Source organism: Leucopleurus acutus (genome assembly GCF_964270905.1).
Source record: "Leucopleurus acutus genome assembly, chromosome: 17".
NCBI classification, from domain to species: domain Eukaryota; kingdom Metazoa; phylum Chordata; class Mammalia; order Artiodactyla; family Delphinidae; genus Leucopleurus; species Leucopleurus acutus.
In genome coordinates, this window is record NC_139159.1 from 76,877,910 (window position 1) to 77,121,702 (window position 243,793).

At 47.9% G+C, this 243,793-nt stretch overlaps 1 protein-coding gene across 2 annotated transcripts; it reads right to left on the bottom strand.

Annotated features, from left to right (window-relative positions):
* Positions 1-49,861: 49,861 nt before the first annotated feature.
* ZFAT (zinc finger and AT-hook domain containing) lies at positions 49,862-242,093 on the bottom strand. 2 transcript variants are annotated; one of them, XM_082858914.1, is made up of 16 exons: positions 241,938-242,093; positions 210,186-210,362; positions 189,253-189,504; positions 166,013-166,201; positions 164,128-164,278; positions 157,527-158,968; positions 156,487-156,719; positions 147,208-147,295; positions 145,077-145,226; positions 143,201-143,374; positions 126,844-126,932; positions 96,499-96,637; positions 88,465-88,550; positions 81,525-81,651; positions 78,604-78,734; positions 49,862-50,169 (listed from the first exon to the last, which is right to left on the bottom strand). In XM_082858914.1, the coding sequence occupies exons 1-16, from the start codon at positions 241,954-241,956 to the stop codon at positions 49,930-49,932; spliced, it is 3,687 nt and encodes a 1,228-aa protein (XP_082715040.1). In that variant the 5' UTR covers positions 241,957-242,093; the 3' UTR covers positions 49,862-49,929. The 2 variants fall into 2 exon arrangements, with proteins under 2 accessions (XP_082715040.1, XP_082715039.1); XM_082858913.1 differs by lacking the exon at positions 241,938-242,093 and having other exon boundaries at positions 88,432-88,550.
* Between the last annotated feature and the right edge of the window lie 1,700 nt (positions 242,094-243,793).

Genomic DNA, 243,793 nt, shown 5'->3' on the forward strand with positions numbered 1-243,793 from the left:
CTCATGAAGGTTGTGTGGCAGTCTTTTCACTTTGGCTGTATGTCGTTTGTGTCCTCCTAAGGAAGGGAACTCAGGAGGGTCTTCTCTACTCTTTCCCTGGAGGGGAGGTGTATGCAGCTGTATTCTCCTCCTGCCCCACAGTGACAGATGAAGAGAATTCCTTTCTTTGCCAATGAGGGGAACTGGGGTAGGAAAGAGCGGCCCAGTCCCTCAATATTTCAAATGCACAGAAGGGATCATATACACACTCAACCCTGACAAAGTTTTAACTGTCTGCATACTTGAAGATTCTCATGATGGGATCAATCCAAGAGAATCAGAGGTGGAAAACCAGCCAACATGGCCTGAATCTAGCCACCATATCCCAATGCACCACGAAATGGATGGTTCCAGTCCCAGAGAGGCTTTCCTGCCCAAACTTTGGAATCATCCCCTACCTTGAACACTTCCACGCTCATGGCACTCTTGTCTTCTCTCCAACTCCCTCAGCACGGATACTCTCCCATTTAACCCATTCCTCCTGATGGACAGAGTGTACCGTCCATCCCTCAGAAATTCTTAAATCCACATTGTGGCATGTAAATTGCATGGCCTTTGGCATATGTGGTAGGTAAAAGTATTCATTCATTCATTCCACAAATATTCACTGAATGTGCCTTTCCTCCTTTGCTAAATCTCTGCCTCTGGCTGGAGTGGACAAGTCCTAGAAGTGGGAGAGGAGGAATACTATGGGGTGGAGGTTCTCCCACTCTGGATTTCAGTGATCTTTCTCTCCAGGTATGGTGGACAGTGGGTATGTTTTGAACATCCAGAACTTAGTGATCCTTTTTTTCTGCTAACAGCACCGTGACTGCCCTTTGGAAGGCCACCCTCCTCTAACTATACACGCTTGTGGTAGCACAGACTCACCCCCTGGCTCCAGAAATGGAACATGTGAGCCAGCCAAGCCAATCAGAGCACTGCCCCCACTTTGCTGCAGTGATTGATGGACACCTAACAAGTCAGTGTTGAGATACAATGAAACCTCTGAGAAACAAAGCATGCGCCACTGGATTTGGAGTTATAAGAATATGACACTTGAGGCCCTGAACCAAGATGGCGGAGTAGAAGGATGTGCTCTCACTCCCTCTTGCGAGAACACCAGAATCAAAACTAGCTGCTGGACAATCATCGACAGGAAGACACTGGAACTCACCAAAAAATGAGTGCTCACTGAATCTGTAGCTGAAGGAGTGAGTGCACTCAGGCTCAGGATCTAGAATAGAGTGAAAGGGGAATTCCCTGGCCGTCCAGTGATTAGGACTCCGAGCTTTCACTGCCGAGGGTCTGGGTTCGATCCCTTGTAGGGGAACTAAGAACTAAGATCCCACAAGCCATGCGGCATGGCCAAAAGAAAAAAAAAGAATTCAGTGAAAGTATGACACAGAAATATTCCCAGGAGGGTGTGTAGGGTGCTGTCACAGAGGAACATGATGAGATCTCTAGGAGCAGAAAGGAGATACCCCCCCAATGCTGTGAGTCAAAAACCTAGTGTCCTTAAATTGCAACTATTATTTTTTTTAATGATAAAGTATTAGGAATAACTTTTAGAATACTTCTTCCAAAGCCATCTCAGAGATCAATCATTACTCTCCGGTTCTTCACAAGTAAACAACCTGATTCTCAAAGCTCATATATACCCTCTCGACAGAAAGGTGAACTGGAGTGGTTGGTCACCAAAGATGAAAAGTCAATTTCACATCACAGCAAGAAAATCATTTTCCCAGAAGTTACACAGGTCAGCAAACAACAATATTCAGGCCTCTGGGCACTGGCCTTGGCCAGGGAAATAAATCTTGAATTTAAGGAAACTGCCCAAGGAGATTGGGGTGAAGTCACCTTTCTAGAAATTGACATGACCAGTAACAAAATGCAGAAGCTAAGTTCTCCAGCTTTGCAAGGTTAACAGAAATGTCTGCATAGATCGAAAACTGCAGGCCACTGGATGCTGTAACTTCTCCAAAATGAATAAAAATCCTGTCAATTATAAACGAGTGAGCTTGACTTCCGTCACAAAAACTGTCAGTTGAAAATGAGAACCTTCTTTACAAGCCCAGCATGAAATATGACTTGACAAATCAGTCACGTCCTGAGCTTGCCAGTGGCAATGAACTCGCAGCCCTGGGGTTTACCATGCATACGCTTCAAGACAGAAAAGTGAAAATCCAGTGGAAGAGAGCTGCAATGAAACATATTTGATGATTCTGCCTTCTCTGCATATCTCTTCTAATGAAAGAACCCTTCCTTTCACTCTGCCCTTCTCAGGCCACATGATTCACTCGGGGTTGACCTACTCAGGTTCCTTGGGTGGGTGGCATGTAGCCTACTAGCCAGAGCAGTCAGTAAACTCCATCCCTCACAACAGGGATTATTTCAGTTTTGCTCACATGACTCAGATCCTGGTGGTTCACAAACCAGCCCTCAGTGCATGGAGGGCAAAGAGGCTGAAGATAGAGGCCAACACTCCAGACCAGGAGGCAGCATGTTTAATAGGAAGGGGACTTACTCAGGACCAGACTTGTCCTGGGCTACAAAATGAGTAGATGTCCACCCCAAGCCCCTGGATTCTTAAAAATTTACAGAGAGGCCTTTATAGGGTTCAGTCACAGGCACCATCCACATGGTCTCAACCACACATGTTCTCTCAAGGCTGCATCCTTGAAGACAGTTCCCCCTGTGGGAACGGTGGGCAGAGTGTACATTCCAAGGACAGGGGAGGGTCGAGGAGCCTCCAATTGCCCAGGTTCAGTCCTTGGCTCAACCTGTGGTCACATCCTCTCCATGACCTCCTTCAACAAAATCCACCCAGGGAAGTCAATCCTGTGACTTCTGCTGCAACTACTGAGAATGGGTCTCTCTCTTATCTCTAGGACTGAGAACCTGCTAGAATGTAACCTGGAGTTTCTTGAAGCCAGTACAAGGATAGAAGCTGTATAAGAATAAGGATATCAGGGCTTCCCTGGTGGCACAGTGGTTGAGAGTCCACCTGCCGATGCAGAGGACAGGGGTTCGTGCCCCGGTCCGGGAAGATCCCACATGCCGCGGAGCGGCTGGGCCCGTGAGCCATGGCCGCTGAGCCTGCGCGTCCGGAGCCTGTGCTCCGCAACGGGAGAGGCCACAACAGTGAGAGGCCCGCGTACCGCAAAAAAAAAAAAAAAAAAAAAAAAGAATAAGGATATCAGAGGGAGGCAGAGCTGAGTGATGGAGCCAGAGCATGTGAGTGCACACTCATCGCTCCCTGGTCCTGCCCTGACTCAAGTTAGATCCACCCCTGACTTTTGCCATATGCCAGTAAATTCTCCTTTTTTCCCTAAGCTGCTTTGATTAACGTCCTGCCTCATGTAAATGCCGCACTCTCTGTGTCCTGAACAGCGCCTCTCCCCAAGCTGGAGACATTTAGGTTCATCCTCAACCAGCCCCGGAACAAGCCTGTTCAAGCAGAGGACTAGGGAACAGTAATTCAAAAGCTTTGACGGCTTTGCTTTACATGTTGCTGGTCCCCCTCTGGGCCCCAGGGTCGATAACTCCAATTCTGCCTTGTTCATATAAACGAGCTCCCACCTGGTCTCCCGTTGTAGGGTCTGGGTCGTGTCTCACTCTGTGTGCTTTTGAAAGTTTGCCTTCAGGAAACTTGCACACAGGCATAACTCCATCATCTTTGATTCCAAATTGCCTAGAATAGTGTCTGGGATGTAACAAAGGTCCATGAGATTTTTGATAATTCTAACAGTGACCTCACTGATTATTTGTAGCAGACGATGTTGGTGTCCTGCCCAGATCGTGTGACCCAGAGGGTGAGCTCATCCCCAGCTGTGGGTGTTGGCTGCTAATGGCTCAGATCTGCGCCTTCCTCTGAAGGACTGCCCTTGGCTTACCTATGACAGCGTATCTCCCCGGAGCTGCCTAGAGGTTATACTTCCCCCACCGCAGGGAGGAGCTTCTAGACAACGGCTAATCTGCTCTCAGCCACCTTTTCTTCGGGCAAGACAACTACTGTGTCCAGTTCACACTCTTGCACTCCCTGTGGGATCAGCCTGACGCCAGGCTTTCTCTGAAGCCTTCCCCCTCACCCCGCCCAAGTTTTATTGAGATGTAACTGACATGTAACATTGTATAAGTTTAAGGTATACAACTTGTTGATCTGATACACTTATATACTGCAAAATGCTTACCACCGTGGGGTTAGCCAATACCCTCTATCATGTCACATAATTACCATTTCATTTTTGTGGTGAGATTATTTCAGATCTACTCTTTTAACAACTTTCAAGTACATAATACCGTATTATTAGCTATAAATCACCATGCTGTACATTAGATTCCCAGAACTTATTCATCTTACAGCTGGAAGTTGGTACTCTGACCAACACCTCCCCCTTCCTTCAACCCCCAGACCCTGGCAACCACCATTCTAGTCTCTGTTTCTATAAGTTCATGAAACCTAGTTTTGTCTCACTTCTTTTCTTGACCCATCCTGCTTGCCTCACTCCATCGCAGGTCCCTCTTTTGAACAATCCCTCAATAAACTGCTTTCATGAGAACTTCTCAGACATGACTTCCAGGGATCTGGGCCCAAAACATTGATCGAGCAGTACTTGTCAACGTTGGGATCATACAGACCAAGGAAAGGCCACACTGCACTACACAGAAAAGTTGTCATTTCATGGAGACACTGAAGCATGAACAGGATTTCACAGGTGGAGGTGAGGAAAAGGTGAGACATTGCACAGGGAACTCCATGAGGAAGGGCCCAGAGGCAGATCTGTGTAGTAGGAGCATTGGATAGACAAGAAAGGAGGGGAAGCCAAGAGGAAAATACTTAATTTTCATCTCCTCTGTTTTACTTGCAATACGTCCCCCTCCACGATGCCATGACTGGTCATAAATCACAAGCTCAAATGGAGTCATACTTTCTTTCCCATGGTGCTCATGCTGGAACCCAGACGATTCAGCTGGAGGAACATGTGAATCAGTGCTGGGCTGAGTGTATGGAATGGAGAAGGATGACAAAGTTTTACACTCGATAGAGAAGAAGGAAAATAATTCCCCCAATGTATTTGTATTCACTGGAATACTCCCCAGGAGAAGGGATTTCAGAGGTTAATTCCAAGAAGGGGAAATGAGGAGTAAAAGCCTTGTAATAGGATTAGGAAAGTAGGGGATGCAGTAAATAGCAGATAATTTAAAAGGGAAGAGGCCTGAACATGTTTGGATAGTTGTCACGAGCAATCATTTATTACTCAAGACAACTTTGTTGGGTTTGTATTATCTAGAGGCTGAGAGAAGCAGCACGCCCACGGTCAACACAGTAGTCAGGGTGGCCTAAGGCTTCACCAATCAACCCCTAAAGTGTATTTCCCCTTTGTTAAGTAGTCCATAATGAACATTCCTGGGAAGAAAATGTTTTTTATTCATCTATATAAGTAAGTAAGGGTAGATCCTGAAGCCTACGTGGAACAATTCGGGGAAAAGAGAAACTACAGAGAATAGGGCTTTCTCCAGTGCTTGTGGTAGAAATGGAGTCCAACACCCACAAAATTATAAATTTACAAATATCTAAAAGGAGAACCCACCGTACAGACCCCACACTTTGCCTCCTGAGAGCTGAAACCTCCAGGTGGTCTTAATAAATACAAGTAGATGCTCTATAGACACAAATTATCCAGTGATCAAAACTCAATAAACGTGAGGTCAGGGAGGCGACATGTAGTTGCAAGAAAAAGGATACACGAGAGAAGCCCCAAGTAATTTTTTTATTATACCTGGTACCTTCTCACTGCCCATGGCAGTAAAGTGGATGTTCAGCAAATACTCATTTCATTAAACTGAAGTTATCTTGCTCTACACCTTAAACCTTGTTAAGCTTAGGCTTCTTATCTGTAAAATGCCACCAGTAATAACCACTGTGCCTTGCTTCATAGGCTTATGTTAAATGAGATAATTCACATGAACTGTTTCTGTAAACTCCCAGGTACCATGCAAACATATTCACCTTCTCTGAAAGCAGCAACTCCAAAATACTAGCATGTGAATTATTTTTTATTGGTCAGAAATGAAAGGAAGGTCAAAATAGTGACTTAACTATACTGCCAAAAACACAAGAGATGGGGAAAAAAACTGTGTGCCATGAGAACAGCATTAACCTGTGGCAATCGCTTTTTATTGCCTGCTTTCCATGCTCTGTTCCAAGCTTGGCATAGTCAGCTTTCTGAGGAAGCAGATGGAGGTTGGTGGATATGTGACCTGCCCACAACAGTTACACAGCTTTACGGTGCTTTAAATCATCCCAAAGATAAAAATCAAAAACAAAGTTTTGGAGCTTGTCAAAACTAGTCTAATTAAAGCAGCAAATGTGCTAGTTGACAACTGTGTCTCTGCAATGAGATAATGCAGACACTGCTGGCTGCAAGGCATGCTGGGACCTTCCTGACACGGCTGGTGGGAGGAAGGATAAGGAAGGTACGCAGGAGCACAGCGGACTGAGGCTTGGTTGGCCCTGACTGTAAGGCTCAAGAAAGCCTAAGCTTAGGGGGGCGGGGAGTGGGAGGCCATGGCAGTTCACTTGGGTAGGAGACCCTAGCCTGCAGTTGCGTTGGTAACAGTGGTTACAATTTTGGATCTCAGGAGCTGTCCGAGGTCCTGAGAATACAGGCTTGACTCGAAGCCCCGGTAGCTCAGAAACTAACAGGCTAGTAGAGAAGAGAAAAACATAATCAAAGCAAGTTGGCACAATTATAGCAGCATATGCCATTTATTCATCCTCTACCCTGTGCCAGACAGTGTGTTAGGCATTGCTTCATTGTTTGACACCATCAAACAGAAACAGTCTTAAACACGACGTCCTACACTGACCCCTGCCCACATTTAAATGAGCATGTATAAGAAAATTTCCAGATGCCAGGCATATTGCTAAGAATTTTCTATAAATTACCTCATGAGCCACATAAGTACAAGGGTGGTTCCCAGAAGCCACGTTTTACCACCTGGCCTGACTTTCCTGACAACAGATTCTTGTACTGAATACTTTACTCTATGTGGGCTGATGATAATGTTTTTCCTGGGAAAAGCGTTTTTCTTAGTCTGCTATTTTTGCTTCATTCTGTCTCTTGTACAGAGGAGATTAAAACTAGGGATTCTTTTTTGTGGTCTTGAGGACTGAGAAACAGGTAAATCAAACTGCAGTGAGAATTATACAATAAATCTGCAGAAAGAAGCAAAGATGAAGGATGTGAAAGCTTCCTGATTTCTTACAGTTCTACAAACCATGGGCTCATATCAGCGGCCTAGTTATATCTGCCCCCCCCCTTTGGAATCCATTACATATCCCTGAAACTTAAAGACAAATATTCCTATTTGGTTAAACTAGTTTAAGTAAGTCTCTTTTCTTGCAGTAAGAGTCCTAACTAATGCATCTCCCAAAGACACCTAGATTGTAAACAGGGATTCAGCACAGTCTCTCAGACAGAAGAAAGACTGGGCTCTGAACCTACCACACATTTTAACTCCTTACACCACCTTTCCTGACTCTCTCTCTGTACACCCTCACCTTATGCTCCAGCCAAATCAAAGGACTGGTAATTATTTAAACTCTCCCTACAGCCTATCATCTACCTGTTATTGTAAATGTTGATCCCCGTGCTTAAAGTTCCCTTCCCTTCTTGGTCTGGTACACTTGTATCTATCATGCAAGACTCAGCTCAAAAGCATTTCCAAGGCTCAAATATGGGTTTTATGTCTCCCACTGAGGTTACCATACTAGTACACCTGGCTTTTCCAGTACCCCAGCCTACTGCCAGGTTGCATATCCCCCTTCTGTGCACACAGCCTTCTGACTGTTAACTTGTCAGTCTCCCTCACCACAGCAGGCAGCAGGGACCAAGTCTTTCATCTCTGTATCTCCACCATCTGGCAGAATACTTAGCACTTAGCAAGAACACAAGTAAAGTTTTCTTTGTTTGAGTAAACATTAAAACTAAAATTTTTAGGGCTTTCCTGGTGGCGCAGCTGTTGAGAGTCCGCCTGCCGATGCAGGGGACACGGGTTCGTGCCCCGGTCCGGGAAGAGCCCACATGCCGCGGAGCGGCTGGGCCCGTGAGCCATGGCCGCTGAGCCTGCGCGTCCGGAGCCTGTGCTCCGCAACGGGAGAGGCCACAGCAGTAAGAGGCCCGCGTACCGCAAAAAAAAACCAAACTAACATTTTTGGCTTTATACATTTCTTCCAGTACTGTGAAAGATGGTTGAAACCTGGTGACGTGGCGGGAAAAAAACCTGACTGGAAATCAAGATACAACAAACTGGGTTTATTTGGATAAATCTCCTATCACCGTGGGATAACTGAACTGAGAAAAATTTCAGAGATTAGCTAGAAACACGGTCTTTGCTGCTGGGCAAACTTCCCCCTACCTTTTGCCTGCATCTTCCTTTGCCCCTATATAGCTCGGTCTCTATACAGCAGCCAGAGTGATCTTTCTGGAAAATGTAAATCAGATGATAACATTATTTAGCTTAAAACCCTTCCATAGCTTTCCATTGCCTCCAGAATAAAATCCAAATACTTTATAACAATCTAACCCAAGTGCATCTCTCTCACTTCATCTTGTGCCATTTCCCCTCACTCTTGTTTCAGAAACATTTACTTTCCTTCCATTGTAACTTACCAAGCTGGTACCTGCCTTAGGGCCATTGCATTGCTTTTTTTTCCCCCCCAACCCACATTTTCAAATGACTAAATCTCATCCCAAATAACATCTTTTCAAAAAGTCTATCCTGTCTCTTTAGTCTAAAGTAGTCTGACCCTTTCCCCATCACTTCCTGTATCATTCCCCTCTTCTGGTAGTTTCACATCTATCATCACTTTAAGTTTTTTGTTTTTTTCTTGCGGTACGCGGGCCTCTCACTGCTGTGGCCTCTCCCGTTGCGGAGCACAGGCTCCGGACGCGCAGGCCCAGCGGCCATAGCTCACGGGCCCAGCCGCTCCGCGGCATGTGGGATCTTCCCGGACCGGGGCATGAACCCGTGTCCCCTGCATCGGCAGGCGGACTCCCAACCACTGCACCACCAGGCAAGCCCTACCTTAAGTATTTTGAGGATTTGTTGGTTTGCACCTATATTTACTCTCTCCTTTCTAGAATGTAAACTCTTTGATGGCAGAGACCATATCTGTCTTGTTCATTGCTGTACACCAGGACCCAGGAAAGTGTCTGACAAATATAGTAGACTCTCAATAAATATGCATGGAATCGTTGAATACATATGCGTTCAAGTGTGGACTGTTCTTTACTATTTGGATGACTGTGGGGAAAAATCACTCATGTTCTCTGAGTCTCAGTTTTCTTATCTACAAAAATTAAGAACCCTAGTAAAAAATTCCATCTAACTTCAAAATGTAATGTTTCCATGATGGTGGGCCTTTGGGGGACATGAGAATGAAGGGACTTGCCCTTGGCTAACTTTTTTTTTTTTTTTTTTTTTTTTTTTGCGGTACGCGGGCCTCTCACTGCTGTGGCCTCTCCCGTTGCGGAGCACAGGCTCCGGACGCGCAGGCTCAGCGGCCATGGCTCGCGGGCCCAGCCGCTCCGCGGCATGTGGGATCTTCCCGGACCGGGGCACGAGCCCCTGTCCCCTGCATCGGCAGGCAGACTCTCAACCACTGTGCCACCAGGGAAGCCCCCTTGGATAACTTTTTAATGGCAGCCCCATAATGCAGACACACTGAAGTTGCACATGTCTGATGTCAAGGTTGATCAGCACAAGCCCAGTTGAGTATATTTACCCTGAGTAGGAATGAAACTCAATCGTTGACTTTATAATCATCTCTGGAGCTTTTCTATCCTGTCCATTTTACGGCCTGGAAAGCGCATCATAAAATGAATGTATCTGTGTACCTTCCCTTGAATTTGTCTCTGCACCAACCTGTGCAGAGAGGGAGTGTCTGGGTTTATCTAACATTAATGACAGCCTTGCTCTCGGTCCCACGGCCCTGGCTCAGCAGGGAGGGTATAAGTTCAAGCCCACGTGGACTACTGTTTATCCTCGGCCCTCCTTCCCAAGCCGTCAATTAGACTCTTCCAGAAAGAAATGGCTGCCAGAATCATGACCCTCCCAGCATTTACCAGTATTTTAAAAGATTAAGGGACTGTGGCCAAGACTGCTTCTCCCCTTACTATATGTATCTCTTCGTGCAATTACCTAACCTCTTTAAATCTAGTTTAGCTAATTCCACATTACAAGTTCTTTTTTTCCGTAACATTTTGAAATTATTTCTCCACTGTCTTCTTGACCCCATTGTTACTGTTGAGATAGTTAATGCCAAGGTGATTTGTATTCCTTAGGGTTTGGTCTGTCTTCTCTCTCTGTAGAAACTTTTCGAGAAAGAGGAAAGCCTGGCGCTTAAGAACCCAGACTCCACAACAAGAGACTGCTGGCTTCAAGAGTCATCTCACCCATGGCATGAGATCTTGGGCAAGTTACTTAAAACCCTCAGAAAATATTTACCTCCCCAGACTTGAATTTGAATTATACTGGCTTGCATATAAAAGCAAGTCACTGGCCTTATGAATGAAGCCCGACAACTGCCCCACATCTATGCTTTCATGTTGCTTTTCATGCCCCCTTAGACCTGGTAATGAGCAGAAAACCATAATGGATTTCTTAGTGCAAGGAGTCTGCAAAGGAAATCAACGGTCAAAGGAATGGAGGTATGTGAGGACTGGGGCAGATCTTGTAAGGACCCTGTTCGTAATCGTGTGCGGGGGTGATAATGCCTAGTAGCATCATGTCGGAATAGAGAATGCCTCCAATCCCAGAGGGCACCAGAACTGCCTGGACCGTGGAGCAAAGCTGGTCTTTGGAGCTAACTGATAACACACTGATCTAGCTGAAACCCCACATGCACGGATGGACTCCCTTTAACTCTTCCAGGCGTAGACTTTGCAGCGATACTGAATTGGGTTCAGATTCCGCTTTCTGTCACCCTATTCATTTTATGGCCAAGTAATATAACGGCTCTATGCCTCTGTTTCTTCATTATAGAGTAGGGCCTGCTGTGAGCACAGATCAAGCACCTACCCTAAGCCAGCTGCTGCTTGGGAAGAGTCAGCCATGCCTCTGACCTCCAGGATTTCACAGTGGCACAGACAGACGAGCAGACGTACAATTACAATAAGGTGACAGGGCTGTGGTAGAGGCAGACGCAAGCGAGGGAGCATGGACAGCTGCTTCGTAAACCTGAACTGCAATCTCTTTTTCTATTGGTCTCTCAGCATGAAATCAATCGCTAACTCAAGCTTTCAATAATCACAGCACAAAAAAAAAAGAAAAAAAAATTATCACAGCACAGTGCTATTATAGCAGCTGCTTTAGGGATACATGATCAACCCAGAATCTCACCCACGTCTTTCCTTTTGTGCTTAACACAAACGGCTCTGGCAGGCAGTCAAAGGATTGGTTCTCCATCCCTCTGCATCCCGAAGACGTCCTTCCGACCTCAACTTCTGTCACGAACTGCACCACCAAAGTAAGCCAGAGCCCGAGGCATGCTGGAGCCTGAGTCCATGGAGAGTTGGGGGGGGGGGGGGCAGGGAGTTGGCAGGAATGGGGCAGAGGAAATGGTGCCAGTGATTGGGATGGTCCCAGCGAAGAATGGTCATCGACAAGGGCCATAGAGAGTGTTAAAGGGATCTGGGTGAATGGGAAGTCGGTATGGCCCAGGATCACGCTATGTCCAGGGACTTGGAAACCTGACCAGAAAAAGGACAAGAGTAATGTTTCCTTCATCTCTGTCTCTCCCAGCACGGCAAGTGCAGGGCCCCAGTACCTATCTGTCAAATGAATTAATGAATAAATAAACCAGTAGACAAACAAAAATGGATTCCTCCAAGCCTGGAGGTAAACTTTCAAAGGCAAGATTACATGTCCCTTGGTCTTGTTGAGAGAGTGTATATGCTAACGAGCTCTGAGTCTTTATCAGTTTGAACTTTCCCCAGAGAAGCAGAAACTGGGAGAAGCCAAAAGGCAGTATTTACAGAAGAAGCCCAGGTTCTGCTCAGTCTGACACATTTGTTGCAAACTCAGAAGCAGCTGAGGATTTTGCTGCCCTAACCTCAGATGGCAGGCTGGGACCGGCAGGAACAGGCCTCCTGGCATTAGCATTTTAATACAAGTGGAATCAAGCAGGATCCCATCCTCCGTGCCTGCCAACCGCGAATGAGCTAACAGAACAGGTCATCGTAGTACGTCCTGGATATGAAGGCACATCCAGGGGGCGGGGCTGATAACACAGACCTGGTCACAGGATCCCACACACTGAGGTCCAGGCAGTCCCTCTAGAATGCTCCGTGCAAACACACACACTTTGCATTGAGACAACTACAGTGTACTAGGAAGAGGCTGAATTTATTTGGCTAAACTAGTGGCTGTGATATAAGGTAAGCCAGGGGCCCAGAGTTGGAGGAAAACAGGTTGGAATCCCATTGGCTTCTAAATGACGGACAACGGCAAGTTTTCGAGCCCCTCTGAGCCTTGGTTTCCTTATTTGTAAAACAGGAATAATAAGATTTACAGCAACATGGATGGACCTAGAGAATATTATACTTAGAGAAGTAAGTCAGACAAAGACAAATACCATATGCTATCACTTACATGTGGAATCTAAAAAATAATACAAATGACTCTAAAACAGAAACAGAGTCACAGATATAGAAAACAAACTTATGGTCACCCAAGGGGAGGGGGAGGGGCAAATTAAGAGGATGGGATTAACAGATATTGTACACGGCTATACACAAAATAAACAACAAGGACTTACTGTGTAGTACAGGGAATTACATTCAACATCTTATAATAACCTATAGTGGAATATAATCGGGAAAAGAAGTAACTGAATCACTATTCTGTACACCTGAAACTAACACAATATTGTATATCAACTATACTTCAATTTAAAAAAAGACCAGAAAAAAAAAAGAATATCCACCTCGTAGGGTGGTGGAAATGTGAGAATTAAATAGGACGATACACGTAGAGCAGCAGCCCCAGCTACTCTCCCACCAGCTAACCGCCGATTCACGAGAGAGCCCGCAGCAAGGAATAAAACCCAGATACAGCGTGGCTCTAGGAGAGGTGTGGTACCACTTGGGCACCTGGAAGGCTCCAGAACACCCTGCCCACGGCAGACGCTTGAGTATGTTCACAGCGACTGTGGCAGCAGAAACCAACCAGCTGGTATGTGCTGCGACCAGAACAGCGTAATACGGAAGAACTGTTTCTGAGAACTTGTGAGACACCACTGGGGCCTCTCGGAAATAACCAAAGTGCTTCTTTATGTGGGAGTGATGAGACAGCCAAATGGGACAGCTTATCCTTGCGGTGAATCCAGCAAAGCAAAGCCGGGAGTAGACCACGTGCCAGGAACACACGGTCACGCCAAGCCAGGGCCACCGCCAGGCCAACCAGAGTGGAAGCGATGGGTGATGCTGCCCAACCACAGCTTGTTGGGGGATCCAGGGACATGAGGGATTCCTCTGTGAAGTGGAGACATGATTTCTCCACATCGAATCCCCACTTAATGCTCTGCGGGCGGTTTATTGAATTTTGTCTTAAGGAATACAAAGCACGTCAGTGTGTCTGGGACACACCATGCGATCAGTGAGTGTTCCTTGAGTTGACTTACAACAGAATGTATAATTTTATTGCCTCAGGGATGTCATTCAAAAGGTTTTGGAAACCACTTCCGTGTAATTAGTGAAAACGATCAGGTAGCTACGAAAACAATGGCACATTACGGCGGAAGAGGTGGTTGCTCCTGGAATGCACATTTCAAAACAATTTCCCAACTATTTCCTGATTGGATCACCTTATTCTAACTGATCAAATTAGGTGAAACAGGAATTATTAGGTATATTACACTGGTGAGGATGCCTCCACAACTGGAACTCACGGACCCTCGGATTTCCACAGTTCATGGATTTGGCAGGTTTGAGACAAGCTTGCCCAACCCTCGAGGGACGGGAAGCCTCCTGTCCGACAGCCGATTCCACAGGCAAAGTGCCGGACAAACTGTAGGACGTCAAGCCACATCAGTCCCCTGCCCACCCACTAGTGGACAATGTGTTCAAAGTGACTTTCTGAGTTAGCAAAAATACCGTCCCACCAAGACTGGTCTCTAATGCAGAGTGTGCTGCCCTCCACAGCCAAGGAGATCCCAGGAAAATAGAGAATTGAGACATGGACCTGGACAGAAAGGAACCAATCAGACCTGAAATCATATTGATTTCTTGACCCTAATTCAGCTCCTCGAATGCATGGCTCAATGACCTGTAACACTGACAAACGAGATTCATCTTCTTGTTAATTGGGGTGTTTGTATAAGGTGTCTCCCTCCCCTGTGTGGTCCCCACAGCATTCAGAGAGGAGGGGGATCTCCAGGAGAGCAGGGGCTCTGTGATGAAGCTCTGAGGATTCTTGAGAGCGTTTGGTGCAGACACATCTGAGTTCAAATTCCAACTTTCCTATTTACTCTTTGGTCACTTTAACAAATCACTGGGCTCCACCTATGAAATGAGGCCACAACAGTAATTGTCCATGTAATTGTATACATCTATTAGGGTTCTCTAAGAGCTATGTACAATTATATGTGCAATTGCTAGATACAATAACGTGTGTTTGTGAGTCAGAGCTCATTCGACGCCTTCCCTGCCATGTCCTTGCTGTGTGGCTTTTGACAATGCACTTGACCTTCCTGGCTTTCATTCTCCTCAGCTGTAAAAATGGGGATAATAACCGTATCTCCGGCATGGTTGATGTGAGGATTAAATGAGATTCTATATAAAGCAATTAGCGCAGCGCCTACCACATAGTAGGCACCCAAACAGTGTCAGCTAGTCACAATAGTAATTGTATTATTTTTGTTATTGTTATCACCAGCCTGTGGAGGAGAGGACCTATAAATAGTTGTGATAAAGCACATTTGCCCTAATCGTGAGGGAATCCCAGGGCAGAGTGACTAACACCGGGCGCTTGAAGAACAAGTGTCCCACAGGTTGGAGCAGCTGTGAGGGGGAGGGGAAAAAAGGAGAAAGAAAAAGATAAGGAATATGGGCACTAAAACCAGGAGAGAGGCGAGCGCCGACGAAACGCTAGCGTATTTTAATTTCACTTAAATGTCACACACACGGATACACACACACACACACAACCCTAAACTAAAGACAGTAAAACAAAGGACTCTTGAAACAAGTTGATAAATGTAAGAAGTCCAGAGCACCAACAGCTATTTTGAATGACGTGCTCAGAAAACACAGTATTCTAGATTCACGGGCTCCCGTCCTCATGAGATGAATCTGCGCTTTGGAGCCAACAGGCTGGGTCCTGTTGGCAGCTCTGCCCCCAGTAACAATGTCACAAAGTCACTCTAGACCTCAGTTACCTCATCTTGAAAGTATTGTTTAAAAAATTACAGAGAAAGCATGGAAAGCCCCGAGCAGAGTATCTGGCACACGATAGATGCCCAGCAAATGACACCGCTAATAATAATGACAGCAAATACCAACACAGGATCTGCCAGGTACCAGTTCTCAGCACTTGAAATAGTCACTCATTCACGTGTCATGATCAGCCCCTGTGAAGGAACTACTACTATTATGCCTGGTTTACAAAAGAGAAATAGAAGGAAGGTTAATAACTTGTTCAAAGTCACACAGCCAGTCAGTGGCAGAGCTGGGGCCCAAATGCAGGCAGCCTTAACTTTTACCTCCACTGCCTCTCCCAGTGTAATAATGAGGGTAGCAGAAGAATCACAGGTTCTTAGAAAGAAAAAGCCTAGGATTTTATTTGTTCAACAAACCCTTACTGAGGGCGTTATCTGGGCCAGGTGTCAGGCCAAGCACTAGGTATACAATCATGGGGGAATCAGGTAAATTTCTCCCATAAATTCATTGTCTCTTCGAATTCCTAACTGTGGGTAGAAAAAGGGAAGAAGCTACAGTGGTGTACTGGAGCCAGCTCACATGGGCTTGCAAAAGCCGATTATTAAATTTTCAGAAATTTTGCAAGGTGGTTGTTAAAGCCAGCCATTATTGAAAATTAGATTACAGAAACATAATTAATTATATTAATAACAAAGATAATAAATTATAAAACTTCACCGCTTGCTAATTATTTTGCTACAGTTTACTGTATCTATGCTTTTAAGGTAATTTGCATCTATTGCCTGTTTGGTGGAAAAACTATTAGTGATGCATCTCTTCCCAGCTCCAAGTTCAGTGGCGTCATATTGGTAGCTTGAAATCAGTTATGGTGGGAGTGTTTACAGCACAGAAGTCAGCAAACTCTACAAATCGGTGCTTGACTTATTGTTTTGTTGATAGTTTAGACTTTGAAAAGTGATGGAGAAAATGGCAATCATATGTCATGTCTGTAAATACTTTGTTGTGAGTAGCACAGAATCTGAGGAAATAGTCTAGCATTCCGAAACTACTATCCATCTGACTCAGCAAAGAAGCTGCCCACGCCGTTGAAAACTGAGTGAAATCTTGACACACAATTCCATTGTTTCACGTTCATCTTATTCATTAACGTATGCAAAACTATCAACTAACATTCGTGTTAAAACAACTCATTCATCAATTACAACGATAGGCTGCCTACAGATAAAACCAATAAAAAGTAAAGCTGTAATGACATAAAAAAAAACTATAAAAAGTTGGCAAAAATCCACAGCGTTCTGTAAGAATCTACTGGCTATATGGAATTTATAATAAAGAATATATTGTATATTTTACTATTATTTATAAATTGTGTGCCACGCATCTTTTATATAAGTAAAATTTATAAGCTTATGTGTGTGTGTATATGCATACATTCTTCCCATAGAGCCACTTGTTAAACATTTACCAGCAGACTTCTGGAAGAGGGTGTATTAGGGAACTCCCTGGCGGTCCAGTGGTTAAGACTCCACGCTTCCACTTCAGGGGGCGTGGGTTCGATCCCTGGTTGGGGAACTAAGATCCCACATGCCGTGTGGTGAGGGCCAAAAAAAAAAAAAAAAGAGGGTGAATTAGATCTAATTCACAGAGGATGTGAGACAGGCATGTATATTTAGAAAATGTGCTTCTGAAAATATTTTTAGGCCTCCCCACTTTCCCCATTGAGAGCTTAGTCTTAGCATTATAAGCCCACGTGTCACTCAGGGCTTTCCTCACCTAGAGATAGAGGTAAACTTGGCTTAAACACCCCTCTTCCTGGAGTATGTGTACCCAGGGCCCTCCCCAGCGCTTTGGTGAAGCCCTGCCCCATCTTCCTCTTGGTGGATTCAATTCACTTCTTCTCCCTGCATGCTTGTCACTTTGGCTTAGCTTTGGCCTGACCTGGGCAGAAACCCCAACTTCCAAGAAGCCCTTTCCCAAGAATAGTCCACCAAGCAAAATAACAAGAGTCAAAAAGATTGTACTAGGGAACCGACGCCCCAGGAGCAGCTCTTATGATGAATGGGATTCAATGGAAAAAGTATTCCAGTTTCCTCACCCCTTAGGTAGGCAAACTCTGAGGCATGTTTCTCACGGTCTCCCCAAGGTGCCCGGAAGAATTACCTGCCAGTTTCCCTTGGAAATAATCTGCTCAACACACCTCGATTGTCTTTCTTCCCTTTCTCGGCTCTCTTTCCTTACTCCCCTACTGCTATTTCCCGGGATCATCTCCCACCAAGCAAAGCAGAATCATTGTTTCATGGCTATAATGGATGGATTGCCAAAAAACGGTCCCAGTTCTTCGTCTCTTACTGTATCCAAGCCCTTACAATGTGACTTCACAGCTCTTCCCATCAGCCTCGCGGATGCCATTCGTCAGTGGAACGCAGTGAAGGGTCAGTGTGCCATTTCTGAACCTGGGCTTCAAGAAGCGAGGTGCACTTCCACTCTCTCTTTCTCAATCCTTCACCATCAGACATGCAGCCTGCTGGAGTATGAGACGATTGGAGCAAAACCAAAATCAGCCCCGTTGCCCAAGCTGAGGACCAGAGAGAGAGTCCAGCCAAAATTAGCAAAGCTACCTTAGCAAAGCTACCTCACCTGACTACAGATATACAAGTGAGCCCAGCCAAGCCCAGTTCAGGTCAGTAGAACCAGTCAGCCAATCTACAGGCCAGTAAACAAAAGTAAATGTTAATTGCTGTATGCTACCAAGCTCTACGCTTGGTTGTTACGTGCAATGCTGCAGCAAAAGATAGCCTGGCTATGAATCCATTTTTCTGTTTCTTTCTATGTCTAGTAATTTGGTATTGCATCCTAGACATTACTAAAGATACACTGTAGAGACTCTGGATTCCGTTACGTTCCTTTTAGATTATTGATTTTCATTTTAGCAGGCAGGCAGTTAACTTGGCTGATCTCAAACTCCAAACCTTGTCTCCCCTTCAGGAGCCAGCAGAGAAATTTCTACCCAGTTCTTTTCATTTTAGCTGGACTACCTGGATTTGCCCCAAGAATGCATAATTGAAGACAGAAATTTAGGTAGAGTTTACATATAGAATTTAGGCTGCCCTCTCTGTGTTTCTCTCCTTTACAGATTTCTCCTCTCACTTTAGAGATGTGGTGATTGTCTCAAACTCAGTCCTCTCGATCCCTCAAAGAGTAAAACTTCAAGTATCTATCTGAATTTTTTGCTATAACTTGAACTTGCTCTCAGGTGCAAAGGTATAAAATGGGAAATTCAGTCAGGGATGATTCCTTCTTCAGGTGTCAGATCCCCTCTAATTTCTACCTGTTTTTGTCACTCTCCAAGGCCTTCACATAGTGCTTTTTAAAAATATTTTGTCCAGAGTTTACAATTGTTGTTAGAAGGAGCGTTGGTCCGTTACAAATGACTCCACAGTTACTAGAAGCAAACTTTCAGCAATAGACACCTGATGAGATGATAGAACCACAGCTCTTCCCAGCCTGGCAGCTTAAATTCAGATAAGCAAAAGAATCTCTAAGTTGGAAGTCATCTAGTGTTCGCTCAATCGATGTTGCTGAATTAAACTGAACAACAAATGTTGGGATCTCAGGGACTGATTTGTACAGCTGTAACATGGCTCTAATCAACGGCTTATTGACTGTTGTTCAGACTGGTGCTGCCGGAAATGTCTGTGCGCCAGTCCTGAGAGCCCAAAGAGCAAGGGACCTGGGAGGATGGAATGCTTTTGCTCAGAACCAGGCTGGAAAATCACCTCCCTCCCAGAACACGTTGCCACAATTCTAACACCTTTAGGAAAGTCAGAGAAGCTCACAGAACTTAAGGGAAGGCTGCAAGAGGCAACAAAGGAACACTGCAGTTTGGAGCTTCTGAGAGCCAGAAGACATATTCTCGTAAGGAAAATGTCCTAGTGTATTTGGATATAAATATATGACCACATAGTTTATCATTCAAAACAGGGCACCTGTGAGAGTGGAAGGGGCTTCTAGTAATAATTATGCCAGGGCAACAGGCCTGAAATAATACCACTGCAGTCAAATTGGTATGTATAAAACCCCGAATGGCAATGGGTGTGGTATTGTGTGATGGTGTTGGGTCTCTCATGGGCACATTGGAAGATGGTGTATCCCTGATTCCCTACAAGCAATAAAATCATGGCCAGTGCGGTTGGTACCCAGTCATCTTGGGTACCAACAACATAGCTCTAGATGGTCCTGGAACTTCCGCACTGGGCACTTGGCAAAGGCAGGAGGCTGGAAGAGATACACTGGCCCGTGGAGCTGGAGCAGGTTTAAAACTAAAGATAGCCAAATACCCCATTTTCAGGGTCCAAAGGAGCCTGGAAAATGTGGGCTTGAGTCACATAGAAGCTGATTTCCCAAGTAGATTGAACATGGCAAGGAACACCCACACTGTGACAATTCTAGAAGCCATGGCATTCTAACTGGTTTCATTCATTCATCCATTCGTTCCATAAACATTTATTGATCCAGGGCACTGGGCTAGGAGCTGAAGACACAGTGCAGTCTGAAAGGCACCCCAGTTCACAGGGGCCAGGGTCTGGCCTCAGCAACTGGGGCTTTGAGGGCTAGTCAGGTGGTCAGGGCTCTGCTGAGATGCTGAGGTTCAGTCCTGGGCTGCAAGGCGAGCAGAGAGCTGGCAAACAAACAGGAACTGTGGCAAAACTCTGATTACAAAAAAGCGTGCACCTTGGGATGGTGCTGAGAGCTTACGGCTGGTGTACCTGTGAGTACGAGTATCACTTCTGCAACTTCCGTGCACCTGAAGTCGGGCTGAGGTGCACTGACTCCCAGACCCCGCCCGCCACTGGCTTGTGAGTGATAATAATCAGCAAGTCAAGTCAGCGGGACAGACACGCTGAGCCTGAGGGGGGACGCTCGGCTGGGTGGGGAAGCGGAGCCAGGGGTGAAAGACGGGGGCCAACGACCCAGTCTACACATCACACCGATACCATCCCATCCCCTCAACACCCTGTAAGGTGGACAGCCCCATCCCTAGTACAGAAAACTGAAACTCAGGGGCGTTCATCCACCTCTGGAGGTTAGAGAAAGAGCCAGAAATGAAACAAGCGCCACACCCTCAAGGGCCGACTCTCCTTCCAATCATCGACGCCTCCCGAACTAGCGGAAAGGGCTGGCGCAGGGCTGAGTCTGTGAGTACTCGGTTCCCAAGGCTGAGGAAATGAGGACAGCTCTGTGTGCCCTGGAGACACCCGTGGAGGGTGCTGGCGCGCCCCGGAGTCCGGAATAGAGAGGGGGGCAAGTAAAATGCAGGACGCTCAGGGGCTGGGCTGTATCTGTCCCCTCGTTGACAGCACCCAGACCCAGGAACAGCGTTAAATTAAATCCAGGCCTCCAGGCTGAGACCTGAAAACGTCTAGAGCTGCGTTTCCCCCCGACAGTTGCCCTCAAAGTCAAGGACAACTGCTATGAACAGAGACACTGCTTACACAGCCAGGTGCCAGTGAGGATGAATGTATCTGGGCAGGGGCTCTGACCCTGGGGAGGTTGGGGGCTGGCTGGGGGACATTTGTCAGCCGAGCTTTGTCTCATTCCAGCGCCCTGAGGAGATGCCTGGCTCTGGTGCTCAGACCTGAGTCCAAATTCTGGCCGTACCACTCAGGCTTCTCGTCTGCGGAATGATAGTGACGACTTCCACTTTCCAGGACATCCAGAAGCTGGGAGCAGAGGCTGTTAGGGTCCACCTGGATCCCTTCTGCCACAGGTGCACCCAACCCCCAGCTGCTTCAAGGACTACGGGGAAGTCTACCCCACAAGAGCCTGGGAGGTTACACACCTGCCCCAGGTGGCCAGTGACTATGATGGACATAAAAAAGCCCAGCCCTCTTGTCTCAAGAGGGGACAATTCTGTGGCACAATTTACACTCCAGAGCCCCTCTGTGGACCCGGCCCAGGCTAGACTTGCCACCTTTCCTGGGACCACATCCTTGCTCCCCTCCTTCCCCCTCCCTATCTGTCAGGGGTTCTCCAGAGAACAGACCAGTAGGACATACGAGCTGATGCTGTAATCCAGAGGTGGAATTTCTTCTTCAAGGAAACCTCAGTGTTTGCTCTTAAGACCATTAACTCATTGGGTGAGGCCCACCCACATTATTGAGGGTCATCTCCTTTGCTTCAAGTCAACTGATTATCAATATTAACCACATCTACAAAATATCTTCACACCTAGATTAGTGTTGAATTACATCACTAACTGGGTACTATATCCCAGCCAAGTTGACAGCTTAAACTAACCCATCATACACCCACCTTCTTCACTCTCTCACAAGTTTTGCCTGAAGATCACACCCTCATTAAATCACATGCATCTGAACCCTTGCCTCAGGCTCTGCTTCCAGGGAACCCAACATGAGATAAAGGTTAAACTGCCCACTGGTCTCCCAGCAACCTGACCACTGATCCCTTCTTAAGGTATTTGATGATCTGGGCAAACAAATCATCCCATGTCCTGAAAGCAGTTACGTTTTAGTGGAGGACTGTTGGAAAGAAAAGGGACTTTGGGACCCAAAGGAATGTGTTCTATGCTTAGACTCTGGGTGACTTTCTCTGCTGGGGTGAAAGCTGGGGTCCCAGGGTTCTTAGCTGGGATCTGTGGCCGTGGATTTGCTGTGTGACCAAGGATAAGCTATCCATCTTTTACAATGCCAGCGATGGGAGATGAGGCTGAAAGCTCATGCCTGGAGAGGCCAGCTGAACCCTGTGTACACTGAGGTTACAGGGGAGCAGAAGACAAAAAGCAGGCAAAAGCCTTGCCTTCCAGGCAAGACGTGCTGGGGAGAGGAGATCAGGTGAGGCAAGGGCTTGCGGGCAGGAGGAGCAGACACACTGTGAGGACAAGGCCACGTGGCCGAGAAGGAGAAAGAGGCTCACTGAGGCTCCCTGCACTCCTCACCCTGCCCTGGCCTCACACATCCCTCCCTCGTCCCCCTCTTCTTAAGGTGCCTGCACGACTCTCCCGGTCTGCCAACCAAAGGAACCAAGTGGCATCTGGGTGGCCCTTCCCCTGACTTGTTCATGTGGCCACTCCTACTCACCTTCAGATCGCAGCATAACCTCAGCCTCCTCCGGGTACCCCCGACCTCTCCATCTGACATAGACACCTACCCCAAGTTCCCATGCTCCTGGAACACTGTGATGTCTAATTTCTCATTTTCCTTCTTGGTTAGACTGTGAGCACCCCCAGGACTGGGGCTGTACCTTATCTGTCCCTGGACCCAAAGCACAGTGAGTGGCAAACAGTAGGTGCTCAATGAACCAATGAGACACAGACAGGGCCCCGTGCCAGTGCGTAGGAAAGGGGAGAGAGAGGCAGCCCCGGTCACAGTGCTCCCATCTTTTAGAAGTGGCAAGTGCGTGCCTCATTATCATTTGAAGTTGGTTGTCACAGTGCCATTGCCCAGACACACCCCCAGGGCAACACGAAGGAAAAGTGAATTCCAAGCGGGCAAGCCCAACAAGCCCTCTAGGAGCAGGGGGCACCTGAGCTGGCTGAGAACAAGGCGGGGAATGCCGCCAAGTGAACAGGAGGGGCTTTGCCGCAAGGCCGTGGAGCCACAATGGCGTCTGGGAGGTGGGAGGACCCAAGCTGGGGAGACAGTGTGGAGGCCCCAGGGGGCTTCCGGGAGCTCTTCACCAGGATCTGCCCCATCTGTGTAGCAGTCAGGCCCAGTGCGAAAGCAAAGGCCATCCATTGGCTGGCGTGAGCCGACGTCAAGGCCCAGCTTGGATTTACAGTGGCGTGCATTGATCTTGGCTCTTGCAGGATGTCAGCTCACCCGTGAATTAGATTTATCTCAAGGAGCTACACAGATAAGTGGCTTTGCACATAAATTCCTTTTCTTTCTCAGCTAAGAGTGCTAACGTGCTGAGGACGTCTGTGGGAGAGGCCATATCCCCAGGTCCGGCTCTGGGCAGGCATATGGACACAGCCAAGGACACCTGCAAGGTGCCCCAACCCTGGTCCAACCTCAGCTCAGGAAAGGGTGTGCCGTTGGCCTTGCCTACCTTGCTTCGTGCTAAAGGATTCACTCACTCATTCATTCATTCATCAAACATCAACTGAAGGTCTCTTCAGTCGATGGCCACTTCTGGGGCCAGGGGCTGTGGATGGATGCAGAGGTGGACTAGACCAAGCCCCTGCCCCCCACCCCCAGAATTCACATGGCAGCAGAGGACACAGGTGATCAATGACTGGGATGACATCAGGTGTGCTCTGCACCGTGAGGAAAGTAAACCGATTGACGTGAATGATATGACCAGGGCGGGTGGAGGCTATTCAGATGGGGTGGTCAGGGCAGGCCTCTCCGAGGGTGGCACCTGAGGCGAGCCTTGAAGGATGAGAATGAGGCAGACTTGCGAAGAGGAAGAGGAGGGAGGGCATCCCAGGCAGAGGGAATTACAGAGGCGTGGGAGAGCTTGGAATGTTCCAGAAACAGAAAGGAGGCTAGAGAGGCTGGATGTTGGTGAGCAAGTGGGAAAGAGGTGGGAGGAAGGCCTCCGGGGCTCGATCCTGCAGGCCGGTGGATGAAGTTCACATATGACTGAAAACATCACAGGAAGCTGGCGAAACGGTCTTAAGCAGGGAAGTGAGATGGTTCCATTTGGGTTTGCAGCGTGCTCTGGAGCACCACTGGACACTGGATTGGAGGGGTCAGGCACGGAGGAAGGGACGGCAGTTAGGGCTGCGCGGGCATCCAGCTGGGCAGGAAGGGAGGCGACTCGGGGGGGAGGGAGGTGACGGGAAGCAGAAGGATACAAGCTGCATTTTTGGAGAACGTGGTCAATTCCTACGCCAGGAGAGAGGCCCAGGCAGCTGGCTTCCCGGGCTACAGCTGCTGCAAACACAGCCGAGACCACCCACGTGGAGGCCACGCAGCCGTTCCTGCAGCCCACTGACACCGTCCTCGGATTCCCACATCCGGGCTGCCTCGGGGCTGAGTCTTCTGAAGCCTGAGCTACAGTAGCCGGACACGCTCTGCTCCGTGGACTGAATTTATGTTCCTACAAGCCCTGGGGAAGCTCCACAGAAAAGCAGACATTGTTCCACGTACCGAATGACCCCTTCACCTAAAATCCATTCTCATGTAGGGTTTTTTCCCTTCTATTTGGATATCCTATTATTTTTTTTATCACCCTTCTATAATTCTTGAAAAGGATTTTCCCCATCGGTTTTCCTATAATAAATCCTCATTAAAAGGTGGTACTTTGGTTTGTAACCTTGTGTTTGTTATCAGGCTGAGTATTCGGCAAAATGGCTTTAGACTTACTGGTCCCAAATGAATCTGCTGGGGGTGAACTGTCCCTATTTTAGCATCCTCCACAGGACCCCTGTTTTTCAGAGTTGAGGAGAGACTGGGAACAGAACATTGAAGGCCGCCCTCACTCCCTCTCCCCACAGAATACCCACCAAGACACATCGAAGGACCTCTATCCAGCATGGCTGACACTGCCGTTATCTCCTGGGTACCTGACTCAGTTCAGGTATCAGAGGAGGTTGCCCTCTCAAATCAGAGTTGTCTACGGTTCAAATGAGACACTTTGATTTATCCAAAGATGAACCCTGGGGGCGAGAAGGAAAGGGAGGGAGAACTGGGTTGAGTGCTATAGATAGAAGAGGACAAGGAAAGGGGTTCAGCTGGAGTCCTGGGGGTCCCAGAAAAACACGGCCTGTATAAGCCTTCCTTGAAGAGTGGGTGAGGACCCCACATGGGGCCACCCAAGCATGGTACCCGAGGATTTAATAAAGCAGTTATCAACAAAGGGGATGGGAGGGTGTGGAGAAACCACAGGGGAGAGTGCAAGGTATGGCGGTTGGTAACAGTGGGCACCTTTATTGACCTGAAGCCCAGCAGGGAGAGGAAGGGCCATTCCCAGCACTAGAGCAGAGAGCTGTGCGTCCTATAGGAGCTGGGACCTACGGTCAAGGGATACAAAAGTCCTCAGTAACCCTGCAGTGGGGTAAACACCCCGACCTCTCTCTCCTTCTTCCTCCTGACGTCTCCCTGTTGTTCCCCACTGGCCGGATCAGAGTGCAAGGGGGCCAGTAGAGGCAACACATATATGTCTTGAGTTTCCTTTCGCTGCTGTAACAAATTATAACAAACAGAATGGCTTAAAACAGCACGAATGTATTACCTTACAGTTCTGAAGGTCTGGGGTTCAAAATGGGTCTCACTGGGCTAAAGTCATGGTGCAAGCAGAGCTGCATTCCTTCAGACTCCAGGGGAGAACCTGTGCACTCCCCTTCCTACTTCCAGAGCTGCCCACCGTCCTCAGTCCATGCTGTTTCAGTCTGTTTGAGCTGCAGTAACAAACTACCAGAGACTGGGTGAAATGCATTTCTCACAGTTTTGGAGGCTGGAGGTCCAAGATAAACTGATCCAAGGTCTAAGATGGCGGTCTTCTCACCACGTGCTCACAAGGTAGAAGAGTCAAGGAAGTTCTCTGGGGTCTCTTTTATAAGAACACTAATCCCACTCATGAGGGCCATCCTCTCAAGACCTAATCAACCCCCAAAGGCCCCACCTCTAAGGGTTGGGGGCTTAGGGTTTCAAGATATGAATCTGGGGGAAACACACACCTTCAGTCCATAGCACATGCAGTATCTGTGACTGATTTATTTCACTTAGCATAATGTTTTCCAGGTCTAACCATGTTGTTGGAAACGGTAGGATTTCCTTCTTTTTTGAGGGTGAATTCTATATACGTACATTTCACATTTTCTTCATCCATTTGTCTGTCGATGGACATTTGGGATGTTTCTAAAACTTGGCTATTGTGAATAACGCTACAATGATCATGGAAGCAGAGGTATCTCTTCAAGCTCGTGATTTCTATTTTAAATATATCATCCCAATTAAATTTCAGGGCAGAACATTGTTTTTTTGTTTTTTTTCCTACTTTCAGATGAGGAAATGAGATCCAGAATTAGTAATGGTGGGTAACTTGAAGCTCTCACCACATCCCAGGCCCTAGAAGTTTGGGACACTCTTGTAGACAAGGCAGTGAGTGGCACAGCAGACAGGGCTGCATTGGCTGGGATCATTGCCCCGTTCAGAGCCTGGTGCAGAGAAGATGCCTGGGAACTACCTGGTGGGGGGATGAACGAAGGGGCTGTGAATGTCCACCTCTCGGGAGGGTATCGGAGCATCGAAGACAAGGGGGAAGGGAGGTGTTTAAAAAGACTGAGCCATCTCGTGGGAAACTTTCAGCTTCCAATCTTCCCTCCACAGGAACAGCCCTAAATGTTTGGGAACTTTCTGGGATTTTGCCTCCAAATCAGTCTGCACCCCTCTACACTTCTTTCTGTGACTGTGCTGGAAAAGACTCTCTTTCTCTTTTTTCTCGTTCCCTGACAATGCATCGAGAGAGACCCAGTTGGAAATCCAATTCCTGGCACCAAAGCAGCGGGTCCAAGTGCTGCACCCCAGGCTTTGCAAAGTCAGCCCCGAGGCAGCCAAGGACATGGGAGCTGCCAGAGGCCAGCACACCACCCAGGGAGGGGGCAAAGCCCTTCCTTCAGGCGGAGAGAAGGGCTGGAAAGAAGAAAATCAGGAAAGGTGGGGAGAGGGCCAACCGTTTACACGAGAGCACCGAGGAAGGCTAAGAACACACACAGACTGGGCTCCTGTCGTATCTGGCAAATATTAAGGCGCAATGGCGGCATCTCTGTGCCACTCCGATCTGAGCACTTTCATCATCACAGCGCAGAACAGAGCAGGAGCTGAATGGTGGCAAACGGATGCTCAGCTCTGTGTGCGTGTGTGTGTGTGTTTTAGAGTCAACCATTAATAATTCATGCCGCAGCTAAATGACGAGAGGGTCGGAGCCATCCTCAGCACCCTCCCCCAGGCACCGGCACCAGCTCCCCGCCACCGACCCCTTTGGGGGACCGCCCGTCCCTCTCTCTGCCTGGGACCAGAAGCGCCTGCCTGCTGTGTCATGCAGCGCCTGACACGCCCGGGACAAACGCTGACATCCTGCATCAGGCTTTTCCTTCCAGCCACCCAAAATCAAACAGGCAACAGTGTGGCGATTTATCCTCCCTCCCATTGTCCTCAGCCTCACCCCTGCCCCTCAGAGGATGCAGGCCAGCTGGACAGGTCCCCCGGGTCACAAGCTTAATTCCCATTGGCCCCTGCCCCGCAGCAGCAGCCTATCCGATGTGAGCCTGGACATCCAGCCCTAGGACTAGCTTTTAGTGATGCCCAGATGCTTCGAGGCGCTGGGCAGGTTTCAAAGGGGGTGGCGAATGCTGTATTATTTCGCCCCTCCTGCCCCCCTATCCAATTCTTGGCGCAGTCTGTCCTGGCACATCCCTGGACAGACGTTCCCATCCCTCACCTGAAAAGGGTTTCAGGACATCTCCTGTCCCTGCCCAACTCCATTCCTCAAAGTGGCCTGACACGTTATCATGGTGGTAGGCATGCGGTCCCCGTAGCGGGGAGGGGAGATCTGACTCAGGCCCCCAACAGCTGGTGCAGCCGCAGCCCCAAGGGGAAGCCTCTCATCTCACCCCACAGTCCCCTGAAGTCGGAGCTTAGCACAGCCATGCAGCCCACGATAAATCAAACCAAGGCCGCAAGGCAGGGGTGGGACACAGCTGTGTTACTGCAGATGCCCTGGGGATCAGCGGAGACTGTGAACATCACACAGCAGACCCACATATCTCACACAATTACTTCTTGGTGCCGTTTTTCGTTCCCCATTTACCTCCTGAGGGCTCATTTTTTATTCAATAACTATTTAGGGACTGCGTACCATATGCCAGGCACTGAACCAGGCACTGGGGGTAGAGCAGGGAGCGAAATACAGCTGCTGGAGCTTGTGCGTGTGTTTTGGGGTCAGGGGGAGATAATCACAACATATGGGTGTGGGTACAGATAGAGACGGAGATGCAGACTGCGGATACAGATGTTAGCATTGCACTGCGGGGGGAGGGAATAAATGAGTCACAAGGACCCTTCACCACCTCTGTAGATGCTATCTCTGCCCAAGCTGTTTTTCAGGAGCTTGGAGTCAACTATGTCCAGTTCAAGCTCCAGCTGGCTAAGAGGCTAAGACTGATTGGGACCACCAACCCTCCACCTGGGCACGCGTTATGTTAGTGTCGGCTCAGTGACCTTTCCACATCACAGGGTCAAGAACTCCACCGCGGAACATGTGTCCCATGAAGAAGCATGTAGCTTAGCTGCGCCTGTGCGGAATGACAATGAGCCTCACCTTTTCCTTGTCTCCAATCTCCTTTCCCCAAGCTCCCCAAGCCTCAGCCCACCTGGCTGTTTTATCCCATAAATATCCCAGCCCCTCACCTTCAGGGAAGTGGATTGTAGTTTTGTCCTCCCATCTTCTCGCTTGGCCGCCTTATGAATAAACCTTTTTTCTGCTGCGAACCTCGGCGTCTCAGCATTTGGTCTGCTGAGTGTCGGGCCATTGAACCTGGTTCGGTCACAGGAGGGGCAGCAGGAGGCTGGGAGGCCAGAGGGAGAAGGCAGCGGGAGGCGAGCTCAGAGAGGTCCTGGCCCGATGACGCACCCCGGGGACGTCCCCCCACTGACGGAGGGGGCAGCAGTGGACGGCTTGCGCAGAGGCTCCCCCTGACCTGACGGTGTCGTCACGGCCCCATGTAAAGGACACGGGCAGGAGAAGGGAAGTCGGCCGGGGGGAGCAGAACACCCAGGCCTTATGGTGCTGGGACCCGTCTGGTGGCTGTGAACGGGCCCAGGGACCAGCCTCTGGATGGTTCTACAGGTGAGAGTGCTGGGTCTGCTGACGGACTGGAAGTGGGGTGAATAGAGGCCCCTCCTCCTGGTGGAATCCACACCCTTCTCTCCACCTGGAGGAGGGCGTTGCCTGCTGCCCACAGCTCACTCCCACTGGGCCCTGAGGCACCAGATGAGCTCTGACCTGGGTGAGATCTTCCCCAAGGGCTAAGCGCAGAGGAGAAGGAAATGAACCTTCCCTGTGCCCAGGGCCTACTGTGCGTGGCAGCAAGGCCAGGCCCTCTGCTACACACCCTCAGCCAGTCCTCAAAACTGACCTGTGCTAGGGTCCCCAGTTCACAGACGGGGTGTCTTGACATCTCAGACTAGTGTGGGCCGGGAACAGCCCCGCGGGGTCTCTGCTACAGGAGCTGGCAGGCAGGGGGCAGGGAGTCACGGCTCACACCATCTGACTCCAAGCCACTTCCCTTTGCCCTTAAGAAAACTCTGGATTCCTCTCTCTTGGTCCTGGTATAGAAAGGCCCTCACGCCACCAGCTGTCAGCCTCCTTCTCTCAGCTGTTTCACTGATTCAAAGACACACCCTCTGCTGTTCCTTCCCCGATTCCTCCCTCCTCCTCCCTTAGTTTTAAGACTTTGAAAAGGAGCAATTTTATGGGAAAAGAGCTGTGCACAGAGTCATATATGCGCTGTAGACTCATTTTATAAAACAAAATATATGTCATAAATGGGTTGAACACCAAGCCACGAAAATCTAAACAGTTTAATTCTCTAGAATTTGTATTTTCTTCTTTGTTCTTTTCTATGTGTTCCAAATCACCTGCCATTTACAGGAAGCATTATTGCATGAGGTTTACAAACATGGGCCCTGGGACCGGGAAGCCTGGATTCATCCCTGGGCCCACAAACTCATCTGATTTGGGGCCAATTCTCGGCCTCACTGGGCCTCTCCTTTCTCTTCTCTAAAATGGGGATCAGGGCTTCCCTGGTGGCGCAGTGGTTAAGAATCCACCTGCCAGGGGCTTCCCTGGTGGCGCAGTGGTTGAGAGTCCGCCTGCCGATGCAGGGGACATGGGTTCGTGCCCCGGTCCGGGAGGATCCCACATGCCGCGGAGCGGCTGGGCCCGTGAGCCATGGCCACTGAGCCTGCGCGTCCGGAGCCTGTGCTCCGCAACGGGAGAGGCCACAACAGTGAGAGGCCCGCGTACCGCAAAAAAAATAAAAAAAAAGAATCCACCTGCCAAAGCGGGGGACACGGGTTCGAGCCCTGGTCCGGGAAGATCCCACATGCCGCAGAGCAACTAAGCCCGTGCGCCACAACTACTGAGCCTGCGCTCTAGAGCCCACGAGCCACAACTACTGAAGCCCACGAGCGACAACCACTGAAGCCCGTGCACCTAGAGCCCGTGCTCCACAACAAGTGAAGCCACTGCAATGAGAAGCCCGGGCACCACAGTGAAGAGTAGCCTCCGCTCGCTGCAACTAGAGAAAGCCCGCGCACAGCAAGGAAGACCCAACGCAGCCAGAAATTAATTAATTTTTAAAATAATAAATAAGTAAATAAAATGGGGATCATAATAACACCCCTTCCTCCATCCTTGGGCTGTTAACAGGACCCAGCGGGGTAGGGCCGGGGAACTGCGGATGGCACTCAGGCCGGTGGCCAGAGCTGAGGGAGTGATGGCTCTCACAATGGGCTTGCACTGCTTCTAAAATCACAGCTTGCAGAGCAGTTTTAGAGAAATATGTTTTAAATAATTCAAAAGCCAGGGTGGGCGCAGGAGAATTAAAACTTGTTCTAACCTCCAGAGCCCGTGAATCTGAGGCTTCTGTGTTAAGAACATTTCAAAGCTTCCTGGAATCTATCTTCATTTGGTGCCTAAGCACTGGGGAAAGATGATAAACAGGCCTGCGGCCCAGGACAATTAACAAACACCGGATGTGGAACCACCAGATATGGAGAGACATTCCTCAGGGAAGAAGCAGGATCCTCCCTTGCTTGTGTTGCAGGGGTGCAGCAGACATGTGGTGTGTGTGTATGTGTGTGTGTGTGTGTGTGTGTGTGTGTGTGTGGTGTGTGTGGTGTGGTGTGTGTGTATGTGTGTGGTATGTGGGTGGGGTGTGTGTGTGTGGTATGCGTGTGTATGTGTGGTGTGTGTGTGTTGTGTGTGGTGTGTGTGTGTGGTGCGTGTGTGGTGTTGGTGTGTGTTGCGTGTGGTGTGTGTGTGGTGTGTGTTGTGTGTGTGTTGTGTGTGTGGTGTATGTGTGTGTGTGGTGTGTGTGGTGTGTGTGGTGTGTGTGTGTCTGTGTGGTGTGTGTCTGTGTGGTGTGTGTGTGGTGTGTGTGGTATGTGTGTGGTGTGTGTGGTGTGTGTGTGTGTGGTGTGTGTGTTGTGTTTGTGTGTGTTGTGTGTGTGGTGTATGTGTGTGTGTGGCGTGTGTGTGTGGGGTGTGTGTGGTGTGTGTATGTGTGTGGTGTGGTGTGTGTGTGTGTGTGTGTATGTGTGGTATGTGTGTGTATGTGTGTGGTGTGGCATTGAGGACGTGGGTCTCCAGGGCTGGCAGAAGCTGACAAGGAGGCATGCACACATCTCTGGTTTCATCTCCACATCTTAGCCTGTGTGCTGCGCCGTGCATGGGCTGGGCACTGCTAGCCAGATGTAGAAGGGCCCAGAGGTCCAATCACAGCCAGGTGACCACTAATGGCCCAAGAACATCTGGAATGGCTGTCCTGGGATCACCTGGGACACCTCAGGGGACAGTGGCAGACGAGATGGCCTGCATTCTTCTGGCCTGGAAGGATCCTGCACTGGTCCGCACAGGGGCACCTTGAAGACTGTCCTTATCCGTGGGGTGGGTCCTGAACCACACTGTTCTCCTGTGTCCCCTTCACCCCTCACCTCTGGGCCTCTGCTCTGTGACTTTCCATCTCCAGAGGCTGGGCTGATGGCCCTCGCGGACTCTCTTCAGTGGGCGGAGGGGAGATGGGAAGCTGAGGGTGCTGGCCCCAGGTGGGGTGGGGAGATGGCCCTGGGCCACTGTGCTGGGTGCTGCCAGATCGTCACCCAAGGGCTGGAGTCTGAGCTGAGGAGCTGGACAAACGTCAGGGTCACAGGGAGCTCGTGAGGCCAGAGACAAGACTGGAGGGAGGCGAGGGGTGGAGGAGCTCAGGGCCAGGTCAGAGGCCATGTGGAGGCAGGACAGGGAGAAGTGGCTCAGGTGGAGGCTGGGGTCAAGGACAGGATGCTAAACGCTTCTTGCTGCCGATCCCTGGCTGCATCCCTTCCACTCCACACCTCATCTGCCGGCCTCCAACACCCTGTGCAAGGCTCTGCTCTTACACGCCAGGCTCCTGGGCACAAAAGCCTCTCTGTGTCCCCCATTTCTTGATTACAGGAAATCGGCTTCATTCCATGACCTTCCCTGAGTTCCAAAGGGCAGATTCAAACAGCTGCTAATCAGGGAAGGGAGGGGATGCAGAGACAATCGAGGAACAGTCAAAAGAAACAATAGTGCAGCCTTGGGGCAGGGTCCTGGTTCCCCCTCAAGGGATACGCACAACAACATCTTTGAGCTGTTTTGCAGATACTGAAACCCTCACCAGGTGGGAGAAGTTAACTGTGTGCTGCCCACAAGCACGCAGACCCCAGACCGCGTGGAACCGGAAGGTTGATGATGCCGACTCCCACTTACCTCCCCACCAACCAATCAGAAGAGTGTCCACGAGCTGATCACGCCCTCTTTGAGCCGTTACTATAACACTCCTCACTGCCCCCTCCAGGTTGGGCCACACGGTTTTGAGAGCATTAGCCCGCTGTGGCCCCCTTTGCCTGGCAAAGCAATAAACTGCAAACTGCCTTTACACATCCACACATTCCTACCTCACCCAAAACTCTGTCTCCAAGGTTTAATTCAGTGTCGGGGTACAGAGGCCGAATTCGGCTTCAGTATCATCTCCATTTAGCAGAACGGCCCCAAGAGGCTGTCACACTCTCCCACTAGGGAGGGAGGTCAGAACTGTCTCAGGTCAAATGCTTGTGTCCCCCTCTGCTGCTCCCACGTCAGCCAAAGTGAGCCTCTACAATTGCTCCTTTACTGCCTTCAAAGTGTTTCCACGCCACAGAAGCAAGGGACAAGCTCAGCCGAACCGAAGAGACTCCCTCAGTTGAGAAGAGGGAGCTGAGAATACAGAGAGTTCACAGGACAGAGCGCCAGAGAGAGGAGCAGGCTGCACACAGAGATGCCCAGAGACCTGCAGCGGGCCCTGCGGTCAGCAGCAGAACAGCCTCCAAAGACGGCCACGTCCTAATGCCCGGACCCTGTGAACACGTCCAGAGACCTGCACCGGGCCCTGCGGTCAGCAGCAGAACAGCCTCCAAAGACGGCCACATCCTAATGCCCGGACCCTGTGAACACGTCCAGAGACCTGCAGCGGGCCCTGCGGTCAGCAGCAGAACAGCCTCCGAAGACAGCCACGTCCTAACGCCCGGACCCTGTGAACACGTCCAGAGACCTGCAGCGGGCCCTGCGGTCAGCAGCAGAACAGCCTCCAAAGACGGCCACGTCCTAATGCCCGGACCCTGTGAACACGTCACTTTAAATGGCAAAGGGGAATGAAGGCTGCTCATCAGTGGACCTTAAAACAGGGGATGGACCTGGATGATCTGACCCCAGCTGGGGCAGAGAGATGAGATGACAAGGAGAGATCTTAAGTGTGAGAGGCCTCAACCCACCACTGCTACCTCTGAGGACAGAGCAAGGGGACCATGAGGACGGAAACGGCCCACGGGTCACAGCCAGCAAGGAAACGGGGACCTCAGAAGGAACTGAATTCTGAAGGATCTGAGTGAGCAGAAAACGGATTCTCCACTTGCTCCAGAATCCAGAGGATCCTAGAGCAGAGCCAGAGTAGCATCTCCAGAGGGAGCACAGCCTGCCGACACCTTGGTCTCAGCCCATGGAGACCTATGCTGAACTTCTAACTTTCAGAACAGGAAGACGATAAATTTGCGTTGTGTAAGCTGCTAAGCTTGTGGTAATCTGTTACGGCAGCGATAAAAAATGAATTCAACCCCCTTGAGTACTCTGATCAACTCATGCATGTGAGAAGACTACCAAAGGCTGGGCAAAAAGCATCTGAGTGGATTAAAGGGAACAGATCCCAGGGATCATGGAGGGCCCCGCCTTGTGTACTGACTGGATGGAGTCCCAACGGAGCCGTGACCAGGGGGAAGCAGAGACTTGGTTTCCGGATCTGGTTCTGCCCTAACTCATCGGTTGCCCTGGGCAAGACACACCTCCCCGGCCAATATCCATCAAGAAGGGAATGCTAAATAAACTACAAGGAGCCAGTACATGGAAGACTGCGCCACCTTTCCGGGATGAGGTAGATCCCAGTGTGCAATGCATAAAGTTCTCTAGTTCTCCACACACGTGGATGTGTAAAGGCAGTTTGCAGAGCAACGCATACAGAGTAACAGTGCTTATGTGTGCTAAAGGAGAATGATACAAATGTATGTGTGTGTGTGATATACATTTTTATGTATGGTATATGTCTATATATTACATATAGACATAAAACACATTGAAAAGGGGTCTATTTTGCACACAGCCACCCAGCAGTCCTTTTAAAACATGAGTTGGTTCATGCCCTCCTCATTCCCAATGCTCCAGCAGCTTCCCAGCTCACAGAGAACAAGACACAAAGTCTTTTCCGTGGCCCACAAGGTGCCCTATGTTCTCGCTCACTCCCCCCCCAACCCCGAGGCCTCCCAGGCCCTCCCCACGCAGCACACTTGGCCACAGTGCCTCCTGCTGCCCCTGGACCAGGTGAATCTGCAAAGCCCGCACCTGCCTTCTGCTGCCGGGCACACCTTCCCCAGGTGTCCGCCTGGCCCACACCCTCGCTTCTCGCAGGCTGCTGCTGCAATGTCTCTCATGGAAGGAGTCTTGGTCTAAAATAACACTTCTTCCCCAGCAGCTTCCCTCCCCTGCCCCGCTCCACTTGTCTAAAGAGGACTCATCATCCTCTAGTGAGTTTTAATCTCCTCTGCATATGCTCACTTACAGCTTCACTCCCTCAACTAGAATATAAGCTCTTAGAGGAATGCCAGGAACATAGTAGGTCCTCCATAAATATTAATTAAATGAATCAACAAACAGATAGCAAACCACACCGAGTGATACAGCCACTGTGGAGAACAGTATGGAGGCTCCTTAAAAAACTACAAACAGAACTACCATACGACCCAGCAATCCCACTACTGGGCATATACCCTGAGAAAACCGTAATTCAAAAAGAGTCATGTACCACAATGTTCATTGCAGCTCTATTTACAATAGCCAGGACATGGAAGCAACCTAAGTGTCCATCATCGGATGAATGGATAAAGAAGATGTGGCACATATATACAATGGAATATTACTCAGCCATAAAAGGAAACGAAATTGAGCTATTTGTAATGAGGTGGATAGACCTAGAGTCTTTCATACAGAGTAAAGTAAGTCAGAAAGAGAAAGACAAATACTGCATGCTAACACATATATATGGAATTTAAGGGAAAAAAATGTCATGAAGAACCTAGGGGTAAGACAGGAATAAAGACACAGACCTACTAGAGAATGGACTTGAGGATATGGGGAGGAGGAAGGGTAAGCTGTGACAAAGTGAGAGAGAGGCATGGACATATATACACGACCAAACGTAAGGTAGATAGCTAGTGGGAGGCAGCCGCATAGCACAGGGAGATCAGCTCGGTGCTTTGTGACCACCTGGAGGGGTGGGAAGGAGGGAGATGCAAGAGGGAACAGATATGGGAACATATGTTTATGTATAACTGATTCACTTTGTTATAAAGTAGAAACACACCATTGTAAAGCAATTATACTCCAATAAAAAAAAAACACCAAAAAAAAACCACACCGAGTAGTCGCATGTTGGGAGGAGATAAGAGTTGCTCTGGAAGAGAAACTCTAGCTTTATCTGTAACGTCTAAATTGTGTACAGTGAGAATGTTTTCTTGGATTACTTGAGAAATTAAACATTAACAAATATTTAGGAAAAGGCCATTATAGTCCATTGTGATGAGTCCTTCGCAGGAGGAGGGGTGCTTCTCTGGGAACTCACAGGGATCTAAACTGGGAACTGAAGGGACTTCCCTGGTGATCTAATGGTTAAGACTCCACGCTTCCACTGCAGGGGGCACGGGTTCCATCCCTGGTCGGGGAAGTAAGATTCCCCACGCCATGCGGCACAGCCAGAAACAATAAAAATAAAAAAATAAATTGGCCACTGAAGAATGGGCAGGAGAGAGGAGAGTAGTAAGAGGGTTCCAGGATGAGGGAACGGTGTGAGCAAAGGTGCGGGGGTCAGATGACCGAGGCACAGCTAGGCTCAAAGTCAGGTTGAATGGAAACATACAACTTGCTCTCTTTGGCGATGCTGCCTGAACCTGCAATCCGCCAGGAGCTTGTGCTACAATACAGACATTACAAATCAAGGCACAGCTTCCCCGCTTCCTTCACTGAAAAAGTCTTAACACGGAACAAACACGGAAGTTCTGTAATGGGAATGAACAGCCTGCTTGATGACCAAGTCAACTTCCATTCTGGCCTGGAGCCAGGTCTGGCCTGGATGGTAACCAGTGGTTGGTAACTGGGAACTCGTCCTCAGACCCGGCTCCGTAGTTCTCCATGCAGGTCCTCTCGAGCCTGGGCTGAGGAGGGCGAGTGCCTGGGGGGCTGGAGGTTTGGGGGTTGAGGGGAGGGAAGGGGCAGAGACTAGGGCCACACCAGCTGCTCCGTGATCCATGGGGGAGACACTAAGCCCCAGGTGCCTGCGGATGCCCACACGCTCCACACCCGCCATCTTCCTTTTCTTCTTTCTCTACCTGCCTTCCCTTGTCTGACTTCTTTCTTTCATCCACAGGTATCTGTTGATTCCTCCCCTCCCCGTGTCCACCCCCGGCCATGTTCTCACTGGCCTTGGCACCTGTCAGGCCCTCCATCTGGCTAAAGTCTGGACAACTTCAAGGATTTGGCTGCAGAATGTCCAGCACCCCGAGGAAGCCTGGCCCTCCAAGGCGGGTTGGGGCTCCCTCTGCGATGTCTCCACAGCCCTTGGAAACACCTCCATCGCTTGACATTGACATTGCCCAGTGACCTGCTTTACCAGATGGGGAGACTGGGTGGGGCTTGGATGGACTCACGTTCACCTCTGCACGCCCGCGTCTCAGGGCAGGATGAGTTCTCGGTAAATACATTTTAAAAAGAAAACAAAGTTGGATTGACTGTGCGAGAGTCCATGGGGAAAACGCTAATTAGACTATTTCATCCACATCCGGGGGAAGCTGACTTCTCACCCGCAGGAGGCAATCACGGCAGGTGAGGAGAGGAAAACACCAAGGGGCTCCATGCTGACCTGACGTGGTGCTGGCACAGATGCGGTCAAGGTGCCGTCAGGGGACCAGAGGCAGGAAAGGCTTCCAGGAGGAAAAAGGCCTTGGAGGGTGGGGAAGATTCAGGGCCACGAAGAACACACTCCTGGTTTAATGGGACCCCAAAGCCCGGGTCAAAATGCACATCCCACTCTGATGGGGGCTGGGGGTAGGGTGGATGCATTAGAGGCTGGGGGAGGAGTCAGACGACAGAGCTCAGGATTAGCAACAGAGCGCCTGTATTTGGGGAGGACGCTTCCCCAGCCTCTCCGGGAGGCGCACCCAGGCCACACTGAACCCCTAGCGCTGGCTGAGGCAGAAAGCATTCACTGCTTTTCTAAACTCGGGAAAGACCATCCACCTTAATGAAGAGTGGCCCGTCCTGGAACCGCCCATCAGCTGTTGGTGTGGCAGTAGCAGGAGGGCAGCTGGGAGTGGGGGGAGAGGAAAGGGACTCAGAGGGGGAGTGGTCCCCACCGAAGGGCTCGCTAAATGTTCCTGGGGGTCAGGCCTCGGGTGTCCGTGATCTTGGACAACAGGGAGCGCAGCAGCATCTTGATTAATCCGCAGAGAGCGCCCTGGCCTCTGCATCACCCTCTGTTCTAATTTCCCAGCGATTTCATTAAAGGATCTTTCCCTTACAAGAATGTCTCATTTTCCACCGAGCAGCGTTCAAAGAATTAGGAGTCACTAAAGCTGATCAGACTGCGGTTGTTTCCCTGTCAGAACAGAAAGGGGACAACAGGGTGACTCAGATGCCCACTGCCCCCAACCCCTTACCCCAAGCAGGAAATCGAGGCCCAGGGAGAAGGGGTATGCTCGGGGTCACACGAGGGGGCAGACTCGGATCGTGACAAACCCGTCCCCTTCCATCTCCCCTCCATCCACTCCATAAAGGGCTGTAATCTTCAACTAGTGACTCCAGTTTATGCCTCTTTAAAATGACATGATATTCATGAAAGTTAAATTAGGGTATGAGTGTAAAAGTACTTGGTTGCTGGAAATCAACATTAACACAAATGCCTTTGCAGTTCCTAAGAAGCTGGCCCTGTAGACCCAGGCACCTAGGACAGGAGTCAGTAAACAATGGTCCGTGGGCCCAATCTGACCCGCCACCTACTTTTGTAAATAAAGTTTTATTGGAACACAGACACACATCGTTTCTGTGCTATCTACTGCTGCTCTCAGGTGACAGTTGGCAGAGTTGCATAGTTGCAACAGAGACTGGATGGCCCACAAGGCCTAAAATATCTCTCTGGCTCTTTACAAGAAATGCTTGCCAAGCCCGGGCAGAAGAGGGCGGGCTACATGCCAAGCAAATCAGATGACGGCGTTTAGAACATTGCCACGGGTAATCCTGGCGCTGACCCTACAGATGGGTGAGACGTCCCCACTCACGGAGGAGCTCACCGAAGCTCAGGGAGGCAGAGGGGCCGCAGAGGCCACGGAGCCGTGAGCCGAGGACAGAGCCTTGCTCCACACTGCTACCTGATGCTAGCTCCTCCGCACCGAGTGCTGCCTTCCTACCCCGGGGTGGGCCCTCAGGGGTCCTCCAGCCCCAATCCCCCACTGCATGGTAGGGAACTGAGGCCCAGACAGCGGAAGAGCCCTCCAACGTCACTCAGAGATGGGGAAAGGGCCGAAGGCTCTCGGCTCCCAACACAGTGCTCCATCCGTCCCGTCAGGCTGAGCTGAGGTGACACAAAGGCGGGAATGCTGCAGCACCTGCTCCGAGTCCGGTGAGGCACTAGGCAGGCACCAGGCCTGATCTCCAGCCACACGGGAGTGACGAATACAAGTGTCATCATCCCATTTTTCAGATGAAGATACTGAGGCTCAGAACTAGAAAGGGAAGTATCCCAGGGCGTCCAGCTAGCAGAGCCCAGGCACGAACACGGGTTCCCCTGAGTCCCAAGTCTGTTTCTTCCAGGTGAACTGGAGCCCCGGTTCCAGGCTTCCGGGTGAACTGGAGCTGCCAGCGAAGCAGAGAAGGGCCGCCCACCTCTGTTCTCCAGGGCAGTCCTGATCCGTGGAACCCACTACCCGCCAGCACCAAGGCCGGGTCAGTGGCTCGGTCGTCCTGGAGGCTCCTAGCTCCCCCTGCTGGTGTGTGATTCCCACAGCTCCCTCTCTCTGTTGTTCTAGCCAAAAACCTGCTCTGGACTAGGGTTCAGTCCCACACTGCCCTGTACTTGCAGGTTACAAAGAGATTCCACAGGCTTTGGTGCAACCAAAATGCACACAGACCATGCAGGCGTGGAGGAGAGCTGGAAGCAAAGGGCTCTGTAGCTGGGCATGCCTGCGTTCAAATCCCTGCGGGTCACCCACAGGCTCTGATCTCCGGCAAAAGCACGTGCTCCTCTCAGTGCCCCGTGACCTCTGGGACCCACGATTCCACCTCTGTGAAATGGGCAGCCCAGGTCACCTACGGGGATCGGGAGGTGATGTATGCAGAGTGACTGAGCACTCCCCGCACGGGCAGGGGCTTGTCCTTGCAGTGGGGGAAACTGACCATGACCCCCCTGCCCCCTCCTGACAGAAGGTCCGGGTGGTGAGGTCCACAGCATCAAAGCATGAAGGCTGCCCCCAGGGGGGCAGAGCCACAGGGACAGTCTCCCCAGCAGTGGGGAGGGTATCTCAGCACCGTTAGGATGCTTGCGTCACCAATGGAGCCTAGCAGCACTTCCCACGCCCACTTGTTCCGTGCAATGAGAGGAGTCCCTTTCCCTCTCTGGGCCTCAGTTTGCTCACCTGCAAAGTGGGGCTGCTGACTATCTCCCTCAAGTTCCTTCAGCTCTGGCACCCTGTGCCTGGTTCATAGACTCTGCTGTCCTTTTTGATTACTGCCAACTGGGGAGTCACCTGTAGCTTCACCCAGCCTCTGGGGCTCCTTTAGTGGTAATCCATCCTCCAGCCACTCTGCCATTCATGCATTCAACACAGTTACGATAGAAGAAAATGATGACAATAATTGAGGAGATGGTAATAATTAACCCAGGTTGGATGCTTGTGCCGTGCCAGGAAAAGCATAGGTATCGTCTTCTCTAAGCCTCACGATGACTCGATGAGCAAGGTGCTATCGTGATCTTCATTGTAGAGATGGAAAAACTGAGGCTCAGAGAGAATGTGTGATGTACCAGCTAGTAAGCAGTGAACCCCTGGCTCCAACCTGGGAGTCTAACCTCAGACGTAACAAAGGTTCAGCTGTTCACAGTGTACCCACACTTCACAGAATGCCAGCTGATAGGTTTACAGAGACCCCTGGATGGGGCCAACTCTACTGATTGTCATGGTCAATGCATTGTGACCTACAAGGCACAGAAACCAGGTGAGCATGCCTCCCTCCAGGCCTGGCAGAAGCTGTCTTTCAAGGCTAATTTCCATCTAGGTACCCGGGCAGGATGCATGTGACCTAAGTACCCACCACAGGCAGGTGGCCACTTGTGGTTCCCTTATTAGTTTCTCCTGGTCCATCACAAGCTCCCCGAGGGCGTGGCTACTGCCTGGGGCATCTCTCCATCACCCGAGGCTACGGGTGACTCCCCAGTTTGCATCTCTCCATCACCCGTAGGTCTGCTTCTGGGACGGTCCAAAAAGAGGTGCAGAATGGAAGGACCAATGCTGAGCACCAGTGGGGGCAGCAAATACCACAGGCGACTCTGGCCTGACACGCCTTCTTCTGTCTACACCTACCTGCCCTGCCCTTCTTTGTCTGTTTTGTGATAGTTAATATACCAAACCATCACTGCCTTCTTAGCCTGCAGGAAGTGTAAGAACTGTTATCCACCACAAACCCCCAAAGCCTTAAATTGCAGCAGGAATGGTGACAGTGATAGATAAGAATTTTAAAAATCAAACCCAAACGTGTCCCTGTCATGGCTAAGGGCCAAGTTGACTTGAAAATAATTTACTTAGAAAATTTTGTGATGCATGGTAAATTAAGTCCTCCCTTCAGGATACGTTTTGTTTTTTCTTTCCTCTTCCAAAGTATTAGTCCACTTAACTGATTCCCAAAGACTTCCTGCTATGACTTACAACTATTACCACTGGGAGGAGTGGTATGCGGACCTGGATTTCATCCAAGAGCAGGATGGACAGTTCATTTTGAAATTGTAAAAGGGGCTGGTGGTGTGATGGATCTGGAATCAAACAGTCCTTTCTCTCCAACCTTGAAAGATGGAACCGAAGAATAGGGAGAAAATCATCAGTGACAACAGCTAATAAATTTTAAATACTTATTACAAGAAAAATTAATTTGCTATATTGGCCCTGTAGATACAGGTTATAAAGTAAGTCACTGTCTCCTCAAAACACGCGAAACTCAGAGCAACTAATGCAGCACAGACTTGGGGCTGCACAGCCACGGCCATGTTGGAAGGTCACGGCCTCCTTACTAGGCACTGTCTTGAGGGGCCAGAGCCGTCCTTCTCTGCCCGACACTGTGTCAAGCACCTCACAGACATTATCGTGGTGAAGCTCACTACCTCTGAGGCTAGTTGATCTTCATCTGTACCTTGGGGCAAGAACACCCACACCCCCCAGCGCTGTCCTAAGGACAGATGCAAAGGCCCCGACACAGTAAGTCGTTAACCCCTCGCAGCGATTATTTTATCATCCACATTAGGGCAATGGTGAGGTGACATAACCTAACTTCCCAAAGTGACACAAATGCCAAGAGGTGGAGTCAGGTCTTTCTTGTCTGGGCTGGGCTCCTTATTCAGAGCCCGGCCTTCACCCCCTGCGTTAACAGATGACAGCCCAGGAGGAAGGAAAGGCCATCCGGAAGCAGGGCTGGTATTAGGGCTGCCAGCACGTAACTCTGGCTGAAGGGGTGCCTAAGGAACAGAGTCAGGAAAGGATGCGACAGAACCACGCCCCCTGCCCTGCCCCGCCCGACTCCACGGGGATCCTGTAATACAGACAAGGGTCCACCTTTCTGTGTTTCCGGGGCAGGGGGCGGGTAGCCGTGCTAACATAAATGGTCTGCTGTGTCAAGACAGGTGGTTCTCTGAGAGCAATCGCTCTCCAGGGACAACCCTGCCGGGGGGACAAGGGCCAGACGATGTAATGACACAGATGGAGAGAAGCAGTCTACCGACACAGCAGAATACCATGAATGGCATCAAATGGTGAAAGTCTCTTCCTTCATCTTTCCTCCCGCCTCCTCCCCCACCTCCTTCTGTGCGGCCTTAGGTCTCGCCAGCAGGCGCCCTGCCCGCCCAGGGCCTTCTCTCCAGGCCAGATGCCCCCACTCGGGGATCTGGCTGGCTGGGGGTGGGATCTGAAGCAGGCAGCCCCCTCCCCATTTCTGGCTTCCCCTCTTACAAGCTATGGCCTGTGGGCAAGCTTCTCGACCTCCAGACACATTCCCTCTTGGTCAGATAAGGGTGATTGGGAAGCTGCCCCCCGAGGCTTGGTGTGGGAATCGGTGTCCGGCGCGTCTGCACTGGCCCTTGGGCCTCTGTGACTCGCCATTTCTCAATAGGTCGTGTTTGGTCAAGCCTGGTGTCTTGATGCCCCTTCTCTGCCTGGATCCGGGGCTCAGCTGAGGCTGCAGCGAGGCCCTCCGTGTACCCCTTGGAGCCACACCAGCGGCCCCGCTGGGTCCCTGCAGCATCCCATCCCTTGTTCGCGCCTCTGCCCGCGGACCTGGTGGTGACTTCCTTGAGCCCGGGACCACGTGTCGCTGCGAAGCTGTGCTCCCACAGCTTCACGGCCAGCGCCAGGCCACTGCAGGCAGTCCATTCGTCTTCGCTGAATCAGGGGCGAGTGGGTGCCCACGAGGCTGTGACAGGCCCAGGAGAGGCAGATGAACGAGGATGTTACCAGGTTAGTAAACAACGGCCAAACATGGGAGCCTCACCCTGCGCACAGGCGAGCAAATGACACATCCCTGTTCACGCTGCCCTCTGCCACTTGCCCGGGACTTTACCAGGAAACCACCGTGAACGACAGGAAGCAGAACAAATATGTATTGTGTTCCTACTATGTGTAACACAACGTGCCGGATGCTCAGATGTACGCAGTCAGGGTTAACCCTTAAAACGAACTAGGCAAATGGGGCGAAATCATTTACCCCATTGTGTAGATGATGAAACTGATATTCATAAAGGTTAACCAACATCACAGTGAATCATAAATGGGGAAGCAGGATTCAAACCGAAGCCCACCTTGCCTCCCAAGCACAAGGCCCCCACGACCATTTAAAGTCACTTGTGTTGATAAGTACCCAGGACTGCACATGACCCAGCAGATGCCCGGTGCACGCCCACTGAACAGCAGCCCAGCACAGTTACCATTCTTCGGGGGGGTTTATAAATTAGAAGAATAAGATCTTTTAATGATTTCAGGGTCACTGAGGAGGCAAAGAAAGCGCATGTTGGATGGGACCCTCAGAAATAACCAGCTTTCGAGGGTAGCGGCATGTAGGACTGACCCAGCCCTGACGGCACCCAGACTCTGAGCTCTGTGGTCGTTCGTGCAGACAGCCGAGAGCTCCTGCTGAGTGGCCTGGGCACCTGCCCCTCCACATCACATGATCCCACCAGTTCTGGTCCAAGGCCTTGTGCCAGGGGACCTGGGAAGGGCAGGCTCCTCCCTCCAGCCTCACCCCACGGCTTACACCGAGCACACGCAGTTAGACTTTTCCTTTTGTGCATTCATGTTGCATCTTTCCCACGAGATCATGACCACTTTGAGTGCATCGTTTGAGGGATGTTCATATTTGTGGGCCCCGTGACTAGGAGCACAAATAATAATGGATAATTACAGAGTGTGGGCCAGGTGCTCTGCTAATGGCTTCTTGGGCTCTGTTCAGTTAATGTTCTCAGTAATCTTAGGAGTTAGCAATTATCATCAGACCCCTTTCAGAGATCAGTAAACTAAAACTCAGACAGGCATAGAACACGCCATGGTCACTCAGAAAAGTGACAGAACTGGATCCGAGCCCAGACTCTCCGTCTCTGACCTGGATTCAACCATCTCAACAGAACTTACACGGATACTGGGGCAGGATTAATCTCTCTGGAATACCACTCTGACCTTTGTACCCTGGGTCTATTAAATGGCCACTGTGTCCCCATTTAATTTTATTGAGTTATGTTTATTGAATAAAATGAATATCCATAATCTCCAATATCCAACCTATTCTTCTAGGTTCTGGCTTCTGGTTGACCCTTCTGTCTTCCCCCTTAGAGGACCCACCAGCCTAACAGAAACGCTCATGGCTCACCATTCATCCTCCATGCTGTCCCACCCTCAGGGGTTAGCGCCACTGTTACTCTTCTTTGGAATCCCCTCCCTCTCCTCCAACTCCACTCCCTGCAAGTGCAAAGTCTATCTAGTTTACAAAGCCCCGATCACAGGCCACCTCCACCACGAAGCTTTCCCTAACTTATCCTGAGTGGGAAGTGTCCTTGCTTCCTCTGAGTTCCAGTGGCACTTCTTGCCTTCCTGGCTTAGGGAAAGCAGCCACTCCCCTCCTTGCATCAGAGCAGCAGCTTTTAAGCTTCCCCCAGGAGGTCCCCTCAGATCTGGCTGGGGTGAGAGGGTGGTAACAATGAAAGCCAAGTGCATGGGGCTATGGAGTCCACCCTCTTCATCCAGAACAACTACCACTTCACTTGTTTGTACATCTGCTTATACACCTGCATGAGATTTCATCTGAAGAAAGGGTTCTCGGAGGAAACAAACCTTGACCTCAGTGAGAAGTTACAACTGACACCGCACACATACAAAGGATCACAAGAAATGACTATGAACCACAAAATGACTATACACCCCAAAAATGTACAACCTAGAAGGAATGGATAAATTCCTAGAAACGTACAATCTCCTGAGACTGAATCAGGAAGAAATAAAAAATATGAACAAATTACCAGTCATAAAATTGAATCTGTAATAAAAACTCCCAACAAACAAAAGTCCAGGACCAGATAGTTTCACAGGTGAATTCTATCAAACATTTAGAGAGGAGTTAACACCTATCTTTCTCAAACTATTCCAAAAACTTCAACAGAAAGGAACATTTCTGAACTCGGTCTACGAGGCCAGCATCATCAATATCAAAACCAGACAAAGACACCACAAAAAAAGAAAATTACAGGACGATATCACTGATGAACTTAGATGCAAAAATCCTCAACCTAATATTATCAAACCAAATTCAACAATACGTTAAAAGGATCATACACCATGATCAAGTGGGATTTATTCCAGGGATGCAAAGATAGTCCAATATCTCCAAATCAATCAATGTGATACACCATATTAACAAATTGAAAAATGAAAATCATATGATCATCTCAATAGACGCAGAAAAGGCTTTTGGCAGAATTCAGTATATATTTACGATGAAGACTCTCAACAAAGTCGGTATAGAGGGAGCACACCTCAACATAATAAAAGCCACATATGAAAATCCCACAGCTAACATCATATTCAATAGTGAAAGCATTTCCTCTACAATCAGGAACAAGACAAGAACACCCACTCTTGCCACTTTTATTCAACATAGTATTATAAGTCCCCAGCAATAGCAATCAGACAAGAAAAAGAAATAAAAGGAATCCAAATTGGAAAGAAAGAAGTGAAACTGTCACTGTTTGAAGATGACATGATACTATATATAGAAAACCTTAGAGATGCCACCAAAAATCTGTTAGAACTAATAAATGAGCTGAGTAAAGTGGCAGGATACAAAATTAATATACAGAAATCTGTTGCATTTCTATACACTAACAATGAACTATCAGAAAGAGAAATTAAGAAAACAATCCCACTTATAATTACGTTAAAAAGAACAAACACCTAGGAATAAATCTAAACCAGGAGGTAAAAGACCTGTATTTGGAAAACTCTAAGACTCTGAAGACAGCACAAACAGATGGAAAGATATATCATGTTCACAGATTGGAAGAATTAATATTGTTAAAATGACCATACTACCCAAGGCAATCTACAGGTTCAATACAATCCCCACCAAAATACCAATGGCATTTTCACAGAACTAGAATAAATAATCCTAAAATTTTTATGGAAACACAGAAGACCCCAAAGAGCCAAAACACTCTTGAGAAAGAACAATAAAGCTGGAGGTATCACACTCCCTGGTTTCAAACTACACTACAAAGCCACAGTGATCAAAACAGTAAGGTACTGGCACAAAAACAGACACGTAGATCAATGACACAGAATAGAGAACCCAGAAATAAACCCAACTTACATGGATGGTCAATTAATCTACAACAAAGGAGGCAAGAATATACAATGGGGGAAAAAAATTTCTCCAATAAATAAATGAAACCTCCAGCTGAGAAAACTGGACAGCTGCATGTAGAAGAATAGAATTAGAACATTTTCTCACACCATATACAAAAGTAAACTCAAAGTGGATTAAAGACTTAAATCTAAGACCTGAAAACATAAACCCCCTAGAAGAAAACATAAGCAGTATGCTCTCTGACACCAGTCAGAGCAATATATATATATTTTTAATGTCTTCTCAGACAAGGGAAACAAATACAAAAATGAACACATGAGAATACATCAAACTAAAAAGCTTTTGCACCATAAAGGAAGTCATCAACAAAATGAAAAGGCCACCTACTGAATGGGAGAAAATATCTGCAAACAATATATCAGATAAGGGGTTAATATCCAAAATATCCAGAGAACTCATACAACTCAACATCAAAAATAAATAAACAACCCAATTAAAAAATGGGCTGAAGACCTGAATAGGAATTTTTCCAAATAAGACATACAGATGGCCAACAGACACATGAAAAGATGCTCACTGTCACTAATCATCAGGGCAATGCAAAGGAAAACTACAGCGAAATATCGCCTCACTCCTGTCAGAATGGCTGTTATCAAAAAGCAACAAATAACAAGTGTTGGTGAGGACGTGAAGAAAAGGGATCCCCTGTGCACTGCTGGTGAGAATGCAAATTGGTGCAGCCACTATGGAGAACAGTATGCCGGTTCCTCAAAAAATTAAAAATAGAACTACCATACAATCAGCAATTCCACAACTGGGTATTTTTTCAGAACAAAAACAAAAATACTAATTCAAAAAGATGTATGTACCCCTATGTTCACTGCAGCATTGTTTTCAATAGCCAATATATGAAAGCAACCTAAGTGCCCATCAACAGATGAATGGGTAAAGAATATGTGGTATATCTACACAATAGAACATTACTCAGCCATAAAGAAAGAATGGAATCTAGCCATTTGCGACACCATGGATGGACTTAGAGGGTATTATGCTAAGTGCAATAAGTTAGATAAAGACAAATACCATATGATTTCACTTGTATGTGGAATCCAAAAAACAAAACAGGTGGTTGCAGAGGGGAGAGGAGTTGGAGGGGTAAGTGAAATATGTGAGGGAGATTAAGAGGTACAAACTTCCAGTTACGAAACAAACGAGTCATAGGGATGAAATGTACGGGATGGAGAAATATAGTCAATAACTGTGTAATAACTTTGTATGATGACGGACAATAACTAGACTTACTGTGGTGATCATTTTGTAATGTATAAAAATATCCCATCACTATGTTGTGTACCTGGAACTAACGTAGTGTCGTAGGTCAATTATATGTCAAGAAACAAACAAACAAACATGACACACAGGCTTCTAAACATTAAGAGAAAAAAAATCCATCGTTTCGTTGTACCATTTATCTTTACCAAGACTGGTAGAAATCCACCACCCTTATTAGAGAAATAACTCAAAGTTCATTCTTTACTGAAAATGGGTCAGTAATGTCTTCCTTGGAAACAAAGGACAGCAAACCATTGTAGGATTAAAAATAATTCTCAAGCTTTTTCTTCATTTGTTACTGAATCAAAAGTTTTGGCTGTTTTTAGTGCCCAAAGAGCATCAAAAACGTTCTTTCAGATGAACAGTTTTGTGAACCGTCCTATGTAATATAGATGATTTCATTGTCTAGTCTAGAAATGTGAAAATCTAAAACCATGAGGCAATAGCTTGGTATTTTACAACTTAAAAGGATGGTTTATTCAAACGATTGGTTAGAATCACTATAAATTAAATAAAATTTCATTTGATAGAAAAAAGATCTTGACCTCAGTGAGCTGGACGTTGGGTGACGATGTCAGGAGACCCCGGGGCTGGACAGGGGGCAGTAGGATTCGCCTCGGTGCCTCCACAAAGCTGTCACACGGCAGAGGCGCCAAAAGGTACGGGATTTATCACGAGCACCTGGACTAAAAGGCAGTCGGACTAGAGAACATCACGGAGGCTCCTGACTGTCGGTTTACTTCTCCTCCCAAGGTGGGAAGGGGCTGCAGCAAACCCAATGCGAGGTGCCAGGACGTGGGGCGCACGACCGTTAACCTCAAACAGTGGCCCCAAAGCAAGGCTAATGCTTCAGAGGGAGAACGAGCATCACTGTCACATTTTGAGGGCCTGGGTCTCAGAGAGGGCTGTCCTGGGTGGGGTCCAAATCCCAGATTCTGACTTGGGAAGGGGAAAGGTAAACCCACCAACCTAACAGAGGAGCAGAAGTACTCAGGCAGAGAATGCTTTTATTCTATCCAACTCACCTCCATAGAGTAGGAGGTGAATAGGAGAAAGTGCATTTATTTTAAAAGCAAAAGAATTCCAAGACAGTAAGCTGAGACTACCACCTGTGATGGGAGCGGGAGGGCCGTCAAACCATCGTTACTTCACATGATAATAAGCGCCCTTGAGGCCTGAGGAGGGTAGAACTGTGTAGATAACCCCTCCCCTCTTTTCTCTCACAGGTGATTCAAACACCGTAAGGTCACTTTCTCTGACAGCTGTCTCCTGGTTACCAGGCTGCAGAGCAGTCCCAGGTAAAGATTCGGCACCCAGACAGGGGTCAAGGAGTTAGGCTGTGATTCAGGGAAGACGCCGATGAGAACTGGGGGTCTCTGTTCGACACTTGAAGCAAAGGGGCTATGCGGTACGGGCCATGTTTGGGGAGTTGAGGCACAGGTCTTTCTGGAAGCAGACGACGCGGGGGGAAGGTGCGTGTGCCTGTGCTGGGGGCAGCGCTCCTGTGTCGCTGGTGATGCCGATCCCTCGCCCACCCAAAGCCGGGCCAGGAGAGCCCCACGCGGCCACCAGGGTGGACAGCGCAGAGGAGAGCCTGGGAGAGCACTTCTCTGGGGCCTCCCCGCCCTGGCTGTCCCGGGGGCTGCACAGAGGCCGGCAGCCCTGCCCCGTGGCGCTGTCCCACACTGCGTGTCCTCTAGAGCTCCGGGGCCGGCTGCCCCACGGCCTGCTCCTCCACGGGCTGCACGGCCTCCTGCACGTAGACGATGAACTCCGAGGCCTCCCCGCCCTGCGTGTAGACGGTTACCGTCTCAATGCCCTCCACGTCGTCGGAGGACACCACCAAGTGATGCTGCTCAGCCAGCTCCACGGAGGCCTGCTGGAGGGTCTCCTGGATCATGACCGTGTGGTTGGAACTGGGCTCCTCGTCCGTGACCTGCGGGAGGGCAAGAGAAAGGTCACACGGGCCCCACTTCCAGGTCCAGCAGGACAAGAGAATCACAGCGACTGCCTATGGAGCGTCTGGCACATTCCAGGAGCTGGTCCTTCCTGCACAGAATCATCCCAGCAATGCTCTACGCTTGCTCTCACCCCCGGTTTACAGATGAGGAGAGCGGCGCTCACCGGTGCAAAGTAACGTGGTCAGGGGCCCCAGCTGGGGCTCATGGTGGAACCCAAGTTCAAACACCCAGTCCAAGCTCTTCTCGTGATGCCTCCCAGAGGCGTGGGAGTTGCCGAGGCACTCTAGGAGTTACTTCCTGCAACCGTGTAGAGGGCTGGGTGCGGGGTCTCCTGGAAAGTCATAGCTGGTCCATTTGGTGGTGGAAAAGGGACTAGTTTATCCTGGCTTATCTGTCTCTCCACACACTCTGGGAGCTCAGCTCTGTGTATGAAGAAGATCAACAGCACACCAGGCAGGAGTACACGCCCTTGCACGCCTGGTTTTGCCCAGGTGTCGTCCACCAACACTAGTGCCTCAGAGCCACGGGAGGGGTCTGCTGATGGGCACTCACTGCCCTGGGGCTCTGTCAGTGGAGGGGCCTGCTCACTCCTACGGGCGGGCCTTCCTCTGTAGCTCCAAGCAGGCAAATTCCAGACAAGGCCAAATTCCAGCTGGTGCTAAGGCCCCAGCTCCCTGACTGTGCATTCTGGTCTGTTTTACAACTGTCTTTGATTTTGAGAAGAGCAATGATACAAACAATATGGGAAAGATTTAGAAAGTGTTGAGACCCTAAGAGCTGCAGAAATGACTGAAGGATTAGAAAACCAGCCCAGGAGGACAGTGAAGGGGCCTGGACTTGCTGAGCTGGGGAACGAGAGCCCTTAGATGTAGGGAGGGATGTCACAGAGACCGGCCTTCCCCAGGGGGTCCGAAAGGCGAGGTGGAAAGAACTTTGCCCTGCACTTCGCGGGGCTTACACAGCAGCTCCCCCGCGGTTAGCTGTGAGCCTTGCCCACTCTCCCCTATGACTCTCAGGTGTCTCATCTGTAAAACAGGGACGAAAATGCCCACTTCAGAGAATGGCTAGCAGAACTGAAGAAGATTCCGTATGCAAAGTGGGTGCTTAATAACGTCACTGCACTTTTGGTGTCTTCATTCGTGTACTGAACAACGTTTTCTTAAGGTACTGCGGCATGTCAACTATTCATTCATTCAACAAAACCTTTGTCATTTTATCAGGTCCCAGTGGACTGAGCTCCGTGAGGGCTAGGACGGCACTGCCCCGGCACAGCTCTTCTCCCAGAGCCAGGTGGGCAGGGCGGATGCCTGGCACGGAGCAAGAACCCAGTATTTGTGCAACGATGCTCCACTGGGTGCAGCTGCCCTGATGGGCGCTCAGGCAGCACATGGTGGAAAACCAGTCTAGCGGGGCAGACACAGGAACCGAGCGATGCTCTGACAGAGTGCCAGGGCAGCCTCCGGACGAGGCATGGGATGGGACTCCAGGCAGAGAGGGCAGAAGGAGCAATGACTCCCAGGACCCCCAGGAGAGACTGGAAGCAGTGGGTTTGCTCAGGTGGCCTCCGTGAGCTCCCATTCATGACGCTTCTGACTCCCTTCCCAGCTGGAGCCTGGCGTGGGACGGTCTCCTCCCTGCCTGGCCCTCTGTAACAAGCCACGACCCCACGCCGTCTCTGGGAACGCCCCATGGGGCTTCCAGGGGTCTCCCTCGGCCCTGTGCCTGTGTCATTCCCTGACAGCAGGAAGGGCTGTGTCAGACGGGGTCATGTTTAATGCAGAGAAGAAAATGGACGAGGCACCTCTGGGGTGGGCTCCACACAAAGTTACTGATTGGAAGGAACCTTTAACTTGGACTGATGGAATTTACCAGAAGCTAGAGAGATACCCTGGGTGGAAAGTATTAATCCATTTAGCCTGAGCTGTTTTTCTGCAGTTAGATGGAGGCCTTTTTCTTCTTCTTTTACTGTTTGTTTCAATTTCATTTAAATGGGAAAATGTACTGTGAACCGAGACTTTAGAAGTAAATATTGATTTATTTCACTTTGAAAGAAGGTACCTGACAGAAGGGTGGGAAAGGGGGAAGGAATACTCAACAAATGCTTTTCTCTTAACTGTCAGTAAATTCTACATGAAGAAAGAAGTCAGGCGGCATGGGTGATTTATGCTGAGGTCCCAGCCTCAGGTGTGCAAAACAAGCTGATGCACTTCAGGTAAACAGATGACACGATGGTGACAGAGAAAAAGGGGAGATCAACCAATACACGAGCTTTGAGATACCCTCCTGGCACTGTCGTTCACACACAGTGATTGCCATCATCAGAAATGAAGCCTAAAATGAGGAAGACGTCCAGCCTAAGATCTCACTCTCCTCTTGGACAACTCCAGTGCCTCGATGGCTGAGTACCGACAAGGGCTGACACTACTGCCCCGGACAAAGAGATCCCTGCCGGGCCCAGGGCTTTGATGAGCAGAGGCTGCAGCTCCTGTTCCCATGGCAGCAGGGTAGACACACACCCAGGAGCCGTCCCAGGAGGTCCCAGGACGACTGAGGCGTGGCTACTGCCCACAGATGTGGAAGAAGGGCAGAAACCAACATAAGGCCACCGTGCTCGAAATAAGGGCAATTACATGCTAACTCTGTCACATCAGGGCCCGGGGCCACTTCGTGGAAGGCGCTGTCCGCAGATGGTGGGAAAAGGCATGGCAGGCCGAAGGAAGGCGGCAAAGGGCAGGCATGTGCCCACAGCCCCACCAGGGCCACCGCCGCCTCCCAGTCACCAAGCCCACTGGGCAGAGTTCCATCCTCACCTCTCCACACGGTCCTTTGCTGTCTGACGCTGCTGAGCCAACCTCAGCTTTACTCACTGAGACGCCCTCTTCGCTGCTTCCACAACCCTCCGATTCCAGGCTTCCGCATCACGCTTCTCGTGCCCTCCCTCAAAGCCCGGAGGACTCCTACATCCCCATCCTGCGTCTCCTACGGGCCCCTTGTCTGCACTGAGGCTTTGCTCCTAGCTGAGCAAGGGACCCCAGACCTCGAGTGTGTCTGCACAGGGGAGGCTCCCAGGGGCTGTGTGTCTGTCCAAAGTGCATGAGTCATAGGAGAGGCGGTGCTGGGGAGCGGGGGCGGGCGAGGCCTGAAATGAAGTTCACAACCACATCCCGAAGAACCTCGCTCACCCGCTGAGAGACTGAGACTTGCTTTTACAAAGGAAGACGCTGGCGGCTTCCCAGGAAGCGTCCTGCATCACCCAATCCGCGGCAGCCCCTGAACCGCAACTCGCCTAACATGGGAAGAGAAGACTTAGCATCATCTGTCTCTCCCTCTAAATAGCTACATTTATTTGCCCACGTTACCTTTTCTACGTATTAAGTCTACTTAACATAATCCTTTCTCCATTTTTTTTTCCAATTTTCAGCTCTAGGGATTTGTCCACCGGAATCACCAGTTAAATTCACTCACTGCTAATTATAAGAGTAAAATAAACTTTCCAAACACGGTCCGTTGGGCTTAATTCAGCAGACAGAGTGACAAAGATAAATGTCCAGTTCACAGAAGTCCTGCAAAGAGTGGCCCTCCAGATGGCACAGCTGTAACAGGCGGGGCGTCCAAAGCCTAACTCACCACAAGTTTACGTTCTCACGAGCTTGCGTGAGCAGCTCCGCCAGCCCCGGAGAGGCCCCGCTTCACGTACGGCTGGAGAAACAGGAGCCAGGGGTGGTGGAGGGCTGTGTTACAGAGGGAGGCACAGAGGCTCCCTGCAGAGCAAGCCCCTCCTCCCACTTCCCGCACTCTACCTGTTACATGATTCTCACTCTGTTTGTTGTTTGGCTTTGTGTTTCTGCAAACCATGGCATTCCTTCCCTGTCCCCGTGAAACCCAGTGGACACTCTCCCGGCCTCATCTCAATCATTTGCACACAGCATCTTGTGGCTTGCGCATCTCTGAATGAAACCTCTAATGTCTGGTGACTCATCTAAGGTCAAACAGCTGGAAAGTAGCAAAATCTGGACGTTAGTCTGGGTGACCTCAGGTCCGGGGACCTTCCTCAGCTGCTGTAGCGTGGCAGCGACTAAAGGGATTACATGCCATAGATCAACAGGGTTGAATTATTACTCTTTACCTACCCCTATCAGTTTATGGCTGGCTGTATAGCTCTCGACCATTTTCTTTGTTCAAAACGATCACTCTAGCAGTTTAATCTACTAGCACAGGCTTACAATTGTTCTCCACGGTAGAAATAATCTGGCTTCACAGTGTCATCATCCCCTGAGATGGGTACTCCATTTTCCCCAAGTGCTGTATCTAACACATCTTCCAGCTAAATTATCGGCAGCATAGAGAGCTTAACGGAAAACCTTAACCTATAGGACTGTGCAAATTATTCACTAAGTCAGCCTCTGAGTTCTGCAGCTCTGCCCACCTCAAGTGTTCCAGAATCTAGATCAGACCTCTAAGAGACCAGGGCACTCTGCTGGGCTCTGTACTCATGGGAGAGCAGCTTCCCACCGAGACCCCATCTCCTCCACGGAGATGACGGCAGCTAAGGGATAGCTGGGACGTGGGTGGGGGTGCTTGTGCCCCAGTCTGCACATCTCTGCTCCGCTGCACCGGCTCCCAGATACACAGACAGGGCCCTGTCATCTAAGACGTGGACGCTCAGCACCTCCCTCCTGCCCTACAGGCTCTGCAATAAGTGAGAAAAGGCTTATGTGTGAATGAGTGAAGAGGGCAGCACACAACCCTATGTGCCACACTGTGTGTCCCCTCACTGAGCACAGCCCCTTGGGCATCCGTGCCCGGCCAGACCCCGCCTGCCCGGAGCTGCCGCCCCATGCCCAGTGCCCTCCCGGCCTCCTGGGTCCTCCCCCAGCGTGGCTGCCCTGCTCGGAGTCCCTCCCTCACTCCCTTTGGGCTCCCGCTCCGTTGTCACCGCGTCCAACAGGCCGTCCCAGAGCCACCCCCCTAGCAGCAGCAGCAGCCTCGGGCACACTCCAGCCTCTCCTGCCCTCCTTCCTTCACTGCACTGTCGCCCCTGGGAATCACATCACCTGTTCATCTACCTGCTCATCATCGTGAGCTTCATGAAAGCAGGGACCTGGGCCGTGTTTTGGCCACTTTATTCCAGCACCTGTGATGTGGCCTGGCACGAGGAAGGGCCTAGCCAGTACCTCCTGAACAGACGGCATCGGGCTCCTCACCCGCACCAGAGGGGGGTCGGCACTCCTCGTGGGCGTCTATGTGCTGTACAACCATGGGCCCCTCTTCTCTTTTTTCTGTCACCTAAATTTTTAAAATAATACAGTCCTTTAATAATTGGGAAAAATGAGGTAAAAAGCAAGAGAGGAAAAAAGAAAAAGAAGGAAGACGCAGAATTGCTTCTTCCAAAAGCCACAAGGTGTTTTGGCCAAGAAAACATTTTCCCTCAGAAGCACAGGATGGTTCTCAGCGCCGTGCTGGGCACAGAGCGGGCACTTTGAAAAGCTGTGGAGAAACTGAACTCTCCAGAGCGGCGCATCAGGGGGAGGTGTGAAGAGGGTAGGCACTCAGCCTGCACCACGAGAGAAGACGAGGCAAGATGTCCCAAGTCAGCATTTCCTCCTGTACCAGCAGGAATGAAAGTTACTACGCAGAGTGAACGCAGCAAACCCTGCAGAAGGTGGGTGCAGACACTGGAGCGAGGCCGGTTTTCTAAGGAAGATAAGGTCTGATTTTGAAGAGAGCTGGCAGCATAAAGTACTGCTGGCCGGAGTCCTCACGTGTAATCAGGCCCTACGGAGCATCACCTGATGATAATGTCCAGCAGGCAGGCGGGCAAAAGTTACCAGGCCCAGAGCGAGTGACACACCAGAAGAGGGACAGAAGACAAGCTTTAAAGTCGGAAGCAGATCTGAAGGGCCAGTGCTTGCAATGGTCTGCTGGCCAGGAAAGGTGCTACCGTGGCTGCAGCAGGGATGTGCAGTTACATTAGCACCTGTGCTGCAAGACAGACAGACCGTGGCCTCTGTATGGACAACTCTGAGTGGTCAGCCATTTACTGAATAAGCCACCTGACAAGCCTCTGGCTCTCATCTGCCATATGCTGAGTCCCCATGTACTTCAGATGCCCTCTCCGCCTCCTGTTCTAAGGAGAATTTAATGTGTCAGACACTCTGCTGGAAGCTGGAAACAGAACCATGGGCCCCCCATGCCCCCATCCTGACAGGGCTTGCAGATTAGTGGAGGGGGCAGACAGGACACTTCTCCTGGACCCCCAGGGTGGGCAGGGGGCAGACTGGGCAGTGGTCAGGGGTGGTTTCCTGAAGGAGATGCCCCGGTCTTGAACACGGTAGCATTTCCAATAATCAGAAGAATGTGAACATTTCCTAAGGTCCCTTCCACTGCGGAAATTCTCAGCCTCTATGATACGGTAAGAATTAGAGAGCTGCAGACAAAAATCCAAATACTACAACCACACAAGAATGAAAAAGAACACCTGGTGGTGTCTGCATGGCCCACCGAGCTGAGGTGGCCCTGCAGCCATTTCGCAGGAGCAACAGGGGTCTGAAGGTCTGTACAAGGCCTCTGCATGCGGCACCCTATGAGCAAGTGACACTAGACCATGCACAAAGGAAAAGAGAAAAAAAGAGCATTGCAAAGAAGACGGTGGAGTAGAAGGATGTGCGCTCATTCCCTCTTGTGAGAGCACCGGAATCACAGCTAACTGCTGAACAGTCATCGACAGGAAGACACTGGAACTCACCAAAAAAGATACCCCACATCCAAAGACAAAGGAGAAGCTGCAGTGAGACGGTAGGAGGGGCGCAATCACAATAAAGTCAAATCCCATAAGTGCTGGGTGGGCAGCTCACAAACTGGAGAACACTTACACCACAGAAGTCCACCCACTGGAGTGAAGGTTCTGAGCCCCACGTCAGGCTTCCCGACCTGGAGGTCCAGCAATGGGAGGAGGAATTCCCAGACAATCAGACTGTGAAGGCCATTGGGATTTGATGGCAGGACTTCGACAGAACTGGGGGAAACAGAGACTCCACTCTTGGAGGGCACACACAAAGTAGTGTGTGCATCAGGACCCAGGGGAAGGAGCAGTGACCCCAGGGGAGACTGAACCAGATTTACCTGCTAGTGGTGGAGGGTCTCCTGCAGAGGCGGGGGGTGGCTGTGTCTCACCGTGAGGACAAGGACACTGGCAGCAGAAGTTCTGGGAAGTACCCCTTGGCTTGAGCCCACCCGGAGTCCACCATTAGCCCCAGCAAAGAGCCGGGTAGGCTCCAGTGCTGGGTTGCCTCAGGCCAAACAACCAACAGGGAGGGAACCCAGCGCCACCCATCAGCAGACAAGTGGATTAAAGTTTTACTGAGCTCTGCCCACCAGAGCAACAGCCAGCTCTACCCACCACCAGTCTCTCCCATCAGGAAACTTGCACAAGCCTCTTAGATAGCCTCATCCACCAGAGGGCAGACAGCAGAAGCAAGAAGAACTACAATCCTGAAGCCTGTGGAACAAAAACCACATTCACAGAAAGATAGACAAGATGAAAAGGCAGAGGGCTGTGTACCAGATGAAGGAACAAGATAAAACCTCAGCAAAACAATCAAATGAAGTGGAGATGGGCAACCTTCTAGAAAAAGGATTCAGAATAATGATAGTGAAGATGATCCAGGACCTTGGAAAAAGAATGGAGGCAAAGATCGAGAAGATGCAAGAAATGTTTAACAAAGACCTAGAAGAATTAAAGAACAAACAAAGAGGGCTTCCCCGGTGGCGCAGTGGTTGAGAGTCCACCTGCCGATGCAGGGGACACGGGTTCGTGCCCCGGCCCGGGAAGATCCCACATGCCGCGGAGCGGCTGGGCCCGTGAGCCATGGCCGCTGAGGCTGCGTGTCTGGAGCCTGTGCTCCGCAACGGGAGAGGCCACAACAGTAAGAGGCCAGCGTACCGAAAAAAAAAAAGAGAGAGGTGAACAATACAATAACTGAAATGAAAAATACACTAGAAGGAATCAATAGCAGAACAACTGAGGCAGAAGAACGGATAAGTGACCTGGAAGACAGAATGGTGGGATTCACTGCTGCGGAACAGAATAAAGAAAAAGGAATGAAAAGAAATGCAGACAGCTTAAGAGACCTCTGGGACAACATTAAATGCACCAACATTCGCATTATAGGGGTCCCAGAAGGAGAAGAGAGAGAGAAAGGAGCAGAGAAAATATTTGAAGAGATTATAGTGGAACACATGGGAAAGGAAATAGCCACCCAATTCCAGGAAGCGCAGAGAGTCCCAGGCAGGATAAACCCAAGGAGAAACACACCGAGACACACAGTAATCAAACTGACAAAAATTAAAGACAAAGAAAAATTATTGAAAGCAGCAAGGGAAAAATGACAAATAACATACAAGGGAACTCCCATAAGGTTAACAGCTGATTTCTCAGCAGAAACTTTACAAGCCAGAAGGGAGAGGCATGATATATTTAAAGTGATGAAAGGGAAGAACCTAAAACCAAGATTACTCTACGCAGCAAGGATCTCATTCAGATTCAACAGAGAAATCAAAAGCTTTACAGACAAGCAAAAGCTAAGAGAATTCAGCACCACCAAACCTGCTCTACAAATCCTAAAGGAACTTCTCTAAGTGAGAAACACAAGGGAAGAAAAGGACCTACAAAAACAAACCCAAAACAATTAAGAAACTGGTAATAGGAACATACATATCTATAATTACCTTAAATATGAATGGATTAAATGTTCCATCCAAAAGACACAGGCTCACTGAATGGATACAAAAACAAGAACCATATATATGCTGTCTACAAGAGACCCACTTCAGACCTAGGGACACATACAGACTGAAAGTGAGGGGATGGAAAAAGATATTCCATGCAAATGTAAATCAAAAGAAAGCTGGAGTAGCAATTCTCATATCAGACAAAATAGACTTTAAAATAAAGAATGTTACAAGAGATAAGGAAGGACACTACATAATGATCAAGGGATCAATCCAAGAAGAAGATATAACAATTATAAATATACATGCACCAACACAGGAACACGTCAATACATAAGGCAAATGCTAACACCTATAAAAGAGGGAATCGACAGTAACACAAAAATAGTGGGGGACTTGAACATCCCACTTACACCAATGGACAGATCATCCAGACAGAAAATTAGTAACGAAACACAAGCTTCAAATGACACATTAGACCAGACAGACTTAACTGATGTTTATAGGACATTCCATCTGAAAACAGCAGATTACACTTTCTTCTCAAGTGCATATGGAACATTCTCCAGGACAGATCACATCCTGGGTCACAAATCAAGCCTTGGTAAATTTAAGAAAACTGAAATCATATCAAGCATCTTTTCTGACCACTATACCATAAGATTAGAAATCAATTACAGGGAAAAAAATGTAAAAAACACAAACCCGTGGAGGCTAAACAATCCATTACTCAATAACCAAGAGATCAGGGAAGAAATCAAAGAGGAAACCAAAAAATACCGAGAGACAAATGACAATGAAAACACGACAATCCAAAACCTATGGGATGCAGCAAAAGCAGTTCTAAGAGGGAAGTTTATAGCAATACCAGCCTACCTCAAGAAACAAGAAAAGTCTCAAATAAACAATCTAACTTTACACCTAAAGGAACTAGAGAAAGAAGAACAAATAAAACCCAAAGTTAGTAGAAGGAAAGAAATCATAAAGATCAGAGCAGAAATAAATGAAATAGAAACAAAGAAAACAATAGCAAACATCAATAAAACTAAAAGCTGGTTTTCTGAGAAGATAAACAAAATTGATAAATCTTTAGCGAGACTCATCAAGAAAAAGAGGGAGAGGATTCAAATCAATAAAATTAGAAATGAAAAAAGGAAAAGTTACAACAGACACCACAGAAATACAAAGCATCCAAAGAGACTACTACAAGCAACTCTATGCCAATAAAATGGACAACCTGAAAGAAATGGACAAATTCTTAGAAAGTTATAACCTTCCAAGACTGAACCAGGAAGAAATAGAAAATATGAACAGACCAATCACAAGTAACGAAATTGAAACTGTGATAAAAAATCTTCCAACAAATGAAAGTCCAGGACCAGATGGCTTCACCGGTAAATTCTTTTTTTTTTTTGAATAGGAAGAACTTTATTTAATGTGTCACATTTTATTTGGTTCTCATAGCACAGAGAATATTTTTTAAATGAATATATTTGGAAACTTTTTAGTTCTTGAGTTTTTAGATACAGTACTGTCATATTTTGGGGCTGCTGTTAACAAAAAGCTCATTAAGGTAGTTAAAATATTACATAACCCAAGAAGGTAAAATCAGTGCCTCAGGGTCCCCCTCCAAAATAGTACAAATAATAATTTTTCTGAAAAATAATGACATGCCGGACGTCTAAAGTTTCTTAAACCTATGAGTCACTGATGTGTGGAGTTTTGATCTACTATCTCTCGATTCAAGGCCACCTAAACACATCACAGTATCTTGTTAACAGAAGTCACGATACAGTATGTCTTAAAGGTTTTACTTCACACCTACAGAAAACCACTGAGAGCATTGCCTTTACCTTTCCTAGTGGAATTTCAGTAGCAATATTTATCCTCTTAAAACAGTTTTCAGAGTAAAAGTTTTACTATAGAATGCAAATCAAGCACTGAATTCCAAAACTCAGAATCACTGTAAATGCAGCCTTTGAGTTCAGTTCAATTAAACCATTCATTTATCAAAGCCCCAACTACGCAGTAACTTGTTGGTAATTGCTCCCATGTATTTTTTTTTTAAAAAAAAAAATCTTTATTGGAGTATAATTGTTTTACAATGGTGTGTTAGTGTCTGCTGTATAATAAAGTGAATCAGCTATACATATACATATAGCCCCATATCTCCTCCCTCTTGCGTTTCCCTCCCACCCTCCCTATCCCACCCCTCTAGGTGGTCACAAAGCACTGAGCTGATCTCCCTGTGCTATGTGGCTGCTTCCCACTAGGTATCTATTTTACATTTGGTAGTGTATATATGTCCATGCCACTCCCTCACTTCATCCCAGCTTACCCTTCCCCCTCCCCATGTCCTCAGGTCCACTGTCTTAGTCTGTGTCTTTATTCCTTCACAGGTGAATTCTATCAAACACTCAGAGAAGAGTTAACACCCAACCTTCTCAAACTGTTCCAAAAAACTGCAGAGGAAGGAACACTCCCAAACACATTCTATGAGGCCACCATCACCCTGATAAAAAACCAGACAAAGAGACTACAAAAAAAGAAAATTACAGACCAATATCACTGATGAATATAGATACAAAAATCTCCAACAAAATACTAGCAAACAGAATCCACCAACACATTAAAAGGATCATACACTTGGTGAAGACTTCTCTGGGGAAATACTTTCTTTAAACGATTATTTCAGTACTTATTTTTACATGTTGAGTCTCTTCAGTGGAAGTTTCTTTTAATTCAATTTATAAATTCCTTTATAAAAAATACTACCATAATAGGAAAATTTAATGAGGGTAAAATAAAAGTTAACAGTTCTTGCCTCACAGATATAAGAGAAAAAAAAAAAAGGATCATACACCATGATCAACTGGGGTTTATCTCAGGGATGCAAGGATTCTTCAGTATATGCAAATCAATCAATGTGATACACAATATTAACTAATTGAAGAATAAAAACCATATGATCATCTCAATAGATGCAGAAAAAGCTTTTGATAAAATTCAACACCCATTTATGATAAAAACTCTCCCAAAAGTGGGCATAGAGGGAACCTACCTCAACATAATAAAGGCCGTATATGACAAACCCACAGCAAACATCATTCTCAATGGTGAAAAACTGAAAGCATTTCCTCTGAGATCAGGAATAAGACAAGGATGTCCACTCTCGCCACTATTATTCAACACAGTTTTGGAAGTCCTAGCCATGGCAATCAGAGAAGAAAAAGAAATAAAAGGAATACAAATTGGAAAAGAAGTAAAACTGTCACTGTTTGCAGATGACATGATACTATACATAGAAAATCCTAAAGATGTCACCAGGAAACTACTAGAGCTAATCAATGAATTTGGTAAAGTTGTAGGATACAAAATTAATGCACATAAATCTCTGGCATTCCTATACAATAACAACAAAAGATCAGAAAGAGAAATTAAGGAAACAATCCCATTCACCACTGCAAGAAAAAAAAAAAAATACCTAGGAATAAACCTACCTAAAGAGGTAAAAGAACTGTATGCAGGAAACGATAAGACACTGATGAAAGAAATCAAAGATGACGCAAACAGATGGAGAGATATACCATGCTCCTGGACTGGAAGATTCAACATTGTGAAAATGACTATACTACCCAAAGCAATCTACAGATTCAATGCAATCCCTATCAAATTACCAATGGCATTTTTTACAGAACTAGAACAAAAAATCTTAAAATTTGTATGAAGACACAAAAGACCCTGACTACCCAAAGCAATCTTGAGGGAAAAAAACAGAGCTGGAGGAATCAGACTCCCTGACTTCAGACTATACTACAAAGCTACAGTAGTCAAGACAGTATGGTACTGGCACAAAAACAGAAATATAGATCAATGGAACAGGATAGAAAGCCCAGAGATAAACCCATGCACCTATGGTCAACTAATCTATGACAAAGGAGACAAGGATATACAATGGAGAAAAGACAGTCTCTTCAATAAGTAGTGCTGGGAAAACTGGACAGCTACATGTAAAAGAATGAAATTAGAATACTCCCTAACACCATACACAAAAATAAACTCAAAATGGATTAAAGACCTAAATGTAAGACCGGACACTATAACACTCTTAGAGGAAAACATAGGAAGAACGCTCCTTGACATAAATCACAGCAAGATCTTTTTGGACCCACCTCCTAGAGTAATGGAAATAAAAACAAAAATAAACAAATGGGACCTAATGAAACTTAAAAGCTTTTGCACAGCAAAGGAATCTATAACAAGATGAAAAGACAACCCTCAGAATGGGAGAAAATATTTGCAAACTAATCAACGGACAAAGGATTAATCTCCAAAAATACATAAACAGCTCATGCAGCTCAATATTAAAAAAACAAACAACCCAATCCAAAAATGGGCAGAAGACCTAAACAGACATCTCTCCAAAGAAGACATACAGATGGCCAAGAGGCACATGAAAAGATGCTCAGCATCACTAATTATGAGAGAAACGGAAATGAAAACTACAATGAGGTATCACCTCACACCAGTTAGAATGGGCATCATCAGAACATCTACAAACAACAAATGCTGGAGAGAGTGTGGAGAAAAGGGAACCCTCTTGCACTGCTGGTGGGAATGTAAACTGATACAGCCACTATGGAGAACAGTATGGAGGTTCCTTAAAAAACTAAAAATAGAATTACCATATGATCCAGCAATCCCACTACGGGGCATCTATCCAGAGAAAACCATAATTCAAAAAGACACATGCACCCCAATGTTCATTGCAGCACTATTTACAATAGCCAGGTCATGGAAGCAACCTAAATGCCCATCGACAGACGAATGGATAAAGAAGATGTGGTACATATATACAATGGAATATTACTCAGCCATAAAAAGGAACAGAATTGGGTCATTTGTAGAGACGTGGATGGACCTAGAGACTGTCATACAGAGTGAAGTAAGTCAGAAAGGGAAAAACAAATATCTGTATTAACGCATATATGTGAAATCTAGAAAAATGGTATAGATGAACTGGTTTGCAGGGCAGAAATTGAGACACAGATGTAGACAACAAACGCAGGGACACCTATGGGGGAAAACAGCAGGGGGTGGGGTGGGTGATGAACTGGGAGGCTGGGAATGACATGTATACACTGATGTGTATAAAATGGATGACTAGTAAGAACCTGCTGTATAAAAAAATTAAATTAAATTAAATTAAAAAAAAAAAGAACACTGCAGTCAGTCCTTTCATGTGAAATATTCCGCTATTTGTGTTGAAGCTCTGGAGGCTTACTTTTTACAGCAGTTATGGTTTCACTCACTGCTCTAATTACAACCAAACCAGAGGTTCCTCTAGCATTCTCAAAAGGGGACTGCAGACCCATTTCACAAGGTTAATAAGCAAGCACATTTACTGTCACAACCTTAGGTCAGGTGTGGCATTGCATATGTTGGAAACAAAGGGAAATGGTAAATACTATCCTGAATTTATAAACGAATGTGGTTTATAAAAAAGCATCATAAATTCCCAACTCTAAAACTGTACACATATATATGGTACCCAAAAAAGGGGTAAATATTATGTGTGAGAAACTTGTGGAAATACCAAAATATATTCATAGGCAGGAAGAAACCATCCCATACATCAATGAAGATTTAAAGCGTTTTTTAAAAAAAGAAAGAATGCACAGGAAGTGAGGAGGGCTGTGATGCATGCCCACGTCAGGCAAGGCATCTTTCATGAGGAGACGTCATAATGCCTCCCCTCCACCCTAATTCTCTCTTGATTGTAAGGAGAGAGCAGACATTTTCTTTTCTGTAGACCCCATAAACAGTCCAAAGCCCGGGTTGTAAAGACAGCTCACTAAAAACAGTCCCTGCCAGTCCCCACGTGTATGTCCTGGCTCTCAGAGACGCTGCAGGGTCCAGCTGGCCAACACTCGGCCACCCCATGCTGAGGCCCCAGAGTACCCGGGAGCCCCCTGCACAGGGCGGCCTTGTCCATGGGGTCCTGGCCTGCAGGGGACAGACAGGACTCACTCTCTTTGCTGTGACAGAGGGGCCTGGAAATGGGAAGAGAGGTGCCTCCTACTGGCCCCAAGCCCATCATAGGATGAGGATGGAAAGGCTTGCCCATTGGCCAAACCAACTCGGTAGGCAGCTGAGTTTAGCAGCAAAAAGAGGGTGTGCACAGCTAGGACACCCTGTGTTTCTCAGGAGTCCAAGCACAGGTGAGTGTGATCTCGATAACCACGTGACCAAGGAAAGAACAATCCCTCCTTCTCTTTTAAGTGGTGGCACAATGGGAAGGGCAGCGTGGTCTGTCTCAGCACATGTGAGTATAAGAGATGGTGGGGCGCCCGGGGCCTGGCGCAAGGTGAGTGGTAAGCAGTGTGTGGTGCTCACTGCTAGCGGTGTCATCCCCTCCAGGGGCGGTGTCCCCACCAGCCCCACCTCCCCACTGCCCCTCAGGGTGCACGATTAGTAAACCCACTCCCAGACGATGTCCACACAGCACGTGGTTTATAGTAGGCACTCCACACATGCCTGACTTGAATTCTTCTGATGTCTGCCCCAGGAGATCTTTTCAAACCGAGCTCAAACAGAGCATATTCACAGCGACAGGGAAGGAGGCAGGAGGTAGCTTCTGACCGCCTCTGAATATCTTCTGATATTTAGACAGGTCTATCGTGCACAACGCTGCACACTGGTGACCTTTCAGCACACTACATTGAATTCCACTTAGTACCACGCACTGCCTGGGCTCTGCACCCCTGTCAAGCACCTGGCCCAGGGGGCCATGCTTCTCCAAAAGCCTCACCTCTGCCCAGTAGCCCGTGGGCCCAGATGGGCCACTCCCGGGGTCAGGCAGGGCTTCACTGAACTCCCCTGCACGGCAGTTTGCGACCATCTCTCTCTGCACGCGCTCAGGACAAAAGGCCTCCACGCTCTTGATGCTCACCAGACCCCGCCCCCCCCAACCTGACCGGCAGGTGCTCCATGGAGACATGGGGTGGTGGACCCCCTCCCTCTGCCACCCCCTCTGTGATGGGGAAGGTACGGGCTTCTCTCCTCAGCTGGTGCGGACTCTTCTCCCCCCCCCCGATTTAACAAACTGTTTCCTCTAGCAGTTCTCTCCCTGTCCTTTGACACAGGTGATGGGCAGCCTCCACAAGACCCCATGGGCAAGGACATGGAGCTGGCAGGACGCACCCTGTTCCTCCCTGGACCTCCAAGCCGCTGCCCTCACCCAAGGGAGAAAGGCAGGCTAAATTCCCAGTGATGAAGCACATCCACGTTCTGTTTAAAGAATGTTTATCATAACAAAACATACACCACTTCAATCGCCCCTCAAACCCACCCAGGTAAGTTCATCAGTGGCAAAGTAGGTCTAAGAACAGAACAAGGGGCTGCGATGGTCTTACTCTGAGGCCAACACAGTGTTGACACCCGCCCTGCGTGCTGATGTGAGCAGCCTAAGACCCCGCCCTGAGGCTCTGCCTGGATGCCGCTTCCTGCTCATCAAAGCCACTCGCCCATTTCCCTCCTACTTGTACTTCTCTCTCCGAGTAGGGAGACCTGCCCCCTCGACCCTCTCTGGCCCTTCTCCCGTTGCCTGCTCTCAAGTCTGGTGCCCCTTCTGGCTCAGAGCTCCTCACCCAACTGCCCATTACTGTGGCCAAGCGGTTGCATGATGCCACTCAGCTCCAGCTCTTCCAAATCAGCCTCCTCGAGGGCCTTCTCCAGGGAATGACCCAGAATGTCACGACAACTGCACGTGGTAAGGGGTCAAACTGCCTCCAGCCACAAACACGGCAGTTTACATAATGCAACCACCTGCCTGGACCAAGCAACAGACTCTCCTATGAAGCAGGCCGTGTTTCATCCACCCTGGGACTCCTGCTGCTGAGCACAGGGCCTGGACGGCTGCATCAGTACCTGCCTGCTGAGCAGAAGCTTCCAGAAGCAAAACAGTTATGGCTGAATTCTATGAGCAACTCGATGAACTCAGACAGGGGTTAAGGAGCTATGTCACTCCTATGACAGGAGCTAAGATTAGACCTAACCAGCGCCAGGCTCCCTGCCAACTGCTTCATTCGCAAAATTATGCATAACCCGTACATTAGCCCCATGGGGTAGGTTCTATTATTTTCCCATTTTACAGATGAGAAAACAGAAGTTCAAAGAGGAGAAGTGCTTTGTCCCTAGTCATACACTATGAAGTGACAGATGCGGGGTCACACCCAGGCCGTCTGGCCCCGAGCTGTGTCCTCCTCCATGCACTGTGACCTGGCCCGGGGCGACCCCCGAAATGGGCTTCTCGGGAGACCCCCGTGCGCTGTTCATCCAGGGAGGGCCCCTGTCTCAGAGGCCTGGGGCTCCCCAGGCGGGGCACCCACAGCAGCTGGAAATCACCAGGCTGCTCAGCTGGGTCCCGACGAGGGCACCCCCAGCCCACTCAGCTCGGCTTCCCGAGTCTGATGCCCCAGCGGTGCTTCTGAACGCTCGTGAGGCCTTTATAATGTGCCAGGCCCTGAGCTAAGTGCTACAGACCTCCTCCAACTTGCTGGGGAGAAAAGGCGGGTGGGCAAACCAGCTAACTAAGATACAGCTGGTGGCAGAGTCTCTGAGAACTGACTCCTGCCCACCACCCCCCATTCTCCCCACGACCTAGACAGACGGGAGGCGAGCTTCGGCTCCCTGACCAGGGCAGCCCCTCTGTAAACATCCTCTTCCTACTTCCCGACTGGGGAGGCAGGGCCACAACTGGACCAGGTGGTCCGGCCTAGAGTCTCAGATCCAGGCCACTGTCCATGACAGGCCCACAGTGGGGATCCCTCTCTGAGTCTCTGCTTTTCCGTGGAAGGGGCAGAGCAGTCTTCTTGTGCTGGATGGCCACGCCTCCACCCACTTCTCTGGTTACTCAGGGGGGTGGACCTGGGGCTCCTGGAGAAGCAGGAAGCCCCGAGGCCTCCGGGCTGCAGGTGCACCAGAGCGGCTAGGGCGGGTGCCGCAGGCACGTAGCTGTTAACAACGGGGCGCTTCTCTGCCCACGCGGTCCGTGACCATGTTCGCTTTCTATCACTACCTATAAAACTACCATAAAGGCAGTGGCTCAAAACACAAATCCTCCAGCTTCTAATCGCACTGATGCCTGCCCCCAGGTGAGTCAGTGCCCTGCCTTCAAGGGCTCAGGGCACTGGATCAGGCCCCCCTGGCCCATCCCCCGGCTCAACTCCACTGTGCCATCTCACAACACAGGGCGGTTCTGGAGGACGGGCCCGACAGGACCTGAGAGGGCCGAGCCCTGGACCAGGAGTCAGCCCCGCTGAGGGGAGGAAGGAGCGCCCGGGCCACGGGGCGCGGCTGGCGCGGAGGCCTGGAGGTGGGCACAGAGCAGCCTGGTGGGCCGGTGCAGCCAGAGCGAGGGGATGCCGTGGGAGGCCGGCTGATGCGGGGCTGGGAGGCCAGGGCGAGGTCCTGTCCCAGCTTACCGGAGACTTTCAAGTTACTGAAGCATTTTCAGGGAGGGATGCCGGGATCTGATTTACATTTTGAAAAGATCGCTCTGTCTGAAAACTGCATCTTAGAGCAGCAGGAGAGATGGTAGGAGCCAGGTGAAGAGCGAGGCCTGTGACCAGGGAGGAAGGCTGACAGCTCAGAGCAGAGCCCCTCCGGGGGACAGGGACGACGGTGCGATGCAGAGTTTGATTCAGCAAGTCTGAGGGGGAGCCGGACGCTCTGCATTTCTAACCAGCCCCCTGTGCTGATGCTGCCCGCCCAGGGACTGCATTTTCCGTAGTCAGGGCTTGCTGGAGGTGGCAGCCTGGGGCCAGAGGGGTGATTTAAGGTGCACGGTGAAGGGAGTGCCCAGAGCAGGGAGAAAACTTGCTGATGGATCGATGTGGGGCTGAGAGAGGCCGAGGAGGGAAGACAGACCCCCGGCAGCTGGAGTGGAGTAGGTGTATTTACTAGATGGGGAAACTGGATGGAGGGGGGGCGGGGAAGAGGTGTGGAGTCCACACCGCAGGACATTAAGAGTCCTGCTTAGGGGAACGCCTCTGGCTAGCATGGAGGCTACTGCCCCAGGGGAGAGAAGCGCAAGAGCCAGCCTGCGGCAGCACTGCCCTGGGCCGAACCCAAGGAAGGCTGGACCAGAGCCCTTCGGATGGTGACTACAGTTCTGGCTTCTCTGACCAGGGCCATCACAGTCCTGCCTTTGCCCCCAACCTCAAGCAGACTGAGCGATGTCAGCCAGCAAGGGGAAGCTGCAGAGAGGGGAGGAAGCAAATAAAACCCACCTGCCCTGGCCAAGGACGTGGACCAGGAAATGGGCTCCCGAGCAAACAGTAACAAGCACAGCAGTATTAAAACTCAAGTAAAGTGGGATTCTGCAAATGGCACCAACCGAGCTGCAGCTTCTTGGGGCGTAATGGGAAAACTGGGTCATAGAAAAAGGGAAAGAGAAGCAAAGTTCAATAACTGAGATCTTCAGGTCAGCCAAAGATGTTCTATATGAAAAAGACTGTCAGAATGGGATAGGGAAAAAGCCTTTATTCTCTGTTTTTTCAGACAATTTCCCATATGGCCACAGATATATCATGGAATGTACTTTCACTTTTAAAATTTCACAAAGAAATGGAATTTTCAGTCACTGCCATGGAGTAAAGGGGTTCAGCAAGTCATAAAAGAGCTATGAAAGGAAGTAGTTTTGAGTATCAGCCATCAGAAATCATATCAGGAACAGAAATCTCTGAAGGAAGTTTTATTTAAGACAGAAAAAGAAAAGATTCAAATGGCTAAGGGAGAATTAAAGAAGGCTCACGAAGGACAAGAGCTGGCGTTAAGTGACAGGGGAGAGGAACCCATCGCCAAGACCCTGCGGGAACTGTCCTGACCTGTATGCTGAAGGTCACCACTCAGTCACTGCAGGACAAACGCTCTATAAGGAATGTGAAGTATGCAAATATCTGAAGAGGCTACCTGTGTGTGTAATTAGAAGTTTGATATAATTAAGGCTGGCAGGGCCCCAGGATTGCACCGCAAAGTTCTTTAGGCAGGAGTCAAACCTCACTAATCAAAATACGCAGTTGAAAACGGGTTCTCACAGGAAGGGGTAGGATAAGAGGGAAAAACAGAGAAAGGAGTCAGTGAGACTTCCATATTTATATAGCAATCAAAAGGACTGGGAATTAAAAGATAAAAGATGTCTATCTGGATTGCAGGCATCTCTACCACTAACAGAGAATCCAGAATTAGATCATCTGAGGGTCAGGAAGCACGGGGGACGCCTATACCCTCAGCCCTGCAATATGCATCGGATTTGATCACCTACAAAAGACATGTGGCTCCCCTGCATGGGCCTTCGAAAGGCACGAATCCATCATGACTGTAATTACACCACGGAGCCAGTGAGGGTGAAGTGGGCGTGCCATTCCCATCACATGCTGAGGACGGATAGAAAACACTAGCAGTTATGTCCAGAGGACAGAAGCTGCAGTTACTATCAGTTCTTTTAACATTATATATGTATCCTTAATCTTCTGGGAAAGAATCCTTAGATGAACCACAACGACGGCAGAGCCACCATCATGGGAAAGTGGAATAAATAAACGAGACAACTGAAGATGCTGGGGTTTCGTTACGAGGAAAAGAATAAAAATCAGCGATTATAATGTCACAATTATGTGTCACTGCCACACTCACAGGCAAGTGATCTGAGGACAAATGAGGTTCTGAGCGAGAGAGGTGAGCAGAGGGAAAAGAATGGGTGGCTCTCCTGTAACCTCCATGCCTCCGGTAGAGTCAGCGAGAGGTCTGTTTAACAGTAGGAGTCCAACAGAGCCTCTGCAGGAACAAGAAAAAGACATCCCGTTAACTCACCGATTACTGGAGCTTAAAAGGATGACAGAACAGGGAGGCTTCACGCGATCCTGTCTGTGGGCAGGACAAGCGGGGAGATCTCAACTCAGTCCCACTTTATAGCAATGCGGGCGGCCAATATCTCCTATGATCTTCAAAGGACTACAAGAGTATCCCGCTTGGACGTGATTCTTGTCAGGTCTTTTGCTGTGTAGTTAAATGATCAAATTCATGGAATGGAGTGATTGTTTTTAAATAGTAATGAAAATAGATTTTGCACCCTCCCACGAATCACATTCCAGATCCCCCTCCTCATTCTTTTGCCACAAATCTTATGAGATGTTCAACATCCACCCCCAGAGGGCAGGAGGCCCATCCCGGGCTCCCCTTCTGGGTGCATCACAGGAGCGAGGCTCCCCCCAGGCCAGAGGCTGCACGTGAGAGGTCCCCTCTGCAGAGCGGCTTCTCCCAACCAGATGCCCCTGTACAGACAGTGTGAAAGAGTTTCCAGGGACCACATTACTCAGGGCCTTCAATGAAAAACAGGACAGGCTGGACCTGAGTTTCCTTGCAAACAGGCAACTGAGGTACGTGGTCAGCCACAGGAGTGGATTGCATTTCCTCGCAAAAATAATGAACCGCAAATAACAAACAGCAATTCCAGTGCTGGCTGCCAACCGACATACGTCTTCCAGTGAGACCTGCTACCGAAAGTGCCTCTCAGACTGGCACTGTGTGCTCAGCCTGTCAGGGAGGCTGGCAAGTTCCTCTCCTCCAGGCTGGCGTGTCCTGACCTCACCCTCCAGTGCCAGCCAACACAGGGACCTGCCCGAAGGTGACAAAGGGTGCGGGGAAGCAGCCAGGAGAGGTGGGTTGCTTTTGACAAAGCTAGAACTTCTGCTTTGGGGTTTGTTTTTTGTTTATTTTTTTAACCAGAAGTTAAAGCAAGTGGGAAGAAAGGCTGGGATGTTGAACAAGTCGATGGCAGCGTAATTCTGGGCCTGCCAGGCTGAGGGTCTGCGCTGGGGGAGTGGGCGGGGTGCCTGAAGCTCTGGGCGGCCTTAAATGCTCCTTCCTGGTGTTCCACGCCACTGGCGCACTGGCTGGCAGCTTGGAAGCACCCGGCACCTCAGGGGAAAACAAAAGCAGGAGAGTGGCAATCCCAGGAGACGCCGCAGAGAAGCAGGACCGGGAACAGAGACACAGGCCTGCCGACGGAGAGTCGCACTAATCACAGTCGCTACTGAACACCTTACTCCACGGGAGGAGGACCACTAAGAATGATCTGGTTGCTCTTGAACTGGGGATGAAAGTGGAGCGTTGGTGCTCAGTGGAGGCGCCCTGGGGGTGGCCTCTCCTCAGCCGTGCCTCTTTCAAGGACCTGCAAGGTGGTGCTCATTCCTGAACCATGAACGGAAATGTCAACTGCAATTAGAAATAAGGATATACCAAGGTGTACGTGCTCCCCAGAAACTACCGCATCGCCCCGAAATCTGTGACTCAAAATCGTCTCTATGACAACTGAGTATCTCAGTAAACAACAACCTGGATTACCAATAACCCTCCGTTGACAAAGAGTACATACTCTGACATGTACTACATGAACATGTGTGATGGCTAATTTTAATGGGCCAAGGGGTGCCCACGTTATTTGGTCAAACATTACTCTGGGTGTTTCTGGATGAGATTAACATTTAAATGAACAGACTGAGTAAAGGAGACTGTCCTTCCTGATGTGGGTGGGCCTTATCCGATCAGTCGAAGGCCAGAACAGAGCAAAAGGGCTGACTCTCCCTTGAGTAAGAGGGAATTCCTCCTGCCCGACTGCTTTTGAGCTGGGCGTTGGTTTTTTTCTTTTTTTCCTGCTGTGCAATTCGAAGGGAAACATCAGCTCTTCCTGCATCTCAAGCCTGCTGGCTTTCAGACTGCGATTCACACCATCAGTTCTCCTAGTTCTCGGGCTTCAGACTCAAAGTAGAACCTGCACCATCAGCTCTTGGGTCTCTAACTTGCTGACTGCAGATCTCGGGACTTGTTGGCTGTCAACCTCCAGAATCAGTGAACCAGTTCCTTATTTTCTACACACACACGCACACACACACACACGCACACCACTGGTTCTGTTTCTCTGCACGACACTAACACAGTGTGTTTTCTCACGGGGTCTCAGCAGCGTAGGAAGCGTAACTGAGCCACAGAGAAGCAGGCTTGGCACGGCGTGAGCTCCTGAACAGCCTCCTCTGGACTAAACCTACAACAGGCGGGCCCTTCTACGCAGGGGACACCCTAGCCTGTTCACACATGGCACACGGACTGAAAGGCTATCGTGTTTTTTAAAAGCAACGCGGATGAATGAATGACCCGAACCACTTCACTTGCTTCACTTGCTCAGGGATCTTCTCCCAGATAGGCCGCTCCGCACCCCCAGGGGGTGACACCCCACAGTGCACCCAGCTCCGCCATCTACTGTATAGAGGTACCCTCAGCAATAATAAATAGCACTCAAGTTTAACTCAAAAAGACCCTGGATCATCATAACGGTAATCTGTTGAATCAGCCTGACCTTCTTAAAAGGAAGATGCTGTATGATTATAAGGTCTCCTTATTATTCACAGACAAACACCCTGAGTGCAGCTGCTGGCCTGCTGGGTCCAGACCCCAGACACCATGGCCAGCGTCAGCCGCGGTCTCGGAGAGCTACAAGCTGTTCTGCTGAACGCCAACTGGCAGGACTGCTCCGTGCAGACTCACTGATTGGAAGAACCTGGAGACTGTGATTTGTTAAAAATGCCAACAAGGCTTTCAGGAGGGTCGCACAGGTCAGGAAGCCCATAGGGGAAGGACGTCGGGCTTGGAGAAGCAACAGGAAGACATGGGCTACTTGGACTCACCCCTTCTCCACTGGCCTTTGAGCCGGAGGGAGAGAGACCAGGCTGAGGCGCTTCCTGGACCAGGACTCCTCCCAGCCCTTTGCGCCCCCCCCCCCCAGGTGAGGACAGGGCGTGTCATTTAACCTAAGTGGTGACTCATCGCCCCCTCCCCCGCTTCCAGCGGCATCGATGACCAGCTCCTGCTCCCACCTCTGCTGGAGCCCTGCCCCACCCAACTCCCAGCTACCTTGCAAGACTCTATTCCGGCGCGAATCAGCACATCCACGGAGGCCGCCCGGCCCAGCACCTGCTGCCACCCCAGACCCAGAGTCAGGCTGGGCCACACCCCAGCACCCCGGAGTGCTCTTGGCCAACCTCCCGGAAGCATCCATTACTCTCAGTTGGAACTTCCTGCTTAAGGTCTACATTCTCCAGACCTCTGGACCAGTTCTGCTCATTTTTTTCCATCTCACCTCTACCATACTATCTTACTTACTTAGTTATTATATGTCTGGGGCTTAGCTAGCTCCCTAAATTAGCATGTAAGCTCCTCAACCGTACCATTCATCTGCTCTGTTCACTGCAATATCCCAAGCACCGAGAGCAGCAACCTGGCGGGTGGAAGCAGCTCGGGGGCTGTGTGCTGGATAAAAAAAATAAAGCATTTCCCTCACTAGACTATTTGCCTTTTGAGATCGGGGACCGTCTTAACCCTGTAACCCAGAGTGGCAGGCAGAATAATGCCCCCACCCCAAAGAGTGCATGTCCTAACCTCCGGAACCTGAGAACGGTTCCCTTACGTGGACATTAGCCCATGTGATTGAGTCGATGACCTGGAGATGGGAGAAGATCCTGGATTATCCAGGTGGGTCCAAGGTAGGCACAAGCGTCCTTAAAGGAGGGAGGAGGTTGGTCAGACTTGGAGAGGGCTATGTGACGACAGAGGCAGAGAGAGGTCAGAGCGATGGATGTGGGACAATCCGGGCCTGCCTTTGCTGGCTTTGGAGATGGAAGAAGGGAACCGCAGTGAAGGAATACTGGGTGGCCCCTGGGCCGGAAAAGGCAAGACAGGGGTTCTTCCCAGAAGGAAGGCAGCTGTCAACGCCTTGATGTCAGCCCAGTGAAGCCCATTTCAGACTTCTGACCTCCAGAACTGGAAGATCATCAACTTGTGTTGTTTTAAGCCATTGAGTTTGTGGTGATTTGTTGCAGCCGGGATAGGAAACGGACACCCCCAGGGACTGAACACACTGCAGCTGGGCAGTGAATGTCTGCTAAACGGAGGTCGGGAATTTCCAGTAAAATGTCACTTTCAGTCTCTAAAATAAATTTCAACCCACAAGGACAGCAAAGAGTGATTTAAGCCATGAGCCAACGGTGATGGTGGTTGTTGTTTTCACTGGTCTTTCTTTTCCTTTTGATAACTAATTTTGACTTAGAGATGCTTGTGATAATATTTCCCCTCTGCTGGTACGTCTTACATTCAAATTCAACCTACTTAGGCAGCTTTATTAATCAAATATAAGTCTCCTCCTCATAAAACCCTAAAGCAAAATTTTTTTAAAGAAAAACAAAAAAAGAAACCAATTTATTTAATGAAAACTGGTCTTAACAAACAAGTAAGTAGCTGCATTCAAAGTTGTCATGTGGCTTCTCAGGCCAGGCTGGTGAGGCCCATGCAAGGTTTCTTCTTTCTGAACATTTCCAAATGCTCCATCCCCAAGAATCTATTCTTAATGCTGACACTTGGGGAAAGAGAGAAGTGATGGGAAATCACTGAGGACTCATTTCTGTGTCCAACTGAAAATTTAAATGGTCTGAATTATGGGCCAAATCCTTCCCATGTCTCATTAACAACTAAGAAGAAAACAACCTAAGAAACACCCTCAGCTCTTAGCTTTCCAATCCCCTCAGCCTACCTACCAGGCCTGTTAGTATTTTCATCCCAGAAAATGAGAATCCCTAAAGACTGGAGATTAATAAATAACTTTCAGTTACCACTGATAAACTTTGATATGTGAGATTCTTTTCAATTTACATTAATATATCATGAAAAAATTATAAACAGAGCATATAACTAATTTTTTATATGGGAAAGAAATCTTAAAAGTTTTAAACATCCAGAATGGATTCACATACAGCCCAGAATTTATTTTTGGCTTTTTGGAAGAGATATAGATAGATAGATAGATAGATAGATAGATAGATAGATAGATATAAAATAGGAAACTTTTAAAAGATCTCAAAATATGCTATCCAATAGTAATTTAAAATCATTTTTTCTACAATATATAGTACAAACTTTATGACAATGTGTTCTTGCTATTTCTTCTACAGGATATAATTGGAGAATCAAAACATAAAGCCCACAGCATACTCCATCCTACTTAATAAACATTTACTGAGCTACTATGATGTGTGAGACCTTGAGCTGGAGAAGGACGAAGTCCCCAACATCAAGGGCTCCCCACAGGGTGAAGGGACAACATTACTGCTTCCCAACAGGTGCACCAGGGTCCACATTTGAGTGGCTTAAGGACACTCAATAAACAGATATAATTTCTCTACTGAAAAATCCTAAACCACAGTTTAATGAAAAGAAAAAAATTTGAAATGGATTCATTTCTCTAATAAAAACAGCTACATTTAAACTGAAATAAGACAACTGAATCCAGAGGGCATCTCTTCACCTAGGAGAGCCTGACACAATGCAATCCCTTTGCCATCGGAGTGGGCGTCTGACGTCTCCCGCCCGTCGGTCCATTCATCCAATCTCCCATCCATCATTTATCAACAGCCTCGGTGCGCCAGGTGCCAACCAGGTGGACAGGAGAATGACTAGGACACACGTCCTCGGGAACATTTCCAAATGCAGTTACTCAAGACTGTGTTAAACAGTGACACTCCTCTCAGCCCTGTGTTTCCCAATAAACCACGAGACTGAAGCGTGCCACTGCAAGCACTTTACACCTGCTTACACTGGCTGCGCCAGAGGCTCACCTGCCTTATCCCTTGTCATGCTGTCACTCTAGCGTCTCAGAGCACATCTAAGCTGTACCCTTCACCCGCAACCTCATGTATCACCGCATCGCCTGCGACGTGCAATAAATCACGTCTCTAAGTAACAAAAAATCAATCCACTTCCTAGAAGGAAGATACAAGTCACAATCAGTGGCGCCTCCCTGCAACTCTCTAAAGGATTTGGCGTGTACGAAACATCCAAAGTTCTCCTATACCCTTCTTGAAGTGCCGGGTCTAGCTCAGGACTCCACACGCCGTGATGTAAACGAGGAGTTTCAGAAGAGATTTACAAGACAATCTGAAGATTGCAGTCTAATAAATACAAAGAAATCTGCAAGAGTGTCTGGCCTAGAAGTGTATGAGTCTGTTCCCAAACAGTGCAGAACACCAGGGCCCTGCAGCCTGAAACATCAAACTCCTACTGTCCTGACTTCTGTCCAGGGTCTCGTTGACAGAAAGCATACTAATGGAGGAGGGTTTCCAGACCACGCGGTCCAAACGTTCATCTAGAGGCGCCAAGTCTTGTCTGTGGATCCAGAAATCCAGAGGTGAACCAGCATATGTACTAATTCCCCCGCGAACTGCTCAGCCTGAATTTCATGCTTTGTGCTGTGGCCCGGGCACACCTGGGGGGACGGTCATGGAGACAGCCCTGGGAAGTCCACCGAGTCATCAAAGGCAGGTCGCGGGGGACATGTCACTCAGGGATGCGAGAGCCGAATTAGATTATTAGTTACTTGCCAAGAAAAACTTACCTCTTCCGCTGTTAAGTGCTTCACGCTTCCTTCTTGTTTTTTGTTTTCAGATTCGGAACCAAGTGTACAGCAGAACTTGGATCATTCTAGTAACGCCCACCTCTCCCAGGTCTGTGAGCAGATGTCGGACAGCTGCCCCAGCAGCCCTTCATAAAACAGCCCCCAACACCCCGGCTCCTCGGCCCACGCCCCTCCCCCTTTCTCGTTTTACTTTTTTCCACTGCTCCCGTTCACCATTTGACGGCCTTTCTGTCTTACTTAGCTTTTTCCCAGGAGAGCAACCACTTTGATGGCAAACATCGGTTCTCTCCTGGAACCCCAGCAATGAGAACACTGTGGGCACTTAACTACACGCTTCCTGAGTGAATCACTGAAAGATGGATAACCGTGTAAAACTCTGTGCTCTGCAATTCAACCTTCTCCATGAACGTGAACTTTGATTCTAAACCACACACCCGGGGTCTGCCCTGGTTCTGATGTGCTTTCTGTTGTTTTTGCTTTTTTAAGTATTTGTGTTAAGCCAGTTCAAATCTTGTGTACAGTGAAGCAGGAGAGAGTAGAGAGAGAGGTACAGACAGATACAAAGGATGATCTGATCATCACACACGCCGCATCCTAACAGATGGCAAAGTCTCCCCTGAGGTTAGAAGGAGAGGAAATGAACCAAACAGTGTGACAATTAACTAGAGTAACCTTTACTCAAACACTGGCCATCTTCTTCCTATCAGTTCAGTTCAGTCATCCTGCGCTGATTCCGTCTGGTGATGTTTAACACTTAAGAGGCCAGTCCCTCCTGGCCTCCCTGGCTGTCCCCCCAGTGGCCCTGCTCCACAGACTCCGGCCTTAGGGACCGAGGCTGCTTTTGACCATAGATGCGTCCAAATGCATCCATATCACGCTCGTTTCACTCTGGGATGCCTTTCATTGAAAGGAAATGAATCAAGTTTCCAGAACTTTTTGAAATATACTACACCTTTCCCCTACAACACAGCCTCACATATGGTGCTACCGCAGATACAATCCCATGATAATAAGAAGAAACCGCATGAGACTAGACCGATTTCATTCCAAATTCCACCTTAGACAGGTTAAAGCCCTGAAAACCTAAGGGGGCAGGGGAAGAGAGAGGGTGTGTGTCAGCGCAAGGAGACAGTATTTAACAGGGAGGGCAAGGTCCTACCTGCTTCACGACAGTCACCGTCCCGGGCGCCATGGCAACCACCGAGGCAACGGCAGTGGCGTCGTGGGTCTCGGTGCCCAGCTCGATGATCTGCTGGAGGATGTTTACAGCCGTGGGGTCAAGTCGGTCACCTTGCCAGGAAGAAGCAAACAGGAGACCAGTAAGGCCGTGGGTGGTGAAGGTCACTGAACGCAAAAGCAGCCCTTAGCAGAGGCCATTCTTGCGCGGCGCCTTCTCCAGGGGTGCACGGGTTCTCAGTAAGTGCTCATTTTGACCACAGAAATAATGTGCATGGTACTTCACAGCCGACAATGCAGTCTCTATAAGAACATCTCAAAACTCCAAACAACCTGCGAGGAGACGACATTGTGACACTATTATCCCCACTTTATAGATCAGTCACCTCACTGCAAAAAAATGGAAGAGGATTGTCTTAGGCCCTTGGGTCAGTTATGTCACAAAGCCAGGGCTCAAGTCCAAATGTTCTGAATCCAAACTTGTTGATACAGGACTGCCTCTCAAAACAGAAACTCCTGAGAAGCACCAGCTATGACGTCAAACCACAGAGCTGGTTCTCCTTGAGCACAGGCATGGGAGGTGGTCAGTAAGCGTGTGCCAGATACATTACACAGGATACGGCAGAGCACCAAAGGGTGCTCAGTCATCAAACCAGTGGGCTTTAGAATTCTAAATTAATGTAAGCTGAGGATTCTCTTTGAATCATCTCAAAAGACTGTAATCATATCATCAGGGCAGCTCCTGAGTGTACCCTCTCACTCAGCTCTCACCATCTGCTTGGCCATCTGTGACTCTCTGGAACACAGCACTCTGACCCTGATCATTACTTCACTAAGAGGGAAATTACTACCTGATTGATATCCAGGCTAGCATAATATCATGAAGTCTCCACCAACGTCTACATACTCCTGGACGACTTTCTGCAGGCCACGCTCCAATGCGAATCAGTAAGTGATGACGGAAGGGAATTCAACATGTTCTACACAGAGGGTAGGACGTGGCATACGACTGAGGCAATGACATTAGCACCTGTTCACCATGCACCAGCCTAGCATCCCCTACACACACCTATTCACACCTACACACACACTCTCCTTCAGCAGGGGGGCGGGTTTCAACTCTGCCTTGCAGCCAGCCACTCTAAACATCTAAACACTAAACAAAATACTGACCTTAAAAAATGTACTGAAATAAGATTTTAATTCCTCATCCATTTACTCCCTCAATGACCATTTATCAAGCCTGAACTGTCAGCCAGGAACACGGTTCCCAGTGGGATACAGCAGGGGTCCCCAACCACCGGGATCTAATGCCTGATGATCTGAGGTGGAGCTGATGTAACAGTAATCGAAATAAAGTGCAAAATAAATGTAATGCGCTTGAATCATCCCGAAAGCATCCCCTCCCTCCATCCGTGGAAAAACTGTCTTCCACAGAAATGGTCCCTGGTGCCAGAAAGGCTGGGCACAGCTGGGATACAAAGATCTAACGCTGCCTCCCCCCACCCCTTCCGGGCTCACAGGTGACTGAGACAGACCGTAAGCAAATCATACAGCCCCTGGTCAGTTCCATATCAGGGGGGCGACTAGGGAGCTCTGTGGGAAAGTCAGGCGGGCTCCCGGGAGATGACACACCATCTGAATACTGAAGACGAAGACGTGTTCGCCAGAAAAAGTGCTGTGAGGGGAGGGGAACAGACCAGGCCCCAGAGGGCACAGGAGCGTGTGGGTGAGAAACACAGCTCACGCCGAGAACGGCAGAGTCTGGCCCAGGAGGGCACGGCTCCAAGGTGGCCAGAGATGCAGCGCAGGGAGGCCAGGGCCTAGAGCAGGTGGCCCGAATGCCGAGCTGCAGAGTCTGCCGTGTTTCCTAAGAGCCAGGAGGAGATGCCGAGGGCTGAAGGAGTGAGTGAGTGAGCGCTGGTGGGGATGAAGATGGACAGGCTGTCCTGGCAGGGCTTGAACAATCGCTGAAGTCACTGGACATGAGGAAGGAAACACGCACTGAGACATGGCGTCAGCTCTGGGAACCGCACCAAGAGCCGGTACCTTGACGCCCCATCTGCAGAGCCTGCTTCTCTCACCGGCTGCAGAGCTGTCTCCCGAATCCCCCGGTGAGCACAGCACCGGCAATGAATCTTCCCCAAAGTGACCGGCCCCAAGGGGTTTTCTGCGTACCCTTCTTACAACCTGGGGTTTAGGGATGTAAGAGCTGGATGAAATGGCAATTTCCTGTCTCCCATCACCAGCTGACTTCACTTAATGCTTCCTCTAATCCCACTTGCTTGACCTCTGTCCCCCAAATACCCAGAGGGCTGTGGTACGTTATATTAACTCGTACTCCTTTCCTGTTTGGAAAAGAGCATCAAGAAAATGTTTCCTAAGCACAATGCCCCAGTTGCCACTAGGCTGGCACAGTGGTCTGTTTTTTCAAATTGATCGAACATTTGAAACTGATGACATTTGACATAAAAATCCTGACTTGGGGCTTTTCAGAAGAACTGGGAAGTGGGCAGTCCCAACAAGAAGTCAGGGGACCTCGACTCCAAGACCAGCTCCAACACCCAACAAGTGGACGATCCTCAGCCAGCCGTTACAAGGAGGCAACCTTCCGCATCTGTGAAGTGAGGACAGTGGGACCTGCTTCTCCCTGCTCTGAGAGGTGATCCTACGTGTGAACATCCGGTAACCCTGTTAGGCGGCACCACGTTGGCTGGGGCCCTGTTCTAGAACACTGCAGGAGAGCTCCACCTCCAAGTCTGACAATGGGACCGCTCCGGTGGTCAGAATGCAGTGGAAGGAGACCAACTGGCAGACATAATTCATCCGTAAAGTCATTCATTCAGCGTGTCTATCAAAGACCAGTTCTGAGGTGTCAGAGGGAGGCGGGGGGCACGCTCTCACCACTGTCTGAGGTGTATCTCAGGTCCTGGAGGGCAGCCACCGCTGCCTGTGTGCCCTGGACGTCCTCTTCGGCTTCGGTGATATGCAGGTACTGGGTGGAGGGCTCCTCCGGAGTTTCTGTTGCTGGCTAAATAAAAACACAGCATCAGCCATGTGACCTTCTAGAAGATAACCTATTACCCAGAAGTCCCAGGATAATGGATTAAGACAGAACAAATGCACATAAGCAACGCTTTTGCAACAGCTCATTAAGCAGGCACCCCTGAGAAATCAGTGCTCCAGTAAAAACCTACTTCCCAAAGACAAAACTTCTCTTTGCAAGTGTCAAGACTTTTTAAAACCAGCGTCGGTGGAAAGCTTCCTGCAACACGTTCTTGCCATAGGAAACAGAGTATGCTGTTCATAACCAGAGATGACGCACGCTCAGAGGTTCTCATGTGTGCTCTTCTGCTGTCTCCTCTGCTCTTCCCATGGCCACCAACACTGCCCTTATCTCCCCTGTGTCCGGGCCTCCTGCCGTGAGGAAGGCCGAGAGGAAGGCACAGCAGTGGTGACGGTGGAAGGGAGGAGAGGACGGGTAATCACATAACACTCGGCAAGCTTCGAGCACGGGTCCTGGCACAGAGCGAGATCTCAGCAAATCTTAGCTACTCATGCTGCTCTGATTATAGGAAGGATATGAGAAATACAACTGACCAGAGAAAATACAGCTGTGCAAAATCAGGACTCACGAGAGTACGAGAAGCTAAAGAGACATTCACAGGTATCTTATACCTAAGGAGAGAAGAGGTGGGATGGAGTTTTCACAAGAACTAGATATTGATAATCACCTCCTTCTGGAACTGCAAGGCAGGAAACATGGATGTCACCAATAAAGAAGAACAAAAGGGGATTTTACATACAATTTATAGGAGCCAAAGCGATCACCCTCTAGAAGCACTTATCAGTTACTCGCACAGGTTCAGAATAGAAGGTGATTATTCTTTTACAGCCAAGTGGTCAAGTTCATTTAGCCTGACACATTTAGTAGACACCCAATAAATGTCTAATGAATGCATAAATGAACAAACAGAAGCATACTGCCTTTTAAGTACCATTAAGCAACATAGTGGCCAACACTGACTGGATCCGAGGAATGGCTTAGCCTGTGATGAACAGGATGGGCATGGACTGGCTTCCCCTCTTTGGGGTGCTCTTTGTAATAACCATCTGTGGGAAGGACGGTGCTTTACAGGGCATTCCTGGGAGGCTGGCGACAGCCCCGCTGCTGTTAACAGGCAGCTTGTCGTCACACGGCGACCACCCCCTGCCCAGCTTCTTAGCTGCTCTACTGTCTCACTTCTGGAGTCCAGTGCGTGGCTTGGTGTCAGCTATTTTTATTGAGTCACAGTTCTGCTGAAGGTGTCAGGATCTGTAAGGAGCAAGACCTCCAGAGGAGAGCGCCATGACTGCACTAACGAAAGCACCAGCTGGCCAGGAGAGATGGTGCTCTACATCAGGAACTGGCATTCCCATGTCTATGTGTAACAGAGAGCAAATCCTTGCAAGTATGAACTTGGAACACCAGAGGGCTGGCTGACTGTTGCCCACAGATGAGGATGTGGCGTTGATGCTGGTGACACCACCACCTCCAATAACCATGCCATTTACTGTAGGCCTACTGGGGACTAGACAGTAACCCCGGCGCTTTATAGACAGTGCTTTAACATACTCCTTAAATTTTCTTATAGAAAATGTCAAACATACACAAGACAGAGAGGTGAACTTCCGTGTACACATCACCCAATCTCAACAATCATCAGCTCATGGCCAGGCCTGTTTTGCCTATCTCCCCATGCACTCCACACAACTGTCCTTTGATTTTGAAGCAAATGTGGATGTCATATCAATTTATCTATATATATTTTAGAATGTATCTGCAAAAGGTAAAACTCTTTCAAACCATAACTACAACACCACCGTCACACTCAAAACACTTAATAGGGCTTCCCTGGTGGCGCAGTGGTTGAGAGTCCGCCTGCCGATGCAGGGGACACGGGTTCATGCCCCGGTCCGGGAAGATCCCACATGCCGCGGAGCGGCTGGGCCCGTGAGCCATGGCCGCTGAGCCTGCGCGTCTGGAGCCTGTGCTCCACAGCGGGAGAGGCCACAGCAGTGAGAGGCCCACATACCACAAAAAGAAAAAACAAACAAAAAAAACCACACTTAACAGTAGTTCCTTAGTATCTTCACATATCTAAATGGTGTTCTAATTTCCCCAATTACCTCATTTTTTCACAACTTGTTCTACAAATCATATTTAAGTAAGTTATTGAAATCCATATATTAGAACTGACTGATAAAAGTCTCATAAGACTTGTATTTATAGGCTCTCCCTCCACTCTTTCTCCCCTGCTTATAGTTTTGTTGGGAAAAGTGGTCATTTGCCTTCAGAGTTTCCAACAGTCTGGCTTTTGCTGACTGCACCAACATGGAATCATTGAATATGTTCCCTTGTCCACTGTATTTCCTGTAAACTGGGAGTCAGACGCAGAAGCTTAATTAGGTATCAGTTCCCTTTCTGGCAAGAAGGCTCCACGGGTAACACAGTGTCCTTCCATCAGGAGACACTATGTCTGAGTGTCTCTGTTTTTGCCATGTTGGCATGACATCAGTGGAGGGTTGCAAAATGGCAATACTGTAAATCCTCATTTGTTAGCTGGAGTACTTCTATAAAAAAAGTCTCTCTACAAACATTCGGTTACCCTGAGATATAGTTTATTTAGATGAGGTAGAAAAACTGTTTGATTCTGAGCCTTTATTTACCAAAACAGAGTTTTATTTATCAAAATAGAGTCGACTCCCTAATACCCTACAAAGGTGACTAAGGATTTTTCTCCCAGTATCATTATGAACTCATGGATTTAAACACACTTGATGTGCTTCACTCCAGTCTGTAAACACTAACAACAGCCTTGGAGTAACAATATCAACCCTACCACTGACGGTGGAATGACTGAAAACAGTACTTTGTTTGCAGTTCTTTTTGCCCTTAGGTTATAGCCCACTAGGGAGAACAATCAAATTTCTATCTTAAAGTCTCTTGAAATAGTCCTTCTCTATGTAGTTCTGCCATCGTTTTGATATATAGTTCAGATACTTTATTTCATTCTATTCTCAATTTTTAGGGTTAGGGTTTGCTTTTTAAAGTGTAATTTTGTTTTTATTATTACATAAGAAATGTATTTCTTATATTTATATCAGAGTTCCAGAGTCAAATCTGCACAGTCGGTCTCTGCTAAGACAAGTTTAGCTTCTCTCCTACCCTCTCCATCTTATCCCCCTGCCTTTTCTACCTGTGCTTTCCTCCCTTTTTATAACTTTTATTTTGAAATAATTTTAGATTTACAAAAGAGTTCCAAAAAAAATACAGAGACTTCCCACATACCCTTCATCCCACTTCCCCTAATACTGACATCTGCTGTAACCATGGTGCAATGATCGAACTAAGATATCAACATTGGTACAATACCAGACTCCACTGGCTTTTCCACTGGCATCCTTTTTCTGAGGACCCCACAGTGCATTGAACAGCCACAACTCCAAAGTCTCCTCCAACCTCCGACAGTTCTTCAGACACTCCTGAAGAGAACTGGTCAGGCATCTGGCCATCCACATCATCACATCAGTTGGATACGTCGGATGGTCTCCCATGATCAGGTGGAGGCTGAGGATGTTTTGAAGAGCACCACGAGGTGACTGCCCTTCTGATCACATCATATCAGGGGGTACATGAAGTCACTACGTCTTACTACTGAGGATGCTGACCTCGATCACGTGGTTAAGGTGGTGTCTGCCAGGCGTCTCCACTGTAAAGTTACTACTTTTCCCTCTATAATTAATAATTATTTAGGGGGAGATACTTTGAGGCTACATAAATACTGTATTTCTCCTTAAACTTCTGTCTACTATTTCTAGCACTCATCAATGGATCTTGCCTGCTGCAATTACTACTGTGGTGTTCCAATGGTGATTTTCTATTTCCCTCATTCTTTCTACATTTATTAATCAGCATTCTTCTGCGGGGAAGAACTGTTCCTTCTCCACCATTTATTCAATCATTTATTTATGTCAGTATGAATGCAGAGATATTTATTCTGTTCTTTCAGTTTTAGTCCAATACCATCGTGAGTTACTTTGTTACTCAAATTGTTCCAGCTCTGGCCCGTTAGGAACTCTTTGGGTTGTCTCGTGTGTCCTTTCGGCATGCCTCCATCTTATTTTTGTGGAGCACGTTGTTACTTTCTAGTACTGCAAAATGCTCCAGGGTCAACTTACATAATTTCTGCCTCAGCCCTCAAATCTACCACTTTTCAAAGGGACCCTGGTACCTTTTGTTGGATTATCCTGAGAATCCAAGATCTGGATTCTAGGTGTGCTCATTGCCAGCGGCATGTCACTGCTTCTAGGCCCTCTAAGCACAAAAAGCTAAGAAATACATGTATGTATACTAACCACGTATACACGTATATCTGGAATTATTTCTACATCAATCTATTGGTGTACGCACACACACACACACACACACACACACAAAATCTATCTACATGTTATATATAACAGTGCTGCAATAAACAGCCTTGTGCAATCACCTTTCCTCTTTTTTTTTTTTTTTCAGTATGCGGGCCTCTCACTGTTGTGGCCTCTCCCGTTGCGGAGCACAGGCTCTGGACGCGCAGGCTCAGCAGCCATGGCTCACGGGCCTAGCTGTTCTGTGGCATGTGGGATCTTCCCGGACCGGGGCATGAACCCGTGTCCCCTGCATCGGCAGGCGGACTCTCAACCACTGCGCCACCAGGGAAGCCCCACCTTTCCTCATTTTTGTCAGTATAACTTTGGGATAATTTTCTAATGGTGGGATCGTCTAGTTAATGGAAAAAGAAACACATATGTAATTTTAGTAGATACTGCTAAATTCCCCTTCATAAAGGTCACATCGTTTTGCATTCCCACCAGCAATGCATGAGAGTGCATATTTCCCTTCAGCCTCTCCAGCAGAGATGATGTCAAAACTTTGGGATTCTTGCCAGTCTACTAGGTAAGAAATTCTATCTCTGTCAAGTTTTACTTACATTTATTATGTGGGAGGTTGATCGTGCTTTCAGATATTCAAGGTCATTTGCATTTCTTTTTCTATGAACCTTTCTTATCTTTCGCCCATTGGGCTGTCGATCTTTTTCATCAGTATTTCTAGAAGCCTTTTATAATGTAAAGATATTCACCCTTTTTTCTATGATGTGACTGAAAATATTTTTTTGGCATTTGCCCCTCTACTTCTTGAGTTCTTTTACATAGTAGTTTTAAAATTTTTTTACGTGGTCAATTTTTTTTCAGTCTCTTCCCTAACTGAATCTGGATTTTGAGTTACAGTTAGGAAAGTTCTCCACACTCCCAATTTATAAATGAATTCACTTATGTTTTCTTCTCGTATTTGTAAAATATCTCTTTTTTTAAATCTCTGTTCCTTTGCTCTAGGTTCTCTCTATAGATAACTCATTGACTGTTGTATATTGATGTTTTAATCTGCTGCTTATTGTGTGTAGTAGATTTTCACTTATTCTTTCAGATTTTCAGAAACATAATCCTGTGTCTACAGAGATACTTTATTTCTTCTCTTCCGATTCTTATGTCTCTATTTACTCTGCCTTAGTCCAACACACCAGCTGAGGCCTCCCACGTGATACTAAAAACCAGAGCCCCTGGGGCACCCTCATCCTGTTCCCAACTCTAACAAGAAACCCCCTAGTCTAGGATGATAGCTTTTGGGCTGAAACACATACATTTTGCTTTTCATCTTAAAGATGTATTCATCAAATTCTACTTTATTGACTGTTTTTAATCAATGGATGCTGAATTTTGTCAAATTTTCATAGATGCCTTTTCTGCATCTATGAAGATGATCATTTCACTTTTCTCCCTAGTCCTCCCATTATGATGGGCTACATGGACACATTAACACGTTCCCTCCTCCTGGACAACCCTTCCCCTGAATTCTGGAACACTCCTCACATTGTCATGATGTATTATTGTTTTTCATGGGGTGTTGGATTTGTTTCAAAGCCCTTATTCTTAACTGGAGTAAGCCCACTGGATACTCTAATGCCCTAGAAAGTTCTCAGGAAGTGGTTCTCAATTGGGGGTGACTTTCACTCCTGGGGCACACTGGCAATGTCTGTGATAGTCTGGTTTTCACAGCTGGGTATGTGAATGGATCCTAGTGGGTAGAGGTCAGTGATACTATGAAACATTCTAAAATGCACAGCACAGCCCTCTACCACAAAGAATTATCTGGGTCATAACTTTAGCAGGACTCAGTTTGAGAAACTCTGCCTAAGGTAAACTGCAATCTGGTGTGACCCCTGGTACTTGAAAAGAGAAACAACTATTGGCTTTTAAAATACAGTTACTGGCTTTTATATAATTCAGTCAGGAAACTGGTTCCAACACCTGAGGGGAAAACAAAGGTGACGGGTAGAAGCACATGCCTCCGGTGGAAGGAGAGGAGGGCCTAGAAGCAGCAAATGGGCCCTGCCCTGCCCTCTGGGTGGGGACTGCCAGGATATGCCCTGTGTGCATTCTGCTTTCAGATGCCACTTCTGAAACTCTGAATTCGCGATAACAGAAGTGAAAATATCGACGAGTCCAACACAGACGTTCAGAAACCAGCCTAAACACAGCCCAGAGTAAGAAGTCACATGCGTGGCCTGGCTCTCACCCAGTGGTACCCCTCAGATATGAGACAGCGTTTGAAAAGATTTCCAAGTTTCCCAACCAGAAAACCCACTGCTCTGAGGAACTGCACTGGGCTTGCCTGGTTTGTCATCTGCGTTTAGGAAAGGCACAATCGATACCATGCTTTTAAAAGTACCTCCCACTTGGGATCTCCTTCGTTCTCCACCAACTTCAGGCCATGCTTGTTCTTCAAGTGCCTGTTGAACTCCCATTTGGTGCCATAGACGAAGCTGCACACAGGACACTTCAAACAACCTGAAAGCACAGACACAGGTAAAAAGAAGCATTCACAACACATGAATTCTGCCTTGCATTCAAACGCTCCAAATCTAAGGGATGTACTTTTTTGTCTCCAGTACTCACTTTCAATCCAAGCTTACCTTAATATTAAACAGAATAGCAACAGTATATGTGTTTTTCAGGGCAAAGGTTTAAAACTTAATGCATTTCTTTTCGCTTATTAAATGAGAATTTGCAGTGAGCCTAATACACACGTAATATTTTAGGTGCCAGAGAGAATTAAGATGAGTAACATAATTCCCTTGGCCAAGTGGCTGAACAGCTTAAATGATTTTTCCATGTTTTTATTCGAAAATAACAAATCATTTGGAAAGCAAAAAATAACTGAAGGACAATGGGTGCTTTTCTCAATCTCCTTCATCCTAAAACACTAAGACCCAGGGCCAGATTCTCAGTCTCCTTCACATCAGAAGGGGAGACAGTGATATAAATTCCCATGTGAATATCCCGCTAAAGGACAAATGAAAAAGCTGGTCACATCCTGAAATGTCACTATTTATTTAATTGATTAAATCTTACACATGGTCCAGGAAGTATCTGGATGCTTTCGTTAAGAGAATATAGAACTGTAGGATAAAAAAAGAAGAACCAAAAAAACCGACACACAAAGTCACACAAAGACTATCTTTCTAAAATTATATCAGAAGCAGCAACTAAATTAGGAGCTGGACAAAAATCACTTATTTATTTGTCTGTTTATATGAAGTAGAGTTGATTTACAATGTGTCAGTTTCAGGTGTACAGCAAAGTGATTTAACAGGCTGTGCTTCCAGAAGCAAACTCTAGCCCCTCAGGAGGCTAACTGTAGTCCCGGCATCAGGCCTCCAAATCTACCAGACATTTAGCAGGCCAGAGCCAGGCTAAGTGCTGGCACCCTCAGCTGGCCGGGGCAGTGAGATGGGACCACCAGGCACCTACTGGTCTCCCCGCAGCCACTGTTTGTCTGCTCTACACCCAGCACACAAATAAAAACTCAAACAAAATTACATCTCACATAGGTGTAAGACCCTCTACTGCCTTCCCATCACACCCAGAATAAAACCCCAGCTCCTTGCTGTGGCCTGTGACCCCAGTGGCCTGGTCCCTGCCTCCCTCTCCAGGCTTGTCCCCTCCCCTTCCTCGCCTTTCTCTGTCTTTTGCATTCCCCAAGCTCCTTCTCTTCTCAGGACACCTGCTGTTGTTGTCAGTCTGTCTGCTGACCCGGTCCCCTGTCTCTGCTGGACCTGCTGTGCTTCCCTGTGCCCTCCCAGCATCAGTATTTATTTCTTGCTCACTGGGGCACTAAGGAGGGAGGGGGAGGAATTCTGTCCTCATGACAAGGTGTCAACAAATTATATAAGAACTAGACAAATCTCATGGTACACATCACCTAATTTAAGCATCTCCTAGATGCAGCTGGGATGTGCTAGCTCTCCTGAATCAATTCCATGTCAGTGACTCTCAGAGAGCACCGTTCTGTAACCGGAGTTTCCTGTCTATCACCTGAGGAGGTGGGCGATTCCCCAGAAAGTCATGAGAAGGAACGGAAGCCAACCCAGGTGTCCGACAGCACAGCCCCTTAAACTTTCGGCCTCCCACGCCGGGAGGGCACAGGAGAGCACAGCAGGTCCAACAGAGACAGGGACCAGAGTCAGCGCAAAGACCAGCAACAGACACCAATTCTGAACTTCCAGAACATTCTACAGAGAAGGCAGCTCAAACAGATGCTTGTTTTCTGAAACTCAAATACACTGCACTCTTTTTTTAGGCAAAATCAAGTGGGCTTGCTCTTTCTTGCCCAGAGGATAATTAAACTTACTTTTTAACCTTCTTTGTTATTGCTTATTAATCATCTAAAATGAAATATTTTCCTACAATCATCTTTTAAAACCCTCCAAGGTATGAGAACCACTACCTCTTCTTTTGGTTAAGCTGACATTGCTTCTATAAAGACTTAATACGAGGCAATGAACACAAGCAAACTACCTAAGGTTAAATTTAGGCTTTAAAATGAAATTGAAGGTTCCTTCTGGGCTATTCTTTAACAGAAACTAATTTAGGGAGAAAAACATCCTTATATTATGTTTAAATTAAAATTCATACGAGAATGCCTCCACATTAATTAAAACGTCCGTCCACCTTTGCCATGGTGGCTTTAATTAAAGAACAACAAAGGGAAATATGTAATCTAGACCCAAGGTGTAACTATGCCAGTTAACTGACATTAAAGCTGAGAAATATTAATTTCCATTTCAATTCATTAAATGCTTAGGTCACACTCAGCAAAGGTCACGGGGAGGCCTGGTGAATTTGCTTGCAGCATTGATATCAAGTGTGCACCCTAAAACCCTAAACATCCCCCCACTGGCCAAGTCGCAAGTTCCTCCTGAGGAAAGACAAACCAGGCCAGAGGACAGAATTTCAGGAGCAATTTTAAAATTCCATCATGGAACCCTTTGTTCTTTTTGGGATGCAGTATATTCTGGAGGAATTTTGAGCATTAAACTATTTGCACTCCTTTGCAGTGGCTGGCATTATGGAAAATTCCGTCTCACTTTCAGTAATGTAACTGCCAGAATGGCAGGGGACACCGCGTTGGACAGTCAGAAGACCTGAGTTTGGCACCTGCTCACGTGACTCAGAAGCACTTCCTTAAATTCTCTGGGTCTTGGTTTTCTCTCCTACCAAGGTAAAAATGCTAAAGCCTGTATCCTTATAAAAGGCAGCGAGGTCAGCAGAACAATGGGCCCCCCAAAGATATTCACATCCTAATCCCTGGAACATGTGACTATGCGACCTCCCATGGCAAAAGAGATCTCAAAGGTAGGATTCACGTAGGGATCTTGAGATGGGGGATTATTCTGGACTATCTGGATGGGCCTAATGTAATCACAAGGGTCCTTCTAAGAGGGGAGTGGGAGAGCAGATCCCAGTGACGTAACCTGAGAAAGACTGCTGGCTTTGGAGGACGGGGCACGAGCCAAGGAATGTGGGCAGTGTCTAGAAGCTGGAAAAGGCAAGAAAACAGATCCTCCCCGAGAGACTCCAGAAGGAATACAGACTTGTTAGCAAACTTGACTTCAGCCTGTGAGACCCATCTTGGACTCCTGACCTTCAGAATGGTAAGATCATAAATCCGTGTTGCTTTAAACTACCGCCAAGTTTGTGGTCATTTATTACAGCAGCAATAAGAAACTAATACAGGCACTCAAGGGTAACTGGACCAAAAGCAGCTTAATTATCAAAGGAAAGTGGATACAGAGTAATTTGATTTTATTAACAAGTGAAATACAAAATTGGACTTGGGAAATACTGCAGAGGAAAAACCAAGTGCATTTGACTATAAGCCAGGCTGACGTTCCAAATCCCAGTGAGGAACTGGTAAACGGAGCTTAAGCAAGGTCTCCCCCATCCCTCCTGGTCCCCTCACACACTCCTCAAAATCTTGGCATCTGAGATCCAGCACACCCGTGGTGAAAGCCAGACTCTGAATCAGGACCCCGGTCTGGCTTGACCACCGGCTCACTTTGTGGCCGGGGCCGGTCCTTTTCCCTCCCTACGCTTCCTCATTTTAAAATGGAAATGATGACGCCAACCCCACAGGGCTTCGTGAGAGAGAAGAGAACATATAAAATAACAACCAACAACACGGTGTAGCATCACAGCACTGGAAGCACCTGCCAATAATGTATGGGATCTAGGCCCTAATAAAAACAATTTTAAAATAAAAATGTCCAAAAGTCAAATAAAGGACTTTGGGTTAACTGATAGTTTCTGGATTTTCTTCTATACTGTTTTCCCTGAATCTGGTGTGAATGTACATCTAAGGTACGGATGTACACGTATTTACACTTTTCTAATACAATTGTTCAAAATAACACAAAGATCTTAGCAGATGCCACAAAACTAAGCCTTCTCCTGGTCTGCTTCCTCACATCTTTTCTTATCTTAATTACCTACCCTTCCTCAATGATCCCCTAAAACGGGGAGCCTGAGTTAAGGCACACCACCCAGGAGAAACAGATGATTTTCCTCCCATGAGCAGCATGGGGCCTGTTAAAAGGAACGTGTACTTTCTGTTAGAGGATAAGAACACGGAGGCACTGCCCAGCCTTTGTCTCCAACCCAGGCAGGAAGGGCAAAAATGCTACCACAGCCCAGTGCCTTGCACAGTGTGGGACACATGAGGGGCTCAAGGTGCACCATGAAGAAGGACTTTGGGAATAAACATGATAGGGAATTGGAACCATTTATCAGGCACTCGTTACATGTCAGGCATGGTCTGGAATCTTCAAGAATAAGATCTCATCTTTGCAACCTGATGCTCAGAGACGGTAAGTAACTGGTCCAGGGGCCACAGTGATCACAGACCCGCCTCCAGGGTCTGTGCTCCTAATCCTCCGCTCGTGCCAACTGCCTGGGGCGACTTGAAGGAGGGCCTTGAGGTCACCGGAAAAGGACCAGCCCGCTAAGCCCCATCGTTAGCCCACCGTGAGCTCCAGGAATGAGCTGAGAGTTTGTGACACTTAGCATCAAAGCATCGGACGCCTTTCACAACCTGTGATTTAGTGAACCAGCTCCTGAGCTAGCTTCATCAGGGGCATTTTAAAAGGAGGAAAGGGGGCAGACCCACTGAAGCGATACAATGTGAAAAATGTGTATTTTGTGGGAAAACGCCTCGAATCCATATTAATGAACAAGTGATGGGCTGAGAAGAATAAACAAGAGATTGTCTGATCTGCTTTCAAAATATGAGAAGTACATAAAACATAAGCAGGGAATAAAACACTTAAGTAGCACTGAGTACAAGTCTAACTGCCAAAAAGCACTGGAGCCCGAGGGGACTGCTGCCTCCTGATGGGGCCCAGCTGGCATGCGGCTGGAAGCGGCACCTGTGCCCCCAGGACCAGAGGTGTGCTGGGGCCGCTGGAACCATCTCTTCCCAGCTCAGCGACCTCACACTGGAAGCTTAAAATTGGCCCTGGCGGAAATATGCACGGCACAGAAATTGGCAAATGCTACGAATCAGGTTCCCTTCCCCCGCCCCGGGAGAGCCAGCTGGTAAACACTCACAGAACACGAGTGGATGCCCTAGCAGCCCCCATTCCAGAGCTCGTTGAAAATGACCCAAACTCTGTGGAAAACACCATGTGCCTTCCATCAGAAACCTCAGCCTATTCGGCCTTCTTCCCGCCTCTCCTGCAGTGCTGTGCACGGACACCCTCCCCAAACCCCTGAGCATGGGGGGAGGAGAATCTTTCCCAGCAATTGATGGCTCTGCCTGTGTCACAGTGCGACACCGTTTAAACACAGCTGATGGACAAGGAGTCCCTGCATTGGTTTCAGGAGACTAGCATCGTTTTGATAAAACTGCATTTGTGGGTTTTTTATTATACCATCATTTTAACACATATTCCTCTGTCTCAAAACAAGAAATTATAAAGTCCCACAAAGATATCTTTTGAGGAGTGATGTGAAGACGAAAATAAAACCAAGTGGGGATAGGGAGAATTACATGGAATTAATCAAAAGGAAATGAAAAATTCCAGTGGTACCAAACACCTCATCATTTCCAAAGACAGTCATTTTATCCAGCTCCACTTTCTCCCTGTCTCCTTCACTTTCCACAGCGAGAGCTGTGTGCTCTTGAGATCTCTGAGCTGCACTCACAGTCAACCGGCTCTCTGCTTTCAGAGACAGTTTTCCCGCCAACACACAATGGCACGATGTCTCCTATGAGCCAAGAGACATTTAGTTGTTTCCTTCCACAATATGTCTCTTAAAGGGGGGCATAGGAAAACTAAATAAACACACACACACACACACACACACACACACACACACACGCCAAAAATAGCCCTGCAAAGATTAGAAATAAAACCCAGACCCTGTCAGGGAATGCCAATTGATTACAGAGAGTCTTGGAAAGTTAAGTGAAAACTTAGGGCATGAAGCAACTTGACCTCAGCACATTTTCTGCAAGGCAACGATGAAAGTTTGGAAGCATGGAGCTATGACAGTGTCATCAGTCAGATCCCCACGCCTCTCCCAACTGCCACAGTAAACATCTATTTCCTGCCAATCCAACCCAAGAGTGTGAAGGATGCTAAAACGAATCGCTAGCCCGCTACTCCAATTATTTACTGTGACTCTAAGGCAATCTATCCTCTCCTCTGTGATTCCTAGACAGAGGAGTCATCAAAAATGATGCACCAGGGCTTCCCTGGTGGCGCAGTGGTTGAGGGTCCGCCTGCCGATGCAGGGCACACGGGTTCATGCCCCGGTCCAGGAAGATCCCACATGCCGCGGAGCGGCTGGGCCCGTGAGCCATGGCCGCTGAGCCTGCACGTCCGGAGCCTGTGCTCCGCAACGGGAGAGGCCACAACAGTGAGAGGCCCGCGTACCGCAAAAAAAAAAAAAAATGATGCACCAGCTCTAGAAGGACTGGCATATTTTCAGAAAAACAAAACAAAACATAAAAACAAAAGAAAGGAATGAAAATGTATTGAGTGCCAGACACTCAAGTGTTCTCGTTTCACTCTCCCCGTGATCACAAGGGATGGCTGCTGTGAACTCCACCTGAGGTGCAGGGCCTCAGGTAGAGAGGAGGGTGACTTGCCCAAATGGCACCGCACCTTCCTGCCCTCCAGCTCCGTGAAACTGCCATTCAAGCCAATGCCAGGCCCACGGTCCCGTTACCCCAGATGGATGGCTTAAAATTATCCCGAGTTTTTTCTGCCGCTCATCCATTTCTGTACATCAGCCCTGTCACCGAAAGTGCTGAAGGATACCGTCAATTCATTTCTTTTACATTAAGATGCCTTTCATGGCGATTACAGCAAGTGGAGCTTCACGCTGCATCGGAAAACTAGGAGCGGCCCCGGCTGCAGCCGAGTTTACAATCCCACAGCTCTGTTTACGGGGGCAGGTTTCTAAAATGGTCTTCAGCTTCAAAGAGTCACAGGATTTAGGAAAGAGTAGCAACTGACGCATGGCACGCTGCAATCATTTTTCAGCTGAATTACCGAAGCGCAGATATAAATACAACAGCATTTCTCTGTGTGGCAACAGCAAGTGAGCTAAACCCTCTCAAGTGGGAATGCGATTATTTATTAAAAAAAGAAGCAAAACCCCGCCAAACTTTTCAATGATATTAGAGGCTTTCATCCATTCTCTTTAGTTTAAATGTTCTAAATAGTTTTTCCTTTTCAAGATGCATAAGTAATCTGAGCACTCAATAAACATCTTTGGATAATCTAAAGAATCCCACCTATAAATGCGATCAGTACAGCATTATTTACAACTGCAATAAAAGAAAAATCTGGAAACCCTATAACAAGAGGAGCATAGTTAAATAATACTTGATGCTGTATCGCGAAAAGCCCTCAGAGGGTAAAGTAGGAAGACAGTGCACCAAAGGAAAACAAAATGTGCATGTTAATCATTGTTAAGTAAGCCATGAACTTTCATTTGTGCGAAATGTGTGCATGGACCAAGGACAGAAGGCAATACAGTCAGCCCTTCGCATCCCCCGGGTTCCACATCCAATGTGGGGCTGCAGATACAAATGCTGACTGTTCTCTGCCATTTTACACAAGGGATCGAGCGTCCACGGACTGCAGTATCCGTGAGGGTGCCGGAGCTGATCCCCCGCAGATACTGAGGGACGACTGTACTGACAAATGAACGTTATGGGAAGGGTGCTAAAATCTGTGGGTTAATTATCGCTTTGTCCATTTAAGAGTTCCATTAAGGTCACTGTAATCCAATCCTGGCATAAGTAACATGATATAAACAGCAAGGAGGAGGCGGAGGACAGCAGTTACGCTGAGGACCGTTCAGGGATCGGGGCGGCGCTGCAGGAGCACGCAGCGCCACCCCGTGGGGCTCGGCCGGGCAGGACAGGAGCGGCCTGCTCGCCTACCTTGCTGGATGAGTGCGTCGGCCGCCAGCTCCCCGGTGCCCACGTTGGTGTACTCCTCGTTGGGGTGTTTCCTGTTGTAGTGCCGCTTCAGGGAGCCCGAGATGTTGCATGAGTAGTGGCAATGGGCGCAGCGGAAAGGCTGCAGCGACAAGGAGGAGGGTTAGGGCCAGGCCAGCCCTGTGTGATCGAGCTCCAGCTCCCCCACCACCCTCCCACCCACCCCCCCGCAGTCCTCCTCCACGACTCTCCCACCTGGGAGCATCCGCTTCCTGGAAGGCCTGGGAGGGGCAAGCCACCTGCTGGGAAATGCTCCAGGAAAAGACGCCAACCTGGGGCGGCTGAGTCCTGCCTCTGCAGGGACCATCCAAGTCACCTGGCAGGGGTCCCCAGGGTAAGAGGGGTCTCTGCTAAATGAGGCTGCTCTGATTTCTTTTCTTTGCTGTCCACCCCAGATTTATAGTTCTTGTTTAAGAAGAAAATAACAAAAAGCAACCCAGGAATCTATCACTTTTCTTTTCTTTTTTTTTTAAAGTGAATGCCATTCAAGCATCTCCCCTTACCATTACTTCCCTGATGCACCTGCTTCTTTAACTAAATGGACTCCTCCACAGCATTTACCTGCAAGCACCACGTATATACATCACTGTCCCCCCTTAGGGAAATCTGCCTGATAAAATCTATTTCCAACACCCCCACCTGGGCAAGACAAAGCTCTTTTAAGATCAGGGCACCAACGGGTCGTTCATGCAGTCTTATCCGCCAACTTGCAACTGCTTCGGGGGATGCAGAGAGTGGTGAGGGGAAGAGGCACCTGCTCAGGTCTATTGGGAGGCCCACTGAGACCCATCCACTGGCCAGGCGATGGATGGACAACCGGATCCTTGTCCTTCCCAGGCCCTTACTCCTGGTCAGGACAAAATCAAGTGTCCCTCTGATCCATGTGCTACACAGCTATACAGCACAGGGCTATGGAAATCCCAGTTTTGCATTCAGGGCCTGTCTGGTGACACAAGCAGCTTCCTGGCCCAGCGGGAATGGAAGAGCACAGAGCGGCCCACAGGACAGCAGGGGACTCAGATGCGGCACGTTCAACTGACCCCCAGCACGGCCTGGCCGTGGAACTTCAGACAAGTAGTGAAACTCCTCTAAGCTTTGAGCCTCTTATCAATTCAAAGGGGATGATACCACTACCTGGTAAGGCTGCTGTGAGAGTTAAATGATCCAACATAAACTGGTACCTAAGATGCCACAGAAAGCATCTACCGTTTTTACAATTTTACATTTACTGTTTTAGCAATTTTACACGACCCTTACTATGTCTGTGGGAGCTGATGCACCACTGTGTCTGGTGAGACCTCAAATCCACCTCCCCTTCTCAACTGTCCAAGTCATCAATTACCTCCACTGCCACCTGGAAGAGCTAAAGCAGAACCGTGCATCTCTGAAGCGGGATGCACCGACTACGGGAAAAGTCCTCTCTTTGACACTCCAATCGGCCCCGCTTTCCATGGTTCTTCAAGCCTACAGATGTGCTGAAGTCTCCCCATTGAGAGAAAGAAAGAGATGGAGGAAGGGAAGAAAATGACAAGAAAAGCCATCTACCTGGGCCCTGTTTAAATCGCTCTACTCCCTGCTTGCAGGCCACCTCCCAGCCCACGCTCTCGAAGCGCGGTCCTGCCTGCCGCCTCCATACCATCCCCTTCCTCTCTCAGGCCCCCCAGATCTCCCAGGCAAACCGCTCCTGTGGGTACAGCCTGGGCTCCCTCTGCAGACCTCGCCCCCCTCCTTCCCCACCTCCTTCCACTGGCTGCCACCTCCCACCGTGACGCGTTATATGGTGACAGCACTGTATCACCAGGTTCTCTTTCTCACTCTGAACTTTCTCGGGTTATTTTACTAGATCTGCTTCCCAGGCCTGAGGTGAAATGCTGACTTTCTCTAAGGTTCTGCCCTGGGGTCTGTTTTGTTCTTCCACTGTGGTCCCAATGGTCGCTTTTACATGCTGATATATCCATATATATCCAGTTGTGATGGCTCCCAAACCACAGATAGGAATTTTCAACTCTCTTCCAGGTATCTCTACAGGGATGCTCTGGAAGCACCTCAAAATAAACACACACAATTTCAGACTCACGATCTTTCTGCAGAATCAGCTATTCATGCAAAGACAGAAACCTGGTCGTCACCCTAGACTTTTCCTTCTCTCCTACCACCCAACCAACTACCGAGTCTGCCCAGGCTTCCTCAGACACGTGTCCAGAGCCCTCCCCTCGACCCTCTCATCTATCACTCCAGCACAGAGAAAGTGCTGACCTGGCCTGTAAGGGAAATGCTGTGACTCCCAGGAGAGCAGTTCTCAGACAGCAAGACGGGGGGGGGGGGGGGGGGGGGGGGGTTCTCTGGTGAGCCAACCTGCTCCGAACCCTTCCCCAGGGACCCCACCCTCTGTCAAGGCCACACCGTGGTCACCGGATGCTTTGTGCTACACTGCACGTGCCACTTTCCGTCCTTCATGGAGAAGAAACCCGTGGTTTGGCCTATGACGGCTTATTAAACAAAAGGACCTGGAACAAAGGCAAAAATTAGCCAGGCTTCTCACCTATCTACTGAGCAGAGAATAAGAGACCTAAAATGCCAATGTTTGATTATCTGCAAAGTTAAAATAAAAGCTAAAACCGTCTTAAGTGCTTTCAGCTCCATAAAAGCAAGTTCTATGAAATTATTTTGCAAATATTAGCATTTGCATAGAAATCAAAAAGAACCACCAAAAACGCTCCCCTGCGGGTGCTGGGTAGTCAGTGAGCACAGAGGCAGGAAGAGGCAATTACAATGAGAAATGGTCCTACAAACCTAACTTCAGGCTTGAGAGCCAATTCCATTCTTCTTCTAGCAAAGCGGATAAACTGCCTCATGAGAGTTTCGACTCCTTTAATTCCCCACGCCTGCTCCTTGGTAGAACTGCTAATGAAAAGAAGAATGGCCAAAACGTCAGCAGACAGGCCAAAAAATATAGAGGTGAGCCCAAATGAGAAATCAGTTTCTGACCTACTGATCTCTATGAAAATCTTCAATTCTTAAAGTTAAAAGGGACACTTTCAAAGACTGACATTGACCAAGCCTCCCTCCGTGACAAAACAGCCTTCTGCAGCCTCTGACAGTCTGTGATCTCAGCCTTTGTTAGAGGCAGGGAGGTCAGACCCCTGGCCCCTTGCACTGCTGAATGGCTCCAGGGGTTTAGGAGGATAAACCTTCCCGTTCTCTTCTACTCGCTTGAAGCCGCCATCACCTTTCACACGAAATCAATCCCCACCTAGCTTCTTCTTAGGACCCTCTCTCTTTAAATGGTGCAGCTGAGCCGCATCTGGGCCTTTCACGCCGAACAAGTTTGAACTTGTGGGGCATTGCCACGTTCCAGCAGGGAGTTCTGCTGGGGCCGTCGCTGTAGCGCAGGAGACATAGGCAAAGAAAAGCGTGGATGACGCCCCTGCACCCACCCAATGCCAGGCATAGAGTCTGACTGCATTATTAACAGTGCACATCTTGGGATTTCGCTTATGGAGCATGTATTTACTGACCTCCTGCTATGAGTCAGACATTGTTCTCTCACCCTGGGGACATAGTAAACGAATGAGAGATTCGTGATCCCCTGAATACACAAGAGTGTGGGGACTTAACATATCAACTGCAAAGATTAAATGTCATCTAGGCAAACTAGATCACAGACCTTGTTTCCTAAGTTTTCTAATTACTTGCAGATAGCATAGGACGCTACATCTCAAAGGGAAGTTATTTATCGAGAGCTCTCAGGCCAGAATCCAGCCAAGAGTTATAAGGAAAATATATGCAGGCTGTAGTCCTGTAGTGCATGTGAGACAAAACATCCAAAAAGAAAGTGGATCGAAAACAAGGCAGAAACCGCTGTCATGCCTGCAACGCAGAGTTGCACTAGATTTGTTAAGTAACGTGGCCTAACATAGTAACTGTTTTAGCTCACCTTCACTGATAGCTATCATATGCCAGAGAGTTCTAAGTTCTGCATGGATTAGTTCCTGGAAATCTCACAACCTCCTCATGTGGTAGGTACAATTGTTATCTCCATTTTACAGATAAGAAACTGACATGTAAAAGGGTTAAGGAATCTGCCCAAAGTTTCACAGTCTCCCAGCCTGACCACTTGGTCTGCACTGGATTTGGGGCCCAAGACCAGCCAGCAATGAAGAGATGATGTGACTCCCCGTCTGTCATTTCCTGAACATCTATCTTCCCTAGGAGGGGCATGGTTTGGTTTGCTGGGATTTTCTAGATATAAGGCAGCCCACATCTCACCATCAACTTCTACACATGAGGACCGCCACGGTGAGCTGGGAGGAATGCTGGCCGTTCCTAGGGGGCAGGGACGAGGCAGGGATGGGTGAAGCCAAGAAGAGGGCAGACACAGCCAGGTCACAGTGGGACGTGTGCTGAATCAGGAAATGAGGTTTTTAGGAGATGGGGATTCCAGTGGGTATCGAGCAGGGGGTGACATGCCAACTTCACAGTGTTCACTCTGGAAATTAACAGAGGGTGGAAAGGAACAAGACTGAAGGCAGGGAATCAACAGTCCAGTTGCTACAGGGGTGTAGACAAAAGATCTAGAGGCCTAAAATGAGAGAGTGGAACAAAAAAAAATGGGAAAGGAAGAGGGAGTTTAAGAGAGATGGAGGAGGAAAGATCAGCCGACCTGAAGATGGAGATGCAGTGTGAGAAGACAGAGACAGAGAGCCTCAGGATGACTCCCAAGTTTCCAGCACGGATGACACAGGAGGAAGGTATCCGGGCAGCCGTGGAGGAAGTTCTACAGATACGGAGAGAAAGAGGGAGGACGCAGAGCCCTGGACATCCAGGAGGGCAGGTCCAGAAAGCATGTGAAGATATAAGGTGTTCGGAGTCTAAAGCTCAGAGGACGGTTCTGGGCTAGAGGAACAGATGTGAGCACGGGCAGCCAGCAAGTGCCCTAGGACAGAACACACCCATTGTCAGTGAGTGTGTGAAGTGATAAGACAAGTGGCCTTAGAACAGCACCCGGGAACACAGGAACAGCAAGAGAGGAGCTCGTGAGGAAGGACAAGAAAGAACGGCAGCAGGCAAAAGAATCAGGGGTGTCTGGAGACGAATGTCCTTCATGGAGGGAGGGGGTGACAGAGTCAAGTGCACTAAGAAATCCGATAAGGCCTAAAAAGTGACCACTGGGACTGGCCATCGGGGAGGTGGGCTTGTGGCCTGACTGAAAAGAGCTGGTTTCAGGAACATGCTAAGAACAAAGGCCATGTCATGGGGAGAAGGCAGGGGCAGAAGCTGGATTTGAGGTCAGGTGTCAGGGACATTTCAACAATGCAAACGATATGCCTTTTTCAAAAGGCGCATCAAAGGATCCTCCTCAAAACGTACACTGACAACCAACCATTTGAGTTGAAAGAAAAAGTACAATTGAACTTGTGGAGGCTGGAACTCTAAGTTCTCAGACTTACGTCAAGAAAGCAAGTAAAATACACTTTGTCCCAATTTGAGGATTTGCTGTTCTGGTTCTTCACACAGAAAGAAAGAAAACAGCAGAGGACAGGAAGTCCTATCTCACCTGTGAAATCGGGCTCTGACAAACCTGATGAGAAGACATCGAACTACACGAGACAGGCTAATGCAATCTCCCATGGGCGTCAAGAGACGGACTCAGAGGAATGTTTAAAACAGATGAGAAGCTGGTGAGGAGGTGATGTCCAAGGTCGTGACATCGGTAACCAATCACGGAGCACAGGATGGCTTTCTGGTAGAAGGAGAGGGCGCCCTGCTGGCTTCCGTCCACAGCAAGCAAGAAGGCTCTCACCTGGCAGGACCCTGCGGGCCACTGTGTGGAACCACATGCAGCATCACGGTCCTATAACTACATCCACGGGCTCAGAGACCAGAATGTGAGCCTCTCCCTCTGTGATGGGCCTGATGCTCTCTGAAGAGGATGGGGAAGCATAATGGCAAGGGAGAAGGTTCCAGACGACCTGTGGGTAAAACTTACGGCCACGAGTCATGATTTCATAGCCTAAGTTTAACAACATGGTCAATGGAGAGACAGAGATAAAGAAGGAGATAAACCACAAGTCTAACTGGTATTCAGGTGAATTTGGATCCAAAATGCTAGAAAAGATTATATAATCATTACAACCTAAATTAAGTGGGCTGGTTGGTACGAGACAATTTAGACGCTGCTTGGTAGAAGCCAGGCTATTAGAACATGGCAGCTCTGCACCAGAGGGAGACCTTGGTGTTGACGTGTGTACAGAGCCCCAGATGGCCTCACCTGCCACGCCTCTCTCACAAGGTGAGCCAGGCTCCGGGCCAGGTACCGCCCAGGGGCTCCTCCATGTCTCTCCTCTGCTTCTCCTCACGCTGTCAGGCTGCTCCTTTTTCTCAGCAACACCCCCACCTGCCCTCCTCTACCTGGCTAAAACCTCCAGGACAACTTTTGGGGCCCAGGTGAGCTGCCCCTGTCCCTCGGCGGGCCCCCAGACTGCTGTATGAGGCATCCATCCCTGCCCTCTGACGTGGCGCCCCCTTCTACTTGAGTTCCTTGCATCAGGCTCCATCTCTCTTTTTCTCAGTAACCTCGAGAGAGAACCGATTGATTCTAATACTGCACGAGCCAAGACAAGAAGGGGATGTGGCTGTCTCAGCGAAACATGTCATGACAGTGCAGATCAGTCCATCATCCGAAGGAGCGGGCTGGTCCAGTTAGATTCAGCACTGATCCATTCATTCGAAGCAAAGCCTCCAGTCCTGGATCCCCAAAGCATGAATCACCGGATTATACCAGCGAATATACCCACCCTCCCCCAACTTAAAACAATGCGCCTCTTTTGCTTTGAAAGGAAACAACACTATTGTGCTTCACAGATTTCAGCCCAACTGGATGAGTTCAACTTTTTCTTTATCCCCAAGTCACTAAACATGTCTATGCTTTGTCTGGAAACATTCACCAGACAAGCTACCATTCATCCTGCAAAAGTCTTAGCTCACAGGCTACTCTCTGCACCTTCGCCTCTGAAACCTTCCCTAACTCCTGGGAAGATGTGACTTTTCCTTCCCACGTGCCCCTCAGCACCTAGGAAAACCCGGCGGCATGAATCCTGCTGCGGCGTAACTGTTCTCTGGAGGTCCAGCACCCCCCTCCCCGACCCGCTCCAGGCTACAGCACCCGGAGAGCAGAGTCTGTCCCAGCGAGGCTCACCTGTGCTCCCTCGGCAGCCAGGCCAGCCCCGCACAGGTGGGCTCCCTACTACACCCATGTGGCTAAAGGAGAAAGGACAAACCACCTTCCTCTTTCTGTTACTGACTCCTGGAAGCCTCCCAACAACAATTAAAACTAAAACTCTGGATAGGACGTTTCTTCAAACGACATTAAATTTAACAACTGTAAAAGACATTACATAGGGTGTGGGGAAAGAAAAGCCACAGCACGAGAGACTGCATTCTCAACATGTAACCAAAAAAATGACCCACACCCCCGATATATAAAGAATTCCTGAAAACAAATAAGAAAGCAAAACCACTCAATAGAAAAAAATGAGAAAATATTTGAACAATATTTTTTTTAAAAAAAGGAACGAGAAATAAATACAAATGGCCAAAAAACATATGAAAAGGGGCTCAATTCCGTTAACCACCCTGAGAATGAAAATAAAGCCACACAGAGAGGCCCATGCAGGCCCAGCCGGTTGGCCACCCTGAACATTCACCCTGGGACATGGAGCAACAGAGGCTCCAGGCCATGCACCTCTACTGCTGGTGTAACCTGGTGCAACCACTGTGGAAAATGGTTGGGTATCGCCTCGTAAAGCTGAAGAGGTGCTCACGGCCTGCAAGTCCTCTGCAGTTGTGTTCACCCCGGAGAATCTCGTAGACGAGCACACCAGGACATGCACACAGACAGTGCACAGCAGCAGAGCTTGTAACGGCAACACAGCAGAAACAGCCCCACTGTCCACCTACGACTAAATGGACGAGCTGAGCACATGAACACTCCCACAAGGGTTGCACAACATGTGCTGTGTCCCACTGGGGAGTACGATGCCACAGAGGATGGATGAAGGATGGAAACATGCAGTCTCACCAACATAACGCTCAGTAAAGAAGCCAAGTTGAGAAAAAAGAATATAATAAATTCCATATATGAATCCATATATATAGATATATGCTCATATATAGATATACAGATAATATAAAGTTCAAAAACATGCAATGCTAAGTTAGTTTGTGTAGGGATGTATAAATGGATGGTAGACCTACAAAGGAAACCAAAAAGTAATTCTCAGTGAAGTCAGGATAAAGGTCACCTCTGGATAGAGGAAGGGGGTGGGCTCAGGAAGACCCCATGAAAGGGCTCTGAGGACTGGCAGTGGTCCATTTCTCGGCAGTGGGACACGAGTGTTCACGTCATAATCATTCATCACACCACATACTCATGCATATGCAATATTCTGGAGGTACATTCTATTTCATAACAAGAGAAGTAAAAAAAGAAATGGTTGATTAAATAGGTAAATATGTGACCAAAAAAAAAAACCTCTCCTCACAAGGTTTTTGAGGATTACAGGTAACTTAGATCAAATGCCTTGAATGACATAGCACCCAATGAGTGGCAGCCATTAGTAATGTTAATAACAACAATGGCAAAGGCACTTATACCCTGACATGTAAAGCTATCTTTGCCCTTATTTTCTTTCATCGGTGTGACAAAAATCACGTTGATACTAGAACTGGGTTCTAGCATATCCGCCCTTCATAACCCAAAATGTCCAAGAAGAAGACTGCAGTCGGCGTGTCTCTCTAAAGAGAGACCTGGTCACAGGCCTGGAGGAAATATTAACTATAACACTGGCATCGCCAAACTTAAATCAAGTTACACGGTGGAGAGAGACGGTCCTGGATTATGCAAGCACTTCCCTGGGGCCTGGGCTGTAGAACACCGATAAGATTTACAGCCGCGCTTCTGCAGCTGAGAAAACCCGACAGGAAGATGGAATTTTTTTTCATAAATGTCTGAGGTGGCCATCAATTCCCTCAAATGCAAGCTAGCACCAAGTCACCCTGAGAAGCGTGCAGCTGGGCTGGGGGCAGGGCAGGACCCGGGATTCTCGAGCACTGTTAATTCAGGGCTCCCCTCCCTCAGAGACTTAATTCAGTTATGTCTGAGACTTACGAGGCAGTTTCATCTCATCAGAGCCTGGAAAGGACAGGATGAAGTGTGACAGCTTTTTCTAACTGTCTTACCTGGATTTTATTTCTGGAAAGAAACAATCAGAACAGATGTTTCCCCACCGTTGGCCATAGAGAGCTCTGTGGTCCAGAATATTTCGCACAAACTTTGAGTGGCAGGGGTTTTGGGGGGGCAAAGAGACCTGGGCTCAGGCGGGGATCTAGAGCTTCACAGCTGTGCAACTCCAGGCATGTTTCCTCATTTTAGCACAAGGAGTAGTGGTAACGTAAATAGAGCAGCCTGCGTGGAGACGCTATCAGATTATTATCATTGATGGTTTAGACACAGAAACTCAGGGCAAACTGCCTTATTAAAAAGAAAAAGAAAGAAAGAAAGAGAGAAAGGGAAGGGGAGGGGAGGGGCATTCCTTCTGGCCTGTGTACTTGCATGTGGGATTTGAGGATGTCCATGTTTACATGTGGAGCACAGGGGGAAGGCCAGATCAAGGAGGGGAGCCAGAGTGCACTGGTGACAATGACCGTGAACCCTGAGTCCCTACCGCAGGCCTCACGACCACCTTGAGAAGAAACCTCAATTCCCACTTCCCAGGTGAGGATGCAGAGGCCCTGGGAGGATAAGCGGCTTGCTGAAGGTCATACAGTCACCGGGAAAGCTGGGTGTGAGCCAAAGTCTGTCTGGGCCCCAAAGCCCACGTGCCACTCCCCTTGGCCGCTGGTGTACTGACTGCAAGGCCCCCCGCCAACAAGCCCCGCTTCAGCAACAATCTCCCCCATGGAAGGATCAGACGGATGATTTCTGCAGTTCTCTCTATTATGGTATATTTTCAGCTTTGCAAATGACTTTGTGTTTCCAATTAACAGGATCAACAAGATAGTACCGTTTTCATAGTAGTATTTCCAGCACATAAAGTTCTGGTACACAAACTACTCACTTTTCTTCCCCTTGTCTCCCTATTCCCCCCTTGGGGACCTGGCTCTGCACAGCCCCCCATCTGGACAGCCCACGGGGTTGCCTGCTACCCACCACTACCTCTAAAACTGCTAGTTAGACAGTTAACAGCACTGCCATACTGAAGTCCATCATGTCTACATTTCCACAGATTTTTAAGGAACACACCAGAAGAAGATTACCCACATCCCCTTTGACAGGAATCTCCTCTGAGCTGTATGTCGAACATAACACAATAATGAAGCGAGGCTCACGACGCCTGACATAAGAAAACAATACGCTTCCAGATATTAAATCTGCTCTTTGCTAAGAGAACAGCTCCTGGTGGGCTGCACTGGGCATCCACCCCATGCAGTGCCTGACTCCCAGCAGGAGGTCAACAGCACTGGGTGAATCTACAGAACCCCATGACCTTGGGACCACGCTTGATTACTGTGCCTTTTCTCACTCTAACCTCACTGCCCCTCGCTACTGAGGGACGAAGTGCCGAGAGCGCAAGGCCACACAGTGAACTGAGAGCAGAGTGAAGGGCAAGTAGGGCCCAGTGACGAAGAGCCGCTGAACCCCGTGCCCTTGTGGCTACAAGCCTTCCAAGGAGCCCAGAGGCCCACCTCCACCTAGATGACTTCCAGGATCAGCCTAAGTCACTAAAGTTCTATAGAATCTGTTCACTTACTCATTTGTTCACGCGACAGGTGTTTATTAAGTGTTGCCTCCCTGCTGAGACTAGAACAAAAGCTAAAAGTGCTCCCACAGGATGCACATTCCAGCATCATAAACAAGGAACTACACAATCTGCCAGATGTCATCAGACAGTGCGGAAAAAATAAAGCATTTGAACCAAGACCAGAAAGAGGAGGGAGACTCGCGTGGCTTTCTGGGAGAAGGGCAACAAGAAGAGGGGAGGGCAGGGGTGAGGCCAAGCGAGGACGCGCGGCGTGCAGCGGGCTGGGCAGCCACCTGTGGTCTGCAGGGTGTGGGCTCTAACTCGGGGGGTGATCAGAGGCCGCTGCACAGCAGACAGATGTGGGGTTCGATATGCTATTTTTTCCTACTCTTTGACTCTCCGATAACCAGCATTTCCCAAGTTGTTTCACGAAACCTAAGTGCTGGGAGGGAACACTGGGGGGAAGAAAAGGGAGGAAGGGGTTCTGTGGTGAGGTAAGTTTGTAAATCACCGCACACTGCGCCCCTCCACACAATGCCTGTAACATCCCACAGAACCAGTGGTCTAAGGAACACACTCTGGAAAATCCCACCTTATGCCAATCTCCATCCCCCAGGTAGACCATGTCCCCCTGAGCCACATGCCTTACACTTCTGCTGAGTCGCCCACTGTAGCCAACAGAGAGCAGTGGGTACCAGAGACTTGCAGAACAAACCATGCAAAACAAAAACCCCGATTGATTGGCCACTGGCTTCAAAATCTCCCTACTCAGTGGTAAAGGCGCCCATGAGAAACTTCTTTTCCACTCAGAGAAATGTCATTGCATTGGATTTGTGAACTGCCAAGTCCCATTACCCGCACAGGGTCATCCAGCAAAGCTAGTGGCCCTTTGAGAATGTTCTGGATGATGACATGGGCTGGGAGACTGACATGTTTCGCAGATTTACAGAGTGCATCCCCACAGCTGCTCCGAGAGCCCTTTCAGCAGAGCCACATGCAGGCCCCTCACCCTGTGGCAAGAGAAAAACACACTGGGCCAGGTCAACCGCCAAGAGACTGGATCTGTACCTCTGGGCTGGGAAGTGAGCCACTCAAAAAGAAAAACATGCATATTCATAGGAAAAAGGACGGAGATTGTAAATTATAAGACACACGGTGATGCCGATACAGGAAATTCCTAAAGAGCATCTGCGTCTGGAATCCTGGCTCCCTCACCTCCTCCTCTAGCCTGGGCTCAGAGGTAGATGTGAACGACGCACACGCAGAACCAAGTGGGGGGACGGGTAAACTAAGCCCCAACCCGACGTACACATACATACACATACACACATACATACAAAGAGCCAAAAGATGCACAGTCACAGGGGACCGACAAGGAGAAAAGGGACACAGGGGCAGAAGCAAAGAGACACACACCAGAAAGGAAAGGACCTGCATCCCAAGGAGGGCCGGGGGCAAGTGGACGTCCACGGACTCACGTTCCTTGGGCTCAGCCCTTAAACAGGTTTGTGCCAAAGCTTTCAAAGCAATGCTGTCCGTGTGAATGAGAGGAGCACCCCATCTCCTTGTCCCACTGGTGACCCTGTGGTCTACAACCCAAGCCTTCAGTCAAAGCTGCCCTGCACCATCTATGCAGAAGAGAAGAGTTTTGCAATTTGTTTTTGTTTGTTTGTTTGTTTTTTGTTTTTGGCCCTGTCTCTTCAGGATTATAAGCCTGAGAGCACAAGGTTGGAACTTCATTCCTGGGTTGGCGACAACAGGGACAAATCCAAGCTTGGGGCCAAGGATCCAGAGAGAAAAAAGCCAGGTCTTCATGTATTTCACCAAGCACAAAGTCACCTCTGTTGTAAACTAAGGCCCGAGACAAATTAAACAATTTAAAAGAATAAATGTTTTAAAACCATGGAGTACCACAAGTTCCAAAATGCCTTATGTTGAGGCAATTATCTCATCACAATAAATAACAGTAAATCAATCCATACTAATTGTTTCTCGTGCAAGAGCTTAGATGACTCTTCAAATGTTCTCCAATTATTGATTTTTTTTGTAATCACTTATGCTGTCAAAATACAATATTTCCAGAGAATATACTATACACTATTAGACAGACAGGATTTTAATTTAACATAAGACAATCCAATTTCCTTTTTTTTATCCCCCAAAGTGCTTAAAAAATCTAAAACACAAGGAAGCTGAAGATGGTGTAACAGGTTTTTAGCAGAGACATTCCAGTTCAAAACAACTTAATAAATGGCCCCTCTGACCACCCACCCCCCGCCATGGCCCTTCTTCCTCCTCATAGGCATATACATGCTGAAAGGAAAAAAGGGAAACATGTAATCTCAGATTCTCCACTTTCATGGAAATTAAGAGCTGAAAAGCAAAATAAACACCACCAACAGCAACCCTACAATGGACTTCTCACTCTCTTTGCCCCATGGTTCAGTAATTTCCACTCATCTTGGGAAACGCTATAGCTGCTAAGTTTACACTCACTCAGCATTCTGCTTAAAGATTTTGCTTGAGTCTTGATAGCTAAACATCTAACTGCAGGCTTATATAATCAAAGCAGTGAGGGGAAAAAAGGGACGAGGGAGCCAGAACGTCCCTCTGCTGGGCTTGAGAGTAGGAAAGTGGAGGGTAACGCATGGAGGGTAGGTTTGTCTACAAAGAGACAAGGCTCAAAATCCCAGCTCCTCCACTTACAAATTGTGTTACTCTCGAGTATGTTACTTAACTGGACTCTGGGCCTGTTTCCTCATCTGTAAAATGGGAAGATCAATACCTACATCATAGTAGTTTTGAAGGCAAAATAAGGTAACATACATGAAACACCTGTTGAAATGCCCAGCAGATGGCTATTATAAAAGGGATTGGTCCACCTGTCTTTTTTACTCTGACACAAGATACTTAAACATTCCAACACTGTGGCGGAAGTTTCTGATGGAAAGATGGAACCATCTCCTGGGTAACAGAAGAAGTTATAGTAGAAATAAAGCCAAAATGCTTGCTATAAGCAATGCCGGGTGACTCAGCGTTCTGGGGGATACTGAGGATCTCAGACTGAGGATTAACTTGAACTGTTTATAAATGTGTGGTTCTAAACATTCTGCTTCTTTGAGATCATTTCTGTACTTTCACTTCCTTGTTTATTAAGTTTAGAGTGGAAACTAGGAGTAAATTAGTTCACTTCCTGGCTGAACTCATCCAAACACCACCTCTGTTCAATTTAGTATCTAAGTGCCTTACACAGCCTATGAGCTCAGCTGCCTGGCATCTTCTATATATATAACTTGATTCTGCTTCACATGGACACATTATGAACGCCTTTGGGACCCATTTCATTGTCAGAAATACAACAAGGGATTACACTAATTCCCTTTGATTTGTGGATATCAGTCGATCAGAAATTTTTGGTTGCTACAGGTTTCAAAAGCAATAGATTTTGCATGAAAAGATAATACTATATTAACTCAATTAAAACATAGCTTTTAAAACATGATAGGTGGCTTCCGGGAAAATGGCGGAAGAGTAAGACGCGGAGATCACCTTCCTCCCCACAGATACACCAGAAATACATCTACACGTGGAACAACTCCTACAGAACACCTACTGAACGCTGGCAGAAGACCTCAGACCTCCCAAAAGGCAAGAAACTCCCCACGTACCTGCATAGGGCAAAAGAAAAAAGAATAAACAGAGACAAAAAAATAGGGACGGGACCTGCACCAGTGGGAGGCAGCTGTGAAGGAAGAAAAGTTTCCACACACTAGGAAGCCCCTTCCCGGGCAGAGACTGCGGGTGGCGGAGGGGGAAAGCTTCGGAGCCGCGGAGAAGAGCACAGCAACAGGGGTGCAGAGGGCAAAGCAGAGAGATTCCCGCACAGAGGCTCAGGGCCGACCGGCACTCACCAGCCCGAGAGGCTTGTCTGCTCACCGCCGGGGCGGGCGGGGCTGGGAGCTGAGGCTCGGGCTTTGGTCGGAGCAAAGGGAGAGGCCTGGGGTTGGCGACGTGAACACAGCCTGCAGGGGCTAGTGCGCCACGGCTGGCCGGGAGGGAGTCCGGGGAAAAGTCTGCAGCTGCCGGAGAGGCAAGAGACTTTTTCTTGCCTCTTTGTTTCCTGGTGCACGAGGAGAGGGGATTCAGAGCGCTGCTTAAAGGAGCTCCAGAGACGGGCGCGAGCCGCGGCTAAAAGCGCGGACCCCAGAGACAGACATGAGACGCTAAGGCCGCTGCTGCCACCACCAAGAAGGCTGTGTGCGAGCACAGGTCACTATCCACACCCCACTTCCGGGGAGCCTGTGCAGCCCAACACTGCCAGGGTCCCGGGATACAGGGTCAACTTCCCCGGGAGAACGCACGGCGCGCCTCAGGCTGGTGCAACGTCACGCCGGCCTCTGCTGCCGCAGGCCCGCCCCTCACTCCGTGCCCCTCCCCCCCCCCCCCCCCCCCCCGGCCTGAGTGCGCCAGAGCCCCTGAATCAGCGGCTCCTTTAACCCTGCCCTGTCTGAGCGAAGAACAGACGCCCTCCGGTGACCGACACGCAGAGGCGGGGCCAAATCCGAGGCTGAGCCCCGGGAGCTGTGAGAACAAAGAAGAGAAAGGGAAATCTCTCCCAGCAGCCTCAGGAGCAGCGGATTAAAGCTCCACAATCAACTTGATGTACCTGCATCTGTGGAATACCTGAATAGACCACGAATCATCCAAAATACAGGAGGTAGACTTTTAAGAGCAAGATTTATGATTTTTTTCCCCTTTTCCTCCTTTTGTGAGTGTGTATGTGTAGCTTCTGTGTGAGATTATGTCTGTAGAGCTTTGCTTCCACCATTTGTTGTAGGGTTCTATCCTTCTGTTATTTTTTTTTCTTAATAATTATTTTTTATTTTATTTTACTTTATCATCTTTCTTTCTTTCTTTTTTTCCTTCCTTCCCTTCTTCCTTCCTCCCTCCATCTCTCCCTCGCTCCTTTCTACTCCTACTAATTCATTCTTTCTACTAATCCCTTTTATTCTGAGCCGTGTGGATGAAAGGCTCTTGGTGCTGCAGTCAGCAGTCAGTGCTGTGCCTCTGAGGTGGGAGAGACAACTTCAGGACACTAGTCCACAAGAGACCTCCCAGCTCCACATAATATCAAACGGCGAAAATCTCCCAGAGAGCTCCATCTCAACACCAGCACCCAGCTTCACTCAACGACCAGCAAGCTACAGTGCTGGACATCCTATGCCAAACAACTAGCAAAACAGGAACACAACCCCACCCATTAGCAGAGAGGCTGCCTAAAATCATAATAAGTCCACAGACACCCCAAAACACACCACCAGATGTGCATCTGCCCACCAGAAACACAAGATCCAGCCTCATCCACCAGAACACAGGCACTAGTCCCCTCCACCAGGAAGCCTACACAACCCACTGGGGACAGACACCAAATAAAACGGGAACTACGAACCTGCAGCATGCAAAAAGGAGACCACAAATACAGTAAGATAAGCAAAATGAGAAGACAGAAAAACACACAGCAGATGAAGGAGCAAGATAAAAACCCACCAGACCTAACAAATGAAGAGGAAATAGGCAGTCTACCTGAAAAAGAATTCAGAATAATGATAGTAAAGATGATCCAAAATCTTGGAAATAGAATAGACAAAATGCAAGAAACATTTAACAAGGACCTAGAAGAACTAAAGATGAAACAAACGATGATGAACAACACAAGAAATGAAATTAAAAATACTCTAGATGGGATCAATAGCAGAATAACTGAGGCAGAAGAACAGATAAGTGACGTGGAAGATAAAATAGTGGAAATAACTACTGCAGAGCAGAACAAAGAAAAAAGAATGAAAAGAACTGAGGACAGTCTCAGAGACCTCTGGGACAACATCAAATGCACCAACATTCGAATTATAGGGGTTCCAGAAAAAGAGAATAAGAAAGGGACTGAGAAAATATTTGAAGAGATTATAGTTGAAAACTTCCCTAATATGGGAAAGGAAATAGTTAATCAAGTCCAGGAAGCACAGGGAGTCCATTACAGGATAAATCCAAGGAGAAATATGCCAAGACACATATTAATCAAACTGTCAAAAATTAAATACAAAGAAAACATATTAAAAGCAGCAAGGGAAAAGCAACAAATAACACACAAGGGAATCCCCATAAGGTTAACAGCTGATCTTTCAGCAGAAACTCTGCAAGCCAGAAGGGACTGGCAGGACATATTGAAAGTGATGAAGGAGAAAAACCTGCAACCAAGATTACTCTACCCAGCCAGGATCTCATTCAGATTTGATGGAGAAATTAAAACCTTTACAGACAAGCAAAAGCTGAGAGAGTTCAGCACCACCAAACCAGCTTTACAACAACTGCTAAAGGAACTTCTCTAAGCAATAAACACAAGAGAAGGAAAAGACCTACAATAACGAACCCAAAACAATTAACAAAATGGGAATAGGAACATACATATCGATAATTACCTTAAATGTAAATGGACTAAATGCTCCCACCAAAAGACACAGATTGGCTGAATGGATACAAAAACAAGACCCATATATTTGCTGTCTACAAGAGACTCACTTCAGACCTAGAGACACATACAGACTGAAAGTAAGGGGATGGAAAAAGATATTTCATGCAAATGGAAACCAAAAGAAAGCTGGAGTAGCAATTCTCATATCAGACAAAATAGACTTTAAAACAAAGACTATTAGAAGATACAAAGAAGGACACTACATAATGATCAAGGGATCGATCCTAGAAGAAGATATAACAATTGTAAATATTTATGCAGCCAACATAGAAGCACCTCAATACATAAGGCAAATACTAACAGCCATAAAAGGGGAAATCGACAGTAACACATTCATAGTAGGGGACTTTAACACCCCACTTTGACCAATGGACAGATCATCCAAAATGAAAATAAATAAGGAAACACAAGCTTTAAATGATACGTTAAACAAGATGGACTTAATTGATATTTATAGGACATTCCATCCAAAAACAACAGAATACACATTTTTCTCAAGTGCTCATGGAACATTCTCCAGGATACATCATATCTTGGGTCACAAGTCAAGCCTTGGTAAATTTAAGAAAATTGAAATTGTTTCAAGTATCTTTTCTGACCACAAAGCTATGTGACTAGATATCAATTACAGGAAAAGATCTGTAAAAAATACAAACACATGGAGGCTAAACAATACACTACTTAATAACGAAGTGATCACTGAAGAAATCAAAGAGGAAATAAAAAAAAAACCTAGAAAAAATGATAATGGAGACACGATGACCCAAAATCTATGGGATGCAGCAAAAGCAGTTCTCAGAGGGAAGTTTATAGCAATACAATCCTACCTCAAGAAACAGGAAACATCTCGAATAAACAACCTAACCTTGCACCTAAAGCAATTACAGAAAGAAGAACAAAACCCAAAGTCAACAGAAAGAAAGAAATCATAAAAATCAGATCAGAAATAAATGAAAAAGAAATGAAGGAAACGATAGCAAAGATCAATAAAACTAAAAGCTGGTTCTTTGAGAAGATAAAATTCATAAACCATTAGCCAGACTCATCAAGAAAAAAAAGGGAGAAGACTCAAATCAATAGAATTAGAAATGAAAAAGGAGAAGTAAAAACTGACACTGCAGAAATACAGTGTCATGAGTGATTACTACAAGCAACTCTATGCCAATAAAATGGACAACCTGGAAGAAATGGACAAATTCTTAGAAATGCACAACCTGCCAAGACTGAATCAGGAAGAAATAGAAAATATGAACAGACCAATCACAAGCACTGAAATTGAAACTGTGATTAAAAATCTTCCAACAAACAAAAGCCCAGGACCAGATGGCTTCACAGGCGAATTCTATCAAACATTTAGAGAAGAGCTAACACCTATTCTTCTCAAACTCTTCCAAAATATAGCAGAGGGAGGAACACTCGCAAACTCATTCTATGAGGCCACCATCACCTTGATACCAAAACCAGACAAGGATGTCACAAAGAAAGAAAACTACAGGCCAATGTCCTTGATGAACATAGACGCAAAAATCCTCAACAAAATACTAGCAAACAGAATACAACAGCACATTAATAGGATCATACACCATGATCAAGTGGGGTTTATTCTAGGAATGCAAGGATTCTTCAATATATGCAAAACAATCAGTGTGATAAACCATATTAACAAATTGAAGGGGAAAAACGATATGATCATCTCAATAGATGCAGAGAAAGTTTTCGACAAAATTCAACACCCATTTATGATAAAAACCCTGCAGAAAGTAGGCATAGAGGGAACTTTCCTCAACATAATAAAGGCCATATATGACAAGCCCACAGCCAACATCATCCTCAATGGTGAAAAACTGAAAGCATTTCCACTAAGATCAGGAACAAGACAAGGTTGCCCACTCTCACCACTATTATTCAACATAGTTTTGGAAGTTTTAGCCACAGCAATCAGAGAAGAAAAGGAAATAAAAGGAATCCAAATCGGAAAAGAAGAAGTAAAGCTGTCACTGTTTGCAGATGACATGATCCTATACATAGAGAACCCTAAAGATGCTACCAGAAAACTACTAGAGCTAATCAATGAATTTGGTAAAGTGGCAGGATACAAAATTAATGCACAGAAATCTCTGGCATTCCTATATACTAATGATGAAAAATCTGAAAGTGAAATCAAGAAAACACTCCCATTTACCATTGCAACAAAAAGAATAAAATATCTAGGAATAAACCTACCTAAGGAGACAAAAGTCCTGTATGCAGAAAATTATAAGACACTGATGAAAGAAACTGAAGATGATACAAATAGATGGAGAGATATACCATGTTCTTGGATTGTAAAATGACTCTACTACCCAAAGCAATCTACAGATTCAATGCAATCCCTATCAAACTACCACTGGTAATTTTCACAGAAATAGAACAAAAAACTTCACAATTTGTATGGAAACACAAAAGACCCCGAATAGCCAAAGCAATCTTGAGAATGACAAACGGAGCTGGAGGAATCAGGCTCCCTGACTTCAGACTATACTACAAAGCTACAGTAATCAAGACAGTATGGTACTGGCACAAAAACAGAAAGACAGATCAATGGAACAGGACAGAAAGCCCAGAGATAAACCCACGCACATATGGTCACCTTATCTTTGATAAAGGAGGCAGGAATGTACAGTGGAGAAAGGACAGCCTCTTCAATAAGTGGTGCTGGGGAAACTGGACAGGTACATGTAAAAGTATGAGATTAGATCACTCCCTAACACCATACACAAAAATAAGTTCAAAATGGATTCAAGACCTAAATGTAAGGCCCGAAACTATCAAACTCTTAGAGGAAGACATAGGGAGAACACGCTATGACATAAATCACAGCAAGATCCTTTCTGACCCACCTCCTAGAGAAATGGAAATAAAAACAAAAATAAACAAATGGGACCTAATGAAACTTCAAAGCTTTTGCACAGCAGAGGAAACCATAAACAAGACCAAAAGACAACCCTCAGGATGGGAGAAAATATTTGCAAATGAAGCAACTGACAAAGGATTAATCTCCAAAATTTATAAGCAGCTCATGCAGCTCAATAACAAAAAACCAAACAACCCAATCCAAAAATGGGCAGAAGACCTAAATAGACATTTCTCCAAAGCAGATATACAGACTGCCAACAAACACATGAAAGAATGCTCAACTTCATTAATCATTAGAGAAATGCAAATCAAAACTCAATGAGATATCACCTCACACCAGTCAGAATGGCCATCATCAAAAAATCTAGAAACAATAAATGCTGGAGAGGGTGTGGAGAAAAGGGAACCCTCTTGCACTGTTGGTGGGAATGTAAGTTGATACAGCCACTGTGGAGAACAGTATGGAAGTTCCCTAAAAAAACAACAAATAGCACTACAGTATGACCCAGCAATCCCACTACTGGGCATATACCCTGAGAAAACCATAATTCAAAAAGAGTCATGTACCAAAATGTTCATTGCAGCTCTATTTACAATAGCCTGGAGATGGAAACAACCTAAGTGTCCATCATCGGATGAATGGATAAAGAAGATGTGGCACATATATACAATGGAATATTACTCAACCATAAAAGGAAACGAAATTGAGCTATTTGTAGTGAGGTGGATAGACCTAGAGTCTGTCATACAGAGTGAAGTAAGTCAGAAAGAGAAAGACAAATACCGTATGCTAACACATATATATGGAATTTAAGAAAAAAAACATGTCATGAAGAACCTAGGGGTAAGACAGGAATAAAGACACAGACCTACTAGAGAATGGACTTGAGGATATGGGGAGGGGGAAGGGTAAGCTGTGACAAAGCGAGAGAGTGGCATGGACATATATACACTACCAAATGTAAGGTAGATAGCTAGTGGGAAGCAGCCGCATAGCACAGAGAGATCAGCTTGGTGCTTTGTGACTGCCTGGAGGGGTGGGATAGGGAGGGTGGGAGGGAGGGAGACGTAAGAGGGAAGAGATATGGGAACATATGTATATGTATAACTGATTCACTTTGTTATAAAGCAGAAACTAACACACCATTGTAAAGCAATTATACTCCAATAAAAAAAAAAAAAAACATGATAGTGTTGTAATAATTAGTTAGCTGGTCTTCTGGGTTCCTACAGAGCTTAGTACCTAACTTTCTTGCAGCAGTTAACATACTTGCTGTTGCTTTTTATGCATAGGTGGCTCTCCCAGATCCATGAGCCAGGCAGACAGAGGCCTGGCTTCATCCCAACATCCTCTGCCCTGGCACACAGTGGGTGCACAGAAAACACAGCAAGGACTCAAGGGCTGGAGCAGGTCGGGGAAGAGAAAGTCCACCACCGTCCTCATCAAAGGTACGAAGCCTTCACCAAGTACATTGTAGGCTCTCCTGAGGTCAGGCTGGGCAGAGAGGGGAGAAAGCTCTGCAAGGAGCAGAAAGCCAGAGAGAAACAGGACTGCCTCAACAACCACATACCAACCAAGGGCCAAGTTCGCAATTACAGCTTTGAAAGGACAGCAGTCAGGCCTGCTATTCTCTGTACAGTCCCCACTCTAATGGCCTGATACAAAGAGGCATTTACTTTCCCATGGACAACAGCCTCTACTGTTCTTTCACACGTAGTATCTAGCATCCAGGTAAACATTATGATATATGCAAAGAAGAACACGTGACCCAATTCAAGAAAAAAAGTCAATAGAAACTGATGCACAGATCACTCAGATATTGAAATTATTAGACAGAAACATTTAAATAATGATGATAAATAAGTTAAAGGCTCTAATGGAAAACATGTGTGAACAACTGATAATTTTTGGCAGAGAAAAAAATTATAAAAAATAACTAAATGTCAATGCTATAAATCAAAAAAACTCAGAAATGAATAATTCATTTGAGTATCTAAATAGCAGAACTGACATATGAGAGAAAGGATAAGTAAACTTGAAGATCAATACAAATCATATAAACTGAAACACAAAGAGAAAGAATTAGAGACAGAAAAAGAGACAGATCATCTGAATGCTGTGAGATATCAAAAAGTTTAATATATGAGGTATTATAGTCCTAGAGGAAAAAACGGAAGCAAATGAAACATAAGTAATACGTACAGACATAATGGCTGAGAATGGTCCAAACCTCCTGAAAGATATCAACCCACAGATCCAAAATCTCAGCAAGGTAAACACTAGGAAACCACACCTAAACATAATGATGTTAATATGATGAAAAAACAAAGAAAAAGAAAAATCTAAACCAAAGGGGAAAAAGAACCATTACATATAGGGGGAAATGGTAAGGGTTAGAAATAATGAAAGACAAAACATAATGGGACAACATCTTTAGTGTGGTGTCCTCCTAGAAATCTATAGTCATCAAAATGTTCTTCAAAAATGAAGACAAAGAATTTCCAAATAGACAATAGCTGAGATAATTCAACTCCAGCAAAACAGATATATATAACAAATGCCAATAGAAGTTCTCCAAACTAAAGGAAAATTTATCAGATGGAAGCTAGGCCTGCAGGAAAAAAATAAAGAACACCAGAAAGACTAAATATGTAAGTAAACATAAAAGACATTTTTAAGATTATATTTTCTTACATATATTTTAAATACTGACTAAACCAAAAAATAACACTATATTGAGGAGTTTAGAACACAAAGATAAGTGATATGCATGACAACAAGAACCCAAAGGGTAGGAGGGGTGTAACGTGAACTATAATGATTCATGGTTCTTCCATTGTTCATAAAACAGTATATTTGCAGCTAGCTAGAATGTGTTAAAATACAGATGCATAGTGTGATGTCCACAGCAATAACTAAAAAGAAAAACAACAACAACAAACAAAGAAAGTATAGTTAAAAAGCAAACAGAAAAAAAAAAAAAAAGTAAACAGGGACTTCCCTGGTGGCACAGTGGTAAAGAATCCACCTGCCAATGCAAGGGACATGGGCTCTGGTCTGAGCTCTCGTCCGGGAAGATCCCACATGCCATGGAGCAACTAAGCCCATGCGCCACAACTACTGAGCCCGTGTGCCACAACTACTGAAGCCCGCACACCTAGAGCCCATGCTCTGCAACAAGAGAAGGTAAGAGCATCCACTGCAATGAGAAGCACATGCACCACAACGAAGAGTAGCCCCCACTTGCTGCAACTAGAGAAAGCCCATGTGCAGCAACGAAGACCCAATGCAGCCAAAAATAAATAAATAAAATAAATAAATTTATTTAAAAATAAAAAAGCAAACAAATCCTAATTGAGGGCTATACGATAAAATACCTCATCAGTACTCCTCGAAACTGCCAAGGTCATCAAAAACAGAGAAAGTCTGAGAAACTGTCAGATCCAAAAGCAGCCTAAAAAGACATCATGACTAAATGTAATATGGTACCCTAATGGGATCCTAGAACAGGAAAAGGACATTAGGTAAAATCTAAGGAAATCTTAATAAAATATGGACTTTAGTTAATGATGTATTAATATTGGTTCATTAGTTGTAGCAAAGGTACTATTGTAAATGTTAGATGCTAACAACAGGAGAAACTGGGTATGTGGAACACGGAAACTCTCCATATTACCATAACAATTTTTCTGTAATTCTACAACTGTTCTAAAATTTAAATTTTACCTGAAAAAGAAAAGCTCTACTCTCAGGGGAAAAAGTCAAATGGAATACTAAAAACTACCTGATTCACCCAAAAGAAGCCAGAAGAGGAGGAGACAGGATCAAAGAACTGACATGACAGAGAAAATAAACACCAAGACCATACTTTTCAAGTGAGACATGTCAAAAATTACATTAAATGTAAATGGTCTAAGCACTCCAATTAAAGAGCAGTGATTGTCAGACTGGTTGTGTGCGGGCACGTGGACACACACACACACACACACACACACACACACACACATACAGGCAACAACAAGATCCAGCTATATGCTATTTACAAGAACACAGTTTATATAAAAACTCAGATAGGACCTTTCCTTCACACAGTTCAAAACCCAGTGCAGTGGCTGGCAGATTATGATTTGTGGAGCCTCTGCCTCAGAACCACATGGAAATGTGGTATAGTCAAGGATGCTGGTCTGGCCTCCAGGTTTACGGAAAGAGAAGAATTAATCTGATGGGAAGGGTGGCAGGAGGCCAGAGCTGCTCCCATTAAAAAGAAAGCCCCCCAGCTCTTGTTATCAAGAGAGCAAGCCTGAGGCCCTCACAGCACCTCCTCGCTGGAGCTGGCCTGCACAGGGCTGATGGTCCAGGTCTGTCCAAAGCAATGGGGGCACATTCCTTCTAATCTGCTCCCTCAAATCAACCTCTCCTTCTTAATGTAGCCCTTGAAATAATGGTATCATTGTTCCCAATTTTCAAATAAGGAGACAGTGGCCCAAAAAGGTGAAGGATCAAAATCCCCAAAGATCAGCTAGTTAGTAAGTAGTGGCATTAAGATTTTGATCCTTATCTGCCTAACTCCAAAGCCATAAGCAACAACAAAAGTAAAACAACACCAACATCTAAAAATATATATAAGGAAAACACAACACCTGGGAAATATTTAGAATGAGTGATGTACAAACATAAATTGAAAGCATGGTTAGACTGGTTTGTAATCCTTGCTTTGGTTCTTTTAGGAATTGGAGTCATTTTTAAGAGACAGGGGAGGGAAAAGAGAGCCAACATTTTTTGATCATCTACCATGTACCAGATCCACTTCTCTTAAAAGTGATATTGCCTTTAATATCTTCAATACCAGGAGACAGATATTGCCATCAACATTTTACAAACAATAAAATTGTATAAAGAAGTTAAATAACACAGCCTGTAAGTGGCACAGTCTGTCTAGTTCTAAACCTGAGTCTGTCTTGTTCTAAAAGCCTGTGTTTTTCTACAAGATCTCATTGCTCTCAGAAATTTTCAAGTGCCAAACATAATCTCAATGAACTTCCAAATGGCACAGCTACCGTGGTACAAAAGGCATGGTCACTTTGGAAGAGAGTTTGGGGGTTTCTTACAAAACTAAACATACTCTTACCATACAATCTCGCCATCTCACTCCTTGGCATTTACCCAAAGGAGCTGAGAACGTATGACCACACAGAAACCTGCAAATGGATGTTTACAGCAGCCTTATTCATAATTGCCAAAACTTAGAAGCAACTAAGATGTCCTTTAGTAGATAAATGCATAAACTGTGGTCCATCCAGACAATGGAATATTATTCAGTGTTAAAAAGAAACGAGCTATCAAGCCATGAAAAGACATGGAGGAACCTTAAATGCAATTACTAAGTGAAAGAAGCCAATCTAAAAGGGCTACATACTGTACAATTCCTACTGTATGACATTCTGGGAAAGGCAAAACTATGGAGACAGCAGAAAGATCAGAAGTTGCCAGGAGGCAGAGGGAAGAGAGGGATTAACAGGCAGAGCAAAGAGGATCTTGGGGGCAGTATAACTATTCTGTATGATACTGTAATTGTGGATATATGTCATTATACATTTGTCCAAACCCGTAGAATGTACAACACCAAGAGTGAACCAAAATATTAACTACGGGCTTCAGGTGATTATGATATATCAATATAGGTTGATCAGTTGTAACAAATGTACCACACTGGTGGGGATGTTGAAAATGGGGGAGGCTGTATGTGGAGGGGCAGTGGAGCCAGGTGGTATATAGGAAGTCTCTATATTTTCCTCCCAATTTTGCTATGAACCTAAAACCAGTTTGGGGGGTTTTTTTTTGTTGGTTTTTTTTTCGGCTGTGCCGCATGGCTTGTGGGATCTTAGCTCCCCAACCAGTGATTGAACCCGGACCTCTGACAGTGAAAGCGCCAAGTCCTAACCACTGGACCACCATGGAATTCCCCTAAAACTACTTTTAAAAATAGTTTCTAAATTTAAAAAAATAGATAAGACTGGTAAAATCCAAATAAGGTCTACAGTTTAGTTAATAGTAGTGTCACAAAGTCCATTTCCTACTTTTGACAATATACTATAGCTAAAGATGTTATCACCAAGGGAAGGTGGGTGCTAGGTACACAGGAACTCCGAGACTTTTAGTGAGTCTAAAATTATTTCAAAATGTTTTTAAATTAAACAAAGCCACTTTTTATTATTGATGTACAAGGAGACTGGCACAGAATCCACCAGCCCTATGACTGAGAACATTCCTATCAGCAGAGTTATGGGTTCATATGAGCCTAATGGAGAAAACTGCACAAGTGAGTCTGCCTGGTGATCACATTGCTTACAGAACGGCATGCGGCTTGTTTATGTGCAAGAAGCAGAGGGCTGAACAGCTGGGCCAAGGGAACAAGACTGCTCCTGTTTAGAGACTCCTGGCTCAGCACTGGCTCCTCTCATCCGAGCATCTTCTCTGGCACATCTTTAAGGTCGATTGTGTCAACCCCACCCTAGGGAATGCATGTTATTTAAGAAGCACATATAACACCTCCACTGTTTGTGAACCCTCAGTGGTTTGGTGGGCTTTGCCCAGTGTTTCATAGTCTTTGGATTTTAGGGTGACATGGAAATGCTTTTGGTATGATGTCCACTGTAGGGTTCTTTATAACAGCAAAATCTGGAAACGACCAAACTGCCCAATTATGAGGGGAATGTTAAACTATGATACTCATCCTTATGCAGCCATTAAAAGTAGTTAATAAATGTATTTTCATAAAATGAAGAAATGCCTATGAAATGAGGATAAAGAAAAAAGGTAATATTTATAATGCCTAAAGTATGTAGGTGCCCCCATCTGGCCTTTCACTGTGAGGTTATTCTAACTCAGAAGTGAAGTATTCTCAGCAAACCATCTGGCCACTCATCTAAGCCACATTCTCCAGTAGAGCTTCATCACTGATAAAGCTGACATTTTAATCTCCATCAAAAAAAAAAATGCTCATTTACAGTGTGACCTCAACCATGTCTAAAAATATATCCAAAAATTCCCCCAAGGAAAAGAACCAAAAAGCATTTCCAAATCTTATTTAGTGAATACATTTTAATTTTATTCTTAAAATAAACACATGAATGACACCATGTAATTTTAAAAGGCAATACAGGAGTTTGCCTTTATTACAGTGTTTCCTGACACAAATTATATATTGAAAATTACACATCCAGATCTGGAAAGGCAAACTGGTTTCCTCTAGCAAGCCAACTGCAATGGATTAGCAGTATTTGCCCAAGATGTTGAAGTCTCATCTCGGATCAGTAAAATAGTGACGCTTGATTTCTTCATAATGTTTGCTGTGGGTAGGAAAAGGGAATGCAGGAGATGCATACTGCATATTTTCTGATATGGATGAAAATTTCTACCACACAGATAGATGTGAAAGGAAGAAAAAAGAGTGAGGGAATGCAGTGGGCAGAAAAATGCCCTCCCCAAAGACGACCATGTCCTAATCCCTGGAACCTTATGTGGCAAAAAGGAATTAAGACTACAGCTAGAATTAAGGTTATTGATCCTCTGACTTTAAGATAAGGACATTGTCCTGGGTTATCCAAGTGGGTGTGCTGTAATCACAGGGTCCGTTCAAACTGGAAGAGGAAAGCAGAAGAGGAGAGTCAGAGGAGGAGAGAGATGAGGGATGCTCACCTGGCTTTGAAGACAAGACGAAGGGGCCACGAGCCGAAGAGTGCGGACGGCCTGTAGGAGCCAGAGAAGAGCAAGGAAATGGATTTTCTCTTAGAGCCTCTCCAGAAAGAACACGTCACCTGCGTGTTAGCTCAGTGCGACCTGTGCTGGAATTCTGAACCACAGAACTATAAGACAATAAACTTGTGCTGTTTAAGTTACAAAGCTGGAGTAATTTATCACAACAGTAATGGAAAACTACTACAGGGGTGGACAGAGAGGAAAGGGAAAGGGCAGTTACAGTTAGGATGAGGGTGGCTGGCAGGAACCAATTTCATTTTGCCTCATCAGCCCCAGTTAACCGAGAAGCACGACTTACACGCATGTGTACAAGAAGAGCATCCCGATCTGGAGGAAGGGAGAAGCCCAGGGCTGAATTAGTGGTTCTCATTCAGGCTGAATCTCATCCGCAGCTGGGGCACCGCTCAGCAGGGGGACCCCTACATCCACGGAGAGGCCGTGGGAAACCGGCCATGACCCAGGGCCCAGCTTAGTCGGGCTCCCGAGGCCCCAGAGTACAACCAAGTGATGGCAGGAAAAAGCTGAGAACCACACGTGAGAGGGACACCTTCAATCAAATCACCCCCTAATGCACTCCTGCACACAAACCAAAGATTCCACAAATCTGAGGAACAAGTCAATGAGGACTTCAGGGCAGAGAGACTGTCTGCTGTGTCTGGTTAGGAAGGGAAGACGCTCCACACGGAAACTGAGGAATGAATGAGAAGTCTAGCTCCGATTCTGAAACAGCGAGGACAGAAATCAACCTCCCTGGGTCTACATTTCTCATCTATAAAGTGAGAGTTGCCCTAACTCTGCATCCTCTAGTCCTACAATTGCACTAGTCTAAGAAAACCCAGAGTCCCCCAGAGAAACACATCTATGAGAGGTGGGATGCGACATTAAGCTCTTAATTTTAATTATGTGCAAAGTATGCAAACATGGAACATCCCAGTTGAGACACTTTGCACTCCTGCTGGGTGACGCGTGGGTCTCACCTGAGAAACTCGTGTTCGGTGCAGACCCGAAAGCAGCTACAGAAGCGACAGGCACAGCAGCCTCAGGTTCCCCAACTGCCCCCTTTCTGCCGTCAGTGAGGGACTGAGAAGATCTGGTAAGAGACGCTCAGACCTAGGGCTCGGAGGCAAAGCCCCAGTTCTCACTCCCTCACCTCCTGGATAGTCAAAGCACATGAGCCCTCATCCCCCCCGAGCCACCTGGTTTCTCAACTACAAGAGGAGAGATCATGAGGCTTCAAGTCACTTCATCCCAAGGCTGTTCTGAGCACCAGATGAGCTTGTCATCAGGGAGGGTCCTCGTACCTCAGAAGGGGTGACAGACGGCATAGGCTGGCCACTATTATAACGGCGACTGAAGCCCGTGGATATGGGCATCGAGGAAAGATTCGTGGGGGTCACTTAACTTATGTGAGATGCAGGTTGTTCAGCTGTCCAATCCGGGCAATGATATCTACTGTGTGGAGATCAGAGTTGAGGGGGGTGAAGCTCCTGGCACAGTGCAGGGACACAGTAGATGCTCAATAAATATAAATGCACCTCTGAGTGTGGTGGCCCAGGGTCCTTCCACGTTCTGCCTACCGCCCTCTGGGACTTAGCAGTGGACATGATTTCAACAAACATCTCAGAGCATCGTGTTCCCACCTTCACATGCACGGGCCAGCAGCAAGAGCATCGATTTTAAGGGTCCAGTTGCTGAGGGCTGAGCAGAATTTATTATCAAACAAATTCACTGGACCAGAGTTCTTGCTGTCAATAACTGCACCATAAGCAGTGGCCAAGGGGACATTACCATCTACATGAAAGAGACATCAACTGGAGATACTAAAAGAATAGGGAAAGCCACGGTCTCCCGAGCCCCTGTTACACGCTAGCACTGTGGCGGGCACATGAGCGCCATTTCCAGCTCTTACAAGCACCTGCCAACCGGGCATCATCACACCTGCCGTATCAGGGGTTCACCTGAGACAATCCAGGATCTGACAGCACACACTTGTCCTTAAAGCACGTACTCTTTGCTCTAAATCACTCCATTTTTTTACGGTGAGAGGGTGCCTTTCTCTAGTCTGCGTCCTCTTACACTCTGTTCCTGGACTTGGTCCCCAAAGTACAGAGAAGCGCTACACTTGCAGAAGGAGAGGGCATGCAGTCAGCCGAGCCACGCCCCAGACTCCACGTGCGCTGGCTGAGCAGGCCCAGAAGGGAAGGGGACGCTCCAAAACAATGAAAGGAGGTTCCCTCCATCTTTATTTTGAAGAGCGGTGCGCTTCCGACTTGAATACCCGCTCCAGCGCCTAGCCCACTTACCTTGAAGGAGGCGTGCTGCTCCATGTGCCGCAGCAGCTGTGGCTTCTGGGCTGCTGTGTAGTCACACACCGTGCACTTGAACTGCTTCCCTGAAAAGAAGGGAGAAGAAGGTGAGCACCGTCAGGCTCGCAGCTCCTGCGTGTGAGTGGAGCGTGCATGAAGGCACGAAGAGGCCCCGTGCCGTCGGGGGTGTCCAGAACGTCAGGGGGAACCGGCAAGGAAGTGCACAGCCGCAAGGCAGTATGCTCCGTCTAGCCCAGGGGAGGCTGGGGGGCCGGATGCCAGGGGCCTCAGTGTCTCCCTAGGAGTGTGGACGCCATCCCGAGAGCCAACAGCACCTGCAGGATGCCCTTCAGCAAGAGAAGAGATCTGTGTTTTGGAACTCGTAGGAGTGTAAAAGGCAGATTTCAGGAGATGCTAGAGAGAAAACGACAGAGAAGTGTGAAACGTGGGTCTTTGAGAGGATTAATGTTTCAGCAATTTATAAACATTCAGTAATGTGATAAACAAGCCCACATGTTTTGTTTGTTTGTTTGTTTTTGTGATACGCGGACCTCTCACCGCTGTGGCCTCTCCCGTTGCGGAGCACAGGCTCCGGATGCGCAGGCCCAGCGGCCATGGCTCACGGGCCCAGCGGCTCCGCGACATGTGGGATCCTCCCGGACCGGGGCACGAACCCGTGTCCCCGGCATCGGCAGGCGGACTCTCGACCACTGTGCCACCAGGGAAGCCCAAGCCCACATGTTAAATCAATGGATATATGGGGCAGGCTACATTTTTTACCCCTGAGGAGCAAAAATAAAACCTCAACTTGCAATAATACAAACGTGCAGCCAAATAAAAATATGGCTACTTCTCACAGCAGCGATGCTCACCACGCAACTTCTAATGGCTCTAAGCCTCCGGAGGCAGCAATGACCACAGTCACTGCACGTGGTGCCACAGAAACACTGGCTCCCTCTGGGAACCTCTCACACCTTTCCTTCCCAGACGAGCTGGGTGAAAAAGCTGTCCACCTCTGCAGCCTCCATGCTCCTTTTCTATCCACTCCTGAGCCCACCCCAAAACTGGCAGGTGACACCAGCTCGCCCCATAACCTGTCTCGCCAAGGTAACCAGGGACCTCCATGACGCCAAGCCAATGGCAGACTTCAGTCCTTATTTGACAGGACTCTACCGCACGTGGCTCTGCTAACACCGCGTTTGGGAAACCCTCTGCTCCTCTGACGCCACACCACTATTGCCTCTCCATGCCTCTCTATTCGTTCTGTGTATCCCGGAAACGCTCTCTCCCATCTACAGCTTTTTCACACTGAGGTCCCAGACTGCTCCAGCCCACACACCCGCTCTTCTTCTTCTACAGGCATCCTTGCATGTAAACCTTTGAGGTCAAAATCTACACCTTCTACGCATACTTTTACACCTTCTACCCTTCCCTAAACTTGAGATTTGAGTTTTCAACTGTCTGCTGGACTACTGCTTAGCTGTCCCAAATGTCCTAATTTGGACTCTTTGCCTCACCCATCACATGGGTTCCACCTCCAGCATTCCTAGTTTATCACCCACCTGATCGCCTAAGTCAGAGTCCCAGTAGCCTTCCTCAACATCTCCATGACCCCAACTTCACTCACCTTATTTTTTAAGCACCTGATTTCAACTCCCAGTATTTTTCTATTTCTCTCTGTTTCTAAAACCTCCACACTGGTTAAGGCCCTCCTCATTTCTTTCCTGGACAACGGCAAAAGCCACTGCTCAAATGAATTGGTTTCCCTTCTTTCATGCAACCCTCCCATCCATCTATCACCCACCCGCTGCCCCCTCCTCCATCCATCATCCATCCATCCTGATGCCCCATCCTCCATCCTTGATCTAACACACAAACTTGTCCACAGCCCTTGCTGCACAGCCCACCAATGACTCCAAATACAGATCAAAGTCGAAGTTCCAAAGCATGGCATGGAAGGCACCCCAAATCAAAGTAACTCTCCCCCCGATCCCTCTCTCTGACTTCCTGTTTTGCCTTTGCAGTCCAAGAGCCCTGAGCCTCTGCTAACATCTTCCATGCCTGAGATGCACTGTCTCTTAGCATGTGGGCATTCTTCACTTTAACTCAAAACTCCAGTTGAACATCATCTCTGGTACAAGCAGGCTAAGAGCCGGCCCCCTGAAGCTCCCACACACACTCTCACACACTCTGTCCATGCCCTGGCCCTGCAGCATGGTCATGACCTGCCATTGGCCTCCCATCGGCAGGAACCATGTCTTAAGTCATCTTGGCACTCCTAGTGCCTGAGCGCCTGGCACACACTGAACATATTCTGTGCATTCTACTAAACTGAGCTGGGCAAGAAGCAAAAAGGAAACTTTGTACATCTTACTTGACCAATGCTCTCAAGAGCAGCAGCAAAAAAGAAACAATAATATAAACATGTTAATACTGCAATTGTACCTATCATTCCAGGCGAAGGACCCCCAAACTCTAGATTCTACTAATTCTGCAAGTCCAAAGTATGAGGAACACTTTTTCATGTGTAAGGCAGAAAAGTCATAATTAGAGCACAGTTAACACCTTCCCTTGAACACAGTACCATCTTTTTCAAACAGAAGGGCTATGCATGGCTACACATCTCGTGTATAAACTCGGACACCCATACTTCTCCACTGGGGTGTGACTCGCCTAAATACATCATGACTGTGCCAGGCAGCCTGAGCAGAATGGTGTCTAGGTTCCCCCACTGGCACCACGCGGGGAGGAAAGCTGATATCCAGGTTGATAAATATTTTCACTCACTACCAATACACTTGGATCAAAGAGTAGGAGATTAAGCTAAGAATGATTAGTGCCTGAAATGAATAAATGGCATCACCTCGTTTGAGGTCCACAGTCAACCTTTTATGAATATACTCCCGGGGCTCGCCAGAGACAAGAAAAGAAGGCAGCTCTTAAAAGCCATCCCTTATGAGGAGTCAGAGCGCAGGCAATAAATATTACAAATGTTTTCAGCGACCAATGACGCCCCCCCACCGAACAGGCTGGGAGAGCGCTTGACATAATCTTTTGCTGCCTAATTAAAATAATGCAATAGAGATGCATGACTAATCATAAAAATGTAATGATTTGAGACTATCAGATTGTTTTCTATCAAGATACTCCTGAGAATCACACGGAGAATTGTCTAGAAAACGCAGTGTTTACCCGAGGTTAGAGTGACCTCAAAGGGCTGGTAGGTGCACAGCAAATGGCTGTATTGGATGTGAGTCATAGAGCAGCCCAGGAAAAGAAGGGAATGATGACAAAGAAAAAATGAGGTGGACGTTTTAAAAAACTCAATTCATTTTGCACACAATGTGCCCGGCTAGCTCTACGTAGCGAGCTGCTGGCCGTCAGCAGCTGTGCCAGGACATGGCGTGTCTGATCTCCTCGCGCTACCCAGAACCTGGGGAGGCAAGGCAGGGCACCCCTCTTATGGATGAGGGACTAGGAACACGAAGCTGAGCAACTTGCCAGGTTGTGAAGCAGTCGGTGGCAGAGCCTGGATTCGGATCCCAAAGCTCTGACTCGGCTCCGTAAGAATCCTCTTGGCTAAGAAGGACATGGCATGATTTCCCCAAAGGGAACAAAGAATTTCCAACAGCAAAAGGGGCACATATGAACCACACGCATAGAGCCTGGTTCCGCAGGGTGGCGGCCCCGGGAAGCACCAGTGTGGCAGCGGAGGGGCGCTCTCCTGCAGCCCCGGCCAGCTCACCTGTGAGGCCCGGGGTTCATTCCTCCCTGCTGCTCAGTGTGTCCCCACTAGAAAAATGGGGAGGCAACCTCTGCCTGCCGCCAGGATGGGCTCAGACTCTGGGCGGCAAGCACCCGAAAAGTGGTCCCCTGAGAGAAGAGGCTGAGGGTGTGTGCAGGTGACCCAGCAGCGGACCCTGCGCTGCTACGGCCACTGGGGCAGCACCCCTCAAATCCTAGTGTTTTGACCTCCCTGACACTCTCGGGGACAATCCAAGGATAGGTCCAGTTAAGCCAGCCTGAGATAATATTCCTTAAAATAGAAAGAATACAGAGAAAGGAAAATGATAACGTGTAAGTAACATAATATCGAAGAGTTCACAGAAGGCTTTCCGCACCCTGCCCCCAGCAACTGCTCTGGCCTTGTCTCCACCCACAGCAAGCCGTGACCACCTGGCAATGGCTGATGGGACCCTCCCCGTTACCTCCTGTGCTCAGCCGTGACCCTCGCCCCCCTCTCTCCACCCCAGGGACATAGCACACTCACGCCACCTCCGGGCCTTTGCACTTGCTGCTCTGGGGCCTGGGGTGCCCTTCCTTCCATGCTCTGCTGGCTGGTTTCTCTTCCATGACCATCCCCATCTTCCTTTACTGATTCATTTGTGACATCCCTCATCTTGTAACATTTTCATATTGAAACTGAACCGTTTCACATTCATATTTTCATATCTCCGTTTTCTCAATGTTTAAGATATTTCTTCGTATCTCAACTGTAATATACCCCCTATTTTATTGATTTGTCTTGTCTCTCGTTCAGCTTCATGACAGTGGGGTGTTTCGTTTCTGCTTTGGTTGTTGTTCGTACTACCCGCTGCTGTATCCGAAGTGCCTAATTCCAAGTGGCTCACCAATTCATCGCCGGTTGGTCCACCTGGCGCCCTCGGTGGGCTGCAGGTACTTTGGGGACAGGGACAGTAGACTTCTCATTCCACATCCTTGTGCCCGGCAGCGAGAGCATGCCAGCTACGAGGCTAGCAGCAAGTCACAGGGCCGTCCCAGCAGGATGTCTGCTCAGCCATGTGCCCTCTCCCTCCCCACAGCGACCACCATCACACAGGGCACCACCAGAGCCTTGTATATGGCCCTGCCCACCATCCCTGCCCTCCCAGCCACAGGTGATGGGACCGCTGTGGACCAGTGACCCAAGCTGAGCCAGGAATCTGAACTGTCGGGATCTGAAGCATGTAACTCAGAAGCTATTGGTCATTATATTTTCAATCTGTGGATGAAATAAGAACACAAACCAGTCTGCAAAGGGAGACGGAGACAGAACGTCAGAACAAGGAGGCAGAGATGAGCAAAGGTGAGTGACGAAGACATCCACTCAGCAAGCACTCCCTGAGGGGCCACTGTGTGCGGGGACCAGGCTGGACCCCTGAGCACAGCAGCGGGCAGACAGCAGAGCCCTTGCCCTCATGGAGCTCACAGCCTATAAGGACAAGAAGCAAATAAATCACTACAAATCACAATGGGCTATGGGGGAAATGGACGGGGCCGTGGAGGGTGAGGAGGCCGGGACAGGGTGTGGCCACGGGGCTGAGGCAGCAGGGAAGGCCTCTGTGGTCAAGTGAAGGTGGGAGATCGACGGGGTCCAGCCACAGTCAGAGGAGGTGAGGACAGTCCTGTGAAGAAGCAACGGAAAACGCAAGGATCACTGTCTCTGTAGGATATAATAAACGTCCCTTTTCTGTTTCAGTGACCTCAAATGAGTTTCTGACAATGGCAAGCAAGAGTCCCAGCAAATACAGCTGTTGAATGAATCAGTGGGTACATGAATATAAAACGCCAAGACCCCTCAAGGCAAAGACATAAAAAAGGACATGAACAAACAATGCACTCAAGAGAGGATTAAATCCGACTTAATTAATCAAAAGAAGTCCAATGACAGCAAACACTTGCACACAGCGCTATGAACCCGTCAATGTTACAAATTCCTCATGCACGTTACTCATGTAATCCAGCTAATCCTCTAATTCACCTGATCGATTTCATGATTATCAAATCCCTAAAAAGTATAATAAAATGGTAAGGTCTGATATCCATTAAACTAAGAAACTGAACTTGTTTAATATCATGCAAAAATGAAAGAGTTCAGTGAGAACACTGTCATGTTTCTGGTACAATTTTTTTGAAAAGTAAGCTGGCCGTGCAATGCGTGATTCAAACCACCAAAACGAAAGAGCCATCCTGCTCCTGGAAATATGTCCTAAGGAATTAATTCTTGCATTAATTACTTAATGCAAGAAAGCATTCCCTGCAACATAAGCTGTAATAACGGGAGGAAAAAAGAAAACAATACATTGCCCCAAAATAAGAGAATGGTTACATAACTCATGGATCACCACCTTAATGGAACATTATACACCTCTTAAATGTATTATTCATGGACTCTACAGCAACAAAAACTAATAGTAATTTTAAAGCTAAAAGAATGATATTTATTCTTTAATCACAACTATGTAATCATTCCATCTGAACAGGAATAAAGGTTGAAAAAAATTTTTAAAGAATAATTCATTTGTTGTGTGATAGAATTGTGGGCATACTTGTATAGGAAGGGGTTAGATTTTTGTGACTGTGGTTTTAATGTTTTCTGTGTAACAGAAAAGCATTTCTGGTAAATTAGCACCCATCTTTGAAAGGCTGGGATGCTGGATCCCATTTGCTATTGCCCACAGTCCGGAAGACGGGTCTTTCAATGTGGAACAATAAAGTGATATCAGTGGTTCCCAAATTTGAAGCTCAAGAGAGTTCACTGTCTTTAAAACACCGGCCAGCCTTGACTAGCTGTACACTGACTGAGGCATCTCTGCCCCTCCTCTTTGCACAGAAAAGACAGCGGGCTAATTTTGTGAATCATCTCAGGGTGGTCATTTCTTGTCTTCTGAGTCAGGATTGAACCTTTCTAAACAGTCAGAAGTCATTCTGAGCCAATCCTCGTCAGTAAGGAGAACAAAAGAAAGCAGAGCCACACCACCCTCTGGAGAAACACTCTTTTGAGGGAAGCACTCCAAGCTTACTGCAAAAACACTGGCACAATGAGAAAAGCTAATTGAAGGTACAAAGTCTTCCCCGTTACAAACTACAGAATTTAGAATCTCAGTTACTTATGAAATTTTTATTTGATCCAGAGGCCCAGAGGTTAAACGTCAAAATCACAACAACCCAGATGAACCTTACAAATTTAACGTGCGAAGGAAAAAGCCAGACACAGAAGAGCACGTTTATATGAATCAGTTTATACGAAGTTCAAAAACAGGACAGATCACCTTCCGGTGTTAGAAGTCCGGGTAGTAGCTACCTTGAGGAGTAGTGCAGGGGAACAGCTGGCGGATGGGTGAGGAGGGCTCCTGAGGGGCTGGCAATGTTCGTGTCTCATCCTAGGATGTGGTTACACGCTGTGCTTCCTTTGTGATAATCCACTGAGTGGAACACTTACCAATTATGCATTTTTGGTATGTGTGTGATACTTTAACTTTAAAAACGTGAAAACAACAACAGTACAAGAATGAAACAGTCAGGCTACCTTCCCCAGAAGGGGCTCAGGAACTGGCACCAAATTAGTTAAGGAAAGAAAAGATGTGACGGGTAATTCAAGGATAACGTTTGAGGACTGCATGGCAGTGTGTGAATGACCCTGGCTGCTGCTGCAGGTGGTAAGAAAAAAGACACAATCGGCAATCTCTGCACCTGTGCTTTCCCGTCAGGCATCTTTCCGAGTGCTGGGCTTGCTGGAGATTTCCACTGTGGATATTGTTGCCCGTTCTGGAAACACAATGTTTCACCAGCAGCTCCTATTTTCTTCAAAATGTGTGATGGTGCAACTCCCGTTCAAAGATGGGAGATCGGGGGCGGGGGGGGGGTATAAATGTCACCTCCACTACTTCTGTTCATCCCTCAATAGGTGAGGTACCATCTTTGCAGAATCTCCGTTTTCAAGTTTCCTCTGGGAGGATTCTGTTTCTCTAACTTGAGCTCTTCAGCCAGTGCTTCATGGCCAACTGGCTGACGGAACAAAGCTGATCTCTGACCTGTGGACACTGGCTGCGCCTGGCAGTGGGATGCTGGCTAAATCAGGTACCACCAGAAAAAGCCCAGGGTCTGGAGGCAGGCAATCCTGAGCTCAGCCCTTGACTCAGGTCTTAGGCAGAAATCTACTCAGCTTGTCCTGCCAGGTAGAGGGGACAGGATTTGGAGGTGGGATGGGGGAGAAAAAGAACAGAAGTCCCTGTTATACTGCCTTGGGTTAGACATCGAGAGGTGCCCCCAACCCTGGGAGGGTTAGGACTGCCCTTCCTACTAAATTTCCTTCTGCTCTGGAAGGAAAGGTGACTGTGCAAGAGCACAGGGCTGGGGAGGGGGCAGTGGAGCCCCTGCCCGGCTGAGGCCCCTGTGCTCAAGCAGGAGATCCTTCTGAGTAGAGGAGATGCGCTCCGCTCCTAAAACTACACATCCTCACCTGCTGGCAGCCGCGTGGGTTGCTCACTCCAGGATATACAAAGCCCCCAGCCTCGTGACCAGCACTTAGAAAATGCACAGCACTTTGGCGAGGATGTGGTGAAAAGGGAACACATACACTGTTGTCGGGAATCTAAACTGGTCCAACCACAATGGAAAATAATACAGGGTTTCTCAGAAAATTAGAAACTGACCTACCGTATGATCCAGTAATTCCACTACTAGTATATACCCAAAGGAAATGAAAATGGGATTTCAATGAGATATATGCATTCCCACATTTACTGAAGCATTATTCACAATAGGCAAGATACGGAAACAACTTAAATGCCCATCAACAGATGAATGGATAAAAAACATGTGGTGTGTGCGCGTGCGCACACACACACACACACACACACACACACACACACTGGAATATTATTTGGCCGTGAGAGAGGACAATATCCTCCATTTCCAACAATATGGATGGACCTTGAGCACATGATGCTAAGTGAGATAAGTCAGACAGAGAAAAACAAGTAGTGTATGATATCACTTATACGTGGAATCTAAAAAATCAAAAGCAAAGAGTAAAATACTGGTTAATGGGGATGAGGGAGAGAAGGAGGGAGGGATAAAAACTGATGTTATTTAAGGGTACAAACTTGCAACACGTAGTACATACGCCATGTGAGGTACAAACTTGCAACAAGTAGTACATATGCCAAAGTGAGCAGAGCACCCTGCAGGAAGCATAACAGGCATCTGGCAGCAGGTGTTTTGCAAAGCACACATACATCTTCGCAGTTCTGGCATCTGCAGTCATTTGTGTGACGGCAACTTAGAACAGAAGTAGCTGCAGCGGTAAACAGGCAGTTTAAGAAGTCTCTGTACTTTAATGGCTGAACTTGAAGCAGCTTAGGGACGGATGATTCTCTGTAATTAGTACATCAGTTTTGATACAAGGAGGAATGGATCAGCATTAGACAGAGAAAGAAACAGAAGGCAGAGCTCGATAAAAGACCAGGAAAGAGCAAGGCACCAGAAAGGATTAAATTAGAGTCTCTGTGCCAGGTATGTGCAGCCGGGACCCCTCTACCCAGGTGAGGTTGTAGGTAACCAAGCCTTATTCAACAGTTAATCTGTGTATTAGTCTAAGCTAACTGTTCAGTAAGCTGCACACTTCATTTTCTAGTATGAGCTCAGTTATTCTTTTTTTTTAATTGGAGTATTTTTGCTTTACAATGTTGTGTTAGTTTCTGCTGTGCAACGAAGTGAATCAGCTCTATGTATATATATATATCCCCTCCCTCTTGGACCTCCCTCCCACCCCTCCCCCATCCCACCCACCTGTGGGATGGGATGCACCTCTGTGGTGCTCCCACTCACAGAGCACCAAGCTGAGCTCCCTGTGCTATACAGCAGGTTCCCACTAGCTATCTGTTTTACACATGGTGGTGTATTTATGTCAATCCTAATCTCCCAATTCGTCCCACCCTCCTCTTCCCCCACTGTGTCCACATGTCTGTTTTCTACATCTGCCTCTTTATTCCTGCCCTGCAAATAGGTTCATCTGTACCATTTTTCTAGATTCCACATATATGCGTTAATACATTCTTATGGTTTATAAAAACCTCAGAAGAAGAGCTTCAGGTGGCCCCAGACAGGGTGCACACAGAAACTGGGACTCCTGGGTCCTAAAGTCAGCCCTCCCCTCTCCTGCCCATCAGCCAGACACCAGCCCGTGAAGATAAGCCACGGAAACCTACTGTGTTCACTGCTGTTGCCCCTCTTCCACCCCTGACCCTCGACCTTTTCTCCAGGAGTAAGTTGGAGGAAGGCTAAGAGGGACGAGACCAGTCTCACTGAAGCCTAGTAAATGAACCTGGTAAGATCAACCATCTGGCTGCTCAGGTACCATTTTCTTTTAACGTCTTGGTTCTAGAGTGTATGTTTATAGAAGTAAAAAGACTATGGATGAGTGCAGCTACTCTATGCTAGAGTGACTGTGTTTTTCAGAGGAAACTCCATACTTAGATCTCCTAGAACATTTCAATGTGTAGCCATGGGATCTCTTATTATAAATCGAAGAAGCAAGGGAAAAAGTGGTACTTCCTCCACTCAGACCTAATTTCCACATTCAGCTCTCCACTTGTCCAGTTATTACACACACAAGAGTGCTTGAAGCTTGGATAATTCCTCTTTGTAAATTTTACCAGAAAACTTCTTATCTCCAGTGTATGAGGGCAGGTTGGATTGGGAGAAGGAGGGGACCCAAAGGAATTAGCACTGAACTTCAAAGAGCTTTTTATTTCATGATTAGAGAATTCTTGTTTGATTAGGTAACCTAAAGGCACTGCACCATTTAACCTCCCTCATCTGCTCTGGGTGGGCAGAATCATGTATAAAACTGAAGACCACACATCACGTGTCTGGACCCTCTCAAGTCCAAAGCGGGGAGATGTGCTACCAGCGTGATTTCTGCGTTAAATTCTTGCACCTGCTGGCATACATGCAAAGGGTTTAATCGGGCCCTTTATAGATCAGTATCTCTCTTCGTACATTATCAACTGGCAAACCTTTCTAGCAGAAACCTTCACCCGTTCTGGCCTATCTCTTCTAAGGCACAGTAATGAGCTCCTCTGGGAAACAGGAATGAATAAACAGGAATAGATCACTTTAAAGAAGCCAATACAATTGAAAAATGAGATTCGCAATCAGGTAAAGGAGAGGGTAATTACTCAATTCCTTTCTACTTCATTAAAAGATACCCAGGAAGATTCATTTAACAGTGAGTTCCTCTACCGTATTCTAAGATCTCTAACTCACAAGCATTTGATTTGCTAGAACCCTCTGGGGGATGAGACGCAGAAAAGAGCACTTCCTGAGCGCTCCTACGTCCCACCCACTCTATGTAAGGCACTTTACATGTTCCTTCACTCATCAATCAGCAAAACTTTATGGAGCACCTACTGCAAGTCAGGCACTGTTAGGTGCTGGGGATACGAAACAAAACCAATAGCGTAAGTCAAAACTCCCTGCTTGAGGAGCTTACAGTCTAGTGGAAGACACAGAAAATCATGAAAAAATATATATATATTGCACATTAGAGAAAGATAGCTCTAAGAAGAAACAGTAAGAAACATGGAAGAAAGTATGAAGTTAGTGGGAGAGTTCCAGTGGTAGAGACAAAAAAAAGACAAACAAGAAAACTATACAGTACACTAGAGAAAGATAAGCCAAAAGAAAAACATAAACACGAGGGGATTTGGGATGATCTGGTGGAACGCTGAGATTTTAAACACACAGTGTAGAGGGAAGAGATACGGGAACATATGTATATGCATAGCTGATTCACTTTGTTATAAAGCAGAAACGAACACACCATTGTAAAGCAATTAGACCCCAATAAAGATGTAAAAAAATAAAAAATAAATAAATAAACACACAGTGTAGCCAAGGGAAGGCCTTCCTGAGAGAAGGACTCTCGAGTGGGACCTGAAGGCCATGAACGAAGTATCCATTCAGGCATCTGGCGGGGAGAACACACCAGGCGGGGGGAGGGCAAGTACCCTGAGGTGGGCATGAACCTGGCAGACCTGCAGAGCAGAGAGGAGACGGCTCCGTCTGGAGAGGGAAGCGCAGATGAGGCCAGAGATGGGGGCGGGGTGAGGGGGTCAGAGAGATCACGGTTAGGATTTTGGCAGTTACTCTGAGGCGCGTGCAACAGGACTGACTGTGGGGACGGGACCGAAGCAGGAAAAGCAGCTGGGATGCTACTGCAAGAACAGAGGCAAGAGGGGACGGCGGCCAAGCCGTGAGGACGCCCAGAAGTGGCAGAATTCTGGATCACGTCGAGGCAAGAACACACAGGATTTGCTAGAGGACCATCTGCAGGGTGTGAGCAAGACAGTCAGGAGTGAGTGACTCGAAGTTTCTGACCCGAGCGCCTGAAAAGGAGCTGCATTTACTGAGATGACGTAGAGCAGGGGTCGGCAAACTGCGGCCCACGGGCCGAATGCAGCCTGCTTCCTGTTTCGTAACAGCTGGGGGTTAAGAATGGCTTTGACATGTTTCAAGGTTTGTGAAAACAAACAAACTAACTAAAACAAAGAAGAATATGCAGCGGAAGCCCTAGGCGGCTCTCAAAACCTAAAAAATGTACTGTGTCTTTAGAGAGTTTGGTGGCCCCTGGACCACAGGAGACGCGCGTGCTAAGTCTGAGGGGCCTTCCAGACACAGGCACAGATGCTGAGTGGGCAGCGGCAGATGCAGAGCTGAAGGCTGGGGGCGAGGATGGGGCTGGAAATGGAAGTTTGGAAGCCTTCACGTAAATGGTGTGTAAAGCCATGAGGCAGAGAGGATCACCTAGGGTGAGGGCGCAGAGGGAAGGGTTCTCGCACGGAGCCCTGCGGCCTGGCAAGATGTAGAGGTCAGAGCTGAGGGGGCACCAGGAAAGGAGACTGAGGGGCGGCCAGAAGCATGGGAAGAAGCCCAGACAAGGGGGGGCGCGGCGCCTGCACTTCCAACCTTGCAGCCACTAGGCGAGGGGGGTATAATTATCCCCACTTCACTGAGGAGGAGACTGAGGCTCAGAGAAGTCACTGAGCCGAGGCCACCCCACCAGGCAGTGGCAGGCGAGTCTCAAGCCTCCCCAGCTCTGCCTACTTCACGCAGCTCCTCTGAGGAGCAACCTGCTGAACTATTACTGACACAACTGCGCGGAAAACCAAATAACTTCAGGCAGGCTTTAAAGCCATGCCTGCTTCTAAATAAAGAGCTAACTCTATGGTTACGGGCTGGGAGCCTCATCAAGGTAGCCAGGCCCCTAGTATGAGCACATTTCCCCGAGGAATTCAAAGCATGTTTCAGCTGTTGTCAAACAGCTCATGAAGCCGTCCAGTTTACCCAAAGAAATAATAATTAAATGAGAAAAACTAGATGTCCACAAAAAAAAGAAGAAAAAGGAATAATATGTGTATGCATAATATTATAATTTTTAAAAGAGTATCTTGCAAAACAATGTACTAGAGCAAAGATCATCAAAACAAACCAAAATCCCAGAATACACCCAACATCTTGAGAAATTCTGGCATTTCAAAACAAATGGAAAGGACTGATTTCTCAATAAATATGTTGAGTCAACTGATAACTCTTGAGAAACAAAGAATCCTATGACAGACCTTGCACCAGAATAAATGTCAAGAATATTAAATTTCATACATGTTATAAACCCACAAAATAAAACTTGAAGAAAATACAAAAGAATTTTCCCCTAAGATGGGGAAGGTTTCTTTTAACATAGAGAAATAAATGGAAATAGGAAAAAACATAAAGGAAGAGACTGACCAATTTAAATACGCTAAGTTATTTCGCATCTATATATAAAAAGATACACTAAAAACATAGAAGCAAATGGTAAGTTGGAGGGAAATATTTGCACACTATGACAAACCACTGAGATACAAAAAGCTTTCAGAAGTCAGCAAAATAAAATGTGAGCACTACCAAAAAATGGGTGAGAGATGTAACTAAAGTTGTTGAAAGCTTTTTTAAAACTGAAAAGGAAAAGAAGAGCCTATAGTTACAGAACAGATCACCAATGGAGATGAACAGCTGGTCTACAACCCAGCACTCCACTCACCAGGCTGTCCTTTGAGAAGGCATGACACCACAGCAAGTGTCAAAACAGACACACAAAGGAGTCCCAGCAGGCCTGGGGAAGAAGTGGTCACCCCAAAGTGAGACCAGAGAAAATGACACTGCACCGCACATTTCCACATCTGAAGCACTCCATTACACTTGCCTCCTAGAATCACAGAGCATCAAGGCTAAAGAGACCCAAGAAACGTTAAGGTCTCACGTCCTTATTTTGCAGCATAACAAGACCGAGGCCCAAGTAGGGAAGAAGCTGGCCCACGAGGATGCCCCTGTCCCACTGTCCTCCTGGTGGTCACACCCAAGAACTGATGCCCTTCTTCACAGACTGGCCACTGTTTGAAAATAAGACATGACTTTACAAAATACCTCATCCTCCCAAGAATGTCAGGAAAGAAAATGAAGAGTAACAGTGCAAACTTCCTGCTTTGTTAAGAAAATATTTCATAAAGTCTTTTGGGAAGGTCGTGTTACTGCTTTGACTCCACACACATATTTGTCCATCTGAACTCCCCTTCCTGCTGAAGAGCTCAGGGAGGCAAGCGAAGTGACAGGCGGGACAGGCTGAGTGTCCCTGGGATGCCTGCTGTGATACCACTACTTATACCAACCCCATCCCTGCACGACCCAGGACGGCCTGTCCACGATCCCTGATCAGACACGCGCCCCATCCTCTCAGAGCCTTTCGGCACCGAGCCCAGACCTCGGAGCCGGGCACGAGGCCACAGTGCCCTTCCCGGCCCTCCAGACCTGCCCTCACAGCCCAGTGGACACGCCACACCTCCCTGGCTCTGGGGACGGCCGCTTCTCATAACTGGCGCTGTATCATTAGGGATTTCAGCGAATATTGTGCGACCATGTCAAGAAATACCAGTGAGGCTTATTGCCGGAAGAGGTGTAAGAATTCACAAATGATTACAGGACTTAATGCTTTCATTACTCAGGATATGACTGCTTTGCTGTCATTGTATCTTTAATTACTTTGATTATGGATTTTTAAACTTTCAGCACACTGCTTAAGTCTGAACAGCAGGGCTCTGGCTTTGGTTCAGCCTGAGGCAAGCCCTGGTCCTCAATTCTGATGAATCCCAGGCCGAGCATTCGGCCGAGCCCCTTGAGCTCCCTGACGGCGCACAGGACGAGATCCCCTGGAACAATCTTAAAGTAAAGGTAGAACCTAATGGCTGGATCATCCTCTATGCTCTGAAATCAAAACTCTCTGTTGGGGCTTCCCTGGTGGCACAGCGGTTGAGAGTCCGCCTGCCGATGCAGGGGACACGGGTTCATGCCCAGGTCCGGGAAGATCCCACATGCCGCGGAGCGGCTGGGCCCATGAGCCATGGCCGCTGGGCCTGCGCGTCCGGAGCCTGTGCTCCGCAACGGGAGAGGCCACAACAGTGAGAGGTCCACATACCGCAAAAAAAAAAAAAAAAAAAAAAAAAAAAAAAAAACTCTCTGTTGAAATCACTTCAGTTTTCATAGTGGACTCCAATTGTTGTATATCATTGTGCTAAAATAACAACTCATTGGTATAGTTTATTAATCTCATCACATGTGATATTGACAAGACCCTCCCAGAACTGGGGTCTAAAGGAACATTTTAAATGTTATATTAGGTCTTTTATGGTTTGGCTGCCTGTCTTCCTAAAATAATTTTGTGATTCAGCCTTTCTTTCTCTGTCGGGCCCCTCTCAAGGCGACCTTCCCGGTCACTGAGATGCACACCCTCCTCCCCAGAGCTCCCGGCCCCTCGCGTCACAGCGCCCGCCTTCCCCATGGCCCACAAGCTTCTCTTCCTCCTGCTATAGCCTAGAAACTTCTTGAAGGCAGGAACTGTTCCTTATTGACCCTGTACCCCAGGCAGAGGGCAGCACACAGGAAGAACTGGGTCAGTGGTTCTTGGTGAATGAATGAAACCTGAAATCCACTTAGGTGTACTTTATCAAGGTCAAACCTGCCCAAATGCTGTTTGTATTTTAGACTGAGTCTCATTTTGGACTGAATACAGGAACCCTGAGGTAGCTTGGATGATAAAGAGCGTGCCCTTGCAGCATCAAGTCATGTGTGGTCGCGGCCACCCCTCAGGACCGTCAGGCTCGGGTGGGGATGGAGGGCTGAACAGGACTGAAACTTCCAGATCAAGGCCTCCTGAGGATGCCTTATTCCCTGAAGGAGCGTCCCCTCCACATCCACCCCCAACAAGTGCACGCGCACGCGTGCACGTGCACACACACACACACACACACACACACACACACACAGTGAGTGTTTAGCAAGCACTGGTGGGGTCAGCACGGCTCCAGCACTGAGCACGGAAGCAGGCAAGCTCACTCTGCTCTCCTTCGCAACGGAAGTTCCAAAGACAGAGGCTCCTTCCTGCTCGAGGTGCAGCCACAGTTTCCGCTGGACTCAGGATGTAAGATTCCAACCACACTTTTAGGGGGAAAAGCTCCCTGTGGGGTCACTCACTCACCGTCAGCAGTGTGAAGGAGCTTGTGACTTTTCAATGTCCCTTTTGACTTGAATTTCTTGCCACACATGTCACATAGGTGGGTCTTCTCAGTGCTATGACGGTTCATATGAGCCTTGAGGTTACTCTTGCTACGAGTTGCATACTCACACAAAGAACATTTGAAGGGCTTCACACCTACCAGAGGAGAGAAAATAGATATACATGTGTATTCATGTATATGTGTGTGTATCAGAAGGAACATATATGTATACATATCTACACACATGTCTCCTTGTCCATTTTGAATAAAGCAGTGCATGCTGGTTCCTAAACACGCCGCACACTTCCCCAGGCCACACTCCTACCCGTGCTACGCTTTCCAACTAGGATGCCCTTTCCTCCTGGGCCTGCAGTAGAATTCCTTGCCTCCCCGTCAGTGCACCCAAATCCCGCCTGTCACTACTGCTGCACTGCTCACAGCACTTTACAGTGGGTAGCTTACACCTCCTCTCCCCACAGTATGGAATCTCTGAGGGCACAGACTCGAGCATTTGGAGCAGCAGACGTTTACTCACCTGAGTTGAGTTAAAGTGACAGAAATTAACCAAGGGCCTTGGCAAAAGCCACCAGGATCAGGCGCGCAGGATCACACATGAGAGCGTATCTCAGTTCACAAAATAAGCAGAGCTTTACCACGCTAGTCGCCGCTGTTGGGCTAATGGCTCGACTGCAGGGGCGTCTTACCCTTTGGCTACTCCTCCTTCGTTCCACAGACATGTACCGAGGACCTACTCTGTAGTAAACACCGAGGGCTGATTTCAAGGCGCGAAGCCCTGGCCCGGCCTTCCCTGTCCAGAGTGAATGGACCGGCAAAGAGCCCTTACCACCTGGTGCGACGCGCTGATGGGGGAGGGGAGCTGTGCCTGCACCTGAACACGGGGTATGACAGGCACGTTTCAGTGAGCCCAGCACGGCCACCCCTCGTCTGTACTACCTGCGACCTTGCAGTCGAGGAGCCCAGGCTTTAATGAGGCTGCGGGGTGTGCCCGGCGGCACAGAGCGGAGGCGCGTGCGTGCTGGTCAATGAAAAAGCAGCTCCCAGCCTCGGCTTCGGCCCAGCTCCTCCTGCTGTGTCCAGGTTCCTACTCCATCAGCTACTGTTCTCTTTACTGAACCATTCGCTTGATCCCAGATCGTAGAAAATACTTATTCCTTCTCCCTGTGGAGCCATCCTGCTTGCCTGCCACCAGCACTGCAGGTTCCTAACTCACAGGAAGGGCCCTTCCTGGCCCCAGGCCTCCCAGCCTCATAACCAGGAGAGTAGCGTCCTCTTCCAGGGGCAGAGGCACAGCCCCGCCGTCCCTAACAGCACCCTGACCTCCAACTGCCCAGCGTCCTAGAGCGCGGCCCACATCTCCCTTCACAGGCAAGCACCCCAAGGCATGGCCTACCTTCCTCCTCGCCCGGCTTCATCTCCACCCAGTCTTCCCCAGCCGGAATCAGAGGACTCTGCCGTCCTCCTGGCCTTCCTTCACCCGAGACACCAGCAACTGGCCCCCCACCCCCCGCCTACCACCACCAGCGCCCGGGGTGTGGCCACTAGAGTTACCACCGTGACCAGGCCAGCGCGGTTGCTGCTCTCCTGAAGCTTGCTTTCCGCCCAGGAGTTGTGGTGATTGGCTTAACTACAGCTCCAACCGGAGCCGTGAAGAATGCACATCGCTGCGCACCGCAACTGCAGCTAAGTAATGCTTTAAATCTGGCTGACGGACACATTTCTCAGCACACTAAAGAAATTCTAACCACAGGGGATGTGGAGATATAGCTTCCTCCTAAAGAATTCCCAAAGGAAACACAAAATCACAAAGGGGCTCCATTTTGATGGAGGAATACTCACCTTCATGAGCCCAAATATGACGCTGAAGGTCTGAGCCATTCTTCATGAAATAGAAATCACAATACGGGCATTTCATGGCTCTCTTTCCAATGAGCCCTTTCAGCTGCACCCTCCTCCCGAGAACCTCGGAAATGGTGCTCATGGAAACCTCTAGAAGAAAAGCAGGATGAGAACTAGAAGCAGCCAAAGAACCGTGGTTCAAGTTAGACGTCAGTGAGCCTCCTGACAGAACCTGCACCTCCGCTCAACCCCAGCAGCTCTGAGGAGGCGAGTTAACCATGTGCCTCGTGGCGTCACGTGATAGGACTTTTGCCTAAAAAGTCAAACCAGAATCTAAGCGAGTCTCAGAGCTAAATTTCTGTTAACACAAAATGTGTGGGATGGAGAAACAGTATCACGAGGCCACAGTAGGACAAAGGCAGAATGTGAAACCCCTCAGGAAAAGAGACTCAGTTTCCCCAACAAATTAACGTCATGGGGAAAAAAAGCAGGGCTGGGGGTGTCCTGCAGAACACAAGAAACTTAGGTGACATAACAACTCGATTCAAACAAACAAACTGTAAAAAGGAAGTCTGTGTCAACTGAGGAAACTTTAAATGGACTAATACTAACTGATAATAAGAAACTACTTTTAATACTGTTTTAATGGTGATGTGTTAGCTCTGTTTTTTAAAAGTCCTTGTTAGTTGGAGATGCAGGCTGAAGCTTTTTTATGGGGAAATCACATCATGTTGGGATATACCGTAGAATATTTGAGGGAAAAAAGTGGGGGTCAGTTTCTGCCAGCAGCTTGACCAAACGTAGACAACTATGGAAGCCGAGTTATGGGTACCTGGCTGTTCTTTATATTATTCTGCGTATTTTGTACCCATTTGAAATTTTACATAATAAAAAATTTAAAATAATAAGCAAAAGTTGAAGGGGTTAAATGGGTATCCCTGGCCCACACTGGACACAGGTTACACAGGACGCGGGTTAACACGGGGAGGACAGAACTGGGCGGTCAGAGAATCACATAACCCACGTGTCCCCATGTGGAGGAAGGCCACAAGGCTCCCCGATCCCAGAAGAAACATGAGGGTCAGCGCACTTCCGTTATTTCTTCATTTTTCTCCAGTATCATTTTTAATCAGTGGGTCAGTTCCCCAATAGGAGGAGCAGACACAAAGTAAGAGAGAGAGAAAAGGGACACGGACCCAGCTGCTCTGCTCCCCATTTATGCACACACAGCACACATCTGCTCTCCTGGGCCCCGAGCGACGTGGCACCGGGGGTCTGGGGACAAGCCGCTAAGGATGGCGGCCCTGCCTCAAGGCTCTTGGGCAGCGGGAGAACACCAGTGCCTAGAGTACAGGGGTGAGTGCACCGTGACAGTCCGCATGGGGGGGGGCCACCAAAGGCTCCCCAAGGTGGCTCTGAGGGAGGACGTCGAGAATACCCAGGAATTGACTGGGCAGAACCAAGGAGCAGGGTCCCAGGCAGTGAGAACAAAAGTGACAAGGCATGTGATGCCCAGGGAGTTTGGGGCTTGAGGACACCAAAGGTGATGGTCACTCCAACTCACTGGGTTCCTCAGCCTGGGAGGGAGCCTACACCCCTTGTAAACCATCACTTGGTTCAGGAACCTACAAAGGGGGCCAAGGAAGTAGAATGTGTGTCGGGTCTGCACTGGGTAAGTGACCCATCTAAAGGCAGTCACAGTTACTATTAAAAGGGGAAGGGAGCACAGGGAACTCTACTCAATACTCTGTAATGGCCTATATGGGAAAAGAATCTAAAAAAAAAAAAGAATGGACATATGTATATGTATAAATGACTCACTTTGCTGTACACCTGAAACTAACAGAACATTGTAAATCAACTATACTCTAAGAAAAATTTTTTACAAAAGGTGGGGGGAATCATGAGACTGGGGCAGACGTATCTGAAGACCAGATGAAAGGATAAAATGAAGCACATAATTATATAAACTCCTGAGCTTTAAAAAAAAGTTAATTCTTGCCCTTGAATTTACTCATATCTTTACTCCCTCTTATATTTCCATTTAATACAGTTGATATATAATGCTGTGTCTTAAAATAAACATAAGCATCTTAAAATCAATCTCCCACTCTAAGATGCATAACCTTACCGGGATGGTTGGTCTTGATATGTGACTTTATCAGTCGATCTTCTGAAAAAGACTTTTCACACACAGGACAAGAATAACTCCTTTTGTCCTTAACAGAAAGAGAGCATAATCAATGGACTGTCTCGTTTAAAACTCAGGCTCTGTGGAAAAATACCACCACCACCACCATCACCGTCACAGCTAGATGCACAGCGCACCTTTCCCAGCGCCTGGCATGCAGCCCACAGCTGGCCCCGCACAGCCCGGGGAGCTCAAGGGCAGTGGGGCAATGGCCTCACCTGCATTTCAGGAGGGAGGGACGGGCCTTAGAGACAACGGACCTGTGGAGGTGGCCAGGCCAGGGGAGGGCGGGGCTCGGCCTCGAGGTCTACCATGCAGACCAGGGCTGCTCCACAGCCCGACACGTATTCTGCCCTCCAGTGCTCAAGGCATGGTGTGTGTGAGGGGTTCATATAAGTTATCTTATTGAGACTCGTGACCACTCTTGAAGGACAGGCATTATTACGCTTTTACAGATTAAGAAACCAAGACCAAGGGCAAAGAGCCCCAGCTCTGCGAGAAAGAGGCAGCGTCGGAACCCGAGGGTACGGACACCCACCCCAGGCTCCGACCACTCCAAGGCCACGTCCCACCCAGGCTGCAGGTAAGGGGCTCGCTCTGTGCATCTGCTGGCTCGTCAACCCACCTGCCTGCAGTGCCACGTTCTCAGTTAGGAAGAAGCTTTTGTGAAGGATCACGCCATTGCTCATCTGCCTTTCCTCTCAGAGTAATGCCATTTCACAAGACAGTTCTTCAGAGGGTGGGTGTTATGGGTTAAATTCTGCCCCCACAGATTCATGTGTTGAAGTCCTAACCCCCAGTACCTCAGAATATGACCTTATTTGGAAATATGGTCATTACAGATGTAATTAGTTAAGATGAGTTTGCAGGCCCTAATTCAATATGACTAGTGTCCTTGAGTGGCATGGACTTACATATACTACCAAATGTAAAACAGATAGCTAGTGGGAAGCAGCTGCATAGCACAGGGAGATCAGCTCAGTGCTTTGTGACCACCTAGAGGGGTGAGGTAGGGAGGGTGGGAGGGAGATGCAAGAAGGAGGGGATATGGGGATACATGTATATGTATAGCTGATTCACTTTGTTATAAAGCAGAAACTAACACACCTTTGTGAAGCAATTATACTCCAATAAAGATATTGAAAAATAAAAAATTTTTTAAAAAGAGGAAATGTAGACAGAGACCTGCAAGAGGGAGAACACCATGTCTTCATGGGAGAGAGAAAATACCCAAACCCACCCCAAGAGAAGAAAATTACAAGCCAGTATCTCTCAAGAACATAGATGCAAATATTCTCAACAAAATATTAGCACATAAAACCCAAAATGTTTATAAAGAACTATACACCACAACCAAGTGGGATTTATCCCAGGTACAAGGTTGATTCAACATTCTAAAGTCAATTAATGTAATCCATCACATCAACAGGCTAAGAAATAAAAACCACATGATAATATCAATAGAGGCAGAAAAATAATTTGGCAAAATCCAATACTTATTCATGATAAGCAATCTCAGTAAAGCAGGAATAGAGGGGAAGTTCCTCAACTTGATAAAGAATATCTACGAACAACCTATAGCTAACATTATACTTAATGGTGAGCAACCAGAGACTTTCCCACTAAGATTAGAAACAAAGCAAGGATGTCCCCTCCCAGCACTCTGTTTTAACATCATAGCTGAAGTCTTAGCTAATGCAATAAGACAAGCAAAGGAAATAAAATATATAGAGATTGAGAAAGAAGAAATTAAAATTGTCTTTGTTTACAGATGACATAATCACCTATGTAGAAATTCTAGAAGAACAGACAAAAACATTCCTGGAACTAACAAGTGATTATGGCAAGTTACAGGATACAAGGTTAATATACAAAAGTCAATTGCTTTCCTATATACCAGAAATGAACAAGTGGAATTTGAAATTAAAAATACAATACTATTTACATTAGCACACAAAAAATTCAGTGCTTAGGTATAAATCTAACAAAATATGTACAAGATCTATATGAGGAAAACTTCAAAACTGATAAAGGGAATCAAAGAACTAAATAAATGGAGAGCTATTCCAGGTTCAAGGATAGGAAGACTCATTGTTGGCAGACGTCAGTTCTTCCCAATTTGATCTACAGATTCAATGCAATCTCAGTCAAAACCTCAGCAAGTTATTTTGTGGGTACTGACAAACTGATTATAAAGTTTATGTGGAGAGGCAAAAGACCCAGAAGCCAACAAAAAATACTGGAGGAGAAGAACAAAGTTGGAGGACTGACATTACTCAACTTCTAGACTTACTATAAAGCTACAGTGATGAAGAGTATGTGATACTGGTGAAATAACAGACAAATAGATCAAATGGAACAGAACAGAGTCCAGAAATAGACTCTCTTAAATACAGTCATCGGATCTTTGACACACGAGCAAATGCTACACAATGGATCAAAGATAGTTATCTCAGGCTTCCCTGGCGGCACAGTGGTTAAGAATCCACCTGCCAACGCAGGGGACATGGGTTTGAGTCCTGGTCTGGGAAGATCCCACATGCCACAGAGCAACTAAGCCCGTGCACCACAACTACTGAGCCCGCGTGCCTAGAGCCCATGCTCCGCAACAAGAGAAGACACTGCAACGAGAAACCCGCACACCACAACGAAGGGTAGGCCCCGCTCGCCGCAACTAGAGAAAGCCCACGCACAGCAACGAAGACCCAACGCAGCCAAAAATAAATAATTAATTAATTAAAAAAAAAAAGATAGTTATCTCAACAAATGATGCTGAAACTGGACAGGCACATGCAAAAGAAAAAAAAAATGAACCTAGACAAAAACCTTACACCCTTCCACAAACATTAACTAATAATGGATCACAGATCTAAATGCAAAATACAAAACTATAAAGTTCCTAGAACACACAGGAGAAAACCTGGATGACCTGGAGTATGGTAATGATTTTTTAGATATAACCCCGAAGGCATTACCCTTGAAAAAGAAAAGAATTGATAAACTAGACTCCATTAAAATTAAAAATTTCTGCTCTGTGAAAGACACTGTCAAGAGAATGAAAAAACAAGCCACAGACTGAGAGAAAATATTTTCAAAAGTTACATCTGATGAAATAGGCCAAAGACCTGAACAGACACCCTACCAAAGTGGATATACAAATGGCAAGTAAGCATATGAAAAGATGTTCCACATCATATGTCATCAGAGAAATGCAACTCAAAACGACAAGGTACCATTACATACCTACAGAATGATCCAAATCTAGAACACTGACAACACCAAGTGCCGGTGAGGATGTGGGGCAGTGGAAACTCTCATTCGTTGCTGGTGGGGATGCAAAATGGTGCAGCCACTTTGGAAGGCAGTTTGTCTCAAAACTGAAATACTCTTACCATATGACCCAACAACTGCACTCCTTGGTATCTATCCTAATGAACTGAAAACTTATGTCCACACAAAAACCTACACACGGATGAAGCAGCTTTATTCATAACTGCCAAAACTTAGAAGCAACCAAGATGTCCTTCAGTATATGAATGGACAAATTGTGGTACAACCAAACAATGGACTGTTATTCGGTGCTAAGAAGAAATGAGCTATCAAGCCATGAAAAGATGTGAAAGAAACTTAAATGCATATTACTAGGAGAAAAAAAGCCAATCTGAAAAGGCTACATATTATATGATTCCAACTATAAGACATTCTGAAAACAGCAAAATGATGGCGACAGTAAAGGGATCCGTGGTAGCCAGGGAGTAGTGGGGAGAGAGGGGTGGACAGGAAGAGCAAGGAGGATTTTCAGGGCAGTGAAACTACGCTGTGGGGTACTATAATGAGGGGTATGCATCAGTAAACATTTGTCCAGATCCCAAAAATGTGCAGCACCAAGAGTGGACCCCAATGTAAACTATGGACTCTGGGTGTTACTCACGTGTCAACGTAGGTTTATCAACTGTAACAAAGGTAGCGCTAAGGTATGGGATGTCAAGAGTGCAGGAGGCTGTGCACGTGTGGCGATAGTGGGTACACAGGGAAATCTCCGTACTTTCTGCCCAGTTTTGCAGTGGCCGATGCCACCGACTTCCACCCAGGCTACATCACAGGGTCCAGGCTTGTCAATGTACTCCCATCAGTGACCTCCTATGCCCTTGACCTTCCAGGTCACCCCATCACTCCCGGCACCTGCACACAGGAACTGGTGTTCTCACGCCCTTTTGAAAGACGTCCCGGGCAGCACACACCCTGGAGGAGGCCTGTCGCCACCCCTGGCTGCCCCAGTGTCCTCATCATCAGAGCTGATGGAGGCATTCAGAAGGGCTTTGAAGGAGTTTACACTGATCTCTCCTGAGCCCTTGCTATTTGATTATTTTTCTTTTAATCTCTGATAGTCTGAAAGCAATTTATCTTAGAGCTTATCAGGGTCCCTCACTTCTTGATGCCTTTGAAGACTGTCGGAAGGATGCAGGCAGTGAGAGAGGGTGTTGGAGAAGGGTGCACTCTAAGGACTCATTTATTTCTTTTGCAGAAACCTCAGTTCCCGACCGGAGATGAAAACCCAAACTGACACAGCAAACTTAAAAAGCACAGTGGTGAAAAGAGTTCTCGGCAGAGGAGGAGAGAGCGCCCCGCGCCGTAATGGCGGTAAAAGAGCCCAGCCCTCGCAGTTTGTTTGCTCTGATGGAAATGGCCTTCAAAGCCACACAGGACTCTTTGAAAGAAGGCAGGTGGCAGCAGGTGGCAGTGGCCACGGGGTGTGGGGCGGAGGCGGGGCGGGAGCAGCTCCGGGGCTGAACCGAGCACGGCTCGCAGCTCTGGATGAACCCCGCCTTGGCCTACGCCTCTGTGGCAGGTTCCTCAGCCCCCGAAGCCACAGGGCAATTCTCAAGCCTGAAACCAGCGGTGGGTGGAAAATATCAAATCTACCTCCACCCTGCCACCAAGTGTATTAACGATCACATAAGTACACCTCTAGAGTATCTGACATCAGGTTAAAAAAATAAGGTGGGAGATTCCACTCTGAACAATTTCTCAGGAATAAAAAGGCCACGGACTCACTCATTTATTCCTCAAACCTTCTGGGGCCCCTGTGCTGTGCCGGACATAGCACTGGGGACAAAGGTGGGAGACTCTGGCCCTGCCCTCAAGGGGCTCACAAACTGGTGAGAACTGCCAGCACACAGAGGCCACTAATCATCGTGGGACATAGAGAAGGTGTGACAGACACGAAAAGTGACACTTCCATCGTGGCTAATTTAACAAGTTAGAAAAGAGCCAGAAACGTGCTCCATGTGGGATTTCAACTCCAGGCTCTTCCTGTCCACTGAGCGCGGCTGAGCGCTGCTCTGCTTTGCAGGTCGTGCCCCTCACTTCCGGCCCTCGGGCTTGCTAACAGGCAGCTGTTTTAGACCCAGGAAACTCCGCTTGCCAGAGGTCCCCAGCACTGCGGACAGATGCTCAAACAGGGCAGCACAGAAACAGGCAGTCTGCGACCACGTAAGAAAAGACCGTACTCTTGCAGCTCTTAGAAAGGAAAAACCTTTTGTCCAATTGCTTTAGTTGAATAACATTTTACTCTACTTTAAAAAAAAAACTACAGACAGACCCATTTATTTCCAGAAAGATATTGGAGGTCGCTCCATCTACTTCTCTGTGTTGGCAATATATTATTTTAGTTTACTTCCAGCAAGGACACGTAAGATTTCATAAATACATTTACCTTTATAGCCAAATACAGTCTACACACTTCTCGAAGACAGGCATTAATTTTAAACATTTGTTGAAAGGCCACCTCACCCTGGATGGAAGCACCACCACCGCTGTTACTATTCCTCCTCCCTCCTCCTGCCACCACTACTAAAAAGGAGGAGCTGGTGTAGACTGGCCTCCCCGCCATGCCTGGACCTGTGCTGGGTCCCTCACAATCGTTATCTCACTAACTTCCCACAGCAACCCCAGAGGCGGGGACTGCCACCCCACTTTACAGACAAGAGGTCAGAGAGGTTAGGCAGTGAAGCCACACCACTTGCAGATGGTGGAGTCTGAACGCCAAAATGTGCCCGCTCTTCCCAAGTGTGGACTTGTAACTGCTACAGTGCCCTGAGCGTTGGGTGCCTGAGAGATCTTCTGAGAAGGGACACGAGCCAGAGACAAAGGGGACAGACTGACATATCCTGAACATACACCATAAGCTCGACTTCCTGCTATGTCAAATGTCTGTATCAGGGCAAACTTATTTAAACAACAGGTTCCCAGGTCCACCCCCCCAAATTATGGTGGAGGTCTGAGCCAGGAATCTCATTCATAACGTGTACCCCCAAGTAATTCTGATTCAGGATGTCATAACTTACATCATCGGGGTCAGTGACTTACAAAGTTATTTAATGGGACCTACACAGGAGGTCACCCATTTGACATCACCACCCAGAACATACTTGCACACACAGTGGCATATAAACACACTGAAACACAGGACAAAAGGTCTCAGAAAACAATACCTATTACCTTGTCATGGGTAAATAGTGCTGATCATTTCTATTTCATTCTATTCCATTTCATTTTTAAGATAAACTGGTTGTAATCCACTAATTTCACAAACCTATAATGGATCATGACCTGGGGGCTGAAAAAACACTGACCTGGCTGTTCTATACTTAATTTCTAGTTTAATCCTCACAATCCTGAGAGGCCGGAGAGCGTTCCATATCTCCATTTTACAGATGAGAAAACTGAGGCTTAGGGAAGCTAAGCAATTTGCCCAGGATCACAGAGGTGGATATGGGGTCTTAACTCTAACACGCTAGAACCCAAAGCCTGCCTTTTATTGTACAGAAACCATGTTTTCTCAAGTCTCCCTTTCACAAAGTTTGCACAGTGCTGTAAATAAAATGGGTTTGCTCCGGTCATTGACTAACTCCTTTGACCAGGTCCCCACATTTCCTTGATGCCAACACATCCTTGACTCCAAGTCACGCCATCTGGCTACTAATGGGAGGGAGGAGGTGATGGGAAGAAGCTACATTAAATGTACACACACCTTCCAGTCATTAGGTGTATCTTTAGCTAAGAAACGGTTGTTGAGAGTCACAGAAACGGGCACTCAGCCAAATTATCCTGGAGTCCTAGTGCAGCCAGAGTGGACGTGACTATAGGCTCATTTTGGGAGGGACAGAGGGGGATGCATTCTACTTTAAATTTCCTTAGTTTTTTCACCACGTGGGAATCTGTGTTGCAAAGAGGTAAGTGTTGGATGGAATGTGAGAGCCCAACCAGACTTTCAGCGCACCTGGCCCCATCTCTCTGGGTCACAGGCAAGGAAACCAAGGCCCACACGGACGTGGGGACTGGACCCAGGTCAGAACGGCACCGGGCTCCCTGCCGGAGAGACGCCTCCCCACGCTTGACCAGCGTCCTTAGGCACCTTCACATCACAAAGCTCGTTTGTGCTCTCTCCTTGGAGCCTCACCACCACCCTGAGAAAGTGGGGTGCGGTATGCACACCATTATTGCATATATATATATATCATGACTCCTTTTACACGAAGCGTCCAGAATGGGCAGATCCACGGAGACAGAAAGTAGATGGGTCGTTGCCTAGGAACTCAGGGAGGAGAAATAAGTGATGACAGACAATGGGAGGTCTTTCCACCGTGTCACCATCCCCTTGGTGCCTGTGGCTTCATCACAGACATAACTGACAGGCTCTAAAGACAAATATGGTCTAAGCTCAAAACACTGGAACCTGTTTTCATAAAGAATGCTCTCTTCCCACATCGGCAACACAGTCCGCCTGCCTCAGGGAGAGCGCGTAGTCATTCGACACCCCAGGTAAATGCGTGTGCTGCCTGTGAGTAAACAGGAGTAGCACACCTTTCATGCCCCACACGCACAGAGAGAGAGAGAGAGAGAGAGAGAGAGAGAGGAGAACGGGAACTAAGAGGTACCAAGTGACGTACAGCAGCTGCCACGCAGTCACCTGTACAAGCTCTGAGCCAGGTTCTTTACCTAGAGCACTCTGTTTTAACCTCCCAATAACCCAGGAGACCCATACACATACACAAAGACATACACGTGCATACATGTGCGTCATGTGTTCAGGGATGTGTGTGTGCAGTACGTGTGTACACATGTGTAGACTGCATGGGTGGATGTGGGTGCATATGTGTGTATATATACGTGTGTGTGTGTGTGTGTGTGTACAAAGCTGGTATACTGTTTAATATACATTTTATATAGAAGGCTACCAAGCCTCAGAAAGGACAAGTGACTTGTCCAGCACCACACAGCCTGTGCAGATACTGGAGACAACACCTGAATCCAGGTATCCAACCCCAAAGCGCAGGCTCTTACCTACCCACGAAACCCAAAACACCCTGACTTTACCCTTGGTAACAAACTGCTGGAGCGTTAGTGATTTTTAGGCCAGAAAACGGAGGCGGCGCATCAAGTTTCTGAAGCCTCATGGTGCGCAGTCTGTGGCCTAGAAAGGAATGCAGTTAAAGCAGAACCACACCTGGGGCCAGGTGCGCCTCCTTTATAACTTGGAGAGTCTCAAATCACTCTCAGGTGTCAGCCTCTCAAGTTAGAGTAGCATTTGCTAAAATAAACATTCACTCGTGTCACATGTTCAACACCCACCAGAGAATTAAACACATTTTGCCAGCATGAATATTAACAGCACCTTGAATTAACATATCACTTTTTTTTTAAGTGCTTTACAGACATTCTTCCATAGACTTTCCAAGAAACAGCACAGTAATACGACAGTGGTCATCAGCGTTTACTGTGCTCTCACTATGACCCGAACACCGTACTTAGCACTTGACAGGCATCATCTAACTCACTCTCTCAACAGCTTTTAGTGGCGGCTATTCTTATTATCATCCCTGTTATTAAGTGTTCTTTAAAACGTCATTTAAGAAATCCTTGCTTTACTCCTATTCTGCAGACTTTCTCCGATGCTTAAAAATCTGCATAGAAAAGCAAATTTATTCAATGTAATCTTTTTTCCAACATATGTGAGGCTGTCCCTGTGACAGGAACCCTGGGATGGAGGCCTTTGTAAAGTGGAGGGCCTGCTTCGTGAGAAGGACCTCCCCATTTTCCAGGGAAGACGCGCACACACTGGGCTCACGGGGAGCATGGGCGCCTCCGTATGCATCACTGTGAGGAAGCAGGGAGCACCCAGGGGAGACGGGGCTGCCGCTCGGGCGCGCTACTTACCAGCTCTGTGTGAACTTTAAGATGTGCCTGCAGCTTATATTTATCTGGAGTCGAGTAGTCACAGCCGTCAGTGGGACACTTCAGCAAGATGTTACTGTGTTTCTGAATTACATGGCGTTTAAGGCAGTTTTTGGTGATGGAAGAATAATGACACTGGGAGCAATAATACAGATGTTCCCGGGTGTGGGTGCGGACATGCATGTCAAAATGCACTTGGTACCAAAAAAGTTTGCCTAAAAAAATATTTTCACATGAGAACAAGGAAGTTTCTTTTATCCTGAAGTTGATTTCTTTTAATCAGTATTATTTTTTAACTACTATATTTCTCTCCCTCTCATGCTTGTCCGGGTCACCCTTCACACTTTGCACCACATCTCTGGCTGGACATGACTTTTCAAAGGTGGCAGGTGGTAAATATTAAGGGTGCTACTACTTCTGCATGATGTCACAGCTGGGAGAGGAGGAAACGGATGTTTATCGAGGACCAATTACGGTGCCAACTACCTTTATGCACACGCGTGAAATCAACGAGGCTCTAAACTCTGCTGACACCTGGGCCATCTACATCCTGTCCTGCCAGCTCTCCACGAGACCAGAGGCCACGCTTTCACGGCAAGCTGGGAGGGTTGCATTCGGGGTCTCCCTACAAAGAGCTGCAGCCACTTCTGTGATCTCTCTGCTCATCTAGGACATGGCCACAGCTTAAAGCTCGACTTTAAACTTGTCACGTGCCACAAGAAAGGTGCTTCTTGGCTAAAGTTCTGGCAGAGGCCGTGGGCTAAGCGTCCGCCTGCACGCCTGACGGAGCCAGCACGGTTAGCTGTCCCGCCATCCTGGCTGCCTTCACAGGCTTCACGTGCTGAACTGCACGCACCACTGTGCACATCGCTATCTACGAATGACGGCTAGCTCACTTAGAAGGCGTTCTGTGCAAAGAGACACGAGCTCAACTCAAACACCAGGTGACCCACAGCCAGGCAGGGACGGGAGGGGCTGCTGGGAAGACAGCCCCCAGCCTCGCGCCCCGGCGCCCCCCTTACCACAGTATTCGCACTCCAGGTCGCCATACACCTTCCGGATCCTCTCGCACAGGCCGGTATTCATGCGCCTCTTTTGTAAACTGTCCAGGATCTTCATGAACGCAGTGATGCCCGCCCGGTGCTCGGGGAGGGGCGTGCAAGAGTCAGGCCGGCACAGGGCCGCGTCCCTCCCACCAGCTCCCGGAGGAGGGTCTGAGGCCTCGGCTGGATTTGCCCTGAGACCCCTGCCGGGATCTGGGCCATCGGATGGGAGGGCAGCCACTTGCTGCCCTTCTGCCGGGGGGCTTTTGGCGCCCTGGGCTTCCGGGTTTGCTGCGGCGCCTTTGGCCTTGGACAGCAGTGGTGCGACGTCCTGGCCCTGAGCTGGACTGGAGCCTCCCTGCTGGGTGTGCAAGGTCTTCTCCGGAGCAGCCAGAGCCTCGGCAGAGGAGGGATCACTCTTCAACAGGAACTCATCGGAAACCACCGCGTGCCGACAAAGGTCGGAGGACACCGCGGAGGCCGCCAGCTCGCAGGGTGCTGGGGCGACGCTGTCTGCCTGGGCGGCGGCCGAGCACACAGGCGCAGCGGGCACGTCTGTTGGGGCCTCGGACCCCTCCTCGGGACGAGCGTCCCCAGCGCCGGCCGCCTCCTTGGGTGCGTTCACCCCCTGGAACACAAACTCCTCTTCCGCCAGCTGCAGCTGCCCGCCCAGGGCCTCCTGCTGGATGTCCCCGCCGGGCCCCAGGAGGCAGAAGCTCTGATTGATGGAGCTGGTGAAGACCAGGGTCTCCTGGGCGGCCCCGTGCGCCTCCTTGATGTGGGCGCGCAGGCGGATGGAACTGACGAACTTCTTGAGGCAGAGGGCGCAGACGTACACGAACGGGTGCTTCCTGACGTGCAGCTCCAGCGCCTGGTACTTGGTGGCCCCATGGCCGCAGAGCTCGCAGGCGAAGGGCCACTTGTCGCCGTGAACCAGCATGTGGCGGTCGCGGTCCAGCTCGTTCTTGAACTTGCGCTCGCAGATGTGGCAGTCGTAGAGCAGCTGCCGCTTGCCCTCCCTGGTCATCAGGCAGAGCTCGTCCAGGGCCTCCTGGACCTTCTTGTCCTGCGGGTCGTGCGCGTCGCGGATGTGCTTGATGAGGTTCTTGACATCCGAGTACTTCTTCTTGCAGAAGCGGCAGTGCTGCTTGATCTTCTTGTGCACCCGCTCCACGTGCACCTTGAGGTGGCCCTTGCTCAGGCAGGTGAAGGAACAGCAGTCGCAGGCGAACTTCTCGCCCGTGTGCTTGCGCAGGTGCACGTTGAGGTTGGCCTTGATGGCGCTGGCGTAGCTGCACTGGGAGCACTTGTACGGCTTCTCGTTGGTGTGGATCCGCAGGTGGGCCTGCAGCGAGTGCTTGAACTTGAAGACCTTGTTGCAGTACTCACAGGTGAAGATCTTGAGCTGGGTGGGCCCGAGCCTAGAAACAGAAGACAGCACCATTACGGGTGGAGATCCGGCACCTTCCTGATGACCCCTACTTCCTTCCAGCTGCCGAACACCGAAGGCTTAAAAGTGAGCTAAAAGGGGCTGAGGACGGACGCATGCATTCATTCATCAACAAACAGGACGGGGAGACGTAGAGCGGACCAGGCGCACACAGAGAGGCAGACCGGGCCCCTGCTGCCCTGGCGCTGGGAGACAGGAGACAGGTCTGCACACGGCTGCAGGACAGTGTGCGAGTGGCGACAGGTGCACGTGCGGGCAAAAGAGAAGGCGCCCTCTAACACAGATGAAGGTAGTTGGGCAGAGGAGATGCCTGAGTTGAGGGATGCAGAATAAGGAAGAGGGAGGCAAGAGAAGGCAGAGGGATGTGTCATTTGCTAGGCACACGGCAGCCAGCGGTGCTCCAAAGCTGACCCGGACGAATTCCGAGGTATTCTAACAGGACCAGTCTTAATGGAATGAACTCAGTCTGCTCCATGAAACTAGATACGACCTGCTTGGGTTTGTTCAATAGTTTTGATCATCCAGATTCGCCTATTCATTCCATCAACTGTCAGGGTAACACTCTTTCTCTCTGCTGCAAGTTTCCACGTGAGGGCCACTCTTTCGTGAAAGAGCCCTGGCCTTTTTCCACATCCTCACTTCTCCCCAGAAAAGGGAACTGGCGTATCTGAGCAGGGACTTTAGAACAGGACCAAGCCTCCACAGCCGTGCTCACTCCTGCCTTTCTGGTGAGAAGGCGTCTGCCTGTGGACAGCACGTGACACGGTAGGCGCTTAGCCAGGAGAGTCTGGCGGCGGCAGTCAAGGACTGAGGTGGGGGGAGGCACACGTGCAGGACAGCCAGCGGGAGCTCAGTGTGACCTGCCCCAGGCTCCCTTCTCCCATGGCTCCACCAGTCATGGGCCTGACGTGTGAGCCCCCGTCTTCTTCCTCCTCCAGCATGTCTGGTTCAGAACTCAGACAGGGAAAATAAGGTTGTTCAACTGCCATTTGTTAAACTCAGACATCATTAATTAATAAGTGTTTGCCATTTTATTACCACTTGCCTGTGCGTTTCGAGCACTGTGTTAGATTTTGTGTATGCGATAGAGAATGAAAGCCTGGTCTGCCTCATGGGTCCTTTCTCTCTCAATATGGCGACGTGGATGCCGAATGAGATGGTAATAGTAATCACGGCTAACAATTACTGAGTACTTACAATACTCAAAACTCTTTGCTAAGTATTTAATTTCAACCCTATCATTATGCCCATTTTACAGGTGAGAAAACTGAGTATAACCCAAGGTCATACAGTTAGTAAGTGGTGAAGCCAGGATTTGAACCCAAGCAGACTAGAACCTGCACATTCTTCCACATCCTCCTACTGCCTGGAAACACTGTGAACACCAACCCCCCTTGCCGGTGGGACCATACACGCGGACCTCCTGTGAGGCGGGTGAGGCTTCCTCTCTCCATAACTGCTCCCTCGGGATTCTGCCTAGGTTATCCAGGTAGGTCCTCAGAAACACTGACGATCATTTAGTGCCATTAATCAGACACCATTAAGCTGTACCCACTGTAACTGTAAAGTCTATATTTATGGAACTATCCATACAACTGTGTTTGACCAACACAGGTTACCTTATGTTTTAAATGAAAAATATTTAAGCAGAACGCGGTCCATAAACACCAGAGGTTAGAAGTCCCATGCTGTAATTGAAACATTCAAATCTGAAAGGCAGTACTATGCCTGCAATGCTAAACCCAAGGCTAATTTAAGGAAACTAATTTGGACCTTTCTTAAATGGCAAAGATACCCAGAAGGTGATCATTTTACTGGAGGAAGAAACTCTGGTTTCACAGCATTAATTAAACAAGTCACAGTATTTCCTTCTCTAATGCAAGGTCTAAATGGTCTTAGGAGCATCTCTGACTCTGATTTTTTCATATTATTACCCGAATACCTGGTCAAGCCCTCAGTGCTGCCTCCCACCAAGGGTGATGAATCGGAAGAAGTGGCCAAGCCGCCGGCACCAGGCTCTCAGGCGCAAGCCTGCACCCGTGGGCTGATGCACAGAGCTGCGACGTCGGGTGATTCCTACCACATTATTTCACTCCGAATGTCCCCTATTCATTGAGAGAGGCACTCTCTCCCACTGCATTTTAGAAAGCATTCAGCCAGAGCTTTAAAAGATCAGACCCCTTGATCTGGTTATTCCACTGCTGGGAGTCTAGCGAAAGAAAGAATACGAAATTCAAGCAAAGGTGCTCATTGCATGAGTTTTCACAACAGTTTAAGAGTAGAAGCTGCTTGAAGGTTCCAACATAGGGAACTAGTTTGGACATTTCTTTTTTTTTTTAAACTCACTCATTCATTCATTCATTCTTTCAAAAAAGTATTCCAGGCACTGGGGACACAATGGGGACAAAAACAAACACAACTCATGCTCCCTTGTAGTGCACCTTCTATAGTAAGTGGTGGGCCAGCCTGGTAACCATATAAATGAGCAGATAAGGACCACCAGCTCCCTGTGATGGAAAAAGGCAGGATGCTCTAGGAGCCCAGGTCAAGGCAGACTGATCTGTCTGGGGGACAGGGAAGGCCACCCTGAAGACTGGACATTTGAGCAGACAGTTGAAATATGAACAGGAATTAACCAAGTGAGGGGGAGGGGAGGCATCCAGTATGAGGAAGAGGCACGTGCAGGAGAGATCAAGGAAATAAAAGGGACCCGGATGGATGGAGCAGATGCTGGAGCCCAGAGAACCAGAGGGAGCACAGGAGGGGGACCAGGCTGGAGAGGTGGCAGCCGTGGAAGACCCTGTAGGCCAAGTTCTCCTAACAGCAATGTGAAGCCTTAAAGGGTACAATCAAATGGGCATTTTACAAAGGGCTCACTGGCTGCAATGTGGAAAGCTGAGTCGTGGATCACGATGCTACAACATGTCACTACAAAACAGAGTTTGTGAATAATTTGAGTAACAAAGGAAAGTAAGTATAATGGGATTAAGTATTAAAAGCAGGATACAAAACTGCACATAAAATATAAACTCGAGGGCTTCCCTGGTGGCGCAGTGGTTGAGAGTCCGCCTGCCGATGCAGGGGACACGGGTTCGTGCCCCGGTCCGGGAAGATTCCACATGCTGCGGAGCAGCTGGGCCCGTGAGCCGTGGCCTCTGAGCCTGCGTGTCTGGAGCCTGTGCTCCGCAACGGGAGAAGCCACAATAGTGAGAGGCCCACGTACCGCAAAAAAAAAAACCAAAAAAAAACCCAAATATAAACCCGATTTTATAAAATATATGGGCTGAAAAAAGGCTGGAAGGAAATAACATTAAAAATATTAACTGCTTATCTTAGGGAACATTAAAAATATTAACAGTGCTTATCCTAGGGTAGTGAGATTACAAATAATTTTTTTCCTTATAGACTTCCGGACTTTCGTCACACGAAAAGCCTCTTTCGTAACTGTTTTACAATTTAGACTATAAAATATTAATAGAATGCTTGACAACAGGAATACAGCCTCAATCTACTGATTAAATACTGAGTATATTTACCTGTAACTAGATTAGCACTGAACTGAAATCCTCCCCAACAGACCTTGAAATATCATGAAGATAATTAACTAAGGTCTACAGATCAACCTGCGTTGAGACAAGAAAGATCCTCAAAATTAATTCCATTTCAGTGTTGCCAAAGGGGTGCATATTTTTACAGCTTTATCGATTAATTCAGTTGCTCACATTTGCAAGAAGAGAGGAGCGAGGCTACAGATTAATGAAGCACCCAGATGACATGATGTTATAATTCAACAAGAGCACTTTCCACATATGGTATCATTTATTCCCACCCCTAAACTAAGTCAGATTCTACTGGACAGTCTTGTGGCCGGTGTAAGAGAGGCTCAGAGGCAAAAGCATTTGTGTCCATTCACAGCAGAGCCTCATCCAGGCAGTGGCCATGTCTGTCCTAATCTCTCTCACATCCCCAGTGCCTGGCACATAGAAGGTGTTTAATCTGTTGGGCTGAAGTCCAGTAGAAGGGCCTAGAGCCAACCCAGGTCTGCCTGGTGCTAGAGCTTACGCTCTCATCAAGAACACCTCACTTCCCCCTCTTCCAGAAACAGAGGGAGCCCACTTGCACTGGCATTTTGTCTTTCCCCTCAGCTGGGGAAATGTGTACAGAACTCAGGTGATGAGAGTTTGCTGATCTACGTCAGCAGGTACATATCACAGCTGAGCTGGTGACCACAGGGAGGGTGGGGGGACATGCAGGCTAGTCCCCTCTGGGACATCGACTCACCCAATGTATTTGGAGGACAGTTTTCAGTGTCGATTCAAGTTTTAAGCACTCATATCCTTTAAGAGGGCAATTTCAATTCTAGCAATTTATCTCACAGGAAGTCTTGAAGAAGTATTGAAAGAGGGAGGAACCAAAACCTTGTCCGTCAAGCAAAAACTGGCTATATATAAACTAGTGCATCTACATGACAGCAAACACACTTAAAAAAAATATGTACTGAAAAGGAAAAAGTCAAGGTGTGGTAAGTTTAAAAAAATAGGTTGATAACAGTGCCTTTGGTATTTTATGCTAGGAAAAAAAATAACAAAATTAAAGTGCTATATTTTAGTATATCATGAAAAACTTACGGTGGCCTGTGAACCACAATGTCTATAGTAGTGACCACGACCAGAAGAGGCGCTATGTGTTACTGTAACTGCACATCACACGGATGTTGGAACCTTCTACAGGATGCTTATGCTACTTTTGAAAGTAGGGGGGAAAGAGAGATTTTCTTTTTCATTATAAATTGTGGAGCTATGAAAATCAGCTAATTTACTAAGTAAGGCCTTGTTCACACCTCTTTTTATTCAGATGAAGCACACATCTGCCTTAAGCAGAACGCTCCACCTTCCTTAAGCCGAGGCGCTGCGTTTCCCAAGCATCTTGCTGATCTGCCGCGCGTCGCACAGAGGCTGCTTGGGCTCAGCCAGCACTCTAGGGCCATAATGGAGGGGCTAGTTCTCAGGTTCAGTCAAGAAACCGAAACCCTTCATAGATGGGTTTGCACACAGCGTCCTGATAAGCTAACACGCCCATCTCTCGCCCTCTGCAGCGGTGGCTGGAGTCGCACAGAACAGAACGCTTTACCTGCTCGACTTCATGGGCTGCTCATAGGGTGTCTGCTGGATGGCGTACTCCTGGTACCCTCTCCGGGGCGCCAGGTCGGCCACCGCGGCCTCGGGGTCTGCAGCTCCTGCTTCCGGGGGCCCAGCCTCCACCGGAACAATCTTGGTAGCACCTGAGATGGAGGCATAACGCACCACGTATTAAAGAGGCGCCGTGAGGGCCCTGACCACCCCCTGCCCCCAGAGCAGGGGACGGAGCCTGGGAAGCATATTTCTTTACTGTGTGGCACCCATGCAAAGGACTAGTTTTCCTTCAGTTCACACCTTTAACTTGTGTGTTTGTATACATGTATGCATGTGTGTGTAAGTGTGTGTGTGTGTGTGTGTGTGTGTGTGCATGTGTATGTTTGGGGGGAAAGGGCAAGTTTTCCAATAATCAAAACCTTCTTCTGAGATACATTTTCACTTGATCTCATTAAAAAACAAAAAACTAGATCCATATACACATATATGCTTCCTGCAAGATTTCACATAGATCCACATGTGTTAAACTTTACGCAAATGTAAAACAGCGTCAAGACTGAATGGAGCAGTGGAATCAACTGTGAACAGGAATCTAAGCTGCCTGGGATCTGGTCCCAAATATGACATCACCCTCCCGCCTCCAGACCTCTGTGTCCACCCTGTGAAATGAAAGGTCTGGAGTGGAAAACTCAAAGGTTACCTTTATTCGTGCAAGTCCAGGATGTGAAACGATCAAAGACCATTTACAGCAGCGTGTGTGCACGAGGGTACATGCACACGCACGTTATATATCAAGTGCACTAAAGAAAAGGCTCCAATCTACCTCTCGTTTCTGGAATAGCAAAGGAAATTAACCACTTTTTACCCCCCCTTACAGAAATCTCAGAATACTACCATCAATTCTTAAGAAATCATTATAGAAACTTTCTCTAGAGACAGCTAAACCCAGGAAGCTCTCTCCTGGCATTTCCATTTCCCGGAATAACACTTCTCTGAAGTAGGGTGGGGCAGACAAAGTGACTTTCCAGAAACAACTTCTAGTCACATAATCTTATACGGCTTTTTCTCTGCTGATTACCTTACCCTGCACTGAAGTATCAAGAGGCATTTATTCAGCGTTTTCATTTTAAATAGTGAGTTATCAATACTATTAGCACTGAAAAAAGATGTTTAAAAAGGCTCTAGCTGTCCTCAAAATCCTAAACTTGATTTTTCAAAATTTTATTTAACAGCTATCACCTCAAATGGATAGGAAAAACCCCATTATTATACTTTGGAATCTACTATCATAAACTGCTTTTTGTCTAAAGTATACTTTCCTGGAAGAGACCTTTTTTAAAAAGGGTAGTATAAGAAATCCAGTGGCTATTTTATGTTTAAGGAAGAGGAGACAGGAATTTCTAGTATCATAAAATATATGATGAACCCACTAAAAAATGCAAAAAAAGAAAAAAAAAGTGAGGTGGAGGGTTTTGGAGAAGCCGCCAACCTCCATGTGGTGCGAGTGGTCTTACACGTAGGATGGGGCGGTAAGGGCGGGCAGGACATCCAGGAGAGGGGCTGGTGAGGGGGCAAAGAAAACGACACTCTCCTTGGCCACTGCTCCTGTGAGCGGCCACTCAAATGACAAGGACAGGTCGTGGCTGCAGAGGTGGCGGAGGCAGCAGCAGGGGCAGCCCTCACTCCCTCTCCTCTGGACACGCTCGTCCACCACAGCCCTGGGCAGTGACAGGTCAGCCATCATCCCAAGGTACTGGGTAATTCAGTGGAGAGCCCGACAGTGAGGAAGCCCGCTCAGGATCACAGCCCCAGCTGTCAGGCTGCCTGCGGCACAGCCCCGCCCACAGAGTCCCATTCTGTCCCCTCCCGCTTGTTTTGCTCACCTGGAATCACTTCATGAGCCGTTAAAACCACACTTATGATGGGCTTCTTGGCTCCGGAGATCTGCGCGGCCTCTTTTCCCGAGCAGACCTTCTGGACTTTCTCCACTCTCTGAGTCCGCAGTCTCTTCGGGGCCTTTTCTCGATCATCTTCCTTATACTTCTTCTCCAGTTCAAGGTCAGATTCGTTACCTAAGGAGCAAATACCAAGATGCACAGAATATCCTCGTATGTCAGTGATGGAGTCAGGGAGTGCACACAACCCCAACCCTTTTACGGGACGACAGTAAAGGAAACATACACGTGTGATACAGACACTGGTCCACGGTGCCATGCAGGCCCCTTTACCACTTCGGGCAGCATCTTTGCTTCTTCAGTCTTTCACGTGATCCAATAAATATCATCCCCCGCCACAGGCCACCACATGGGCATGGAGGATACAGCTGACAGGGCAGGCAGAGCCACTCATCTTGTTGTCGTGAAGCCAGCCAGCCCACAGTGTCATCTATCATCAATCAACACTGCGGAGAAGACACGGTCTTCTTTAGATTTACAGCCTAAGAAGTTGTTCAGTTACTCATCTTCCAGTTAGTAGGTGCCTTCCCTGTGCCAGGCACGGTGGATATAAAGGCTGACAGGGTTTTGTTATACAGCAGAAACTAACACACCATTGTAAAGCAATTATACTCCAATAAAGATGTTTAAAGAAAAAAAGAAAACAAGCTTAGCTACAAAATAAATAAATAAATAAAAGTAACCTAAAGCAGACTGACAGGGCACAGACCCAGACCCTGCTCTAGAAAGCCCTGCAGCCTGAGGGGTAAGAAACACTTCATATCAAAGTGAAGCATAAAGGAGTGTGTGCTATTCCCAATTCCTAAGTGAGAAGGAAATACGGGGAAGGAAAGGACAGGAGTTGTCTCTTTCCAAGAATCATAGCCACAAACCTGCAGTAGCCTGCCCAAGAACTACTTCTTCAGAACATTCTAACAAAGAGACAGGACCCACTCGGCACAGCCCTGCGTTAGAGATGAACACGGGGTGGGTGGATGGTCACGGGACAGGCACATGGTGCAGGCTTGGAAAGTGCTGGACTAGGGGTTGTCAGGGAGGTGAAGTCAGAACCAGGAAGTAATAAAGCAGAAGCCAGAGAAAAGGGAGAAACCAGAGGGAGACAGCCTGAGGCAACTCAGGAAGCCTGTGCTTCCCGTGATTTAAGTTGCCCACAGCCGGACCCACACAGACACCCACCGATGGACGCCTGAAGGAAGACAGAAAATGGAGAAGTGCAAGCTCCTAGGACGGCATGCTGGCTGGAGGAAATCTCTCGTAAGACGAGGCCAGGAAAAAACCTGGCTAATGGGGCAGGTGGATTGAAACAAGCAATTTTCTGGGTTCTATAAATGAGAGTCTTTTCGCGCTTGTCCCAATCATCCAGGTGCTTGAACATTTTTAGATCTGGTAGAAACAGTCATGGGTTTTTTTTAACTGCTGGAAAAAGGTCTTTAGTCATATAATTAGTGTCAGCACCAAACATGGTAACAGCAAACTGAAAAGAAATATTAGTAAATGAGATCATGATTCAGAGTGTACTCTGCAAGGCCAAAGGGAAAAGTCAAGACGTTTACATACATCCACCCCTTGAAGAACACAATGACTCCTAAAAAGCTGAAGAATGGGGCAAAACACGGTATCCCCAAAGTCACTGCCGATGCTTACCTGATGTTCTCTGATCTTTGATCTGCATCGGGTAGTTTTAAGAGATAGGTGTGCATAAATATAGAATATACTGGGCGCTATAAAGAGGTAGAAACATACTATAGGACTCCTTGCTTTTAAAAATGACGCTTTACTTTATAAAAGAATTCACCACAGATTACAATTCAATACGTGGATGGATGACACAGCAGGAATAGATAACGTTTACATAAAAAAAAACAAAAACAAACAAGAATTAGAGCTTGCCATAAGTTGAATCTGGGTTTACATCATGAATCAACTACAAAAGCCAAGAGCATACACACGATGTCAGCCGGCATGACCACGAAGTAGCTGAAGCGATCGTGGTTACACTCCCCACACTCTGCACTGGATTGACCATGTCTGGACTCAGCTTTACGCATCGTACGTTAAGAATACACTGCAGAACTGGGTGCACGAGGATGGTGGACAGGAGTGGAAGAAGGTCTGGAGGACTGAAACCCGCTAAAGACATGGGAGTTGACCCAGGTGGAGATGAGGAGACTGGATGGGACTCTGGTCTCTCAGCCCAACTATTACCACAGCTCCTATTCGTGTCCTTGCTTCAGCCACCCTGCCCGGTCCCCAGGACAGAGGAAGCCGCTCCAGCCATTCTGGCAGCGGGAACTCCAGGACCCCAGCATGGCCGACAGGGTCTGGGGTGAAGGCTGCCAAGGGCTTCTGGGAACAGTTTCCTTCCCTAAGAAAACCTCTCCTTCACTGGGCATCACTACTGTCCACTGCCTGGAACTGAGGCAATCACCCAGAACCTACAAGAGATCAAGGGAAAGCCCAGGTCGACACCTTGAGGGTCCGGAATGAAGGATGGACCCTGGGACGGCAATGGTACATCTGCACCCCCCCGACCTGACCCGACCCGACCCTGGAACCGCCGATCCCCATGCATCTGTGACGTGGGAGAATGGACATTCCCACTTTCCAATTTGTTTCTAATTGATGCCTCTACTGAAAGTATCTCGACTAACACACTCTCCAAACCATTTTCCATCTTGACCAGAGAGTGAATCGTTTTTAAAACCCAAATCTGACCCTGTCACTCCCCTGCTTAAAACTCTTCAATGGCTTCCCTCCCATCTCCATGAGCAGAAAGTGCTAGATAAAGTCCTCCAAGATTCGCCATCAATCATCTCTCCCACGACCCCTGCACCCTCAAGGCCAAGATCCCCAAGTACGCACCCATGTGTACTCATCTGCTCACCCCTTCAGGCTCCAACTATACTGAACTACAGCCCCCGGAACTGCATGCAGGTCCCCGTAACATCTAACACCCAATCCACAGGCCCCTGCTTGTCCAGATGACAAAGGCAGTTCAGATTTACACACAAACACACACACACACACACACACACACACACACACACACCAAGAAATCAACATTATCAACGGTCGGATTTCCCACACTGCTTTGCAATTATCTGTTTGGATGCCTCATCTGTGCTGTGACCTCCAGGAAATTGGGTCTGTGTCTTCTTGTTATTTTATTGAGCCTGACGCAGACCGATAGCAGAGGACCTAACCTAGAACACAATGAAGACCTGCTCTGTTGTGCTCAAAAAGGCGAAGCTAGGACCAATGGGTAGAGGTCAGCAACAGACTTCACCAGAAGAAGAAATTTCCAGCAGTCAGAGCCATCCAACGACGGAGAGGTGGCTTTAGGGATGCGTTTCTCAGGAGGGTTTTCGAGGAGCTTCACATAGCAGTCGTGATGCTGTGAGAAAGACTGAACCACATGGGGGGTCAAATCAGACAAGCTCTGCATCTCTGAATTCTGAGACCCTCCCAACAGGGAGATGGAGCTGCTATGTAAGGAGGACGGCAGGAGAAAGGAGGTGGAGGGGAGGGCAGTACAAGACAGCAAAAGAAAACGCAGAGTAAGACGGCGGGCGACGGGAGAAGATGCACCTTCCACCTCCTGGGCAGCCACCAGCACCCTCCGTGCCCGTGTGGGCTCTGATTCTCCCCGTAGCAAATGCCAGCGGGGCTCTCACCATGTCCCCGAGGCCCACACACGACCCTGGCAGCAGCTGCAGTGGACACTCAGGCTCACCCTGCACCCCAGCGTCCGACCTCCAGCTTGCACAGGTGTCTTGAAGCATTCGAGCTAGGCCCCTGCTGCCCAGAGGTGGAGATGGGTCAACGTGGTGGGGACGACCCTCAACCAAGGAGGAATGGGAAGCAATGCACAACCACTCTGGGCTCCCGGCCTGAGTGCACATTTCTGGGACACATTCTGGAAGCTTCGAGATCCTGGCAGAGTCAAACGCCCAGTGACCACAGCTGGAACCCAGCAGCAAACCCTTGTCTCTCCCCCTTCCCTGTCTCACCCTCCCCATACCTCACTCCTGCTTCCTGGGATCCCCACCCCAGTAACTGCCTGCAGCCGGGGCAGCTTGCAGGGAGCATAAGCGAAGTCAACCCCATTCAAAACCGTCCCAAAAGCGCACCTCCAAGCCCCCACGTCCTCCATCAATTCCCTGTGGCCCCATGCGACATGGATCCACAGCCCATTCAGCTACATTCCACTCTCGAGAGCTTCCAGAAGTTTCCACAGTAAGTTTTCCCACTGATCCAGGCACCACGTGGCAGACACTGTACAAGCAGCCTTGGAAATGATTCTTGGAGTTATCTTAACCCAATTCCTCGACGACTGGAGCACAGTGGAAAGAACACAGCCGCTACAGAACAGAAGCGTGTACATGCAGGGAACAGCAGATAATTCCGGGTGAGACACCGCGTATAAGAAAGGGGAGCCGAGAGGTGGAAGAGGGGCAGGCAGGGGCAGAGCGTGAAGACCCTGGACGACAAAGGCAAGTGCCTCCTGTAGAGAAATGAGGGGTCTCTGCCCCGCCCCTGCGCACGTGCTCCTCGCAAGCCCTGGGCCCAGCCCACTGCAGCCCGCACGACTATCTAGTCTCGTTCCCAGCACCAGGTCAAGCACGTAGAAGGTGCTACACGCTTGTGTGCAGAGAACAGGGAGGGTGGAGGGAGAAAGAGAAGGACATCTGAATGAACGTCTTGCGGGTAACTTTGTGCTCACTCCCTTTGGACATCAAAGAAGTCCTCACTTCCACTTGACCTGCTTGTTTGGGGATTTCCCTGCATCCTCACTTGACCCATCTTTGTACTTTTCCAAGTTGCCACTGAACTGCTCCTGCATGCAGCCCGGGAGTCCTGCCGGCGCCCGCATCCCTCCCTCGGCTCACCTGCACCACGGTCTCCCACACTGAGCTTCTACACAGTCCCCTACTCCAGCCACTCTTCACCACGTGCCAAGGCGGCACAGAGGAGAAGCACAGCAACAGGCACATCTGAGTCTCTCCCCACTTCCTACCCACCAGGCTGTCCTCTTCCCAAGTCTCTCCCTCCACTCTGATCTCCTACCCTGGTGTTTTGGGATATGCTATGTGTAGCATTTGCTGCAGAATTAGGTAGGGGGGTCATCTCTCTGGTTTCCAGCCTCTAGAGGTAATTGGATTTAATCAGCAAGGCTCCCACTGCCAGCATCACTAGTCCTTTGGGAGTCGGGAGAGGAGAAAGTCCCAGGACCTCATAAGAACCTCCACTGACAAGTCCTGACTCTCCGCCCACATCTCCCACCCAAACTATCCCAGGATGGGCCCGCTCTCCAGGCTGACGGTGGAAAGACCCTCTCACTCCAGACCTGACACTGCTGGAGCCTGAGACAAATTAACCCATCAGGCTCTGCGGACACACTTTTATCTGTAGGACTCATCCTGGCTGTGACTCAGAAAGGCCAAGTCAACGATGGGTCTGACTCCAGGTCTGCCTCTTCCGTTTCTCTGCCTGTTTGCTAGTTATGACCCTCTCCTCAATCTGGTTAAGGATTCATGTCAAGTAGTGTTCTTCTGAAAACAGAATTTCTATTTCTAATACCAAGTTCAACAATGATTCCCTCGTACTTAATAAGACATTCTCTTTGCGAGCTTTTTTTTTCCTTGTTGTCCCATTTCCAAATTTTCTCAGGGTCCATCTTCAAACAAACCATCATTTCTACACAAAAGAAAGAAATATTTACTTGTAAACTATCCCAGCACTACAGAATGTATTTGTTCCTTACCAGCCACAGTTCATTCACCATATACTTATGGAGTGCCAGGGCCTGTTCTAAGCATTTGTGATACTGCAGGGTACAAAACAGAGAGACCCTTGCCCTCTGGAGTTTACGTGCTGGTGGGGAAAGACAGACAACACAGTTAAAACATAATAATTAAGTAGATTACATAATATATCAGAAGGTAATTTTAAAATTCCTCATTTTACCGGAGCCTGGTGAAAGAACGCAGGCATGTGGAAGATGAACAAGTCTGAATTTTTTTTTTTAAGAGAACCATTCTTTAGAGGGCCCTACTCCATTCTACAAAGGAAAAACAATCTTTGATCAGAATCTCATAAAATCAAAATAAAAAGAATCTTATAAAATCATCTGCCCCTTTTACAGGAATAAGACAAGTCTGAATTTTTAAGCGGTGTGGTCCAGTGTTCTAACAAACACACCTCACATGACCAGTTTCTACTGATGGGGAAAGTCATTGTGACAGGGCTTGTTTATTTACTTGTTGACTTTGTTTCTGGTCTGTCCCCATAGACAATGCAAGTGCAAGGCAGCTGGGCAGGATTGAGCCCATTTTGCTGGACACCTGCCACCGAGCCACTACCCTGAAGGGCTCCGTCAAGTGGGAAGAGATGGGTGGGACCTCACCTTCACAAAGCGAGAGAGTCAGCCCTTCATTAAACCGATTACAAGTGAAGGCCTCTCAGATGCCTGGCCCTGTGCTGGGCTCTGGGGGCCCGGAGAAGAACCCGGCCTGTCCCTGCCCTCAGGGAGATGAGCAAACGCGGATGGCTGCCCCACCCATCAGAAAACCCCTCCCGCCATCTTCTCCTTTAGTCCTTGGGCCCTAGAGAAGCTGAACTGTTCCTGAGCCTGTTACAAACACCCAGCATCACGCCTGAGTCCCTCTGACTGCAAAGCGCGGGCTCCCTGCTGCCCTCTCCTGCCTCCGATGGGCCAGGAGGAGAAGTTTAGACAAAGGACCAGAGAGGAACCAACAAACGGCGGGCCCCGTGGTGAGAGGCAGTGGTCAAGTGGCAAAGCCTAGTACTGTCCTACGGGGACCAAGAGGACAGGTGGGTCTGGCTGGTCAGCCGAGAAGTGAGGTCCATGACCAGTGCTCTGCTTTCTCCGTGGGGAATGGTGCTCAGCTTAAAGGCTCTTCGTGCACCATGATGCCTGGTCTTATTTCTAAGAAGCCCCTCTCCTCCCCCCTCCCCTCTCTGACAGGGCCCTGGTCCATCTGTGCTGAAGGCTGGTGAGAACATAAAGGGCGGCACTTGCTCAGTGCGTCCTCAGCTGAGTTCCCAGAAGCAGCAAGAGACCATTTGCTCCTGATCACTGTGCTGATGAACGGCCCACCTGGGCGCCCGCCCACCCGCATGAACGCACACCGTGCAGGGACTGCACGGCTGGCAGCCCTGATGCAGCACACGGCCGCTCCGGCCCCCGCTTCCAGGGCCAGGCATTTAAAGTCCTGTCATGCTGGTGATGGCAGCCCAGTTCTGCTCTGCAGCCGTGCTCCTTGCTACAAAGAAGCGATTCTTGGAAAGTGAAGAAAACTAGAGTTTCTGTTCCGTTCAAACTGGTAAATGTCTATCTTCCCTGCACTGAGACAGACTAAACCCTCTGGCAATGAACAAGGCTAACGGAAGGTGGCTCTTCTGACACAGTCGGAGAACCCCAGCTGACACCCAGGCTCCCGGGCTGATGCCAATGGGTAATTTGGGGTAATTTACTCACTCTTGGTTCAGAGAATGCCCAGCTGACTCCCTGGGCTGACACAGTGCCTGGTGAGGAACGGGCAGCAAGTGGATCTCTTTCAATAAATACACCCAGCATGGAAAATGAAGACAGTGAGGGGGGCTGGGCGTGAGGGAGCACCCGGGTCCCACTCCACGTCTTCTAGGTAGAGCTTTCCAGATGAACCGCCTTCCAGATAGGCTGCTACTTTCATGTGTTCATTATGCAATGAATGTTAAGGTAGTATTTTATCTTCAAATTGTATGAAACATCTGTAATATCTTCACTGAGCTCTACAAAAGACTCTATCCAAAAGAAAGCAGGATGTGATTTTAAGTGAGATCAAGAGCGGAAGTCTGTCTGAGATGCTTAAAAGGCAGAAGAGATGGGATACCATCAACCCGCCCCCCGTAGACCAGCAAGGGCACAGGAAGGAAGGTCAGTGTTAATCTCATCAGCAACACTGGGTTTCAGACTGAAATATCTGACAGCGTCTAGGCCCGTCTGGTGTTTTTCCTTTAGTCAATAGTCATGAGAGGGAGGTAACCTGTACCACTGTAATAGCACGACGTTATCTTCTGAGAGGCACATTACAGTCTGCAAAGCACTTTCATGAGCACTAACTAGCACCTGTAACTCTACTGCATGTGCACACTGTGCCTTTTTAATCAACCTTCTCACATTTCACTTTTTCCTCCAAGGCTCTAATAAAATGTGCTTTTCCGGCATACGAGGTGCTTGGCTGAAGTGCCCTTGTCCAGCAAATTTCACACCGTGCTGCACCACTATCTGAATCCAATTGTGATCGCCACTGCACCAGGATGTGGTTTTCAAACATTTTTTTTTTTTAGCAGCAGGACATTTTGAGTGAATTCTTTAAGCAATTTCAACATAAACAATCAATAAAAGGGCATGACTGCTCTGGTTAAAGTCGGTAGGGTCCAAGCCAGCCCCCCACTAGCTACCCCCTCCACGGCCCTCCCAGCCCTCCATCTCAGCCGCAAGTGCCTCAGCTTTAAAACAAGTAGATAAGGATGCAGGAGGGACTGTCAAATACCACTTTCACCACAGTCGCTGCTCTGAGTGGCCAGCGCAGAGTCAGGGTGTGTGAGCTACACTCCAGCTCTGCCTTCGAGCTGGACCAGTCTGGAACTCTCTAAACCTAGGGTCCGAATCTGCAAAATGAGTCATTGTGAGGTTCAAGTGAGGGAAGGTCACAGAGTCCTCTCACAGGGGGGCGGCGGGAATCGCAGTCGCCCCCAGGCCTCACGCGTTTGGGGCCGGTGACTTCCTGCCTGAAGATGCACATGTGCAGCTCAGGGCTGGGCTGGGGTCATGGCTTCGCGGTGGTTCTGGCTGGTTTCTGCTAACAGGAGAGGCACAGGAAGGGCCGCCTTACCCCGCCCCCTAGCCCGGAATGTTCTGCGGAGTCACTGATGTCCTGGGAACGGTATTGTTCAACGTCGTGACATCTGTGCCTCACTGCTCTTCAACCACAGCACACTCACAGAATTCTTTACATTTCATTTCCTTTTGAAAAGACGGCGTTTAAGAAGTGACGACACTGCAACATGGAAGCGGGAGTTCCCAGGTGGGTGCACGCGCCCCTCGGTGCTGAGACTCCTACGACAGCGCCCGGGGCCCTCACGCAGGGAGGCGTCCTGACTTCAACTGAAGGCGGCCCTCCTTAAGGAGCAGAGACCAAGCATGTGCTCCATTCTAAGGGGAATGAGCAAAGATCCAGTGTCCCCAGTGTTCTAGAAAGTTTCCACTTGCCCCTCCAGGCCCACCCTCATCTGTCTCCACCCAGCTCCCGGAGGCTCACCTGTACGGGTCACACAGGGGCTCCATTGCCCTCTGGCTTCCATCACCAGCAGAAGACAGGAGGGAGGGAGGGGAGTAGGGGGCGATATTCTCCAGGCCCCCTCCCTGCAAAGGCAGCTCTCTCCTGCCTCTACACCTCGGGTGACAAGGACTCCCCACTGTCCCCAGCCTCCCCCAGGACCAACACCTGCCCACACTGTACAAATAATCCCTTTAGTAAACTCTCAAGTCGCCACGTACTTGCTGCCAGCTCCACGGGGCGACGCTTTCAGTCATCTCTACATGACCCCTCTTTCCGGCCCCCAAATCTCATCTTCACCCCGGCCATGTCAAGCACCCCCGACTGACACGGCTCCTGCTCAGGCCAGCACAAGGCACGTTCCCAAGACCAAAGGACTCTTATCCCAGCTTCGTCTCATGGACTCTCCCTGCGTCACTGACCATCGCTGATCCCGTCCTTCTCCCCCTTTAAGGCGGCCTTCCTGCTCTTCTCTCCCTCTGGATGCTTGGCACCAGGGTCCTCAGGAAGCCACGCTGCTGTTTGCTTCGGTTCCATCCCAACCCCTGCTGACCACCCACATGTGCCCTCACCCACGAAGGGGCCTCCTGCCGGTCCCACACCCAGGTGGATGACACCCCCATGGACACCCAGAGTCCACCAAACTCGATGTGTGACCAGAACAAACTCATCCTCTCTCCCCCAAACCTGCTTCTCCCTTGGGTTCTCCGGATTGGCAGGGGCCACCCTCCACCCCAGCACCTGAGCCAAAACCTGGGCCCCCTCCCTCCCACAACTTCCTGCTTCCTGTCCACATCAACCTGTGCCCAGGGCCTGGGAATCACACTTCCTCAGCAGCTCTAGAATACACCCCCTTCTTTGACGCCCACTGCCACTGCTGAAACCAGATACTGCAGACCCTCCACCAGGCCCTGCACCAGCCTCCTACAGTCTCCCCACAAGCACATGCGGCCAGCAGCCTCCTCTGGGCCTTACGGGATGCTACTCCCTCTGCCAGGCTGCATTCCACATGCCTCCCCCGCCTTCTGCCTCCTCTCACCTCCAGCCCCACCCACCCTACAGAACACCAGGCCCATGTGGACGTCAAAGCTCTGCCCAAGCCCTTCCTGACCTGCCCTGCTCTCTCAAGCTGCCTCTGAAGTCCCGTCTCTGAGCTCCCGTAAGATCCCATGTGGCCTCTGCGGGTGCTCATCACACTTACCCCGAAGTGTCAGTGTCATCTGTTTGCCCCGCCCACCAAACTCTGAACAACTTTACTACACAAACTTCCGTTCATTTGACATCACATAGCCCAGCAACCACCGCACGCCTGGTACACAAACAGTAGGTGCTCAATCAATGCTTCCGATGAATTAATGAAAGATCTACAGCAGGGGTTCACAAACATTCCCACTTTTCTCAGCTCCTAACCATACACACACATGCACACGCACACACTCCTTTAACTCTGACGAGCTTCTCTGACTTCACTAAGAAAAACGAAGCTCACTTGATACAAAAGCTCTCAACTAAGTTCCCTTTATCTCAAAGTCTCCCTGCTCTTTGCTCACCATGCCCTCCTGTCCTAGAGGAGTTCCTTTGGGAGGGATACTGCTGCATTTTCCAACTCCCCACTCTTAGCAGTGGGATCTGTGTCTGTGTTTACCCTCTAACTCCCCAAGGGACTTCGCAGAGTCCCTGACATGGAATAACATGCAAGCAAGGCACGCTGATTTAGGAAAGGGCAGATGAAGAGTTAACCATAGGAGCAATCACACATTTTAGAAGTTAGTTCGTACACACTCATTTATAATCAACACAGCACTGATATTCTAAAGTACCTATTCCAAATTGCCCAAGAGCTAATTAAATCTCAGAACACCCCAGAGAGTCAAGTGTTATCAGCCACATTAATAAAAAGCCCAGAACAGCAGCCTGATATGGGATTATATTCTGGGGCTCTGCCACTGAGTCATGCCACACTGCTGATGCAGCAGTTTAAGAAACTTATTAACCCAAGATAATGCTATCGAACCTGCTGACTGTGCATCACTCTCACCCTCCCTCTTCCCCTCAGGCTTTCTCAAGTCTTCCTGTCTCTCTTGCTCCAAGGGAAGGACAGGCGAGCACCTGCTCCGAGCACAGCATTCCCACAGACAGGAAACTATGAGTATAAGCACCTGCAGAGCATGAGGCCGTCAGCCTCCTTGTGACTCTGTCCTCACTGCACACTCACCACAGTGAACTAGCCAGCATTCCTCAAACACGCCCCCAGCCCTGCACCTGCAGGCTTTCGCAGCAGCCATCCTGATGGAAATGCCTAGCCCATCCCCTCCCCCGCCCCCTATGTCAGCCTTAGACATGGAGTTCACGGCCCCTCTCTCCAGGGAGCCCTCCAGGATACACCCGCGGGGGCGCGGTCCTGCCCTGCCCCCTCTGCATTGGGCTGGCCCCTCCATCGTACTGTATCCATTCACCCCTTGGTCCTCCTCCCCAGGCTCAGCTGCTCAAGGCAAGAGACTCATTTTACTCGCTTTGATCTCCAAAGTCTGGCTTAGTGCCCAGCAACAAGCTCAGGAAGGAGGAGAAAAAAGAGAAGAGGATCGGCCGCTGCAGGGATCTCACTCAGCCCTTGGCTTCAGACAGCTCCTTAGCAGCTGGGAAGCTCCAGGCACAGCAGTGAGTCCGGCTTTAAAGGCCGCTGGGCCACGGGCCATTCATTGCAGCATTTCTCAGTACTGGGGTTGTTAATGGTGAGAGAGAGACTCCTTTTCAAAATGGGGGGTGGGGAAATAAGTAGCTGCTACTTGTCTGAAGAGCCATCACTTGGAGCAAAGGCCCCCTGTGTCACAGGCTCCATCCCTCCCATCACGTCCCTCGAGGCGGGATACAGGCAGCCCCCTGAACTGCAGACAGCACGACGCAAAGGGGCTGCAGCACAAGAGGCCGGCCTCCAAGATGCTGGACAAGATATTCCATAAAGCCCTGCTTGGGTGGGATTTAGTTAGCTCCTCTTCTTCCCCAGCCCCTGCCCCCCACCGTGAAAAATGGCAGAGTGCCCTCTGATTACCTGAGAGTCACAGCAGGTCTGTAGTAGAGAGCACGGGGCCGGCTCCACGTCTGACTTATGTCACGTGTCTCACATTGGGACATGTAGTCACCAAAGGGACTGCAGGTTTAATTCAGGTGACTCTGGGCCAGGGCAAGGTGGAGAATCAGAGGACCAGCACTCAAAGACGGCTGGATCCACGTGACAAAAGCTGGAGCTCGGAAGTCGAAGGGACCAGGATTCACGTAATTACTGGCTGGCGTCGGGCAGCTTCCTTCATCTAGCAGAGCCTGTATCTTCATCTAAGTGATGAGCCGGCAGCCCTACCTCAGCACCCAGCAGGAGGATGAGAACAGATGCTCAGCACCCTGACAGCAGCTGGCACAGACGGGCACACGGTAAGAGGAGGCACCATCACCGCTGCGGGGCCCAGCTGGGGCCCACAAGCATCACGCTCCCGCTGACCTGGGTCTAGGATTCTGTGGACCTACAGGAAGCTCTGGACCAGCTCGCCTCTGGAATTATGGAAGCATGTAAACAAACTCTGCCAAACTTAGCAGCCTAAGCCGTACCCACAGTTTGCTCACCCAGGGCCCGTCTCTGGGGCCTGTCAGGGCTCAAGGCTGCAGATCTCACACTCTCTTCCTTCCATAAACAACTCTGGCAATGGATCCCATTCTCATTTATCTGAATTTTATTCCAAGTGTCAGGAGCTACTGGAGAGAGAAAGGTCACGTGCAGGTGTTTTCCTTCAGCGGACGTTTAGCAGGGCTGCCTGCACCAGGGCACCGTGCCGGCCTCAAGAATGAGAAACAGCTAGGGAGCTGGCTTAGAGGGTTCAGGGCAGCTTTCCAAGAAGAAAAAGCTGCCTGTGCAAAAGAGCCCATTGGGGCACGTGGGGCGGAAAGCAGGCAGAGGTGAGGCCCCTCCACGCAGCGGGGGAGGCCACGGGAGGACTCTCAGCAACAACGTGACGTGTCACCTTAGCACATGACATCCTTCTGTGAAGGGCGAGCTTATGGGGAGCAGGTCTAGAAGTGGAGCAGCCGGTCTGCTAGGCAAAGAATCCATATGAGAGATGAGAAGGCCAGACCCAGGGCAGGGAGGACGCCCGGAGAGGAAACCGACCGAGGGCTCCAGAATCGTGGGGAGTCGGCAGGCTGGAAGTGAGCCAGAGGAGGACACAAGGATGACTCCAGACTCTAGCTCAGATGACTCCACAGCACCAGCAAAGGAGAGGTAACTTTCACCGGCAACCCTCAAATACAGGTGAAAAGAATGACAGCAGAAACCTGAAATGTTAAGAGCAGGGGAGAAGGAGGAAAGAAGGAAAACAACTACAGAGGCAAAAGCTGAGTGGAAGCCAGTACAATGGCCAGTCAGCAACACGAACCTGGGACCTCTCCCGTGTCACGTGACCCACTCCGCACAGAAACGCAAATGGAAGTGATGAAACATGCTGAGTTTCCCCCCATTAGACACTGCACAGTCCTAGTTTCTGCTCTCTGAAGATTCATGCTTTCATTCACACGACATTTACTGAGCACTGGCTGCGGACAAGTGTAGTTTTTCAGAGGGCAAAGGGAAGCAGGGCCTGCCAAGCAAAATGAACAACGCACGAGAAACCAAGAGAGCACAGGGCACTGTGGCCTCTGGATGTTCATTACAGAGTCGTAGGTGGGCACCATGGGACGGGGTAAGAAATCAGGGTATAGGGCAGCAGCTGCCAGGTCATACATAAACAACCTAGAAGGTTCCTGAGGAGCTCGGACTGTCTTGGACTGTCTCTGAGCAGTGGTGGGCATCAGGGCGGGCTGTCTTCAGGGAAGGGATGTGACCGGTTTGCCTTTCAGAAAGATGGCTCTAATGGCAAGGAGAGGCATGGTTTCCAAAGCAGAAGGCACCTATCCAGGGGATGCCTAGGCCCATCCACTGAAATCTGGGAAGAGAGGAGTAGAATCCTCTTTACTTTTCTTACCTCTTCCTTTTGAAATGTATATCTTACGTATGCTTCATAATGCCTATAACACACGCACACGGCAGTGTATGTATTCGAGCCACCACGCCTGAGTTCCCATCCCAGGTCCACCGCCTCCTACCGTGTCACACTGAACAGCATGCTTGCCTCAGTTTCCCAGTTTGTGAAATGAGGTTAAAAACAGTAACCATCTGGTAGGATTTTTGTGAAGAGAAAATAAATTAATACTTGCAAGACACTCAGAATAGACCCACATTAAGAACTCCATCGATACTTACTAAATTTTTTAAAATTATTTTTAAAGTTTTGGCCACACCACATGGCATGTGGAATCTTAGCTGCCCGACCAGGGATTGAACCCGCACCCCCTGCAGTAGAAGCATGGAGTCTCAACCACTGGACCGCCAGGGAAGTCCTGATTATTAAATTGTAAAAATGCAACTTATTAGTAAATAAGTAAATATTTATTGGGGATATATTTGCAGATCACTGATGCACATCTAGCATGGATCAGAGAGGGAGGGCAGACCAGACTTGTTACAAGAGTCCATGTGGGAGCCTGACCCACAAGAATGGCAGCAGAGATGCAGAGAAGAATCAGAGGAATATTTAGCAGGAAAAGTCAGCTGACTATGGCAAGTGGCCGGATGTGACAGGTGAAGAAGAGGTTTCTGGATGAGACATGTGGACGGGGTGGCCAGTCACCAGGACGGAAGATCAGGGGAACATTTATAAGGAGCCTGTGGGACCCCAGACTGAGACACAGGCCTTGAGCTCAGGACATGGTCGGGGCAAGGAGGACATCTGCAGATCCCCAGACCACAGTTGTGGTCAAATCCATGGAAATGGTAGGAGCCATGCAGTTGCCACTAGTGACAGACACCAAACCTTTCCAGTCCTCCCCCACCATGGGCCCTTGACATTGGGGGAGATCAATTCTGGCTAATGAACTGCAGGGGCAGGAATGACAGAGGTCACTTCTGGGCTGACATGAAACCCTCAGGCTCTCCTCCCCTCCTGCCCGGTGACCAGCTGTGTTCAGGATGCTGACTGCTCTCTCTGCCTGGGTCCCTGGGTGAGCAGAGCCTCCTGAGAATCTGCAGCAGAACAAGAAGGAAACCTTGGTTCTGTGTGGCCACCACGATGGGGGAAACTGGTTGTAAGGGCGTACCCTGGCCCACATCGACAGAACCCGCGACAGTTAAGGGCTAAACAGACGGGCCCAAGCTCACGAAGCAGGTGGGGCAGGAGGAAAGTGGGACGAGGGGGGTCCATGAAAGGTGACACTAACTGTCCCAAAGTCCCACATTTCCAAGCATGCTGAGGACCATGTATGTTTGGAGGCCACTGCACTATGCATTCCCCTCATTAGCACAGAGATAAAACAAGGGTTCACAAGGCAGCGAGAGGAAACAGAATTTACCATTCTGTATCTTTCCACAGAGAAAAGTGTTCTACTCAGAGACTGACACTGCTCCACCTTTCCACCTGCAAATTTTCAAACCCGACTCACTCAAAACAGTTTTCAATCACAGAAGCTACTTATCAAGTCAGCTGTTTTGCTAACACAAATATAGTAGAAGACACTTGAAATATTGCTGTAAAAAATCCTCATGAAGATTATAGGTGCATCTGAAAGAAGATCTTAAAATAAATGCCTTGGGGACTTCGCTGGTGGCGCAGTGGTTAAGAATCCACCTGCCAATGCAGGGGACACGGGTTTGAGCCCTGGTCTGGGAAGATCCCACATGCTGCAGAGCAATTAAGCCCGTAAGCCACAACTACTGAGCCTTCGCTCTAGAGCCCGCAAGCCACAACTACTGAAGCCCACGCGTCTAGAGCCAGTGCTCCGCAACAAGAGAAACCACCACAATGAGAAGCCCGCGCACCGTGACGAAGAGTAGCCCCCGCTCGCCGCAACTAGAGAAAAGCCCACGTGCAGCAACGACGACCCAATGCAGCCAAAAATAAATAAATAAATTTATTTTAAAAATTAATTTAAAAATAAATAAAAAATAAATGCCTTGTCTTCTTTAAGGAGGATTTAACAAGAATAAGAGCAAATTTTTGCAACTCTCCTAGCATAAAATGACCCCAGAAATAACAAGCTTAGAAAGGTTCAGAAGTCACTTTTCTAAACTTGACGTATTGATTTCTGTAGAGGCTGCAAAGTGTTTTTCAAAAACACCAGCTGTTCCACATAATGTCATTGGGAAAAAAAAATCTCTTTTCCTGGTTTCTTTTATTATTCAAATTCAGAATAAAATAAATAAATGTTGAATATATATATCAAAATATTATCTTAGGGTGCTTCCCTGGTGGCGCAGTGGTTGGGAGTCTGCCTGCCGATGCAGGGGACATGGGTTCGTGCCCCAGTCCGGGAAGATCCCACATGCCGCGGAGCGGCTGGGCCCGTGAGCCATGGTCGCTGAGCCTGCGCGTCCGGAGCCTGTGCTCCACAGTGGGAGAGGCCACAACAGTGAGAGGCCCACGTACCACAAATAAATAAATAAAGTAAGTAAGTAAATAAATAAATGTTTAATATATATCAAAAATATTATTTTAGGGCGCTTCCCTGGTGGCGCAGTGGTTGGGAGTCCGCCTGCTGATGCAGGGGACGCGGGTTCGTGCCCCGGTCCGGGAGGATCCCACATGCCAAAGAGCGACTGGGCCCCTGAGCCATGGCTGCTGAGCCTGAGCGTCTGGAGCCTGTGCTCCGCAACGGGAGAGGCCACAACGGTGAGCGGCCCGCATACAGCAAAAAAAAAAAAAAAAAAAGTATTATTTTAACTTGCCATGGTTCAGTGTAGGGAGAAAGCTTATTTTGTTTTCTTCTAATTGTTTTAACAAGCAAAAGAGTCAAGGTCAATTCTTTAAAATGTCACTAAACTGCTCTTTACAGAGCATGAATTAAAACAATTATGCAAGAATTTTCCAAATTGTAATATTGTGCTTGGCAAACTAAGGAACGTGGAGCAATCATCACAGCGATGTCAGCCATGAGGCAGCTGGGCATAAGGTCATTTCTGCATATTTTAGAAGCTTCAGCAGTGGCCAGAAAGGGAAAAACACCCAGAGCTTCTACCTTTCCATTTGGTATCTGTTAAATTAAAGTGCACTTAGGTCATTCAAATCAATGGACTACGAGGCCATTTTCTATACAGCTTAGCACTGGAGGAAGCTGATAATCGTATTAGAAAGGACTGTGCCTGTCTGCCACTGCTGAAGAGACTGCCTAATTAATTACAGAATAGGAAATAAACATCAGGACCATACAGGATGGAACTTTCATTTCCCATGAGGTTAGAGAAAAAGCTGAGAGAGGTATACTGAAATGAACAAAATCAACATCCATGAAGTAGAAATGAGACTGGTTTTAAGACACAAACGTGGTAGAGCTGGGCCAGCCACAGGGTAGGAGTGGGGACACATGGGATGGTACCCAGCCCTACGTCCGAGGAGCTGTGTGACTCTGGATAATCATCACTTCTGCATCTCAACTTCCTCAATTATAAAATTATGAAATTGGTTTGAAAAGGGGGTTTTCTGAGCCAATCCTAGAAGGTCACATATTGTGTGACTCAGTTGGTGTAACATTCTCGAAATGACAAAATCACAGGGTTGGCGATCAGTGGTTGCAGGGTAACTATAAAGTGGGAATACAAGGGAGACAGCTGTGGTGACGAACAGTCCTGTCTCCCGACTGCTGCGGTGGCTACACAAACCTACACGTGTGATGAATGATGAACGACGCACACAGTATCTCACTGTCAAGGTCCTGAACTTGACATTGTGCTGTAGTTATGTAAGACGTCAGCACTGGGGGGAAGAGGGTAAAGGGTACATGAGACCTTTCTCTACCATCTTTGCAACTTCCTATTATTCCAGTAATTGTTTCAAAATATGAAGCTTTATTTTTTAAAGCGTTTCTTAGACTTGGAAGCAGACCCTTATTACTTTCTCAAATTGTGCTTATGAAGATCATTCCTTTCCCCTTAGTTATTGATCAAATATATATAACTGTCTTACTTCACAACTTTCACAGAAATACAATTTCCAGAAGGATCAAAGATATAGATAAAAAATGAAACCATACAAATAACAGAGGAATATATAGAAGGTTGTTTATTATTTTGGGGTATAGGTAAGTGTTCTAATCTATGATAAAAAGGGCAAGAAATTTAAAAGAAATATTTGACAGTAGTGACAATGCTGATATTTAAAACTACAGTAAAACGCAAAAGACAAAGGAAGCAATTCTACAAATGAAATTAAAAGAAAAATGATAAAACTGGAAAATATTTTCAGAATATATGGTGATCTAAAAGTGTAACAAGTAAAGGGCGTGAGCGAGGAATGCCCTGAATTACACACAAAACAAAAACCCCTAATAACTGCAATGAGAGAGTCCACGAGTGACCAAATAGAGGCAAATTAAAATAATTAAAGAAAACTCTTCGCACTAGAGATTAACAGGATAAGACTGACACAACCCAGGATAAAGAGGGTAAAGGCGGATATGAGGACACAGCCAACGTCGGAAAAATAACAGATAGACACAGTCTACCGGGTAGCTTGACAACATGCGTATGTGTCAAAACATAAAAGATGCCCTATTTTTTTTTTTTTTTGCGGTACGCGGGCCTCTCACTGTTGTGGCCTCTCCCATTGCGGAGCACAGGCTCCAGACGCGCAGGCGCAGCGGCCATGGCTCACGGGCCCAGCCGCTCCGCGGAATGTGGGATCTTCCCAGACCGGGGCACAAACCCATGTCTCCTGCTTCGGCAGGCGGACTCTCAACCACTGCGCCACCAGGGAAGCCCAAGATGCCCTATTTTTTGTTTGTTTGTTTTGTTCAAATAGTTTTATTGTTATTTTATCAACTAAAGTTGTCATATGATTTATTCAGATAAAACTCACATAACATAAAATTAACCATTTTAGAGTGAACAATCCAGGGACATTTAGAACATTCATAATGTTGTGCAACCACCACCTTTATCTAGTTCCAAAACTTTTCTATTATTCAAAATAAAACCTGTACCCATTAAGCAGTTTGTCCCCATTCTCCCCTCTCCTCCAGCCCCTGGTAACCACCAACAGTCTTCTGTCTCTATGGATTTATCTCTTCTGAATATTACATATACATGGAATCATAAAATATGTGACCTAAAAGATGTCCTATTAACCCGAGAATTACATTACTAGGTATTTACCTAAGATAATAAAGACACAAGTGCAAATACAGTAATAATAAAATAAAACTGCATGCTCGATTGTACACCCCAGTAGTTTTTTGTTTGTTCGTTTGTTTTTAATCAGGGAGAAAAATTTAAAACAATATTCAGTGTCAATCAACTGGAGACCAATGAAGGAAAACTTATGGCCCATGCACACAATGAAATGCTGCGTGGCCTTTAAAAATGACAAAAATCTACATTTACTGACTGTTTTCAGTCAGAAAGCAGAGCATCGCAATCAAAAGCACAGACCCTGCAGCCAGAATATGTGCATTCAGAGTCCAGCTCCATCCCTTACGGGCTGTGTGATGTTAGCAAACTCCTGAACTTCTCTGTGCCTCAGTTTCCTGGTCTATAAAATGGGAATGATAATAGTGCCTATGATGTTGCCATGATAATGAAATGAGCTATCGATAATAGTTGTAAAATACTGAGAACAGTATCTGCAACATAGAATGTGCTACAAAACAGCTTGTTAAAGAAAAAATACTGACATGAAAAATTTATCTGCTCCATTACTGAGTGAAAAAAGATCACAGAACATTATATATGACCTCATTTCTGAAAAATGTATATGAACATACATAGAAGTGAGAAAGACCTTTCTTCACTTTTTTTACACAGTGTAATAGACCTTATACCCAGGCAGTGAAAGTTTGGATTATTTTTACTTTCTTCTTAGTATTTTTTATATCATTCCAGGTATTAAAAAAGAAAACAAATAACAATGATAATATCCAATTGGTACTCTTGGATACTTTTGGAATCTAAATTGGTGTGAGCTTTCTAGGGGGCAATTTGGCTATATGTAATACACTTTCTGGCCCCGTAGTTCTACTTTTAGGAATTTATCCTACAAAAATAACAAATAATAATCTACACATACACATATATACACATACACAAACGCATACATATACATAAGGGAATGTTTATTAGAGCAATATTTATAACAGCAAAAAATATGGAAATAACCTAAATTTCACTAAATGTACCGTGGTTGGCGTGAACAACGGAATACTATATGGCGTGGAAAAGTGACGCCGCGGAGCTCCATGAAAGATCCTTTCAGTGAGGGCCGTGAATACCCAGGTGAAGAGTCTGCACTTTCCTGTGAAGGGGAGACACTGCAGAAGTGTGTTTTGGGAAGAAACCCCCGAGGGCAGCACAGCCTGGGGGAACATCCACAGACCGGGCTGAACTTCTCACACGCCCTCCAAGTTAGATCTAGGCCTAAGGCCCGGAGGAATCAACAGCCAGAATGTTCAGTGCTGCTGAAGAGGATATCCCTGATTTCTAACCACAACTGTGCAGAAAGCCCAGGAGTCTCTCAGAGGGGGACTGACAGGACAAGCCAGACGTGTGAAGGCACAACACCAAAACAGACTCTCAACGAGACAGCCCTGAATGAGCAGAGAGACTTGGGTTCTCACAAGGACTCGGGCCAGTACACGCAGAGCTGCCCTGATGGCTAGATCTGGCCCCTCTGGTTAAAACGAGACAACCATTGAGTATTTGTGCAAGAAAAAGAGAGCGGGGGCCGGGGCAGGGTGCGTGTGTGGGCGCGTGCGACACACTCAGAGGGCAGGGGACGTGGGTGGAGAGAGGAGGGGAGCAACTGCATGAGCAGGGCCGGAGGGAACGAATCCCCTGGAGATGAGCGCCTCAGGTGCAGGGCCGTGGCCTCCTAACCCTTCCGCCATCGGCCACCTTATTGCTAGAACTCTGTGTATTTGCCGAAAGGACATTAGGCTCTGAAGCAAGATGCTGCTTCCTCCGAAACCACCGTGCTCCTGCCCCGTCTCTCACACGGTGAGTACTCACGCTCTACCTTGGGACGGCGGCCAGCCCGCTGCCTTACCTTATTTGAATCCGTGTCCAGTATTTGCATCAGCCCCTGCAGCCTAGTAAGAGCTCACGTGGTCACCTTAAGAGCAGTTTAAAGGAAAGAACAACATTTTGTGTTTTCTACAACTTGCAACAGGTGTTGACAATGAGCCTTGGCCACCTACCTAGATGTTTGATAAATATGAGGTGATGTCTTATCTCAATAATTCACCCAATCTGTGCTAGGATTTTACACACCAAGGGTCTTGCTCCACTGTTGGGAGGTGTTTCTAGGACTTAAGAATTGGGGTTCAGAGTCAGACAGTCTGGGTTCAAAGGCCAAGATCCCTTTCTAGCTAAAGAACCCCGGACAAATTGCTTAATGTCTCAGTGTCTGAATGCTCTTATCTATAAAACAGGAAGGCCAGCAATAGCACTGAGTCCATATGGCTATGAGTAACAGTAACAGCTAACATTTATGGGGTGTTTCTCTTTTAACTTTTTATTTTATATTGGAGTACAGCCGATTAACAACGTTGTAACAGTTTCATGTTCACAGCAAAGTGACTCAACCATACATATACGTGTATCCTTTCTCGCCCGAACTCCCCTCCCATCCAGGCTGCCACGTAACATTGAGCAGAGTTCCCTGTGCTACACAGTAGGTCCTTGCTGGTTACCCATTTTAAGTATAGCAGTGTGCACATGTCAGTCTTATGGGGTGCTTTTGAAACGGCAAGTACCGTTCTAAGCACTGTATGAAGTCCTGTCTCATTGAATCCTCAGAGTAATCATATTAGCTAGTGCTGTTTTTATTCCCATTTTACAGATGAGGAAAATAAAGCAGAATGAATTTAGTAAGTACTAGAGCTAGGATTCAAACCCAGGCAGCCATAGTCCAAAGCCCAAATCCATAACCAGAACTGCATGCTTAGCGTGGTACAAAACACAGTAAGAACTTCCTAAATTCTCAGACGTGGCACCATTCAAAAACGGTGCAAGAATCAAACAACAACAACAGCACGACAGCAGAGGGCCTCAGCTCTCTGGTGCAATCTTGCCGTTTCGGTCCTCCTAGAAAGCCGTCTAGGAGATGTTCCCTGCTCGCACTCACATGTCCTTCGGCCTCTTTTAGAAGTTACTTCAGAGCTGAAGCCTTGCTAAGTACTTACCTGGAGGAAGCACCTGGTATTCTTTACTTTCTTCAAGAATACCTGCCACAATCTAGGCCATCAAGATCACTCACTGGGGCCTCGAGCATCCCAGTGTCTGCTCGTCTGTTCACATGGTCCCACTCATCCACTGAGACACCCTCCCTCCTTTACTCCAAATGCCACCCAAACTGCGACACCAGGCTCAGTCCGGAATTCCCATCAGAACACTTTCTCAACTCCTGATTTATTATCCTGTAACACTTTGCATTTTAAAAGCCCATTGTCTTACCCCGAACATAAGCTCGAGAGCACAGAGACTTTCTGACCCTCTCTGCAACCCCCCGCAAGCATCTACTCAAGTACCCACCGTGACCTGCGCTCTGGGGGCATCAGCTACCAGATGATACACTCGATTCCAAGATGATGTACAGTAACAGTCAGTAATCATTGCAAAAATGAGCACTTTCCAGATAGGTGGGACATGTATAAATATGTGCGATTTCCAAGTAACAAGTGAACCCGTAAACACGGATGTGAGTAGTTACATCCGTGTGAGTTATCAGAAGGCGACGCGGTCGGCCCTTGGGCAGCACTCACCGGCCTCTCCCTCCTCCTCGCCCAAGTCCAGCACGATGATGCAGATATGCTTCCGCAGCTGGCGTGGGTTGGAGAACTTCCGGCAGCACTTGCTGCACTCCAGGCTGCTGGGAGTCAGGCTGCCCCCTCCCTCGGGGGCCCGCGGGCTGTCCCCGCTGGGAATAACGTTGTTTTCCGCCAGTTCCTCTTCGGGGCTGGCCTTCTTCGTGGACCCCTTTGGCCTGCCTCTCTTCCTCTTCATGACCGAAAACTCTATGAAGGAAGCAAGAGGGCACCATGTAGTCACAGGAGGCGACAGTGCAGGGCATGCACTCAATTTCCAAGTGTGGAAATATGTTTGGTTCCACGTTTTATTAAAAGAGGAAAGTCTGAAGCAGTTCCAGAAATGAACAGCTGCAAACAATCTTTACTGCTAATATCTCTGCACCTCTATGCTACTGTATAATCAATTCTGTAATAATGTGACTTAAGAATATCACTTTAGGGCTTCCCTGGTGGCGCAGTGGTTGAAAGTCTGCCTGCCAACGTGGGGGACACGGGTTCGAGCCCTGGTCTGGGAAGATCCCACATGCCACGGAGCAACTGGGCCCGTGAGCCACAACTACTGAGCCTGCACATCTGGAGCCTGTGCTCCGCAACAAGAGAGGCCGCAACAGTGAGAGGCCCGCGCACTGCGATGAAGAGTGGCCCCCGCTCGCCGCAACTGGAGAAAGCCCTCGCACAGAAACGAAGACCCAACACAGCCAAAAATAAATTAATTAAAAAAAAAAAAAAGAACATCACTTTATCAGAACCTTTGCACGTGCTTCTTCTGTAAGGCGGGGAGGACATTTCTGTTTTTGTTTTGGCCGAGCAGCCTGTGGGATCTTAGCTCCCCGAGCAGGGATCAAACCTATGCCCCCTGCAGTGGAAGTGTGAAGTCCTAGCCACTGGACTGCCAGGGAAGTCCCGGGGAGGATTTTAAGTTGTGACCATCAGCCCCCAGTTCACAAACCAGGCTCCTTATGACCCAGCATTTCCACTGAAATCCAGTTCTCAGAAACTTGCTAAGGACTTCTTTGCAAAGTGTTCTCAAAGGCTGCTTGGCTTTTCATGCTCTTAATGAGCTACACAACTATTCAGACTATTTCAAGGCATCATAATTATTAGATGCAAATTGTTCTGATGAAAAAGAGAAAAAATAATTACAATCTAAAGCCACCAATTACAGGACTAAAGACAATATTTTTCAAGTTTCCTAGAAACCAAATGATTTAAATGTCATGATCAGAGCTGCTTCAGAGTAAGTTTCAAATCATTTTTCATCTTGTATTTCTTCTTAATAAGCATTTATTGTTAAGGCACTTGTCTCCAAGGGAAGGTGGGAATTAAGATGGGTGAGTAGGGTCAGGGGCCATCGTGCCATTGTGTGAAGGTGGAGTGGTGTGTCTTAGGTGATGTGACTTGAGGGGTACCCAGAGGAGGCCAAGCAGGGGGCCAGCACAGCCTGGCCGCTGTGCCATCTTTGGAGAGCCACCTGTCTGGCTAAGGCACGGCATGTCAGCAGCCCTCTTTGCATCTGAACATCAGGGCAGAGGAAGGGTCCTAGCTTCTAGCACCATCTTGAGGGAATGTCATCTGCGGAATTATGATACGTTCAAGGTCCCTCCTGCTCTCCCCAAGACTACGGTTCTGCCCAGGAAACGTCAGCCACAGTGCCCACTGCTACCACCATGAGGACCCCTTAAGTGGGTCACTTGTGCTCCCAAATCAGACAGGAAAGCCGTGGGGCGGGCGAGGAGGGCAGGAAGGTTCCTGAGCAAAGTCTGCAGGGAAAGAGCAGCGTGACAATGAGGGCTCTGGACAGAGAAGCTGCTGTGACGTGGGGTCCCCAAGAGCTCAGAGGGATCAGGCACCAGCATGGGGGAGGAGCTGAGACGGGGAGCTCCCTGCAGAGCAGAGTTTCCACTGAGCTGCAGTGCTAAGCATGGCTCCCCCTTGACCTAGAGCTCCGAACCGGGGCCTTCTGTGGCCAGGGCAGCCCAGCCCAACACACAGTCACTGTCTTCCCTCTATCTCACCGGACATGTCGGAGACGAGGATGGGGGTGGTCAGGAACAGGGGAGAAAAAAGTACTAAACAACAAGAAAGCAAACAAAGAGACCAGAACAAATGAGCAAGGGCACAAGCCCCTTGGATCCCTCTGGCCACACTGAGGTTTTACCAAGGAGAATGTCAGCTGTGTGGACAGGAGGCCCAGCCAATGCGGAAGGAGGCTGGAGGGGGAGGTGAGGAAAGGGAGGTGCAGTGAGGACAAACTCTTCACCTCGAAGTCATTAAAATTCTCCTCCTTATTATTCTTTACAACAGCAACTTACTGAAGCAGCAGTTAATAGAGGAGCAGAGTTCGCGAAGAGGCTACAAAACGCCCACCTCATGTCCCATCCGCTGAGCTGCAGAAACGTGTTGCTTAACAGTTTGTAGGAGACCGTGGTCCCAACCCTGATGCCAGACTCCGCACCCCGCCATGCAGACTAAGGTCCTCCTCTGAAACGTCCTGAGGATGCAGCTGTGTAGTGAAGAAGGGGCTTTACCAGTAGAGAGGTCTGGCCTCTGCCCTCAGCCACTGGGGGTGACAGCAGTGCCCATGTGCACAGGGGCTTTAGCCACAGGACTAACGCTGTGACTTGTTTCAGGGGCTCTGCAACAGGTCAGGTCAGTTCCGACCTCTGGATGAACTGGAGAAGAGAGGTCTTAGTCTGACCCCCAGGAGAAGCTGGAGACTGGGGGACAGCCATGTGAGCAGTGTGTCATCGAGCCCCAAACATCTCTGGACACCAAAGGCTCGGGCGAGCATCCCTGGTTGGAAATACTCGAGTCCTGTCATGTAATGTAGCCAGAAGAAGGCAGCGGCGTCCAGGACACCACGGGTGTGGGAGGGGGACCGAAAGCCCCTTGTCTGGAACGCCCTCCCCGGTCCCGACCTCACCCAGGCATCTCCCCCTTTGGCTCGTTCTGACCTGTACCCTTTTTGTTTAGAACTGTCATCACAAGTACAGTGCTTTCCTGAGTTCTGTGAGTCGTTCTAGAAAATTATCCAACCTGAGGGAGTCCTTTGGGTGCCTCAAGCTCGTACCTAGCTGCAGAAGCGTGGGTGGCCCTGGGAACCCTCAAATTTGTGGCTGGCGTCAGCAATCCTGGGCAGACGTCAAAGTTTTGCAGAAACCGTGCCCTTCCCCTCAGGTTCAGATTCGGCACTCATGGCAGCAGGGTACCCAGCGCCCTCTCCCTGGGGACGCCCAGAGCAGGCGGCAGCCGCGGTGCCCACGGGTGCGACCCCTCTCCCCGCACAGCGGGAGTGCAGCACAGCCGGCCGGACCCAAGAATCATGCATGTGTCTCCCCACAGGCAGGACCCCCTGAAGACTGAGTCCCATCCCGATGGCTTTTTATGCCCCAGCATGTGACCCGTTGTCCCACCCAGTGGGCACCCCCGTAAATCGTGCTGACTGCACCCCAACAAGCAGAGTGCAATCTGCCGTCAAGGAAGAAACATGAAATCAGCCCTGAAAGCTCTGGAAAACCTCTAACACGACGGTGACAAAACTAATCTTACATCTTGCTTCATCCATAATTCAGATCAAGACCAATTAGTTAGCTAAAAATGAAGCATGCATAAATGCACTTGGAATCATTTAAGCACCGAAAACGAGTTGCTGCTGTCAACTACCCCCATGGCACAGAAGAGCGGAGAAGGCAAAACTGGGCGAGGAAAATCCTGTCGCCTCTAAATCGGCACATTTTAATGGCATCTGAATGGAGGAAATTTCAATTCCTGCTCCTGTTCCCTGAATTCCTCTACTCAGGCATCACTGAACTCTGTGGATTTTGTCCTGAAGACACCTGCCCGTACACCCCGTCTCCGCTCACCTAGACCCCTGCACGGCATCTCAGAGTCCAGCTTTCTGCTCTGGTCTCTCTCAGCCTCCACCCCCTGTCTCACTGCCACTCTCTTGCTCTAGAACTTTCCATCGTTCTTGAGGACTTTGCCCCACGACTCTGAGACCTGGCTTTCCAGGCCCTTTATCACACAGTTCACCCTACACATGTGCGCACGCGTGCACACACACACAGAAACACACACGCGCGCATGCGTGCTCGCTCGCTCTCTCAACCACTCAGGGCAGTGTTCTAGGCCTCCCTAAATATGCAGAGGGAACACCTGACTCTTTTTTGCTTCCCTGTGCTGTGCGCCCTCCTGCACCCCAATCAGAACCCTAACTCCAGGCCCAGTTCACATCTCAGTACCTCCTCTGTGAGGCAGCTCGGCCGACCCTGGCTGGCCCCGCAGTTGCGTGTAAGGCACACACGTGTGCAAGCTCACCCACACCATTTCCTGACTATGTTGCTCTCCCCCCACCTTCCATCATACACCCTGAGGTCCAACAGGATCTCGGGCAGAGCTGGAGACGTAGCAGATACTTAATACAGAAATACACGTTGATCAGCTGCTTAATAGGAAAAGATGCATTTCGAAAACAAGGCATTTCCTAGGTCCCAAGTTTCCAACAGGAAGAAAGGGGCAAGCCACGGCGCATCTCGACCCCGTCCCAAATCCACTACTGGGGACAACTTCCTCACAGGCAGAAAATTATCCTTGTAGAGCCAAGACCTGACCTAGCAAGGGACGGAAAGAATCAGCCCAGAAGATGACATGAGCATCATGAAAGAAACCTCAACATTATCAAAAATCTAATAACATAAGCCCTTTATGTGTACATCACTCAAGTTTGTGAGGCACTTTCCCAGCTATTATCACATTTTATCCACATAAAAACCTTCAGAGATGGATGCAGCAAATCTAACTCCTCAATAGGAAAAGAAATGAAGGACCCGACCCAAAGGTTGAAGGGACTTGGCACATTTTCCAGGACCTTCCACTGAGCTGGCAGACCCAGGATCTGGGTTCCTTCTTCACCGCCCAGATCTTTCTGCTGAGTCTTGTGGCCCTCGGGTCAGTTCTGGACAGGGTAGTGGAGCCAAGAGGTGCACTGCAGAGAACAGCACCTGGGAGTTAGGCGGGCCTAAGTTCAAATCCCCGCCAGCCTCAGTTTCTAACATGAAAAATAAACACAAAACTGCCTCTATTCTATACAGTCACCATTGATAAAACAGCAGTCCATTGAAATGCTGAGCACAGCACTTAGAAGGCGATCGATATATGGTAACTGCGCATTGTTACGGCTACAGGCGTGAGTGTTCTGACTTGGACTGTCTCTCTGAAGACACTATCACCTTCCCAGTCCGTCCACTGTTAGATCGTGTGATTCCTCGACGTACACCCATTCTTGTTCATTAAGGCACTTTTGCCTCGATTTCTTCATTTTAAAACATCTCACACAGAAGGCGGAAGATGGCGGAAGAGTAAGACGCGGAGATCACCTTCCTCCCCACAGATACACCAGAAATACATATACACGTGGAACAACTCCTACAGAACACCTACTGAAGGCTGGCAGAAGACCTCAGACCTCCCAAAAGGCAAGAAACTCCCCACGTACATGGGTAGGGCAAAAGAAAAAACAGAGACAAAAGAATAGGGACGGGACCTGCACCAGTGGGAGGGAGCTGTGAAAGAGGAAAAGTTTCCACACACTAGGAGCCCCTTCGCGGGCGGAGACTGCGGGAGGCGGAGGGGGGAGCTTCGAAGCTGCGGAGGACTGCACAGCAACGGGTGCGGAGGGCAAAGCGGGGAGATTCCCGCACAGAGGATCGGTGCCAACCGGCACTCACCAGCCCGAGAGGCTTGTCTGCTCGCCCGCCGGGGCGGGCGGGGCTGCGAGCTGAGGCCGGAGCGCAGGGAGAGGACTGGGGTTGGCGGCTTGAACATAGCCTGAAGGGGTTAGTGCACCACAGCTAGCCGGGAGGGAGTCCGGGGAAAAGCCTGCACCTGCCGAAGAGGCAGGAGACTTTTCCTTCCCTCTTTGTTTCCTGGGGCGTGAGGAGAGGGGTTTAAGAACGCTGCTTAAAGGAACTCCAGAGACGGGCGCGAGCCGCGGCTGAAAGCGCGGACCCCAGAGACGGGCGCGAGCCGCGGGTGAAAGCGCGGAATCCAGAGACGGGCGCAAGCCGCGGCTAAAAGCGCGGACCCCAGAGGCGGGCGGGAGACGTTAAGGCTGCTGCTGCCGCCACCGAGGGGCCTGTGTGCGAGCACAGGTCACTCTCCACACCCCTCTTCCGCGGAGCCTGTGCAGCCCGCCACTGCCAGGTTCCCGGGATCCAGGGACAACTTCCCCGGGACAGCGCACAGCGCGCCTCAGGCTGGTGCAAAGTCACGCCGGCCTTTGCCACCGCAGGCCCGCCCCGCACTCTGTGCCCCTCCGTCCCCGCCGGCCTGAGTGCGCCAGAGCCCCCAATCAGCGGCTCTTTTAACCCCATCCTGTCTGAGCAAAAAACAGACGCCCTCCAGCGATCTACACGCAGTGGCAGGGCCAAATCCAAAGCTTAGCCCTGGGAGCTGTGAGAACAAAGAAGAGAAAGGGAAATCTCTCCAGCAGCCTCAGAAGCAGCGGATTAAAGCTCCACAATCTACTTGATGAACCTGCATCTGTGGAATACCTGAATAGACAACCAATCATCCCAAATTAAGGAAGTGGACTTTAGGAGCAAGATCTATGATTCTTTCCCCTTTCCTCTTTTTGTGAATGTGTCTGTGTATGCTTCTGTGTGAGATCTTGTCTGTATAGTCTTGCTTCCACCATTTGTCCTAGGGTTCTATCCGTCCATGTTTTTTTTTAATTTTTTTTCTTAATAATTAATTTTAATAACAATATTATACTTTACCTTCGTTCTTTCTTTCTTTCTTTCCGTCCTTCCTTCCCTCCTTTAGACAACGAATCATCCCAAATTGAGGAGGTGGTCTCTGACAGAAAGATTTAGGATTTTTCCCCATTTACCTCTTTTAGTGAGGGTGTATGTGTATGCTTCTGTGTAAGATTTTGTCTGTATAGCTTTGCTTCCAACATTTGTCCTAAGGTTCTTTCCGTCCCTTTTTTTTTTTCTAAATAAGAATTTTTTAATTCAATAACTTTATTATACTTTATTTTATTTTTACTGTATCTTCTTTCTTTCTGTCTTTTTTCCTTCTTTCCCTCCTTCCTTCCTTCCTCCCTCCCTCCCTCCCTCCTTTCTTTCCTTCTTGCCTTCTTTCCTTCTTTGCTTCTTTCTTTCTTTCTTCCTTCCTTCCTACCCTCCTTTCCTTCTTTCTTTCCTCATACTTCTACTAATTCCCTCTACTTTTTCTCCCTTTTATCCTGAGCCGTGTGGATGAAAAGCTTTTGGTGCTCCAGCCAGGAGGCAGGGCTCTGCCTCTGAGGTAGGAGAGCCAACTTCAGGACACTGATCAACAAGAGACCTCCCAGCTCCACATAATATCAAACGGCGAAAATCTCCCAGAGACCTCCATCTTAACACCAGCACCCAGCTTCACTCAACGACCAGCAAGCCACAGTGCTGGAAAACCTATGCCAAACAACTAGCAAAACAGGAACACAACCTCACCCATTAGCAGAGAGGCTGCCTAAAATCATAATAAGGCCACAGACACCCCCAAACACACCACCAGACGTGAACCTGCCCACTAGAGAGACAAGATCCAGCCTCATCCACCACAACACAGGCACTAGTCCCCTCCACCAGGAAGCCTACACAACCCACTGAACCAACCTTAGCCACTGGAGACAGACATCAAAAACAGGAGGAACTACGAACCTGCAGCCTGCAAAAAGGAGACCCCAAACACAGTAAGATAAGCAAAATGAGAAGACAGAAAAACACACAGCAGATAAAGGAGCAAGATAAAAATGCACCAGACCTAACAAATGAAGAGGAAATAGGCAGTCTACCTGAAAAAGAATTCAGAATAATGATAGTAAGGTTGATCCGAAATCTTGGAGATAGAATGGACAATAGATTGGACAAAATGCAAGAATCAGTTAACAAGGACCTAGAAGAACTAAAGATGAAACAAGCAACGATGAACAACACAATAAATGAAATTAAAAGTACTCTAGATGGGATCAATAGCAGAATAACTGAGGCAGAAGAACGGATAAGTGACCTGGAAGATAAAATAGTGGAAATAACTACTGCACAGCAGAATAAAGAAAAAAGAATGAAAAGAACTGAGGACAGTCTCAGAGAACTCTGGGACAACATTAAACGCACCAACATTCGAATTATAGGGGTTCCAGAAGAAGAAGAGAAAAAGAAAGGGACTGAGAAAATATTTGAAGAGATTATAGTTGAAAACTTCCCTAACATGGGAAAGGAAATACTTAATCAAGTCCAGGAAGCACAGAGAGTCCCATACAAGATAAATAAAAGGAGAAATACGCCAAGACACGTATTAATCAAACTGTCAAAAATTAAATACAAAGAAAGCATATTAAAAGCAGCAAGGGAAAAACAACAAATAACACATAAGGGAATCCCCATAAGGTTAAGAGCTGATCTCTCAGCAGAAACTCTGCAAGCCAGAAGGGAGTGGCAGGACATACTGAAAGTGATGAAGGAGAGAAACATGCAGCCAAGACTACTCTACCCAGCAAGGATCTCATTCAGATTTGATGGAGAAATTAAAACCTTTACAGACAAGCAAAAGCTGAGAGAGTTCAGCACCACCAAACCAGCTTTACAACAAATGCTAAAGGATCTTTTCTAGGCAAGAAACACAAGAGAAGGAAAAGACCTACAATAACGAACCCAAAACAATTTAGAAAATGGGAATAGGAACATACATATCGATAATTACCTTAAATGTAAATGGACTAAATGCTCCCACCAAAAGACACAGATTAGCTGAATGGATACAAAAACAAGACCCTTATATATGCTGTCTACAAGAGACCCACTTCAGACCTAGAGACACATACAGACTGAAAGTAAGGGGATGGAAAAAGATATTCCATGCAAATGGAAGCCAAAAGAAAGCTGGAGTAGCAATTCTCATATCAGACAAAATAGACTTTAAAATAAGGACTATTAAAAGAGACAAAGAAGGACACTACATAATGATCAAGGGATCGATCCTAGAAGAAGATATAACAATTGTAAATATTTATGCACCCAACATAGGAGCACCTCAATACATAAGGCAAATACTAACAGCCATAAAAGGGGAAATCAACAGTAACACATTCATAGTAGGGGACTTTAACACCCCACTTTGACCAATGGACAGATCATCCAAAATGAAAATAAATAAGGAAACACAAGCTTTAAATGATACATTAAACAAGATGGACTTAATTGATATTTATAGGACATTCCATCCAAAAACAACAGAATACACATTTTTCTCAAGTGCTCATGGAACATTCTCCAGGATAGATCATATCTTGGGTCATAAGTCAAGCCTTGGTAAATTTAAGAAAATTGAAATTGTATCAAGTATCTTTTCTGACCACAACGCCATGAGACTAGATATCAATTACAGGAAAAGATCTGTAAAAAATACAAACACATGGAGGCTAAACAATACACTACTTAATAATGAAGATATCACTGAAGAAATCAAAGAGGAAATCAAAAAATACCTAGAAACAAATGACAATGGAGACACAACGACCCAAAACCTGTGGGATGCAGCAAAAGCAGTTCTAAGGGGGAAGTTTATAGCAATACAAGCCCACCTTAAGAAGCAGGAAACATCTCGAATAAACAACCTAACCTTGCACCTCAAGCAATTAGAGAAAGAAGAACAAAAAAACCCCAAAGTTAGCAGAAGGAAAGAAATCATAAAAATCAGATCAGAAATAAATGAAAAAGAAATGAAGGAAACAATAGCAAACATCAATAAAACTAAAAGCTGGTTCTTTGAGAAGATAAACAAAATAGATAAACCACTAGCCAGACTCATCAAGAAAAAAAGGGAGAAGACTCAAATCAATAGAATTAGAAATGAAAAAGGAGAGGTAACAACTGACACTGCAGAGATAAAAGAGATCATGAGAGATTACTACAAGCAACTCTATGCCAATAAAATGGACAATCTGGAAGAAATGGACAAATTCTTAGAAATGCACAACCTGCCAAGACTGAATCAGGAAGAAATAGAAAATATGAACAGACCAATCACAAGCACTGAAATTGAAACTGTGATTAAAAACCTTCCAACAAAGAAAAGCCCAGGACCAGATGGCTTTACAGGCGAATTCTATCAAACATTTAGAGAAGAGCTAACACCTATCCTTCTCAAACTCTTCCAAAATATAGCAGAGGGAGGACCACTCCCAAACTCCTTCTACGAGGCCACCATCACCTTGATACCAAAACCAGACAAGGATGTCACAAAGAAAGAAAACTACAGGCCAATATCACTGATGAACATAGATGCCAAAATCCTCAACAAAATACTAGCAAACAGAATCCAACAGCACATTAAAAGGATCATACACCATGATCAAGTGGGGTTTATTCCAGGAATGCAAGGATTCTTCAATATACGCAAATCTATCAATGTGATAAACCATATTAACAAATTGAAGGAGAAAAACCATATGATCATCTCAATAGATGCAGAGAAAGCTTTTGACAAAATTCAACACCCATTTATGATAAAAACCCTGCAGAAAGTAGGCATAGAGGGAACTTTCCTCAACATAACAAAGGCCATATATGACAAGCCCACAGCAAACATCATCCTCAATGGTGAAAAACTGAAAGCATTTCCACTAAGATCAGGAACAAGACAAGGTTGCCCACTCTCACCACTATTATTCAACATTGTTTTGGAAGTTTTAGCCACAGCAATCAGAGAAGAAAAGGAAACAAAAGGAATCCAAATCGGAAAAGAAGAAGTAAAGCTGTCACTGTTTGCAGATGACATGATCCTATACATAGAGAACCCTAAAGATGCTACCAGAAAACTACTAGAGCTAATCAATGAATTTGGTAAAGTGGCAGGATACAAAATTAATGCACAGAAATCTCTGGCATTCCTATATACTAATGATGAAAAATCTGAAAGTGAAATCAAGAAAACACTCCCATTTACCATTGCAACAAAAAGAATAAAATATCTAGGAATAAACCTACCTAAGGAGACAAAAGACCTGTATGCAGAAAATTATAAGACACTGATGAAAGAAATTAAAGATGATACAAATAGATGGAGAGATATACCATGTTCTTGGATTGGAAGAATCAACATTGTGAAAATGACTCTACTACCCAAAGCAATCTATAGATTCAATGCAATCCCTATCAAACTACCACTGGCATTTTTCACAGAACTAGAACAAAAAATTTCACAATTTGTATGGAAACACAAAAGACCCCGAATAGCCAAAGCAATCTTGAGAACGAAAGAAGGAACTGGAGGAATCAGGCTCCCTGACTTCAGACTATACTACAAAGCTACAGTTATCAAGACGGTATGGTACTGGCACAAAAACAGAAAGATAGATCAATGGAACAGGATAGAAAGCCCAGAGATAAACCCATGCACATATGGACACCTTATCTTTGATAAAGGTGGCAGTAATGTACAATGGAGGAAGGACAGCCTCTTCAATAAGTGGTGCTGGGAAAACTGGACAGGTACATGTAAAAGTATGAGATTAGATCACTCCCTAACACCATACACAAAAATAAGCTCAAAATGGATTAAAGACCTAAATGTAAGGCCAGAAACTATCAAACTCTTAGAGGAAAACATAGGCAGAACACTCTATGACATAAATCACAGCAAGATCCTTTCTGACCCACCTCCTAGAGTAATGGAAATAAAAACAAAAATAAACAAATGGGACCTAATGAAACTTCAAAGCTTTTGCACAGCAAAGGAAACCATAAATAAGACCAAAAGACAACCCTCAGAATGGGAGAAAATATTTGCAAATGAAGCAACCGACAAAGGATTAATCTCCAAAATTTACAAGCAGCTCATGCAGCTCAATAACAAGAAAACAAACAACCCAATCCAAAAATGGGCAGAAGACCTAAATAGACATTTCTCCAAGAAGATATACACACTGCCAACAAACACATGAAAGAATGCTCAACATCATTAATCATTAGAGAAATGCAAATCAAAACTACAATGAGATATCATCTCACACCAGTCAGAATGGCCATCATCAAAAAATCTACAAACAATAAATGCTGGAGAGGGTGTGGAGAAAAGGGAACACTCTTGCACTGCTGGTGGGAATGTGAATTGGTTCAGCCACTATGGAGAACAGTATGGAGGTTCCTTAAAAAACTACAAATAGAACTACCATATGACCCAGCAATCCCACTACTGGGCATATACCCTGAGAAAACCAAAATTCAAAAAGAGTCATGTACCAAAATGTTCATTGCAGCTCTATTTACAATAGCCCGGAGATGGAAACAACCTAAGTGCCCGTCATCGGATGAATGGATAAAGAAGATGTGGCACATATATACAATGGAATATTACTCAGCCATAAAAGGAAACGAAATTGAGCTATTTGTAGTGAGGTGGATAGACCTAGAGTCTGTCATACAGAGTGAAGTAAGTCAGAAAGAAAAAGACAAATACCGTATGCTAACACATATATATGGAATTTAAGAAAAAAAATGTCATGAAGAACCTAGGGGTAAAGCAGGAATAAAGACGCAGACCTCCTAGAGAACGGACTTGAGGTTATGGGGAGGGGGAAGGGTGAGCTGTAACAGGGCGAGAGAGAGTCATGGGCATATACACACTAACAAACGTAGTAAGGTAGATAGCTAGTGGGAAGCAGCCACATGGCACAGGGATATTGGCTCGGTGCTTTGTGACAGCCTGGAGGGGTGGGATAGGGAGGGTGGGAGGGAGGGAGACGCAACAGGGAAGACATATGGGAACATATGTTTATGTATGACTGATTCACTTTGTTATAAAGCAGAAACTAACACACCATTGTAAAGCAATTATACCCCAATAAAGATGTTAAAAAAAAAAAAAAATCTCACACACCGAGAAAGCCAACATAGAATTAGAGGTATATAAATTCCACTCTGTCTAAGACCAAGGATAAAGCCAGCCTTCCAACTCCCACTTTGCAGCTCAGCCTCCAGCCACACCAACTCGAGAATTTAGGAATATCCTGAACCACTAACACTGCCAGGCCCTGACAGTCAGCCTCCCCAACATTTAGCTCCCAGGAGCCCAGGCAGCAACAGAGGGACAGTGAATGATGTCAGAAACAAGGGACCGTGGGGCTTTTAGGGGCATTTAGGTTTTCAGGGACGCACCACCCCTCTACAGGACAGGCTGCAGCCTGCCCTATAATGCAAGGCTCCAGGGAGGCAGAGGGCACCCCAAGACTGCTCCCTGTGGTTTTAGCAGCGATCATGTGGAAATGCCACATAAATAACAGCAACGATTAATAATCACTAGGCACATACATCTCAGGCACATGCTAAGCCCTTCACGCGCATTGCCCAGCAAATCCCTGAGGATTTCCCATTCTACAGAGGACACTGAGGCTTAAGAAAATTAATCAGGGCTTCCCTGGTGGCGCAGTGGTTAAGAATCCGCCTGCCAAGGCAGGGGATGTGGGTTCCAGCCCTGGTCCAGGAAGATCCCACATGCCGTGGAGCAACTAAGCCCGTGCGCCACAACTACTGAGCCTGTGCTCTAGAGCCCGTGAGCCACAACTACTGAGCCACATGCCACAATGACTGAGCCCGCGCACCTAGAGCCCATGCTCTGCAACAAGAGAAGCCACCGCAATGAGAAGCCCGTGCACCGCAACAAAGAGTAGCCCCGCTCGCCGCAACTAGAGAAAGCCCGCGCGCAGCAACGAAGATCTAATGCAGCCAAAAATAAATTAATTATTCTAAAAAAAAACTGAGAAAAAAAAAAAAAGAAAATGAATCAGTCTGCCCCAAGACCCAGAAGTAGCCAAGCTAGGATTTGAACCCAGATCTGTTTGCCTCAGTCCGTGAACCTCACATCCACGCCAGTTAGGTTAATATCGGAGCATAGAAATAGCACATTTTGACCTCTACTCTGAGTTCTGCGGGAAAACGATGATAGTTCACCCAGCCACAAGCTTCAGTGTGACCCAACTCCCGACCTGAACAGCCGATGGATACACAGGGGGTGGGAGGGCTAGAAGGGCACTGTGCACACACCAGGTTCTAAGACGTTAGGTACTAACATGCATTTGTCTCAGAATCCGTTTTTAAAAAGGCTAATATCTTATCCCCCTTTAACAGATAACAAAAGCCACTTGCCTAAGCCACCAGCAGCCCCTCCGTGGCTGTGGTGCAGGCTGACCCCTGCGTGAGGGCCACAGAGGGCAGGCGGGGGCCTGTCCCCATCCCTGTCCCTGTCCCAGGTCAGGCTCCACCAGCAGGCGGAGCGCCCTGCACTGCCTGCGTCAGCCCTGAGCACTCTATCCTCGGTCACCCAGAAAGAACACCCACTGCTAACTCATCAGCCCAGGATGGAGACACCTTTTTGTAATCCCCACAAAAGCAGCAGGTGCGCCAGCGCAGCCGCAGCATTCCATGAAAGCCCCAGCACTGAAACCTGAGTCCATCGGAGCCCGCTGCCCCCAGGCTGCCTGCCAGAGCAGACGAGAGGGCTCGGGGCTCAGAGGCTCCTGGGACAGCGAGTCCAAGATGCCTACACACTCAGAGTGACTTTATTCGTGGTAAGTGCCCAGAAGAGACAACACAGACTTAAACTTAGACGCCAACCTCCCCTGGGAAGCCTCCTTTCACCCTCCAACTAGACCACGTGTCCCCCCTCTTTAGCAGCCCAAACCTAATCCCAGAGAAGCACCTTCCCCACTGCACTGAAACCGCCTCTTTGTCCAAATGCCACCCACCAGCCAGGAGGCAGCACCAGCAGGACAGTGCCTGGGCCTGCTCTGTGCTCCCAGCACCTAGCACAGCACCCAGGCATACAGCAGGTGCAATTAAGGAATAAATTAAGGAGGGAAGGGGAAGGGGAGAGAAGGGAGAGAGCAAAAGGAGAAATGAAGAGTTCCTATTAGAAGTATGAAAGGGGAAGATGATGGAAGAGCAAAAACCCGGCTCTCAGCAGACCCACGTAAATTCCTGCTCAGGCAAGCCCAGTGTCCCCGCCTCCATCGGGATGAACAAGTGTGTGCACACACTCACTCACCCATCACACACACACACCCAGCGCACACTCACCCACACACATGCACTCACCCATCACTAACACACACTCACAGATACACATGCACACATTCTCTTTTACACACTCATACATACATACAAGAGGGAGAATGAACTTGGTCCATTAAGGAATTTTTTCCTTGGACCAGAGCCAGAGATTTGATTAGCAAGAAGGGAGAAAAATAAAAGGCTCTTCTGCAGACCTTTGCCAACACGAGCAAAAGAGATTAAAAGGCTATAAAATAAACCAGAGGATTTAGGAACCTTCATGTTATAAAGGGAGGCCAAAATAATAAATCAATTACTACTCAGTTAAAGGTTTAATTAAACCATTTCAAGCATCTCTCAACTTGAAATGAACTGTGAAGGTTAAACCTGAATGGAAATCATTTGAGAGAAACTAAGATTCTGGAAATCTCAAACTTTATAGACTTGGACAAAGAGGAGAGGAAGGACTTGGGGTTCTTAATGAAAGACTTTTGAAGAAATTTTCTCATATTAACAGTCTAAGTCTAATTAAAGTCTTAAAAAATACTTTTTAAAATTAAATTACACAGGCAACTAATCTTCCAGTATATACATGCACACACACACCCAAAGAAAATGTATTCAGGAAGAATTTAAGTGAAAAGTAAATTAGTTAATAAAGGAAAATAACTTTTAAAAGAAGTTCAAAGGTAAGAACCTGATCATAGCAAGAGCACCACAAGAGCACCGCACGGTCAGGCCACTCAAGATGGCTGTACTCTTGCTCTCTGTCCATCCCCTGCCTGACCAGGGCTGCTTCACCTGCACCCTACTCACACGACTGACCTTCCTGTGTACTTGACCCAGGCCCCAGCTAGTGATAGCTTGTCAAAGGGGCAGTGAGGGGCGTGCCCCTCGACTGGTTTCCCTTGTGACTAATGAGCCCAGCTGACACCAATTTCCCTGTAACTGGTAATCTCCCCTTCCCCCAGGGGACGAGGGCTACCAACATGTCCTGCCCTCCACGCCCTGCACACGGTGGGGTGTCCCTCCCGGACTTTGCTTCAGACCTGTGAGCTCCCCCACCCATTAAACCCCTGATGCCTCTGTTGCTGACTCTGGGCTCTTTCTTCGGCCTTGAAGCTGGGCAAGCACAGGCCCTGTAGGCCTGCAGGATGCAGCCCAACAACTGGAGGAGACTCCCATGAGCGCCGAAATGTCGGGAATGGAAAGCTGCGGAGGCCGTCCACTAGCATGCGGGGCCCGAAAGCTGCGGGCGTAATCTCGGGGCAGGTGTCCACTAACACGTGGGCTCCAAAGTTGCGGGGAAATCCCAGGGTGGCTGTCCTTGCTGAGCGAGGGCTGCCGAGAGATCTGGAGAACAGTGCCCTCTAATGGCTCTGCTATTGTATCTAAGTGAGCCTTTTGTAACTGGTTAAGCTAGCTCTCTAGAAGGAACTGGTATTTCTCTTGTGCCTTTGAGAAGTAAATGATCTACCTAGGCTCCCGGGAACTTTCATCTTTTGTGATCTCTAAGAGTAAAGGAGAAAAAAGAGCCTCTAGGTAAACTCTATAGAAATAATTATGTTTTGGGAATGTCTATCTAAAATAGTCTCTCCAGATTTCGGTAACTTGGAAACTAAGTTAAAAGAAGGAAATTCATGGGTCATTTCAAATAGGATAAAATATTAGAACATTAATTGCTGGGTGGGTCTAAGCTTATCTACCTATGCCTGCTTAGGAGAGGAAGACTAAAGCATTAAATTTTCCAATCAGGAAATGCAGAATGACTTGCTTATTGGTTTTTGCCAGAGGTTATGGTTTTCAAGGGATAAAATTATAATCAGTCATAATTCTAGTTATTGTAACCAAGTTTATCGATTACATTGTAATCAGGTGTTTAACATGACTTTTTAAGTCTTTCATCTTTTATAGACGGTTATTGTTTTACTCTGATGCTTTTGCAAAAGTGCTTCATCTTCAAGAAGATTCACAGTTAAGCACATTTTGACAATAACAGGTCTCTGATAAACTTTAGAATATACTGCTGAACTGGGTAAGAAATTAAAGAATCCTAATGGAAAACCTGATGGCTTCATTAAAAGTTAACAGAAAGATTGGTTACTGAGTGAACTGGTCAATATGGTTATAAATTTTATGGGTTTTGTCTGGAATGTTCCTGGTTTGATCTGTTTTGCAGATAGAGGGAAACCCTTCCCCTCAAGCTGGTTATGACTTACAGCAACTGGATAAATTACACCTGTGGGTAGAATTGAAACATTTTTCTTTCCTCTCTGCCTGGTCCCTCCAGAAATTGGGAACTCTAGGGTTCTGAGCAGCCTTATCAGACGAATGGGAAAGACCGACCCCTGGCATGGACAGGAATCTCAATGTTTTAGGGACCGAGAAATCCATCGAGGCAGAGCCTGATGGCAGGCCTTTGGCACTGTTCTCCTGGCCCTGAGAGGCCTTTTGGGAATTCAGTCTGAGACTCCTGAGGAGTTCCCCCTCAGCCAGTTTGGAGGAGCCTATGTGGTCAACTGACCAGACTTATATTGCCAACAAATTAATTTTGATTGGCTGAGTTTGGTGGAGATGAGGGTAATTTTAGAGAGAACAATATTATGTTTCAGTGGATGTTAAATTCTAGTTCTGTTAATTGAGGTCTGTATTTATGAAAGTTATTGTGTTAGCCATACTTTTGCCCTGATGTTCTGGATTGAAAGAAAATGATCTAGTGAAACTGTCACAGAGTATAATCACTCATGAAGTACGACACTGCTTGCTTTAAGTCTGCTGCTAAAAGCACATGTACAATGCTTGTGTGACAACTGGGTATAAGTAATAAAATGTATAACCTATAAAGTGTTTCCCCCATTAACATACCTGAGCCTGTTCACGAGATCTGATTAGTTTTCCCCCAATGTGAACGACTAGGTGAATATACAGGAGGCCTAGCACCCACATGATCTGAACCTGGGGTAGGAGAAAGCACCCCAGCATCTCGGGACAAATGTTTTGACCATCAGTGCTTTCTACTGGAAGATGTGCAATCAAAAGGCGAAATGATGGAAAAATCTGCACATACTGCAGTATGGGGAAGTCATTCCGGCTTATACATGGTTTAACTTAAACTTTACTGACCAGAGCAGCCTGTCTTTTGGCCTTTCAGACAGGCATTGTACATCTGCTTTGGCCATTGAGGAAGGGAATGCATTGGAAAGCCAAAATGGTTCAGACATCCAAGGTAAAACTAGGTGGCCATTGCATATACGATTTTAGACACGTTCTCCTATTACTGGAGAGTTTTCTGAACTGTATCTCAGATGTGGTTACTGCTCGTATTGTGCTAAATTGTCATGATCTCCCCGCGTTGTGCCTGTTAGATGTCTTACATTGCGTCCCTAGCCTGAGCGAAGGAAATGAGTCTAGTTGCTGAGTGTCCAGCGAGATGCCGCTGCCGCCCTCCCCCAGGCTTCCATGAAAAATCGACCTGGCTAACGCGACTATGTGGGGACTACCGACCATGGGGGAAGACGACTCACCTCTTCTGGTCCCATGTGCCAGTACATCAGAAGGACCCCCGTCAGTAAACGTTACTGTACAACTGACTGCCTATGAGCACCCCCTGGGCTACGCTGGGTGGAGTGGAATAGGCTGGCTTCTGGACACACAAGTCCAACTAGTGGGATTAACTGCTTTTTGGTTAGAAAGACCTAATGGGTCCACCCCTCACTGCACCCAACATAACATGGGTGGCAGACCTGTACTGTGACTGCTGACTCCTGGCTAGGCCACCAGAATGTTCCCCTTAAAGCCGGGCCTTCCCCTCCCCATGGGGTGGCTCTGGGTTTGTGAAAACCAGACATGGCCTTACCTTCCTTATAACTGGACAGGGCACTGCTGCCATTGACTCCCTCTCCATTGACCTTGTACGCACTTGGCTCCAAAATTTGCCCACATCGTGGCAAATGACTGCTCTGAGCATACAGTTCTAGGTATCTTACTCATGATACTTTGGCTGTATTGTACTGTGGTGTCTAGTTGCAGTGTCCCCTACATACCTGACCCCAGGGATATCAAGGAAGATGAGTGGACCAAGACTGTAAGGGTCGTGCAGGGTACGCAGGGTGAAGGGTATGGCCAGGCCCCTCAGATGGCTGTTCTTTTGTTCTGTCCATCCCCTGCCCGGTCAGGGCCTGCTTCACCTACACCCTACTCACATGACTGCCCTTCCTCCGTCTTGCCCCAGGCCCCAGCTAGTGATAGCTTATCAAAGGGGTGGTGAGGGGCATGCCCCTCGACTGGTTTCCCTCCTAACTAATGAGCCCAGCTGACATCAATTCCCCTGTACCTGGTAACCTCCCCTTCCCCCGGGAGCAAAGACTGCCCCATGTCCTGCCCTCCACACCCCGCACATGGTGGGGTGTCCCTCCCGGACTTTGCTTCAGACCTGTAAGCTCCCCCACCCATTAAAACCCTGATGCCTCTGTTGCTGACTCTGGGCTCTTTCTTCGGCCTTGAAGCTGGGCAAGCACAGGCCCTGTAGGCCTGCAGGATGCAGCCCAACAATTGGAGGAGCAGCCAGGAGATGGAGGAAACTCCCGTGAGCGCCGAGATGTTGGGAATGGAGAGTTTTCACCTTATGCCACTAACAGTAACAAGTAGAATTTCTCCTAACTTCTCAACAACTCAATCTTCTGTCAGGCATGTTTCTCTGAGTACCCTGGGAACGGCCAGAGGGACTCAAACAAAACATTTTGTGTGTGGAGTCTCTCCTTGTTAACGGTGTCAGACAGATGATCAGTAAGCCAGCCTCTTCAGAAATGCCAGTCTAAATATTCCCAAGAAAGAGCAATTGGATTATTAGTGTGACTAACGAATCCTGCAACGGGACGTTTACTGCCACAGATCGAGCTTCTGCACAGGAGACTGGCCATCATCTCTCATCGTATGAAAATAGTTTTGTGGGGACTTTTTCTGACTCTGGTTTTCAGCTGCTCCTCCTATACTATATATTTTCTTCGTCTGCAGGGACCTAATTACAGTGCCTGGATGGTTTCTCTAATCCATCCACCTGCTGCATCTGATGCCATTCAGTAGGAAGTGTCTGGACACTGCAAACAAGATGTGTCTCACTTCTGACACTGACTGTGAACCTGAAGGATTCTGCGAATCAAAGCTCTGCGATGGGAATCCCTGTTGCAGGTACACATGAGCAGTCCAGCCGTGCTGTTTCGAAGATTATATATCCTTATTCATTCATGATGTATGTTATCATAACAGATTCCCTTTCATCTTCTTTGTTCCAGGCATCATCCTTGGTGCTGTCACCATATCTTTGACTTCATCCTCACAGACCCCCTTGCGACTGGCAGATTTGTCTTCATTTTTCAGATGAGCAAAGTGAAGCTCAGAGGAGTAACATCATTTGCTTCAGGTAATGCAGTAGCAGGTGCTGGCGCTGGGTTAAACACACTTGTCTGACAATAAGCTTGTGCTTTTTACCCGGCTGGATGGTGTCAATTACTTTCATTTATTCATTCATTCATTCACTCATTCATCCCTCCATCTACCAACCAGGCATTGGAGAAGCACCTACAGAGCCTGGGTACAGGGAATTCAAACACACAATCTTACTTGAGCAGATCTACAAATGGAAATTATTGTGACCTCCAGTTGGAGATTTGGATTTTTATGAGACCCTATGCCCACCAGACAGAAACTGAGAATCAAAGTATTTGAGAGCAAATAAGCATCATCATCGCCCTCAGGCACACCGTGGGCGCGCCGCCCTCGCCCAGCACCCCAGCCCCTTACCATCTCCGGTTTTGCCTGGGTTGGTGGGTTCAGGGGTACTCAGAGGCCTCAGGGGAATGATGATCTCATCCACATTAACCCCCTCTTCTGCGTGCTTCTCAGAAACGTGGGAGAGGAGTTCCGATTGACTTGGTGAGAAAAGGTTACAACATTTACACATGAAGATGGCTGGGTTTTCTGTAAGGAAAAAGAAAGCAAAATATGTTATTTCATCTTCACCAAAACAATGACTACATCCAAATGCCAAAGAAAAATACTGAAGGTTGCTCTTCTGAGCAATCGCCAGGCACCAACAGGTGTGTCCCTCTGGTGGACGCTGCACGGCCAGGCAGCTCACTTCTAACTTCAGGTGGCCCCGGTTGCCAGAAAATTCTTTCTTCAATATTCCAAAACCTCAGTCCTTCTGGACCGGGTCTAATACGGACCTCCCTGTTACCCTAATCCACTCAAGAGCCTATGTTTGGGATTCACATAGCAAAGTAAGAAATGAATATGGAACCTGAAAATTAATGCAACCTTCAAATGAATGAACCACACTGACAACAATGAAGTATTCTAGTGAGACGCACTCAAATTAGGTGCAAGGAAAAAATGATCAAAACAGCACTTCTTAAGAGCCAAGCACCTTTCACTGGCGGGCACAGGAACTAAGAACAAGGAGAATGGGAAGCTGTTGCTTGCTTAAGCCATTTGATTCCTATTTAAAGCATTACCACCGTTCACAAATATTTATTAACAGTCCATTATGGTTCATCCCATTATACTAGGCTGGAAGACATATGGGGAAAGCAACTCATTTTTGAGTCCAATAAAATTACAGGCACATATAGGAATATTAAATTTAAGATCCAATAACAAAAGCTAGATTATTTTCCCACATTTACACTGAAAGGAAGAATTGGTATGATGGCTTTGAAGGTTCAATTTCCAACTCCAGACCCTAAATGCTGTAAAGCTGGATGAACTCGGAGAGGTAGTAATGATCTCTCGGTTGCAACACTGAACAGGACATGCAGGTAACAAGTCTCCTCTGCAGCGGGAACCCAGGAGGCTCAGTAAGCCACGCCCTGATTCAATGCAAGCCTCCACCTACTCAGTGCTCTCGCCCGGCCGCTGTAACCGCTGAACATCCACCCCACGCTGCCGGGCTCCCGACACGCACCACCGCCAGCCTCACGGGGACTGTTAACACGGCCTCGTGCAAGGCGTCGAGGCCACCGACTCTGCCAATGGCGAACAAGTCTATCGCGCCTCTTCCTCCCTCCTCGGCCCCGTGCTCACAGCCAGCTGCCGACTGGCTTCCCATTTCACTGAAGCGGCCAGAAGGCGGTGCCAGAGCCTCCTGGAGCAGCCGCCCACCTGCCGCTCCTGCCGGGAGGAGAGAGGGCCCAGCAGCGGCACAGAAGGGGGCTGAATGCGGCGTGGTTCACCCCGCGGCAGGCAGAATGTCGAACACGTTCCAGCAGCTCGTGGAGGGGAGAGAAAGCAGACCAGCACGGAAACGCTGCTGATGCTTTCTCACTTTTACAACGCACCCCGAGCGCCTACCCCTGGAAGACTGCTCGGCCGGCCCTCACCCGGGAAGGCACAGGACACAGGGCAACGCCGGGGCTTCCCCGGTGGCGCGGTGGTTGAGAGTCCGCCTGCCGATGCAGGGGACGCGGGTTCGTGCCCCGGTCCGGGAAGATCCCACATGCCGCGGAGCGGCTGGGCCCGTGAGCCGTGGCCGTGGGCCTGCGCGTCCGGAGCCTGTGCTCCGCAACGGGAGAGGCCACAACAGTGAGGGGCCCGCGTACCGCAAAAAAAAAAAAAAAAAAAAAAAAGGGGCTACGCCGTGTCCCATGTGCTCCAAACCCCAGCCTCTCCCACCGCCTCAATTACATGTTCTCGAAACTCTGCTTCTCTTCAGTTTTAGTCAGAATGTGGCAAAGGTACAATTCAAGGCCCAAGCATTCAAAGCCTAGTTATTCAGAAGCCGGTTAGGGCCTAAATCCACTTCAGTTTTAGGCAGAAACTTGCTGAGGTAGAATCCAGGGTCTAAACATTTTAAAGCCTAGTTATTCAGAAGAGGGGGCTTCCGCGAAGATGGCAGAAGAGTAAGACGCGGAGATCACCTTCCTCCCCACAGATACACCAGAAATACATCTACACGTGGAACAACTCCTACAGAACACCTACTGAAGGCTGGCAGAAGACCTCAGACCTCCCAAAAGGCAAGAAACTCCCCACGTACCTGGGTAGGGCAAAAGAAAAAAGTAAAAACAGAGACAAAAGCATAGGGACGGGCCCTGCACCTCTGGGAGGGAGCCGTGAAGGAGGAGGCTTCTTCCACACACCAGAAGCCCCTTCGCGGGCGGAGACGGCGGATGGCGGAGGGGGAAGCTTCGGGGCCGCGGAGGAGAGCGCAGCAGAGGGCAAAGCGGCGAGATTCCCGCACAGAGGCTCAGGGCCGACCAGCACTCACCAGCCCGAGAGGCTTCTCTGCTCACCGCCGGGGCGGGCGGGGCTGGGAGCTGAGGCTCGGGCTTCGGTCGGAGCAAAGGGAGAGGACTGGGGTTGGCGGCATGAACACAGCCTGCAGGGGGCTAGTGCGCCACCGCTGGCCGGGAGGGAGTCCGGGAAAAGTCTGGAGCTGCCGAAGAGGCAAGAGACTTTTTCTTCCCTATTTGTTTCCTGCTGCGCGAGAAGAGGGGATTCAGAGCGTCGCTTAAAGGAGCTCCAGAGACGGGCGCGAGCCGCGGCTAAAAGCGCGGACCCCAGAGACGGGCATGAGACGCTAAGGCCGCTGCTGCCGCCACCAAGAAGCCTGTGTGCGAGCACAGGTCACTCTCCACACCTCCCTTCCGGGAGCCTGTGCAGCCCGCCACTGCCGGGGTCCCGGGATACAGGGTCAACTTCCGGGAGAACGCACGGCGCGCCTCAGGCTGGTGCAACGTCACGTCGGCCTCTGCCGCCGCAGGCCCGCCCCGCCTCCGTGCCCCTCCACCCCCGGCCTGAGTGAGCCAGAGCCCCCAAGTCAGCTGCTCCTTTAAGCCCGTCCTGTCTGAGCAAAGGACAGACGCCCTCTGGCGACCTACATGCAGAGGTGGGGCCAGATCCAAAGCTGAGCCCCGGGAGCTGTGCGAACAAAGAGAAAGGGAAATCTCTCCCAGCAGCCTCAGGAGCAGCGGATTAAAGCTCCACAATCAACTTGATGTACCTGCATCTGTGGAATACCTGAATAGACAACCAATCATCCCAAATTAAGGAGCCGTGTGGATGAAAGGTTCTTGGTGCTGCAGTCAGGAGTCAGTGCTGTGCCTCTGAGGTGGGAGAGCCAACTTCAGGACACTGGTCAACAAGAGACCTCCCAGCTCCACATAATATCAAACGGCGAAAATCTCCCAGAGAGCTCCATCTCAACACCAGCACCCAGCTTCAATCAACGACCAGCAAGCTACAGTGCTGGACATCCTATGCCAAACAACTAGCAAAACAGGAACACAACCCCACCCATTAGCAGAGAGGCTGCCTAAAATCATAATACGTCCACAGACACCCCAAAACACACCACCAGATGTGGACCTGCCCACCAGAAAGACAAGATCCAGCCTTATCCACCAGAACACAAGCACTAGTCCCCTCCACCAGGAAGCCTACACAACCCACTGATCCAACCTTAGCCACTGGGGACAGACACCAAAAACAATGGGAACTACAAACCTGAAGCCTGCAAAAAGGAGACCACAAATACAGTAAGATAAGCAAAATGAGAAGACAGAAAAACACACAGCAGATGAAGGAGCAAGATAAAAACCCACCAGACCTAACAAATGAAGAGGAAATAGGCAGTCTACCTGAAAAAGAATTCAGAATAATGATAGTAAAGATGATCCAAAATTTTGGAAATAGAATGGACAAAATGCAAGAAACTTTAACAAGGACCTAGAAGAACTAAAGATGAAACAAACAATGATGAACAACACAATAAATGAAATGAAAAATACTCTAGATGGGATCAATAGCAGAATAACTGAGGCAGAAGAACGGATAAGTGACCTGGAAGATAAAATAGTGGAAATAACTACTGCAGAGCAGAATAAAGAATGAAAAGAACTGGGGACAGTCTCAGAGACCTCTGGGACAACATTAAATGCACCAACATTCGAATTATAGGGGTTCCAGAAGAAGAAGAGAAAAAGAAAGGGACTGAGAAAATATTTGAAGAGATTATAGTTGAAAACTTCCCTAATATGGGAAAGAAAATAGTTAATCAAGTCCAGGAAGCACAGAGAGTCCCATACAGGATAAATCCAAGGAGAAATACGCCAAGACACAGATTAATCAAACTGTCAAAAATTAAATACAAAGAAAACATATTAAAAGCAGCAAGGGAAAAACAACAAATAACACACAAGGGAATCCCCATAAGGTTAACAGCTGATCTTTCAGCAGAAACTCTGCAAGCCAGAAGGGACTGGCAGGACATATTGAAAGTGATGAAGGAGAAAAACCTGCAACCAAGATTACTCTACCCAGCAAGGATCTCATTCAGATTTGATGGAGAAATTAAAACCTTTACAGACAAGCAAAAGCTGAGAGAGTTCAGCACCACCAAACCAGCTTTACAACAACTCCTAAAGCAACTTCTCTAGGCAAGAAACACAAGAGAAGGAAAAGACCTACAATAACAAACCCAAAACAATTAACAAAATGGGAATAGGAACATACATATCGATAATTACCTTAAATGTAAATGGACTAAATGCTCCCACCAAAAGACACAGATTGGCTGAATGGATACAAAAACAAGACCCATATATTTGCTGTCTACAAGAGACCCACTTCAGACCTAGAGACACATACAGACTGAAAGTAAGGGGATGGAAAAAGATATTTCATGCAAATGGAAACCAAAAGAAAGCTGGAGTAGCAATTCTCATATCAGACAAAATAGACTTTAAAATAAAGACTATTAGAGGAGACAAGGACACTACATAATGATCAAGGGATCAATCCAAGAAGAAGATATAACAATTGTAAATATTATGCACCCAACATAGGAGCACCTCAATACATAAGGCAAATACTAACAGCCATAAAAGGGGAAATCAACAGTAACACATTCATAGTAGGGGACTTTAACACCCCACTTTGACCAATGGACAGATCATCCAAAATGAAAATAAATAAGGAAACACAAGCTTTAAATGATACATTAAACAAGATGGACTTAATTGATATTTATAGGACATTCCATCCAAAAACAACAGAATACACATTTTTCTCAAGTGCTCATGGAACATTCTCCAGGATAGATCATATCTTGGGTCATAAGTCAAGCCTTGGTAAATTTAAGAAAATTGAAATTGTTTCAAGTATCTTTTCCGACCACAACGCTATGAGACGAGATATCAATTAGAGGAAAAGATCTGTAAAAAATACAAACACATGGAGGCTAAACAATACACTACTTAATAACGAAGTGATCACTGAAGAAATCAAAGAGGAAATTAAAAAATACCTAGAAACAAATGACAATGGAGACACAACGACCCAAAATCTATGGGATGCAGCAAAAGCAGTTATAAGAGGGAAGTTTATAGCAATACAATCCTACCTTAAGAAACAGAAACATCTCGAATAAACAGCCTAACCTTGCACCTAAAGCAAGTAGAGAAAGAAGAACCAAAAAACCCCAAAGTTAGCGGAAGGAAAGAAATAATAAAAATCAGATCAGAAATAAATGAAAAAGAAATGAAGGATACGATAGCAAAGATCAATAAAACTAAAAGTGGTTCTTTGAGAAGATAAAATTGATAAACCATTAGCCAGACTCATCAAGAAAAAAAGGGAGAAGACTCAAATCAATGGAATTAGAAATGAAAAAGGAGAAGTAACAACTGACACTGCAGAAATACAAAAGATCATGAGAGATTACTACAAGCAACTCTATGCCAATAAAATGGATAACCTGGAAGGAATGGACAAATTCTTAGAAATGCACAACCTGCCAAGACTGAATCAGGAAGAAATAGAAAATATGAACAGACCAATCACAAGCACTGAAATTGAAACTGTGATTAAAAATCTTCCAACAAACAAAAGCCCAGGACCAGATGGATTCACAGGCGAATTCTATCAAACATTTAGAGAAGAGCTAACACCTATCCTTCTCAAACTCTTCCAAAATATAGCAGAGGGAGGAACACTCCCAAACTCATTCTATGAGGCCACCATCACCTTGATACCAAAACCCGACAAGGATGTCACAAAGAAAGAAAACTACAGGTCAATATAACTGATGAACATAGATGCCAAAATCCTCAACAAAATACTAGCAAACAGAATCCAACAGCACATTAAATGGATCATACACCATGATCAAGTGGGGTTTATTCCAGGAATGCAAGGATTCTTCAATATACGCAAAACAATCAATGTGATAAACCATATTAACAAATTGAAGGAGAAAAACCATATGATCATCTCAATAGATGCAGAGAAAGCTTTCGACAAAATTCAACACCCATTTATGATAAAAACCCTGCAGAAAGTAGGCACAGAGGGAACTTTCCTCAACATAATAAAGGCCATATATGACAAACCCACAGCCAACATTGTCCTCAATGGTGAAAAACTGAAAGCACTTCCACTAAGATCAGGAGCAAGACAAGATTGCCCACTCTCACCACTCTTATTCAACATAGTTTTGGAAGTTTTAGCCACAGCAATCAGAGAAGAAAAGGAAATAAAAGGAATCCAAATAGGAAAAGAAGAAGTAAAGCTGTCACTGTTTGCAGATGACATGATACTATACATAGAGAATCCTAAAGATGCTACCAGAAAACTACTAGAGCTAATCAATGAATTGGGTAAAGTAGCAGGATACAAAATTAATGCACAGAAATCTCTGGCATTCCTATACACTAATGATGAAAAATCTGAAAGTGAAATCAAGAAAACACTCCCATTTACCATTGCAACAAAAAGAATAAAATATCTAGGAATAAACCTACCTAAGGAGACAAAAGACCTGTATGCAGAAAATTATAAGACACTGATGAAAGAAATTAAAGATGATACAAATAGATGGAAAGATATACCATGTTCTTGGATTGGAAAATGACTCTACTACCCAAAGCAATCTACAGATTCAATGCAATCCCTATCAAACTACCACTGGTATTTTTCACAGAAATAGAACAAAAAATCTCACAATTTGTATGGAAACACAAAAGACCCCGAACAGCCAAAGCAATCTTGAGAAAGAAAAATGGAGCTGGAGGAATCAGGCTCCCTGACTTCAGACTATACTACAAAGCTACAGTAATCAAGACAGTATGGTACTGGCACAAAAACAGAAAGACAGATCAATGGAACAGGACAGAAAGCCCAGAGATAAACCCACGCACATATGGTCACCTTATCTTTGATAAAGGAGGCAGGAATGTACAGTGGAGAAAGGACAGCCTCTTCAATAAGTGGTGCTGGGAAAACTGGACAGGTACATGTAAAAGTATGAGATTAGATCACTCCCTAACACCATACACAAAAATAAGCTCAAAATGGATTAAAGACCTAAATGTAAGGCCAGAAGCTATCAAACTCTTAGAGGAAAACATAGGCAGAACACTCTATGACATAAATCACAGCAAGATCCTTTTGACCCACCTCCTAGAGAAATGGAAATAAAAACAAAAATAAACAAATGGGACCTAATGAAACTTCAAAGCTTTTGCACAGCAAAGAAAACCATAAATAAGACCAAAAGACAACCCTCAGGATGGGAGAAAATATTTGCAAATGAAGCAACTGACAAAGGATTAATCTCCAAAATTTACAAGCAGCTCATGCAGCTCAATAACAAAAAAACAAACAACCCAATCCAAAAATGGGCAGAAGACCTAAATAAACATTTCTCCAAAGAAGATATACAGACTGCCAACAAACACATGAAAGAATGCTCAACTTCATTAATCATTAGAGAAACGCAAATCAAAACTACAATGAGATATCATCTCACACCAGTCAGAATGGCCATCATCAAAAAATCTACAAACAATAAATGCTGGAGAGGGTGTGGAGAAAAGGGAACCCTCTTGCACTGTTCGTGGGAATGTAAATTGATACAGCCACTGTGAAGAACAGTATGGAGGTTCCTTAAAAAAACTACAAATAGAACTACCGTATGACCCAGCAATCCCACTACTGGGCATATACCCTGAGAAAACCATAATTCAAAAAGAGTCATGTACCGAAATGTTCATTGCAGCTCTATTTACAATAGTCCGGAGATGGAAACAACCTAAGTGTCCATCATCGGATGAATGTATAAAGAAGATGTGGCACATATATACAATGGAATATTACTCAGCCATAAAAAGAAACGAAATTGAGCTATTTGTAATGAGGTGGATGGACCTAGAGTCTGTCATACAGAGTGAAGTAAGTCAGAAAGAGAAAGACAAATACCGTATGCTAACACATATATATGGAATTTAAGAAAAAAAACATGTCATGAAGAACCTAGGGGCAAGACAGGAATAAAGACACAGACCTACTAGAGAATGGACTTGAGGATATGGGGAGGGGGAAGGGTAAGCTGTGACAAAGCGAGAGAGAGGCATGGACATATATACACTACCAAACATAAGGTAGATAGCTAGTGGGAAGCAGCCGCATAGCACAGGGAGATCAGCTCGGTGCTTTGTGACCGCCTGGAGGGGTGGAATAGGGAGGGTGGGAGGGAGGGAGACGCAAGAGGGAAGAGATATGGGAACATATGTATATGTATAACTGATTCACTTTGTTATAAAGCAGAAACTAACACACCATTGTAAAGCAATTATACTCTGCTGGCCTCTGCACGCCATGACTGCTCCCATCTTACCACAAAACTGAAAAAAATCTCTCTTGATCGCCACTCCCGCAGTCTCCCCGACCCCATTTTCCTCCTCTTTACAGCAAGACCAGAAAGGAGACGAGGAGGCAAAGCAGTGGACCTACACGGTGCCGCCACAATGAGGATGGAGCCCGCGAGGCCCCGTCGCAGAAATGAGGCCCTCTCTGCCTTCAGAGAAAGGGTTTTCTCCATGAACAAGCAGGTGCGATAATGACCTACGAGAATTCTTTCCCACCAAATGGCACATGAAACAGAAATTTAACAAAGCAGAACATTGCTTCGTCAATGAAAATCTCTCATGAATACTGTCAATCGATATTTTATTTTTTTCCAAGAAATGCTTGATTCCTAAGGAACCCAAAATGCTTCCAAAACAGGAAGAGATTAAGTGATAGCTTTTTTCTTCATAAGAGGCCATGTGGTTTTCAACGTGCACCCTGCTGCTCCTATGACGACCCTATGATTTAGGCAAAAGGGGGTCTGTCACCCCCGTTCCACAGCGGAGGAAACTGAGACGGGGAGGAGACGCAACCTGCCCAGGTCAAACCCAGACTCTCTGCCACCTGCTGTGGACATGAACTCTGTTTGGCTACAGACCATGAGCTGAGTGCCTCCAAGTTACAGCTAAAACGCTTATCCCTGTAGTCAACTGAGTCTGAAATGAAAATCATTACAGAGCAGAGCATAATCCCCAAATCACGTATCAAGTTCTTTCTTGGTGATTTCGGCATCCACAGAGCAGCGGCCACAGGGTGGGCCCCAGTGCAGGCACCAGGGACGCAAAGATGACTCAGGCATGAGGTCCTGCACAGAGGAGGCCACCAGCCCATGGGGGAAACAGACACACCCAGAACAATGGCATCTTAGGGTTTTTACTGAAACAATTTCCCTACAGACCAGGACGTATTCTTGATTCCCGTTATGCTTTCAGGAGAAAGGGAATTCTGCGACATGTAACAGAGCAGCGCTGCCGGGGACCACAGGGTTACTGTGAGGGGTCCCTTAGTTCCCAGGCACACCAGGCATTGTCTGGAGACCAAACAAATACAACTACTTTTGCATCTGCATGTGACCAAGTGTTGGCATCAGCTGTAACTAACCTACTGCCCCGTGTCCCACAGAGCCTGGAGGCCTGAGCAGCCCGGAGTGCCGCCTGGCCTTGGCCATCTGCCATCAATCAGTACATCTCCCGAATGCCCACCGTGCGTCCAGTGCTGGGCCTGGGGTCCCCGAGGTGCAGGCAGAGACAAGCACACATGAGCAAGGACAACTGTCACAGAGGAGCATGCGAGGGAGACAGCGTGGGGGACCGGCATCTGCACTGAGACCACAGAAGCCAGCGGGTCCCGGGGAGCCCGGCTCAGCAGCCCCGCCGCGGGGCCCGCACTCGGAATGGCTGACAGGAACACGCCCTGCCACCAGCGAAGGGGCCAGGAGCCCTCGAAGATGCCCGCTCGTGTCTTCTGAGCAGCGGTTCCACTTCTCGAGATGCAGTCTTCAGAAGCATCCACAACGCGGACAAGGATTGTGCGCAGAGATGCTCAGCACGGAGGCCCCTGTCAAGCTCCAGAAGCCCCCGCGTGCTCTGCAGCGGCACGTCAGGGCACACCCCCCAGAGAAATTCCACGCAGCCACTGACAATCATATTTTCGAAGAACCTGAGTGACACGGAAAATGCTCAGAATAAACGTTCAACTCTACAGAGTGGGACACACCACAACTCGGTACGTACATGACTTTGTTCCCAATGGGGAGACGTGGTTTACGGGCAGATGGATGGAAGAACAGACGGCCAGGCTGAAAGGAAATACAGCAAGATCCTGCCTGCCGGACTCTTCTTTATAGGCACTTATGGATTTTCCACGATGAGCCTACATGAGTTTTAAAACCCAGGAAGGTTGCTAGACCTCCTGAGAAGTGAGGTAACAGGTAAACAGAGGAGTCAGGACACGGCTCTGAGTGATAAGCGCTGAGCAGCTCAGGCAGGGCAGCCTCTTGTTCAAGGCCACGTCCCCCAGCCCGGCCAGGAAAGGCGTTCAAGGAATGTGCAAGCCAGCTGAGACGGGTGCTGCAAACAACAGACACGGTGGGAAGAGGGAAGGCAGGGAGCCTCAGCTAAAGTGCCTGGAAGGCTTCCAGGAGGAGGCACTGAATGGCCTGTGAAAGTGGCCCTGACTCGGGCTCCAGGCCACACCCCACAACATGACCTCACGCACTCCCCCACCTCCCGGCCCGCCAGGACTCTCGTCCCCACGTGACAGGGGCAGGACTGGGGTTCAGAGAGGCTGACCTCGAGGCAGAGCCCAGCTTTACCTGAGCCAGGCCCAGCGTCTCTGATGGGCCACTCGGTCCTTCCGGGGTCAGCGCTGGGAGGGAACACGGCCCCACAACAGCCAGCGGGACTACAGGAGCCTCCCGCACCGGGCCAGTGGGGGCCCGTTGTGCTCCCAGCCGTGCAGTCTTGTACTAGGAGCGGCCTGTTCAGAAGCCCCGGCAGTGTTCCCTCTGGAACATCCTCTGCGAACCGCCCCCAGGCCTCTGACAAGGAGGGAAACTGTGCACTCTTTAGATATGTTCATACAGCGGTGTATCAGCAAGATGCCAAAACATGCAAGGGAAGTGTCAGATCAGGTCGCATCCCACAAATGTTAAGAATTGTTAACCTACCAAAATAACAACAAAGCAGCTCTTTTCATTTGTTTTATAGTAGACTAATACGAAAAAAAGTGGATCTTATGCCCTGAAATATAATCATAATTATGTTGTCAGCAAATTCTGATGAAGATGCACAATTTGGATGCATCTTTAGGTTCAATTACTGTGTACCCGTCCTTAACAAAAGGATTCAAAGGGAAAATGACGTGTTCAGCACAAGGAAAATCACAGAGGTCTGGGGTCTGAGCATCCAATTTCCATGAACTTTTGCCAGTTTTTAATCAGCTACTCTGTACTGTTAAAAAGGAAAAATCTTAAAATAACTGCATAAAGTCCTCGTTTCTGAACTCTGATTTGCAAACACTCCCAGCCAGGAACAGCCAGGTCCTGTCTGCAACCTCTGACCCCCTACCTGCTCACCCCTGCCTAGGAACCAGAGACGAACAAGGGCCTCTGACCACTCCTCCCAGAGGAAGGTCATGAACTGGAGGGCCTGTGGGTCCCGGGAGTGCAGTTGGGCCCCTCTGACCCTAGGAACGGCCACCGGGAGCTGACAGGTCACAGCATGGCGTGGCCAGGCCTCCCTCCCCCCTCCTCCTTTGGCAACGGGCAGCCCACACGTCGGCTGGAGCTGGCCTGCTCCTGAGGGGCCCCTCCCCATTCTCAGGCCCTCGAGTAAACAGGCGAGAAGGTCAGTCCAGCCTTGAGCTGAAGTCGTGTGCTCCGGCCGCTCACAGGACGTCCGGCCCAGCACACAATCAAGGGCGTCCTTTCCTTTTTGCTGTTGTCCTTTGTAAGTGCATCTCCTGCGGGGACTCAAGGGTGGGACGACCAGAGCAGGACGCGATCCAGGTCTCTCGGCCCTTAAGCCACCTTGTAAATTATTATTATTAATTATTACAGAAGTTGCAGGGCGAATCCGTGCTCGTTGTGTAACAGGCAACACAGAAGCACATGGAGCAGAGACAACCACCTGCCCATCCCCCTGAGAAGAACAGCGTCATTGAGCACAGAGCTTCTGCTGCGCGTCCAGGGACAGAAAGAGACAGAGACACCCCACGCACACGCCTCTGCTGCCCGCTGCCCCATCTCCCCCCACGCCCTGGGCCCTCCTCCCTCCCACCGCCCCCCAGTGCTGAGCTCCACACATAAGGAAGGGACGGGGAATCTGGTGTCGCTGACCTGGGGGTCTCAGGGACCCCGAGCAGAAACTCAAAATACGTTTTCTGACAGAAGCAACGTTAGAAGTGGCCTCAAAGTATGCGAGGTCTCGTGGGGACAGCCGGGACTGGGCGGGCAGGGTCCGGGATCCCAGCCCCTGAATGGCTGCGTACCCGTGGGCCCGGCACTGACTCCTTCACTCACAGTATAAAGGGCTGGAGAGGTAGCCCAGGACAGAAGTCCGCCCTGTGGTGCTTTTCAGTCTGGGTTTAATGACACTGGCGTGACACAAACACAGCAGCCAGATTCACTGGAAACACACAGGCATCAGAGGGTTCTGGGGAAGGGAGATGGCACAGGTAAGCTGGTCCCGACATCCCAACTTCCTCCTTCCAAGCGCCAAGAGAGCGAAGGCCCACGTGAGGGCCCTCGCATCTACCCGAGGCCAGGCCAGACCATCGGAGACCAGGAGGAGGGAGGAGAGCTGCGGGGACCTACTCAGAGACACGGACTCCCAGCCACGCCCTGAAACATGCTTCATCCAAATGAAAGCTGACAAAAACCCAGCAGGGCATTATGGGGGTAAGAAAAGGAAGTGGCGGGAAGGTAGCCCCAGGGACAGGTCATACATGGCAAGGCCCTCCACGTGGGAAGGCAACTGGCAGAAATGGCAGAAGCCGTCAGGGGTTAGATAACGGGGCATGGAGGGATGTGGCGGCCTGTGTGGCCTAAAGGCTCCCAACGTACACGGATGTGGTTACACATCTCTCCTACGTTGCTCATGCGGATGCAAAACGGCACGGCCACTTTGGAAGACAGTTTGATAGTTTTTTATAAAACTAAACGTACTTCACAATAGAATCCTGCAGTCATGCTCCTGGGTATTTACCCAAAGGAGTTGAGAATGTGTGTCCACACCAAAAACTACAAACAAATATTTATAGCATCTTTGTCATAACTGCCAAAGCTTGGAAGCAACCAAGATGTCCTTCAGTAGGCAAACGGATAAACTGTGGTACCTCCAGACAATGGAGTATCATTCAGCACTAAAAAGAAATGAGCTATTGGGAAGGGGGAAGGGGCAGTACAGGGGTATGGATGGGAGTAAGAGGTACAAACTATTAAGGATAAAATAAGCTCCAAGGATATATTGTACAACACCAGGAATATGGACAATATTTTATAATAACTATAAATGGAGTATAACCTTTAAAAATTGTGATCACTACATTGTACACCTGAAACTTATATAATACTGTACAGCAACTATACTTCAATTAAAAGAAAAAGAAAAAAATGAGCTATCAAACTATGAAAAGACACGGAAGAGCCTGAAATGCATATTACTAAGTGGAAGAAGCCAATCTGAAAACGCTTCATACTGCATGATTCCAACTATATGACATTCTGGGAAAGGCAAAATTATGGAGACAGTAAAAAGATCTCCAGTAAAAAGACAGTAAAAAGGTGGCCACACTTGGGGTGGAGGGGATGAACAGGCAGAGCACACAGGATTTTTAGGGTAGTGAAAATATTCTGCATGATACCATAATAATGGATACACGTCACTACATATCTGCCCAAACCCACAGAATGTACAACAGCAAGAGTGAACCCTAATGTAAACTGTGGGCTTCGGGTGATGATGATGTGGCAGTGTAGGTTCTCCAACCGTAACAAATGCACCACCCCGGTAGGGATGTTGATAACAGGGGAGGCTGTGCCTACGTGTAGGCAGGGGGGATATGGGAGATCTGTACCTTCCTCTCAGTTCTGTTGAAAACTTAAAACTTCCCTAAAAAAAATAAAGTCTTTAAAACTATATATTGTGGCAAAAAGTTCCAGAAAGATGGAGCAGATATACTTTTCCCTATTCTTCCCACTAAGTGCAACCAAAACCCTGGACGTCACAGATAAAATACACATAAGACTGTGAAAGTCGGAGAGAAGGTGGCAGAGCAGCTAACAAACCACCTTGCAACCTGAGACAGTAAGTGCCCGGGGCTTTCCTTTCACCCGCTTGGACTCAGAAGCAGAAGCACCAACAGGCACAGGAAAAAACAGCTCCAACAAGAGCCTGCTCTCACTGGCCAACGGGCCAGGAAAGGGACAGCCTCACAAGACAGAAACCTTTTAGGCAATAGCCATCCTGCAACACTCAAACCCCACAGACAACACTGCAGCCCATCCCCACCCCTGCTAGAAGAATCAGTGACCTTGAAAATAGAACAATAAAAAACATACAATCTGAATAACAGAGAAAATAGACTGAAAAAGAACAAAGACAGCCTCAAGGACCTGTGGGACCGGAACCAAAGAAAGGTCTAACATTTGTGTCACTAGAGTCCCAGGAAAGGAGAAGGACAGTGGGGTGGGAAAGTATTCAGAGAAATAGTGGCTGAAAATTCCCCAAAGTTGGCAAAAGACATAAAGCCACATAGTCAAGAAGGTGAGCAAAGTCCAAACAGGGTAAACCCAGAGAAATCTATGACAAGACACATTATAATCAAGCTTCTGAAAACTAAAAACAGAGAGGAAACCTGAAATTAGCAAAAAACCCAGTTTCCTGTGTGGAAAAACGATGCGATTGACAGCAGACTTCTCCTTAGACACGTGGAGGCCAGAAGGAAGTGGCACATTTTTCAAGGGCAAAAAGGAGAGAACTGTCCACCCATAATCCTACACCCAGCAAAACCATCCTTCAGGAATGAAGGAGAAACCAAGACATTCCCAGATGAAGGAAAAGAAAGAGAAGTTGTCACCAGCAGACCCAACCTACAAGAATGACCAAAGGAAGTTCTCTAAACAGAAGGAAAATGCTAAAACAATGACTCCTGCGACATCAAGAAAGGTAAAATGAACAAAGGAAAGTGTAAAAATGTGGGCAAATACATCAGATTTCCTTTTTCCTGTTGATTTCCTAAATTACGTTTGACGATTAAACAAAAAGTATAACTCTGTCTGATGTGGTTCTCAACGTCTGCAGAAGAAACTTTTATGACAATTATAAACAGGGGAGGTAAAGGGACACAAGGCTGGGACTTCCCTGGTGGTCCAGTGGTTAGGACTCAGTGCTCTTGCTGCTGAGGGCCCAGGGTCGACCCCTGGTCGGGGAACTAAGATCCTGCAAGCTGTACCCCAAGGCCAAAAAGTAAATAAATAAAGGGACACAAGGTTTCTCCACTTCACTCAAACTGATAAAATGTCAACAAACAGCTCGGCATCTTCATTGCAGGTGTGGTTACACAGATCTACACATGTGGTAAAAATGTACCGTACACGCCCATTGTACCAACATTAATTTCTTGGTTTTGATACTGCACAACAGTTTCACAAGATGTAACCACTGGGTTGGCATGATGAAAGAGTTCTGGAAAGGGCTTCCCTGGTGGTGCAGTGGTTAAGAATCTGCCTGCCAATGCAGGGGACAAGGGTTCAAGCCCTGGTCTGGGAAGATCCCACATGCCGCGGAGCAACAAAGCCCACGCGCCACAACTACTGAGCCTGCGCTCTAGAGCCCGCGAGCCACAACTACTGAGCCTACTTGCCACAACTACTGTAGCCTGCATGCTAGAGCCTGTGCTCCACAACAAGAGAAGCTACCACAATGAGAAGCCTGCGCACCGCAATGAAGAGTAGCCCCCGCTCGCCACAACTAGAGAAAGTCCGCGCGCAGCAACGAAGACCCAACACAGCCAAAAATAAATTAATTAATTAAATTAACTTTTTTTAAAAAAGAGTTCTGGAGATGCATGGTGGTGATGATTGCACGACAATGTGAATGTCTTTATGCCACTAAACGATACACCTAAAAATGGTTAAAATGGCAAATTTTATGTTATATATGTTTTTTTACTCCCCTCCCAAAAACATAACCATTGGAGTAAGCCTGGAAAAGGGTATATAAGACCTCTGTGCACGATCTTTGAAACTTCCTGTGAATCTACTATTATTTCAAAATACAAAGTTAAAAAAAAAAATACTCCAGCCAACAAAACATACCAACGGCTGCCAGCCTGGAGTCTCTGGAAAAGGCACTAAATTTGAGAAGCGGGTATACTGTTTGACATACCCATGACCCCGTCAAATCCCAACCACCCTATGAGGTCCAAACGTCCCACAGAGGTGGAGCGAGGTAGCTCACAGGGGGCAGCCAGGGCCCAGTCCAGGTCTCTGTGCTCACCTCCGTGAGAAGCAGGGCTCTGCACCCCAGCACCTTCCATACCACCTGCACTCACTACCTGCGGCCAGAGCCCCGCCCAGCCCAATGTCATCCATCCTCTTAGTGATGCTGCTGCTAGGGACACAGGTGCTCAGTGTTAGAGGAACTGACGATCACAGATCGCCTTAAACGTTTATCAATAACCGTAAGAAGACAAAATGCTCATTACTAGACTATTAAATTCCTCTATTTAAAAGTGACAGTGTAAAACAAACTCTTCCTTCCTCTCCTTCATTAGTATACATCATCCTTCGCAGCCTTTCAACCATCTTTTACTTGGATTGATTAACTTGAAAGAGAGTTCAGGAGCCAAAATTAAGGCCCTATTAAACTGCCTACCTTATGAGAAGAACAGGATGGCAAGTTCTTTCGGAGTTATGTTTTTGTTTTCTTGTTGTTCACTTGCCCTTAAGTTATTAAATTCAAAAGAGCTGGCAGCGTCCCAAGAGGAGTGGAAATACTTTAGCAGATGCAGCCAGATCGCGGTCACACCGAGGCAATGGAGAAGCTCTACGCATCGCGCAGCTTACTGCAATCGAAAATACGCTTTTCCTTTATCTTCAGGAAAAGAAGCCTGGGCTTGGACAAAACACTTTCCTTCCATTTAGCTTATTTTGCAGAACTTTTCATGAGCTGTGGGTATGCCGTATAACGTCATCATCACCATCACACTTACTGAGAACTTGCTGTAACCAAAATAAGGGCATTCAAAGAGGAAGAGGGAGAAGAAAAGGAAGCTGAAATCCATTAAACCCTCACCATGAGCTGGCATCATGCAAGCCTCATGCTAAGAGCGTTCAATCTTCACAACAATCCTATGAAATAGGTTTCTTTATTGTATCTCCTCAAATCTAAGACAACATCTATTTTAAGAGGCACTGATACTTTACATACCACTAAAAAAGATTAAAATGCTACCAAATAAACTAAAACACGCTGGGTTCTTATCACACCAATTGTAAGACACCACCTGATTTTAGGGATGTTAAAAATCAGTCTTTGAATCAGTGAAACTCAGGAATATTTCCAGATTCCGATGGAGATGCAGCATGGCCAAAGTGCCTGGGAGACTGGACTCCTAACCCCCGTTCTTTCCTTGTAAGGCCCCATTTCCCCCCTCGGCACCCACAACAAACACACCTGGGGGCCCTGCCTCTGGGCTCACCTCCATGACCTCCTGCTTTCAAGAGAGAAGGAGACAAACGTTTCCTGAGTACCAGGCACTTTCACACTCCTTATCACACGTAACTCTGACAGGCAGGGCGGCTGCTAGCAAGGCACCTCTGTGAGAAAAGGAAAAAGGCACCCTTTCTTTAAGACACTAGTTCCCCCTGTCAGAAAGTGGTCAAATATACTGATTTTGTCCAAACAAGATACTACCATTTGCAGAAAACTGTCATAATGAATATACAAATCTATGATGTGAAATGGTCCCCTTAGAGGTGGTACCCTTGTGCAGTGTGCGACCTGCACAGCTGTACACAGTGGCCCTAATGAGTCAGCCACGAAGATACTATTATCCCATGTTACAGATGAAGAAGCTATAACTTGCCTAAGAGGATCAAGTTCAGGCCTATATGGTTTCAAAGCTACCTGGTCAGCTCACAAGGGACTTAAAAATCAGGTAGAAACACAGGTTGTATTCATGCATGTGTGCGGCAGTGGGGATGTCTATACAGGAACATACTAAACACATGCCACCAGAGGGCATGGGGAGGACGCAGAAACCCCGTGGCTGAGGCACCTGGGGTAGGCTTCTCGGGGGAGGGAAGCTGAACGGATCCAGGAGGTAAGGAGAGCGGCGAGCAGAACAGGGGAGAGACTCAACCCCGGGGAGCCTTGAGTGTATAGAGGTGGGGACAAAGTCAAGGTCGGGGGGCAGCAAGTCCTGGTCCTCGGAACACCCACCATGGGAGCCTGCCCAAGAAAGGCAAGGGCACCCAGACTCCAGAGCAGGAGGCCCATCGAGAGGGCCGGGGACGGGGCACGGCACCCAGGAAGCTGGCCCCATCGGGAAGTCCCCCGTCCCGCTGATGCGGGCTGAGAAGCTGAATCTGTATTTGAAATCTGTGGATTTTTAAATGCTGGCAACTAAATGAGATTTTCCTGAAAAAAAAAAAAACAAAAACTGTGCGGGCCAAACAAATCAAGTCTTCAGGTTACACCTATCCTGAGAGCTGCCAATTTGCAACTTCTGAGAAAAGGTTTTCCACCTGGGTGACTAGGACCACTGTTAAGTGGCAGGAGGAAAGCCAGAGAGCCTGGTCTGAAGAAACAGAGAGACAGACAGACGGACAGACACAGAGAAAGCTGAGGCCCCAGACCCCTTCCCCACCCCTCTGGCTCCCCAGCGCCCAGCAAAGCGCTGGGCTCTGGGTAGGCGGATTCTGAATGCTACTTATTTCCTATTTCATAGACTCTGAGTTTTTCAGATCTTCCACAATGATGCTGACATGTAATCCAAGAAAAAAATAGATTAAAAAAATGTACACTGACATTAGAAATAGAGGCACAGTAAGTGACAAAATAAGGTCTCCCTCTTGGGGGAGAAAGACACTGATCCCCAGACACCCTGGGCCCCAGACAGTCTGACAGGCTCTGGGCCAAACACCAGCTGAGGAAGGACAGCAGGGCCACAGCTGCCGACACTCGGCAGAGATGCAAACTCTGGTCACAGACAAAACGTGTCTCCCAGCTGACGGTGTTCTGATATTCCTCCCTGAGGCTGATTAGACGTTTGTGTGTGTGGGTGAGGTGGGGGGGACATCAAACCTTACGCCTGTCCCTGTCGTTCTCTCGTAAGGATATATTAGGGTGACACCAAAAGTGCATAGTGTTCAGGTGACAAAAAAGAAAGAAAAAAGAAAAGGTGACAGATTTAGAATCGATGAGGAAAAGGCATTCTTGACACAGGAGTTATACTTGCTACAAGAAGATACCTGGTAGGTGAGGACGGCCAAGCCTCGAAGTGCCCAAGTCCAGAGCTTGAACGCGTGGGCCAGGTGAGCTGGCACCCAGGTGCACAGAGGGCCCAGGTGCACAGAAGGCCTTGGATTAGGGGAGGCCAGGCATGGAAAGGTACAGGAGCTCCCAGAGCTGGGTGTCCTCAGAGAGTTCCCACGTGTCGGCCATGGGGGGGGGGCATGAAGACAACATGGCCCGAAGCAGCACCCCCGGCCTCCCTGCCCACCCCAGCTGCAGAATAACATTAGACTGCCTGCTTTGTTCACAAAGATCTGCATGTCAGTGACCGCACTTGATCCTCCCCGCTATCCCGTGGAGTAACCAAGTAGATGGTGCCACCACCACCACCACCACCACCATCACCACTATCATCACCACTATCACCACCACCACCACCAGCACCATCACCACTATCATCACCACCACCACCACCACCAGCACCATCACCACCACCATCATCATCACCACTATCATCACCACCATCACCACCACCAGCACCATCACCACTATCATCACCACCACCACCACCACCACCAGCACCATCACCACCACCACCATCATCACCACTATCATCACCACCACCACCACCACCATCATCACCACTATTATCACCACCATCACCACCACCAGCACCATCACCACTATCATCACCACCACCACCACCACCACCAGCACCATCACCACCACCACCATCTCCATCATCACCACCACCACCACCAGCACCATCACCACCACCACCATCTCCATCATCACCACCACCACCACCAGCACCATCACCACCACCACCATCTCCATCATCACCACCACCACCACCACCACTACCATCACCATCACCACCACCATCATCACCGCCACAACCATCACCACCATCACCACCACCACCACCACCACCACCATGACCATCAGCATCACTATCATCGTCGTCCCCATTTACAATGGAGAGAACTAGGGCTCAGAGAAGTTAGCGAGATGCCAAGGAGCCCCGGGCAGACAACACACAAAGTCAAAACCTGACCAAGACCTTCCAAGTTGACCTCGGTATCTGCCCACCCACGTGGGTCCAGCGCTGCTCCAGGAGGGAGTACTGAAGTGGGGCCCTGGGAGGGACACAACGAGCCTTGGGCCCCACTCTGCACCCTGCCTCGTGGCTAGAGAGACATTCCGAACGATTCGTTACAACTAAGCGTAGCTACACCAAAAAGGGAACTCTACCCTCTCTGTGTGTCTATTATAATTTACAACGGGCCCTCACTTCAGGGAGCCGTAAGCTGGAAAATGAGAGTGCCAGATGCAGGGCCACCAGCCTACCCGGAACACATAGTTAGTATGCGTGCCCCTGCACGGCCTGGCAAGAGATCCAGAACTAGGGACAGAGAACCGCCACATACAGGGCATCAGCTTTTCTTGGCCAAAAAAAAAAGGGTACCAACACACACAGTAAACCCAGAGCCTTCAGGCAAGAGTGGGCACCATAGTGTGCCAGCAGCACCCCCTGGTGGCCAGTCTGAGCACTACACCCTCCATTCCCAGGATGAAGCCATTCCCAAGACTGAGCAGACAGACCCTAATGAAAATCCGGCTACCATTCCCCGAGGTCTAACGCTGCGACGCTGTGCTTTGCCCGCCACCCACTTAATCTTCACATTAATCCAGTGAGGGAGGGGCTGCTATCCCCATTTGCAAATGAGTAAACTGAGCCCAGGGAGGGGACTGCAAGGTCACAGGGCAGGTGAGCACACAGCAGAAGCACAGCCCAGGCCTGCCTGATGCCTGTCCTAAACGACAAGTCACCGCTTGATGCACAAAAGGGGTCGACTTCGTTGCACTGTCTGAGTCAGGCCGGGTTTCCGCTGGCAGGGCTGGGGCCGGGGGCTTCTGCCCCAGTTCCGTTTGGTCTCACAGCGAATTCAGTCTGTGAACATTCACAGAGCTGTTCGTCTCTTCGATACACACCTTTCTATGTGTAGGTTATACATCAATTTTTTAAAGCTTAAACAGCAAATTTTTAAGGGAAAGATATAGGGGGAAAAGGGGATTCTGATTCACAAATGAATCTCTTATTTAAAATGACAAAGTGAGGTGAGAAGCCCAGACCTGGCCGTGAACCCACCTTGGCCGTGTGTTCTCGGCCTCCCTCCTGAGCTTCCGCTTCTACATCTGCTGGGGCTGCAGGAGGACTGCAGGACACTCCCAGCCCGGTGACCGACACCTCTGAAGCACCGTCTCACAGAAAGCCACAGAAGGGCACCTGTCTGGGTCAGGACCTTGGTCCCCAGCCCCTAACCAGCCCCAGCTCCCCACCTCCAGTGTGCTGGAGTCTGCGTAAGTCTCTGAACCTCTCCAGGCCCCAGTGGGAAGTGGCCTTCGCATGGTTTAAAGTGGAACCTGGTCTCTGAGGCTCACCCAGAGGCTAATTTACAGGGAGACAGACAGAGCCGCCTGGACAGAAGCCAGGGCGTGCAGACGGCTCCAGCCTCCCCCATGGCCTGGAGGGGCCCGTTATGCACCTGCCCTCCCGCCTGCTACCCCACTCATGGATCACCTCCAAGGTGCCCTCCCAGCTCTGAGGTTCAGTGAGCTGAAGTTCCAATAAATGCACAGCCTAATTTGTGGTCTTATTACCATGCAGCTCATGAAACGCTGATGAGCATGCCTTCTACAGCTCACAAAGTTAACATTCCTATTAAATGCAAAGGAGAAAGCCCATGGGTGTTCCTTTGTTGAAACAGGATTAACAAAATAAAATGAGAAAGGCTCAGTAACAGCTATAATTAAGGCTGGGCCAACAGTTGCATTATAATTTTATGCATACGCATTTCTTCCATGTTGAAACTTGACATAATTTTTCTAAGTTATTTTTAAGCACTCTCAAAGTGAGAGCCCCAGGCAAGAGAGTCTACTACTCACATTTAACATAATCATAGCTGAAGAGCAGCCCCAGGGCCCTTTCCTTCGGAAAGCACAACAAATAATTTTACGTAAACAGAAACTGCACCCCCATCACCCAGTTGTCTAAGTGGCAGCACCGTCCCGCCCCAGCAGATGTGTGAGAAGCTCTGAGGATGTGGGAGCCCCCGTGAACGCTTCTGACACCACAGCTCCCCTTGTGCAAATCACCGAGGTGGCCCCAGAACTCTTGACGCCATGCCTCCAAAGCGACCGAGTCTCCGGGATCGTTTCCATGGGAAAAACAAAATGTGCAAAATCCTCTCCCGTTTTGCAATGTATTTTAGGGGGACTGCGATGCCCAGGGCTGCCACATCACCAGGCCTCTGAGTTTCCGGTTTGGGGTTTTTGCTGTTCTAGTTTATTTTGGTTCCTTTCTGTGGTGGAGGCACCATTAGTCCTAACTTCAGAAGGTAAAGGGCTGCCTTGAACCGGCTTCAGCACTGGGCCTCAGGACAGAGGCTCTGGGGTCAAACCCCACCCACGTGGCCACATCTGCCTGGCTGGAGGGACCTCTCCCTTCCCGAGCCCGTAGGTCCTTGGCTGGAAACCCGCAGTGGCAACTGCAGCCGCCCTGCTGACCTCATGAGGACGGTGGAGGCAGGGGTCACCATGTGGAGGGATCCTGGGAAAAGGGCTTTGTGGACTCTGCTCCACATGACGCAGGTGCAGAGCAGAACTGGGAAGAATGGGTGAAAGGGGCTTGTGAACACAGCCCACCAGGCAGGTGGACGCGGCTCGGCACGCACACCATTGCTGTACATACTGGGCAAGTTCCTGCAGATGGCAGGCGGGTCCCTGTGCACGGGTCACTGCCTCGCATGGGGAGACGTACACACGTGTGGCTCTCTGCAGAAGCTCTGGGAGGGCAGCCACCATGGCTCAAGAGGCCCAGCGCCCCATCCAGGCCAGTGCTGTCCCACAGAAATAGAACCACTGGGACTTCCCTGGTGGCGCAGTGGCTAAGAATCCCCCTGTCAATGCAAGGGACACAGGTTCGAGCCCTGGTCTGGGAAGATCCCACATTCCACGGAGCAACTAAGCCTATGCGCCACAACTACTGAGGCTGTGCTCTAGAGCCCGCGAGCCACAACTACTGAGCCCACGTGCCACAACTACTGAGCCCGCGTGCCACAACTACTGAAGCCCACATGCCTAGAGCCCCTGCTCCGCAACAAGAGAAGCCACCGCAATGAGAAGCCCGCGCACCGCAACGAAGAGTAGCCCCTGCTCGCCGCAACTAGAGAAAGCCCACGTGCAGCAACAAACACCCAATGCAGCCAAAAATAACAATAAATAAATACATTTAAATTAAAAAAAATTTTTTTAAAGAAATAGAACCACTGGTGTGATTTCAAATTTTCAAGCAGCCACGTTAAAATGAAAAGAAACAAGTAAAATTAATTTTAATAATATGTTTTGTTACCCCAGTATATCCAAAATATTATCACTTCACTTGTAATCCATTTTTAAAAGACAGATGAGAAATTTCACATTCTTTTGATGTTGCTGTCGTACTAAGTATTCAAAATCTGGTGTGTATTTCCCACTTCCAGCACATTGCAGTCTGGAGTAGAACACAGATCCAGTATTCACATTATTTCCAGGACACCTGGCAACTTTTTCACTGCAGATCAGAGAAATATGGTTTGCAGGTGCCACTCCCTGACAGCCAGCGAGACAGGAGAGGGCCTCCAGCACCCCGAAATCTTTGGGACCCACAGAGTTAGGAAAATGGAGACAAGGAATTAGGAAGCTTAGACCTTGCCGACCAGAGTTACTGTCCACACTGTTGAAAAAGAGGCAGAAGATGAGGACATTTCCATTTATTACCATCACAGGCTTTAGGCGCTGGCTGTCTGCTCCAGGCTCCTGAGGTCATAATCAAAGGAGATAAAATAACAGCCTGGGCAGGAACTGAAGGAAAATGTGGGAAACGTGCAAACACAACTTCAAATTTTATTATTTTTTTAATAAGTTTATTCATTTATTTATTATTTATTTTTGGCTGCATTGGGTCTTCATTGCGGTGCGTGGGCTTCTCTCGTTGCGGAGCACGGGCTCTAGGCGCGCGGGCTTCAGTAGCTGTGGCGCCTGGGCTCAGCAGTTGTGGCTCACAGGCTCTAGAGCGCAGGCTCAGTAGTTGTGACGCACAGGCTTAGTTGCTCCACGGCATGTGGGATCTTCCCCGACCAGGGCTCGAACCCGTGTCCCCTGCATTGGCAGGCGGATTGTTAACCACTGCGCCACCAGGGAAGCCCAACTTCAATCAAATTTTAAATACCTGCTTTACTTATCATGAAAGCCTGCCAGTCGTCTCAGTTACAAAGTATTTTGAACTTGCAAATTAATTCAAGAAGAAAGAACTGCTAATATTCAGACGTGTCTAAGGTCTGTTCAAATTCCAGAACAGAGCTTTAAATTTAAGCAAGAGCCACAGGGAAAAGAAGAATTTTCCAAACCCCAGCAGCCACCCAGCTCCAGCCTACCAGAATGATCTGGTCCATTCTTCCTGGTAACCAATATATGAAGTAAACATTAGGTGTGTTCTCCACATACCTGGGCTACTCGGTTTTTCACTAGGGAAAAAAGTAGTTTTTTACTTAGTCTCACAATTCAACATTTAATGAATGCCTAATATATACCACATACAATGTATGCGAAGCACATTTAGAAATGAGTAAGACACAAACTCCAGAAACATAAACAAATAATGCCATGTTGCTCGTGAAAACAATTTAAAGTGACCGTGGTTTTATTCGTGGCCCAAATTCATAGACTGCTGCCTTGGAAAGGACAGTGAGTCCAGACTTGCAGCCAGTGCCAGACCTGCCCCTCACCGGTTTGGACAGCTACCACTCTTTTTACAGGGCAGGGACCTTTAGAAGGTCAGGCAGCCTGTCCTCCTCCCTGACTCGGCTCCAGCTCGTGCAGCCTTATGGTGGCCCTGGCGAGGCCAGCTCCTCCCACTGCCTCTGACCAAGCCAGCGGCGGCCCCTGGACCTCCTCCCCTGCAGGTCCAGCATCCCGGTCTCAGCCATGCCCTGCCATACCTGACGGGTCCCGCTGCTGGGACAGCGCCTACACGGTGGCCAGGCCAGTCCCCACGTGCAGCCGCCCCCTCTGCAGGCACAGCTGCCTCCTAGGCTATCTCCACTTCCGCAGGGCCTTTCCCATGCATGTCCCCTAGGGGGCGATAAAGCGCAAAGGAGAACTCCGGCCTCAGGGAGCTAGTCCTGAGCTGCCAGAAATTCTGCAAAGTGGAGAGGGCTGGCGAGTGCCTGCTTTCTGCTTATCAAACTTTTTTTTTTTTTAATCCAGAACCTCATGCTTCAAGTTTCAGCTCCAACATCAGTTTGTCAGAGAGGCTTTTCTTAAATCCCCTTCAATATAAATTAGGTCCCCATTATTTTCTCTTGCCCACTCCCCCCCATCCTCCGCTTTGAAGCAATTACCGCAATCTATAATCATGTATTTAACGATGTATTTATTTGTTTAACGTGTTCCTCCTAAAAGACTGTAAACTCCAAAAATATCAATATCATTTAATTCAAAATACATTTAAAAGCTTAAAGAGATCAATGTTTAAGGTTAACAAATGCTGCATTTCCTTTGTCGTGAGGACTAAAGCATTTCCAGAACGTTCACATAAGAACCCCCGAGGCTAAGGTTAACCAAGGCAGTCAACTCACACTTCCCAGAGAAACAGACAAAACTAAGGGCTGGGGAAGAAAGAGTGGCTCAGGGCAGGTCAGCCGCCAGCCAACCCACATCCCGGTAAAACCAAAACTTCTCTGGTCCTCTGACTCCTGCCCAGCGACGGGTAAGAGCTGCCCCATGGCCGTCCTGGGGCAGGGCTGCACAGAACTTCGGCTCCAGGGGCCTCTTCAGAGTGGAGGGAAGGGCCTCAGTCCCCAGGAAGGGTCTCTCTGAGGTGCTTCCAGTAACCCGGCAAGCCCTGCACCAACTCAGAAATAAAAACAGGGAGCAGAATTCAAAAGCTCTTCTCTCTACCACTGCAGGAGGGATTTGAGAATAATGGACCAGAGCTGTGTGTATGGAGCCTGGAAAGTTTCATATCCCCGTGCCTGTTTGGTTCATCACTGCTCTTCCCCTGAAACCAAACACAGATGAATGCTGGCTGGTCTCTAAGCTAAAATCCACTCGATCACCAGTCCTATGGGTTTTTACTCTGGTCCGTTTCTCTAAATCTGCCCCAAACCTCCACTCCCACACCCACTACTGTGGGGTGAGTGTCGTCATCCCTGGGGTGCACCGTAACAGCACCTGATGCCGGGTCTTGCTCCTGCCTGCATCTCTGCCCCTCCAAAAAGTGTCCTCCTATTTATTCTTCATAACTTCAGAAATTACTAGAAAGCTACGGTAATTCACAGTGCGGTGCTGATGAAGGATAAACAAATAGATCAATGGAATAGACCAGAGAGCTCAGAAATGGACCCCCATGTAATTTTCAACAAAGGATCACAGGAACTAAGTGGCTGGGCTAGGTGCACCGCACCCCCTCAAGCCTTCAACTCTCAGGGCTTACTTCCATCATAGTCTCTGGCACCATGTCCTAAAGGATCGGTTCCACTGCTAGGACTGTGTGAGATCCTCAGGAGGAAACAGCGAATCATACCTGACTGCATTCTCACTTCCCGGCACAAACTTTGGCACAAACATTTGGGTGAACCAAGGAATTTGCTTGGAAGAAAAAAAAAGGGAAGAAAGAAGGAAGGAAGGAAGGATGGGAAGGGGGAAGGGAGGGAGGAAGGGAGAATCCTAAGGGGCAGAGAAGTGGTCGTGGCCCCAGAAGAAGAGGCCTGCTGGCAGAGATGGGAAAAAAATATCTAACAGAAAGAAGGAAGCCAGCTAGGGCCCTACAAGGAGGCTTGGGGCTGACTTACAAGGTCCTCCAGGTTGCCAGGACCTCCAAGACCCTCCTCTTCCAGAATGCGGCTCCCAAAGCCCCCCGCTCCTTGGCTCCAGACGCGGTGGCTGATTTGGTCCCCTCCTCTCCCTACACCAGCAAGGCCAGCAGCTGCCTCTTAAGTCCGGTCCCCACCCTTCCCATCCTGCCTCGGCCCAGACCCAACTGGGGCACAAACGTGCCAGATTCCAGAGTTCAAAAATTTGCGGCTCCATTTGTTACATGATTTAAAAGAAGAAAAATCTGTTACCCAAGTTAAAATCCTTTTTCTATTAACATGCCAAGCATAATCTGTTTATAAGCATATAATATTTTATGTTCCTTGAAAAAAAAGACGTAACTTCAAACCTACAATAGCTGTTTAATATGACAATTTGTTTCACCCCCAGATTACTTTTCTTTCTTTTAAAAAGAAATCAATCAATGGGAATTCCCTGGCAGTCCAGTGGTTAGGACTCAGCGCTTTCACTACGGGGCCCCAGGTTCAGTCCCTTGTCAGGGAACCAAGATCCTGCAAGCTGCACAGTGCAGCAATAAATAAATAAATAATAAAAAAATGTTTAACCAATCAAAGTCTATCACATTTTCCAACCACAACTGTTTTCAAGGAGCAGGTAGATCTCAATGCACTAAGCTGCACAGCAGAGAGACCGGGGTCTCGGTGAAAGGGATAAACAGCAGTGCCCACAGCATCTACAGTGCGCCATAACCCAGGTCGTGGGCAGGACCATGTCTCCTGCAGATGAAGCGGTGGGTTCCACGAGTTACGTGACTCCCTCAGGTCAGGAATCTGGTGAGTAGCAGTTCTCTGGCCCCAGAGCACGTGTTCATTCCACCCTCCAGACTGTTCCAGCCCTTAAAGTTGACACCTGCCCTTGAGAAATGGCAAAGACAGTGAAAGTTTAACAGAATAAACAGCTGCTAACAAAGAGAAAACAACTCTAGGCTAAATCCCTTCTAAATAATTAAATCAGCCCCTCTTGCTGGGGAGGTTTTCAGAAGCAGCATGCATGAGACTATCTACAAAGGAAATGCAATTAAGGAGAGTCTTTTTAATATACCCAATTCTTGACTACCCTTGCCCTAGGCAGAAACTTAATTCTACTGAAGGATAGCTGTCATTGAAAAGTTGTTATGTAAATTGTAAAGTAAGGAGAGAAAAGACACAGAAACCATTTTACAAGGTAAATGGGAAACCGGCTGAGAAGGGAGCAGTGCGGTAACATCTCCAGGTCACGGCAATGACCATCGTGGCTGGCTTACCATCAAAAAGCTGGACCTTAGAGACCAAATGCGACTCCATCTTATCATTTATTTTACCGGCTCTCCTACGTTAACCCAACAACCAAGCAAAACAGGAGACTCTTTTCAGGAATTAGCTGACCGCAAGTTAACAGCAACGTATTTTAAAACATGATGTTTGGTCACTGATTACACAGCTGAAAATTGAAGGAAACTACAACGAGTGCCAGGTTTAAAAAAAAAAACTGTTAAGTAAACTCCAGAAGAGGAGAGGTGGGCAGTGCATGTCGTGTATCATCAGCAGTGGCCCAATGTCTTGGGAGAGGGAAGGCACAAAACAGAGAAGAGAGTGTAATAGGGAAGAACAAATCTGACTCCATACTGGATCTGTTTTTTTTTTCCTTTAAACTTTGTATTCTATTGCTTTTGCTACAAGTTAAGAATGTTGCCTAAAATATACAGGTTAGCCCATTCTCAAGGCTCTGACTTTTACAGGTACAACACTTCTCCATTCACACAAAGATAAAAAGTCGTGACACACAGGATACCATTTGTCTTGGAGGTTTATAGGAACACTGTGACCAGACCTAGGTGCACAGCTGTGAGAACAACAGATTCTGGCACCAAGAACTTCGCAGCAACCAACCAAACGCCCTCCACTTTGGGTATAAAAGAAGGCTGAATTCTAACTCAGGTAAGATGGTTCTTTGGGACACTAGTCCACCATCTTCTCGGTCTGCTGGCTTTCCAAATAAAGTCACTATTCCTTGCCCAAAAAACTCATCTCTCGATTTATTGACCTGTCGTGAGGCAAACAGTGCGAGCTTGGACTCATAACGTCATCACTGTCAGAAAGAATGCCTGGCATAGTTCAGGGCTCCTGACCCACCACTCCGGCTCTGGGTCTGCTCCATCACTACACACACACACTCACTTGCAGGAATCTGACACAACAATGGGATGAGGGCAGGACCAAGGGTCAAAGGACTCTTTACCATCCCTACCTGGCATGTCAAGAGGAGTGTCATGCAAAGCTGTTGGCTTGAACTGAAGAAGCCAAGAAGAGTGCCCCCGGGGTTTGGGTACCGAACACCCAGCAAACATAAGCTCTAGGTGTCTTCTGCAGCCCTCAGCATGCAGGACACTCAGTATAGCTACTTTGGTATGAACCCGTAGGCTCAGAAGATGAAGCTGGAGGGGCAGTTGTGGAGGGTAAGCCCTGTGACACTAAGCTTATATTTCCAAAGTCACTGGGCTCTGCCAGGGAACCAGGTTGGAAGGGGGCAGGAGGCGGTCAGATAGTTCATTCATTCTTCCATTCAATAAAGGCACCCTGGGCACCCACCCGGGGCCAGGCACTGATCCAGGGGTTGGAAGTACAAGCCAGGCAGGCACCCAGAAGTTTGGATTTCATCCCAAGTCAGAGGAAGTTGATTTTTAAAGCCTCAGCTCTGCCATTTCTAAACTGTATGAAGTTGACCTCTCTGAACTTTTGTTCCTCGTCAGTAAATGACACACAAATTAGAGGTGTCAGGAAAACTGAGTAGCAAAAAGCATGAGGTCAGTGCCCCAGTGTGGATGCTTACTGTTAATTACACAGGAAGGAGCCCCAAGGTCAACGTTTAAGGGCTTTGACCAGGTGTTCAGTGGAAGATCCATCGCGGTCCTGCATCCAGCCAGCAGAAAGGCCGCGTCGCCCAAGAAGCCAGGGACGGCTGCCTGGAGGGGGTGCCATGTCAGCTTAACTTTAAAGGGTGAGGAATAAGGGCCCACAGAGCTAGGCGGCAGGTAGAGGCTAAATTACAATTTATCGGGCTTCCCTGGTGGCGCAGTGGTTAAAAATCCGCCTGCCAATGCAGGGAACAAGGGTTCGAGCCCTGGTCCGGGAAGATCCCACATGCCCCGGAGCAACTAATCCCGTACGCCACAACTACTAGACCTGCGCTCTGGAGCCTGCGAGCCACAACTACTGAAGCCCGCGCACCTAGAGCCTGTGCTCCGCAACAAGAGAAGCCACCGCAATGAGAAGCCCGCGCACCGCAACGAAGAGTGGCCCCCGCTCACCGCAACTAGATAAAGCCCGCGCACAGCAATGAAGACCCAACGCAGCCAAAATAAATAAATTTATAAATAAATAAATCACAATTTATCACAGGGTATTACTGGGTTACCAGCAGTAACCAGCTAATCCCTGGTGTTTATGGCTCCCTCTACAGGACACAAAGAAACTTTCCTTCAGCAGCTCGGTGGAACCCTTTCCCTTCAAAACATCCTGGCCAAGTACATGGGTCTAAAGGAACTATCCATTTCACAGAGGAGGAAACTGAGGCCAGGCAACAAGGAGGCCGAGCCAAGGCCCACGCGGCCACCGAGTCGGCAGCATCGGATTCGAACCTCCCGCCCGCCAGGACGCCTGCGCTGGGTCGCTAGCGCGCGCCCCGACCCCTCCCGTTGCCCCGGAAACGGCCCCGCACGCGCGAGCGCACTGCTTTCTCTTGCTCGTTCTTCCGCTAGCACCCTCGTTACTTTTTTTTTTTAATAAAAACCCAAGGCGGCGGGATACTGCCAGCGATTTAACGTGCCTTCGAAGGACGCCGCTACGTCCGCTCTCCGCCCTGGGCCGCGGATCCCTCCGCCGCCCAGCGGCCTGCGCGCTTCTACCCGACTCCAAGCTCGAAACGGCTTCCCGCTCGCCGCGCCGCGCCCCACCCCCACCTCATCCCCACCCCAACCCCCAGCCCGGCTCACCTGCCGCCCGCGTCTCCATGGCAACGCCCCCACCGCGGAGGAAAAAAAAGCCTCGGGCTCTTCTGGGCCCCCTCCCGCGCCGACCGAGAAGGCGGGGCGCTCCGCTGATGCTTCGCTTTTTATTTTTATTTTTTTAAGAAAAGAGCCGGCGCGGTTATGGCGAATCTGCGGCATCCAACATGGCGGATGGAGTCTTCGCCCTCCTCTTCCCGGGGCGCTGACGACGGCGTCGCGGACGTCAGGCTTGGATGACCCTCCCCCAGCGGCGAGAGCGGCCGGGCTGGGCCGGGCTACTGCGCATGCTCGGCTCCGGCGGTCATGCTTTGGGTCCCGCTCCGCAGATTCCGTAGCTCCGGGTTTTGAGCCTCTCCTGGGAAGGGGCTAACGAGAGGCGTGGAACGCAGATTGGAGGATTGGGAGTCTTCACAGTGCTGCCAGAGCCAGCATCTACCTGCCGGCCCATCCTTGGACCCACCCCTGCACTCCACCGGGCTGTACGAGGTTAAGGCAGCGCTCCGGTCCCAGTTCCCAGCGATTTAACTTTTCTTGGCTTTAGTTTACTAATTTGTCAATCGGGGCGGTAACAGCCTGCCTCCCTCTCAAAGGTTGCAGTGTTTCCTGAAGTGGGATGCTTTCCGCTAGGAGTACCCGACTTGATTTAGTCTTCCAGACTGAATTAAACAACTGGAACCGCCTCGACAGAATGACTGACTTCTCTCTGTCCTCCTGTCTTGCAGAAAGTCTCAGTTGGGTGTGAGCACGCCTCCCTAACCCTTGCTCGTCTCCCTGAATCTGGTTCACAGTCTTCTTTCTGCAGGCAACAGTATCTGGTTGAGATGTAATGACCTCGTCTTCCTTTTGGTCTACCACTTCCTTCAGATCTCTGCTCAAATGATATCTCCTAGTGGGCCCTCCCAGACCACCCCATCCAAAGTGACCCTCCTAAGTCACTTTCTGTTTTCTCCCTAATATAAATTACTGCCTGACATTAATTTATCTCCATCTCGTCTTTGTCGCCCCTTTGGTCCCAGAATCTAGAACAGCCTGACAGTAATTTATTGAATAAATTGAGTTCCTGTTGCCTGTATTTTTAAGGTTAGCTTTTGTTTTAACAATGTTTTTCATTTATGGTAGTAATGTATAAAGTTTTCTTTTTAAACCCAACTTATATTTTTAAAAATTGGTCAACTTAAAATGGTGCAGGACCGCCCTGGTGTTCCAGTGGTTAAGACTCAGTGCTCCCAGGACTTCCTTGGTGCGCAGTGGTTAAGAATCCGCCTGCCAATGCAGGGGACACGGATTCAAGCCCTGGTCTGGGAAGATCCCACATGCTGCGGAGCAACTAAGCCCGTGAGCCACAACTACTGAGCCCACGTGCCGCAACTACTGAAGCCCATGTGCCTAGAGCCCGTGCTCCACAACAAGAGAAGCTACCGCAATGAGAAGCCCACACACTGCAACGAAGAGTAGCCTCCACTTGATGCAACTAGAGAAAGCCCACGCGCAGTAACGAAGCCCCAATGCAACCAAAAATAAATAAACTAAAAATTTTTTAAATACTATTTTAAAAAGCATTTAAAAAAAAAAAGACTTCATGCTTCCAATGCAGGGGGTGTGGGTTCGCTCCCTGGTCAGGGAGCTAAGATCCCACATGTCGCGTAGCATGGCCAATAAATTAAAAAAAGAAAAAAATGGTGCATGTGGTACAGAGACAAAGCCCCCAAAAATGTAAAAGTGAACTTCAAGTGAGAAATTTGGGAAATACTGATTTATTTTTATGGTTCTCTTGAAGTGCTAATCTGCGCCTGTTGTCTTTTCCTGGAATAGCCTTCCCTCTATTGCTGCTCGACTTGAGA

Coding starts and splice junctions, on each gene's coding strand:
- ZFAT (XM_082858914.1), bottom strand. Junction 145,227..147,207: donor TATCAAGACCAACCATCCCG/GTAAGGTTATGC, acceptor CTTTTCTTCTAG/AGGTTTCCATGAGCACCATT. Junction 81,652..88,464: donor AGAACAAGCATGGCCTGAAG/TTGGTGGAGAAC, acceptor GTTTTTATTTAG/CCAGCAACAGAAACTCCGGA.